Genomic DNA, 288,358 nt, shown 5'->3' with positions numbered 1-288,358 from the left:
CCTAAACTGACAGGCAGGGCAAGGAGAGCATTAATCAGAGAAGCAGCCAAGAGGCCCATGGTAACTCTGGAGGAGCTGCAAAGATCCATAGCTCACGTGGGAGAATCTGCCCACAGGACAACTATTAGTCATGCACTCCATAAATCTGGCCTTTTTGGAAGAGTGACAAGAAGAAAGCCATTTTTTAAAGAAAGCCATAAGAAGGAAGTCCAGTTTGCAGTTTGCGAAAAGCCACATAGGGGACACAGCAAACATGTGGAAGAAGGTGCTCTGGTCAGATGAGATCAAAATTTTACTTTTTGGCCTAAAAGCAAAACGCTATGTGTAGTGGAAAACTAACAGTGCACATCACCCTAAGCACACCATCCACACTGTGAAACATGGTAGGGATGTTTTTCTTCAGCAGGGACAGGGAAGCTGGTCAGAGTTGATGGGAAGATGGATGGAGCCAAATGCAGGGCAATCTTAGAAGAAAAACCTGTTAGAGTCTGCAAAAGACTTGAGACTGGGGCAGTTCACCTTCCAGCAGGACAATGACCCTAAACATACAGTCAGAGCTACAATGGAATGGTTTAGATCAAAGCATATTCATGTGTTAGAATGGCCCAATCAAAGTCCAGACTTACATCCAATCGAGAATCTGTGGCATCTCTTGAAATCTGCTGTTCAAAGACGCTTTCCATCCAATCTGACATTTTTTTGCAAAGAAGAATGGGCAAAAATGTCACTCTCTAGATGCACAAACAGGCAGAGACATCCCCAAAAAGACTTGCAGCTGTAATTGCAGCACAAGGTGGTTCTACCAAGTAGTGACTCATTGGGACTGAATACAAAGTTTCTAGAGATACCAATCTGCATTCCCCTCCTATGTAGACTTACCTGGTTTTGTGCCACGCTCCATCCCCCATTGATCCTCATACGAATCCAGGATATTATATTAGGTTTTCAGATCAGTTAGACATCTATGCCATTATGCAGAGCCCTACACCCAAACCGTGGTTTGGAATAGCCCTTCCTCTAGTTTGGATGTAATCTCTTGCAGTCTACATCCTCTCTTCACATGTATTGATTGAGTGTTTCTGACTAATTGTATAGCCTAAAAGCTTGTGCCTTTCTACATGCCTTGACCATTGTGATCTATATGTTATCCCCCTTATGCTATACTTTTGACATGTATTGTTTTCTTGTTTCTAATAAACGTTAAGGAAAAAAAAATCCCAATAAAATACATTTACATTTTTGGTTGTAACATGAAAAAATATGGAAATTTTCAAGGGGTATGAATACTATTTCAATGCACTGTAGGTGTAGGTCATTTATGTACCTCATGAAGCCTGACTGGAATACTCTCAAGATGTTGCTAGGATGTTGCTAAGTGAGGTCTAGTCATTGCTGCTCACCTCCACCATCACAGGAGTAAGCTTTTTCTCTGAATCAAAGCCCATCACCTGTTCTTACTCTCCCCTGATGCAGTAGCTCTGAACTCAGCATCATAGAGCTCACTTCTGTGATGGTGGAGGTGAGCAGTAATGACTAGGCCTCACCTAGCAACACTCTAGGAGTTTTCCAGTCAGGCTTCAGGAGGTGTGTAAATGGCCTACACCTATAACAACAGCATTATTAAACTATAGTCAAAGCTGTACAGTTTTTTATCTACAGACACCCCTTATCTGCATAGGCAGCTTTTTGGTAAAGGTGAACTATCCCTTTAAGCATCAACAACCTCTGCCTCAATGCTTGTCACAGCATTTTCCTGCCGACGAACTGCAACTATATCTTTGCCTGCTTATTCCTTTTACTAACTTTTGCTTATGTTAAACGAATACCTCTACTGCCTGCTGCCCTACCTGACCTTCCTTACATTTTACTGATTTCTATACTGTCTGCCTCCTGCCCTAACCTTTGCATTATTTAATGCATACTTCTCCTGTCTGTTGCCTGTGCTGACCTTTGCTATATCCACCAATTAGACCTGCTACCAGTCCTGACTTCTCCAGAGTGGCTTCCAACTTGCTTCTCCAATCGCTGTATGGTATGTCTACTCTCTTCTACCTTGGGACTGCTAGTGACATTCTACAGGCAGAATATATTGTTTATGTATTAGGCCCCAGGGGCAACCTACTACCTTTAGGTCTGCTTGATTTAAGGCAGAGCTTAACAAATTTGCTTTGAATCTAGGAGCCAGCTAAAAGAGTTAGAAGCCAGTTTTTTTTAGTGTAGCATGGGTTGTCAGTGCCCAGGGCAAGGCAAGAAATTTGCACCTTATAACCCTAACTTACTTACAGCAGAGCGGCCAGCCAATAACCCTGACATAATGCCGTTACTTCAGGGTTATTGGCTGGCCAGAAAGAGGAGGGACAAGAGAGAAGGGGGGTGAAAGAGAGAGAGGAGGGGATGAGAGAGAGAGGTGGGTGAAAGAGAGAGATGGGGGTGAGAGAGATGGTGGAGTGAAAGAGAGGAGGGGATGAGAGAGAGAGGGGGGGGGTGAGAGAGAGAGATAAGAGTGAGATGGGGAAGTGTGATAGAGGAGGGGACTCCTCAATCCCCCACAGACCCTTTTGGCTCTGACATGTGGTCTGGATGATGACAGAGATCACAGGCAGCAAACTCATTGGGAGGGCGTCATGGCTATAAACCTCACTAGCTGGTGCCCCTCTGTCTGGAGACTCTTGCTGGAGAAGGGATCGTAAAACCATAAACCCAGCCCTCACGGAGCTTCAAAGACATTCCAGGTAGTCGTAAAAACAGACTTACATTTAAAAAACTAACTTTTCCATATAATTTTATATCTTCAAATAGGACATAATTACATAAACATGGAGCACATATTCGGACGGCTCACTTGAAGACAAGTCGCCTGGTATATTACACCCCCTGGCTGGCATATACAGGAGAGTAGAAAATTATATCTCCTTAACCATCCAAGCAGGTATCTCATATTTCATATGTAGACATTCAGCAGAAGATTCTGCATATTAATCTACTCATGGATAGAATGTTATATGTATCCAGGGTAAGTTATGAACCATAATATAAGCTAGGAGAGATTTTTGGTCATAGCTTGGGTCTCCGTCTGACACACCTGCCCAAATGAGGCGATTGGTTCCCTGCTTCAGGGAGACACCCTGCTGAGTTCCTAGATAAAGGCTGTGATGCTTGAAGGTAGCTAAGCTGAGTTGAAGTTGAAGAATCTCCCTTTTAACATCGGAACTAACTTTGGAAGATAAGACCCTTTTGGCTCTGAAATCTGATCTGCTTAACCCAAGGCTGACGGCAAGTACTTTATCCCTCTAAACTTTCTGTTATCTCTTTGCTGTGCTATTGTTCTCTGTATATTTATATATATATATTGGCTACATCTTTTTCAGTAAATAGCTTTCATTACACGTTACTGAGCTTGCGCAGGCTTGAGTTTCTATTGTTTATAGCAGTGCAAGCAAAGAACCTGTGCAATAGAAAGTAAAATCAGTGCTGGTTGGAGAATGGTGGATGAGGCACAAGTTGCGGTGTGGAGGGGATGAAGTGCAGGCACATCAGAAAGGTGTAAGGTCTTTCCTTGGTTGTAGACCATGAGAAGGAGTCAAACAGGATTGGACTCCTGGAGGAAGATTTGTGAGGCCTCCTGGATTGAGCTTTGAGACCCAAGAATGAAGGCTAATCTATGTCTACAGAAGGATGTGCATTTAAAACTCCCTTGGTCAAAGAACTTACTAAGTGCTGCAGGATGTAGGTTGGGGGCACATGGGCTATGTGTGCTGTTCTGGAAGCACGAGATATAATATTAGTTTAGGCTCTGAAGATATGTGTAATTCCCTGCACCTAACATATGGTCCTCTGGGTTTTATATTGAGGTCTTTTAATGCCAACCAGGTCCCACATGCAGGGAGCCATTGTGCATTAGTGCACCCAACCAAGGGAGACCTAATAGGCTCCAAAGAAGCAGGAGACTAGTCTCTAATATGTGATCTCTAATATCCCTGTTCCTACACCACTGGGGGGGTTGAATTTTAAGTAGCAAAGCAAGTAGTTAATGGGAGCTTCCATATTTCAAACAAGGCAAGGATTTATTCAGGTAAAACATCAACAAGATAATTGCATTCATTTGTATGTGCCTCTTGAATGGAAGAGAGACCTTCTGGCAGTCAGGTTATTTAGAAATTCCCGTTGACCACCTATAGCCTTGAAGTGTGTGTACATGCATAAGTACATACATGTATGTTAGTTTAAAGTCTGAATAAAGATATTTGTACACATTCCCGTGCTGTATTGGAAGTTTCATTTCCATGTAGACAATTTTCTACTCTCCTGACTGTCATTGTGGGGAATTCCAGTATGTTCTATTACCTGTCTACCACTCCAATAGTTCCCTATGCTGAGCAAAGACGATTGATTTATTGTTTTGTTAGTCCAGTCTAATGAGAAACACATGAGAGCCCAGTGTGTAAATAGTACTCCGAAGTACTAGCACAAATAAAACTCGATGTGGGAAAAAACTAGTTTAACCATCATTTTATTTTGCATCAAAGTTGAATTTGGATACGTATAAAAAAAAAACTTCTAAAATAATACACATGTGTGAATGGTTGTAAATGAAAATAGCACGAAAACAGTATTCCCCAGCCGTAGTACAACCTCAACCTCGGTGCGTAGGTTTGGCAGATGCTGACTCTTATACATGGACACAGTGATTGATGTGCATTTTTAGAATTTCCCTCTCCTACACCATGCTACCGATGCATTGTAAAACAATACTAAAGACTAGCACAAGATCTACACCTCTATTAATATATCAAATAAATGTTTTCTGGGGCTCCCCGCTGGAGTTTTATATCCATTTTAAATGTATAATGGTTACTTTTCTTAGTTTTACATCTGACTTTGATAAATCAGATTATTTGTGCACTTTGAAACATTTTCTTAAACTTAAAATGTATTTGAACCGAAGAATTAAACTGTAGTTTATTGCACCTGCAATGCCTTCCTGGAATATTTTTCACGACAGCCAGGTGGATGAGGAGATTTTAATTTGGGGCCTGAGGAAAGTTCATTTAAAGGTGTGCTGACTGAATGTTTCAGCTTTTTGTACATAAGAAGCTTGTCCTCCAAGTTGTTGCAGTTCCATTGGGCATCCCATATACCCCTAGACCCCATCCAAGTTGTTAACCCCTAATAAAACAACAAAAAACAAGCTCATGGACTGTTTACTGACTTTGGATGCAAGAGTGGAAAATATGTGTTGCCTGGCTGTGCAGAACTTAGGGGGACTCAAAACTCCAGTGGGGGTAACGCTACATGTAGGAGCTCGTCAGGCAAATCCCTTTACCAACCTGCACAGCCATTGCCATTAGCAACCGACAACCATTGAGCCAGAGGACTATGATGTGCTGTCAAGTGATCACAGGAATCAAGCGGGAAAGTGGAGTTGTGCTGTAATGGTGGGACTGTGATTGTTGCTGTGTTATTCAAGTACCATTGCCTATGTTATTTCCCATAGCAACTATGCCGGGCCTGTGCAAATGTCTCCCTGATGCTCAACAGGTGGCTGGAGTTAAAGACTGTGCTAATCATCTACCTGCTTATGTCAGTGAGATCTGTACTTCTACCCTGCATGCCGTCACCTGTAGCAACCATGGCGAGCTGCGGTGCTCACGTGGCTTACATATACTCAGTCACCCAACAGCTGCTGAGGTTCATGTTCACCTTGTTTCAAGTCCTGCTAAAGTCAGAGTGAATTGTGTGGTCCTGCTTGCCATTGCCCGTAGCAACCTGGATGACCTATCACTTTGTGGATTACAGTTGTTGCCCAGTTCCCAACAGTGGCTGGGACTTTTGCTTGCATCACTACAAAACTTGCTGTTATCAGTAAAGACTGCTGTCGTTGCCCATAGCAACCAATTCGGACCATGTCTCTGTTCAACTCCCAGTCGCCCAACAATGGCTGGGGCTATTTGCTATGCTACTCATGTCAGTGAATACGGACTGTCCGTGCCTTGTCTTCAAAAAACAAAGTCTGCACAATCCAGCTCAGCTGTAAAGGAGTTACAGTCAGCACAGGAACAGCCCTGCTTATCAGAGCCGCTGGCGCCAGAAAGTCTGTGTGGTGGGCAGAGTCTGTGTGGTACCACTTAAAGCCAGCAATACACCCAGCGCGTTCAGCAAGAGAGGAGCAAGATGGAGGGCAATGCATGCGTGTACCTTGTGCCGTCATGGCTACCTGTAGTGCAGGAAGTAACTTTGGTGGACGCCAGAGTGCGCTTGCAACACTGAGAGGTGTTCACTCTTGGTCTGATCAGAGGAATCGAGAGACTGTGTTTAATATGCCCTGGCTGAAGGAGGTCTGCTGCCATAGTCAGTTCTTGAATCAAGTGCAGAAACTGTGGGGAACCGCTGATGAGACTGATACCCAGCAACCGAGCACCCATCACCTACAGCATGGATCTACAGTCTTTGCACAGAGCAGCTTGTAAAGAGGAAGCTCTGGATGGATGTTGAGAGCAGGGTCTAGTTTCAGAGCAGGGACTCCCCTGTGGAAGTAGAGATTGGGGTCTAGTCTCAGAGCAGGGACTCCCCTGTGGAAGTAGAGATTGGGGTCTAGTCTCAGAGCAGGGACTCCCCTGTGAAGTTGGAGAATACTGTCAGCACAGCGAGAGACGTCAAGGTTATGGACAGTGCCCACTAGTGCTGCCAAGCAGATACCAGCTGATGTCCCGGCTGTACCAGTACACCCTGTTAACCCCACTTGGAAGAAACCAGAAGATGAGAATGATTCGTCTTCAGCTGAGCCAGTGGGGAGTGGCAGTGGTGGGGAGCTAGATTGAGGTTCACCCAGACAGCAGGCAGAGTTTGCCCCTGGAGGCAGACTGTGATGAGTGAGTTGGAGGAGGAATGGGACTGGGGTGACAATCTGGAAGAGTTCGGATCTCTGCCACACCAGAATTAGCTGGAAAGGCTGGGGGAGTAGGACAGCTGCTTGATATTGAGGAGCTCCAGCTAGAACCCACCCATGATCAACAACAGGTCCAGTTGGGACCGTCAAGCCCCTGGGCCAGGACCAAGGCCCAAAACACTTCCTTTAAACAGTGGATAATTTGCTCTCCACAATCCTGTGTGTTTCCTGGACAAAGCAGGAAGAGGGAACTTCCACGGTTCTCGCACTTTCAGCGAGAGAGCCAAAAAAGAGTTGCCATTGATTGGGGACTGGACTACCCTTATGTCCCTCAGGATGTGTTGGACACTGTTGAGACCTCCAGACTACAGTGGGAAGCTGAACTGGCCTGAGACTGTATGCACATTCCCAAGCCTTTGTCTCACAACCAAGAAGCCTGGGTTAGATTTCAGGATATCACCCGTGAGTGGAGTCTGGGGCGGGCCATTTATAGGGACCGTGTAATGATCATTAAAGTCAGGTGACCAAGTGGGAGCTATCAGTTTCTGTCCAGAAGTCTAGTGGTGAAATTGTTAGACTGCCTAGCCCCAGAATGTACTGTTGAGAAGAAAAGACTGATGCAGGATTCCAGCCCAATGGGTTTAGGAAGGTCTCACTGCTGATGCCTTCCTGCTTTTGCACACGGACTAGGCGGGACCAGTTCACCCACTTTTCTTCCAGATGTGCTGCTCTTAGAGACAACACCTGGGTAAGGCCTAGAACATCTGCTATACTTTGTCGCTAGGAGGGGCTCCTCCTTAATGTTCCTTTATTTATTTACTCACACTGAAAGGAAGTTACGTTCCTTTTCTGTTGGGAGGATGATAACCCCCTGCCAGTAGAACTAATTTAGCCAGTTAGATAGTGTGAGGCTTGTGTCTCTTTCTTTTTCTGTTTCTGCAGATTCATCATGGATGGCTGTCCTCCTGTTTAATTATTGGATTTTGGGACTTTCTCTACATGTGGAGGGCTTCCTTCCAGGAGGTGGTGCTCCACCCTCATGCATTATGTGCTACTGTAGATCATTTACATGTGTCTCATTTGAATACCTTGCCCTGGGATATTCTTCATAACAGCCAGAGCAAGGATTTCAAAGAAACACCTTACTAGTCCTTAGATGTGCTGGCTGCTTTACTTTCCTTTTTTCAGCTTTCATTCTTTTTTCAACTAATTATTCTGTCAGTAATATACTTCCTGTTCTAGGGTATTAGCATTTATTCACCTCTTTTACTCTTCTCCATAACATGAGAGTAGTCCTCCGGAAAAACTAGGAACAATGCAATGGATAATATTTTACTATAGACAGAGAGCACAGGGAGTCATCAGCTGACAAGATTTCTGCAGGTATTTTCATGCCCTTATCAAACACAACATCAAACTGCTTTCTATGATATATTTAACCAAGGAAAAGAAAAGTTAATTGTTAGGGTTTACATACACTTTACAAGTATGAATGATGGAAAGGGACCAGAAGAATTGCGGGACCTGGGTTGAATATTCATGAAGCCTTAGCCAATCTCTGGTCAAGGGAGTGGCCTTCAAGGGGCTGAGGTGTGAATAAACAATATAGGGCCTGGAACAGCAAGGTCCTTGTACTGGCAGAGGAGACCAAGCCTGGAGGGGCTGCTGCCCTTCTGAAGACTGCAGGATTTTCAATGAAGTCTCAGCCTACTTCAAAAGCTGCTGAGATCAGCTGGGCAGAAAGTCTGTTGAGGATCTGGCCTGGAGTCTCACGGTACAGGGTCTGGCTGGTACTGGAAGGAGGCATCCATGTACATAGGGACACAGTGGGGTTGACACAGACGAATATACCATGCACTGCAAGTGCAATTCCTCCAGTGCTTAGTAAATGAGGTAAAGTTTCACTTTGCAAAGAATACCCAACCACATGCAAGAAAAATAAAAAAAACTGTATTTTTGCTTGTGCATGATTGGATCATAGAAATCAATAGAGCTTCCCCTCATTTCAGAGCTTCCCCTCAGATCTAGAGCAACCGCACTCACAGGGCACAGACTATTTGCCTTTAGTAATCAACCCCATTGGATAGAGGCCTGAGAGAGAGAGAGATCCTGGAGAGACTGTTGCTGCTTAACCCTCTAAGAAATTGTTCCAGAGTGCTGTCTTAGGGCTGCTACCAAAGTGGGAGTCCACTAGGCTGTATATTCACTATCTCATACTACAAGAGGTTCAACCGGAGGAGTTTGGCTACTACCAGAGAGTATCTTCTGTTGCAGTTTGCACTAGATTTGAAGTATCCCAAGGCTCACCCTAGACCCCGACCAAGTTTAATCAGCATTAAACTTCAAAAAGACACTTGCTTCCTGGGTATAGTGTTGAGAGACTGGGAAACTGCTGTGTGCTTGGTTACTTTTGCCCACTTGGGAACAGAATTTGGGACAAACAGCGGGACCCATCAGAGGGTCTGTGCACTATGAGTAGGAAAAGGAAAACTGTGTAACAGATGAAACCAGGAATTTTTCTGGGTGCTGGCAATTATCTACAAAATGTCACTCAATGGAAGGTAGCAGCATCTATTAATGCACTACATCTCCATATGGTGTAACCTGGTTAGTGCCCATTTATTATAATGATTGCTGATTTGTTGCTGACATTTTGCCACAACTGCTCTTGCGTTGCCCACATATTATCACATTTGCACATGTAATACAGTGGTTGCCTGTATGTTGTGTATGTGTAGTAATAGTTGACTGTTTATTGCCTGCACATTGTATACAACTGACCATTTGTAACTGGGATATTACCAGGATTGCCTTTTTGGCCTACACACTACATGAGCCACTATTAAATCCTTTAATTAAATTTTTTTGCTTCTTTAATATTTCTGCCTCTTTATTGTGCCATCATTTGTATTTATTTAATTCATGATTATTACTAAAAATAATTTTGACAAACAGAGGAGTAGTGTTAGAAAGTGATCCAACCCGGGTGTCAAATAGGCTAGATATGCAACTGTGGTATCCCAAATCCTGGATTAGAGAGCCACTTCCATCTTGTACTAGGTTTAGATCAAGAATATCGACTCTGTGTGTTCATTAGATTGGCAATGACATTGCATCCCCATACATTAATAACCTCCTAGCTGCTGATATGGGTGAATAAAACACTACCATAGGGACCACTTAGTAGCTCATTTTTATTATTCAGGGTAACAGCAAGACCACCCCAAAGCAAGAAGCCACTATGACACTGTTGCCCAAATGTTTAGCTTTGCATCTATTTAAGGTTACTTTGCTGTATAATCAAGGAAGCTTAGACCTCTGTAGGGTGGTAATGTAAATTAATTTACTAAATAGAAAAGCTGCACATACAACTGCAGAAAATACAATCCATAGCATGAAAATCATAACAAAATATGTCTACAACATACACAAGCTGACTATCTGTGATAGGTATATACTAAAAGTTACTTAACTTAGTTCTTTCTGGTAATGGAATCTTCTCATGGTTCCTTGTTTGTCAGAGCCCAGTACAAAAACATCTGTTTTCTCAAAAGTCCTAAGCAAAACACCCTTTTTTTTCTGTGCACATGGTCCTTTTCCCTCCGCATATTTCCTGTACATCAATTCCCATAAGGAGCCTTCTAGGCTGCTCATGAACCAGTCAAACATGTTAATTTGCATATCAATAGGGGAGGCTTAGCTTCAGAAAAACAGCACGTGGTCTTCAAACCTAACAATTCACATATATTTATATTATAAAATCACTATCCATAGCAACACACCAAATAAAGTACTATACCTTATTATTAGTACGGCATTTAGTAAGAAAGCATGTTCATTCATTTTGAAGCTACTTGCATCTTACAGGAGGTTGGAATTCACACCCTATAAACCCATGTTGCATTAAAGGGTCCCCATTGGATCCTGTTTGGTGATCAGAGGTCACCAAGAGGGCTGATAGCAGGGGCACAGGTTTCCAGCCTCATGAGAGTTCTGCCACTACTCTGTAATGCTGAAAAAAAATTAGGATTTGGTCTATTGGATAACTGTAGCAGTTCACAGAGCAAATTGGATTCAGCATTCAAAGTGAACTGCGAGATTAATTGCAAGTTTTGATTCATTCCTTGCTGGGAGTGTACAGTAGAGCTGTCTTTAAGGTACAGTTCCTGTGTCACCTTTTACTGTGACTGACAAGAATCCACAACCCCTTCTAACCAGCATTTATTCAAATGCTACAATTTTGAGTTACAAAAACAGATACACTATATTAGACTGCATAGTCAAACTCAAAAATATAATCGCTAGCAAATATGCCAAGAGTAAGCTGGTTTGGATCCCTCAACTTTGTTTTTTATTTGGGTTTAAAAATTTTAGAATATTGCAAAAGCAAAGCAAAATTCAGTAATAGGTAGAAGACATGCCTGCTTCTAAAAGAGGCAGCTGTTGTCACCTGAGACATGGTCTCTAAGTCAAGAAGGAAACATGAGGTTCTATTTGACCTTTCTCCAAAGGTTGAGGAAGGTGCATAGTGAATGTCCGCATATCTTTGCTCCCTAAGAGCCTACAATTCTGCTAAAATGCTGGTTAATTTCTACTGTGTTTGAAATGAGATCCCCCAGAAACATATTTCTATTACTTATACATTATTTATACCAAATACAGTTCCGCAACTGTGGCCCAGAGTCATGCAAATGCATAGGAAAGTCATCCACCTGCACATCTATGATATCATAATATGGTTTTGCTTAACTCCTTCCTCTGCCATCTTCCAGAGGGAAATGAGCAGTGGACACTTTCTTTTATGAAGTTGTTATAAGTATTCTTATCTTGGAACCGTCAGGCAAATATACAACTTCTAGTTTCTGGAAACAAATACTTGTACTTTCCCACCTTCTGTGATGGTAACGAGGGACACTTTTAGTAGCAAAATGTTGAAATATAAGGCACTCTATTCACACACCTGTAGATGGGTGCAGCTTGGTGCGGTGGCAGTAAACATACCAAGTTCGGATGCAGATAACAAAAGGTATATTGAAGGAATGGCCCAAAATTACAAGCAGCCCAGGGGGAAAGGACCCAGCTGGGAGCACTCACAGTTGTGCATAAACCTGCAGAGTAGAGCAGGTTCTGATGCACCAACATTGTGTGTCTCTGAGGACAGAATGCTGCCTGGCCAGTCTGAGCCCAATAGGAAGGATTCTGATAAAGGAAGGAGTGTCCCTAGCCTGTCCCTAGTCATCCAGAACGTTTTCCTGCTGTTAATCACTTTCCCTGACAGGCAGTTGCTTCTTCCCTATGCTATCCATTTGCAAAAAATGCTCCAAAGCCTGGGGGCAGGCACTTAAAAAGGCTCTGCTGACCCAAGATGGCCACTAGGGTTACCTAGATGCAGCATAGCCAACTGGAACGCTGTCTCAAGGGACCAAGAAAACCATAGAGAAACCAAAATTCTCTTGACTTTCTTTCCAGCTGCAATACTATACCTATGATGTCCTACTAATGGTTAGCTGACAGCTAGCTAACAAAACTGACAGAAGCAGCATTGTGTTTCATTCCAAAATTGAATTTACTTCTGTGAATACTTCTGTAAAAGTGCAATACAATCACATAAAAGTTACACTATGCTTGTATACATCTCTCTCACAAATGCATACAATGAACACATTTCTTGTAAACAGCTACCTACAAATCACATTAATTATATTTAAATGCGATGTAGATGCATATGTGACTTTAACAAACACAACAAATGAACTTACAGGCATATGCATATTAAGGGGAGAAAGGAGGTCTTCACTGGTGTGTTCCTCTGCAAGCTAAACTGGAAGAGCAGTGGTGGATGGGAAGTCTTTATTTTTATTAAACATGAGACACTTCTCCCTACTCAACACAATGATGTGAATACAGAACAGCTCCAGTTAAGCGCCATCTACAGTGGAGAAATTAGACTAGACCTGCCTACACACCTCCAACTACTTTCTTTAAGTCACATTTTGATAAATGTACAGGTGCCTTAAAGCAGAACTGAATTCACATGGGAATCTATTTTTTTAATGTGCATAATCATTCATCCAGCTACATATACCCCCATTCTGTTCAAATTGAACAAAAACAAATGTTCTCTTATGGGCAACAGGAAAATAATGCATTGTGGCCAATAGATGGAGCTGAGGAGCATGGGAAATACATACCTATTTGTAACAAAAGATATAATATAACAATACTAGAAAATTCTAGGGAATTAGCAAATAAAGGTAACCAGTTGTTAAATGTTTCTATTAAGCACTTGCCCTCCGGAAAACTTACCCTCCTTCATGACCAGGCCATTGTTTGCTATACGGCACTGCTCTACTTTAACTGACAATTGCACAGTCATGCAATTCTGTACACACATGAAATTTATATCATTTTTTTCACACAAATAGAGCTTTCTCTCGGTGGTATTTGATCACTACTGGGTTTTTTATTTTTTTTTTGCTATAAACAAAAAAAGTCTGAAAATTTCGAAAAAAAAGCAATTTTTGTTTATTTTTGCTATAAAACATATCACATAAAAAAATAAAAAAAATTAAATTTCTTTATAAATATAGGCCAAAATATAATCTGACACGTCTTTAGTAAAAATAAATTCCAATAAGTTTATATTAATTGGTTTGCATGAAAATTATACAGTCTACAAATGATAGTATATATACTGCTTTTTTTTTTTATATACTAGTAATGGCAGCGATCAGCAACATAGCTGGACTGTGACTAACTGACACTGACATCACTAGTGACAGTATCGTGATCAGTGCTAATAAAATGCACCAACACTGTACTAATGACACTGGGCAGGAAAGGGTTAACATCTGGAGCAATCAAAGGGTTAACTGTGTGCTTAACTATATGTGATGCATTGCAGGATATAGGGGGGTGCTGGGGTGGGCTATGTCCCCCAGATTTCAGTTGTGCCCCCCCCCCCAAGCTGGGTGCCCCCTATGTACGTTATGCCCATGAACACTGAGCTTCCCCCTTATCCCCGCACTCAGAGCTGTCCTCAGTGATCTACAGTAAACAGTCAGACAAGAGAAGTGACGGTGGCAGAGAGGAGAGAGTGGAGAGGAGGTGCCATAGAGAAGGTTACACAGGATCGCTATTAGATCCAGCGGTACACGGATTGATAACCCTCCCCCATCTCCTCCAAAGACTGCTCAGCTCCTGCAAATGTGGGTAGGGGCGGGTAATCAAGCCATGTACCATCAGATCTAAGAGCGATCCCGTGCAACCTTCTGTATGGAGGATCACTGTTATGACAGGAGGCGGAGATCACAGAGAACCTGCATCTCCTCACTACTCCTGTAGTTCCCACAAGTAAGACTGAGGGAGGGGGAGCTTGTGGAAGAGGGGTGGTGAGGGGGCTGTTTGTGCTGGGAAGGGTAATTGGGATGATGTGTTAGTAGGCAGGATTGAGGAGGATTTGTGCTACGGGGGAATTGGGGAGGATTAGTGCTTGGGGGGGGGGGGAATTGGGGAAGATTTGTGCTAGGAGGAAGATTTGGGTGGGGGTGAGGATTTGTGTTGGGAATTAAAATATGCAGGCGGTTGTACTAGAAGAGGAGATTAAGGGGGAGGATTTGTATTAAGAGGTGGGATTTGGGGGGAGGATTTGTGCTAGGAGGGGAGATTTGTACTGGGGAAATTAGGGTGAGAGTTTGTACTAGGAGTGGGAATTTGGGGGGGGAGTTTGATTTTTTGGCCATGGAAGATTTGGGGGATATGAGCTGGAAGGTGGGATTGGGGGGAAAAGATTTGTGCTGGGAAGAGGACTTGGACTGTGAAAATGGGGAATTTTTGCATTTTTGGTTGGGTAGAATTTGGGCTTGCTTAGGGGGAGAACTTGTTGCTTAGTGCTGCTTTTTTGGGGGGAGGGGTGGAAGGTGTGGGGGGGTGCAGATTGCTAGATGATCTTTTCCCAACATTGCCCGCACTGCACACAAGGCACTTAACAGATCTTCTCCTCCACACATAACACATAGCTGAGATAGGATCCCCTAACACAATGTGTAGCTGGCTGCTATGGTGCAGTTCTGACCCGTGAAATTCCCGGACTGGATTGGCAGCTGCAGTAGCCGGCTACACACTGTGTGGAGGGATACCGATCTAAGCTATGTGCTGTGTGGGGAGGAGGAGATCTCTGAAGAGCCCTGCAAGCAGTGACCCTGTCCTCAACTCTGCTGACCACTGTCTTCCACCATGCCGACCCCTGTACCCTGCCCTGCTAACCCCTGTCCTCTGTCCTGTTGACCCCTGTCCTCTGCCATGCTAACCATTGCACACTGACTAGATAACCCACTGTATACTGCCCTGCAAACTGCTGACCCTATCTTCTGCCCAGCTGACCTGTTATACACTGCCCTGTCGACCTTGCATTCTCTGCCCCCCTGAAATTTTTTACTGCACCCCCAGATCAGACAGGTTAGGTCTGGCCCTGATGTGATGTGTGCACTATGTGCAATGTGCAATATGTGCTGTTTTACTAGGGGATGCAACAGTTTTGGTCCGCCTGCTTTGCACATCCCCGCTGTCAGTAGAGAGATCTGTGTTGTTTACCAACACAGATCTCTCTCTGTCACTAGCTCTGACAATTGGTGTGTCCTGGCCATGAATGATTCACGGCTGGGACCTGCTGATCGGCATGTCAGGGAGCCAATGACAGCACGGGTAGGCGGGCACACGTGCCCCCTAATCAGAGAAGCAACATCACTTATATATATGTGATTTTGCACAGCTGGCCCGTACTGTGGCAGTAAAGCTATAGTGCTCGGTCGGCAAGCAGTTAACTAATCGTTATATTTATTTGCCAATTCCCTCTGATATTCTCTGGAATTGCTATATTGTATCTCTTGTTACAAAGTATGTATTTCCTATGCTTCTCAGCTCCATCTAGTGGTCATATAATGGTATTTCACTACTGCCCATAAGAAAAGAAAGCTCGATCAGGAGAGAAAATCCTAATGTACAGGCAGATTCACTGGATGAATGGCTATGCAATTTTTTTTATAAACAGACCCCATTATGTCCCTAGAGCAGGTGCCCTAATGTGTAGCATTAACAGTACATTTTAGCAGATTTTCCTCCTGATGTGACCTTCTCCGGTGATGTAAGGTCCATGCACCTTCACTGCTACTGCTGCCATCTTCTCTCAATTTAGTATTCATACAATTACATTATTTGAAGATATTTTAGACCAATAGCCTTCAAACTGCAGTCTTTTGCATGCCTTTATCTGGCTTTTGGGGCACTATTCCTCCCACTGATATGAGGCAGTATTTTTGTCACTGATACCAACGATGAGGCACTACTCCTTCCACTGACACCATCAGTGTAGCATAATTGCCCCCACTGACATCAACAATGGGTCACTATTCCTCCCACTGACATCAATGGTGGTGCACTATTCTTTCTACTCACACCAATGGGGGTACTATTATTCCCACTAATAACAATGATATGGCACTATTCCTCCCGCTAACACCAGTGATGGGGCACTATTCATCCCACTGACACGAACAATGGGGCACTATTCTTCTCACTGACACCAGTGATGGGGCACTATTCCTCCTGCTAACACCAGTGATGGGGCACTATTCATCTCACTGACACCAATGATGGGGCACTATTCCTCCCGCTAACACCAGTGATGGGGCACTATTCATCCCACTGACACCAACAATGGGGCACTATTCTTCTCACTGACACCAGTGATGGGGCACTATTCCTCCTGCTAACACCAGTGATGGGGCACTATTCATCTCACTGACACCAATGATGGGGCACTATTCCTCCCACTAACACCAGTGATAAGGCACTATTCCTCCCACTGATACCAATAATGGGGTACTTTTCCTTCCATTGACACCAACAATGGGGCACTATTCTTCTCACTGACACCAATGATGGGGCACTATTCCTGCCATTGACACCAATGATGGGGCACTATTCCTGCCACTGACACCAATGATGTGGCACTATTCCTCCCACTGACACCAATCATGGGGCACTATTCCTCCCACTGACACCAATCATGGGGCACTATTCCTCCCACTGACACCAATGATGGGGCACTATTCCTGACACTGACACCAATGATGGGGCACTATGCCTGCTACCTACACCAATGATGGAGCACTATTCTTGCCACTGACACCAATGATGGGGCACTATTACTCCCACTGATACCAATGATGGGACACTATTACTCCCACTGATACCAATGATGGGACACTATTCCTCCTCCTACTGGCCATAGGAAGTTTTTTACTCCCACTGAAAACCAAGCCAGCTAAATTATTTATTCCTCATTGGTACATTTTCTACCCCCACTGGCCACAGTCTGGCTCCCTTATAGTCTAAAGGACAGTAAACTGACCCTTTGTTTAGAAAGTTTAGAGACCCCTGTTTTAGACTACTGTCAATTCTTTCAAGCATGGAGTACAAATTGTACTTCTGATTTGAGAACAGACTAATACTACTCAGAAACAACACTGTTTAATACATTTTATTCTGTTGCTGACATATGGTATATACACAATATTGCCCATAGTTTTGGGCCGCCTGCCTTTACACACACATCAACTTTAACGGCATCCCAGTCTTAGTCCGCAGGGTTCAATATTGAGGTGGCCCACCCTTTACAGCTATAACAGCTTCAACTCTTCTGGGAAGGCTGTCCACAAGGTTTAGGAGTGTGTCTATGGGAATGTTTGACCATTCTTCCAGAAGCGCATTTGTGAGGTCAGGCACTGATGTCGGACAAGAAGGCCTGGCTCAAAGTCTCCGCTCTAATTCATCCCAAAGGTGTTCTATCAGGTTGAGGCCAGACAAGTTCCTTTACCCCAAACTCATTCATCCTTTATGAACCTTCCTTTGTGCACTGGTGTGCAGTCATGTTGGAACAGGAAGGGGCAATCCCCAAACTCTTCCCACAAAGTTAAGATCATGGGAGTGTCCAAAATATCTTGGTATGCTGACGCCTTAAAAGTTCCCATCACTGGAACTAAGGGGCCAAGTCCAACCCCTGAAACACAACCCCACACCATAATCCCCCCTCCACCAAACTTTACACTTGGCACAATGCAGTCAGGCAAGTATCGTTCTCCTGGCAGCCACCAAACCCAGACACGTCCATCTGTTTTCCAGAAAGAGAAATGTGATTCATTCACTCCAGAGAACACATCTCCACTGCTCTAGAGTCCAGTGGCGGTGTGCTTTACACCACTGCATCCGACTCTTTGTATTGCACTTGGTGATGTAAGGCTTGGATGCAGCTGTTCAGCCATGGAAACCCATTCCATGAAGCTCTCTACACACTGTTGTTGTGCTAATCTGAAGGCCACATGAAGTTTGGAGGTCTTTAGCTATTGACTCTGCAGACAGTTGGTGACTTTTTCGCACTGTGCACTTCAGCACGTGCTGACCCCGGTCTGTCATTTTACGTGGCCTACCACTTCATGGCTGAGTTGCCGTTGTTCCCAGTTACTTCCACTTTGTTATAATATCACTAACAGTTCACCGTGGAATATTTAGTAGCAAGGAAATTTCACGGATGGACTTATTGCATAGGTGGCAACCTATCACGGTACCACACTTGAATTCAGTGAGCTCCTGAGAGCGACCCATTCTTTCACAAATATTTGTAGAAGCAGTCTGCATGCCTAGGTGCTTGATGTTCTACACCTGTGGCCATAGAGGTGATTGGAACACCTGAATCCAATGATTTGGAAGGGTGTCCCAATACTTTTGGCAATGTAGTGTATATTAAAATAGTTATTTTATACTTTACAATTGGAAAACCCAAGATGCAGATTACTGCTGTGCATTGATATTTTGACTAACAGTGTGTTTTGGGAGATCATCATTAAAGCACACCGGTGACGTGACATAAAAAAAAAAAAAAGAAAAGCAGATATATCACAATTCAGACCAGGAAAGAATAGGGTAGCACTATACAACACTCAGGATTTTCTACAGGGCCGTGAATCTGAGAAATTGAGTTTGCTGATTGGAGGGCAGAGCAAGAGATTAACTCATTGGTTAGTAGCTGCTCCTCCACTGTCTAGTCACAGGCTTGACTGAGCTCTGTGTATCTGAATAGAATACAAAAAAAAAAACATTTATAGGGGTGCCAGCAGTAAAAAAGTGGGTGAACAGAATTACACATTTTTGCACACGGTTTTATTTCAACATTACGTGGGTGATTTAATAAAACTGGTGCACACAACATTTAATGCAGCTGTGCATAGTAACCAATCAGCTTTCAGGTTTTATTGTCAAAAATTGAATTCTACAAGCTGAAGTTAGAAGCTGATTGGTTACTATGAACAGCTGCATCAGATTCTCTGTGCTCCAGTTTTAGTAAATCCCCTCTGTATATAGCTCTCTGACTACCCTTACTCAGTTGAAGTAGCATGTCTGTAACTTAAAAAAAATACCAAATGTAACTCCAATGTGTTAAAGTGCTTTTGTGATGCTTCTGCATATTTCTATTCATAGTATAATAGATGACAATGGAAACTATGGTATGTCTTGCTCTATGAAACACGACTGCCACCAAGTGGCCACATTGTATATCTATTGTCAAACTTTGATTTTCAAGATAAAAATAAACAAAGCACACAGGAATGGTGAAGATCGCAATTATATTTATTAAATATAATGTAAAAAAAAAGACTTACAAATACTATCAATACATAAGCTTCAAATCTACTCATAGTGAATGGAGATGCTGTACCCTTTACTCAATAGTACAGGTAAGTCCCAAAACAATCATTGGGCTCAAGCCACAGTTATTATTCCATAAGGCACCCTTTTTCAACCAGGGTGCCCAGGCATCCTGGGGTGCCTCGAAGTTTCTTTAGGGGTGCCTTGGCAAAATGTCTAAAAATTGTCACAAATTTGTATGCAAGTTAGCGGGTGAAAAAAAGCCTGCCTTTTAGTTGCACAAATCCAGAAGTCTTCATTGTCCACCATTACGACCTTCTAGCCACCGGCGTTCTGACAACCAATGACATCATTTGAGGAGGGAGGATGTCGCTTGCCTGCTCAGCATCCCTATTTGACCCTCCCTTGCCCCTCCCCGTCACTGCTGGGGTCAACCAGCTCAGTGATGAAGAAAAACTGAGGGAGAAGAGAAACATTGGAATACTAGTCAGTACCAGTGTGTAAAAGTTTATTTGCTTTGTAAGAATAAATGACCTCTAACATTGGGTATCCTACATGTGTGGATGTTGCTGTTACATTTTAGAATGGGGTGCTTCAAGCCTGTCAATAATTATAAAGGTTGCCTCGGGACTGTCCATAATTTTAGAGGGTGCCATGAAATGATCCATGATTTTAAAGGGTGCCTTGCTTAAAAAAGGTTTGGAAACACTGCCATAAAGTACTAGTATCTCACAGAGCATGCTAACACATTTCTAGGGCCACACCTGGTGGATGAAGAAAAAAAAAATATATATATATTTGCAATATACAATGCATGTAGTTTTTCCTTAATATATAGTATTTTTATATTTGCAAATCTGAAGGGAGCAGCTTTATTTTTTATATACACATTTCTCAAGTGGGCTCAGTGCAATAATTATTGGTATTTGTTTAGGATCTTGGCACTGTTAAATTTGGATGCTGCCAGTGTAAGGTCTTGGCAGGTGACATTTTCAGAACCTATAAAGTAGGTATTCACTATTAGGAGGTTAAGAAATAAAGCAGTACTTTAGGGGTTAAATGCTAAGGGATAAGTGTTAAACGTAGAACTAAGGGCAACACTTTTTTCATTTTGGATAGAAAAATGGTTTGGAGGTGGGGGGGGGAGGGTATATCCCCTATTAGGTTTTTTTTTTTCAATGTATGTCCTATTGAGAAGATTTTCCTTCACTTCTTGTCCCACAGCCAAGCAGGAAGCAAGTTGAATTCTCTCCAAAGTAAGCCAATCACCAGAATTAGCTTCTCCATTGGAAGATTTCCCCTCTGTTACTGTACCAGGAACATCCCAAATGTTGAAATTTTCTTTTACTGTTATGTTCAATGACAACAGTAAACGGGACAAGTAGAGAGGATGAATCTCCCTAATGGAGACCAATCAGCAATAAAAACCTGACAAGGGTTCCTTTCCCTCTCCATGCAAGTTTTGCCTTTAGTTTTAGAAGATGTTTTAGAAGTTAACAGAAATCTAAACCCTGTCCGTGTGAAATTTAATTTGCTAAAACACTGTGTGGGGGATTTACTAAAACTGGAGCACTCAGAATCTAGTGCAGCAGTGCATGGTAGCCAATCAGCTTCTAAATTAATTTCGGTCAGTTAAGCTTTGACAATAAAACCTGGAAGCTGATTGGTTTCTATGCAGAGCTGCACCAGATTTTGCACCATGCAGTTGTAGTGCTACTCCCGTAGTGGCTGGCGAAGTATTGTCCAGGTCCTCCCCAGTTACTTTGCCCTAGAGCCGGGCACATAGACTCAGTCACATGTTTCCCCAATAACCGGTCTATGGGTGTTGTTTTTGTTGTTTCTGTTTTTGGAGAATTTGGATAGGGATGCGGGAGATGCATGGGATACTCCAAAAAATAGGAACTGTACACTTGAGGAGTTTATCTAATCTTCAGGGCAAGCTATATCAGAGTCCGTGTATGAATCAAACAGTGGACTTCAGCTTAAGGCCATAGTAGCAGTAATAGTAACTTCTTTAGAGCCCCAGAGCAGTGTCCCTTTAAAGTAGGCCAGGTAGACAAAGCTCTTCAGAACACCAGCCAGTGTTCCCTGTGCTAGACCTGCAAGTGATTTCCTAGCACCTGAGGGGGTTAAACAGCACACAGTCTCTAACATCCTTTAGGGATATCTGTACTCACAAGGCCCAAGAGCAGCTTGATGCCTTCCTCCATGATACCAGACCAGATCTTCAGGAGACAGCCCTCAGTTAGCATAGCTGACCCAGGTCTCAGCACTTAGGTCCACAGGTAGCCCACCTGAGACCACATGGCAGTAGATGCCTGGGTGGGCAACGTGCCCTCTCCCAGGTTGGGACAGTCCTGGACTCACAAGGATAGTATGGCGGTACTACGCGCAGTAGTAAGTGGCAAGTGTGTCTTATTACTGATAGGTGGCGCACATGTCGTGAGTCAGTCCAGAGACCATTAATCAAGATGGCAGAAAACAGTGTTAGTGCGTGCATGGAACTGCGTGTGGTGATGAAGTTTCTTGTGAATGAAGGTGTAAACCCCACAGATATCTACAGAAGACTTCAAACACAGTGCAGTGATGAGACTCTCAGCTGCAGTAAGACATTTGAATGGTGTAAACATTTCAAAGATGGCCGTATGTCCGTCAGTGACAATCCCAAGCCATGGTGGTTCCCAGTCCACAGCAGTCATCCCTGTGAACATTCAGCGCATGGAACGCCTGATCCTGAAACATAGATGCATAACCTGTCATGAAATTGCATTAGAAGCAAACATTTCTGTGGGAACAGTGAACACAATGATGACAAAGATGATTATTGAAATGCTGGGTCTTATTGACCCCAGATCCCTCCATAAAGAGTACCTGTCACTGGCCTATTGCTGCCACAAGGGATGTTTACAATCTTTGTGACAGCAATAAAAGTGATCAAAAAAATTATTTTTTAAAGTGAGTGTAAAAATAAAAAAATCAAAGTGCCCTCATCCCCGCATGCAGCAGCACAGCAGTCCGGTTAAGTGAAGACGGAGAGGATATTTCTTTGACATGTGTAACATTGTTTTTAGCTTGTAAATTCTTATATAACTTTTTATTAAATCATTTGGATTTATACTACCCTCAGATCAGCACTGCTGTCTTCCTCTTTCATTTTCCTTTAGAGCAGGGGCGGACTGACCATTTGAGCACTCAGGCACTGCCCGGGGGCCCGGGGTCAGTAGGAGGCCCCATGAAATGCCCCTGATACCTTTTTTATAGGCTTTTTGTGGACAAGGACACAGGGGCCCCATGATCCCCTATTGCCCGGGGGCCCCATGCGTTGTCAGTCCGCCCCTGCTTTAGAGTTACCTCCTACTCTGACAGCCGGCTGCTCCATATAGAGTATACTTTGGTTCTACATACAGTCAGGTCCATAAATATTGGGACATGGACACAATTCTAACATTTTTGGCTCTATACACCACCACAATGGATTTGAAATGAATTGAACAAGATGTGCTTTAACTGCAGACTGTCAGCTTTAATTTGAAGGTATTTACATCCAAATCAAGTGAACGGTGTAGGAATTACAACAGTTTGCATATGTGCCTCCCACTTGTTAAGGGACCAAAAGTAATGGGACAATTGGCTTCTCAGCTGTTCCATGGCCAGGTGTGTGTTATCCCTCATTATCCCAATTACAATGAGCAGATAAAAGGTCCAGAATGCATTTCAAGTGTGCTACTTCCATTTGGAATCTGTTGCTGTCAACTCTCAAGATGAGATCCAAAGAGCTGTCACTATCAGTGAAGCAAGCCATCATTAGGCTGAAAAAACAAAACAAACCCATCAGAGAGATAGCAAAAACATTAGGCGTGGCCAAAACAACTGTTTGAAACATTCTTAAAAAGAAGGAACGCACCAGTGAGCTCAGCAACAACAAAAGACCCGGAAGACCACGGAAAACAACTGTGGTGGATGAGCGAAGAATTCTTTCCCTGGTGAAGAAAACACCCTTCACAACAGTTGGCCAGATCAAGAACACTCTCCAGGAGGTAGGTGAATGTGTGTCAAAGTCAACAATCAAGAGAAGACTTCACCAGAGTGAATACAGAGGGTTCACCACAAGATGGAAACCATTGGTGAGCCTCAAAAACAGGAAGGCCAGATTAGAGTTTGCCAAACGACATGTAAAAAAGCCTTCACAGTTCTGGAACAACATCCTATGGACAGATGAGACCGAGATCAACTTGTACCAGAGTGATGGGAAGAGAAGAGTATGGAGAAGGAAAGGGACTGCTCATGATCCTAAGCATACCACCTCATCAGTGAAGCATGGTGGTGGTAGTGTCATGGCGTGGGCATGTATGGCTGCCAATGGAACTGGTTCTCTTGTATTTATTGATGATGTGACTGCTGACAAAAGCAGCAGGATGAATTGTGAAGTGTTTCGGGAATATTATCTGCTCATATTCAGCCAAATGCTTCACAACTCATTGGACGCCGCTTCACAGTGCAGATGGACAATGACTGAAAGCAGACTGCAAAAGCAACCAAAGAGTTTTTTAAGGGAAAGAAGTGGAATGTTATGCAATGGCCAAGTCAATCACCTGACCTGAATCCGATTGAGCATGCATTTCACTTGCTGAAGACAAAACTGAAGGGAAAATGCCCCAAGAGCAAGCAGGGACTGAAGACAGTTGCAGTAGAGGCCTGGCAGAGCATCACCAGGGATGAAACCCAGCGTCTGGTGATGTCTATGCGTTCCACACTTCAGGCTGTCATTGGCTGCAAAGGATTTGTAACCAAGTATTAAAAAGTGAAAGCTTGATTTATGATTATTATTCTGTCCCATTACTTTTGGTCCCTTAACAAGTGGGAGGCACATATGCAAACTGTTGTCATTCCTACACCGTTCACCTGATTTGGATGTAAATACCCTCAAATTAAAGCTGACAGTCTGCAGTTGAAGCACATCTTGTTCTTTTCATTTCAAATCCATTGTGGTGGTGTATAGAGCCACAAATGTTAGAATTGTGTCCATGTCCCAATATTTATGGACCTGACTGTATATGGACTTGTGATCCCACAGACTTTATTTCATATTGTTGGACTTATCATCTCAAACTTTTTGTAGTTGCCCCAGTTAATTTGCTCCCCCACACCACCACCTTTTTTTGAGGTCTACCTAGCTCCATTTCTTTCTTCTAAGTTGTGGGGAAGAGGCCCTTGCTCTCATCAACAGGAGGACAAGGTGTTTTGGAATGAAGATCACCCTTGGCAATGTACCCCAACATGTTGAGTGTATGTGGCCTGTCATGGTTCAGGAGGAGGGCTGCACATTCTCCAACCCCTTTCCTTGCCTGCCAGGATGCATGCTTGGATAAGGGTCATTAAGATCCCCATATGCACAGCAAAGTCTGCATTTTTATATATGAAATTTGTCCCACAACGTTACACGGGGATAGACTCTCCCATTGTTATGTTGATCACCTCCCAAAGCAAGTACAAAATATTTGGTTCCCAAATGAGGTAGTTAAGTAATAACAACAATAGCAGAAGAAATTCTCACAAAAACACCACAAATTATAAAAATAAATAAAAATATAACAAAATCATCGCAGGTCCCAGCAGCCTGCGTGTCCATTTTCACAAAGCGCAGTGGGGAGCTGGCTGTGAAGCCGCAGAGAGTCAAAGCCCACTTCCCACATCCCACACCTATTTCTTGAGGCCTGAAAATGCCAGGATAATACAAATATCCTCCATGTAACCCCTTTTTGGACATTAAACAGTCCAAGGTATTTAATAAGAGGCATGGTGAGTTTTTTGAAGTCATAATTTTTTCTCAGAACGTTTTGGAAAATGAAGAAATAATAAAAACGTTTTACAATTTTTTACATTTTATTTACACACTGTCACCAGTGCAGTACAGTGTCATAGTACAGTGGCAGTTCCATTCATGTAAATCCGAACGTAGTGGCTGCATGGAAATAGCTGCTTCTCCCAATCTATAAACAATGAATAATAAAGTGTTCCGCTACTCAATATATACCTTAATTCATACATATAATAAATATAAATAATAAATAAACCATAATTAATACATAATAATCCGTGCATATATAAATCACATAAATACATAAAGTCCCAACTAAAAATCAAAATCCATGATAAACATTCATTCTGGCCGTGCTCCAATTCGTTTCATCAATATATTTGCTTCAGTGATCTCTAAAATATCTGTGTGCTTCACCAATGTGTCCCACCACCATACATATGGATGGCCGCTCCACTAAGAACCAGGACTTGTATACCAAAATATACAGGTAACATGCGCTTATTAATTCCCAAATATGGACTGAAGATGGCAGTGCGTCTCCTGCTGTATATCTCCTCCACATTAGTAGTCTACTCCAACTTGTGGTGTCCCTGCTATTTCTCCTCCACTCGGCATCCCGTGCTCCTATAAGGCATATTTCTCAACAGCAACTCAGCCACAAAGTGGTAGGCCATGTAAAAGTACAGAGTGGGGTCCGCACATGCTGAAGCGCACAGTGCGCAGAAGTCGCCAACTGTCTGCAGAGTCAATAGCTAAAGACCTCCAAACTTTGTGTGGCCTTCAGATTAGCATAACAACAGTGCATAGAGAGTTTCATGGAATGGGTTTCCATGGCCGAGCAGCTGCATGCAAGCCTTACATCACCAAGTGCAATGCAAAGTGTAGGATGCAGTGGTGTAAAGCACGCCGCCACTGGACTCTAGAGCAGTGGAGATGTGTTCCCTGGAGTGAACAATCATGCTTCTCTGTCTGGCAATCCAATGGATGTGTCTGGGTTAGGCGGTTGCCATGAGAACAGTACTTACCTGACTGCATTGTGCCAAGTATAAATTTTGGTGGAGGGGGGATTATGGTGTGGGGTTGTCTTTCAGGGTTTGGGCTTGGCTCTTTAGTTACAGTGAACAAGACATTTTGGACAATTTCATGCTTCCACCTTTGTGGGAAGAGTTTGGGGATGGCCCCTTCCTGTTCCAACATGACTGCGCACCAGTGCACAAAGTAAGGTCCATAAAGACTTTAATGAGCGAATTTGGGGAGGAAGATCTTGACTGGCCTGCACAGAGTCTCGGCCTCAACCTGATAGAACACCTTTTTGGGAGGAATTGGAGTGGAGATTGGCCTTCTCGTCCGATTGGAAGATTGGTCAAACATTCCCATAGACACACTACTAAACCTTGTGGACGGCCTTCCCAGAAGAGTTGAAGCTGTTATAGCTGTAAAGGGCGGGGTCAACTCAATATTGAACCCTACAGACTAAGACTGGGATGATATTAAAGTTCATGTGCGTGTAAAGGCGAGTGTCCCAATACTTTTGGCAATATAGTGTATTCATGAAGTGAATTGGAGCACGGCCACAATGAAGGTTTATCATGATTTTGATTTTCAATTGGGACTTTATATATTTATGTAATTTATATATGCATGGATTATTTATTATATATTAAGGTTTATTTATTATATATATTTATTATATGTATGAATTAAAGTATATATTGAGTAGCGCAACTCTTTATTATTCATTGTTTATTGATTGGGTGTGGGGTCACTTGCAGTGGATGCAGCAACTCTTGGTTATCTAACATTATTGTAGGTTGGTAGCGCGCTAAGGCTGGCCATACATTATACAATTTTCTTGAGGATTTTGCTTTAGATTTACCAAAAAACATATAATATAATGTCAAACCTAAACAATACTTTCAATTTCATAGCTGAAGGTAAATCTAAAGGAAATTGGGCATAAATTGGAAGAAAATTGTATAATGTATGGCCAGCCTTATTTATTTAGTTTTGCTTCTCCCAATCTGACATCCATGTGGGTGCAGGTGCACAGCCCTGAACATACGTTGGGGTTGATTCACTAAACCTGGAGAGTGCAAAATCTGGTGCAGCTGTTCATGGTAGTCAATCAGCTTCTAACTTCAGCTTGTTCAATTAAGTTTGGACAAAAAAACTGGAAGCTGATTGGTTTCTATGTAGAGCTGCACCAGCTTGTGCACTCTCCAGTTTTAGTAAATCAGCCTCACTGTCTTCCTTCTGAGCCATGCACGGATGCTAGATTTGGTGTGTCGGTGCAGTCACTGCTTCCCGAATGACATGAATAGGACTACTGCATGGGGTACATGCAATGCCTATGCATCCCTGTGTGGGTAAACACGGCCCTCACAGAGGTGTATGCTGCAGTATTCCCATGTAAACAAGGCCTTACACCTGCTTGTCAGCTTTCTAATTTTGAGTCCTCATGCACACTTGACATTTTTAGGGCTCATTTACACTTGACTGTTTTACCAACGCTTGCCAAACGCCACTATAGCGTTTGGCAAGCGTTGGTCCGGCGTTTGCGGAGTGTTTTTTAATGCTCGGCAAACGCTCCGCCAACGCCGCATGCGCGGTTTAGAGGCGGTTGCTAGGCGTTTGCCAAGCGTTAAAAATGCCACCCACATGCCTATAATGAAGTTTGAATGGTGTTGCCGCTCCGCAAACATCCCGCAACCGCGTCGCCGGCCGGGCGTTTGCAGAGCGGCACCATAGACTAGAATAGGAGGCTTCAACGCCTCCTAACTCGACCAGAGGCATCCGTTTTGCCGCGACGCTAACGCTCCCGTTAGAACAGCACCATGTGCTGCAATGTGCAAAATTGTCAGAGGCGTTTGGGAAGCGGTAAAAACGCTTCCCAAACGCCTCTCTGCCGCCTGCACACAACGCTAGTGTGAACGTAGCCTTACTGCTGCTGTTTTTGGCGTTTGACTTTTTTTCTACAGCCAATAAACTCCTCAGGATGTTATCCTATGTGTCCATGCACACATAGGCTGTAATCAATGTTTTTTGGCTGGAAAAAAAACCTCAAAACTAGTGGGTTTCTAGAGGAGTTTTTCAGCTGTAAAAACGCTCTAACGCTGAAAAACGCAGTAAAATGTGGTAAATCACAGTAAACCGCCACAAACTGCTGCAAACTGCCCCAAACCGGCATTTTTGGACTTTTTTTGACCATGTGCAAACAATATTTGAAAAATAGGGATGTAGGTACATCGTCATGTGTGCCAGGTCACAGTAAATAAATCACTGGCCTTAACCTCAACTCCCAGAACCAGCAGTCCTCCCCTTTCACCCAAGCACCCTGTGCATATATAAAATCTCAGACTAAACGCTACCATATTGTGTTGCAGCTTGTATTACTGAGGGACAGGAGCCACACTGGTCCAGAGCTATTGTAAGGCCCAAGTTGAGAGGTGGCTGACCCCATGCTATCTTTAGCCAGGCAAGGTCTTATGGGCCAATGCCACTAGCACGCTAGCTGCCCTTTGTTTAGGAAAAATTGCATATGTACCTTGCCTGGTACATGTCCTCAACCTGGTGTTGCAACAGTTCATCATGATGTACCTTGGCTGCCAGGAGGTTCTTCATCAGACCAGAAGAGTTTTGGTCATTTTTGGCAGTCATACCCAACCAGTATTCACTTGTCAGAAATGCAGCACTTGAAGTACATTATACTCCTGTTCTATGTTCTATCTAGGCACTTCAACTGCTACCAGCTGGTGAAAACAGTCCCCTCGCTCTAGCTCATAACCTTGGCAGTCTCACATTGCCATTTTCCAATCTACTATCACCATTATTTAGTGTAATGGATTAAATATTATTTGCAGATGAACTTTTTTATCATTTTAATTGTTTTTTTTCCTCGTAAGGAGGTGGTGAACTAAACAGAAGTAGGGACAGCAAGACTGCAAATAAAAAAATGGACTACTGAATTTGAGAATGTTCCGCTGACAGGAGGTGGCCCAATGTAAGCTCAAGGTACTAGCCTACCCTGCTGAACATGTGATGTCTGAAAGGGTCTTCAGCATTGTGGGGGAAGTTGTGACTGAGAAGGTACCTTTTATTAAAATGAATCAGACCTGTATTGCAAAAGAATGCCAAACACCCACTGTAAATGTTACTGGAAAAATGCATTTATTTGATAAACATTTAACTTGGAAAAGACCAAACACTTTTTATATTCTCTGTGGTGCCAGTGGCCAATTTGCACAAGACCCAAGGTGCAGAGCAAGGAGTGATGGACTTTGTTGCCAAACAGCTCCCAAGTTGTGACCCTGGGGTACACTAAGACTGGCATCTTTTTCTCGGCACTTAAAAAAAATTAAATAACTGACAAAAAATACTGTCTTCTCTTTACACATTGGCCTACCTAAGCAGCTTACATGCTGTCTTGCCTTTGTTTATTTCTTTCACAAGTATATTTGCTGTATTAGACTGGAATTTTTTATTGTAGAAAGCCCACTTGCCTGGTTTATGTTTGCACAGGTTGGACTATTGTACCTGGATACATGAAACTACTATCCTGTTGTTGGGCAATTTTTTCTGAAGTAGGCTTTTATGTTTAGCATAGTAAAACATGTGCCTTGTACCTACGCCTTTTCCCTCTTCACTCTGCTCACAAAACTGTCCTGCTGTTTTTATCTTAGGTGTCTTTGAATCTAGCAAAACACCTGCCATGTTTGTATTTCCACACTTTAGCCTATTCTAGCTGGTCACGTTAATATACTATTTTGTTGCTGACCAATTTTTCAAACCATGCCAAAGGGCTATTGCTCTATTTTTTAAAAAATTGGGTATATGGAGCTATGTCGGGGGGTTGCGGTGCATCTGTGGTAGGAGTGTGCAGTATTTTTGCTGTTTCTTTTTTCAAAGAATGCACCAAGGTTTTGCAAAAAGAAAAGCAAAATCCAGTTGTAGAGGCCCCTGAGAATGACGTGGTGTCTGTCATTGTGTTGGAAACCTAAAGACTAGATCAGAGGTCACAGAGGTGTCCTACAACTGTTGTCCAACCATCCTGGAATGTAACTTCTCAATGGCAGGAACTGTGGTGTGGCACTGTACCATGGAATCAGCCTAACTACTCTGCACTTTAGTCCCTCTCTGGTAGCTTATAATAGTCTCTTCTGGTTCAGTATTTAGAAGCATGGACTAAACATGTGGCTGAGACTTTCTTTCTTTCTCTTTCTCCACTTCCTCCTTCTGGGGTTTCAAAGCCAACAATGAAGTAGGAAGTGCATCCAAAATATATTTACAAGCATTTAGAAATTCAGACAGTATAGGGCGCAAGGCCCAATAACAGCTGGATGCCTTCTTCCATGATACCAGACCAGATATTCAGGAGGCAGCCCCTCAGTCAGCATAGCAGAACTCAGGTCTCAGCACCTGAGGGCAATGGCAGCAACTGCCTGGGAGGGCAATCTCCCAGGCTTGGGCAATCCTAGCCAGGAAAGAACCAGAGCTGCATGTGCTCACTGAATATATACAGTTACCCAGCATGCCTTAGAGCCCCTCCCCTCTCTGGGATAGGCTGAGGCTGTATCAATTTTCATGCTGCCATCAGCATAACTCCACATTTATCATCCAGAAACGTCTACAGTTTCCTGGATACAGAGAAAGCTATAGGCAGAGTAGTAGAACCTGTGCACACAGAGCAGACCTAACTAAATGATCACAGCTCACCAAGTACAGTGAGCCACTCTGACAACTACATTTACCTTTCAAAGCAGAACTAATTCTATCTATCTAACCCTAGCACCTACATCACCCCTTTGCCAAAAATAGGCTATGTCCTCACTGGCCCGAGCCAGTGGCTCCTACAAAAACGTTTTACACAAAAATGGGAAGAGTATCCCACTAATGTGGAGGGGAAAAGGAAAATTAACATTTAACAAATACATTAGCAGTATAAAAATATACACATTTCTGTACCATATTTACACATATGTACATAAACCTGCTGGTAGAGCCCTACCAAAAATGTAAGAATACCATCCATACTGTACACCCCTCACCAAAAATAGATGAATTGGTGGTGGGAGTAATGAATGGACAAATATTTACATTTCCTAATTAAGCCTTATGCTAACTATACACAAGAAATAATGACATTGGTGGGTAAAACTGTAAATTTACTTTTTTTTAAAGAAAATATAGTTTTTTTTACCTTTATTTTTTGCATCTCAGTGCTGCTCAGCTCCTGCAACCTTTTTGCAGCCACTCCAGCCACAGCTGCATGGCATTTCTCAGTCTCAGCCAATGCAGGAGTACAACTGTTAGACAGCAGGGGCGGATTGACCATTTGGAAACTCGGGCACTGCCCGAGGGCCCAGGATCAGTAGGGGGCCCCATGAGATGCCCCTAGTACCTTTTTCATAGGCTTTCTTGAGTTTGGGCAAGGACGCAGGGGCCCCATGATCCCCTATTGCCTGGGGACCCCATGAGTTGTCAGTCCGCCCCTGTTAAACAGTTACATGACCTTTTGTCCCCATAATAGGAATTGCCTGAATAAGAAAGCAGGGTCACTGGGTAATATTTTAATAAAAACTGTAGATTTAATAAGTTAGAAAAAAATTACTTTTGAATATACACTAACATATTAAGGTGACCCAGGGGCAAACTGACAACTCATGGGGCCCCCGGGCAATAGGGATCATGGGGCCCCTGTGTCCTTGCCCAAACTCAAAAAAGCCTATGAAAAAGGTACCAGGGGCATCTCATGGGGCCCCCTACTGACCCCGGGCCCTCGGGCAGTGCCCGAGTTTCAAAATGGTCAGTCCGCCCCTGAGGTCACCCACTCACTTAAAGGACAAGGTAAGTGAAGAAGAGATCCCGGAGCAACGCTGCAAGGTATTCCCAAGTGTAGCTCGGGGTTACCGCTTGTGGTGCTGAAACTTTACCCCGAGCTACATTCGTGAATACCTCCAGGGAGGTTAAAGTGGTTGTAAACCTCAGACAAGAAATATGAACAAAGCATATCCCACTATAGTGTGTGCTTGTCTAAATCCAGAACACTAAGTGCCATTCCTATCTGCTACCTTGTTCCTCTGCTATCAGCACGAGTTACTTCAGACAAGCATTCCTGACACCAAGAGAAAAAAGGTGACAGGGGAGGGAGCTCCAGATTGACAGCTTCAGCTCTGTTTCTGTGAGCTGTGTAGAGGGAGTGTGTCTCTTCCCTCCAAACAGCTCTCAGAGCTCTCTTCACTGAGCTTTACAGTGTGTAGTTTCAGCTCCCCTCCCTCTGTTTTCTGAACTCTCGGACAAGATTTATAAATTCAGCACTTTGAACGGATGTAGAGAAGAGAAGACGGCAGGTAGACAGGTACAATTTATGTAGGAGGATTTGTTTCATTTCTATGTATCATCAGAAGCCACCTGGGTATATGTAAGGGTCTGCAACCATTTTGAGAGAGATTTAGAAAGGTTCCATGTAAAATGCATTCTTATACTAAATACATAACTGGATCATGTTGAGTACTTTGTATATATACCCTTTGTTCCTTTCTGTTTATAAGGAAAATGATTTCATAGAGTGCTGGCCATCACATATCAGTTATACTATCGGTGACATTTTCAACACGCTAACATCTCTTCCTGCATTCACTATATAAGTCATAATTTTTCTCCGTGTTCAAATGGTTCCATATTTCTGACTAATGTTTTGGGGCTTCCCAATTGAAATTAAAATTTGAAGGGTTATAAAGGCATTAAAGCTTATGCCACATGTTGTCTGACAAACACAATACATTTGGAATCGAACAGCAGGGAAAAGGGGAATTCTCATAGTGAATGATGAAGGTAAACAAACTTTATAAAGAATATGAATTATACTCTCCGGAGAGTAAGCACATTAAATCCATTTTTTATTGGCTTTGAAACATTGCTTTTCTTTTTCTTCCATGCTAACACGGATGATGGAATATCTGTTTTTTTTTTTGTACAAAACTCACTTAGCTTCAAGGTGACATTTCAATATGATTAAGAAACCAGTGAGACTGAATCTGTCCACAAGAGGCCTATGCAAAGCAATGATGAGGATGATTGCATCCTCTCTAATTGTGTGCCTGATATAGCACTAGTCAGGAGTCTACAAAATTTCACAAGCCAGGACACTGAGAAATACTCCCCATGCATGCAATGACCAAGAAAACAAGCAGCTCCAACTTCACATCACATTTAGTCGATACAATTTGCAGACCAGGAACTTCCAACATGGCACCATTAACAGCTTCACACTCTGCCTCCTCCAGGTACATTCCTGGTCTACCAGCCTGAAGGGAATGAAGTGTCATCAACATCTGCCTTTCTTTTGATTTCCATACAGAAAAAAATGGGGTATCTTGCAAAAGAAGAATAGAAATAAACAAAAAACATCATAAATCCCCAGTAGAGACCTTATCGTGTAGCCTTTGTAATGTGCATAGCTAATGGAATAAGATGGAAAGTAGGGCTCAAGGGCGGACTGACCATTTGGAAACCCGGGCACTGCCCGAGGGCCCGGGGTCAGTAGGGGGCCCCATGAGATGTCCCTGGTACCTTTTCATAGGCTTTGTTGAGTTTGGGCAAGGACACAGGGGCCCCATGGTCCCCTATTGCCCAGGGGCCCCATGAGTTGTTAGTCCACCCCTAATAGGGCTACAACTAACAATTATTTTCATAATCGATTCGTTGGCTGATTATTGTTTCGATCAATCAATTAATCAGATAGAAAACCTCAAGCAAAGTTTAAAAAAAACATCATTTATTCTTGACAATCTATATGCAGTGGTAAATATAAATAACCAGCTATAAACTACAAAATATTTAATCTAATCCACTCTGAGAATAACAGAAGATATATATATATATATATATATATATATATATATATATATATATATATATGTATGTATGCACTATTAGAGGTTGAATCTGGTACATATCATAAGGCTTGAAAATCAAAATTTAAAGGAAAATTGAAAAAGACCTAAAGCACTGTTTTTCAGATTTTCAGACAGGATTATAGTATAATATTATGCATGATAGACTCCCTTATTATAGGCAGGTACAGTGGTACCTCGGTTTACAAATTGAATGCGTCCTCCTTTTTCGTATTGTGAAAAATTCATCAACCGAAACGCGGTTTCCCATAGGAATGCATTGAAAAACACCTCCACAGTCAACGCGACGTGCTACCCACAGAGTCCAGCATGCACGGGAGGAAACCTTGGGGAAACTTGCTTTGTATTGCCAAAAAAATTTGTAAACCGAGGCATTATTTTCAATGGATTTTCATTCGTAAACCAAAAATTACGTTTACCAAGGCATTCATAAACTGAGGTACCACTGTAGTTTGATACAAGCTACTTACACCTGGTGTCACATAAGCTGAGTACATACTATAACAAAATTGGAAGAACATTTGGTCAATCTGATTGTTAGTGTAGTTCTTTAAACAGATGATTCTGACTGTTCGACGATAAAACCCGAAGGTGCAAGTAAGAAAATTTTTATCACATGTGAACACAATATCCGAATTTCGCTCAACTTGTACAGTAATCATACGTAAGTAATCAAATAAAAAAAAAGTGCATAATCAGAAGCAAAGATTGACCCACAAGAAGGTGGCAACAAACATAGAAACATGTCGTTCAAGAATTTTCATACAAGTTAATACCATTGTCGGCTACATCATGATATGTACATTCACGAAAAATCAGACAACCGTTTATCCGATTTTCTCGGAAAATACACAAATTCTTCCTTAGAAAATATTTGTTTAAGAACGTTCATTCGAATTTCTATTTGTTAGTGGGGTCAGTGTTCGTTTTCAACCACAGTGACAGGATAATTCAAAGAAGAATAGAAAACTTTTCTCGATTGAACAAACTTTTGGAGAGTGTATGTGGGTTTTCATTGAGAAATTACATTCATTTTAACCACTAGCCTACAGGGCACTTATACCCCCTTCCTGCCCAGGTCAATTTCCAGCTTTCAGAGCTTTGAATGAGCTTTATTTTGGTGGTATATAATCACCTCTGGGTTTTTTATTTTTTCTTAAACAAACCAAAAACCACTGAAAATTTTTAAACAAAAAAGTTTTTTCTTAGTTTTTGTTATAAAATTTTGTAAATACGTGATTTTTCTCCTTCACTGATGTGCGCTAATGAGGCTGCACTGATGGGCACTGATAGGCTGCACTGATGGACACTGATGGGCACTGATGAGGAGGCACTGATGGGCATTGACAGGCATCACTGATGGGCACTGAAAGGCAGCACTCATATATGGCACTGATAGGCGGCACTGATAGGCGGCACTGACTGGCAATGTTAGGTGGCACTGACTGGCACTGTTAGGCGGTACTGATAGGCAGCACTGACGGGCACTGATAGGCAGCACTGATGCACACTGATAGGCGGCACTGACTGACACTGATAGGCGACACTGACTGGCACTGATAGGTGGCACTGATTGGCAGCACTGATAGGTGGCAATGACTGGCATTGATAGGTGGCACTGATGGGTGACACTGAAAGGCAGTTCATATGGGCACTGAAATGTGGCATTGATGTGGCACTGAAATGTGGCACTGATGTGGCACTGATGGGCCCTGGCAGGTGGCATGGATGAGCACTGAGAGCTGGCACTGATGGACACTGACAGGTGGCGCTGCTGGGGCTACACAGATTATCAGGGCACACTAATCATCAGTGCTCTGATGATCTGTGTAGATGTCCCCTTCGAGGAATGCCGATTACCGGCTCTCCCATCCTCTCCTCTGTCAGCATGACAGCTCGTGGGGAGAGAAATGCCGATAACCAGCATTTCCCTGTTTACATGTGATCAGCTATGATTGGACACAGCTGATCACATGACCGAGCCGACATCTTCGGCTCTTTCCGTGGATTGGTGATCCGCTGTGCACTGCCGATCGCCGCGCTGCGTGCTCCGGGAGCCGCGCATGCGCGGTTAGAATTGACGTCCTCCCAGAACGAGAGAACCGCCTTGCGTCCGTCATATTACTATATGGCGGGCGGGAGGCGGTTAAAATTGAATGTTAAAAGCAAGTAAAATTTTTGAACACACAAAGAATTTTTGTATGAATATTCTTTCCTGAAAATCAATATGTGCATGGCCAGCATAAGACATTTATTAGCAGCAGCATGCTTTTTTATCACCTGTCATGATGAGGTCAAAAAAAGAAAAAAAATTAATAGTACAAAAACAGCAGATATTCACTATAAGGGGTTAATTTATACTGTGAAACAGTGAAAGTTATATAGTTATATATACATATAAAAATAAATAAATCCCTTAAACAGGATTATACAGTGTATTTCAACTGGGAGGCAGACATAAAACTATATGAAGGGTGGAGGGGGAATATAAATCTTTTTTATTAAAGTACTAAAGGCTGAGACTTTTTTCATGAATATAATCATTTTAAATATAATGCACTATAATGGTAAAATTTTACTTTAGGTTTAATTGTAATGCTTTATATTATTTCCAGTTTGTCAGCCTCCAGCTTCTCTGGGTTCAGATGCTGATCTTCACTGCACAGAGCCCTTGCCCTAGGTTCACACTTATCGAATTTCAGTGCATTTTCCAGTTTGCAGAAACGTACTACAGTTCATTTAACATGATTTCCAATAGAACTAGTTCACATCTGTGCATTTTGAGCCAGTGCGGATTTTTGAAAGGATCAGGGACTTTATTTCCCACAGCAAATTGTGTTTTGCATATAATAGACTCTCCTGCTGTCCCACACAGTTTTTGTTTTCAAATTTTGGCATAGGGTTCCCATAAAATCCATACTAGATCCGAAGGGTCAGAAATGGATTGGGGGGGACCCCACGCTGTTTTTTCCCCAATTTTTCAAATTAATTGCCGTCAATGTTTCTTTATATTCAGCTGTCAGTGGGGAGCCCCGCTGACAGCTGATAACTCATCAGTTGTTAAGGATACGGCGTACACCAGCTCCTTAACCACTTGCCGCCCAGCCACCGCATATAAACGGTGGCAGGGCGGCGCTCGTAGGCAAAAGCACGTTTTAAAACGGCTGCCTTCAAAACAGGTAGGGGGCGCGTGCCCGCCCTACCTGTCCCGCGGGTGTCAGCAGCGGGTGTTAGCTGACGGGTCACGGCCGGTTTTTACCGGCCATTTTCCCGCGATTGCCGGTGATCGCTAACACAGAGCAGGGCTGCATTGTTTACACACAGCCCTGTTCTGTGTCAGTTCTCTGACAGCTTGTGAGAAGCTGCAGAGTTTTTCTCCCTTGATCAGCTCCCCCCTCCCTCCCCCGTCCAGTACACACCCCCGACCCCTAGTAAAACACTCCCCTTACACTGCAAATTCTAAAAATGTTAACCCCTTCCTCCCCAGTGACATTAGTACAGTTTCAGTGGTTTTTTTTCACTGATCACTGTATTGGTGTCACTGGGGATGTCAGTGACCCCAAGTCAGTTCCCCCCCCCAGTGTCAAAATGTCCGCCGCTGTTCCGCAGTCCTGCCATTAATCGCTGGTCGCCGCCATATGTCGCTGGTTGCTGCCAAAAGTCGCTGATCGGCGCCATTATTAGTATAAATAAAAATTAAAAATCCCAGTATCTTTCCCGCCATTTGTAAACGCTATAACTTTCGCATAAACCAATTAATTTACACGTATTGGGATTTTTTTCAGCAAAGACATGTCGCAGAATGCATTTTGGCAGAAATTTATGACTAAATTAGATTTTTGCATTTTTTTTTACTGGACATGTTTTATAGCAAAAAGTCCAAAATATTGTTTTTTTTTCCTCAAAATTGTCAGCCTTTTTTTTTATAGCGCAAAAAATAAAAACCGCACAGGCGATCAAATACCACCTAAAGAAAGCTCAATTTGTGGGGAAAAAAAGGATGCAAATTTCATTTATGTACCATATTGCATGACCGCGTAATTGTCTGTTAAACTAGCGCAGCGCTGTATAGCAGAAAAATGGCGTAAATTGCAGTATTTATACCATAGTTTGTAGACGCTATAACTTCCACACAAAGCAATCAATATACACTTATTGGAATTTTTTTTACCAAAAACATGTAGCAGAATACATTTTGGCCTAAATTTATAACCAACTTTGAGTTTACTATATATTTTTTATAGCTGAAAGTAAAAAATATTGTTTTTCTTCAAAATGTTTGGCTTTTTTTTGTTTATAGCGTGAAAAATAAAAAGCGCACAGGTGATCAAATTACACTGAAAGAAAGCTCTATTTGTGTGAAAAAAAGGACGTAAATTTCGTTTAGGTGCAGCATTGCATGACCGCGCAATTATCAGTTGAATTAGTGCAGCACCGAGTAGCAAAAAGAGGCCTGGTCATTAAGGGGGGTAAATCCTCAGGTGCTCAAGTGGTTAACAACCATGTTGTTTACTGTGCACAGCCATCCCGAGCAGTGTGCCCGAGCTGACAGGGAGGAAGACTGTTTGTAAACAAAACAGTCTTCTTCCCCATCAGAGATGCTCAGTAATCATCAGCACCTGCAGGTAATTACGGCCGGGGCCCAGTGATTTACAGCCTCAGCCGTGAATGGCAGCGCTGCTAGGGAGCATGCACCCCCTACACATAAATGCAAAATCACATATATATATGTGATTTTGCGCACCCATGTCGCTTTGTAGCAGTATTTCTGCTATAGGGTGGTCGAGAAGTGGTTAGAAGTGAAATGATTTCATACTCAACCAAGCTAAACAATGGTGGACTCGCTCTCCTCGTTCATCTTGGGTACAAATTGAAGCAAGAGCACTAACACACGAAACTAAACAAACCTTAGCTGCAATTTGCCTATGTTATTACCCTACACGCTCATTTCTCAGCTCAGTTAACGATACAGTAGCTCTACAAACTTTTATTGTTACATCAGCAAAACAAAGGCCTTTCAAGACAGGGTTTGAAGTACCTCCCTCTATCATCAATCGAACGTATATGTCCAGATCTCTCTCTACGTGCCTGGACAACAGCTGGAATTATCTCCATAGGAGATCTTTTTGATAAAAACAAAATACACTCCTTTGAAGAACTACATTCTACATACAACATCCACAATCGGGAATTCTTCAACTTTCTTCGGACTCGTCATGCCTTGAATTCAACTCAATGGTCGGACGACTCTCTCCCTGCAGATATTATACACTTCTTTGAACACTCATCAACCTCGTTAAAAGGAATCTCACACCTCTATAAACTGCTACACTCCCAATGGTTAGAACAAAAATTGCCTTCTATGGAAACTTGGGAAAATTCGCTCAACTTCCAGTCAGACTTAACTGAATGGTATTCAGCAACTCAATCTACACTACAATTCTCTAGAAATCTCACCCACTGGGAAACAGCCCCAAAAATTCTTTACAACTGGTATTATACACCAGCAAAACTCTCCCATCTTTTTTATCCCATTCTCCAGCCTGCTGGATCTTACACCCTAACTGGCGCTTCGGAATTGGCCTGGAGCAATGGCCTAGACCAGGGGTAGGCAACCTGCGGCTCTCCAGCTGTCGCAGGACTACAAGTTCCATTATGCCTCTGCAAGTCATAGCTTTAACTGTCAGTTTTGTAATGTTGCAATGCCTCATTAGGAAATGTAGTTCCACAACAGCTAGAGAGCCTCAGGTTGCCTACCCCTGGCCTAGACAGTACCATTCCATTATCACACATATTTTGATAGCAGCACGTCTATCTGTTGCACGCACGTGGAAAAATCAGATCCCACCAAATATCCCACAACTTATTTCCATTCTTAACCAAAATCTAAACACGGAATATATGTTTGCCAAAGCACATTTAACAATCCCCAAATTTCTAGCAAATTGGTCACCTTGGCTAAATGACCTCTCCAGTGACCCTCTTCTCAGATAGCTCCTGCCTGGTTTTGAAATATCATTGGTGAAGTACATCTGATCCAGGTTCACATTATGACAGTATACGGCCTGCATTGAGTTATCATATCTCCTGTAGTTTTTTGGGTTTTTTTATGTGGTTTATTTGGTTGATACCCGGGTCAGGATGAACAGTAATCCTTACTGATGTGCATCCTGCATACACACCTCTTACTTTGTTACCTATATGTTTTCTGTTCAGAATTGTATTTATAGCTTTTCTAAATGCTTTTACTACTCTGTATCACTTCTTTGTTAAAATTCAATAAAATTTTAAGTGATTAAAAAAAAATAATGAAATTATTTAACTTTAACAGAAACTTGACATATTAACAGGGGTGTGTATACTTTTTATATCCACTGTAGATGTGAATCTAGCCTTAAAGTGATTGTAAATGCAACATTTTTTTTTAAATCCAAATGTATCATACTTACTAAAACCATTGCACAGAGCAGCCCTGATTCTCCTCTTCTGGGGTCCCCCACTGGTGCTTCTGGCTCCTCCTGCCTTCAAAGTACCCCTATAGTAAGCTGCAAAGTATAGTATAGAGTGCCCCTACAGCAAGGGAAAAAAACTTCTAGCTTTAGAATCACTTACTTCCTTCTCCTGCCCACTACTACTTGTTCCACAAGGCATTGCTCCTCACACTTTCACATTCACAAGTTTGCAGCCACTTACTAACATGTATGGATGGTGTACTGAGATGTATGTGTGCTGCACTGTATTTTCTGATATGTAAACAAATAAAGCATTCTCTATGCATGCCAACTAATCGGCTGACCAACTAATCGATAAAGAAAACAGTTGACAACTATTTACATAATCGATTATAATCAATAATGTCGATTAGTTGTTTCAACCCTAATGGAAAGAATATCGTATTCACATCTGTAAGGTTGCTGAGTACCTGGATAGAGATCAGACAAACTGTTAGTGATTGCAGAACATACGATTTCAATGCATTTCAATGCAGATATAGTTACTCTCTGTACTCTTCAGAGCGGTCTGAACAACCGTACATTAGCAGATTCTGGCATAGTGTGCAGTGTAATGATTAGCACAAACTGCGAGAAAATCAGATCAATCAGATCAGAAAATCAGATCAATAGTATTAACCTCTACAAAAATTCCCGACCAACACAAGTGTAGGCAAACGTGGCTGCATGCTAGCGTAGAGGAAGAGGAAGTGTAGGGTCCTTCTTTGCTTCTGATCATGCATATATTTGATTATTTCCATACGATTACTGTACAAATTGAACAAAACGGGGGGGGGGGGGGTTTAAAATTTTAACCACTTGCCCTTCAGAGGATTTACCCCCCTTCCTGACCAGGCTAATTTTTGCATTACGGCTCTGCATTAATTTAACAATTGCTTGGTCATGCAATGTTTATTTTATTTATTTATTTCAGGTACTTATATAGTGCCGTCAATTTACGCAGCGCTTCACATATATATTGTACATTCACATCAGTCCCTAACCCTCAAGGGGTGTACAATCTAAGGTCCCTAACTCACATTCATACATACTAGGGCCAATTTAGACAGGATCCAATTAACCTACCAGCATGTCTTTAGAGTGTGGGAGGAAACCGGAGTACCCAGAGGAAACCCATGCAGGCACAGGGAGAACATGCAAACTCCAGGCAGGTGGTGCCGTGGCTGGGATTTGAACCTACGACCCAAGTACTGCCAGGCAGGAGTGCTAACCATTTAGCCACTGTGCTGTTGCGCCCAAATGAAATTTACGTCCTTTTTCCCCACAAATTGAGCTTTCTTTTGGTGGTATTTGATCGCCTGTGCATTTTTAATTTTTTGCACTATAAAAAAAAAGCCTGACAATTTTTGAGAAAAAAAAACAATATTTTTTACTTTTTGCTATTAAACATGTCATGTAAAAAAATTTTAAAAATCAAGTTTCGGCATAAATTTACAGCAAAATGTATTCTGCTACATGTCTTTGCTAAAAAAAATATCCCAATACATGTAAAATTAATTGGTTTACGTGAAAGTTCTAGTGTTTACAAATGGCAGTATATATACTGGAATGTTTTTTTTTACTAGTAATGGCAACTTATAATGGGACTGCAGCGGACATTCTGATACTGGGGGACCTGACTTAGTGTCACTGACATCCCCAGTGACACCAATACAGTGATCAGTGCTAAAAGAAAAGCACTGACACTGTACTAATAGTACTGGGCAGGGCTGGGTTAACCTGAAGGGGCGATCAAAGGGTTAACTCCGTGCACGGAGTGTTTTACTAGGGGGTCGTGTCAGTTTGCTTCACTGTAATTACACTGCTCTGGATGTCTGTGCTGTGCACAGCCATCCAGAGCAGTGTGAAGAAAGAACAAACAGAGGGCGCACAGGCAGTGCATTACCATTAAAAAATGTTTAATAAGAAATAAAGTAGGTGTTGTACTCAAAACCGACAATAAAGTCAAGGCACGTCATAAAAGAACAGCTCGGTCAACACCGCACTGTGTAACAGTCCGCAATAGGGAGTGTAGACATCCAATAGACTGACGCGTTTCGAGGACTTGCCTCTTCCTCAGAGCCACTGGCTTTTTTATGGTAATGCTCTAGGCCTGTGCGCCCTCTGTTTGTTCTTTCCTCATTCAGTATATTTGGATTTCCCCGGTCTATTTGAGGGCAGCAAGGTGTGCATGTTCTAGGACATTCTTAATGTGGTTGTAGCCTACATCCAGTCCATCCCCAAGCGCAGGAGCATTTGTGTTTGCTGATCCAGAGCAGTGTGCCCGAGCTGACAGGGAGGAGGACTGTTAGTAAACAAAACAGTCCTCCTCCCATCGGAGATCTTCAGAAATCACTGGCCAGTGAGTAATTACCAACTTGGACCCGGCTCACGCACACGCCCCCTACCCGGAAATGCAAAATCATATATATATATATATATATATATATATATATATATATATATGTGTGTGTGATTTTGCGCACCCATGCCACCCTGTAGCAGTATTTCTGCTATAGGGTGGACAGGAAGCGGTTAATAGACCTCAAAACAAGGTCTAATGCCACTGCCCCTTGTAGTGGGGTCCCCTATACCACAAAAGTGATGGCTGTTGGTCAATACGGGTGATGAGGAAGGCTAGGTAGAAGGAGAGACCAACTGTACGCCCAGCAGAGATCTGTCACCAGCCAATTGGCACAGAGTGGACATTATCAAGAATTGCCAAACAGCAGAGGCAGTGGTGGGAGTATGAGGCTAACTCATGTTTCTAACCCTATTCATATATGGAAATTAGTGCCATTCTAGTGAGCATGTATTGTGTACCTGACTTATTATACACTTAGCACATCTCAAACTCTTGGTCAAATAATGACATCGTCATATAAGCATTCCAATCACTCCTAGACAGCCAACCACGAAAATCAAATTAATGAGACACTTCTAACTAACCCTAAGATAAAAATCAGACTCAATATCACTCAAATCTTTGCAACCAATATCACTTAAATCTGAAAACTTTATATGGTCCGACTTGCATGTAAAGCTTTTATAGGAGCGTTTCTAATCCAGTGTGCAATTTATCAAAAGGTGCTTCAAAATTCAAAGCAACCTAGAACATAACTACATAGACTCAAGTTTGCAAATCTGTAATCTCCACTTGCCTAAGGAAACAAATTAAAGATTTAAAACTACAGCTACATACAGTCTTGACAAATAAATCTGAAAGAGCGCTGAGATGGATGAAAGGAAAATACCACTATCAGGCCAATAAACCAGACACACAGCTCACTATTAAACTTCAAGCAGAAAAAGAAGATTAATTCCGTTTACCAACGCCTAACCTTATCCAGACAAGTAGCATCTGACTCCCACAGACACTACAAAACTTTTTAAATCTATTATAAAAAATGATCTAATACTAAAGACGACCACTTAATAGGGTTTTTAGCATTTATGGAGCTCGGAGCACCATCATTATATTCCACTGTTTATAAAATAAACTCTTAGTTACAGGCCATAGAGTTTCCTGACAAATGCGTCAAGCAACAATAGCAGTAATCCAACAACAAAACAGAAACCTTAAAAATATGAATTCAAAAAAGCTACCGCATTATTCCACTTACATTTTTTACCACTATTCTAGTTTCTCATCCAAATAAATATTTAAAAACCTTAAAAAAAAATCTATTCTAACCTTAGACAAGGCTTTTGATGGCCTATCTTGGTCTTATGTGGAAAATGGGAATTTTGTTGTCAGATCACTGGATGACTGAAATCAACACAACTTCATCTAATTCCATAAGTTAAAATTCAATTAGCAAAGAGAAAGTGCATCTCATTTAGTGAATGAGATGAAGTTGTGTTGACTTTAATTATCCATAATTTGAGAACAAAAATCCTGTTTGTCCAATTTGCCTTACCCCAGGTTCACACCCAGGGACAGACTGACCATTTGGAAACTCGGGCACTGCCCGAGGGCCCGGGGTCAGTAGGGGGCCCCATGAGATGCCCCAGGTACCTTTTTCATAGGCAAGGACACAGGGGCCCCATGATCCCCTATTGCCCGGGGGTCCCATGAGTTGTCAGTCCGCCCCTGTTCACACCTAAGCGTTTTCTGCAGCGTTTTGCATTTACAGTCCATTTAACATGATTTCCTATGGGACAGGTTCACATCTCTGTGTTTTCACCCGGTGCGTCTTTTGGAAAGGATCAGGGACTTTTTTGAACGCAAAACATTTCTATAGACTTCATTGAAAACACTGCAGAAAAACATCTATTGCGTTTTGCTGCATTTTTGCTGCATTTTTATGTGTTTTTCATTTTAAATCTGCCTAGCAACAAGAACATTTTTAAAAATGGAAAGAAAAATGCAAAACGCATCAAAAATGCGGCAAAAATGAGGCAAAAATGCAAGTGCAAAACGCGGTGCAGAAACGCATCAAATAACCTGAATAGGTGTGAACCTAGACTCACAGGTGATTGGTTTCTTCTTTGCAAATGAACTTCCGCTTTGTTTTACTTCCTTTACTAAAATAAGTGATGATTCACTCTGAAAGTGAACATACCCTATTAGTAAATTACACCCAAAGTGTTACAAAGCTGTCTAGGATTGGCCAGGAATCTGTGTCAATGTGCTGCTGAACCTTCAGCCTGAGCCTCAAACTCATTTGTTGAGGTGTGGTTCAAATACTGATACATCAATCATTTTTTTTTTCTTAAAGTTGTGCCTTTTATCATCAAAAAGTAGTCCTTAAAGTGTCACTAAATGCTCCATCTTAGTCCTGCACAGGGGTGGACTGTGGACCATTTGGAAACTCGGGCACTTCCCGAGGGCCCGGGGTCAGTAGGGGGCCCCATGAGATGCCCCTGGTACCTTTTTCATAGGCTTTTTTGAGTTTGGGCAAGGACACAGGGGCCCAATGATCCCCTATTGTCCGGGGGCCCCATGAGTTGTCAGTCCGCCCCTGGTCCTGCATACTGTCCATAATCACATTTCTTAATATCTCCAAATTACTTTTTAAATACATTTGTTTTAAAAGTTGTCTCCATGTTATGCCTACTGTGGATCTTTTTCTTTCTCTTATGCTTTTTTGGTACAAGCAGTGCATGTCTATTAAAGTCATGTGCACCAGTCTCCTGAAACTACACATCCTGGTAATCATTGTGTCTGCCGATTCTAATGTATATGTGTCCAAATGTGTAGGTGTAGGTCTAGGTGGTAATATGCAGATAGTAGAATAAATGGCAGCAACATGTTTCAAATAGGTTGGGACAGGGCAACAAAGAGCTAGCAAAGTAAGTGGTACTAACAAGAAAGAGCTGGAAGACAATTTTTCAAATAATTAAGTTAATTGGCAAAAGGTCAGTAATATGACTGGGTATAAAAAGGGCATCTTCAGGAGTCAGAGTGTCTCAGAAGTAAAGATGGGCAGAGGTTCACCAATCTGTAAAAAGCTGCATCTAAAAATTGTCAAACAATTTCAGAATAATGTTCCTCAACATAAAATTGCAAAGATTTTAAATATATCATCAACGACAGTAGTAATAATACCATCAAAAGATTCAGAGAATTAGTGAAATCTCTGTGCACAAGGGACAAGGCCAAAACAAAATATTGGATGTCTGTGATCGTTGGGCCCTCAGACTGGACTGCATTAAAATCAGGCTTGATGGATACAACGGCACGGGCTCAGGAATACTTCTAAAAATCACTGCCTGTGAACACAGTTTGCTGTGCTGTCCAAATATGCAAGTTAAAGCTCTCTCATCTGTCAAGCAAGAAGCCATATCTGAACATGATCCAGAAATGTCCTCTCCTTCTCTGGGCCAAAGGTTATTTAAAATGAATTATTGCAAAGTGGAAATCTGTTCTGTGGTCAGACAAATCAAAATTTTACATTCTTTTTTGTAACCATGGGTGCCATAGCCTACAGACTAAAGAGGAGAGGGTGCTTCTGGCTTGATATCAGCATTCAGTTTAAAAGCCTGCATCTCTGATGGTATGGGGGGTAAATTAGTGCATATGGAATGGGCAACTTGCACATCTGGAAAGGCACCATCAGTGCCGAAAGGTTCAGATTCAGGTTTTACACCAGCATATGCTCAGGCAAGAATGGAGCACCATTCCTCTACCAAAAGTCCGGCAAGTGGTCTCCTCAGTTCTCAGACATTTACAGAGTGTTGTAAAGAAGAGGGGAAGCTACACCATGGTTACCATTGCCCTATCCCAATTTTTTTGGAATTGGGGTTGTACTTTTCCAGCTTTTTGTTGCCCTGTCCAAACGTTTTTGAGACGTGTTGCTGTCAGCAATTTCAAAATTACTTTTTTTTTCTTAAAATGGTACATTTTCCTGGTGTAAACATTTGATCTATTTTCTATTGTGAATAAAATATGGGTTTATGAGATTTGAAAATCATTGCATTCTGTTTTTTATGTAGATTTTATACAGCGCCCCAACTTTTTTTTGGAGTTGGGGTTCTAATAAAAGAAGAAGTATTCCTAATGCTATTTTGCTTAGATTTCTCCTATGGATCACAGGCGTACAGCTTGCTCTGCACTCCTGTGACCCATTTTCAGCTGACAGCCTGGACCAGCTGATGTCACTCAGCTGGTCCAGGCTCTGAAAAGATCCAGATGCCTGGACCTGCACCTGGTTCAGCCTCTCAGTGAGCTGGTGAGAGTCTCAACCAGCCGCTCCTGCCCTTCCACAGCCTAGTGCTCCAGTGAGCGCTGGAAGGGCAGAGCAGAGAGCTGGTGACTGACAATCATGGCTCTAGGCTCAGAACGGAGAAAAGAGCTGAGCAATCAGCAGTCTTTGATCGATGCTGCATCAACTTATTTTTTTCAAAAGTCATACTTCTCTTTTAAATACTGGAAATATAGATACAACAATCTTTTGTGAGATTTTTCTGGGAAAAAATGACACTGTAATGTTTATTTCCAGATTCTAAAATTGCTGTTGGGGGTTCAGCTCTGCCTTGGGACTAGTGGACATAATTTTAATCTTCAAACATAGGGATACATATATATACACTGCATGTTGAAATGCGTTATTACAAAATTAATGAAAAAATATGTTAAAAAATACATTTCAAATATACTATATGTCTTTAAAAATACAAATCTACATTTTTGGAATACATTTACAAGTATATGTAAAAATGTATGTTAAAATTACTTTTTCATATGTTAAAAAAAAATCTGAAGAATATATTTTTTAAAAAATATATATTTTTAAATATATTCTTCAGATTTTTTTGGGAAGAATATTTCTTAAATATATTTCAAATTCATTTTTCTTCCATATGGGTACACAGCATGTACTGGAAAAAAAAAGTCAGCACAATTGTTTAACTGACAGGCTGCTGGCAAAATAAGGGTGGATCTGCAAATCTTAAGACTTTTTTTTTCTGCAGCAAAACAAAATATATCCAATATATAAATCACTCAATAGTCAAAATTGTGAATAAAGTGAATACAAATTATATATACAAGTAATCAAAGAGCCAATTATAATAAAAAGATGATCCAAATGATCATTATAAACATGTTATATAATAAAGTGTTTACCAAAAAAGTCTCTATATCCAAAGGTCCATATAAAAGGCAAATAAGGTGCCATCCACCACCAGATACAATCCGCGCCATATCCGCCAATGTATGATCGTTCACCATCAGCCAATAGATTGCAGACTCCACCAGATTTATTGGCTACAGCAATTGTAGCAAAAACAGCCTGACCACGTTGTGCCAATCACCCACTCCTTGCTGTCCCAGCCAGGGGTGGACTGACAACTCATGGAGCCCCGGGCAATAGGGGATCATGGGGCCCCTGTGTGCTTGCGCAAACTCAAAAAAGCCTATGAAAAAGGTACCAGGGGCATCTTATGGGGCCCCCTACTGACCCCGGGCCCTCGGGCAGTGCCCGAGTTTCCAAATGGTCAGTCCGCCCTGGTCCCAGCTTAGTAGTAGGCACACCGGCTCTGTCCTTTCCTCACAGCGGGATTGTACATCAATATGCGCTATATCAATGGAGCTCAAAGAGAGTGGACAAAAAGGAGCCATAGTATAGTATTTAGTTAAGATCATAAGCATAATACAAAAACCATCCAAGTGATGTAGGATATCCAAGCAGTATGTATGAAAAAAACACAATAAACTCACATGGGTAGGAAGAACAATATTCTGGTTATGTTAAAAAAAATAACCCACCTTGTGAGGGAAAGAGGACTAGGGCATCAAGACAACTTTGTCTCTGTGCAAAGAAAGGGTTCTTTACAAATTAAGGCCACCAATTCAGAAACTCGCCGAGTTGATGGAAACCTTATGATTGAGAGTATATAGAGCACTATCCTTGAGAAGTTCAAAGGGTTGTTTCTGAAGATCTGACAGAAGCACTTTGAGATCCCACAATGTCACTTGGAAATGTACAAGGGAATAATGTGAGCAGCACCTTAAGTTTTGAGAGGCAAACGATCTCTGAAAAGGATCACTAGAGATGAGCAGGGCTGTCATGCATGGGAACACCTGGGTACTGCCCCAGATGAGTATTGACCCTTGATGGCACTCCAGAGCATATGTTGACCCAAACCAGACTAGAAAAAAAAAAGTCGTTAAAAGCATAAAGGTAACCGAATAAGACAGGCATTTAATCTTTAAGACCTGGGCTTCAAACCTGTTCTTTGTACAGAAGAATTGGAAGGACCCATGGAGAGACTACCAGGAGTCTGACAAAATCTGACTACCACATCTTCCTGGGTAAATTTTGTGCAATGTGAACACCCGAATGCTGCCCATCTCAATCCTGCAGAGCTGGTGAGGAAGAGTTTTGGTGAAAAATGTGGATCAGCTTGAACTAATCCCAAAAGATCACCATAGCATGAAGTGTGAAGACTAGAGGATCCCTGAAACTGGACATATTGTGAAACCTGGAAGTCAGGAGGTCCATGTCCGGCATCCCCCATCTGTAACAGAAGTGTTGATGCACATCAAGATGAACATATCATTTTTAATTTAGTGCATTGTTTTCTCTGCTGTCTTCCACATAAATATTTATCTCTTTGTGTACTTTTGTGGATCATGGCTTTTTCATTTCATGTATGCTAAATCTTGTCTCTTTAAACAGTTGACTTATGGAAACACTAGAGGGAGCAAGAACACAAGTAATGGTAGACAATGTTTTTGGCTTGAGCCTGTTGAATCTTCAGTTACCTAATAGAAATATATACAGCATATAGTCATTGTTGATCTCTCCTATTGAAAATGCGTATTATTTCGGTGCCATGCTAATGCTTGCACATCAATACGCTAAGTCATTTACCATCAAGTATTCATATGAGGACTTTTAACTTCACCATCTACAAATCTGATCCAGATCAATCTAAAGGTACTGAAGCCAATAGATCATCAGAGCAGCCAAGCAATTGGCATTTTCAAAAGGTCGGCAATGGCAGCTATTGCACCCTAAAAACCACAACACACCTCCTACATTTCACCTTCCCTATTGAATACAATTTATTTTGCCAACATGGTGACATATTAATCACTTCGTTTCTAGAAGATTTCACCCCCTTCGTGACCAGGCCATTTTGTGCTATACTACAATGTGCTACTTTAACTTGTAATTGTCCGGTCATGCAGCTCTGTACCCAAACAAAATTTATATCATTTTGTTCACATAAATAGATCTTTCTTTTGATGGTATTTGATCACTGCTGTGTTTTTTATGTTTTGTGGTATAAATGAGAAAAGACCGAAAATTTGGGGGAAAAAAAACCCAAATTTTTAATTTCTGCTATAAAACATATCGAATAAAAACATTTAAAAAAATCTAATTTCTTCACACATTTCGGCCAAAGTATATTCTGCTACATATATTTGATTTAAAAACAATCCTACTAAGTGTATATTGATTGGTTTGTGTTAAGGTTATAGTGCCTACAAACTGTAGTATAAATAGAATGGAATAAACGAGCGCTGGATAAAAGTGATGATGATAAAAAGCCGCTGGCATAAAAGGCAAAACCTCAAAAACCTCCTTATAAAATGCTAAAACATGAATATGCAGGGCTAAAGACTAGATGATAAATTCTAAAATACAGTATCCATGATAAACATATGCAGATATACAATAGAGGCTTGGTGCAAAGACCAGTATTGCGAAAATATGCTGGATATCTTGAAGACAGAGCCAAGTGTATAAAGTAACAATGGTGCCAAAGTCAATAAATCCGTAGGTGTTGTAAAATGCTAAGAGAAATTTGTGACATCTGTAGTAAAGAAAGTGAATGTTGATTGCACTAACCGGATAGCGCAAAGAATTGCGCGTTGGAGTAAATAAGACCTACTCCTGGTCACTGGATCCGAGACACTGCAGCATGGTTTTCGTCAGGTCAGCAACCTCCAGGTAGTATGGGTCATCTCCAGGTATTCCGTCATCAGCCACCACAGGGATGTTACACGCTCTCATATATCAGGAATCACCTCCCATCATCAGCCACCAGGGGGATGTTGCACATTCTCATGTGTCAGGAATCACCTTGGGGGGCTCGTAGAAAGAACAAGCCCAGGAGAGAGGTATCCGATAGTGTAGTAATTTTATTTCCAAAGTAAATAAAAACAAGTAATTCAACTTACATAAATTCCAAAAGATGGCTGCCGGTCGGGCATAGAGACCATGTGGGCTAAGGTCACTGTATGGGGGGGCACCACCCTAACGCGTTTCGTGTGAAAACACTTTTTCAAAGGGCTGTAGTATATATACTTAATATATTTTTTTTATATACTACTAATGGCAGTGATCAGCAACTTATAATGGGATTGTGGGAGTGTGGAGGGCAAGTTGGCACTAACTGACACTGACTAACTGCCCCTGACATCACCAGTGACATTAATACAGTGATAATGCTTTACACTGTCACTGTACTAATGACACTGGCTGGAAAGGAGTTAACATCTAGGTCGATCAGGGTTTAAATGTGTGCCTAATTATGTGTAATGTGTTCTGCTTTTACTAAGAGATCTATCAGTTTCTCAGGGACGAGAAACTGACAGAACGCTCCCTGTGTACAGAGCTCTGTGTTGAATGTCAGCTCTGGGCTGTGACTGTACACAGCCGATCAGTAGGTCCCGGCCATGAATCATTGGCTGAGACTTTCTGACAGGCTCCCGTTATGAACAATCACTGCAGGTGCAGGCAGGAGGGGACCCGGAAGTAGGCAGCGACATACCCACTGTGCCTACAGTAAGTAGTACTGTAGAAAAATTGGCACCCCCCCCCCCGCAGAAAGAGCCTGACATTGACCAAGAGTACTCCTGCCCTCCACCCGAGCCTTCCACTACTACTGCCCCCCATACACCAGCCACCATCCCCTCCGTGGCGAGAGAGAGAAAGACCCTCACCTTCACAGCTCTGGACATCCCCAGGAACAAGAGTCGGGCTGTGAATACATCATCATGAAACCCGCAGAATCTCTCGGAACCCACCAGGTCCCCTTACCGCGTGTGTTCCTTCTTCCGTCCCTTCTTCCAAAGGGCAGTGCTGCCCTACCCTGAAAAATGCCATAAATTAGGGGTGTATCCACCCACCAAAAAGCATATCCCCGACTCACCATAATTGAGGTGTGGATTCTAAACCAAAAAGCTTATAAGAAAAAGGTAGCAGCTGACAAGAGCAGACCTGCCAAAAAAGACGGTATATTATGAATCCTATGCGGAGCAAATATTTACTATGAATATTGGATGCAAATATTTTTATTGAGATCAATTAGATCATGAAAAGGTAGGCATTTGAATCATGGTGAACACATTGTCAACCATGAAAATTAAATCAGTAAAAAAAAACCATCACATTCTACGTCCTTCCATGCTGCGATGTCCATGAGGGGAAAGAGGCACGCCACGCGCCTCCATCTTGGAAAAACACTGGGCAAGACGGAAAACTGCCAGTACTTGGGATGACTCTCGGGAGTTCATTTAACTACATGTGGCGTTATACCACTTCCATCGGTGGCAAGTAAATTTTTGAATAGAGGTAAGTCATATCTTGCAATCTATAATAATGGAACTTTAGTGTTCTGAACCTTATTAACCTCCTCGGCGGTATGATTCTAAGTGTCTGATGACGAATTTCCCCACAAATCATTATCACTCTATTCTGCAAGTGGTTCTGATTTACTATCGCTGTTCTAAAACCGCTTTTGATGTAAAGGGATGCTTTTTGGATGCCATGGACTTTTCTAAGTTTCCAGGCAGAAAGAACATTCAAAATGCAGGCAGGGCACAGGACAAAGCAGTAGGGACAAAATATATGTGAAATGCATTGAAACAGCAATGACAGCAAAAATTAAATTTTTAAAAAATTTCAAATTTCCCGCCGGTTCCGGCGCCCGTACGTCCCGACGTCACAGGGACCGGAACACGGAAGCCGGATGCCGGCATCGGCCGGAGGAGATGGCCGGGGACGCTGCAGGGGATGCATCGCGGGAGCGAAGGACAAGGTAAGCGCTGCAGGGACCCCCTGAGCAGCGCCGCATGGTAAGCCCGAGTGTAGCTCGGGGTTACTGCTCTTGGTATTGAAATTTTACCCCGAGCTACACTCGGGATTACCGCTAAAGAGCTTAAAGCACAATTAAACCCAAAACCAAAAATTTAATGTTGCAGCTTACCAATCCTCAGATGTGGTGGCTGGATTAGTTTTCTTTTTTAGACTCCCCCCTGTTTCACCTTGTGTTCTGGCCAGTAAAACACCTCCTGTATTAGTGTGCCCCCACTTTAGATGAAGGAGCACATGGGGGCACCTCTGGACAGCAGAATTGTCAGTCTGGATGGAGGGAAGTGTTAGATGAACTAGCAGATTTAAACACAGTAACAAATTAAAGCTGAACTCCAACTCACATTTTTTAATCAGTTACAGCAAACAGTTTTATTTTCCTTTTGGGATAAAGGTTTTACGGTAAATAAAAGTTGATCACTGTGTGCACCCCTGCCAGTGGTAAACGGTTTATCTCATCCATATGAACTGCTACATCTGGAAGAGAGCTTGTTCTTTTGAAAAACAACATAATACTGGCCAGATCACCGGGTGAAACTAGAAGAAGGAAAGCCTAAAAAAAGAAAACTAATGCAGTCATCACATTTAAAGAATACTGTAAGTTCACCTTTTAACAAAAAAGAATAAATGCACATTTTTTTGCATGTTAAAAAATATGCCTTTATTATTTTTTGTTTGTGGAGCCTCTAAAGCATTGCGCCAGCGATCAGTCAGGTCTCCCCCTCACCTGTCACTATATCTGCTTGCTCATACATCCTGTACAGGGAAGCAGATACTTACTGGCATCGCTGGAGCGACGTGGTAGTTCATTGAGAACTACAAGCCAACAGCCTCAAAGGCTGTTGAAACTTGTAGTTTTTCCAATCACAGAGTACTGTGAATGAGTGACACAGCGCAGTGGGCGGAGCCCTGCACAGCCGTGTTTTTTAAAAAAAATTGTCACAGCTAGCAGGGTGGAGAAGATTTCCCGCTAGCTGTCACAATGGGGATCGGGGGGGACCTGTAACATGTTACATGTTACACCCTGAATATGGGTGTAGCATGTAACATGTTACGAAGGATGAACTTATCCTTTAACCTCCATGACGGTATTCCCGAGTGTAGCTCGGGGTAAAGTTTCAGCACCACAAGCGGTAACCCTGAGCTACACTCGGGCTTACCATGTGGCGTTGCTCCGCGATCCCTTGGTCACTTACCTTGTCCTGTGCTCCCGCGATGTCCCTCCTGCAGTGTACCCGGTAATGTCCTCCGGCGGATGCTGGCATCTGTCATCTGGGTTCCAGCCCCTGCGAGCGTCGGGACGTACTGGGGATGGAACTGGCGGGAAATTTGAAAATGACAAAAAGTGACATTCACTAAATACACTAAAATCACATATTAAAACATTACTGTATCAAACCATTTCACATACATTTTGTCCCGAGTGCTTTGTCCTGCGCCCTGCCTGCATTTTTACTGTTCTTTCTGCCTGGAAACTGAGAAACGTCCAAAAAGTGTCCCTTTAGGTCAAAAGCGGGTTTAGACCAGCTAGAGAACAGCGATAGTAAATCAGAACCACTTGCAGAATTGAGTGATAATGATTCGTGGGGAAATTCGTCATCAGACACTGAAAACGATTTTGCGACTTTGCTCAGTGATGTGCGAACTTGGCGCTATATTTCAAATTTCAGTGTTTTTGGTTTGATTATATTATTGAATTAAATGTATGATTATTATATTATTATTTTTTATGATTATTTATTAAATTATAATTTATGATTTCGTGTTTCAAAGTTTAACATACCCGGGATGTTTACTAGACTCTTGTTCGGACAGATGTCAGTGAGTTATTCCTAAAAATTACAGCCTACAATAAAAAAAAATACATATTTCCATGCAAAAAAATGTACCGCTTTGAGCACAGAAATATGGACATAATCAGACCACTAGGGAGGTTAAGGACTGTTAAGCTGCAATATAATAAATGTTTGCTTTTGGGTTTAATATGGCTTTAATGTCCTGTGTAGCTGGGAGGGAGTTGTCCTTTGCTTACATACATTGTGATAAATGGTGCCCAAAGCAAGGTTGGGGCAGATTCTGCACAAGGCTGTACAAGGGGCGGACTGACAACTGCCCGGTGCCCCCGGGCAATAGGGGATCATGGGGCCCCTGTGTCCTTGCCCAAACTCAAAAAAGCCTATGAAAAAGGTACCAGGGGCATTTTATGGGGCCCCCTACTGACCCCGGGCCCTCGGGCAGTGCCCGAGTTTCCAAATGGTCAGTCCGCCCCTGGGCTGTACTGTAATTATAGTCTATAGAAACATCCACTAACTACCTGCGCTGTTTGGCAGGGGTGACTAGATCACAGGACTTACTGATGGAAATCTCTAAAGTGTTGCTAAACCCACTACAGTAAAATCAGTCTGTATATGCAGTAAACTTGCTTGTTATACTCTCTGTGGAACCTAAGGGGTTAATCCTCTGCATTGTGCAAAAGCACTGTTTGATCCTGTCTTCTCTGATCCTGCCCTTCTTCCAGTGTCTTCCTCTTATCTCCTGATAAGACATATTGTGTGGAGTCACTCTGCACACGCTCAGTTTGGTGTGTATTGCTAGAGGTTTTTTTCTTGGGAGAGTGCATGTGATCAGCACAGGGCCAATCAGCACTGTCCAGAAAAAGGTGTCCTGCATCCTCCTAGAGCAGAATGAAAACTCCTCCTACAAGCTTTAACATGTGCTCGGCTGGACACTAATAGAAGTCACAAGACTGCGCTAACTGCTGATGAGAAAAGGTATTTAGCAGTTTATATTTACTACAATAATTACATTTCCATGTTCTGTGTACTGTGGGGGACCAGATATAGTGAATGCAGGGTCTGGGGATAGCGGATATAGTAAATGCAGGGTCCGGAGAGACAAGATATAGTGAATGCAGTGTCCGTGGAGACCAGATAGAGTAAATGCAGGGTCCGGGGAGACCAGATATAGTTAATGCAGGGTCCGGGAAGACCGGATATAGTGAATGCAGGGTCCAGGGAGACCAGATATAGTGAATGCAGTGTCCGGGGAGACCAGATATAGTGAATGCAGGGTCCAGGGAGAGCAGATATAGTGAATGCAGGGTCCTGGGAGACCAGATATAGTGAATGCAGGGTCCGGGGAGACCAGATATAGTGAATGCAGAGTCCGGGGAGACCAGATATAGTGAATGCAGGGACCAGGGAGACCATATATAGTGAATGCAGAGTCCGGGGAGACCAGATATAGTGAATGCAGAGTCCGGGGAGACCAGATATAGTGAATGCAGGGTCCGGGGAGACCAGATATAGTGAATGCAGGGTGCTGGGAGACCAGATATAGTGAATGCAGGGTCCGGGGAGACCAGATATAGTGAATGCAGAGTCCGGGGAGACCAGATATAGTGAATGCAGGGTCCGGGGAGACCAGATATAGTGAATGCAGGGTGCTGGGAGACCAGATATAGTGAATGCAGGGTCCGGGGAGACCAGATATAGTGAATGCAGAGTCCGGGGAGACCAGATATAGTGAATGCAGGGTCCGGGGAGACCAGATATAGTGAATGCAGAGTCCGGGGAGACCAGATATAGTGAATGCAGGGTGCTGGGTTTAGTAACACTTTAAGCAGGTAAAAGTTTTCACACATATGTATTCTAAATTTCTATTTAGCTGTTCGTAGCTGAAGTTTGCCTTTACATTTCGGATGCTGGTAATTGGCCCCGTGCAGTGTTGCATTTAATAACTACGGTAAGTAACTATTGAAGGTTTTAAATAGAGTGTTGCAACCACGAGCTCCATTGCCATTTCAGATCTAAAGGAATAAGAATATTTCTTGCACATGACATGTTCGCACAGTTTACAAATGAAATACATATTGCAAGATTTCTCCCACTGAAACGCGGATGAGGATTATTACTTCCTGGGATAGGAGGAAGGATTTTCAGTTGTCAGTGAAAATGTAAATTATATGTATAGCCAAATATTTTTCTTTGACTTCGATAGAGTAGGTAAAGTTTAAAACCCGTTTGTTTTTTGTGTTTCCCTATTTTCTGTCCCACAACAGGAGTTGAAAGGATTTTCCCTGTTAGACAGTTGTCCTCCTGTTCTAGTGACAACTCTAAAATCCGTTTAATTTCCCGTCACTTCCTGCCTCAATGGCAATGGTTATCAGGTCAAATGAAGAGGTAAATCCATAAAGCAGGATCACAGACAGCAATAAACATTTCACAGGGTTCTAATTTTCCCCATCCAACAAACAGAATTGGCTATACATGCCGTTTAAAATGATTCTACGCTCTCAGGTTGTTACATAGCCTCTGGCCCTGAAAGCAGGAACCTCCAAATGCCTGTTCATATACATACTTTATCACCAAGCGGGGCTAAAATTCTGTTTGATGTTTGGATTTTTGTCATAATGTGCAAGTATGCACTACTTTCTTGCATATAATGGCAGTTACTTTACAAATGTGCCCTTCTTCGGGGCTTCATGGTCCAGGCTGGTGGTCACCACTCTGTTGTCCACCACTGCCATTTTCCATGGATGTTTTCTCCTTTCAGTGAAAAGAAATGTAAAGTAAGGAGGCTAATGAAGGGACATTTTATGACTCAAGAACGGGCCTAGAATAATTCAAAGGTGCTTTTGTAACCCTCAGGAGCCATTTAAAGACTATCACTCTCTGAAAAACCACCTTAATTTAATCTTACCCTTTAACTCCAATGCATTTTGCCAAAATAGCAAAATTAAAGTTAAAGACATAATTTAAGTTAAAGTGTTACTAAACCCACAACAGTAAAATCAGTCTGTATTTGCAGTAAATCATGCTTGTTATACTCACTGTGGAACCTAAGGGGTTCATCCTCCGCATTTTGTAAAAACTGTGTTTGATCCTGTCTTCTCTGATCCTCCCCTTCTTCCAGTGTCCCCCTCCTAATAAAACATATCGTGGAGACACTCTGCACATACCCGGTTTGGTGTGTATTGCTAGGGAGGTTTTTTTGTCCTTGGGAGAGTGCATGTGATCAGCACAGGGCCAATCACCACTGTCCAGACGGAGTTCAGGGGTTCTGCATCCTCCTAGAGCAAAATGAAAACTCTTCCTAAAAGCTTTAACCAGTGCTCTTCTAGACACTGATAGAAGTCACAAGACTACTTTAACTGCTGATGAGAAAAGGTATTTACTAAAATAATTGCATTTCCATGTTCTGTGTACTGTGGGAGACCAGATATAGTGAATGCAGGGTCCTGGGTTTGGTAACATTTTAAAAAGGATTAGTGCACACGGGTCACTGAAGAACCAGGTGGGCACTGGACAGGAGAAGGACAGCAGCAGGGGAGTCATTTAGGTGCAGAAACGAATGTCAAGCTAGGGGTCACCTGACTAGACATGTGCGATTTGTTTTGTTACAAATACATTTGGACTAAATTTTCTTTATTTGGAGTTTCAGATGTATCTGAGTTTCCAAATCACAATAGTAATGAATTTCACTCAATCTGAAATAAATTATAACAAAATTAATTATCTGAATTCAAAAATGAATTTGAAAATTATTTTGAATTCAAATTTGAAATCAAATTTGAATTCTAAAGGGAAACTTATTGCAATAAATACAGTAAGGTATAAAAGTGAAATAAGATGATGATTCCTACTTAGGCTGCTTTTTAGAATAGAATAGGGCAGTGGTGGCACACCTATGGCACGCATGCTGCGGTGGGCACACAGAGCCCTCTCTGTCGGCACACGAGCCAAGTTGCCCCAGCATCGCCCCAGCAGCCGGGTATCAGTTAACAGCGCACATAGGGGCCATGCACATGCTCAGAAAGGAGTAGCAGTGCCAGGCAATGACATTACGAGCTGCGACTCATTAGGCGCTACTCATCCGAGCTTTCGCATGGCCGGCCAGTGTGCTGCCAAGGATATATATATTGGACTGGCTGTGAGTTTTAATACATTTGTTTTTATTAACACAAGATTTTAGCTTGTGCTGGTGGTCAGTGGAACTTTGCCCCCTTGTGCTGTGGTCAGTGATACTTTGCCCCTTTGTGCTGTTGGTCAGTGGAACTTTGCCCCTTTGTGCTGTTGGTCAGTGGAACTTTGCCCCCTTGTGCTGGTGGTTAGTGGAACTTTGCCCCCTTGTGCTGGTGGTCAGTGGAACTTTGCCCCCTTGTGCTGGTGGTTAGAGGAACTTTGCCCCCTTGTGTGTGTTGGTCAGTGGAACTTTGCCCCCTTGTGCTGGTGGTCAGTGGAACTTTGCCCCTTTGTGCTGGTGGTCAGTGGAACTTTGCCCCCTTGTGCTGGTGGTCTGTGGAACTTTGCTCTTGTGCTGGTGGTCAGTGGAACTTTCCCCCCTTGTGCTGGAGATCAGTGGAACTTTGCCCCCTTGTGCTGTTGGTCAGTGGGTTGCTTTTTCTGGCACTTTGCGATAAATAAGTGGGTTTTGAGTTGCCGTTTGGACACTCGGTCTCTAAAAGGTTCGCCATCACTGGAATAGAGCATGATAGAAAAGAATAGAATAGAACAGAATAGAATATAAAATAAAGGAATAGAATAGAATATAAAACAAAGGAATAGAATATAAAATAAAGGAATAGAAAACAAAAGAATAGAATAAGGTAGAATAGAATAGAAAAAACAGAATAGATTGGAATAGGAAAGAATAAAATAGATAAATAGAATAGAATTAAACAGAATATATATAATTTGAAATTCAAATTTCAAAATTTGAATTTGAAATTCTAATTTCCGATTGATTTGAAAATAATGATTATATAAAATGAATCCGAATATACAAAACAAATTCCAAAAACCAATCATTCTAGCATAACAAATATGCCAAAATGAAATTATTAACTTAATGAACAAATCTGAAATGACATGAAACAATTTTTTCCATCATGCACATCTCTACACTTGACCTTAAAAAGAGCACCAATCACGGAAGCTGATTCGCCATAGTGCCAGCACTCTGGGCAAAACAGCTGCACATTGTAGAGAATAACACTATAGGATTTCTAAAAAGAGAGAAAACAGGAGTTGCCTTCCTGAGATATTATTTTTCTGATTGGATCCTATACAGAGTTGTCTGAAGAAAGGGGGAGCCATTGAGTTCTGTTACCAACATAATTTTTTCAGCAAAAGGTACGGAGAGCATTTAAAAATGAGCTGAGAGCTCCACCTGTATGCCACATATGAAATTACAACATAAACATTTTTAATTCTTATCATAATTTAAAAAATAAACCCTGTATAAAACCATAGTGTATTCCATGTAAGTGCCTGCTGGCTCCTAGACTGGAATGCTTGTATTAGAATAGTGCAATATTTGTTTAGGCGTCTCATGCAGGTCCCAATAAAGTTTTATCTTTAACCCATCTGAGTCTCCAAATTGCATCTGATTAAACTTAATTACTGTATGTGCTGAATGACCTTTCCCATAACCTCTAATTAGAAACCAATACAAAAATAATTGGAATGACTGATCATTTCCACAACCTTTTATTCATTTTGGTATAGTCAACAATTGTATATTAAGCATGGTAGCAAGCTAGTTGGTAATTTGAAGAGGAACTTTAGCATAGAAAGGAAGAAATTTACTAGCAGGACAACTATTTATGCAGAAAATACTGAGTATGTCTGTTTAGCAATAAAATCATCTTACCAGCCTGTTAGCAAGTTTCTAAAGATTGAATACTGAGCCGTGCATATACAGTTTAGTATACAATATTGGCATGACTTGGCGCTGGGAGGAATTAGCTTTCATGCTCATACACAGGACATCACCCTAGGCTGACCAATCAAGATGGCAAAATTGTGAAACTCGGAACAAGGCCGGGCAAGGAAGTCACTGCTGTAAGGCAGCTTGTGGACATTGCAAAGTAGGAGTATGTGGAGCCAATATTTGACCCACTAGCATCAACCACTCAGATCTGGATTTTGAATAAACTGACCCCTTACAAAGTAAGATAGCTACAAATATTGTAACTTAAATTATAACTAAGAGGGAAAACATTTTTCATATTGGATAGAGTACAGGAGGGTTTTAAATACTGTCTTTACTTGCCATCTGTGTCCCATTGGGGAGATATCCCTTCTCTTCCTACCCCATAGCCAAAACAGGAAGTGAGAGCGAGGGGTGACCCCTTCCACCAGGATAGGGAGGTTATTGGCAGATTCAGGGTTGAGGCTTAACCAAACTGTTGTTAGTAGATGGTGTAGTCCATGGTGGTCACCTCAGACCCTGTGTCCACCAAGCACTGGGCCTGTTGACCATTCAGCAACATGAGTACCAGGGGGCTTGAAGATATAATTTTAAAGTCAAGCATGGGACCTATTTAGGTATTTCCTGCAGGTCATCCCCCTGTCTCAGGAACATCTAGTTTAACAGCTTGTGTGGAGGGACTTCCCTGTCCCTGACCTACCACTCACTCCTGGTGTGCCCAAATGACCCGTGTCACCTTATTTATAAGGTCCGCTGCCAAGATGGGTGCCTGCAAACTCAAGGGATTTCAGTTTCCAAACAGGCAACTGTTTTCCCAGAGAAGACTGATGGAATCCATAAGGGGACCAGGGGCGGACTGACCATTTGGAAACTCGGGCCAGGGGTCAGTAGGGGGACCCATGAGATGCCCCTGGTACCTTTTTCATATGCTTTTTTGAGTTTGGGCAAAGACATAGGAGCCTCATGATCCCCTATTGCCCGGGGGCCCCATGAGTTGTCAATCCACCCCTGAAGGGGACTATAGGGGACCAGTTGTCTAGCAGGTTGAAAGTTGCGTGGTCATGGAGCTAGGTAAATAATGCACTCTATTGGAATGCTCTCTAGATTAAACTAGCAGTATATCCAGCATTGACAGGGGAAAGGGGGGCACTACCATTATTTATTTTTCCCCCGTTAAATTCTCCACAATTTTGGTGAAAAATTAACGAATATGGAAGTCAAATTTAGGTTTCTTTTTTGTTTGTCTTATCAGTTTTTAAGCATGGAATGGAATTTAAATGGCTCCATAGTTATGGAACCTCCTTTCAAACATTATGGGGCCTGTTCTGTTAAAAGCAAGCCCCTCATTAACTTTATTATTTACTTTACATTTCACAGAGAGAACACATGGAAAGCAGAAAAAATATGTTATATAAAAATGTAAAATTACACAAATAACGATCAAATACCGAATAAAAGGATTAAAAACCACAAATACAAAGAGCAATCAATGATTTAAATGCAACTATCATAAATAATACTTGCAAAACATTCTAAATCGAAACAATTTAATTTTTTGAACAACAAATTTTGCTTAAGCAGAATAATGACTGAAATAAAGAGTTTTCTCTTTTGCAACATTTCAGTGATGAATTCTGTAATGTTCTGGTGAAATAAATTTTGTCCATATCATGCTGCTCATCCTCATTATAGATATATTATAAAACAAGCTCATTGAGGTTTTAATCCATATGGTAAAGGCATGTGACTGTTTCCTGCGTCTAAGACGGAAGTATAGCCCCTTCTGGTTCCACACATCTGTGACAATCACATTGAGCTTCACATAATTTGCTATGCGGGGTGAGTCAGGAGGAGGAGGAGCACATTGGTTCATTTATACGCTACAAGGAGGAAGTTTTTAGAATGTTTCATCTACAAAAAACACCAAAACCAAGGCCAAAGGCTACCTAAGGTAAAAAGAGTGGGCAAGTTGGTTATTGGTTATAGAGAAAAAAGTGTTCCTTAATTTAAAACAGATTGCATGTTAATTCATGACTTTAATTTCCAAAAGTTTTTTTCTCTCTCGCTTTTCCTGTCTAGCTGAAAATATATATGAGAAGTGAAAATGACAGTGTTTAATCAGAATACATCAAGATGTTATTGGATAAAAGGAGGGATTATTAAGCTGAACATGACATGGTTTGTAACCAGGTTGGGTAAGACATGAAAGGGTTATTTAGGAAGTCTAAACAAGAACATTACATAGCCAAGATGATTGTGCCAAATGTATTAAATTAGCAAAGAAAGAACATTTAATTGGTTATCTTAATGTGTGAGCTATATATCATAGAACATCTCATGTGTACGTTGGGAAGATATGGTTTGCACTTTAAAAACCATATCTTTGTGATTCCTTTGTGAATCCTTTGTGATCCTGAGTTGATACTATATAGCTCAAACATGTCTGTATATTGCAGTAATTGCTGATTTCCTGAAACAAAATGTTTAAAGAAAAGAAACAATAAAGAACAAGTGATTTTATTTATATGTCTTTGGTTGCCCTTAAAATCCCATGAAGAGGTTGATACAAAATTGGTATATTGAGTTAGGGATGGTGGCAACCACCCCCCTTGGCACATGACCATCCTTTCTAGCCTTTCATCTCTGTTCCCTTGAAGAAAGACCCTGCCCACAGCTCATTGGATTAGAAAATAGAGCAAGGACCACGTTTGGATATATGTAAGTTGGGAGGACATCCAAGCTCATATCTTCTGAGGAACAGCAGTGAAAGAATCTTTCCCCTTCTGCTTCATTCATTCTGTGGAACTCAAATTCCTTCATCTCTTTTCTGCATCTTGATTATTCTCAGTCATAAGAGGAGTCGCTGACAAATATGGAAGCAAAGCCCTGCCCCTACCAAGATGGAATCCACTTCCATGCAGAGAAAGAACAAGGCATGGCAAGTCAGTAATGGAGGAAAAAAAAGCTGAAGGAAGATCACAAGCAAAACATTGACTACCGGTAATTATTTGCCTTCTGCAGTTTTCAGGTCCTTTTTAAAGTGTGTACTTTACCTTTTCAGCATTTACTGACAAGTGCCCAAAAGTTGCAATTTTATTTGTTACTTGACATATTTTTCCAAAAGGGTTTTTTTTAATCCAAAAACTCCCACAACAAAACGATTTTCCATACACCTGAACAAACATTTGTTGACAAAAATAAACATACTGCAAGTCTATTGAAGTTCACCGCCATTACAAAATTTAGTTACACAGGCAGAATATTTTGAAAACAACTTTTTTTTATATATACTTTAAAGCATGTTTAAAGACAGATCAATTTCAGAGAGCCTGTTAAGTACTAAGGTTTATTGCAAAATCTATAAACCTGTCAAACAATATGTGGTCATAACCTGGTGAAATGCTTAATACTCCAGCTGGAGGTTGAATAAATTGAAATGAAGAGTCAAACATTCCTCATCCAGGGTCAGACCTCTATCCTATATGCATGTAATGCGCAATCACCCATATACAAATGTTCTCACAAAGTGAAGATAAAATATCATATGTTCAACTGTTGAGTATATAGCTTATAATACAGCCAGCTGAATATATTCCAAACTAGAGAGCTACAGGAAGGTGGAAAATTTTATGGGTGAGCCAAAATAATGGATTAACATTTCTACATACGAGGGTTATACAGCAAAGGGTAATATTACTCCTTAATCCTGAAAGAAATATTCCTATCAAGCTTAGATACCAAATGTGTGGGGGAGCGTGCAGACATTCTACCATCAATTAAGACACATTAACCAAAACTTCCTATACAGAGTACACCATGTAGATAGTCAAAGGTGTTGCCCACCATTGACGTATTTCAAAGGATGTTTGATTTCTGTATAGATATGTGTAGTTGTATATGTATCTCTCCACAAGAGATTTTTTTTTTTATTTCTACTTATTTTTATTTATTTATTACAGGCACTGTCAATTTATGCAGCACTTTACATATATATAGATATATATAGATATACAGTATATATATAGTACATTCACATCAATCCCTAACCCTCAAGGGGCGTACAGTCTAAGCTCCCTAACCTACATTCACATATTAGGGCCAATTTAGACAAGACCAATTAACCTACCAGAATGTATTTGGAGTGTGGAAGGAAACCAGAGTACCCAGAGGAAACCCACACAGGCACAGGGAGAACATGCTATCTCCAGGCAGGAGGTGCCGTGGTTGGGATTTTAACCAACGACCCTAGTGCTGCCAGGTGGAAGTGCTAACCATTTAGCCACTTCGCTGCCCCCAACTTAGGGGTGCGTTCACGGTACACAATTTTGAAAGAGCGATTTTCACACATTTTTGCAGGTTGAATAGGGCCAGCGAATGGTCTGCCCTATGCATGTTTTCTCCCTAAAAGATGCTCCTGCTCCTTTTCTGCCTACAGTCTTCATGCGATTGTTTGCTGTGATTGATGAGCAATCCTGTCATGTGATAAATGCGGCAGAATCACATCGTATTTGGGGTGCCATTGAAGGACAATGGCACCCTAAAAATGCACTTCACATTGTGCTGCAATTGTAGTTCTGTTCACGATTCCAAAAGATGAAGTGTGAATAGAGTCTTAAAGTGGAACTAAATCTACTAATTTAATTGTTTCCCAAACAACTACATTTAAGGCATGTATTGAATGATAACTGTTACAGTAATTAGTGTGCTTATGTTAGTTATCAACAAAACTGTCAAGCCATCAAATGACTGGTGTCATAGGTGACCGGATGTGCAGCACGATGGCAACTGCAAATCAAACAGAGGCTAAGATGGCAGCTTGCTTGACTATAAAGGATAGGAGGGTTTAGTTCAGTTTTAAAAACAGATGTATTCAATTAATTGATATAAACACCTTTTTGGGATTCAAACCACGCACACATCATCAGTGTTCAGATCAGGGTGCTGGATGCAATCACTCATGCAGGTGCTGCCCTCCCCAGATAGGGGAATCAGATAGGGGAATCCTCAAGGCTCTAGAAAACTACACAAGAGGGTGCACACTGCTCGTGCATTACCGTGATAGAAGAGTTTTATTAAAAGAAGACAAATGGGTGCTTACAAACCGACAATAAAAGCAGGCATATAGCATAAGAACTTCAAAGTGAAGTAGTGGGGTCCCATCGTGGGACCTTCTAGTTGGAAATACTGATGCGTTTCGTAGCTGAACTCTCTTCTTCAGAGCTAAGCCAACCTGAAATGGCAGCCACTTTTAACCTTTTGGGATTCATAAAACCTACAAAATATGCTAGCCCCCAATGTGCAAATCCTGATTATGGATTGGCAAATTAGTCTGAGGAATTAAAACCTTTTTATTACACTTTAATATAAGATTTGTCCATTATATACAGAATAAGAGAATGCATAAACAATGATTGTCTGAATTCCTCAATTTTATAATTATCCTGAGATCAGATCATTATGAAAATGCTGATTTATTTTTTATTTTTTTAATTTATTACAAGTACTTATATAGTGCCGTCAATTTGCACAGCGCTTTACATACACTCCCCGGCCACTTTATTAGGTACACCTGTTCAATTGCTTGGTACCACAAATTGCTAATTAGCCAATCACATGACAGCAACTCAATGCATTTAGGCATCTGGAAGTGGTGAAGATGGTTTGCTGAAGTTCAAACTGGGATTTTAGGGGATTTAAGTGACTTGGCATGGTTGTTGGTGCCAGACAGGCTGGTCTAAGTATTTCAAAAACTGGTGATCTACTGGGATTTTAATGCACAACCATCTCTAGGGTTTACAGAGAGTAGTCCAAAAAAGATTTCCAGTGAGCGGCAGTTGTGTGGAAGAAAATGCCTTGTTGATTGTAGAGGTCAGAAGAGAATTGGCAGTGTCAGGGATCCGGGTGTGACCAGAAATGTCTGACACAGGGAAGTAGCAGGCTTCAGGAACACAGGCGTAGTCAGGGCTGGAGAGGTGGAATGGTGAGGCGGGCCGTAAGGTACCGTCAGGCACCGCCCGGCGGGATCTCTAGTGACCCACAGAACAGGATTCCCCAGGGCGCAGAGTCTAAGCTCCAGTCTGCCTTTTCACCAGAGCCCCTGATGGTGCAGGACTGAGACCAGGTCGCGGCCCCTGAGTGCACCCAACTGTGGTAGAGGGATCCGCCGAGGGTATGTACCGGGGGGAAAGCCTGATGTGAAGGGGCTGGCAGGTTTGGACAGTAGTGACTGGATCCGTGCGGGCTGGATGGATCGTCTGGGTAGCGTCAGGCGTAGTCAGGCAGGCAAGGTCTGCAACGTGCGGGCAGTGAGGTACCGGAGGAGCAGGCAGAGAATAGTCAGGGTCACAAGCCGGGTTCAGTAACTCACGGGCAGCGCGGTACAGAGGATCAGGCAGAAGGATGGTCAGGCAAGCCAGGGGTTCAACAGGAGACGGTCAGCAGAGGTCAGGATCAAAGCAGGGTCAGCAACTAGGCAGATAGGCAGGAACACAGGATACCAGGTACAGGGGCTCATGGGAAACATACACCAAGGCACTGACTGCAGGTCTGGCCATTCCTTAAATACATCTCCTGCAATCAGCCCCAGGTGTTGGCTGACTGCAGGAGTGAGCTTCTGGCTGCTGAGAGCACCCGCTGGTCAGCCCTGGTACTGCAGCCCACACGGCAGGTGAGTCCCACCACCAGTGCTGAGTCCATTCCTGACAGGCAGACTGGTTCCAGATAATGGAAAGGCAACAGTAACTCATGTCAATATGGACCAAAATCCTTGAGGAATGTTTCCAACACCTTGTTGAATCTATGCCACAAAGAATGAAGGCAATTCAGAAGGCAAAAGGAGGTCCAACCGGTACTAGCAAGGTGTACCTAATAAAGTGGCCGGTGAGTGTATATTGTACATTCACATAGGTCCCTAACACTCAAGGAGCTTACAATCTAAAGCCCTAACTCACATTCACACATACTAGGACCAATTTGGACAGGAGCCAATTAACCTAAAAGCATGTCTTTGGAATGTGTGAAGAATCCACAATACCTTGAGGAAACCCACGTAGGCACAAGGAGAACATGCAAACTCCAAGCAAGTAGAGTCTCCTGAGTTCATAGTTACTAATCCTAATCAAAACTTCTTTGGAATATGCACTTAACACAGGATCTTAAACAGGAGCTAAAGGTCAAATTAGTATTTAAGCCTTGAAAAAATATTAGACCAATAGTTATAAAGGGAATGTATAGTGATTTTGTATATAATTTCCTTTTTTATTATGGTCAAGACCTAAAAAATAAGTTGGTAAGAAGCACTCAGTCTACCTAATTCCGACAGCAGACAGAAGGTTGCCCATTCATAACATAATGGCACTGTATGTAGATAATGCTACTACAGTATATCACAGCACATACAGCTCAAACAAATATATATATTTTTTTTTTTCTTGAACCTGATTGGGTAATTAAAAGGTTTATCTTATTTTAGACCAGACTGATTTTTTACCACAATAGAAGTTATAATGCAATTTTTTTTCAGTGCAGCGCAGCACAATGCATGATGTGCTAAAATGCACAAGTGTGCATTTTATGTAAATTACCACAATGCACGGGTCTTATTAAGGCCTTACAAAGCTAAGTAAACCAAGCAAATTGAAGAGTCTCTACTACTTTTGTAAATCAACTTAATGAGCCATGGCAAGAAACATTGCAGCAACTCATTCATTATTAAATAGCGCAGTCCAAAGCTTCAATTCGAAAGACTGTGTATCAATGCAGGTGGTATCTGCTGTGCTTGCTCTTTAATCCACAGCTCTCTGAGAATCCTTTGTCATATATTGATTGTTTTTTGTATGTTCACACATGTTTACATAATAAAGGTTGTATATAGATTTTAAAACAAACAGATATAAAAGAGAATTTTAAACCATTAAAAAAAAACACCTTAAAAAATGACATTAAATCATGATAGTTTCTCTTTAAGTACTTTTTATTGAATGTTCCCATTACACTTAGCAAAGAGGCATAGAAGTGAGAAAGTTTTTCCTGATAATGGCCGTCTTACCTACTGGAGCTGTTCCGTATTAGTAGGCAATATAGATATGACACCATTATTAAATTGTCCTTGCATCATCTGCGCATTAGATGACACCAGCTGGGATCAATTCCAGCACAGTTTCCTATAGATGACCGGCACCTGCCGATGACTTGTACTCGCTCATTTCGGGCCCAGGCTCTTGGAGAATGAGATAAATGAAGCAGTAGGGGGTGTCTGCCTTCCTTCTCCCTCTATTTTGCAGCTTCTTTCCATCATTATCTAAATGTTTCTGCCTCCATGCAGGAAAGCTCCAATTATATTCCCAGTCCTTTGTTCTGCTCTGCGGCTTCCATTCAGCAATCTCAAGGCTGTGTGATAGTTTTGCACTTTGAAGCCTCTTTCGTAAGTTCTTTGTTTACGATCCTATACCTCACTGCAGATGATTCTGCCTTCCAGGCTGATTTAGTGTAATAAACCAGTTCATTTTGTGTTATTTAACATTAATACTGCAGTCTAAGCCATAGTCACATGTCATTTTGCAGGTTCTGGACCTTGTGCTTGAACCTAATTTCAACCTAAATGTAATAGGAAATGAAAGAGCCATTTCTGAATTCTCTTTATATTATTAAAAAATGAATTTACATATGCATGGCTCAAAGTTAAATAGCAACAATCTTCCACACAGCTTTACAAATACCCAATTAATATATCTTCCTAAATCCATGGCCCAATGGAACCAACAACTACATCTTAAACAATATGGCTCCCAGTGTCTCTCATTTGTAAGGACTGTCCCTCTTTTAAATGCAACCCCCTCCAAAGTCCCTCATTGTGATCTAATAAAAATGTGTTTTTTAATTATCAAAAGTAATTAACTTCACTAAATCTTTCATCCAACCTTTATAATATTGCATTTATTATTTTGAAAAAAACAGTCCAAAGGAAAGGTAGTGGTGAAAAAGTGCTTGTCTGTTAAATCAAGCATTTTTTTGCACATTAAAGTGTATCTAGACCCAAAACCAAAAACATAATATATTGCAGCTTACTGATTCTTGGTGTGGTGGGGGTGGCTACATTCATTGTCTTTTTTTTTACAAGATTCTTTTGCTTTCCTTTCAGTTAGCTATCCTGCAAAAAACACTTATTTTGCCTGTGTGGCCAGGTTTCTCCTCCACTGTATATCTATAGAAGGAATTCTAGTCATAGACTATGGACAATGAAAATGTCTTCTCCTCATCTTCATTACAACTGGGGCAGGGCAATTAGTAGTGTACTTAAAAAAAAAGCTAGGAAGGAAGTTATGCTTCGGTGCATCTCACAGGAAGTGACAAGGACACTGCATATTTAGCAAGATGAACTGGTATTTTCTGTACTTGCTGAAAATATTTGTAGGCTCACTCCTGCAGGAGCCTGCAGTTTTACGCTCCTAGGTTGTTTCCCTGTAGTTGCCCCACAGCTTGGCACGCAGTCATTCCTTTGGCTCAATGAACAGTCTAGAGCAGTGGTGGGCAACCTTTTTTTTCAACTGAGCCAAATCTCGCCAAAACCACGATTGAAATTTATTTTGAGAGCCACATTTTTAAAACTGAAAATACATCTCCCATATAGTAATTCATCCCCCATAGTAATTCATCCCCCATAGAGTAATTCATCCCCCATATACAGTCATGGCCGAAATTGTTGGCACCCTTGATATTTCTCCAGGAAATCATGTATTTCTCACGAAACGTATTGCATTAACACATGTTTTGCTATACACATGTTTATTCCCTTTGTGTGTATTGGGACAAAACAAAAAAAGGGAGGAAAGAAAGCAAATTCGACATAATGTCACACAAACCTCCAAAAATGGGCTGGACAAAAGTATTGGCACCCTTTCACAACTGCGGATAAATAAGAATGTTACAAGCATGTGATGCTCCTGTAAACTCACCTGGGGCAAGTAACAGGTGTGGGCAATATAGAAATCACACCTGAAAGCAGATAAAAAGGAGAGACGTTCACTTAACCTTTGCATTGTGTGTCTGTCTGTGCCACACTAAGCATGGACAACAGAAAGAGGAGACGAGAACTGTCTGAGGACCTGAGAACCAAAATTGTGGCAAAATATCAACAATCTCAAGGTTACAAGTCCATCTCCAGAGAACTAGATTTGCCTTTGTCCACAGTGCGCAACATTATCAAGAAGTTTGCAACCCATGGCACTGTAGCTAATCTCCCTGGTCGTGGACGGATGAGGAAAATTGATGAAAGATTGCAACGCAGAATAGTCCGGATGGTGGATAAGCAGCCCCAAACATGTTCCAAAGACATTCAAGCTGTCCTGCAGGCTCAGGGAGCATCAGTGTCAGCGCGAACTATCCGTCGACATTTAAATGAAATGAAACGCTATGGCAGGAGACCCAGGAGGACCCCACTGCTGACACAGAGACATAAAAAAGCAAGACTACAGTTTGCCAAAATGTACTTGAGTAAGCCAAAAGCCTTCTGGGAAAACGTCTTGTGGACAGATGAGACCAAGATAGAGCTTTTCGGTAAAGCACATCATTCTACTGTTTACCGAAAACGGAATGAGGCCTACAAAGAACAAAACACAGTACCTACGGTAAAATATGGTGGAGGTTCAATGATGTTTTGGGGTTGTTTTGCTGCCTCTGGCACTGGGTGCCTTGACTGTGTGCAAGGCATCATGAAATCTGAGGATTACCAAAGGATTTTGGGTCGCACTGTAGGGCCCAGTGTCAGAAAGCTGGGTTTGCGTCCAAGATCCTGGGTCTTCCAGCAGGACAATGACCCCAAACATACGTCAAAAAGCACTCAGAAATGGATGGCAAAGAAGCGCTGGAGAGTTCTGAAGTGGCCAGCAATGAGCCCAGATCTAAATCCCATTGAACACCTGTGGAGAGATCTTAAAATTGCTGTTGGGAAAAGGTGTCCTTCCAATAAGAGAGACCTGGAGCTGTTTGCAAAGGAAGAGTGGTCCAAAATTCCGGGTGAGAGGTGTCAGAAGCTTATTGATGGTTATAGGAAGCGACTGATTTCAGTTATGTTTTCCAAAGGGTGTGCAACCAAATATTAAGTTAAGGGTGCCAATACTTTTGTCCAGCCCATTTTTGGGGTTTTGTGTGACATTATGTCATATTTGCTTTTCTGCCTCTGTTTTATATTTGTTCCAATACATACAAAGGGAATAAACATGTGTATAGCAAAACATGTGTTAATGCAATACCTTTTTTGTGTGAAATACTTGATTTTCAGGAAAAATATCAAGGGTGCCAACAATTTCGGCCATGACTGTAGTAATTCATCCCCCATATAGTAATTCATCCCCCATAGTAATTCATCCCCCATATAGCAATTCATCCCCCATATAGCAATTCATCCCCCATAGCAATTCATCCCCCATATAGTAATTCATCCCCCATAGTAATTCATCCCCCATATAGTAATTCATCCCCCATATAGTAATTCATCCCCCATAGTAATTCATCCCCCCATAGTAATTCATCCCCCATAGTAATTCATCCCCCATATAGTAATTCATCCCCCCATAGTAATTCATCCCCCCCATAGTAATTCATCCCCCATAGTAATTCATCCCCCATATAGTAATTCATCCCCCATATAGTAATTCATCCCCCATAGTAATTCATCCCCCATATAGTAATTCATCCCCCATATAGTAATTCATCCCCCATAGTAATTCATCCCCCATATAGTAATTCATCCCCCATATAGTAATTCATCCCCCATATAGTAATTCATCCCCCATAGTAATTCATCCCCCATATAGTAATTCATCCCCCATATAGTAATTCATCCCCCATAGTAATTCATCCCCCATATAGTAATTCATCCCCATATAGTAAGTCCCCCATATAGTAAGTCCCCCCCCATATAGTAAGTCCCCCCCATATAGTAAGTCCCCCCCATATAGTAAGTCCCCCCCATATAGTAAGTCCCCCATATAGTAATTCATCCCCCATATAGTAAGTCCCCCCTGTGTCAATTCACTTACCTTTGCTCCGCGCGTTCCTCTCGTCGTGCTTCCCGCGCCGTTCTGGTCTTCAGGGCGGACTGTGAGAGGAGAGGAGTTCGTCACGCTGCCCCGCCTACATCCTGGCTGCCCCGCCTACATCCTGACAGCTGCAGAGACCTGACTTTTGGGGCGGCCGCCCGAGAGGAGGGAGGGGAGCGGGCGGCCGTCCGAGAGGAGGGAGGGGAGGGGAGGTGAGGGGGCGGCCGCCCGGCACACGCCCGTCCGAGAGGAGGGAGAGGAGGGAGAGGAGGGAGGGGAGCGGGCGCCCGACACACAGAAGAGCCGCATTTAAGCTTGTAAAGAGCCGCATGTGGCTCGCGAGCCGCGGCTTGCCGACCACTGGTCTAGAGGTATGCTTTTCTGATGCTTTTTTGCAGAACTTGAACTTGGATAGATAACCGGACAGGGTAACTGTGGGATACTCCAGTTACTTTTAGCAGCAACTTGAGCACATTAAACTACCTTCTAAAGTTATACAGTAAGCAGAGTCCATACACAAGCATATAGTGGATTGAGCTTTGTAGTAGCAACTTGAGGATGCTAAAAATGTGAGCAGAGTCCTAGCACAACCATTTAGTGAACTGAACTTTTCAGGACACCAGGCACAATGTCCCCTTTGAACAAGGCTGACTCTAGTATGAAAATGGATGGCAAAAGCACACAGTCTCAATGATCTCAATGATCTCTCATACCAGCCTGCACTCTCTAATGTCCTTGGATAATTGGTTGCCTACTTCCAATATCTTCCAGACACTTCTCCAGTGATACCAGACTAAATTCCCAGACAAACATATCCTCAGTCAGTTATATCAACATTCTGTGGAATAGATCCCCCAGCTAGCCTAGCTGGGATCTTGATAAACAGCAGACACAAGGAAGTCCTTCCCAGGGACAAACAGCCCCTCCAGGCTGTGACCTCCCCCCCAGGGACAAGACACCTCTGCTACATGTCTGCAGCTACAAGTACTGCTACAGGTACAGAGTATTTATACACACGCCCAGCCACCATCTGCGCACCTTTCCCCAGGAATTGGCCAGGTCTATGTAAATAGACATCTGTTGATTTGACTCACCCGGCCCTCTGTCTTCTAGAACTTCTACAGACAGACAGGGGGAAGCAGTCAGCCCTGCAGCCAGTGGAGCACAGAACAGACCAGAATAATCACACTCAGCTACTCTTATTGCATTGAGCCAAGAACTAAATTTGCCTAACCTAGCTTCTATTTAGGAGGGTGCTACATATTCTTACCTTGAAAAAAAAATAAATGCAGCTGAATTTTTGTTCTTAGGTTGTGTCCTTTGTCTACTGCAATCTGTCCCTCTTTCTCATTTCCGTTAGTTGGGAAGTACGCATACAAGTGTACAAAACAGTCAGTTTTAGGTAGAAGCCAATTAGCATGCTGGTATGCTATTGGGCTGCAGAAGGAAAGCCACAAAAATATAGTGAGAAAAGACAGTCTCCTTGCAAATAGTGTCCCTGGAGGAAATTCTAACCAGTGCCAACCTATGCCTGCTTATTTACAAAGCTACCAGGGAAAACTATAAAAATGCAAATAATGTATTTACTCTACAACATTTTATCATCAAAATTAGGCACTTGGCACATCATTGATGTGGGGTGCAAAGGATAGAGACATTTACTCTGAACTGTGAAATTCTGATAAATATAATACACAATAAAGCACTTTGCAGGTGTAACAAATGCAAAAGTATTGCTAGATGTGTATCAAACAGCTGGCAATTTTTTTTATATAATTCTTATTTTGATGTTTTTTTTCTCTCCTTTATTTCATATTATTGTTGCTAAACTTCTGCAACCATTTTCTTCTATACGAGATCTGTCCGGTAAAAGTCCCGCCATTGTTAATATAAAGAGAACGGTTTGTGCGACATCGATGTAACCTGGCAGCCAAGCAGAGTGGACTGGAATGCACATGTACTGTATGAGCAATGATGACTTCACTGTACTAGTCAGTGGGGGGCGCTAGACACTATTGGGTGAGCATGTGTACTGCTTTCCTCCACAGAAACTTTTCACCTGTTTCAGAAGGCTTTTTGGGACAATACAATGAGTGCAGCACAAATAAAAGTGTGGCACGAATGCCTCAAAGATGGTTGAGAATCTGTTGAAAGTGATCCTATTTCTGGAAGACCCTGTGATTCCTTGCTTTTCCCAATACTAAAATCACCTTTGAAAGGGAAGAAATTTCAGACGATCGATGAGATTCAGGAAAATATGACGAGGCAGCTGATAGCGATTCTAACAAAGGGTTTTGTGGAGTATTCTGAACAGTGGAAGAGACACTGGGGGAACTGTGTGAGGTCCCAAGGTGCATACTTTGAAGGGGACTGAGGTGTCATTGTCCTATGTACAATGTTTATTATATCTTGTATTGTCTTCAGTAAATGTTTCTGGCTGGCTTGTCACCTTGTAACAATCACTTTTCAAGTGTTACAAATGTAAAAAATATTGAAAATTACTTTTAAACTTGATTACCATGGTAAAACATTTATGTTATTTTAGTGATTGGGTTGACCTATAGATAGAGGGGAGTAAACACCAGAGGAAGCTGCTGCTTTCATGAAAGTGAGCATCTGGGTGGACAGTGTATGTGTAGCATTACTCTTCACAGGGCGGTGTGGAAGGCCCCCCCCCAAAGTGGTATAGCGGCCGGGCATCTCTAAATGCCCCAGTACTCTCGGGCGCATCCACTCTCAGGGTAGAATCCATGGCATATGGTGGTGTGATTTAAGTATTACTAAGCCTTCAACAGTAAAATCAGTCTGTAGGGATTGGGCCAGCAGAGCCGCCTGACTGCTTCCACCTGACAGGCAGGAGTCTGCTGGTCAGATTTATACACAATCCCGATGGCTACAGACACTGGATTGTGTATAAACCCCCTGCTGTCAGGTCCGTATGGCGTACGGACCTGGAAGCAAAATGGTTAAAATTCTGCACAATCTCGAGGCACTCATTACAAAGTGTAAAGAACCTAAATTAATAATTTTACAGTAAGCAGCAACATATGCTCATGTAGGACATCCAACATTAGAGGTGATTTATTCTTCCAAAACAAATACACTTTTGCACACTGGTATTGACTATTATTTAATTGTTTCTCTTCTCCCTCAGTTTCTCTCTCACTCGGCTAGTGTGACCCCAGTGCTGACAAAGAGGGACAGGGAAGGGGAAAGCAAAGATGCTGTGAAGGTGCCTGATGTCCTTCTTATCAACTGATGACATCATTGGTTGTTATGTCGCCAGCAGCTGGAAAGTTGTAATGGTGCAAGATGAAAACCTATGGTTTTGTGTAATTTTTGTGGCTTGATCCACCTGCTGGCTTGTACACAATTTTTGTGCAATTTTTATGCATTTTTTCAATGCACCCCTGGTTGAAAAAGGCTGGTCTATGTTTTTTTGTAATTTTTTGTTGATCGAACTTGCAGAGGGTACAGGGTGGGTGATTTATAGGTAAAGTTGATCCAGGGAATATCCAATTGCCTTTGGGGGGATCAGGAAGGAATTTTTTTCCCAGCAGGAGCAAATTGGATCATGCTTTGCTGGGGTTTGTTTTGCCTTCCTCGGGATCAACTGTGGGTATAGGATTATAAAAAAAATTTTATGGTTGAACTGGATGGACTTTTGTCTTTTTTCAGCAAGACTAACAATGTACAACTATGTACTATGTAAGGTATACTTCAAACTTCAAGCACAACTTGTTGAAGACACTGATTCTAGAGGACACTAGCACCATCTATGTTCACTCCCAGCTGTAGACCAGGAGAATATTAGAACTTTAGAGGACAAGTAACAAGTAATAGACTGAAAAAGTCTAGAACCCCCTGAGGCTGACAACCACAGGATAAGGAGAGCACACTAAGCATAATGGAGTAGTCTATCATATCCAAAGCTGGGGATCATAGATAACAGTACAGCTAAAGAGATGGAGAGCTACTCATTAATCCCAGTAGATACCAGGCCATGGGCTTGTTCCAGGGGGAAATGAGCAGTCCAGCAGCCAGTCCACGAAAGCCTCTGGGCCTAACTGCCCTCTAAAGCATACAATCCCACTTCATCTCCTTCAGGAGAAGAACCAAACTGCTCCCCTTCAGGAGAAGAACCCCATTGCCCCCCTTCCTCCAGGAAAAGAACCCCACTGCCCCGCTTCCTCCAGGAGAAGAACCATACTGCTCCCCCTCCTCCAGGGGAAGAACCTCGCTGCTCCCCCTCCTCCAGGGGAAGAACCTCTCTGCTGTCTCTTCTCCAGGGAAAGAACCCCATTGCCCCCCTTCCTCCAGGAAAAGAATTCCACTGCCCCCCATCCTCCAGGGGAAGAACCACACTGCTCCCCCTCCTCCAGGGGAAGAACTTCGCTGCTCCCCCTCCTCCAGGGAAAGAACCTCGCTACTCCCCCTCCTCCAGGGAAAGAACCTCGCTACTCCCCCTCACCCAGGGGAAGAACCTCACTGCTCCCCCTCCTCCAGGGGAAGAACGTCACTGCTCTCCCTTCTCCAGGCAAAGAACCACACTGCTCCCCCTCCTCCAGGGAAAGAACCTCACTGCTCTCCCTTCTTCAGTGGAAGAACCACACTGCTCTCCCTTCTCCAGGGAAAGAACCACACTGTTCACGCTCACCCAAGGGAAGAACCTCACTGGTCCCCCTCCTCCAGGGGAAGAACCTCACTGCTTCCCCTTACCCAGGGAAAGAACCTCACTGCTCCCCCACCTCCAGGGGAAGAACCTCGCTGCTCTCCCTCACCCAGGGAAAGAACCTCACTGCTCCCCCTCCTCCAGGGGAAGAACCTCACTGCTTCCCCTCACCTAGGGAAAGAACCTCACTGCTCCCCCTCCTCCAGGGGAAGAACCTCACTGCTTCCCCTCACCTAGGGAAAGAACCTCACTGCTCCCCCTCCTCCAGGGGAAGAACCTTACTGCTCTCCCTTCTCCAGGGGAAGAACCACACTGCTCCCCCTCACCCAGGGAAATAACCTCACTGCTCCCCCTCAACCAGGCGAAGAACCTCGCTGCTCTCCCTCACCCAGGGAAGTACATCACTGAACCTCTCTGCTCCCCCTCCTCCAGGGGAAGAACCTCACTGCTGTCCCTTCTCCAGGGAAAGAACCACACTGCTCCTCCTCCTCCAGGGGAAGAACAAGTCTGTACATGGTACAGCCTATTTAAACTCCATTCCTGACCACCTATCAGACACACCTCCCCAGAGATTGGCCAAAGGGTAGTAAATATCTAGGTGATAGATTAGCATTTCCCTCCCTAAACTCTGGAAGTTCTAAACAGAGATGTGGGAAATAATCAATCTCTCCACGTGGGAAACCACAAACAGACACAGGCGATAGATGCCAGCTTCTCTAACTACAGAGCAAGCTAAACCCTAAATTTACATAGTAGCCTGCCTAGGAGGGTGCTACATCGCAATGCAATGAGTGAGCTTTGTCACTCTTTGACAGGAGATGAGTAAACAGGTGAAAATAAAAGAAAAAAGCTTGATAAAGAAATCTAATGAGCCAACACATCTTAGGATCGATATGTTGCAATAATTCACATTTTTGATTTTGAGTTTAGATACATTATAACTTTTCTCAGGCTTATCTGATCTGTATATTTGATTCAGACAGCAGTAACACTGGGGGTGTTAGTACATCCAGGCAGTCAGCAATTTTAGAATTAATTCATCACATTGCTATCATGACAGGTTTGCTTTAGTTATCAGAAACTCCAGTTCCAACATTGTGTACTACTACAGACTATGTACACAACCAATGGGGAATTCTGTTTTGTTTTATCCTACCTTGTAATTACATATAATGCTACTGTTCAGTCATTTGCCCCCAGCCATCAACAACATTTTATGTGCAGCCAAGATCCTTTCATCCTAAAGAAAATAAATATACAAAAAGCGCGGAACGAGTCTGTTAGAAATTTGCATTTCGATACACTTTTCTAAGAAATGCTGAATGCAGAAGAAGGAAAAATAAATCAAACACGAAACTAGTATACTCCTTATACTCTATAAAATAATCCATGCAAACAAATCTTTGTAAATTGACTAGATTTAATTGCTATCCACATGAATCTGATTCTGGAACAATCGCCCCTGTGCCACGACCTGTAATTAAATACTTAGTGGGAGAAAATGAGCTGATTTAAAGTGACCCTTGCTTCACAAAGACGGTAATCAGAACAAGACCTGCGGACAGTTAACTTCCTGTTGAAGAAGCCGGGGTGTTTGTTCTTTCTCGAAAATATACTCATTAATAAAAGCACTTTACTGCTTCATCCTGTCAGGTTTAGACGAGCGCATGCAGCGTTGGCTGTAAACGAAAATGAAACACATACTAAAAATGTTCTACTCAATAAATTCTGACAGTATTTATATGGGTTTTATCTGGAATTCCTGGGGACGTTTCGGAGTTCGGCATGAAGTTTCTGTTGAATTTGTGGCTATCAGGTAGAATTCTCTGCTCCATAGGCACTTTGGCTTTAAGAATAGGAATGAGCAAAGCTGCGAGCTTTCACATTGCTGAAATTTCACAAAAAAATCTAAATGTTCTGGAACAATGTATTAGAGTCAATGGAAACATTGAAAATAAAGCTGAACACTGGGAGGATATATAAAAGATACAAATAAATGCAATCTGTAATTATTATTACAGCATTAAATGTATTTTTTAATGCAAGCAATGTAAGAACCTGATTTTAAAGGAAAGTGGAAAGATAGCGCTGGACTTGCAGGGTTATCTTGTTGGTATTATTATCCCAAGGCATTGATGTTGATGTAAATGATCTGGTTCTTGGGTAGGCAGCTTCTACACCCCAGAGGATCTCCACAGTCTCCTTGTAACAAGAATTAAAAACTGAAGCACCAAACATTTGCTTAGAGGTCCAGGTACATCTTTATTCCATTAAAGGTCAGGGGTACAATTCAAAAGTATTAAACGAGTTTCAGGGGTCCAAGCGCCCCCTTCATCAGGCTGCCAAAGAAGCTGCTAATTAGACATGTGCTTGCAATTCACATTGGAAAAAAATACCATTGTAGGTCTAGTTCACTTCTGGTTTGTTCATTTTGTTGCCAGTTAAGCCCTAATGAAGGGGTCGCGTGGACCCCCGAAACAAGTTGGCTACTTTTCAGTTGTACCCATGACTTTTAATGAAATTTATTATTTTTTAATATTTATTTCAGGTACGTATAGAGCACTGTAAATTTACACAGCACTTTACATATGTATTATATATTCACATCAGTCCCTGCTCTCAAGAAGCTTACAATCTTAGGTCCCTAATTCACAATCATACACATACTAGGGCCAATTTAGATAAGAGCCAATTAACCTACCAGCATGCCTAGCTATATACATACCTACCCAGATGAAACCCACATGGTCACAGGGAGAACATGCAAACTCCATGCAGGTAGTGCCGTGGTTAGGGTTTGAAACAACGACCCTAGTGCTGCTAGGTGGAGGTGATAACCACTTAGCCACTGTGCTGCTAAAGTAGTATCTGGACCTCTTAGCAGTGGTGTAGCACTTCAGTTTCAGCTCTCATTACATAAAAATGTTATGCTGCCTGTAACATCATTCAGCATGACCATTTTGGTGGTGGGTCAGTGATGGTCTGGGGAGGCATATCCATGGAGGGATGCACAGACCACAGGCCATTAGGTATCTGGATGAAATCCTTGAACCCATTGTCAGATCCTACGTTGGTGCAGTGGGTCCTGGGCTTCTTCTGGTGCATGACAATGTCTGGCCTCATGTGGCGAGAGTATGCAGGCAGTTGCTAGAGGATGAAGGACTTGATACCATTGAATAGCCCCCACGCTCGTCTGACCTAAATCCAATAGAACACCTCTGGGATGTCATGTTTCGGTCCATCTGACGCCACCGGGTTGCACCTCAGACTGTCCAGGAGCTCAGTGATGCACTGATCCAGATCTGGGAGGAAATACCCCAAGACACCATCCGTCATCTCATTATGAGCATGCCCCAATGTTGTCAGGCATGCATACAAGCACATGGAGGCCATACAAACTACTGAGTACCCTTTTGAGTTGCTGCAATTAAATTTCAGCAAAATGAACTAGCCTCCTGCATCATTTTTTCACTTTGATTTTTAGGGTGTCTTTGAATTCAGTCAGTCCTCTGTAGGTTGATAATTTTCATTTCTATCAAACGATGGGGCATCCTTACGTTCATAACAATTACCCAGTCTATATCAGTATAGATATCCAGCATGATATATTTCCCCATTGAGATCTGATGTGTTTTCAAAGTATTCCTTTAACCATTTCAATACCGTGCAATTTTACACCTTCCTGCCCAGGCCATTTTTCAGGTTTCAGCGCTCTCACACTTTGAATGACAATTGCGCGGTCATACAACACTGTACCCAAACTAAAATTTTATCATTTTCTTCACACAACTAAAGCTTTCTTTTGGTGGTATTTAATCACCGCTGGGGTTTTTATTTTTTGCTAAATTAACAAAAAAAGACCAAAAATTTTGAAAAAAAAACAACAAATTTTTCTTTGTTTCTGTTATAAAAGTTTACAAATAAATAATTGTTCTTCATAAATTTAGGCCGAGATGTATTCTGCTACATGTATTTGGTGAAAATAACCCAAATTAGGATGTATTATTTAGTTTGTAGGAAAGTTATAGAGTTAACAAACTATGGTATATATCTGAAAATTGATCAATCCTGAAGTACTGACAGCCAATCTAATTTCTTGAGGTCCAAGAATGTCAGAATAGTACAGATATCCCCAAATGACCCCTTTTTGCAGAGTAGACAGTCCGACGTACTTCATAAGAGGCATGGCGAGTTTTTTGAAGTTGTATTTTTTTTGTCATAATTTTTTGGAAAATGAAAAAATTAAAAAAATTATTTTCACTATTTTTTTTTTACATACTGTCACCAGTGCAGTACAGCGTCATCATATAACTGGCATGGCGGTGAACAGGGACACTGACTGGTGACAGTATGAAAAAAATATATATATATTTTTTTTTATTATTTTTAATTTTTTATTACATTTTTTTTATTTTTTTAAGATTTTTTTTTTCATATTTTACTATGACTAAAGTAGTACAATGTTACCATAGTAACATTGTACTACTTTGGGGAAGTGATCAGTATTTTTTTTTTTTTTACACAATTTGCTTATAGCAAAGAATTACTTTGCTATAAGCAAGCATTTACCTGAATGAAATCGATTCATTCAGCTTTTTTTTTTTTTTGTGCTTAGCTGTGATTTGGTCACAGCTAATCACATGACATGTGCATGTGATTAGCTGTGACCATTCACAGCTAGGCACTAGTATACAATGGATGGCATGAATGAAGCCATCCATTGTATACAACTGTCATGTGACCTGCTATGATTGGTCACAGCAGGTCACATGGTACCAGCAACGGGAGCCGGTACTCGGATCTGTCATCGGCCGTGTCCGAGGTACACGGCCGGTGACAGATCGCGCTGCTGCGCCGCTCTGCATTAGCGCAAACTGCGCATGTGCGGGAGCACGCCAAATGGCGTGCACCCAGGATGCAGCAACACTTTTGAAGCCGCCAAACGGCCATTGGCCGGGCGGCTAATGGTTAATTAATTTGAGCAGTGTATAACATATCCAATTAAAAAAAAATTTAAATCTAATTTCTTCATACATTTAGGTCAAAATGTATTCTTCTATGTGTCTTTGGTAAAAACAATTCCCAATAAGTGTATATCAAGTGGTTTACATGAAAGTTATAGAGTCTACAAATGACGGTATGTATACTAGAAATTTTTTTTTTCATACTAATAATGACGTTGATCAGCAACTTATTGTAGTACTGTTATATTGCGTCGAGCAATCTGACACTAACACTTTGTGGGAACTGACTATCTGACACTGACATCTCCTGTTACACAAATACAGTGATTGGTTCTAATAATATACACTATCACTGTTCTAATGACACTGGCTAGGAATGAGGTAATATTTAGGGGCAATCAAAGGGTTATTTGTGTTCCTAACACTGTTTAGTGTGTGTACTGTGTGATGTTTTTACTAAGCAACATGCAAGTTTTTACTCCCTCCTTTGCAGAGAGAAAAAAAGGCTTATCACGACTGTCTGTAGAGGGGCCTGTGTTGTTTACCAACACAGGGCTCTCTTCAGTCATTTGCTCAGCCGATCTGCAGGTCCATAAATCATTGGCTGGGAGCAGCTGATCTGCTTGTGCTGTAGCGAATGCATAGCCAGGGTAGCGGGTGTGTGTTCTCCCTACCTGGAAATTCCAGATCACACACATGTACTTGATTTGCTGCAGAAAAGCCGCCGGCCAGCAGTGTATCTGCATGGGCCGGGTTTGCATCTGGTTTATGATGACCTGACCAGCTGTAGATACTTATCTTCTTTTTTCTAAAAAATACTCGGTGCTTTAAAATATAGGGGAGCATATGGCTTAGGCAGGCCATACATGATGTAATTTTCTGTCCTGCAACCAGGGGCAGGACAAGGGGTGGGTAGGAGGGGTGGCTGCCTTGGGCACTGTGGTATCTTGTGTGGTGGGGGGGCACCACAAGGAAATTGGGGGGGGGATTTGAGTTGAGAGGAATTTGGGGAGCATCAGGGGGTAGGAATTGTTCCAGGAAGGGAAAGTTTGGAAGGTGTGCTAGGAGTGCTGATTTGGGGGAATTTGTGTTGGGAGGGGAAGAGGATTTGTGCTTGGAGGGGAAATTTTATGGGTAGAAGATTTGTGCTAGGTGGGGGAATTTTTTTTGGGGGGGGTATGTGCTGGGGGCATATGGTGAGATACAGAATTTTATCTGCGGTGGCAGTGGGGGGGCTAAGATTTGTGCTGGAAGGGGATATTTCTGCAAGGGGGTGCATTTGTACTGGGAGGTAGGGGAATTTTTGATTAGGGGGTAAGAATGCAAATTAATGCTCGATTTTTTTTGGGGGGGGGGGATTTTTGCGGACACATCATACTCATACATCTTGGGGTGGGTGCAATTTGGAATGTTCACCCTGGGCAGGAAAGAAAATCGTTCAATTTCCCCATCAACACAGTAAGTGTTGATGGAAGAATTCCTCCTGCAGAGCTCAGTTTAAAATAAGTACCCTGCGGGCTACCCAAAAACAATCTTATTAGACAAACAAAATTATATATGAAAGCATAACCTACAGCACACACTACAGTAAATGTGTTCCCACACCTCAATAAAAGAAAAAGAATCCGAAGTAGTGTTGAACAACACAAATGCAATATAGTAAACCTATTCTAAACTGTGAGTCAGTCATTCATATAAAGTTTAGAGCAAAAAAATTTAATAATCCCTAAAGAACTGTTTTTCAGCACATAAATAGTAATATAATCTCCTGTAGGTACAAAAAATAACCAAAAACAAAAATTGGTTGGTGTGCAGATGGTGATGCAGCAATTATTCAACATTACATAAGTGATGATATCATCTCATAAATACACACATGACCAAAAGCACATCAAAATTCAGTAGTTCATGTGCAGATGATAAACCAGTCTCCTCAAGAAAGGAACAAGAAAGGCTCCACTGATCAATGATACGTAGGTGCTTCACAGAACAATGAATGTACTCCACCTTAATCGGGCTTCACCACCGCCTGAAATGCCCACTCACTTGAAACTTGGGCCTATATAAATGAACATACAGGTCACAATAAGCTTTCTCTGCCCATTCGTTGGTGCATCAATCCATCCCACTCAGGGTACAGGCATGACAGGTGCTCTTGAGATGACACCTGCAAGTCTCCTTTAACTAGACCACTGCATACCACCCACTGTATAAGTGTCTCTCAAAAGGAAGAGCATAGGATGCCTCCAATTAAGTGATATAGCTTATTAAATTAAACCGCACAAAACTCCTATAGGAAATACACTCACATAATAAAACAGAGTCACAGACTCTTTACCAGAATTAATAGTATATATGGAACGCCACCCCCCAAGGTAGTTTTGGGTTCCCTGTTCTGCACCTCGACTCTAAGGATAATCTCAGCCCCTCAGGCACACCTAGTTGAATAACAAGTAGCAACACAACTGAACTCTAAATGTGCCTAGGGGGATAGTAGTTCCCTGGTAGTTTTGAGTGCACGCATAGGAATGGGAGAAGCTAGGGTACCACTTTAAAAAGCAAACAGGCTGGGCCTTGGGGCTGTTATGGTTAGAGGGCAGTCTTTCGTTCTCGATCTCCACCGGTTAATCATTAGAGCAGGCAGTATTAGGGTTAACGGATAACAGGGTGGGCTGCACCTAATGGCCCAGCCCCTGGGAGCTGTAGTGGATAATGGCCGACAGGCCCTCTCACCAGACCCAGTGACATAGCAGCAGTGATCCCTCCAGCATAGACGAACGCTCACTCTTGGTCGTCCAGGTGACTCCGGTCCATAAAGCAGCACCTCTGTACTTTGATAGTGGTTCAGGCTCTCCTGGTCCACAGCTCTGCTCGGACTGACACTCCAGGGATGCTCCAGTGGCTTGAAGGCCTCTCCCCTTACTCATTTTCTCTCTCTCCTGGAAGCTTACAGACTTCCCTCTTCTTCTTCCCGGGTTCCTGGCTCTCTCCTCCCTTGATCCAATGGGGCCATCTATATTCCGGCACTACATGGTCCACTTGTCCTGGCTGCTCATTGGTCCCTCACTGCAGTCAATGGGGAGGCAAGGGGAGGAGAAGGGTGGTGAGCAGGAGGTGGGAGAGGACACAAAGCCCATAACTGCACTTTTCCCTGTCGCTGAATGTGTTTGTGGAGGGGGGAGTCCACAATCTGCTCCTCCAGCCACTCTGTCTTCCTGGATAGTGGCATGAGGAGGGGGGAGGAAGGGACCTGCACTCAGTCTACAGCACAGCCACTCCAGTCTCCTGTCAGTCTCTCGCCTCTTTGACAGGAGAAGGGGGGGCAAGTGGGGTAAGCGGGACCAAAGCAGCGGGTAGCACCGGCTACACACCCCGTTTTCGGCGCTGGACCATAAATGACATCAACTGGAGTGATCTGCAGTTTTAGATTTGCTGCCCAATATGTCCCACCCACTTTCAGGTGCCCTTGTAACAAGATGAGCAACGTTATTCACTTTACCTGTAAGTGGTCATAATGTTATGGTTGATTAGTGTAGTCTCTTTTAGTCAGGAGAGCAAGTTATGTAACTATCATGATCAGTAAACTACAAATGTTACTGTGATATAAAAACGGGCTGGAGGTCGTCCAACCGCCTTTAGAGGACAGATGTTTGAAGAAACTGAGAAAGGTTATATCCATGAATGAAAACATCATTGTTGGTTAATTTATTGGAAAAAATGGTCCTAGAGAAGAACAGTAATAAAACCAGACTTTCTAATCATTGACTATATAACTTACTATTATCATAATCCATGAAAGTATACTGGGATGAATGCACTTGGGTGAGTCAGAGTTTTTAAAGTGGACTTTTATATATATCATCACACTGCTTCCATCGGTTGGCCTTCTTCCCATAGTGCATCCTGGTGCCATATCTTCCCCAGTGATGCCATCTACATGATGAAAAAGAGAATATGAATCATCAGACTAGGCTGCCTTCTTCCTTTGTTCTGTGGTCCAGTTCTGATGCTTACATGCTCATTGTAGGTGCTTTTGGCTGTAGACACAGGTCAGCATGGGCACCCTGACTGGTCTGTGGCTACACAGTCCCATACACAACAAACTGCAATGCATTGTTTGTCCTGATACCTTTCTATTTGAGCCAACATTAACTTTTTCAACAATCTGAGAGGCAGTAGCTCTTCTATTGGATCAGACTACATGAGCCAGCCTTCATTCCCCATGTGCATCACTGAGCCTTGGCTTCCCATGACCCTGTTGCCAGTTCACCAGTTTTGTTTCCTTGAACCACATTTGGTTGGTTCTGACCACTGCAGACTGGGAACATCCCAAAAGAGCTACAGTATTGGAGTTGCTGTGACCCAGTCATTCAGCCATTACAATTCGGTCCTTGTCAAAGTCACTCAAATCCCTCCATTTTTCTTACTTTCAACACATCAACTTCAGAAACTACATGTTCACTTACTACCTAATATGTCCCACACACTTTCAGGAGCCATTGTAATAAGATAATCAATGCCATTCACTTTACCTGTCAGTGGTCATTATGCTCAGTCAAGTTGTCCTTGTTGCCATGTGCAAGCTGTAGAATCAATAACTGTACCTATGTGAACCCTTGAAAACTTAAGATTGACACTATGGAATGAAGCAAATATTGAACATTCCATTAAGGCATAAGGACTTTACCTTCCTTTCTCCCCAGAAGGTCAGCACCATCTTTGTACAAGGGTCATCCAAGGTCAGAATCTAATCTCAAAACAGCATACAATGCCACAATAATAGCATAAACCTTGGTGTTTAAGCATTTGTTATACAGATTGTCTCACTGTCCCTGCCTGTCACCTTCTACTTTAAAGTTACTACATACTGTGAGGGATTGTTGGGGAGGGGAAACCGATAAAATGCTTCCATCTGCCTACAACATGTTGATGATAGTGTTCTCTTGGATTCTTCCTCTCAGGCCTAGAAACAGTTATTTGTATGGAGCTCAAGACCTGTTTTTCTTAATTAAAGCTGCACTTAAAAGAAGAATGCTTCCCTTCTCAATGTCAACCTGAAGCTGTACATTCAACTGCTCACTCATTGTCTTATGGATCTGAGTTTACTAAGATGGGTTTACTAAGGGTAGACAAGCTCCAGATCCCACAAGGAGGATTCTTTTTTTATTCATTATATTGAGCAAACCTGGATGGTTTCCCTGCGTTTTGCTTTGGATGCAGAGAAGGCATCCACTGAAGCAACCTCATCCAAGTGCTTCAGTAATGTGGATTTTTGGGACCCATACTTTTAGCTATTATGGCTTTCTAAACCTGCCCTTCCACCCAGGTGTACATCTCTACAAAGTGCTTTATAAGCCCTTCCCCAACACCAACAGAATCTGCCAGGAGAATCCCTTATCCCCTTTAAATTTTAATTTTCTAATGTAACCTCTGGTAGTTTATATTAGGTCCCATCTGAACAGCTCAGTTGGCAAACCCTAATACTTCAATAGTACAAGATGCTTTCAGTTATTTACCAATATATACTATTATATAGTAAATGATACTAGAAGTCATACATTTTGAACCTTGGGGTAGATTGCACTACCTATCATACTGTTCAGAGCTCATTTCCATAGATTTGGAGTGACTGTGTCATCTCCTACCTGGGAAGAACACTCACGAATTCCGCATCTCTCCTTTATGAAAAACCTTTCATAGAAAAATTTGGAAATACATTTTCACAGAAACAAAACATCAGATCTCTGGATCTGGCAGATTAGCTTCCTTCAAGACAATGATGCTTTCTCAACTCTTGTATCTATTTAGAACCTTGTCCATTCCATTTTGCCCATCTGACATTAATTCTTTATATTACTGCATTCCTTGCACCCAATAGTCAACTATTTTATTTTGAAAACAAAAGCCATGATGTGCATATCCCAGGTTAATCAAACATAGACTGGGAAGTGGAAAGGGGCATATCGCTTTGTAAGATTATTATAATGTTGTCCTACTGCATAAGATTAACCCCTCTTCTGATATACACTGCTCAAAAAAATTAAAGGAACACTTTTTACTCAGAGTATAGCATTAAGTCAGTTAAACTCCTGGGATATTGATCTGGTCAGTTAAGCAGCAGAGGGGGTTGTTAATCAGTTTCAGGTGCTTTGGTGTTAATGAAATGAACAACAGGTGCACTAGATGGGCCACAACTCCCAAAACCTTGAATGGTTTTACAGGTGGAGGCCACTGACATTTTGTTCCCTACTCATATTTTCTGACTGTTTTTCACTAGTGTTGCATTTGGCTAAGGTCAGTGTCACTACTGGTAGCAGGAGGCGATACCTGGACCCTACAGAGGTTGCACAGGCAGTCCAACTCCTCCAGGATGGCACATCAATACGTGCCATTGCCAGAAGGTTTGCTGCGTCACCCAGCACAGTCTCAAGACCATGGAGGAGATTCTAAGAGACAGACAGTTACTCTAGGAGAGCTGGGAAGGGCCATAGAAAGTCCTTAACCCATCAGCAGGACCGGTCTCTCTCATTTGTGCAAGGAGGAACAGGATGAGCACTGCAAGAGCCCTACAAAATGACCTCCAACAGGCCACTGGTGTGAATGCCTCTGACCAAACAATGAGAAACAGACTTCATGAGGGTGGCCTGAGGGCCTGACATCCTCTAGTGGACCCTGTGCACGCTGCCCGGCATCATAGAGCTCGATTGGCATTTGCCATTGAACAGGAGAATAGGCAGGTCAACCACTGGCACCCTGTGCTTTTCACATATGAGAGCAGGTTCACCCTGAGCACATGTGACAGATGTAAAAGGGTCTGGAGAAGCTATGGAAAATGTTATGCTGCCTGTAACATCTTTCAGCATGACCGTTTTGGTGTTGGGTCAGTGATGATCTGAGGAGGCATATCCATGAAGGGACACACAGACCTCTACAGGCTAGACAATGGCACCCTGACTGCCATTGGGTATCGGGATGAAATTCTTGGACCCATTGTCAGACCCTACGCTGGTGCAGTGGGTTCCTCCTAGTGCATGACAATGCCCGGCCTCATGTGGCGAGAGTATGTAGGCACTTCCTGGAGTATGAAGGAATTGATACCATTGAATGGCCCCCATGCTCGCCTGACCTAAATCCAATAGAACACCTCTGGGATATCATGTTTTGGTCCATCCTACACTGCCAGGTTGCACCTCAGACTGTCCAGGAGCTCAGTGATGCCCTGGTCCAGATCTGGGAGGAAATACCCCAGGACTCCATCTGTTGTCTCATTAGAAGCATACCCCGACGTTGTCGCATACAAGCACGTGGGAGTCATACAAACTACTGAGTACCATTTTGAATTGCTGCAATAAAATTTAAGCAAAATGGACTAGCCTACTGCATCATTTTTTCACTTTTATTTTCGGGGCAACTTTCTATTCAGTCCTCTCTAGATTGATCATTTTCATTTCCATCAAAGGATGGGGCATCCTTACGTTCCTAACACACTACCCAGTCCATATCAGTATAGATATCCAGCATGATATTTTTCTATATTGAGATCTGTTTTCACACTACCCAGTCCATATCAGTATAGATATCCAGCATGATATTTTTCTATATTGAGATCTGTTTTCAAAGTGTTCCTTTAATTTTTTTGAGCAGTGTATTATTGAGTGACATAGAGTGGAGTCATCTTCTTGGTTAAGACCTTTACATGTACTTATATATTAAGTGACAAAACAAAATGTCCTTCACATCTCACCCCAACCATGTATGACTCCCTCAAGGTATGGCATAAACTTTGCTCCCTTAAGGGTCTGGTATGTATGCATGCCCTTTTTTCTTAAACAGAACCAAGCTGGCAGGGAAATGTCATTTACATCTGCAATTGTCAGTTTTGCTGCAGTACATTGTACAGGTGCACAACTGCACAGGCAGGTTTAAGGCATCCCCAGGCATATTATTTAAAATAATTTGTACATTTTAATCTTTAATTAGATAATTTAATAAAATTGATGCTATGCCTAAAACAGTATTTTAAATTTCTTTTGTTTTGCATTAGTACGTCACTCCTGGCAGTGCCCAGTCCTCCATGTTATTTGCTTACAATCCTTTGCCTATTAATCTTGAAAATGCTCACAATTGATTTTTAAGTTTTGCATCCATTGACCTCAATAGGGTTAGGCTTAATATGCAGAACTTGTGAACTGATCAGCAAACGGTACATTCAGCTCATTGCTAATGGCAGCCTTTGTATTTTGTTAATATAGGTTTTTTTAGCCGATTATCGCTTGGTATAACCATCCTCATTCACAAATAAACAGAAATAAAGATTAAATTACATTTGTCTTTTTTTTTAATTTAGAAAATATATGACTGTAATTCGAAGATTACATTTGTGCTTATCACAAGTTAACATTAGTGAATATCTGTATTTTGTTTCCTCTGTCAGTATAATTGTTTTTTTTTTAAATACTGGCACATAAAGGCCAACTATTGGGGAAAATTGTTTTTGTTACGTGTTATCTCACCCACCATTCTGTGATTGAAGCACCAGGGAAAAATATATTATGACATAATCTAATTTTTCCAGTTGGAGCTGCACTATTTCAGGCAGAAGTGTTATTCGGGAGCCGTCTGTCAAAGAAAGAGCCAGGTGACTGTTGTAATGCAGTTTCTTGTGAAAGGCCAGCACTAAATAAATAGAAACTATTAGCACATTTGGCTCAGTTTCTGAAGCCAAAGAACTGCTTAGATTTAAATTAGTTGATCTTCTAAAGCAGATATCCAGAATAATAGATTAACTGCATCTTACTTTAACCTCCCTAGCGGTCTGATTATGTCAATATTTCTGTGCTCAAAGCGGTACATTTTTTTGCAAGGAAATATGTTTTTTTTTATTGTAGGCCTGTAATTTTTAGGAATAACTCACTGAAATCTGTCTGAACAAGAGTCTAGTAAACATCCCGGGTATGATAAAATTTGAAACATGAAATCATAAATTATAATATAATAATTAATCATAAAAAATAACAATAAAAATTGAATTCAATAATATAAATCAAACCAAAAACACTGAAATTTGAAATATAGCGCCAAGTTCTCACATCACTGAGCAAAGTCGCAAAATCGTTTTCAGTGTCTGATGACGAATTTCCCCACGAATCATTATCACTCAATTCTGCAAGTAGTTCTAATTTACTATCACTATTCTCTAGCTGGTCTAAAATCGCTTTTGACCTAAAGGGACGCTTTTTGTATGCCATGAACATTTCTCAGTTTCCAGGCAGAAAAACCAGTAAAAATGCAGGCAGGGCACAGGACAAAATGTATGTGAAATGGTTTTAGAAAGTAATGTTTTACTATGTGATTTTAGTGTATTTAGTGAATGTCACTTTTTGACATTTTTAAATTTCCCGTCAGTTCCCTCTCCGTACGTCCTGACGTCGCAGGGAACGGAACCCAGAAGACAAATGCCGGAGATGCAGGAGATGGCCGGGGACGCTGCAGGGGGGACATCATGGGAGCGCAGAACAAGGTAAGTGTAAGAGGGAATCCCTGAGCAACGCTGCAGTGTAATCCCGAGTGTAGCTCGGGGTTACCGTTTTTGGTACTGAAAGTTAACCCTGAGCTACATTTGGGAATACCGCCAGGGGGGTTAAAGAATAAGTTAACCTTTCTAAATAAATAAATGGACATTTTTTTTTTGCACGTAAAAAAAATTTACAAACAAATGGTAACCACCCCAACCTATAACTGGCCTTTGCAGCAAAGAGTACATGGAAGGTTGACGCATGTCAAAAAAACAATCAAAAATTCCCAGCTCGCTTACCAGCCAGCTTGCAACAAATCAAACTAACCTTGTCTCTGCAGCTTACGCATATACTGTATTTGCAAATGTGTTCAAACTAAACCCTTTGGTTGTAATGTTAACGGTTAGGCTCTGTTCACATCAATGCATTTTTAGTGCTTTTTGCAGATACAGTCCATTTAATATGGTTTCCTATGGAATGTTTACACCAAGGTTTTTTGTTTTTTTTTTAAAGCAAATAGCAGCATTTTTGCTACAATAGTGTTCAATGGAGAAGCTGCTGAAATGCATGGTAGTGCGTTTTTGCCACATTTTGCATTTTTATTCTGTCAAAGTGGAATTTTTTTTTTTTGTTGCTTAACAAAAAAAAAAAATGAACAAAACGCGGCACAAATGTTTGTAGCAAAACACAAAACAAACTGCAAAAAGCACCAAAGAAAGCATCAAACACAAAATGCATATATGTGAACGGAGCCTTAGACAGGGTAACTTGGTTTGTTGCAGGCTAGCTGGCTAGTGAGATGGGAATACTAGATTTTAAAAAAAATTGTGCATTTATTACTGTATTTATTTTTTTTGGAGTCTGTAAAGCATTGCACTCACGATCAGCAAATCGCAGGTGGAATGCAGGGCTCCTGCAGACTATCAATGTATCTATCTACTCGTACCTCGAATGGGCTGGCAGTTACACAATGACAGGAAGACTCCATGAACTATCTCACTAGCACCTTGGTAGTTCATTGAGAACTAAAAGCCATCAGCTGCAAAGATTGTCAGTACTTGCAGTTCATTCATTTGCAGAACTCTGTGAATAAGTGAAATGGCCGTGTGGGCATTCTTTTCAAATTGTGACAGCGGGTGTGGGGAGAAGATCCCAGCATTCTGTCACAATTAGCAGGGGTATTGAGGGAAGACTGCAGAAGTGGGAATATGTTACATGTTCCACCTTAAAAACGGGTGGAACATGTAACATGTTTCCAAGGGTGAACTTATCCTTTAAAGCTGAACTTCAGTTTGAGACTACTGTAGGTTCTCACCTATGCATTCAGCGCAGGCACAGCAACCCATTCATTTAAATTTGAATGGGCTGCTGTACCTGTGGGAAGCACAGGAAAAAGGTCCTTGCACCTTTTTAAAATGGCAAGGTGGACGCAGTAATTATTAAAAGGAACTAGTTTGTTTTGGCCAGCTTTGCCCAAATGAACTAAATAAACACCTGGAGTAAGGCTTTAACCACTTTTCACCCATAGGCCATATATAGACGGCCTCGGGTTGAGGTGGTTATACCAGGATCATGACGGCAGCTACGGTCATGATCCTGGTATGTATTTTTTCTGACAGCAATTCTCTTTTTTGAAAAAGTGACCTGAGCAGCTATACAGCCGCTGAATCACTTTTACAGGTGGCAGAAGGGGGTATTCTCCTCCCGCCACCACCTTTAATCTCTCATCTGAGCGGACAGCAAGATAAAGATGTGACTAGTTCACTCGCATTCCTTGAAAAGGGAGGAAGGAACAGAAGTTTCCGCCCCTCTTTTGTGACGTCAGATACCAGAAGCGACAAGGATCAAGCTAATACCTGCTTGATAACTCACAAGCTAATACCTGCTTGTACAGCATCTGATCAGACCAATTTCAGTTTGACCAGATGCTTTGGAGGCCAGTGGAGAGAAATGAGGTCTACTAGACCCGAGATCCCTCCATAAAGAGAACCAGTCATGGCCCATGCTATCACAAGGGATGTTGCTCATCACTTGTGATAGCAATAAAGTTGATAAAAAAAAAAATTAAAGGCAATGTTAAAAAAATAAATTTTAAAAATAAAAAGTGCCTCCATCACCCCTCGTAAATGCAAGCATGCATATAGGTCTTTCATGCATATGTAAACAGTGATCGCAATACACATGTGAGGTATCGCTGCAAACGTCCGAGTGAGAGTAAGAATTCTAGCACCAGACCTCTTGAGTTACCTTAAATCGGGAACATGTAAAGGTTTTTAAATTGTCTTCTATAGATAATTTACTGTACTGTAGTTTTGTCACCATTCTATGGGCATGCACAAATTTTAAAGCGTGACATGTTTGGTATCTCTTTACTCAGTGTAACATTTTTGTATAGTTTACAAAAAAAAAAAAAAATGGGTATTCAACTGTGTTAGTATTCTCTAAAATTCATTATTTTTCCAAAAAAATTGAATTTGAAAAACTGCTGTGCAAATATTGTGTGACGTACAAATATGCAACATGCACCATTTTATTCTTTAGGCCTCTTGTTAAAAATATATGTATGGGGGTTCCAAGTAATTTTCTAGCAAAAAAAATGCTGATTTTTACATGTATGAGAGAAGTGTCATAATTGGCCTGGGGCTCAAGTGGTTAAGCAGCAACTGGTCACCACTATGCCCCCAGCCTGTGATAGGACTGGTTCAGCAACACTCTCATGCAGAACTCTTGATTGATTCCTAGTGTTGCCCCTTCCCCTATGAGCCAGAGACCTGCTGGACAGGGGATTGTAAGAGACTAAATAATTCTAATTCAGTTATTTATGCTAGCTGCATTTAAAACATTTGAGTTTTCAGAAATGCATTTCTTGGAGGTTTTTTTTTTTATACCTACCTGTTTTTTTAAACTACACTTTTTTAAATATTTATACATATCTAACTCACCCCCATTAAATAAGGCTACAGAACCTACTCCTCACCCAATTGCCTCTAGCAATGTTCACATTGGTCTAGATCTGGCCATTTTAAACAGTAAATATTTTTGGGAAGGTTTGCCGTTTTTAGTGTGAATTACCACCAAGACCAAACCTGTTCTATCATGAGGCCTATTTGAAATGCTGATCTATATGCCTTTGGGTCATTTAAGCAAATCTGTTATTCCAAAGGTATTATGTGCCTTTAAGGAGAACCACAAATAACATCTAAATAGAAACCACATCTATATTAAATGGGACCATAAACAAGGTTGCATAAAAAGCTTTGAAAGAATCAAGAAAATGAAGATATTTCAATTTCAAGAAAGGGAAAATCATTGCGGCATTATGAGATATCAAATGCCACCTAAAAAAGTGATTAACTATATTGATAATCAAGAAAAGCAGCTAGTAAGAGCAGCTGATAGTAATCATTAGCAGTCCAGTTGTGGGCATAAAAGGGAATTTCAAAAAACAATACACGCAACAACCAGCGTTATATTGGTAACAGATGCAGCAATGTGTGTACACTACCATAGTGTGTGCATGAAGAATGCCTTCCCTTATCGTTCACTTGTGCCATATAATGATTCCCATACAGAGTGTCCTCATAAGGCATGGCCAAGTCTATGTAAATTAATCTGACCAATAGAATCAGATTCCAAAAGATTGGGCAGGATTTCTAATGGGCGCCAGGAATAAAAAAAAAAAATACTGTGGCGAGCCGTTTACATTTTCAAGATGTTCAAATAATTGTTCATAAATTCAAAGAGATACCTAAACTACACGGCTCAAAAAAATTAAAGGAACACTTTGAAAACACAAAAGATCTCAATGGGGAAAATATGCTGGATATCTATACTGTTATGGACTGGGTAATGTGTTAGGAATGTAAGGACGCCTCATCGTTTTATGGAAATTAAATTTATCAACCTACAGAGGACTTAATTCAAAGACATCCCAAAATTCAAAAAAAAAAAAAAAAATGCAGCAGGCTAGTCTATTTTGCTGAAATTTCATTGCAGCAACTCAAAATGGTACTCAGTAGATTGTGTGGCTGCCACGTGCTTGTATGCATGCCTGTCAATGTTGGGGCGTGCTCCTGAGACAACGGATGGTATCCTGGGGTATTTCCTCTCAGATCTGGATCAGAGCATCACTGAGCTCCTGGACAGTCTGAGGTGCAACCTGGCGGCGTTGGATGGACCGAAACATGATATTCTAAAGGTGGATTTAGGTCAGGCGAGCGTGGGGGCCATTCAATGGTATCAATTTCTTCTTCCTCCAGGAATTGCCTGCATACTCTCGCCACGAGGCCCGGGCATTGTCGTGCACCAGGAGGAACCCAGGACCCACTGCACTTGTATAGATTCTGACAATGAGTCCAAGGATTTCATCCCAATACCTAATGGTAGTCAAGGTGCCATTGTCTAGCCTGTAGAGATCTGTGCGTTCCTCCATGGATATGCCTCCCTAGATCATCACTTACCCACCACAAAACCGGTCATGCTGAACGATGTTACAGGCAGCATAACATTCTTCATGGCTTCTCCAGACCCTTTCACGTCTGTCACATGTGCTCCGGGTGAACCTGCTCCTACTCCTTGACCTCTCTGCGGCCTTCGACACAGTCGACCACCCCCTCCTCCTCAAAAAACTACACTCCCTCGGCCTCAGGGATTCTGCTCTCTCCTGGCTCTCATCCTACCTGTCACAACGCTCTTTCAGCGTTACCTATAATGCTACCACCTCCCCCTCACTCCCCCTCTCTGTTGGGGTCCCTCAAGGCTCTGTCCTCAGGCCCCTTCTCTTCTCCATCTACACCTCCTCCCTTGGCCAACTCATACACTCTCATGGCTTCAACTACCACCTCTATGCCAACGACACACAAATCTCTCAACCCCCCACCTCACCCCCTCGGTCTCCGCCCGAATCACACATCTACTGAGCGACATATCAGACTGGATGTCGCTCCACTTCCTTAAACTGAACCTCTCCAAAACCGAGTTTCTTGTCTTCCCCCCAGCCCAGACACCACCCCCCATTGACTTCTCCGTCACATCCAACAACGCCGCCATCAAACCCGCCCCGCAGGCCAGAGTACTTGGTGTCATTCTGGACTCCAACCTATCCTTCCAGCCCCAAGTCCAATCTTTAGTGCAGACTCCACCTCCGCAACATCACCAAAATCCGCACGTTCCTAATCCCAGAAACCACTAAACAGCTCATCCACTCCCTCATCATATCACAACTCGACTACTGCAACTCCCTCCTCACTGGCCTGCCTCGCCGCTGGGTATGCCCGCTTCAGTCGATCCTGAATACGGACTCATTCACCTTTCCAACCGTTCCATCTCCTCCACTCCCCTCTGCCAATCCCTCCACTGGCTTCCGATTGCGCAACGGATCAAATTCAAAATCCTAACACTGACGTACAAAGATGTCCACCATACTGCCCCGAACTACATCACTGACCTAATATCCAAGTACCGCCCAGCACGCACACTCCGCTCCTCACAAGACCTCCTTCTCTCTAGTTCCCTGGTCTCCTCCTCCCATGCCCGCCTCCAGGACTTCTCCAGGGTGTCACCCATCCTCTGGAACTCCCTGCCCCAACCCATCAGATTATCACCTACTCTCCTCTCCTTTAGGCGCACCCTGAAAACCCATCTCTTCAGGGAAGCCTACCCCACCCCCTCCACTCTTCCTACCACTCCACCCCCACAGCTATCTCCTCCTGTACCACTATCCCCTCCCTCCTAGATTGTAAGCTCGAAAGAGCAGGGCCCTCGATCCCCTCATGTTTTGCATTGTATTGGTATTGTTCTGTCACATGGTCTGTCCCCCTTTGTAATGTACAGTGCTGAGCGAACCATTGGCACTTTATAAATACTGTATAATAATAATAATAATAATCTGTGAAAAGCACAAGGCACCAGTAGTGGACCTGCCAATTCTGGCATTCAATGGCAAATGCAGATCGAGCTCTATGATGGCAGGCAGTGAGCACAGGGCCCTCTAGAGGACGTTGGGCCCTCACACCACCCTAATGAAGTTTGTTTCTGATTGTTTGGTCAGAGACATTCACACCAGTGGCCTGCTGGAGGTCATTTTGTAGGGCTCTAACAGTGCTCATCCTGTTCCTTGCACAAAGGAGAGATACTGGTCCTGCTGATGGGTTAAGGCCCTTCTACTGCCCTGTCCAGCTCTCCTAGAGTAACTGTGTCTCCTGGAATCTCCTTCATGCTCTTGAGATTGTGCTGGGAGACACAACACACTTTCTGGCAATGACACGTATTGATGTGCCATCCTGGAGAGGTTGGACTGGCTGTGCCAAAAAATGTCAGTGGCCTCCACCTGTAAAGCCATTCCTGTTTTGGGGTCCTCTCATTGTTGCCCATCTAGTGTACCTGTTAATTTCATTAACACCAAAGCAGCTGAAACTGATTAACAACCCCTCTGCTACTTAACTGACCAGATCAATATCCTAGGAATTTAAACTGACTTGATGCTATACTCTGATTAAAAAGTGTTCCTTTAATTTTTTTGAACAGTGTATAATGCCCTGTTTGCACTGGGGGAAAAAAATGCACTCTCTCATACACGTTACCACAGTGCGACCCTACACGCTACTTGCTATGGTGCGATTCAGTGATATTCATTCTAAATGGCACCCCAATGTACCCTTGCCAACAGAGGTGTGTTGCACTGCCCCATGTCAGTGATTAGCAGGTGAGAATAAAAAAAAAAAAAAAGGAAAACTAATGCAGCCATCAAATTTAGGAAACCACAATGTACAAAATTTTTGTTTTGGGGTATTGATATGCTTTTAAATTTTCTTCTAACTGTTCGGCTTTAAATCTCAATGAAATCTCAGAGCTCTTCCATTTTAACCATCCCAGAAGTGTGTATTGGCAGGGGGATTACATTGTAAATATCTTAATATTGTAGGATTGCTCCAAGTGCCGATGCTATAGATCTGGTATCCCACTCAAGGGTGCTGGCATATGTGCTAATCCAGTAAGCAGTATAATGAGTAGTAGATTAACACAGCACACAAAAACTACTCCAAGTGCATAGGAAGTAATAAAAACTGCCTCAGCTACTGTTGTCCCTGATAGCCACACCCTGTGACGCATTTCACCTTTTCCACAGAGCTTAGTCATAGTGGTATCATGGTAGATCAGGCGAGGCCATTTATCACTTTCTATGCACTTGAAGCCGTTCATCAGCTACTCCAACAAAGCAACGACTGATGTCAATGGCTTGTGGGACTTTTGAAGTGCTGTAGATTTTGCTGCTGCTGCATTAAGAAACCTGAAGATAAAAATATATTAAAAAAAAAAAATTAAGATAAAAACAGTAGGTTTGTAATTATCTATATCCTACTTTGTGCCACTATACTTTTTATATAAATGTTTGAACTATCCAGTGTCTACCAATTGAAGAATTTTTGACTGACAAAGGAGGCCATCTACCTTAAACTGAAAAACCATCCCTAAGTAGGGGTAAGGACCTTCAACACCATCTGGGACTCGCATATAAACTACTATTGCAACATCTCTACCCCAGAAATTTGACAATTCACACCTTCAGGAACTTGAGTGATTAACACTTGTCTTAGACCTCATGGCACAAGAGGATTGGATTATGTAATTAGAACATGACAGTTTAACAAAAAATGTTCACACCTTTCATCTTCTTCTTGGACAATTATCTGCTTTAACACTAGTGTCGGGAATAAAGTGTAACATTAAAAGAGGACATGTGATGCAGTTTGTCACTAACACTAAAGGATACTTAGACCCAAAAGCTAAAATTGTTGAATATGGTTGCGCCACTAGTTTATGCCTTTTGTTTAGCTGGTGATCTGTCCAGTAAGTCTGTTATTTCTAAACTGTTTTACAGACCAAGCTGTCCTGCAAAAGTGACAGTTAGAATGTTGCCGACAAACCATTTACCACTGTACAGGGGTGCTTACAATTATCAGCTTTTATTAATTTATGTAAAACCTCCCAAAAGAAAGAAATGTTGATGTAACCAATTAAAAAAAAGTGTTAGCAGGAGTTTAGCTTTAATTTTTTAAAATTAGTTAAATGCACATACAGTATAATCTTTTGAGAACATTTTCTGGTTGAAATGAATGGTCTGGCAAAAGAGTCTTTTTAAACCTGAATTCCAGGAATGGATTTTATTGCATAGTTACATTTGCCCAGCTTGGACAAATGTAAATATGTATAGTCCATAACTGAGGGATTTCTGTGGAAGCTTGAATTTACTGTAATTTCCACTACCACAGTCATAGCAGCTTTCTTCTGGGTCCCATTCTAAGTGCCTGCCCTGCTTCACAGTGACCACAGGGGTTTGCCTGGTCGGTATGGGAACCATTCCTAGAGCGCCTTGTATTTTTCTCAATGAATGCAAGGCATTCTCTAATTGAAGGTGGAGATCATGATGCTACCACTCTGCCTCTCCAACTCACCCAATCAAAGAATGCGTTGCATTCAGTGAGAAAAATACAAGGCATTCTGTTCATGGCACCCATGCCAAATGGGCAACCAACTGTACACACTATGAAGTAGGGACCTGGAAGACAGAGGCTATCACCATCGCTGTAGTAGTGGTGCCTACAGTATTTTTCAGTTTTCACAGGTATACCCCAGGCATGGAATATGCATACATTAATCCAAAATGGACCATTGTAACTATGAAATAAATTCTGTACCTGGAATTCAGCTTTAAAAGAACAAGTCCAGTTGAAGGGACTACCTCCTGGTACACCAATGACCTGTATGAATGAAAACCTTTACAGACAGACCGAACTATTGGTTTCCCAACAAATAACTTACCGGCACCTTTACGAAGAATCAGCATTAGATGGTACTATATACACAGTAAATAAGTTTATTACATGTAGCATCTCAGCACTATGTACAAAGTATAACCACTGCTGTATCCATAAGCAGTTACTGCCATGTTACTGTGTTATTAGCATCAACAGTTTCATTACACAACTGTTTTTTTTTCATTAGAATAGGCACTCCAAGAACAAATAGCTAAACAAACATTTGAAATACCATTGTTTAAATGTACAGTATGGAAACCATAACGTAAAAAAAAACAAATTATAAAAAAAAAAATTCTACTTCCAATTTTTTGTTTTAGTTCTTTTACACAGATTTACACAAGTCCATTTTGTTTTCTCTGCCAATGGCTGATAATAAAAGCAACAGTCCCATTCCTACACTGGCAGTTTTCATCATAGGCACTGAATTAAAAAAAAAAAAAAATAATACAAAAAGAGAATAAAAAAGAAAGTCTTTGACACATCTTATGTCACTGATTCAACTCAGTATTTCCAACCCTCCGGAATTCCCAAATCAGAGGAAAAAAAAAAATAAGTATAAATAACACAAATAAGTTTGTGATATGTTCACAAGATATTTGTAACCAATACTGTTAAAGCAGCCATTCTGCAGTTCATTTGTGTGCAAGAGCATGTAGCAGCCTTTGTGCACTTAGCAAATAAAAAAAAATAAAAATAAAAAGGGGGGGGGGGGGGGGAGATGATGAACTGTCTCTTTATTGGCTGGTCCGGTCTGTGGAGAGAAAAACACTGTGTTGTTCCTGGGCCCTTTCAAGTAACTTCTTTTTCTTCTTATTCCTTTTGTCCTTCTTTGTTGTTCTCTTGCCTAAAAAAAGAATAAACCAGACAAATGTAAAAAAACTAAAGAAGTCATACACAATATTTTGTACCTTGAATTTTAGAACATTAATAAGAAAATATTAGGCCAACCACTACAAAAATCTACAAAAAAAAGTCTTATAGCTGAACTCTAGGCAGCTAAATATACCAATGCTGAAATCAATAGCTAAATAAAACAGATACTAATCACATGCCCAAATCTGTTATCCAAGCTGACTGGCCACAATGTTTGCAGGTGCTGGTTGGGTTAAATACTGGCTCATCAGGCATATCAAGGACTACAACAAAATGTCGCCCGTCCTCACACTGCCTCAGCATATAGTTGACTCCTCTTCATAAAAAAAAATGACTTCAGCTTGGTCTCCTACCTATGCGAGAACCCTCACTACGATTAAGTCCCTACTGGACAAAACCTTCTAGAGGCTTTCAGGATTATAAAGCGGCAATAGAAATAGTCTCTTTGGCATCTGCCTAGGGTTCAAGCTTAAGTGGTCACTCTACCTTGCTGACAAACTTGATCATAAAGCAGGGTAATGAATTATATTTGTAATTACCTATATTTTGAGTTTTGTTAAGTGAAACTCGAGAAAACGTATTTAGTTTTGGATATAATGGGTACAAATTCAAACATTGGGTTAGGTTTATTTTTTATGAAACGGAATATAAAACGTTACAAAAAAAAAAAACTTCTAAATTAGTCAGACCACATACCAGACTCGAAAAACTAGAATATAAAAAGGTAAGAGCAGGGGCGGACTGACAACTCATGGGGCCCCCAGGCAATAGGGGAACATGGGGCCCCTGTGTCCTTGCCCAAGCTGAAAAAAGCCTATGAAAAAGGTACCAGGGGCATCTCATGGGGCCCCATACTGACCCCGGGCCCTCGGCAGTGCCAGAGTTTCCAAATGGTCAGTCCGCCCCTGGTAAGGAGGTACCGAAGACGAGATCTAGGGAAGCATTCTTAAATTAAAATCTTAAAAGATCCCATCCACTAAAATTCTTTAGTGACACTCAACTTAATCACTGACAGATATCCTGGGGGCCCCAGTAATATTTACAACAATATTTAAAATTCTTCACCTAGTAAATGTGTCAATTCTCATATTGAGGAGACTTAATTATTATATTGACATTTGCACGGCATGCTGAGAGTTTCCCTCATACTGAAGACTGATAGATTAATTCTTTGAAAGTAGATGTCTATAGTGGTGAATTTAGCCATTCTTTAGAACTATGGTTGTGTAATTCTGCTACGTCCATGCAAATATAATAGATGTCAGATGCTAAGGGCACAGTGCAGATATGGTAATTTAAACTTTTACTGTATGAAGAATTCTCAGTATTGTAGATATTATTTTCAGTGATTCAGTTGAATGTCACTGAACAATTTTAACTTCTTGAAAGTGACAGCTTTAAGATAATTGTGTTAACAAATCTAATCTTTTTGGTAGCTTTACACATTTTAGGTTACAATTTAAAAAGGTCCCTAACTCTCATACATACATACACATACTAGGGCCAATTAATACAGGAGTCCATTAACCTTCCAGCTTGTCTTTGGAGTGTGGGAAGAAACCAGAGTACCCAGAGGAAACCCACGCAGGCACAGGGAGAACATGCAACCTCCAGGTGGGTAGTGCTATAGTCTGGATTCAAACTGACGACCTTAGAGCTGCTAGGCAGAAGTGGTAAGAAGGGAAAATTTCCCAATGGGGACATTTTCTGGTGAAATTGCAAAACATGGAATTTACTCTGATATCGAAGAAATTTACTCTCACTTCCAGCTGTGTCTCTGGAATAGGTGAAGATGGCAACCAGTGAAGTGCAGTTAGCGAGCAACTTATACTATCCAGCATTGTGCCCAAGGAGTCCCTGAAAAATTGTGCTTTGTGTCTGAAATTTCTCCTGAAAAATAACAGCGCTCCTTGTGGCATGCAAGGATGCCTAGGTACTCCTATGTTTACAGCCTCCTAACTGTATATTGGTTTTGTGAGCCTTTTACTTTGGAGAGAGATTTGGTGTCACTATTGTGTTGCTTACTGTTCTCCTTGTTGAAGGCTCTGACTTATGGAAGCACAGCCCTGCCACTACAAAGAAGGCAACCTCAACACAGTGACAGTTCAGAACAAGGTATGGTAAGTCAGTAATGGGGAAAAGAACAGCTGCAGAGAGACCACAGATGATACTCGTAACTAGCCATTTTCCCCCTGCCTGTTTATTTTTTTTATTTTTTGGGTGGGAAGAGACTCAGTTTTCACAGTTCAATTATATATCCTAGTGTACCTTTAAAGCTCAACTCTAGGAATTCCAAAAGACTAACCTTGCAGGCAGTGTCCTGTACAAGGGTTTAGGCTTGTTAACTCGAGGGGATAAGAATGAATATGTAATACTTCCCTTACTACTCGTGCTAGCTTGTGTGCGGTCCCACATGGTACTTGATGACGTCAAAGTGGCTGGAGCTCCTTAGAGACTTCAGGGGGCCAGTTGCACAGATGAGAGAGCTAGAAGAAGTGGGGGTACAGCAAGTATTGCAACTTTTTCCTCATCCCATAGAGTTAACAGGCCTACACCTATTGCAGTGGGGCCTCCTCGCTTCCCTTTTTTGTAATTCTCATAGTTGGGCTTTAAAGATGACCTACAGCAAACACCTAAATACACAGTTGAATTCCATACATGTGAAATGTCACAGGATTTGTTAGTTGTTTAATTTTGCCATTTGTTTTGCCTCTAACGCACTGCACAACAAAAAAAGGTATTATTACTATTTTAGCTTTGTAGCATCTTCTGTCATATGCTACTCAACGGGAATTAAAGTGGTTCTAAAGGCAGAAGGTTTTTTTTATCTTAATGTATTAAGGTAAAGAATACTTCAGAGTGCAACTCCCCTCAGCCTACCCTTATACTTACCTGAGCGCTCTCCTCTCTCTCCCTTCCTCATTGACTCAGACAGTAGTAGGGTCATTGGCTCCCGCTACAATCAATTACAGCCAGTGAGGAGAGAGTGGTGGGTGGGGATGAGCCATGGTCTGTGTGGCAATAGATACACAGAGCTTGGCTCGGGAGCGAGCACACATGAGTGCCTCCATACCATAGCGGGTGGTGGGAGGAACCAGGAGGGCCAGCAGGGGACCCTAGAAGAGAAGGATCAGGGCTGCCCTGTGCAAAACCACCGCACAAAGCAGATAAGTATAACATGGTTGATTAAAAAAAAATAAATTAACTGAATCTTTACTATCACTTTAATCTGATCCACTGTTCTATGAACAAGCAGGTGACAAAGGAAGTAAAAAAACTGAAAAACAGTATTCATGGTGTCACCTGTCTATGTAGCGTGGAAAATGTATATCAGCAAAAAGATTAGCTATACTGAAGAACAGGATCAGTTTAATTGCAGTTCTACTACAGTATGTAGAAGAAATGTAATGTTTTTCCCAAACCAGACCGTACTGCTTAAGAAAATCTCAGATTGCAGTTGATTTGTAGTGACTTTGTATATAATTATCCTGCTGCAGAACAGTAGTTTACTACACGCAAATCTCTTAATATTCTGATCGCAGTCATGAAACACAAGCACTAATCATGGCTTTAACTGGAACATGTTACTATTGCGATCCCCAGTGGTTTGTAGTGCTGGCCAAAAATCTGGATGCACTTAATATCTTAATGAAGCCATGTTTTATTACATAATCTACTAAAACACAAACAATAGGCTGCAGCCCCAACCAGAAACACATGAAAGCGATTTGTTGTCAGTCAGCTTTAGATTGATCGTCTACTCTTATCAGAAGCTATGGGATCGGAATGCAAATGCCCATTTCTTGATGGCTGCTGACACTTGATCACTGAACTGATATTGTAAGGCCTTTGTGATTATTAGTGAAGTCACATAACAGCAAAAAAAAAAAAAAGTGTGTAAATAAAGTTGTTACCATATAGGGCAGGTTGGTATCTGAGATACTTCGCTCAATGCCTCCCAGGAAAACTAAAAGGTACTGAATCAGGACAACTGCAAAACATTGGATATGTTGCCTAACCAGTCAGGATTGTTGGTAAAATGATCAGCCCACCCAAAACCGGCATGTGGGGTGAATTTACCAAAACTGGAGAGTGCAAAATCTGGTGCATACATCTCTACATAGAAACCAAAATCTGGTGCATACATCTCTACATAGAAACCAAAATCTGGTGCATACATCTCTACATAGAAACCAATCAGATTCCATTTTTTTTTCTTTTCTTAAAGCTTAATTGAACGAGCTCAAGTTAGAAGCTGATTGGCTACCATGCACGCCTGCACCAGAATCTGCATTCTTCAGTTTTAGTAAATCAACCCCCTAGTTGGCTAAATGGTTAGCACTTCCGCCTGGCAGCACTAGGGCCGTTGGTTCGAATCCCAGCCACGGCACCTCTTGCCTGGAGTTTGCATGTTCTCCCTGTGCATGCGTGGGTTTCCTCCAGGTACTCCAGTTTCCTCTCACACTCCAAAGACATGCTGGTAGGTTAATTGGCTCCTGTCTAAATTGGCCCTAGTATGTGTATGTCTGAATGTAAGTTAGGGACCTTAGATTGTACGCTCCTTGAGGGTTAGGGACTGATGTGAATGTACAATATATATTTAAAGCGCTGCGTAAACTGACAGTGCTATATAAGTACCTGAAATAAATAAATAAATAGTTTTTGGTGGCTGGTAGAGTTAATCCACTTGACAGCTGTATACACTATATGGTCAACAGTTTCCGGAAACCTAATGAACTCAAATTCAGGATCTTGTCAGACATCCCATTCCAAAATCATTGCATTAATATGGAGTTACCCCTCCTCCTCCCTGCTTTGGGGTTTTATCAGCCTTCAATTTTCTGAGAAGGTTTTTCACAAGATTTTGGAGGTTGTTTGTGGATATTTGTGTCTATTTAGTCAAAAGAGCCTTTTATAAGTTTAGGTACGAATGTTGTATGAAATGACCTGCTGTTCGAAATCATCCCAAAAGGTATTTAATAGGGTTAAGGTCAGGGCTCTGTTTAGGCTTCTTAAAATTTCTCCTTGCCAAACTCCTGAAACCATATCTTTATGGGCCTGGCTTTGTGCACAGGGGCACAGTCCTGCTGGAACAAAGGAGCCTTCCAAAACTGTTGCCACAATGTTGGCATGTGTACGATTCTCAAAAATATTTCTGTACTATATGCTGTAGCATAATAGTAATGTTCAGTGGGAACCTGTAAACTCAATTTAAGTGTTCACATACGTTTGGTCATACAGTGCATCTCTTGGAACTCTATTTGTGAAATCTCTGCACTTGAATTCTTACATTTGCACACCAGTTGTGGCCATTATGAGGCATACCCAAAATGCCTGCTAGTTTTTTTTAATATATCGCAAGTTCTGGAAAATGCAAAGATAGCCTAATACTCCCAAACAGGGGCGGACTGACCAATGGGGAACTCGGGCACTAGGAGTCAGTAGGGGGCCCCATGAGATGTCCCTGGTACCTTTCATAGGCTTTTTTAGGTGTGGTTTGAGTGTGGGCAAGGACACAGGGGCCCCATGATCCCCTATTGCCCGGGGGCCCCATGAGTTGTCAGTCCGCCCCTGCTCCCAAACACCCAAGCAAGCAAGAACAGAGTCAAGGATTATAGCTGGATCCTGCTTTTGGAGAAATCCCAGACATAGAAAGTGCTACTTCAACCTACTAGGTTCCAACCACTAATAAAATACAACCTTTGTGTAGACTGACCCTTTCAGTTGTCTATGACTTGAAAGGTTTTTTCATAAGTCATTATTTGCAACATTTTACATTTTCTGCCAATTGTTTTCCCACTTTTGCTGATCGGCATCTCAGTGTACTTCATTTCTATGGGTTATTTAGAAAACTAGTCAATTCTCATAATCCAAAACTCAAAGATTAATCAATTAGATTGGGTTTAAAACCTGATGTTTGTTTTCTGCTACAGAAAGATCTGTAAAATCTTTGCTATTGCAGTTTGTTGTTTTTGTTTCTTTTTTCCCTATTTTGTAACAACTACCAGTTCTTTCCATGTGAAACAGGAAGTTAGAGTGTTGAGCAGGAAGGAAATACTGTTTGGAATATGAATTTAGAATGTGTTCATTTAGAAAGCTGTAGGACAGTATAGCCGACATGCTAAAAAAAAAAAAAAAATACACATTTTCTCTAGATCACATTTTTATAGTTTTAATTACAAAAAAATTGTAAGGACTATGCAGGGCTGTGCATAAGGGGGTACCACCAGTCCTGTACAGGGCCCAGGCAAGCAGGGAAGCCCAGGCAGCTGGATGAATTGGATGTGGGCAGGGAGGGTGATGGGCATGGCGGGGAATCAGTTACGTGAACAGATTCCATGTATGGCTCTCTGCAGCAGCTAAAACCTGGCTTCTTCTCTTCTCCCTCCCGCTGGCTTTCAGACAGCAATACAGGGGATCAGTTCCAGCAATTGTCCCCACCCCTCCCGCCGCACCCATCACCCTCCCGGTGCATGACATACATTTCCCCCTGCTGCCCAGGCTCCTGTGTGCCCCCACCCCCGCAGTGCTGCTGGCTTCTCTCCTCTCCTTCCCACCGGCAGCTGCAAGTACACAATAGGATCCCTCAGGATGGAGATTGGGGAAGGGTCCGGTAAATATGAAACATTTACCAGCCCCTTTCTTTCCTGAATGAACACAATGAGTGATCAGTTATGAATGAGCACAGTGAGTGATTGGTACTGAAGCATTGTAAACAGTGTATTTTTTGGAAAGGTCAAGTTGGCTGCATGCGGCCCCTGGTTTCTAACAGCAGCCCTGGGATCATGACTTCTAACTGAACCATGTTAGTTGACATGATGTGGGCGGCAGGGGAGTGTCCCAATGTTTAAAATATGCAGTATAGATTAAATTTCTACTTTCCCCACAGTTAATTTTCCTGCAAAAGATCATGAATCTGTCTGTCTTTCTAGACTTCCATTGGAAAGATCAGTTGCCTGGCTGTTAAACTCACACTTAGGTTTTGTTACTTTCTGAGTGACCGATCTCCTGAATTTAAAGCCTTTGGGCTGAATTTTTAAAAAGAGGCAAGAACGGGAGTCACGTATGCATGTCCACCTACCCTCTGAAATCTCCAGATGACTTAATTACAATTTTGGCCTCTATTAGTATTCAATTTGTTCTTAAAAGAAGTATGGCCAGACTTCTCTTGTGGGTCACATGAGAGCACTTACTTTTGCTTTCCTGTGACCCAGAATTGTCCAACAACAGTGGGCTATACCCTGGTTGCTGATATGACAAAGCCACTTTTGACACTAGAAGGATCCTGTGCCTATTGTCAGGATCCACACAGCTGCCCGACAGCTGACTCCACTTCTCAGCACATGGCTAAGACCCAGAGTCAGCTGCACCTGTCCACTCCCCAGCCCAATGCTCCAGTGAGCATTGAAAGGGCAGAGCAGAGAGCCATGACTCACAGTCACTGCTCTCCGCTCTAAGCCTGACCAAGAACTGAGTGATTAGTAGTCATGCGATTGCTAAATTCTCAGTCTTACAGCTGACAGGAAACCGCCGCAGCGTCACACTGATGCTGCAGCATAGAGGTGAGTATGTGTATCTGTTTTTTTTTTAGAACCCCAAACCTAACCTTTAAGCTACCTACAAACATTAACTAGTGGAATGGAAAAATCGTATGTATGCCTCTCAATCCCTGGCTGAGCCTTTTCAGGCGGGGATGGGGTTTATCTGGCTGACTACTACTGGTCCCCTTCCCCAAAATAGACCAGTTTCATCAACTAGTGCTACCCATCCTGTCTCTATTGAAAGTTAGATGTTCACCCAATGCCAACATGCACATACATTGCTTGCTGCACCACTAACTATCCACCCACACATCGTGTACTGTGGCCATATCGTTGATGCCTGTAGGTACAAGGACAGGATTTTAAATTCCAGCTCCACCTCTCTAGAAAATTTAAGGATGTAATTTAAGTTTGCAAATTTGTCGGCTTTGTAAATAGTATTTACCCCTTTCCCTGCTTACTTATGATTGAACAGGTTTTTAAAATAAATTATCTACTGTGTTCTAGCTAAATAACCACATAACTCTTTGTTGCCATGGTTGGAACTATACTCCAGAAATGCTGGGTCTGTGTGCTGCATCAGATGGAAGGCTATGTCTTCAGTTATGGCAAGAAGAATACATTTTAATATTTCTCATTGGGAACAGTGGATACAGTGAGCCCATAAAAACATAAGGGATCAACAGTGGCACATTGCCCGAGTCCTCAGTGCCACATTTGCCTGTTTTTAGGTGGGAAGTTACAGATTCTACTTACGCAATAGAAAACCAATGCAATAAAGAGAACAGGAGTTCAAGTGAGGACACGCTAAACCAAAACACATTGTACTTTAAGGAATGTATATGGTACAAGAAGAGCAATGTAAATTACAAGATTATGAACCGTTAGCCCTAGTTTGCAGATTTACCATCCACAAGGGGGCAGTATATTATCTTAGTTAAATAATGTAAGTTTATATTTCAGGTTTTGTATTACACCTAGAAATAAAACTTCTTTTAAATGGTATAAAAAGGAGGAATGTGCGCAATATAACATTTATGTAAGTGTACGCAACAATACAGCTTCTGGAAAACTTTTAAAATGATAAGTCACGTGACAAATGTATGGCGACCTGAAAGAATAACGAAGATAACCATCTGTGCCAACTGCAGCAAGCAATCCTTGGCAATACCGTACCTCCCAACTTTCTGAGAGGTTTACATGACATATGTAGGGTAAAAGGATACACCCAGGGGCGGACTGACCATTTGGAAACTCGGGCACTGCCTGAGGACCCGGGGTCAGTAGGGGGCCACATGAGATGCCCCTGGTACCTTTTTTCATAGGCTTTTTTGAGTTTGGGCAAGGACACATGGGCCCCATGATCCCCTATTGCCCGGGGGCCCCATGAGTTGTCAGTCCGCCCCTGGATACACCTGTACTACATCACCAGTTACAATGATCTTAAAATATAAATACACAAAAAAATGATGGTTTAAAAGTAGAACTATAGGCAAAAAAAATAGTTTTCCCCATTTTGGATAGGGTAAGGGAGGGTTATAACTGTCAGATTTTTTTTTTTTTCGCCATCTGTGTCCCATTGCAGTGATTCCCCTTTATTTCCTGTCCCATAGCCAAAACAGAAAGTGAAAGGAAATCCCTACAAATTAAGGGAATTCCTTCGGGATTCCCAGGTCACCAGAACTAGTGTCCCAATTGGAAGATTTCCCCTCTTACTTTTCTGGGGACAACACAAAATGTGGGATTTTCTTTTATTATTATACAGTAATTATATAGCGCTAAAAGTTCTCAGCGCTGTACATTTTACTTTCAATGATATTGGTAAACAGGACAAATCGATAGGATACAGTTGCAAGAAAAAGTATGTGAACCCCTTGGGATTACGTGGAGTTTTGCATGAATTGGGCATAAAAATGTGCTCTGAACGTCATCTAAGTCACAACAATAGAAGAACACAGTCTGCTGAACATAATACTACACAAACATTAGATGTTGCCATGGTTTCATTGCACATAACATGTAAACAGTCACAGTGCAGGGAGGAAAGGTATGTGAACCTTTGGACTTAATAACTGGTTGACCCTCCTTTGGCAGCAATAACCTCAGCCAAACGTTTCCTGTAGTTGCAGATCAGACCTGCACAATGATCTGGAGTAATTTTGGACCACTCCTCTTCACAAAACTGTTTCAGTGTAGCAATATTCTTGGGATATCTGGTGTGAATTGCTCTCTTAAGGTCATGCCACAGCATTTCAATCGGGTTGAGGTCAGGACTCTGACTGGGCCACTCCAGAAGGCGTATTCTGTGCTGTTGCAGCCATTGTTTTGTTGAATTACTTGTATGCTTTGGATCATTGTCCTGTTGCATCACCCATCCTCTGCGGAGCTTCAGTTGGTGGACAGATGGTCGTACGTTTTCCTGCAAAATGTCTTGATAAACTCTGTAATTAATTTTCCCATCAATGACAACAATCCGTCCAGGCCCTGAGGCAGCAAAGCAGCCCCAAACCATGATGCTCCCTCCGCCATGTTTTACAGTGGGGATGAGGTTTTGATGTTGGTGTGCTGTGCCTTTTTTTCTCCACACATAGTGTTGCGTGTTCTTCCCAAACAACTCAATCTTGGTTTCATCTGTCCACAGTATATTTTGCCAGCAGTGCTGTGGAACATCCAGGTGCTCTTTTGCAAACTTCAAACATGCTGCAATATTCTTTTTGGACAGCAATGGCTTCCTCCGTGGTGTCCTCCCATGTACTCCATTCTTGTTTAATGTTTTCCTTATTGTAGATGTGTCAACAAAAATGTTAGCATGTGCCAGAGATTTCTGTAGGTCTTTAGCTGACACTCTGGGATTCTTCTTTACCTCATGCAGCATTCTGCGCTGTGCTCTTGCAGTCATTTTTACAGGACGACCCCGCCTAGGGAGAGAGTAGCAACAGTGCTAAACTTTCTCCATTTGTAGACAGTCTGTCTTACCGTGGACACATGAACATCAAGGCTTTTGAAGGTACTTTTGTAACCCTTTCCAGCTTCATGCAAGTCAACAATTCTTGATCGTAGGTCTTCTGAGAGCTCTTTTCTGCGAGGCATGGTTCACATCAGACAGTGCTTTTTGAAACCAGTAAACCCAAAACAGGTGTGCGTTTTTTAAGGGCAGGACAGCTGTCAGCAACACATCCATTATCATCACACTGATTGGAGTCAAGGTTGGCTCACTCCTGGCTCCAATTAGCTCTGGGAGAAGTCATTAAGCTAGGGCCTCACATACTTTTTCCTACCTGCACTGTGAGTGTTTACACGTTATGTGCAATTAAACCATGGCAACATCTAATGTTCGTGTAGTATTACGTTCATCAGACTGTGTTCTTCTATTGTTGTGACTTAGATGACGTTCAGAGCAAATTTTATGCCCAATTCATGCAAAACGCCATGTAATCCCAAGGGGTTCACATACTTTTTCTTGCAACTGTAAGTCTCCACCGGGGGGGGGGGGGGGCAGAGATAGCAATAAAAACCGACATGGGGTGTTTTTACTGGCATGTCTAATCCAGGGTTGCCTCATTAAACCCACTTTAAACCCCAGCACATTAATTACACAGGTTCTGTGGCTGATTAAGATGGTAATTGAACTCCCTTGGTGCCTTTTCCTAATTAAATTAGTCTCAGAACCTGTGTAATTAAAGTGTTGGGGTTTAAAGGGATGAGGTGCCAACCCTACTCGAATCTTCAGGTGTTGCATTAGGGTTCCCACCTCATCTCTTTAAAACTGAACACCAATTACACAGGTTCCATGGCTGATTAAGTTGGTAATTAAACTCACTTAGTGCCTTATCTGCTATAAATCAGCTTTAGAAGCTGTGTAATTAAATGTGTTCGGCTTTAAAGGGATGTGGTGGCAACCCTATGTTGCATGCAGGCAGCCAATTAAAGTCTGTTTGGTCGCAGTGGCTGCATGGACACAGCCGTTTGCATTAATGTGAGGTGTGTGGGTGATCAGCCACGAATGCAGACAACGTGGGAGATTGACAAAAACTGGTCAACAGAGCATGGTAGCCAACCAGCTTCTAGCTTAAGCTTGTTCAATTAAGCTTTAGCAAAAAAAAAAAAAATGGAAGCATATTGGTTTCTATGCAGAGTTGGACCAGATTTTGCACTCTCCAGTTTTAGCAAATAACACCCAATGCATGTTTTAGGACAAATAAATGTGTCCATGCAGCCACTGCATCCCACAACTGGAACTCCAAATCTTTCACACACAAAGCCTTGCCGAGGACAAAGCTTCTACCCAGTACAATGACCTCAATGTTAGGGTTTGTCAGCCTAAATTGATAGAAATTTGACATGCCAAAAGAAATGTCAATTACTGGAGCAAAAAAAATAGAAAAAAAAAAAAAACAATGTAGAGTAGTCTGTCAATCCAGGTTCCTTAAGAGGTTACCAGAGGTTTCTTGCACAGGGACAGATTGAGATCATGTCTGCACTTATCAATGTAAATGGGCGATTTTCAGCTGACAATGGAAGAGGGTATTTCTCAGCTAATCACTAATGCAAGGGAACATCACACTGACCACCAATGTAGGGGGGCATTTTTCCACTAACCCCTATCGTAAGGGGACACTACACTGACTGTGCTACTGTGAAAAGGCGTTTTTACATGTCCACTGATGTAAAAGGTCACAACAATGCAGAGTTTCTTCGCAGTTTCCTATCTGGATATTAGTAGTATTAGTTTCATTTCAGGATTTCTACTAAAGATCATTTGTAGATTGGGGGGTGTTAAAAAAATTATCTACCTTGGGTGTTAGTTACTCTACGTAAATCACTATAGGTTCTGCCACAGCATACTAATGTAGATATTAATAGCAGGGATTTCCAGAGACATGAGCATTTCAAGGGTTCCTCAGGGATAAAAACTGACGTAGAATCTATCAACTGGCCTTGCATCTAAACTTTTTTTTTTTTTTTTTTTTTTTAACTTCCAAGAATCCTAGAAATAGAAATGGCATAGCAAACGAACTACAAGCCCTGCAGAGCAGACTGTGCCCAGAAGGTATTAGAAGTTAAAGTAGAACTATACTCCCCTTCTCTCCAATGCTGTGGTATCTTTTAGCTCCCCACCAGCCCCACGGACCTCTTGGCTGGTCTGCTTCCAGGTACTGATCTTTGGCCATTTACATTAGCCAGGCCAAGATGCTGTTACTCCAGCAATGCCGAGATGAATAAACTTCCATGCATATACTGAAATTGTACCGAGTATAGGCATGTAAGGAACTTTAATGCAGAAGAGACAGTGGTGATTTACTAAAACTGGAGAGTGCAAAATCTGGTGCGGCTCTGCACAGAAACCAATCAGCTTCCAGGTTTTATTGTCAAAGCTTAATTGTACAAGTTAAAGTTAGAAGCTGATTGGCTACCATGCACAGCCACATCAGGTTCTGAGTGCTTCAGTTTTCAACCTCCCCTACAATATCTCTTCTGCATTAAAAATTCTGTTTGCGGATTTTTTTTTTTTCCCTAAAGTTCCACTTTAAGGTCTTTATCATGTTGCAATGTTCTGAAACCTCCACAGGGAAGGACATTAATTTGTAGAGGCCCACTGTCCAGGATCCACATCCATAAAGTAAGAGAGGAAACTATGTTCTAATGTGCTTTTGGCCTTGCCAATGAAGCTTATTTGATAAAGAGGAAGAGAGAGCGGGCGCAAGAGAGAGAGCGAGGGGGAGACACTGTTCAGAAAGGTTTTCCAATAGATTTAGAATAAATAAAATAAAATAAAAAAAAAAAAAAAAAAAAAAAAAAAAAAAAAAACTTGCCCTGAGTGCAAAATCTCAATGTTCATATGAAAATTATCACTATCATTTACATTGCAGTTTTTCCTCCCGCTTTTGAAAAATGCTTTTATGCACAGCCTAGTACCTGCATTAGATATCCAATTTAACATTGAAATAAATCCAAGAAAATGTAGAAATCTCCCACATTACTTCTGCAGTTGTTTCAAACCACCAGGAAACAACAACAACAAAAAAAGCTCTTTCTTTCTTGACCCAACAGAAAAATAGAGTGTACACACAGATTCTGGCGCCAAGCAGATTTGATTTCAGTGTAAGAAATTAGATTATCCTCCATTAAGTCTGTGCATGCATTTAAGAGGTTGTAGCTAAGCGTATTTGTAACTTACTCTTTGAATCCTTCAAGTGAATACATAGAAATTCCCTCAAATTTGGCATGTGCCTAAAGTGGTTTCACCGATAAAGGTACTTCATCTTCCACTCAATAAGGATTGTTTACTTAGCTGAAGAATTATAGAGGTTGTAGCTTGAATGGGGCCAAGGGAGGAAATGGGGGCAAAGAGACATGGGCCTGTTTGCACTGACCAATTACATAACTGGTTTGGTTTTCTGGAGATTAGAAAATGAATGCCATTAGCCAGTTGGTTGGTAATGACATTAATCACCTTACTGGCTGAGAAGCAAATGTGGCTCTAGGATTTATAAATTAGTAATGGCTGTGTATTTAGTTGGGTTGACTTAAAGTTATTGACTGTATTCCCTCATGATATTTGGAGACTCTCCAGCATTGATACCGTGGAGAATAATCAATCAGTACCTTCTTTTTCATGGTATTATTTCATGGGTTCAACATTTAATATCAGATATCAGAGCTCTACTAAACAATGCAGAATTCAGCATGTAGAAGTCAGGTGTCTACAAACTATGGCCCTCCAGGTGTTGAGGAACTGCAAGTCCTATGAGGCCTTGCAAGACTCTTACAGCTACAGGCAAGACTCCCAGAGGCAGATGCATAATGGGACCTGTAGTACTTCAACAGCTGGAGGGCCATAGCTTGGAGACCCCTGGTATAAGTGAACCTCACTAGACCTAAAATGTTATAAAGTGTGGGCACCTTGAGGTACCTGCAAGCCACCTGTATTAGGACTTTGGGCTTGTGGTCATGGGTAAATGAAAGTTGCTTTCAGGTGCATTCAGCTTTTGCCATTAGTTTGAGATGCTTTTGACATCATGCACATTTCATTGACAGGTACATTTGACTTGCAGTTGACCTCCTTTCTGACTCACATTTGACCTTGTAAGCTGCCTCAACCCATTGTAAACGTTTTCAATCCCATTGACTTGGAGGGATAGAAGTTGTTTTCATAACCAAAAGTCCACCAACACTGACCACCTTAGTCTTCCAATCAATCCATGTCCCTGTGAAACCTCTTGGATCTTCAATCTAGTCTTCATATGGGGCTTAATTCCTGCCCAAGATTAAAAGTATGTGTAAGCCAAATTACTGCTGAATAAATTTGCAATATTTGTAAATCTACAGCTTTCATTAAAACATATATGGTGATCCTAACATGAAGATCCTTGTTCAGGTATTAGAGGGTGACAACGCTCTGTCTCCTAATTGTGCTCCTTCATTTTCCCTCTGTCATTGTGCTTCAGATGGAGAATACAAGTGCCCATTTTAACAAGCATTACATAAGCATTATTCACTGTTGTCACCATTTGTACACATGCCCTGGCAAATACTATACAGCCATGACATGATTGTACAGAGGCTGTAGGAGGTCAACAAAGGATGAAAAAAAGTGAAAAATGCTTGGCAAAAGCAAAAATGTTTTATGATATGCAGTGCTTTAGCAAATAAAATGTCATCAAGTTAAAGTTCACATCTTCTTTAAGACCTGACAGTTGGCCACATCCCCTGTCATTCAACTGTTAATTCCAGAGCTTCAGTGGACTGTAGATTCTCTAACACTTGAATGATTAGAAGGATCCATTCACGTAGTCCATAAATAAAAATCCTATGTAAAGCATTGGTCCAAGCCTGAATTTAAAAGTGTAATTACAATTAAAAAAAAAAAAAAGTCAACACAAGGTACATTGCTTACAGTCAGTAGGATGTGTCCCCTGTGCTGCCGCTTTCTCTTAGCTGAAATCCTGCTGCATCAGTTCCCTCCCACTCCTGCAATCTACAAATGGATGAGATGGACCTCTCAATCAACCACCCACCCTGGTTTTTTAAAACTTTTACATCTGTACCCCTAGCGTTTTGTTAATCAAGCCTCCTTTTTGTACTGACAACAAAGGTAGCTTCATACTACGACTCGAGTCAAAAAAAAACAAAAAAACAGACAATGCACATACAACCTCTGCAGCTTCAGCATTGGATTAAAATAACTGCAGGAAATTGGGGAGCCATCCAAAATAGAAGTTATGGAATACAAATGTTGGAATGGGACGAGTGCTGGTATAAGAAGCATTAATGTACATAATGCTCATTTGGCACTCAAGATATATTTGTACAGTGGAGCCAATTCAACATTAAAAAACGAGTTCTCTTGTATAACCACAATCCACTAATTATTCTTCTGGATTTACAGAATAGTTGATAACATACAACAGACATCTAATCTAAACACACACGCAAATGCAGTCATTAAAGCTGAACTCTGTGCACATATAAAAAAACAAAATAAAAGCATACTTTTATTTGACTTGGTCTCAACCTCTTGTAATTCTGTGTACAGCAGTCTTCTGGAACCAAACAGACTCTGCTTTCTTCCCCTGTCAGCATGTTTCCTGTCAGCCCCATTTCATACAGTAGAGTTAACTCCACTGATGACTCAAGCCGGCCACAGCTGGATCGAATCTTGGCCAGTTCAGCAAGGACTGGCCGAGATTCAATCCATCTATGGGCTGGCTGGTTGTACTGAAGTCAATTTATTAATCGATTTCAGTACAACCAGCCTGTCGTTTATTTTTGCATGCGATTGCTGCCAGCAGCTATAGCTGCCACCAGTGATCATTGCATTCTGCAGGCAGGGAAGTCTTTCCACCAGCAGAACACAACAGAGCTGCAGGATGGATTTCCCCATCAACACTAACTGTTAATGGGGGAATCTAGCAATTTTTTTTACTTTCCACCCATGGTGGAAGGAAATAAAATGAACCCTCTATGGCCTGCTTTAGTTACTTGGCCAATTCTTCATTGATGGGTGCCAATCAGGGGCACTGCATGCAAATATGCTGATAAGGAACTTGTTGATTGGTAGAGAATAGAGAAACAGCATCAGTCTCTTACTTCTTCCTCCTTCCCTCCTAGCTAGGGAGGGAGACAACGCAGAGACCCCCTTGCTACCATGCTTCCAACTGGTTGCCTTGTACTTTGAACGTGTACTTCGTTACCCTTCGCAAAGACCTTGCTCTTCCTTAGCATCCTGAGTTGACACTGTAGTGTGATGTTCTTCATACCCCTCTTGTGCTTTACAGGTCCAGGTTCTTTCGGATACACCAGAACCAACAAGCATCCCTTTAATAACTTCAGACCAGGCTCAAGAAATTGTTAACATAACTTACTGTAGAACTTTAGCAGTACAGTTCAATCTGAACAGTTCCAGGTCTCTCTACTTACTAACTATAATGATTGGTGATCCCTTTAGTGGCAAAAGTCCATGAAGGCAAAGTCCATTCCTGGTGATATTCTGCTACCCGCAGTGGTGGACTACAGAATGCAGCAGTCCCTCTGGATCTCAACAGGAAAATGGCAGCAGAAGGGCCGTGGGCCTCAGCCTTCCCCCAGTTTATACCACAGGTGGGCCGACTGAAGCCCAAGAAGCCTGTGAAGTGGAACTAGGCAAATTAATCCCTTACTTACCCAGCCTGACTTGCTAAGTAGAACCCAACCTGCTTACATTCTGGTGATGGAGAAGCCACACAAGTACACAATCAAATTGCACTGCAGCGCAAGGAGCATGCTGACAGGAGATGAGAGAAGAGTGACAGATGAGCTCATCAGTCTGTTGCTTCTAATTTTACTGTCTAATCAGAGTAAACGGCATCAGAGAAAAATCAAATCTCCTGCCTTGCCAAACAGAGCTAATGCTGTTTAAATCTCAAGTCTGGATGGACATAAATACAAATAAATACCTCACTGGCCACTTTTAGGTACACCTTGCTAGTGCCAAGAAAATATCCCCCACGCCATTACACCACCACCACCAGCAGCCTGAACCATGGATACAAGGCAGGATGGATCCACGATTTGATGCTTATGCCAAATTCTGACCCTTCCATCTGAATGTCGCAGCAACCAGTCTGTCCATTCTCTGACCTCAACAAGGCATCTTCATTCACACAACTGCTGCTCACTGGATATTTTCTCTTTTTCAGACCATTCTCTCTAAACCCTAGAGATGGTTGTGCCTGAAAATCCCAGTAGATCAGCAGTTCTTTAAATACTCAGACCAGCCCGTCTGGTACCAACAACCATGCCACGTTCAAAGTCACTTAAAACTCAGTTTCTTCCCCATTCTGATGCTTGGTTTGAACTTCAGCAAGTTGTTTTTAACACATGTGCATGCCTAAATACATTGAGTTGCTACCATGTGATTGGCTGATTAGCAATTTGTGTTACCAAACAATTGAACAGGTGTACCTAATAATGTGGCCAGTGAGTGTACTTTGGCAGGTAAAACGCCTCCATAAATGCATTTAATTTGTGTATTTTATGTTTTTTCTGCACTTCAGCTTTAATAAAAAACCCAGACAAACTAAATATCATGCTAGGAATGTCATTTTGTTCATTGCAACCAGTCAGCTGCATCCTTTCATATGGAAGAGTGGAAAGGACATTTTAATGGGGTTCAGCTGGCATCAAGATAGCACATCCATTTGACATTCTCATTATGTAGTCATCTAGAGCTTCACACCTACTGATGAACTATAAATCCCAGCATGCTGTACTGCAGACGGAAGGCACCTGTGAAAACACTTGCCTTACTGCCAGAGCAAGAAAGGAGTATGACCCTAGTGAGTATGAAAGGAATCTCTAGTGAGGTTTGAAATCTGTCCATTATTAAGCATTCTATCATTTCAGCTAAATTCCACCTTTTTCCAGTACGTAATGACTTTTACTTTTGTTATGTTAGCCAAGAGTTTAAATCATAGAGACTCAATTCCTTATATAATTAGGTTGTCTTCCAAAAACAACTTTCTCGCACAGAAAAGAATGTCATAGCAGTTGGTTATATTAGAGCTGTTCTTACACACAATACATGCATGCAGTTATGAGGGCCATTCACCTAACACTGTGTGGGAGCTGGGTGGTCTTGCAGATCACATCACCGGTATTTCCTGCATGCCACTGCCAGAGCATAGCAATACATGAGGATAGTGTGCTGACCATTGTACATAGAGGAGACAGGAGAGAGTCTTAAAGGATAAGTGCACTTTCAAAGTATACTTAGGTTTTATGATTCCTTCCCCCCACTGTGCCAATTTCTTTCCCCAGAGGCATACTTACCGCACAATTGTGCCTGCCGGTGCTTAATTACATTATCCCCCCACTGCAGATCCTCCGTGCACCGAACATGCCTGAGCAGGAGATTCTTTTAAGCTTCTATGGGGCCATCACTCATGCATTTCATGTGTCCTCTCCACCCGTCCTTGGGGAGCAAAACTAGCCCATCCACCCCTGACAGGAGTGGCTCATACCATGTCCAATTTTCTTCCATTTTATTTACAAGAGAAAAGTGGGTTTAACCAAATAAATAATACATTATTATTATTATTATATTCACGTAGGTGGATGCAGCATCAATCCATGCTGCACTTGCCTCCCATTGCTTCCAAGACTGAGAACTGAGTGATCAAACACCGCTGAACATTCTTGGCCTTCAATGAGCAGCGACCGTCAATCACTGGCTCTCTGCTCTGCCCCACCAGCATTTACTGGAGCGCCGAGCTATGGAGGGGGGTGGGAGCTGCTGGCTGGTCCAGGCATCTGGGTGGATCCAGACCATATGGTCGGGATCTTTTCAGAGCCAGCAATGGTTCTATGACACCAGCTGACAGCAGACTTAAGCGGGTCACAGTAGTTCAGAATGAATTGCGATTAAAAAGGAGCAGTATAGCCATCCTTTAAATACATTTAGAAGCAGAATACACATTGTGATAGGATTCAAAAGGGTCTTTTCAGAGTCTGGAGCCCAACTGAACAAAAAACATTGGGCTATAGTCCAAACCAATTAAAATTGCTCTTGCATATATTAAAGCATGAGACCCCCCCCCCCCCCCACATTATCGCTGAAGACAATTTCACTTTTAAGACTCACATATATCCTTTGAGAAGCTCACCGTGCAACAATATGATGTTTTAGATCGGTGACCCAAATTCAGTCCTCAAGGTTGGGAACCATATGCACTCACCGGTCATTTTATTATTAGGTACACTTTGCTAGTACCAGGTTTGACCCCCTTTTGCCTTCATAACTGCCTTAAGTCTTTGAGGAATGTTTCCAACACCTTGTTGAATCTATGCCACAGAGCTTTTGGTCAATATTGACATGATAGCATCACGTGGTTGCTGAAGTTTTGTCAGCTGCACATCCATGATGCGAATCCCCTGTTCCAGCACATCCCAAGTGTGCTCTATTGGATTGAGATCTGGTGATTTTGGAAGCCACTGGAGTACAGTGAACTCATTGTCATGTTCAAGAAACCAGTTTGAGATTATTTGAGCTTGGTGACCTGGTGCATTATCCTGCTGGAAGTAACCATCAGAAGATGGGTCCGCTGTAGTTAAAGAGATGGACATGGTCAGCAACAAAACTCAGGTAGGCAGTGGCGTTTAAATTATACTCAATAGGTACTAAGGGGCCCAAAGTGTGCCAAAAAAAATATTCCCCATACCATTACACCACCACCACCACCAGCCTGAACCATTGAAACAAGGCAGGATGGATCCATGCTTTCATGTTTTTACACCAAATTCTGACCCTACCATCTGAATGTTGCAGCTGAAATCGAGACTCATCAGACCAGCACAGTTTCTCCAATCCTCTACTGTCCAATTTTGGTGAGCCTGTGTAAATTCTAGCCTCCGTTTCCTGTTCCTAGCCGACGGGGGTGACACCCACTGTGGTTTTCTGCTGCTGTAGCCCATCTGCGTCAAGGTTCGACATGTTTTGCGTTCAGAGATGGTATGCTGCATACAAGTGGTTATTTGAGTTACTGATGCCTTTCTATCATCTCAAACCAGTCTGCCCATTCTCCTCTGACCTCAACAAGGCATTTTTGTCTACACAACTGCCGCTCACTGGATAGTTTCTGTTTCTGCCCATTCTCTGTAAACCCTAGAGATGGCTGTGCGTAAAAATCCCAGTAGATCAGCAGTTTTTGAAATACTCAGACCAGCCCATCTGACACCAAAAACCATGCCACGTTCAAAAGTAACTTAAATCCCCCTTTATCCTCCTTCCCCCCCATTCTGATGCTCGGTTTGAACTTTGTCTTCACCACATCTAGATGCCTAAATGCATTGAGTTGCTGCCATGTGATTGGCTTTTTTACCAAGTAATTGAACAGGTGTACCTAATAAAGAGGCCGGTGAGTGTATAAAATAAAGGTGATAAATACCAAGCCACAGATTCAAAGGACCTGTGAAGGTGAAATCTTAAAAAATTTGACTTGTTGGGGGTAATTAAGAGTGAGTTTGGGAAACATGGTTTAAATAAATCCAATGCAATCTGAACCCCAAGAATAGACCACTGCTTCCCTCCCATCTTTCACAGGGACTAATACTAAGACCCCAACTCCCCCCAGGTAACTTTTCTATATGTGGAGTAGGGCATCACTATCCCCTACCCCTAAACATTTTCTCCCCCTCTTCCATAGTATTCCATTCCTTCCCACTCCCAGGTCCTGCAACAATCCTAAAGGCAGATTCTTGCAACCCTCCTCAATGGACTCAGAGCTGTGGGAGCCCATTGGCTCCTGCTGTCAATTAAATCTAGAGAGCAGTGGGCGAGCATGAGCTGGGCTGTGTGTGTCAATAGACACAGTGGGGTTTATTTACTAAAGCTGGAGAGTCCAAAATCAGACTCCCTTCTGCATAGAAACCAATCCGCTTCCAGGTTTCATTGCCAAAGCTTCATTGAACAAGCTGAGGCTAGAAGCTGATTGGTTTCTATGCAGAAGGGAGTCTGATTTTGGACTCTCCAGCTTTAGTAAATAAACCCCAGTGTGGCTCATGGTCAAGCTTACACAAGTGTACTCCTAGCAAGCAGCTTTCAATGGTGGCACACACAGAATAGGAGGAGCCCAGAGAGCCAGTGGTGGACACCATGAGAGTATACTTGGGGCTGCTCAGTAGGTAAGTACTGTATAATAAATATTTTTGTTATATAAAAAAAAAAACAAAAACATTTACAATCACTTTAAGGTACCGCATCCCCCCTCCATTTGTATGCTAGGTTTGTATGGAAAACTATCCTCCTCCATGATGCACCCTGATGCTTTCAGCCCCAGTGTAACGTTTACCTTCTGTTCCTAGGTTACATATAAGATAATATGTACAATTTATGAAAACAATAAAAAACTGTATTGACTGCTAAAAAGGTATCATTTATATATGTATGTATTCATGAATGTAGAGCTGCATTATTTTTTTTATTGTTATATCATCCAGAAGTCCAGCTTTAAAGCTCAATTAAAAACCTAAAGGTTTAAATCAGCTAAATATAACACAGGTGAATCACAACAGGTGTGAATATATATATATATATATATATATTTTTAATAAAGCTTGCCAAATTCCAGCATGCAATAGAGAGGGGGTATTGCTCTGTATAGAAGCCATAATCTCTATGCAGAGGTCCAATACGCACCTTGTTGAGTTCAACCTATATCTCTGCAAGTCAGCAAAGTTTGTGCTTCCTGCTAATTTCAGAGATATAAGTTTAGTTCAACAGGGGGTGTATCAGACCTTTGCAAAGAGGCCACTGCTTCCACACAGGCAGCATGGGTTCTCTCTGCAGCATGCGGAGAGGGGACAGGATCTTCTCTCCACTATATGGCTGCTTTCTAAAGAAAATTAATGAAGACTTTGCATAGATTTGGTTTAATGCACCTAAAATATATTGATGGATTTAAACTGAAAGTTGAATTGGCTTTTAGGTTCATTTAATTGGTGTTTATGCAACCAACATTTTAAAATGTACCCTCTCAATGAATTCCACCGTTACAGTGAACATCTCTATTTTATAATAAAATGTCCAATAAACCATCGGCAGTTCTATTCTGGCACAAGCCCTTTTTTTCCAACTTTCTTTAAAAACAGCCCTTCTAATAGAGTTTCCATTAGACTACCCACAGAGAAAAGCGTATGTAGAAGCTCACAGATCACCCACCCTTATAAAACGGTTTTATTTTAAAAGGTTGCGGACACATTTTGGGCAGGTAACAAATCATAAGTGCTCTGCTTAGGAAGCATTTGCAGACTGAAGATACAAATAGCCAGGTCATCAAAAAAATCAGGTAAGATGCACACCTGTCAGTGTAACGTCATCTACCAGTGTGATATGTCTTGTCTTTTGTGTTGTCTTGTTGTCTGGTTGTCTGTGTGTACCAGTGTGATTGGTTGGGTTGTTGTTGATGCGCCTGTGAGGGAGGGGAGAATTACGGCAAAATATTCCTCGTCAGGAGTGGACAGGAAACACTCTGATTTGAGAGAGGGTGCCGGGCACTCGCAGTCGTGGTGATGGTGACTGTCGAGGGGAAACTCGTAGTCGCAGTAATGGTGACTCGAGGGAAAAAATAACCACAGCCAGGGATTGGCTTGTGGGGGAAAAAGGAAAAAAAAAAAAAAAAAAAAAAACATTTTACTCCCGACAGGCGTGTCTGAAATACTATGTCATGATCACACTGTGTATGTGGATTAATGTTTGGTGTACACCACGAAAGAGTGGGGATTCGTGAAAGTACTACAAGTAGTGGTACGGTGTCAATCGTAGATCCTGATATATTGGTTTACAGGGTTAATGTACATTATTCTCAGTGTAGCTGAAAAATAGGGAAGTTACTGGAGGAGAAGAAGGGGGGGGGCAAAGTGCTGCGCGGGTTCCACTGTCTCACGGCACAGCACTTTCAGAACAGAGTGACGGCTTTGGGGACCACCTTGGGGTCCCCGGGAGGGAAGTAAAACGAAATGGGACAGAAACTTATAAAGCCAGAGAACAGTTCGTTTGCTTGTGAACTGGTGGAGGAGAGAGAGGGACCAGAGTATGTAAAAAAGTTAAAACAGTTAAACAAGCTGGGTGGAACATGTAAGAACGGTGGGAGGTTGCAGGCGGAGGACTGGAGAAAGCTGTGTAAAGAGAAGAAAGGGCTTCTACTGAAATATAACATGTTAAAGACAGCAGAAACTTGGTTTAATGTGGCCCGCACCCTACATCAGGAGGGGTGGGTGGAGCAAAAACTGGATCAGGACAGGGGAGTTGTATATGTATATTACAGGAAAGGAGATGCGCCCAGCAAGGCGCCGCCCCCCTATGATGATGGCCCGTCCTGGAGGTGCGAGGCATGTGGAAATACAGGAAGGCCCTACCCCGAGAGTCCAGATTTTTGCATACCGTGTAGTCAGAACCTCCGGATATGTAAGGGGTGTTCAGTTAAGAATCCGGGGTGGGAGGAGATTTGCAAGGGATGTGACCGGAAGCTGACTATGCAACATCCGATGCTTCCAACTCAGTCACCTCCATTTCCGCCTCCGCCCCTTCCGCTTCCGCCCTCTTCAAAGATGGCGGCGCCCAGTGAGGCCACCGGAAGCCATGTTGACTCTGGGCTTAGTACACCGATACACCATACACACCTCATACCAGCTACCACCTTGTGCCCAGTGCTTACTGTCTCTGGCTCCCAACCACCTTCGGCCCTCCACACACCCCTAATGCCTGTAGTACCACCACCACCAAAACAAACAGAGGCTTCAGACCAAGTTGAACTGAAGACACCCACAGAATGGCAGGGCTGGAATTTTACAGATGTGGTAACCCCTACCTCTCTGCCAGACAGAAGAGGATGGGCTCAAGAAAAGACAGTGGCTGCGGCAGTCCGCCAGGGTACCCGAGAGGATGATGCTGTTTCCATTCGTTCCCAACAGAATGATCCGTTCTCAGAAGGCCATGGTCCAGAAAGCAAACCACTCGTTCAACTTCCCCCAACCACACAACCCCAACGTCAAAAATTATCTATGTATGAGTCTGGAATGGAAGCAGACTCAGCACCTCATCCCTTTTCTTCCACTTACCACAATCCTGTCTATCGCCCCCAAGGATCTGAAGGAGACCATCCCCGCCCGGTGCCCAACCTACCTGATGCTCCTATCATGTATGTGGCCTTCACTCCATCCCAAGCCTCCGCACTAGTCACAACTCTCCCGGACCCGGAGAAACACCCGATGCCTTTTTACCGGCGCATAGCCCAGATCCACAAGACCTATTCCACAGCCTGGAGGGATTTGGTCAGTCTGTGTGAGATCAAGGCTGGGGATGCATATTGGCCTATAATGGAAAAGGATCTCACCAGAGTAAAGCCAAATGAGGACACCACTTATGCCTCGGGAATTTCTTTCTGTGACCAGTTGCAGCAGTGGGCCAGAGAGAGACTGGCGGACCAGGCAACCACATTGCAGGACATTACCCAAGACAAGACTGAGTCGGTGGAAAAGTTCCATACCAGACTAACACAGGTGTTTACAGACCTGGGATTCAGTGTCCATAACAAGGTACATACTCAAATGCTGGCCTCTGCATTTGTATCAGGACTAAAGGAGTCTGTTCGCAAGGGTTTGATCACTGCCCGTCCAGAGTACCGTACCCTCCACCTGGATATACTGCTATTGGTGGCAAAAGGTCTAGAGACCGCCCAGGTGGCCCGGAAGCCGGCACCACTCATGTTGTCGGCTGGAGAGCAGGTCTCCAGAAGAAACCCACTTATCTGCTTCAACTGTGGAAAACCAGGACATTTCAGAAGGGAATGCAGAGCTCCCAGACGTTCACGACGACCCAATGACTACAACTCAGGGTGGGAAGAGTCTGCAATGCCACCACCTCCACCGCTTCCAGGACCCCCACGCACAGGTCCTACCCAAGAACATCTAAACCTTCTCCAATAGGACAGGGGCAAACCTGTGTCCACTCCCCTTATGACAGTTTCTTCTCATGGATATTGTGCTAGTGGGCCCCTAGCAAAGGTCACTGTCCCCATCGAGGGACATCCTACACAATTCTTAGTGGACACAGGTGCAGCCAGAAGCGTTTTGCGGAGAGAAGATTTACCCAATGAAACATACCTCTCAAACATTGATGTTTCCTGCGTTGGAGTAGACGGCTGCCCACAACGCAGTTGGCTTACAAAACCTCTACATATCGGCACCTTACCCAATCTTCTGTCTCGTTTTGTGGTGTCAAATACTTGCCCGTTGAATCTGCTGGGAGCTGATGTCTTGTCCAGGTTGCAAGCAACTATATCCTACCAACCAGATGGCACCATTCAGCTCTCCACCCCCTTGGGAGAGGAAGACACCTCGGCTCTATGTTCATTACCACTGATGATGTCTCTACAGGAAGTTTCAGGCCACCCCTTGCCAGACCATGTAGAACAGGCCTTACAGGAGCTGCCACTCACTCTTTGGTCCACCGGCCCTGAGGATATTGGCCATCTGAAAGTTGCTCCAGTGTTAGTCCAGCTTAAGCCTGGAGCACCATTGCCACGGAAGCCTCAATACCCTCTGAAGCAAGCCCAGATGGACGCCATCTCCAAACAAGTCAATATACTTCTGGAAAATGGGGCATTAATTCCCTGTGTGTCCCCATGCAATACACCCCTTTTCCCAGTGAAGAAAAAAACTCCAAAAGGTGAGCCCACCAAATATCGCATGGTTCAAGATCTGAGAGCAGTCAATGAGGCAACTATTTTGGAAACCCCCATTGTACCAAACCCCCACACCCTGCTTGCAGGGGTACCTCCCACAGCCCAAGTGTTCACAGTTATTGACTTGGCCAATGCCTTCTTCAGTGTTCCGCTGGACCCCTCTTGCATGTATCTCTTCGCCTTTACCCATGCTGGCCGACAGTATACCTGGAGAGTTATGCCCCAAGGGGCCCAAAATTCGCCAAGCCAATTTACAAAGGCCATGACATCTATCCTCAGCACCTGGCAACAGTCACACCCGGAAGTCATAGTGCTCCAATATGTGGATGACTTGCTCCTATGTGCCACCAACCATTCTGAAGGAAAAATCGCCTCTCTGAGCCTCCTCCACCACTTGGCTGAACAGGGCTGCAAGGTTTCTAAGGACAAGTTACAGTGGTGCCAAACTTCTGTCATTTTCTTGGGACATTGCATTTCCCAAGCCACTCGTCACCTCACACCGGATAGAGTACGGGCTATCCAGAATGTCCCAATACCTCAGGGACCAAAAACCCTGCATGCTTTTCTAGGGTTGGTTTCCTATTGTCGTTCCTGGATCCCAGAAGCTTCCGTCTTGATGCAGTCCCTTTATGATGCCCTGAAATCTGAACCCTTTTCCCTGACAGAAGAAGCTGTACTTGATTTCCATCGCCTGAAAAAAGCCATCTCCACTGCACCTGCATTAGGTCTACCAGATTATGATGAGCCCTTCAAGCTTTTTGTGGCTGAGAGACAGGGTCATGCAACAGGAGTTCTGGCACAACGCCATGGGGGTCGCCTCCGGCCTCTGGGTTATTACTCCTGCAGGCTAGACCCGGTTGCACGAGGTGGTCCCTCCTGTCTGAGGGCTGTTTTTGCTTCTCATCTTCTTCTGGATAAAACGGCAGATTTGGTCTTAGGACATCCACTCACACTTCTGGCCCCCCATGACATTACCGCAATACTGAACCAAACCCAACCAAAACATCTATCTGCCGCCAGGCATCTGCGACTGCAAGGCTCCCTTCTTTTACCTGATCATGTCACCCTGGTCAGATGCACCCAGATAAACCCTGCAACTCTTCTCCCTCTTCCAGGGGGGGGGGTAGACGAAGCAGAAGAAGACACCAAAGACGTGGCACCAGAGGATGTGGTACATGACTGTTTGGAACTTATGCAGGCAGAAACTACACACCTACCAACAGTCCATGATACGCCCCTATCAAATCCTGACTTAATACTTTTTGTGGATGGATCCCGCTTTGCAGATAATGCTGGCACCTACCACACTGGATATGCTGTGACTACCGACACAATGGTACTGCAAGCTAGACCTCTTCCACCTTTTATGTCTGCACAAGAGGCTGAACTAAGGGCCCTCACCAAAGCCTGTGAATTAACAAAAGGAAAGACAGCTAACATTTACACGGACTCCAGATATGCACTGGGGGTTGCACTTGATTTTGGCCTAATCTGGAAAATGAGGGGCTTTCTCACGGCAGCTGGGACTCCTGTAAAGCATGGAAAGGCGATCAACCACCTTATGGAAGCACTTTTACTACCAGCCCAAGTGGCCATACTGAAGGTGAAGGCCCACGGTAAATTGACCACTATGGAAGCAAAAGGAAATCATCTGGCAGACATGGCTGCTAAGCAAGCTGCGGTCAGGGTGCAGGAAGAGGATGAAGAGATGTGCAGTGAGGTGATGCCTGTGCTAATTCATCAGCCCAAGGACAACCAACTCCAGGAAGCCCAGGATAATGCTTCAGAAGAAGAAAGGAAGGAATGGATGCAGAAAGGAGCAGTTGAGGACAAAGGATTGTGGGTGGTGGGGAAGAAGGTTTTGCTTCCCAGATCCTTATATCCGGCAACAGTGCAGTGGGCACATGGAGCGTCACACCTGTCCAAGATGCTAATGAACTCTTTGATCAGTAAATACTATGTGGCACCCGGAATTACGGCTTACACAGACAGATTCTGTAAGTCTTGTGTTGTATGTGCCAAGTGCAATCCTGGAAGACCTGAGAAACCTCCAAGCAAGCATCTGGCCAGGGCACTATATCCATTTCAGAGGATCCAGATAGATCATATCCAGATGCCAAAAAGTGGACGATTTGAATATGCCCTAGTGGTGGTGGATATGTTCTCAGGATGGCCAGAGGCATTCGCAGTAACCAACCAGACGGCAAGAACCACTGCCAAGAAGCTGCTCACGGAGATAGTCTGCAGATACGGAGTGCCCGAGGTGGTTGAAAGCGATCAGGGACCGGCTTTTACTGCCAATGTCACGAAAGAGATCTGGGGGGCTCTGGGGGTCACACTTGCGTTTCACACACCCTATCATCCCCAGAGTAGTGGGAAGGTAGAGCGCCTAAATGGGGTCCTGAAGTCAAGAATGTTAAAAATGGCCCAAGAGGTAGGCATGGGATGGCCGGACAGCTTGCCTATTGCTCTTTTCAGCGTTAGATACACACCAAGGGGAAGTCATGGGTTGTCTCCCTATGAGATTTTGTTTGGGTCCGCCCCTAGACTGGGTACCTACTATCCTCAACAATTACAGTTGCAGTCTGACTCATTGACAAAGTATGTGATATCTTTGGCACGTGTGTTGACTAATATCCATGCGCAAGTTTTCTCCTCCATTCCAGATCCTGAGGCGGACACTGGAACGCACACTTTGCAACCTGGAGACTGGGTCTTGGTCAAGAAGTTTCTGCGGAAACATACATTGGAACCCAGATATGACGGTCCCTTCCAGGTGCTTCTGGTGACGGCCACCTCAGTGAAGCTAGAAGGAAAGAGTACCTGGATCCACGCCTCTCACTGCAAGAAAGTTGCACCCCCAGAAGACAACTAGAACATGAGACTATACACATATATCCTTTTGTATGTGCTTTCGGGAATGGGTAGGGGACAAAGAGTGGCAATCACAAGGGAAGGTGGGACACCCGAACAGAGTGGCCTGATAACATTTTGGTACAATTCTTCCAACACCCGTGTGGCCACTTTTGCCTTTGACTTTTGCTTCATAGCGCCTTGTCCGAAACAACCTTGGCAGTGTACTACGTATCAGGATCACTCCAGTAGTATATATATATGTGTGACGGATGACTATTGGGGAGACAAATGCAGATACTGGGGCTCAGTAGGATGGAATACGGGGCCTGACTGGGGGTATAAACCGCTAAGTGCCTTAAACCGCAAAGATAAAAATGGGAAGAGCCTAATTGATAGATTGACTATATTTAAAAAAGGCACATGTTCATATGAAAACCCAACAGGGAGAACTATGCCACTCACCCTCACCATAGAGAACCCCAGCCCAGGAGATGAGGGGCTTTACTGGTTGGGATACTGGGGACATGGGGGAGTGATGGGACAATTCTGGATAAGGGATATGTATAGATCAAACCGATGGAAATCTTCCAGAGATACTGCTCCCACCTATAACCCACTTATGCCAAAGATCAAAACGTTGGCAGAGATGGTGGCCATAGCAAACCCTACATACGAAGATACTATAGCAGTAGAAACCGGCCTCTCAGACACTAATTTGTGGTTAGAATGGATGAGATACAATGCAAACTCGCATAATAAGTCCAACTGCTATGTGTGTGGGCATGCCAGACCACATCTGGGGACGGTGCCACTAACCCTACCAGATTCCATAGAGGAGTGTGTCTTAAGCCTGTATACTAACATCTCTACGAACCAGTCTTTATGTGAGGACTGGAAGAAGCGTTACCCCTTAATCCAAGGAGACGAAAAGGCCCCAAATGGTTTAACCATATATCCCGGTAATTATACCTGCTATGCCAACTATGAGGGAGGAGGAAGGTTTCTGGGGAACTTCACAAAGGGATTCTGTGCTGCTTATAGTACAGCCCGGTCAGATCTCACCCAGAACCAGGTCATGTCATTGGGGGATATATTCTGGATCTGTGGTGATCAGAAGATTAGGACCCGACTGATGGGGAAATGGAGAGGGGAATGTACCCTTGCCAATGCCATAATGCCATTGCACATCCTCTCAGATCCATTACTTAAGGGGCCGCCTAACCCCCTCCATGCAACCAAGCACAAACGAAGTGCCCCACAAGGGAGTTTTGACCCCCATGTCTATATAGATGCGATAGGAGTCCCAAGGGGGGTACCCGATGAATTCAAAGCCAGAGACCAGGTGGCCGCGGGATTTGAATCCCTATTCCTCTTCATCACTGAGAACAAGAATGTAGATTGGATAAACTACATCTACTATAATCAACAACGGTTTGTAAACTACACACGAGATGCCCTCAAGGGGATAGCAGAGCAGTTGGAGGCTACTTCTAACATGGTCTTTCAAAATCGTATGACACTCGATATGTTATTAGCTGAAAAAGGGGGGGGTCTGTAAAATGATACCAAAGACCATGACCTGCTGTACGTATATCCCAGATAACACAGGCCCAAATGGGAAGGTGACACTGGCCATCAAGAGGTTGGAGGACCTGTCAAATGAGCTTAAGGAAAACTCAGGTATTACACATCCCTGGGATCAGTGGTTTGGATGGCTGAGTGGCTGGCAGAAAGCCCTCGCCCAAGCGGGGGTGGTTATCCTGGGTATTATCATTCTAATGGCAATAGTCGCCTGCTGTGTGATCCCTTGCATTAAGAGGCTAATAGGAAACGCTGTGAACGAGATCTCCCCTACATTCCTGAACTATAACAATGTTGAACTCCCCCGTGAAGAAAGAGAATCCTATACTCCCTTACAGACTATAGCCCCTGATCATCATATTTCAGACTTATAAAAACAAAAGGGAATGCTACAAATTTCCCCCCCTAACAGACAACTATAAATAGGGAAAGATAGTGCCTGACTGTGGCCTTCTCAGGACGTATCGAGACTCTAGGGATGGATTAGCCACTCAGGGGCTCTATATGCGTCTTAAAAGAGTTCCAGAGGGAGGGCCACCAGGCAGTTAGGACATCAGAAGATATAGGGACAGTCAGGAATAAAATAGCCATTTTAAGGGGGGATTGTAGTGGATTGTGATTGACAGTCCACGTTTTATTAGATGATCAGTAAAATGACAATTTTATAGTCTTGCTACTGTCTGTATCTTGCTCTTTAAATTCCTTACTCTCTTAAGTGAACAATCAGATATAGGTTGACGGAACAATGATGATAATTAAGATGGCGCCTTCATCCGGAGTCTCACCCTTGGTGACTCATCAGGAGAAAAGTATCTTTTAATGTAAACAACCCCCATAAAAGGGAATGAGTCTCTTTGGGGACAATGATTGGAAGATATCAACACGGATGGACGAACACGCAGAAACCCAGTGGACTTTTCACCCAATCAATGTATATGCTTTGCCTGCATCATAAGCCCTATAAATGATACTGTTAGTTCCTCAATAAAACAGAATTTTTAGGAAGTTGGCAAACTGCGAAGTGTCAGTGTCTTACTTCCACGTGCACGTATTCTCATATTAATTTGGCTCACTGGTAGATCACGGTAAATGGTCTGTAAGTGACCGAGTCCAAGACAAAGACTCTAAAAGATTCTCCATCGCTTACAAGCAGTTTAACAATATATCACTCAAAGGATCAGGCCAAATGAAACTGATATAATGAAGTAGAGTAAAAGGCCAAAAGAGAAAATGTGCAAATATTTCAGGTTTTGGAACATGGCAACCACTCAGTAAAAATGCAATGAAGGGCCTGCGTCTTAACAGACTTCAAGTGGTTTATAAGAGTCTGAGAAATGGAAAACCTGCCTATAGCAGCTCAGAAGAAGGTTGGATGCAGATCAGATGCATCTGTCAATTAATTTTGATTGATCTCCAAGGCTGAGTTTACACCAAAGCATCACATTTTTTGGCATTTTTTCACGCTCATTTTTATGTACATATTTAAAGCGCTTTTCAGCTTGGAGTTTTAAGAAGTTAAGCCCCACACCTTCACAGCCACCATGCCAGGGTTTGCGGGGAAGAGGCCCTTGTCCTCATGAACATACCCATGTTGAAGACTTGCTGCCTGGTACAGTTCGGGGGGGGGTCTGGGGGGGGGGGGGGGGGGGACTCTTGTGCCCTTCTCCTCCTTTACTGGCCTGCATGCTTGGATAAGGATCTGGTATGGATTTTGAGGGGGAACCCACACAATTTTTTAGTGATAGGTTCTCTTAAAATACATACCAGATTGAAGGGCCTGGTGTAGATTATGGGGGGACCTCAAGCAAAAACTTTTTAAAAAAATGCATCGGGTCATCCTACAAATAGATACCAGACCTGAAAGGGCCTGGTAGGGATTGGGGTGGGCTCTTTTGTTTACATTTTGCTGTCAGCGAGGAATCCCACTGACATCAGGGAGGACTCATTATTATTAATATTATTAAGGAGCCGGCCCCCACTGACTTCCAAAAAACAGATGACTTAGCCCAGCTTGCTGACAGCAGGGATGAGTCACTGGTTGTTAGGACCATGGTGGGTGCCGGCTCCTAACAACCAGCACACGTTTCAAAAACGTGCAAAATAATACGAAGTACAAATCATGTGTGTCAATGCATTGCTATGGAGAAAAAAAAAAAAAAACAACTTTAAAAACTGCACCAATCTGCCTGAATCAAGCCAAAAATGTAGCTCTAAAACTTTTGAGCTTCAGGCGTTTCACTTCAGACAACTTAGACTGGAGACGTGAGCCATCTTTATAGAGAATGGATTTTTTCCCCCACCTGAGCATTTTGGAGCTTCAGGCTACAAAACACTCATGTGTGAATGAAGCCTTAAAGTGTTACTAAACCCACAACAGTAAAATCAGTCTGTATATGCAGTAAAGCATGCTTGTTATACTCACTGTGGAACATAAGGGGTTAATCCTCTGGATTGTGTAAAAAGGCCATTTGATCCACTCTTCTCTGCCCCTCCTCATTCAAATTTCCACGTCTTATCTCCTGATAAGACAGATTGAACCCATAGCCACATGCACATGCTCAGCTTGGTGTGTATTGCTAGAGAGGTATTTTTTGTCTTGGGAGAGTACAAGAGATCAGCACAGGGCCAATCAGCACTGTCCAGACAGAGGTCAGGGGTTCTGCATCCTCCTAGAGCAGAAAGAAAACTCCTCCCACAAGCTTTAACCAGTGCTCTGCTTAAGTCACAAGACTGATCTAACTGCTGATGAGAAAAGGTATTTAGCATTTTATATTTACTAAAATAAATGCACTTCCATGTTTGGTGTACTGTGGGAGACCAGAATGAATGCAGGGTCCTGGGTTTAGGAACACTTTAACCATCTCAAACTGCTGCCACTGACACCAGCCCAAAGCCCATCATCATAGGCCCTAAAAAAAAAAAACAGTTCACTAAACGTTTGCATTGTCCAAATATTGGAAGACATGCACACAAATAGTTTTAAAAGGTCTGTCCATCCAAAACTGATATTTCAATATTCAGTAAACACTGCAGAGCTAAAACCTAAAGTTTATTATATTTTACCTACTGTGGTCATTACAACGAAGTCCTATTCATTTTATATAAAATAGAAAACTAAGCAGGATGAGTTGGAACAAACAATGGTGGGCAGAAACACCCCATCTCATAGGTGGAGTTGGAACTGCTGGAAGGGAACTCTCCCTGCCATAATTTCTAAGAAATGTAAGCCCCCAGGGGCTGGCTCGGACCTTGCTGCCCCAGTGCATACCCAAAACACCACTTTTTTATTTTAGGCCCAGTTCTTAACCGAGATTTACTGCACATTGTCCAGCTGGTGTTGCATGAAGAGAGCTTAAAAAGCGATTGGTTTGTATGCAGAGCTGCACTAGATTTTTCACACTCCAGTTTTAGTAAATAACCCCCTTATGCCTCTTGTGACTTTTTCAATAGGTTTTCCAGCTGCTGTGAAGAACCTGGGATTCTCTATGACTTCTTGGTTTGATCTCTGCAGGCTGCACAGTTCAGAGGTCAAAGGATTTCCATACCTCCCTCTTTGTATTTCATTATGCACCTACATTTTGGGGTAGAGCACATCACTGCACATGAGACGGCTCCTCCCAATCCTCCGTCTTCTCCCTTCTTGTTGGATTGACAGCTGCATTTATTAAAACAAGGTAATAATAAAAGTGCATGGGAGAGGGAATATTATGGTGGGGATAGATCCTCCCTGTTTCTTGACTTTCAAGTGCACTTTATAATGCAGCTGGTGGCTCCAAATCTTGGCTGTCATAGACATCTCAGTTCTCCACTGATGATCGAAAAACAATCAGCTTGGTTCCTGCTCAAATGTGATCTCCATTTCAGCTATCAGAATTATAGCGAGATGCTAGACACAAACTTTCGGACGGTCACAGTCTTCACATAGGGTACTTGGGTTATTCAGCTCCACATCCAGCTAGAGAGGACCCTTACAAATCCAGGGTCACCCAGACTGGGAAATCCAAGTGTATTTGAACCAATGAGGGGGTCAAACCAATGCCAATAGTCCAATGTTTTTAATATTTTAGATGGTCAAAGCACAAAGGACCAATAGATAACTCCTGTACTGGAGGGCTGATGGACTCTAGAATGCTTCTGGGTGTACAAAACAATTGCAAGTGTTAAGCAAGCAAACAGACATGTTGAGGTTCAGGTGTCAGTGTTAATATGCAGTGCTCTATGTTTAAAACTGAACTCTAGGTATCAATGTTATTGCATGGTAACACTGGTCCAGCTTGGACCAACTCAGTGTCCATAGCTCATACCCAAGTGATCCCTGTGGAAGCTACAAATCACTGCAGTAGTTGCCTCTAGGAAAGTGATAGCAGCAGTCTTACACTAGGTTGGCATTCCCAGTTTTCTTTATATGTCATGGCTGAATACCCTGCTTTACTGGATATGATGTTTGGTGACCTTATGCAGAGAGCTGGAGGTGACATGTCTCCAAACAGACAATTTTATTGATACACAAGCTCAAATGACTCTTTATGAACAAACAGCCAACTTGCTCTAGTAAGAGTTCTACATATTCAAGGTGGTGACACACTTTGAGATTTGGAAAATCCAGTTACCAAGATTTTTTTTCCACTATATTGCTCACAAGTCTGGAAGATTTCCTTTCCTTCACTGGTCACAAGTTTGGACTAGATTTCACTTTATTTGGGACTAGCACTTTCACATTCTGTTCTATACTTTGTATTTATGGTATTCACTTGTACATTTTACAGCGTGACAATGTACTTCAAATTTTTGATAGCAGCAGTGTAACAGGTACTGTGCCGAGTGCAAAATCAGACTCACTTCTGCATAGAAACCAATCAGCTTCTAACCTCAGCTTGTTTAACAGCTTCCCGACCGTCCTATAGCAGATTTACTGCTGCAGGGCGGCACAGGTGCACAAAATCACGTACATATACACGTGATTTTGCATTTCCGGGTTTGCATTCGCGGCCGCAGCTGTCAATAACAGTGTCCCAGCTGATGATTGCCAAGCATCTCCGTCGGGAAGGAGAGCTGTTTGTAAACAAAACAGTTCTCCTGTCAGCTCATGCACACTTCTTTGGATGGCTGTGCACATGCAAAACAGTGTGTTTACAGTGAAGCACACGGACACACACACATAGTAAAATAGCACACAGTTAACCCTTTGATCGCCCTCATATTAACCCCTTCCTGTCCAGTACAGTGTCATTAGTACAGTGTCAGTGCTTTTTTTTTTTTTGTAGCACTGACCACTGTATTGGTGTCACTGGGGACACAAAGTCAGTTCCCCCCCCAGTGTCAGAATGTCCGCCGCAGTCCCGCTACAAGTCACTGATGGCTGCCATTATTAGTAAAAAATCCCAGTATATATACCGCCATTTGTAAATGCTATAACTTCACGCAAACCAATTAATTTGTAAACAAAACATTTCTCCCTGTCAGCTTGTGCACACTGCTTTGGATGGCTGGGATGGGATCCAAAGCAGTGTGCTTACAGTGATCCACGCTTACAGTGAAGCATGTAAAACCGCCATTACTAGTAAAAAAAAAAAAAGAAATCTCAGTGTATATATACCATTTGTAAACGCTATAACTTTCAAGTAAACAAATTACTTTACATGTATTGGGATTTTTTTTTTTAGCAAAGACATGTAGCAGAATACATTTTGACCTAAACTTATGGCTAAATTAGATTTTTTTTATTTTTTTACTGGACATGTTTAATAGCAAAAAAAAAAAAATTTAACTCAAAATTGTATGTCTTTTTTGTTATAGCGCAAAAAAAAAAAAAAAACAGGCAATCAAATACTACAGAAAGAAAGCACAATTCGTGGGAAAAAAAAAGATGTAAATTTCATTTGGGTGCAGCGTAGCAGTTGGCAGTTAAAGTAACGCACAGCCGTACCGCAAAAAATGGCCTGGTCAGGAAGGAGGGTAAATCCTCAGGAGGGCAAGTGGTTAGTTATCCTTCAGCAATAAACCTGGAAGCTGTTTGATTTCTATGCAGAAGTGAGCCTGACTTTGCACGTTCGACAAACCCCACAGTGCTTCGATGGGTAGGATAAATCCCCTCTAAATGAATACTAAATGCCCTATGTAATTGGCCTGCCTCCAAAACACAGCAAACTGCCAGAAAAATATCTGGGTTGACAGAACATCAACTTCCACATCTGGACTGACTGAACCTCAACTTCCAAATCAAGTCAACAAATAATGTTATCACCACTAAAACACATTCCTAAATTAGAACCTGCTTGTTTGTAGAAAAATGTGACACTATGAACTGGAGCCAAAGTTTACGGCTTAAGAGCTCGGAAGGTCAAACCTTTAACATGCTATCAGTTACTATTTAGCACAGACAAAATGTTATGACACTAAAGAGCAAGATCACTTTGCCACATGTCTAGGCTCTGGAAACATAAAAAGGTCCCACAAGGTTACGACCTTTTCTTGAACTTCTCTAGCCAAGCCCTCAATTTCGTTGACACAGAATCAACTATTGGTCACATTACATTTCGACCTCAGCAGACTTGCTACAGGATATGTTCCTGTCTAGATGACATCCAACAGAGACCAGGTTCATGGGAGTCTGGAAAACTACCAGTCTTGTATTTCCAACAGCCGAGAAGTCTGTCAAAGGATCATGTAAGAGAAAACATCTGCAATGCTACACTGAAGGAACATAATGTTGACAAATTAACCTTTTTGAACCGGCTAGTCAGAGCAAGTTAGCAACAACAAACTGCTACATTAACAATGGGGTCATTTATCCAACTTTCAATTGTTTAACAAAATGTGTTTTTTTTAGTTCGATAATTTGTCCCATGGAAAAAGCTTTAACGCTGGAATTCAGGCAAATTTTGATAATGTCCGATTTTTCACAATTCAACAAAGATATCTGGAAAGGTTTAGAATATCTGCATATGAATTTTTTATTACAGAAATGTTTAGTATGAGAGTAAAGAAGGGAAATGATTGTTTATATGGTCAGACTACCATAATCACAGTAATAGACCCAAATACGCAAGAATGAGAGCTGTCCATTTATTCTCCTAAAATTTGTATATCCTAAAAGGTTTTGCATATTATTAAGTAGACCTTCACTCCTAAAATGGGAGTTTGTTCCCTTCTGAACCTCCCCACCCCCTAAATCAGAACCCAATCTTATAGGAAAGGAGGAAGAACATGGAGAAGTGAAGTTTTCCCCTCTCTCTAAGGTCAAACAAATTAATACTTTTTTCTGTTAGGTAAAAATTAAATACTGTATTAATATTTTGTATTTTCATTTTCACCCAGCACGTAGAGCTCCCTACTTCTTTCACGTTTTCGATCTATCAAGCTCCAATTTACACACAGTATTGAATGAGTAGGAATGGTGACTTGTTCCACTCCCTACCTAAGACAGTCGCATGCAACGTTTCAGTGTTACATACGGTTCACACCTGCATGCGTTCCCAACCCGCAGAAAAATGTGCAGCACTTAACAGATGCGCGGGGGTGCCATTAATCCTTAACGAAAACCCCCACACATCAGAAACCGCAGTATGTGTTCACGTACACTAAACTGCATGATGCTGCAGCACCATGTGATTCAGCCATAGCGATTTTAAACAAGAGTCCGGGACCTTTTCCCCCATGTTTCCGGTAGGGCAGATCATTGAAATTAATGGACCGCCTACACACCCGCACAGATGTGAAGGGAGCCTAACAGGGTCTGAAAGCAGCTTCTGCTCTACAGTGTCATTTGTGCACCCTGTATTATATGCTTATTTGTAAATCAAATATTTTTGAAAACTATAAAAAAACCAAAAACAATCTGTGTAAAAAATATATATAAAATTAAAAAAAAAAAAAAGTCAAGATAACCAAAAACCATTACATTGTGCCCCCCAACCTCCTTTCTACCCCAGAATACAATGTAGGAGGGAGTATCCAGAGAGTAAGTAGGGATTTATCTGAGGGGCGTGTTTGTGTTTTTTTACTACTGATGTTAGGCTTTATTTTTTTTCCTTTAAAGCAGTAGTAAACCAGTAAACCACTGCAAAGAAAAAAAAAAAAAAAGGTCCCCCCACTGGGTAAAGTCAAGTATGCACAGCATACTAGCACATTATGACAAACTTGCCTGTGAAACAAATCCTTCCAGCTGCACCTTGTCACCGCTGACAGAGAATCCATCTTCACCTTGTCTCCCTTCCAGGTTCGCTGGCTGTGGCCATTTGAATGGCCGAGCCATGTCACATCCCTGTTTACAGCAGAGGGTTCTGTAGGAACAGCATGGGTATGCCATGCCTTCAGAGCGCATACGCTGGTGATATCACCGGCGGCCACACAGGTAAATACTTCCTAAATGGTGCGCATTTAGGAGATATTTATGGTATCTACAGGTAAGCCTTATTATAGGCTTAGCTGTAAGTACAAAGCAAAAAAGGGAATTTACTCCCACTTTAAAGAGCTAATAAAATAGGAAAGTGCAATTTTTTTTGTTTAAAGTAGAAGTCCAGCTTTAATAGGATTCAGGATAAACTTTGTATTTATTACTGAATACGAGGCTTCCTCCGATTGGCTGAGGTGGCAGACAGCATTACACTTTCCACCTCAACCAGAGGTAGCCTCGTATTCATCGATAAAGGCTGAATGACGTAGCAGCACTCAGCCTGACTGTAATTCTGACAGCAGATAGAAAATTGCCCCGTACTGCTTCCAAACACAATGCTGCATACTGTATGTAATAATGCTACTACAGCACACATCAGTCGCATCATTCTTTAATGAAAATCTGTTTCAGCCAGCTTGATCCAACTATTAAATTTTATATTTAAGCTGGAATTCTATTTTAATCTATAAAAAGATAAATCAAGCTCATTTCAAGTTTTTACCTTTGTCCTTCAACACCTTAAACATTCTATTGAAATCCCCAAACTTACTTCTAACTGAAATGTTATGTTTGATGGCTGATAAAGGTGACAAATATTGATGCATGTTGTAGATCAGGGGTATCCAATCTGCAGCCCAAGATGGCTATGAATGTGGCCTACCACAAAATCGTAAACTTACTCAAAAAATATTGGTTTTCTTTAAATTTTTCGTGAAAAAAAAATAAATAAATTTGACCGTGACCTTTTGCCGAACTTTTGTCTTCCAAAAGAAAAATATCCCACTCTTCACATTCACGCCTCATTCAGGTCATCAGTTTTCGGCAGCACCTATATTTGTGAACAACTATTTTATTTATGAAGCACACGAAAGGCAAAATTAGAACCAAAATATCTGATGAGCACCTTGAGAATTCATTGAGAATCGCTTCTACATCATCCAACCATATACTGATGCTTTTTAGTTTCTCAGAAATGGTGTCAAATATCGCACAAGTTTTATATTGCCATTTTACTTTTAGAATTAAAAAAATATTTAAAAAAAATGAATTTGAATTACTCAGATAGGTACATTTTATCTATATCAGTGATCATTAACTTGTGAGCTGCCCAACTTTTTCTGCTCATCAGCTATCTTAATCGTTAGTGTATTTTATGTGCGGCCCAAGACAATTCTTCCAATATGGACCAGGAAAGCCAAAAGGTTGGACACCCCTGTGGTAGACATTTTCAAAGACATGATTATTTAGAACAAAGAAAGCATCCCTGGCTTTCGCCGAAACATTAACTATTCACAACTCCTAGATATGCGTTCTCCTTGTTCATCCCTGCAGGAGATTAGAAGGATGCTGGGGATGCCCTTCATCAAAATAGAAGAGACGCTATATTCTCCTATCCCCGCAGGATTTCAGTGTAACTGATCAGTCGCCTTTAATCTGCCATTTACAGGAAAACAAAATATTGCATTTTATGATTGCAAAGTTCACCTAAGGCTGTAACTGCATATTAGATGTAACTGAAAAGGTAAATTTATTTTTTATCATGAAAGTTTCATTTATTCTTAGAACTTGCTCTGTCGCTTATTAGACACATTGGTAAATATTCAAACTCTGCTCATTGGAATACAGGCTATATTTAAATATTCAGCAGGGAACTGTAGATACATGGAATACAGCGTGTATTGAAATATTCAATAGGGAACTGTACATAACAGATTCAAAAAGCTCTGACAATAAGTATATCTAGGATACAACCCATTGGAGGCAATATTTGAAATTCTCATCCAAAAAGAGACAGGATGAGCGAATATTAAAAAAAATATATATATTAATTTTACAATGCAACCTTTTTTTGGGCCACTGGGGGTCTTTTGATTTCCAGTCACCTGCCTTTCCATGAACAGTGGGTACCAGATTCCAGGGTAGGGTATCTAAAAAGTCTCTAATGTGTTTAAACCAGAAAGGCTTCCGGTAAAAAGTTGGATTCACAACATAACACCAAAGGTTCTTTTGGGGTCATGCAGGAAGTTTGTATTAAGGTGGTTTGTCATGCTGAAAAAAGGGTCCTGTGAAGCCAAAGAAATGTTCTGTTGGGCAAGTAAAGTCCGATCTCAGGGGTGCTCAACCAGTGGTGTGCAAACTTCTGCTCTGGAACGGCGGGTCGGCAAGCCCAGATCACAGGTTGCCTACCTGCCATCCAAGAGCATTAGAGTTGATGGAGCTGGAGCCAGAAGAAGCAAGTGGCTGCAGAGGGAGCAGAAGCTGCAGTGCCAGGGATGCCAGCAGAAAGTGAAAGATAAAAAAGGTTAGTTTATGAAAACTCACAGTTGAGCAATAGGCATAATATTCTCATAGTTTTGCAATGGGCATATATGGGCAACGGGCATAGTTTTGCAATGGTTATCAGGCTGTTGTCACACTGATCCTCAGGGCACTGCAGTGTGCCTTTGGCTTTCCTGCGGGTTAACTCTACTGAGCCATAGACTTCTATTATATCCCGAGGGTTTGATGTGATTTCTGAAAGTGCAACAAAAACTGCTAAATGCAGGCATTTTGGTGCACTTTCAGAAAGCAGACCACACCCACAAGATGTAATATAAGTCAATGGCTCAGGAAAGCGGTTAGTGCAATGCGTCATACCCGTGTGGGTAAACCGTAGTGCATCAGCGTGAAAGCAGCCTTACGGGGTGGGCAGGACAGTAAGGGCTTGTTTACATTTGAGGTTTTGGGGGGAGTAAAACCACAGTTTATTGTGGCTGTGACTGGTTACCAAATCACTTAAGTGGCCCTCGCTCTCCAGTAGGATGAGCACCTCTATCCCATCTTAAGCCTACTTAGCTGGCAGCTACACTCACTGGCCACTTTATTAGACAAGAAAATATCCACCACACCATTTAACTACCACCATCAGCCTGAATCGTTGATACAAGGCAGGATGGATCCATGCTTTCATGTGGTTTACGCCAAATGTTGACCCTACCACCTGAATGTTGCAGCAATCAATCTGCCCATTCTCATCTGACATCAACAAGGCATTTCTGTCTACACAACTGCCGCTCACTGGATATTTTCTTTTTCAGACCATTCTCTGTAAACCCTAGAGATGGTTGTGTGTGAAAATCCCATTAGATCAACAGTTTTTGTAATATACCAACCGATTGGCACCAACAACCATGCCACGTTCAAAGTCACTTAAATCTCCTTTCTCCCCCATTCTGATGCTCGGTTTGAACTTCAGCAAGTCCTCTTCACCACATCTACATGCCTAAATGCACTGAGTTGCTGCCATGTGATTGGCTGATTAGCAATTTGTGTTACCAAGCAATTGAACTGTGTACCTAATAAAGTGGCCAAAGCAGACCTTGAGCTGTTCAATCAGCAGGGAGTTTGATCTTTGCTAATTGCATCGGGCATGCAAAACCTTTGCAGGGAGACCACAGCTTCCACACAGAGATCAATGGTCCTTTAATGCATGCTGGCAGGGGACAGACTTATCTACTCAGGCTGTGGCTGCTTTCAAAAGAATTGCAAGACTTTGCACACCTTTTACATTGATGCACCTAGAATGTATTCAGCCAATTTAAATTAGATGTTCAGTTGGGCTTTAAAGCAAGGCGCACACAGATATCCAATTATTCTGAGTGTCCATATTTGGGAATCAGCTAGTTTGCACATCACCAGCCCCTTTCTTTAGAAGCTGTAACAGATTATCAGACATTTACAAAGCCCAGCCATTAGAAACTATATAAAAGTTTTTTGTTTAGAAAAAAAAAAAAAAAGTTTCTTGAAAGCATCAGGAAAAGTATAATTTTAGAAAATGAATTGTCTCATCTTAAAACTAGACCAGGACTAACATCTCTATTGTGCAGTGCCTTTCAAGGATCGTTTTCTCTTTTTCTAACCTAGCAGTGACCTTAAGTTTTTCTATAGATATTTCTAAGAATAGCACATCTGTTCTTCTTTACCGCTGTAACATGATATTTTATACCCAATATAAATGTGTAGGCCCCCTGCAGGTCCATGGACCTTTGCCAAATTCTTCAAATAAGGCTGTTTCAACAATGGTGGAGTCTTCTCTACACCAGCCCTGGAGAGATCACACACACATCGAGGTATATGTGTAATCTCTTAACCTGTAATCATTTTTTCCTTACCTTCCTGCACATTCTTTATAAAGACTACAACCATTATATCACAAAAGATCTAACCGCTCTAAATCAAAAAGGAATATTTTTTAAATTAATATTTTTGTCAATACAATGCATTACATACATTTTAAATATGTAAAGCATGTGCCTAGATTAAGGGTTCATCATACCCGGAGAATCAGCAAAATTGCACATTTGTATTCAATTAAGAATTTGTGAGCAGATTTCCCTAATTCAGGGAGAATGACCCAATTCATCCACGCATCACAAATTCAATGATTATCCACATCTGCATGAATATACGCAAGTAAAACACTTCATTGATTTGCGGAATTTGTAAATCGATACGCTCATCACTTCTTATGTTTCAATTGCGGACAAGTAAAAATCAGTGAATTTAATTTATATAACCCCCTTGCAGCAATTCAGCAGGTATGTTACAGTGCCTCTGAGTAGGACTGAAGCCTTTTGTCATGCCGTTTTCTATATCCCCCCATCAAGCCAAGGTCAAAATAATCATTTTTCAACTCTAAAGAAACATAACTAAGCCTATTATTATTAAAGAATATGTAAACCTAACATTTCATATTCTTGATACAGTCCATGTGCCATATTGGACAGCAGGGCTTTTTTTCACAGGCCTGAATAGAAAAGTTGTGTACTTGCAAACCTGTAAGTTAATGTGTTTCTACTGGGATTTATAGAGAAAACCCAAACATGCACAGTAATGCACAACCCCGTTGGATCAGAAGAAGACCGGAGTACAGTCTAGTGTAGACCACAACTCCTAGACCATGTTACTCATATACAGATGGGTAAAAAGAATTGGGAGAGTAAGGGGGTGGTAGTTGGCATTAGGTTATATAAAAATATAGCCATCCGTTATAAATTTGAATTTCTCTCTATAGTATCTGAAAATCATTTCTCTCTATAGTATCTGAAAATCATTTCTCTATGGCAGCCTCTCTAAACCTTTTCAACACAGAGGAACCCTTGGAATTACTTTTTGGCCTCAGGGAACCCCTGCTAAAAATTACTGTATCTACAGCTCATGATACATTTGTGTGCGGATCAGTGGGAAGAATGCTCCGTACACGTGGTCATTGAGAAGAATTAAGCCCTTATAGATAGCTAAAAATATCAATGGTGTCAGTGGGAACTTATCTGAGAGGCAGATATTGCTCAAGGAACCCCTAGCAACCTCTGGAGGAACCCTAGGGTTCTATGGAACCCTGGTTGAGAAACCCTGCTCTATAGTTTCTGAAAATCATACATGAACTACCTCTAAAAAGAAATTAAACTGGTTTGAAGTCCAGACATTTTTTACCTTAATACATATCTGCATTAAAATAAAAAATGTATTTGCAGTGTCCCCTCATCACTTGATCCAGTGCTGTGGCCTTTTGTAGCGAGACTCTTCTCCCCACTCTCACAGGCTTTGCTGAGGCAGTAGGAACCATAGTCTTCTTCTTCTGTCAATCAATACTGTGAGGAGGGATCGGGAGGTGAGGGGAGTCGCGCTGTGTGGGATGCACACAGCCCAGTTCGGGAGTGACCACCATAGCACGTGGCTAACCCGAGTCCTCCTTTCTCGTTCAAGAGCTGTTGCCCACCGTTCTCCCCTCTTACTCTTCTCAGAATAACACACAGGCAGCAATGGGAAGCATTGCCTCCTGCTGCTGTCTATCAAATCCTCTGAGGAGGTATCGGGGGGGGGGGGGCGAGGCACACAGCCCTGTTCAAAAGTGTGCCCCCATAGCAGCTAGCTTGCTAGTGGGCACTTGCAGAGAGGAGGAGTGGAGAACGCCAGCGGGGTACAGAAGTTTGGGGCTGCTTTGTGCCATTGCACAGAGCAGGTAAGCATAAACCTCTTATTTTAAGTTAACAAAATTAGCCTTTATAACCTCTTTAAATTTCACGATGGTGTAGAACAGGGGTCTCCAAACTATGGCCCTCCAGGTGTTGAGGAACTGCAAGTTCCATAAGGCCTTGCAAGACTCCAACAGCCACAGGCAAGACTCCCAGAGGTATGAGGGGACTTGTAGTACTTCAGCAGCTGGAGGAACATAGTTTGGAGACCCCAGGTTTAGAATTTCTGTGTGAAAATTTACAAGTCACATTCATTTTTTAAGTAACACAAGAAGAAGAAGTAAGTGGTTATCTGTTGTGATTGGACTTTCCTGCACATGTCAGGAAGCCTAGCTTTCGAATAGCAAAACATTTAGACAACCTGTGGAGTGCAATACAGAGCCAACCTTTTCAACACAAGATACCTATTCACAGCAAGCCTTGCATACAAAATCTAATGAAATAGAAATGTTTCCTTCAGCAGCCAATCAAATTTTTGAGCGGTCACGTTTCTAGTGAAGGCTAGAGAATTCCTTGATGACCAGAAGCTATTGCCAAAACCTCTAATTGTCCATCAGGCCATATTTCTACATGTGCTGGGGAAAAAAAAAAAAAAAGCTTCTACTTCCATTTTTCTGAGGGCATCAGACATCGTTCATCATGCTGGTCTCATATTTTTGCTGGGTCTGGACAGACTAAAATGTCACAAAAATGGAGCGGCCAGACACAGACAATATGGTCATTACATTAAAACTGGTCAAACAAATCTCAATGTGTGTGGCCTTCTATACATGAATGTCTTCCTGTGCAGGACTTCAAGCCAAATTACTTTAGACAATTCATTAAAGCAAATCATGTGCCATTTCTCTCTCTCATGACTACACTTTTCTTGTGGGAAGAAATCATGTAACAGTTTTCAGCATTCCTTTAATTTTTCCTATTCAAAAAGGTAGATAGTGTATGAGTTCCTAACATTTCACTCTTATTTACATACACAAACAGGAGTAAGTTATGTAAAAATAATAAAGCAGTAAAAGTCAAACTCCTTAAAACTTCATTAAAACCAATAAAACATCATAAAACACACTTACAATTCAGGATTCAAAACATTCAGGATGGGAAAAATTATTGGAAATCTTTTTTTTTTTTTTTAAATCAAAACAAAACACACTGTACGTACATACCTGTTAACCATTGCACAGAGCTGCCGTGATCCTCCTCTTCTCAGGTCCCCAGCCAACACTCCTGGCTCTCCCTTTCTCCTTCTCCCAACTGCCCCCATAGCAAGCCACTTGCTATAAGGTCACTAGTATGTATTTCCTCCCAAGTCATGCTCTGTATGCTCATTGACACACAGAGTACAGCTCGGCCCCACCCCCTGCTCCCTCCTTACTGGCCTGTGATTGACAGCAGCTGCAGCCAATGGCTCATGCTTCTGTCTGAGCCAATGAGAAGGGAGAGAGCCGCTGCTCGTGAATCAAGATTGGGCTCAGGAAAGTACAAGAGGAGGCGCTGCAAGCAGAAGATTTTTTTACCTTAATACAGAGAATGCATTAAGTAAACAAACCTACCTCTAGAACCACTTAGTCCACAGTCTTAAGTGCACTCTAATGTTGGTAGTAAAAAAAAAAAAAAAAAAAAAAGATTTTGAAGTCAATGAAGAAGGCAAAATTACAATGGTATTAAACCCAAAAGCAAACATATTGCAGCTTACCAATTCTTAAATGTGATGGCTCCATTAGTTTTTTCTAGGCTCTCTTTCCTTTATTTTCACCTGGTATTCCTGCCAGCAAGTCTGTTTTTCAACAGAACAAGCTCTCCTGCAGATGTAGCAGTTACAGGGATGCGACAAACCATGTATCACTGACAGAGGTGCTTAAAATGATCAGATTTATTCAAAACCTTTATTTCAAAAAGGGGAAAACACTGTTTTAATTTAACTGCTTATAAAGTGTTAGCTGGAGTTTGGCTTCAACGTGTTCGAGTAATTAAATCTGCTAGTATATCCAACACACACCTCCCCCCAGACTGACAATTCTGCTGGCTGTCCAAAGGTGTCCCCTGTCGCAAACACTGCGCAAAACACAGTGAAGTATGCAGGTCAACCATTTTGTAGGCACCTCCATCTTGGTACGGAGTATATATTGTGTCTCTCATTTCTTATTCTCCTTCCCCCTCCCTTCCTGAGAGGCACAGTGACAGATGTGTGTGTGTTAAAAGTGTCACTGGCAGGTAGAGCAGCAGGGGGCCCAGAGCTACAAAGCCCCCCAAGAGAGACAGAGACTAGCTGCCCAAGGACATGTGTAATTTCTCACTTCGTAACCGAGATAAGGCAGCTTTTCCCAGGAATTGAAGAGATTGTAACCTCATAAAACCTAGCAGTTTAGGTGACAGAATTAAATGAACATTCCTCAAGTCAGTTTGTCCCCTATGTTTCATATCATGGATTATGAAGATGTTGGTTCTAATTCAGAGTCCGCCCGATGATCCCTCCCTAAACAGAGTATTGGTCAGTTACTGAGAGCCACCCCCCTGCTGGGGAATTTTAAAACACAGGCTAGCAGGCCTAAAAAGTAAGTTAAAGACATCTCCCAATTGTAACATCAGTATACCACCTGGGGAGACCCTTTGCTCTGAAACTTGGATCTGCTTACGGCTAAGGCTTAAATGGCAAGTAACTTAACCCTTTAACTTCCTTCCTATTATCTCTTTGCTGTGCTATGGTTCTTTACGATAGATATATATATATATATATATATATATATATATATATATATATATATATATATATAGATATATATATACACACACACACACACACACACACACACACAGTTACATCTTTTTCTGTAAATATTTTATTGCACCTGTTTGACTCTTTTAGTAATAAATCTCTTTCTGAAAGTGTTAAACTGTTTCTAAAGCACTTAATTGCAATTTACGAATTCCTGCCTCTAAAGAGACGCTACTGTGTTTGGTTAATCCTCTGCCCAATCGGCCTGTGGTGACCGTATTGGATAGACGACTTTTCAACCATTACAGTGTATATTTGATAAAGAGAGTTTCCCCTTTCTCTGTACAAAAAGGGGTGGTGGCAGTGTAAGGGTCAGTTGCGTAATTAACTTGACCCAGTAACAAGCGCATCCAGGCTGCAGGCACAGATTGAAATCCATTAGCTGGAAAATCGCTGTGTAGGGTGTAGCTGGGTGTGGCATTGTTACGCACGTCACATCGTGGTCTGGATCAGCCGGTCCTTCGGTCACGAGTTTGGTGAGAAGGTCTGGGGTCTGACGCCACGATCGTGACACATTGGTGGCAGCGGTCGTGAGATTGTCGCATGTTGGTGGCGGCGATCTTGCAATCGTGACACCCCCAAGTGCTCCTTCATGTAGAGTAGAGGCACTCTAATACGGGAGGTGTGTTACTGGCCAGAAAACAGAGAAAAGCCTAAAGGAAACTAATGCAGCCCTCACATCTAATGATTGGTAAGCTGCAATATATTACATTTTTGGTTTTGGGTTTAATATGGATTTAAAGTTTCTCTGGAAAGTATAGTATAAATGACTCGTGTAGTGTGCTCCCCCCACCCACCCCTCACATCTCTGCAAGGGTTGAAGGCTCATTTAGTAGATTGGGAAATCTGTAATGACCTTGTGTCTCATTCCCTCAGTCTTCTTACTAACTGAAGGACTAGTGCCACCTTCTCCACTTGGCTTCACTGGCTTAGACCATCACTCATCCTCAATGCAGGACCAGCAGTCAAAACTAGGGGGCATCAGAGGACAGCTCTGGATGCCAGGAGAGCAAGGAATAACCTACTCCTACCCCTAACTAAATGAACATTTGACCCTAGCAGTGCAGAGGGACCACTGCCGGGGCGATTTCCTTTTAGAGATGATTTTTTTTAATGGCGGCAACAAGCTTTAAATGTCTCCCCAAGGGATACAGAATCTTCTTTTAACGGTCCTGGACCTGTTCTTGTACTGAAAAATTCAGCGTTGCCCTTTTTTTTCCAAACTAAAATAAGAAAATTAAAAAGGCACGGTCTGCAAATGGTGAATAACTTAAAAAAAACACTGATATACGACACTAAGATGATATAAAAGTAAACTAAAAATATACTTATTGGTTTTTATGCCAATTTCCCTGAACAGCTCAATGAGTGAAACGGAGTTTCCATTTCAGTGAACTTCCAACAATGCCAAATAAATAAATATATACAGCAAATTCAAATATATTCCTTCTTCATATTTCAGTCTTATTTCCATACACAATAAAACAAAAACTCCTGTTATACAGCAATATCTAAGTAATTAGGTATTCTAAAACAAGACCGCAAACTAAACTATTACAACTCTTAAAGCAATTTACGGTCATAAAATATGAATCATTTTTGGAAGGATGTTTTTCCTTAAAACAAAGTTTGTCATCCATTTTCTTTTTTGCATTAAGGAATGCAGCTAAAATGCGATTCATGAAAAATTGTTGAAGTGAACACAAGTAAAAGTGGCTGTATGTGAAATATGCGACATGCAAGGAGAAGGGGGATTAGCACAATTTGTAAGTTGACTGACTCCGAGGAAAAATCACCATGACGGCATTAGGCAAGTCTGGTTTGAATCTAGTTTTCCAAACAAAAAGGTTCTATTTTATTATGACACGTTGGGTTATTTATCAAGAATAGGTTATACTGGAGTCTTTTCTTTCCCCAGTTAGTCTTTACTGTAATGCCTTTAAATTTAAAGGCAAGAAAACATGGTCCTTCTTGAAAGTTCCAAATGTGCAAATGACTTCCCCTTTTACAGTTGTGGCCAAAATTATTCAACCCCCAATGCTGTAAAGGGGTTTAGGGACTATAGTGTACATTTGGAATTGTATTCAGAATCAAATCCTACAAGGACGTTGTAACTACCCAAATGCAACTAAAATGACATCAATTGTTTATGTAATACAGTAGTAAATGGTTCTTATGTGGTTTCTTCATTGCCACAATTATTCAACCCCTTAAAGACTACCACTCTGAAGAACAGAGGTTCATACAGGTGCTTTCCATCAGGTATTGAAAACACCTGTGGATGTCACCGAGCAGCAATCAAGCATAATAAGCACCAATTAGGCAGCTTTAAAATGACTGTGATACTCAGCTCCTTCTAGACATTTACTGGTGTGGTTACAAACATGGTGAAGGCAAGAGAATGGTCCAGGAAGACAAGAGAAGAGGTGATTTCTCTTCACAGGAAGGGCAATGGCTATAAGAAGATTGCAAAGATGTTAAACATACCAAGAGACACCTTAGGAAGCATCATTCGCAAATTCAAGGCAAAGGGCACTGTTGAAACGCTACCTGGTCGTGGCAGAAAGAAGATGCTGACTTCGACTGCTGTGCGCTACCTGAAGCGTAGAGTGGAGAGAAGTCCCCGTGTGACTGCTGAGGAACTGAGAAAAGATTTGTCAGATGTGGGTACAGAAGTTTCAGCCCAGACAATAAGACGCACACTGCGTAATGAAGGCCTCCGTGCCAGAACTCCCAGGCGTACCCCCTTGCTGTCTCCAAAGAATAAGAAGAGTCGACTGCAGTATGCCAAAAGCCATGTGGACAAACCACAAAAGTTGTGGGATAGTGTTCTGTGGACTGATGAAACAAAATTAGAACTGTTTGGGCCCATGGATCAACGCTATGTTTGGAGGAGGAAGAACAAGGCCTATGATGAAAAGAACACCTTGCCTACTGTGAAGCATGGTGGAGGGTCAATCATGCTTTGGGGCTGTTTTGCTTCTGCAGGTACAGGGAAGCTTCAGCGTGTGCAAGGTACCATGAATTCTCTTCAGTACCAGGAGATATTGGATGGAAACGTGATGCAGTCCGTCACACACCTGAGGCTTGGGAGACGTTGGACCTTTCAACAGGACAATGATCCCAAGCATACCTCCAAGTCCACTAGAGCATGGTTGCAGAGGAAAGGCTGGAACATTTTGGAGTGGCCATCGCAGTCACCAGACTTAAATCCGATTGAGAACCTCTGGTGGGACTTAAAGAAAGCAGTTGCAGTGCGCAAGCCTAAGAATGTGACTGAACTGGAGGCCTTTGCCCATGAAGAATGGGCGAAGATACCCGTAGATCGCTGCAAGACACTTGTGTCAAGCTATGCTTCACGTTTAAAAGCTGTTATAACTGTAAAAGGATGCTGTACTAAGTACTAAGATTGAATGTCACTTGGGGGTTGAATAAAACTGATAATGCTGTGAGCACAGAAAAGACATTTGTGGTTATTTCATTATAACTGTTATGTTATATTTGTCTGACCTACAAGTGCCTCTTTAATGTAAATGTAAGCAAGATGACTGAATGATCAAAAGCAATGTCAAACTGGCCAAAACACTCAATTTCAGTGGGGGTTGAATAATTTTGGCCACAACTGTAAACCTTTTACCATAGTAATAGTTGAGGGTGCAAGAGTCTTGGAGTTTCTTCCAGGAGTGGTTTTGGCACTCCTAGCATTCTTGCTAGTCATACAATATTTGGCATAAGGAAACATGTAAAAAAACATTAAACCCAACCACTCTAAACCATTTTCTGATCTAAAGAAACATGTCAAGTCCTCGAGGTTTCAACTTTTCAGGGAATGACTTAGGATTTGGACACAAGCATTTTTAATCACTGGTTCTTAAGGTAGTCCTACCACCATAGGGTCACTTATGAATAAATCCTATGGTGTAAAGCAGCCGGTGTTTTCAAACTCTGGCTTATTGCTACTACAGATATTCAACCGAAAGAGTGACTAACTACAGTCTCCACCACACTATGTGGCTCCTCCTGCTGCGGTTCGTATGTTCTGTAGTGACTTACAAGCCCCTATAAGGAGGTACAGTGGGTATAGAAACGAATCCCCCCCTTTCAAATAACCACATTGTGTTGCTTTGCATCCCGAAATGTACAGTTTTTGTTTTATCCAGATGTATAGATGTATAACATCCAAGTGAAAGCTGTAACACCAACATGTCAGAAAATTTCTTTTGAAAAATTCAAAAAACAGAAGCACTTAATTGGAAAAAAAAGGATCACCTCCTTATGTCAGTATTTTGTTGAACCACCTTATACTTTAATTCCAGCCTTTAGTCTGTTGGGATAGGTCTCTGAACTTTGCACATCTAGACTTTGCAATATTTGCCCACTCTTCTTTGCAGAACTGCTCAAATTCAGTTAAATTTGATGGTGACCATTTGAAAATCTGTGAAATGACTTGAAGACTGCAGTCCACATTGGAGTTTAAGTCTGGGCTCTGACTAGGCCAGAGGTGTCCAAACTATGGCCTGCCAGGTGTTGAGTAACTGCAAGTCCCATGAGGCCTTGCAAGACTGACATCCACATGTAAGACACCCAGAGGCAGAGGCATGATGGGACTTTTAGTACTTCAACAGCTGGAGCGCCATAGTTTGGATACCCCTGGACTAGGCCATGCAAGGACATTTACCTTTTTCTCCTTCAACCACTGTGTGGTCATTTTTGCAGTGTGCTTTGGGTCACTGTCATGTTGGAAGGTAAACATTCTACCCATTGACAACTTTCTGGCAGAGGGCAGCAGATTTTCCTCAAGAATTTGATGGTATTTTGCCCCATCCATTTTTCCTTCTATCCTGACAAGTGCTCCAGTCCCTGCTGCAGAGAAAACACCCATAAGAGGATATTACCACCTCCATGCTTTACTGTAGGAATGGTGTTATTTGGATGGTGAGCTGGATTGGATTTCCTCCTGACATATCATTTGTTGGTGTTGAGGCCAAATAACTCAATTTTATAGTCTCAGACCATAACACATTTTCCCCAAGAATTTGTGATCTTCAAGGTGTGTTTTGTCAAAGCTCAGTCATGACTGCATGTGGCCTTTCTTGAGAAGTGGCTTTTTTTCTTGCAACCCTCCCATGCAAGCCACATGTGTGGAGAATTTGTGATATTGTCACATGCACACAATGACCACACTATGTCATGAATTCCTGCAACTGCTTCAGAGTTGCTGTAGGCCTCTTGGTAGCCTCTCTGACCAGTTTCCTCCTGGATATTTCATCCAGTTTGGAGCAATTTATTGATGCATGGAGGGTCTGTGTTGTACCAAATACAGTTGTGGCCAAAATTATTCAACCCCCACTGAAATTGAGTGTTTTGGCCAGTTTGACATTGCTTTTGATCATTCAGTCATCTTGCTTACATTTACATTAAAGAGGCACTTGTAGGTCAGACAAATATAACATAACAGTTATAATGAAATAACCACAAATGTCTTTTCTGTGCTCACAGCATTATCAGTTTTATTCAACCCCCAAGTGACATTCAATCTTAGTACTTAGTACAGCATCCTTTTACAGTTATAACAGCTTTTAAACGTGAAGCATAGCTTGACACAAGTGTCTTGCAGCGATCTACGGGTATCTTCGCCCATTCTTCATGGGCAAAGGCCTCCAGTTCAGTCACATTCTTAGGCTTGCGCACTGCAACTGCTTTCTTTAAGTCCCACCAGAGGTTCTCAATCGGATTTAAGTCTGGTGACTGCGATGGCCACTCCAAAATGTTCCAGCCTTTCCTCTGCAACCATGCTCTAGTGGACTTGGAGGTATGCTTGGGATCATTGTCCTGTTGAAAGGTCCAACGTCTCCCAAGCCTCAGGTGTGTGACGGACTGCATCACGTTTCCATCCAATATCTCCTGGTACTGAAGAGAATTCATGGTACCTTGCACACGCTGAAGCTTCCCTGTACCTGCAGAAGCAAAACAGCCCCAAAGCATGATTGACCCTCCACCATGCTTCACAGTAGGCAAGGTGTTCTTTTCATCATAGGCCTTGTTCTTCCTCCTCCAAACATAGCGTTGATCCATGGGCCCAAACAGTTCTAATTTTGTTTCATCAGTCCACAGAACACTATCCCACAACTTTTGTGGTTTGTCCACATGGCTTTTGGCATACTGCAGTCGACTCTTCTTATTCTTTGGAGACAGCAAGGGGGTACGCCTGGGAGTTCTGGCACGGAGGCCTTCATTACGCAGTGTGCGTCTTATTGTCTGGGCTGAAACTTCTGTACCCACATCTGACAAATCTTTTCTCAGTTCCTCAGCAGTCACACGGGGACTTCTCTCCACTCTACGCTTCAGGTAGCGCACAGCAGTCGAAGTCAGCATCTTCTTTCTGCCACGACCAGGTAGCGTTTCAACAGTGCCCTTTGCCTTGAATTTGCGAATGATGCTTCCTAAGGTGTCTCTTGGTATGTTTAACATCTTTGCAATCTTCTTATAGCCATTGCCCTTCCTGTGAAGAGAAATCACCTCTTCTCTTGTCTTCCTGGACCATTCTCTTGCCTTCACCATGTTTGTAACCACACCAGTAAATGTCTAGAAGGAGCTGAGTATCACAGTCATTTTAAAGCTGCCTAATTGGTGCTTATTATGCTTGATTGCTGCTCGGTGACATCCACAGGTGTTTTCAATACCTGATGGAAAGCACCTGTATGAACCTCTGTTCTTCAGAGTGGTAGTCTTTAAGGGGTTGAATAATTGTGGCAATGAAGAAACCACATAAGAACCATTTACTACTGTATTACATAAACAATTGATGTCATTTTAGTTGCATTTGGGTAGTTACAACGTCCTTGTAGGATTTGATTCTGAATACAATTCCAAATGTACACTATAGTCCCTAAACCCCTTTACAGCATTGGGGGTTGAATAATTTTGGCCACAACTGTACCTTCCACTTCTTAATAGACTTCACTGTGCTTCTAGACATTGATAAAGCCTTTGAAATTATTTTGAATCCAGCTCCTGACTTGTGCCCATCCACAACTAGATCAAAGGCATCTTTTGACAGTGCCTTGCCACCCATAGTTTGTTTTCTTCAGTTCTACTACCAGGAACTGAAATGCTCCAGAAAAATCAAAATGACCACAGCTGAAATTCAAATGTCTGTGTTCCATTGAGAAGGTGATTAGCTACACCTGATTGAGTTTACAAGTCATTTTTAGAAGGGGGTGATCCTTTTTCCAACTCTGATTCTGTTTTATATATATTTTTCCTGACATGCAAGTGTTCTATATTTCAATTAGATGTTATAAGTTGCACTCAGTAAATACAGGTGGATAAAACAAACTGTGTCTATCTTCATTTCAGGCTGCAAAGCAACAAAATGTGATTCTTTTAAAGGAGGGAGATTCTTTTCTACACCCACTGTATGTACACATCTTAAAGTGTCAAATACCTGCAGCAGCCATAACATAACATGAGCTGCTGGAAAGGAAAGTATACATTCTCTTTTTTCACAGTGCAAGTGGCCCTTACAAAGCTTCCATAAAGCTTACTAAATGCCTCCTAAAGTTTGAAAAAAAAAATTGTTTAAAGTAGGGGTGTCCAACCTTTTGACTTTCCTGGGTCACATTGGAAGAAGAATTGTCTTGGGTCACTCATTAAAATACACCAATAGGGATAGCTGATGAGCAGAAAAAGTTGGGTAGATCACAAGTTAATCCCTGACATAGATAATGTACCTGAGTAATACATTTTTTTTTTGTAATATTTTTATTATAAAAACATAAAAATAGGGCAACATAAAACTAGTGCAATATTTGACAATGTTTTTGATATACTAATGCATCAATATCTGGTTGGTTGGATGGATGTAGTAGCAATTCTCAATTAAATCTGAAGGTGCTCCTCAGATATTTAGGTTCTAATTTTTCCCTTCGTGTGTTTCATCCTTAAATAGTTGCTCACAAATATAGGTGCTGCCAAAAACTGATGACATAAATAAGGCATAAGTGTGAAGAGTAGGAGATTTTTCTTTGCGAAGACAAAAAAACGTATAAGGAAAGAGCCATTGTCAATTGTTTTCTTCAGCCTCATGTGTCCGCCAAGTGTAAATGCATTTTAAAAATTCAAGTAAGTTTATGATTTATGTTTTTTTTAGTGCACCATTAGGCTTCATTCAAACAGGTGCTGAGGACCGTGCAGTGTGCATAGGCAGTTTGCTTATGCGGCTGGAGCCTCCTGGAGGCAGCCTGTGTTACTAAATGAGGACATAGCACCTTTGTCAACACAACCGCTTGTCCTAATTTGAGAGATGCGCAAGGTTGGTTGCACGTCTCTTAATGCAGACAGCGCATGCTAGGGGCCACCAATCCTCCCCTGCAGCCTGTCATTTTAGGACATGTGTGTCCATACAGCCACATTCAGTAACATAGGCTTCCTCCAGGAGAGTCCAGCCACATAAACAAAGTCTTATTTGTGACGGTCGTGGCAACAGACCCCAGCCCTTCTCACCAAACTCGTGACCGAAGGACTAGCCAATCTAAAACCACGTGGTCATGTGCGTAACAATGCCACGCCCAACTGCACCCTGCACAAAGATTTTCCAGCTAATTGACCACAATCTGTGTACTTGCAGCCTGGGAGCGATTGTTACTGGGTCAGATTAATTACGCAATTAACCCTTCACACTGCCACCACCTCCTTTTTCTACAGAGAAAGAGGAAACTCGGCAATATGTTTCAATAATCGTTTGTATACACAATGTCACTGCAGACAGATGTATGCAGACATTTAAAACACACAGTAGCGCTCTTCAGAGACAGGGGTTCTTAGTTTGCATTAAAGAGCTTTAGAAACAGTTCAACACTTTTCAGATAATAGGATTCATTACTAAAAAAGGTCAAAAGGGTGCAATAACAATATTTACAGAAAAGATGTAGCCAATATATATATATATATATATATATATATATATATATATATATATATATATACACACACACACAGAGCAATAACACAGCAAAGAGATAACAGAAAGAAGTTTAGAGAGATAGAGTACTTGCCAGAAGTCCTGGGTTAAGCAGATCAAGTTTCCTGAGCCAAAAGGGTGCCTTATCTCCCAAACTTAGTTCCGATGTTAAAAGGGAGAATTCTTCAACTTCAACACGACCTACTCAATTTAAATTTCTGCTCCAAGCATAACAGCTTTTTCTAGGAACTCAGCAGGATATCTCCCTGAAGCAGAGAACCAATTGCCTCACTTGGGGAGGGCGTTGCAGGTGGAGACCCAAGCTAGAACCAAAATCCCTTGCAGTTTATATCATGATCAATAACGTACCCTTGGTGCATGTAGCAGCCTAGCCACTAGTGGATTAATATGCAGAAACACCTGCTGAACGTCTAGATATTAAATATGGCATACCTGCTCGGCACAGTTAAGGAGATATCATTTTCTGCTCTCCTGTAGATTCCTACTAGGGGGTGTAAGATATCAGCCAACTTGTATTAAAGTGAGCAATCTGAATATATGCCTGGTTTCCTTGCAAGTCTTCCACATTTCCATATATAAAATTATATGGAAAAGGGGATATATAAATGTGAGTCTGTTTTACAGCTATCTGGAATGTCTTTGAAGCTCAGTGAAGGACTGGTTTATGGTTTTACAATATCTCAGATTGAGAAGCTAACAGACACCTGGGTGCCAGCTAGTTTGGGGTTTATAACACTGGAGCTCTCCCACTGTGCCTGTGATCTCTGGCATCATACAGACCATATTCCTGAGGGAGGGGGGAAATTGGAGGGAATCTGATTTGGGAGTAGAAATGATACAAGATGGAGGATCCTTAGCAAGATGGATGACCGCGTCCATCTCCGTATGCTCACTTGCTACATTATTCACACTGTACGTGCCACAGCACCCATATGACAGAAGCCTTACTAAAAATATGCTCCACTTGGGTTTTAGGGCCCAACCAATGAAATTAAGATGTCTTTTTGCATTACAAACCTACTAACCATCACTAAAAATGCAGTTGCACACACAAATGGATCTTCTCACATCCACAACTGGAAATCTGGACTCACTAGAAGGACAGTCCTTGGTATCAGCACCTCTTCCACTTACCATTCCAAATACAAATTCCATTTTCACAGAACAGGAGATTGTGGTCTAGGTTATTAGAATATTTCATTGGCACTCCTTACCCAACTTGTCTAATGCATGGAAAAACACTGATCAATGTATCTACTGTATATACACACACACACACACACCTCTATATCAAAAAGAAGCTCACTCAGATCATTGGAATGAGAGTTATGTCATTTTTACAATTCCAAGCCAGATTTTGAATTTTTACTGTAGCCTAAAAAGTAATTGTGGGAATAAGCAGAATTTGGAAAACTGGATAGGAAATGTCTGGGTTTCCTTCCATGCTGTAGTTTCTTCCACTGACCCCCACATTACCCTTACAGAACACAGGAGTGCTGAGAGGGCAGCAGATGGAACCACAGTGCACAGCAGGGGGATACATTTACCCAACACTCCCCAAACTATCACATTCTGAAGAGTTTTATGGAAGCTGCAGAGCTGGAATGTTGAGTAGGTAGAAGATATAGGCGGCCAGAGAGAGGAGTATAATGCCTCTTATCACAGGGACCTGTTAAGCTTTTTTGGGAAGACCATGTCCCTTTAACTGCAGGAAGGTCCAAGAATCCTCTACACCATCTGGCAAGGGTGGCCAGAACACAAGACTGTCTGAACTGAATTAGAAATCCCTTTGCAGGTGAAACAATTTCCATATATGTATTTTAATTGAGTATGTATCAATTAGACTGGAGTTTGGTTTTAAAGACTTGGTTCACCTTTTCAGAAAAAACTGAAAAAGCAAAAACTATCACTTTACACCCTCACCACCTTTGGTCAATGGTGTATTTACCTCTATGGATACTGAGCTGTCAATGTAACCAGTGTAGTGATTGAAGGATTTGAAATCCCCACTCCTTCCTTTCTTCCCTCTGCAGCGCTTCCCAGACAGATCAGAGCTTTGCTTTGTGATGGCACTGACCAATCCGAATCGTTCTGATCCATCCTGGAAGCGCTGCACAGAAAAGAGGGAGAACAGTGGGGATTTCTAATCCCTGAACCACTAACATTGTGTGGGCAATGACAGCTCATCAGCCATGCGCACATCAAGTACAGCAGGAAACAGGGGGGTGGGAAGGGTATACAGTCTTCATTCCCCTTTTCATGTTTTCTGTAAATGTGAACGCTTTAAAGCAAAACAAAGACGAAAAGACATAAGAGTCTTCTGCTTTGCTACATTACGAAGGAATTCTGCACAGCTGCCTCTGCCAAGCACCCATCCCAGCTTTGACCTTGCCTTGTTAACTGATCTGGGCTTCTTAGCGGTACCTGCCGCTGGTAAGCACATTATCTTATAATCTGTTGGGAAGTCCATAGAGCAGCCAGCATGTTTTCCTCAATGAATTATATGTATGTGTCAAACAAAAACACGTGAAACTTTTGGCAAAAACAGACATGGCACTAGGAAAAAGGAAATGCACTGGACTGTAAATGCATGCTTATGATCTCATCATATAAAGAAAACAAAATCTCTTCTGACTTTGTAACCTAGTGAAAGGATAATGAAACTCCATCTTAAAGCTGAGCTCTCCATATTGCTCATTGAGCTGCTTAGGCAAAAATTATCTACACTTTCTACCAACTCCAGAAAATCTGTAAGTTCTCCCTCGCAGTGGGGCTGCAACCACGTCATAAGGGTCAACTGCTTGTTTAAGCAAAAGTGCTTGTACACTCCCCTGGAATACTCAATCCTCGGCTTCCCCAGCAGACGGCATTCCCCCCCCCCCATGTTGCAGGACTGGACTGTCTGTCATCACATCCAATGCAGGGCTGTGGACCTCGATTGGTCCTAATGACATTAGGACCTTAGGCCGCTGGAGCATGGGACTTAAGGCATTGCAGGGACTGACAGAGGATCAGGTAAGTACATCTTTTTTTATGCCCCATACCTAAAGAAGCAGTTCAACTTTGCAGTAGGGGTGCAGTCTCACTGCAATGAAGAATCTTCAGGTTTTCTGGAGATGGGCTTTAAAGTTGTCATCTTCCTTGGCTCCAATTAATTTCACAAAAATGTCATCATAATCTCCTGATTTTTCCCAAAAGTTTGAGGGAATGCTCATCCTGACTGATACAAAATAAAAATTTGCTAAAAGAATTGCTGTGCTGCATCCCATCCCTGATCAAAAACATTATTCCGTCTTCCATTTTTAACAAACAGGGTCCATCGCTCGCAATCAAGAACAGGCTAGATTCATACCATATGCATTTTTTAATACGTTATTGTACATGTTTCCTTTTTTCACAGCAGGAGCCAAATTACTTTAATTTTGTTTTGCATTGCAGCACTGTTTAAATGAAACCTGTCCTATTCTCAACCACTGCACAGCAATGTAGTGCAATGGCATGAACTGGGCCCATTGAAAGCCATGTAATTTTTCTTTTTATTGTGTGGAGGCTGTGTTGAGCAATGCTACCAAACACAGCCCATGGAAAATGGCATGAATGAGCCCTCAATAATCCAGTTTTGTATTCCTGTGTATCTACCAGCATCTTGACAAGATGTGCAGAGACAGACAAGCAACACGGAGACATAAAACAGGAGAACCCATTAAGGAAACCGCTGTTGCTTGGCTGGGGAGCAGAGAAAAAGTATCTAGTGATGGAGAATGAGTCGATGACAGCACAGAAAACCCCTAAAAGTGATGGAGCATTTATGAGCGCAGTTGTGGTTTGAAGAGATTGTTGGTGTGTGTGTCAAAAGATTACAACTTCATAATAGTTCTTGCTTTCTAGAGAGGCATAGAGAAAAATTCTAGCAGAAGTGTAGTGAGGACCAAACTTGTGATCAGTTACAATATTTACAGCCATCAAAAAGGTCAGTCCAGCCAAAATTCACATGCTCATTCCTAAGTATCAATACTGGTGTGCCAAATTGAAGGGGTAAATGGAAATTCTTTGCTAAAGGAATGGAACAAGTGGAGTATGACTCCTGTATCTTCCTTATCTGAATGACATTTAGTTTGTTAAAGCTGAAGTTTCCCCCCCTTTGACAGTACTAGCTCAATGCTCAGTCCTCACTAGTCAGCACTTTAAGTACCCATCATGATGGTCCATGCAATAGAAAACTACATTCAACACCTATAACCAAAAGCGCAAAATGCAAACATTAAAAAGGTACAAAAAATAAAGAATTTTTAAAAAATCAGAAGTGGTCTAAAAAAAGGTGGTCATATATACAAATGAGACATTTTAATGACTGTAACACCCCAAAAAAAGCTAGTCTGTCTAAAAAAGATTTGTAATTAAAAGGCAACTTATTGAAGGAAATCTAGAGCTGGGTGCTAGAGGGGAGGTCTCATGGGCAGGGACTGTCACAGAGATTGTCCGCTTTAATAAACCGGAACCCGTGTGAGGTTATTGGTGTGCAGAGATTTGCTTTTTCCTGTTGAAAAAAAAAAAAAGAAAGAAAGAGGCTACCATTGCTGACTCTCTTGTGAAAATGCTAGTTTCCTGGCATGTCTCTGGCTTTAATACTTGGAGAAACAGACCAGGAGCAAGTAAGCAGATCTGAAAAAAATAAATAAATAAAATCAGAATCTAAGGGCTCATGTACACTGCAGCTGATAAACAAGTTTAGGAGCTGTTCAGCGTTTTTTTTCAGCAGCCCTTGAACTCACCCTAATGTTTTCATATGTGTCCATGTGCACATCTTCGTTTACAGGCATTTGAGTTTACAGTCTTTTTGAACGCAGAAAAACTTTGTTCAGCAGTCGATTTTATCAGGGTCTGAATTTTTTTTTTTATTATTTTAACTCTTCCAGTTCCCGATGCTGTCCAGAACCTTTTTTCATCATGAAAAATGCATGCAAAGCGCTTTCAAGGTGCTCAGATGGACAAAACACTGAACACAGGATGTTCCTACCAAGCATGTCATACATTGTAATGACCAATTCACACCTCAGACCTCTCCCACCCTTGGAAACAAAAGATGTTAATGATCATTTACACCTCAAATTCCTCATGGCGACCCCCTGCCAGGTGGCCTTAATGACTCACTCCACCAGACACCTTTCCCACCCTGGGAAACAAAAGAAATGTTAATGAGCAACTGTCTGCTTCTACTCTCTGTATTTCTCTGAAACAGTCTGAAATAGTTAATAATTTACCACTTTTCAGTGCATTCTTGGCATTTGGGAGGTTCTCCTGTGCTTATCTTTAACCACAAGCCTACAGGGCACTTTTACCCCCTTCCTGCCCAGGACAATTTCCAGCTTTCAGCGCTGTCACACTTTGAATGACAATTGCGCGGTCATGCAACACTGTACCCATATTAAATTTTTATCATTTTTTTTAGACAGATAGGAGGTATTTGGTGGTATTTAATCACCTCTGGGATTTTTATTTTTTCTTAAACAAACCGAAAACCACTGAAAATTTTGAAAAAAAAAAAAGTTTTTTCTTAGTTTTTGTTATACAATTTTGTAAATAAGTGATTTTTCTCCTTCACTGATGTGCGCTAATGAGGCTGCAGTGATGGGCACAGATAGGTGGCACTGATGGGCACTGATAAAGAGGCACTGGTAGGTTGCACTGATGGGCATTGACAGGCATCACTGATGGGCACTGAAAGGCAGCACTGATACAGGATACTGATACATGATACTGATATATGGCACTGACTGGCACTGATAGGTGGCACTGACTGGCACTGATAGGTGACACTGACTGGCACTGATAGGTGACACTGACTGGCAGCACTGATAGGTGGCACTGATTGGCATTGATAGGTGGCACTGACGGGTGACATTGAAAGGCAGCTCAGATGGGCACTGATGTTGCATTGATGTGCACTGGTATGCACTAATATGTGGCATTGATGTGACACTGATGGGCACTCGCACGTGGCACTGATGAGCACTGGCACGTGGCACTTCTGGGGCCACACTGATCATCAGGGCACACTGATAATCAGTGCCCTGATGATCAGTGTACATGTCCCCTCCGCCAAAAGCCGATTACTGGCTCTCCTCTCGAGCTGTCAGCGTGACAGCTCGAGAGGAGAAAAATGCCGATAACCAGCATTTCCGTCTTTACATGTGATCAGCTGTGATTGGACACAGCTGATCACATGACCGAGCCAACATCTTCAGCTCTTTCCGTGATCCGCTGTGTCCGAGGGACACAGCGCACCGGCGATCGGCGCGCACTCCCTGAGCAGCGCATGCACGGTGAGAATGGTAGGACATCATATGACGTCCTATCAGGACGAGAGAACCACCTTGCACCTGTCATTGTACTATAGGGCGGGCGGAAGGTGGTTAAAAAATGCTTCTAAACACAAACGCACATAAAACACATTATGCAAACACATCTAAACAGACTTTTTTTAACCTACGTTTTCCAGCAGTCAGTTTCCATCGTTCAGAAGTGTGCCGTGTACATGGGGCTTGAGTTCCTAATCAGAACATCCACTCCAAGTAAGTGACTTATAAAGCATTAAAGCTTTCAGATCACCATGACATGTAAAGAACTAGTATTTTCAAAATGAGGAGAGGCCCGCAATTGCAGCCTGAATACTTGCTACAAGTTTCCTTTAACATTACCTCCAAATGAGACATTTAAATGAATAGGGACAGTCCAACGAGCAGGGAGCAGATCTGGTTCTGGTTCAGCAGACCTCTGCAGAGAGACCACTAATTCCACACAGGGAGCAAAAAGGTCCTTTTCTACTGTATGCTGGCAGGAGATAGGTTTTTCTACTCAGGATGTGGCTGCTTTATAAAGAAAATAACTCCTAAAATGATTAGCAGTTTGGACACCATTTGTTTTGATGCACCTGGAATGTATGGAGTCATTTTCATTTGGTCGTTACATATTTATCAATACAACCCATATATTTGATTAAGCACAAGATTTTTCTTACCTCCCGGGCAGTGTCTCTGTGCCATTTTACATCTTCTAGACTCCGCAATAGTTGGGCAAGGAATTGTGTCTTTTGCTGGCTTCTTCACTATTTGTCGTGTCCTCGTCTCCAGGCCCCACTTGAACCCACATGTCCTGTTATTTCTACTACATGTTCCCCATTCACTCCAAGGTCCTACCTCACATCCATCTAGGAAAGAAAAGCATAGCATCAGATATCTTATTTAAAGAGATCATTTTTGTAGGCAATGAAAGAAAGAATGATGTACTAGTAGAATATGCATGCGCTTGAAGACAAGATGGGATGAAAAAAAAATTGCCTATTCGGTGTCAGTTATATTCAATTTTCTTCCTAATCTTGCAAAGTAAAATGGAACAAAAGTATAACCCACATATTGTAAACAGATTCCACTCACCTACACATTCCATAGTCTCATCCAAAGGTGCGAAACCCTCTGGACATTCCTTAAAACAACGTCCTTTGTGAGAGTAATAACCGTCTTTGCACTTTGTGCAAAAATCTCTACTAAAACAAGCATCACAATTCTCGATTCTGCACCCTGTAATGACAAGAAGCAAGACAGGAGAAAAAATATCATTATAAAATACTTGAAACTTTTTTTTTCTAATGTTACGCCAAATAAATTAGGAAGGTCCTAACATACATGCTGTGTTCCCAAGGACTCAAGTTATAATAAAGGGCATGTTTCCAAGGCATGTTAAGTCACTCTGCTGACTTTTGAGTCCTGTTGACTACTCCTGCAGGGATCACAGCTATACACTGTCCGTTCAAAATCTAGAAACAAGTCGAAAATGTTTAGAAGCTGGACTCTAAAATTTTTCAAGTCCTCACAGAGAACCACCCCAACATTGCAGTGTCCTAGCCCTGTAATGGGGAGCAAGAAATTGTTGGCTGTATCCAGAGACATTTGGAGCTTATAGTGAGGAAAGTTTAGACATAATGGTTGCAAGTCAAAAAACAGCATGAGGAGTACCAAGGATCACATGAAGGAAAGGAATCAAAATTGTTTAAGGAATTCACTACAGCAATGACACAGAGTAGGGAAACAGAAAACTAGGCGTCATATCATCAACATGGTAAAAGGGTCACACTGAGGTGGCAAGATATAAGAATGCCTGGTCTTTGGTGGAGCTGGTGGGATTGAAGCTATGAGACTGATGATTTCAGGCTGTGACTTTCTCCAGTAATACAACAGTTACAGACAAAGCAGAAACTGGCAGTTGGCATGTACATGAAGTGGAAATAGTTAGGAACAGAATAGGCACTGGAGAGGGACACGCCAAGTTAGCAGTGGAAGCAAGATGGAGCAGGAACGAAGCAGAGCTGCAGCGGCTGGTATACAACATAGCAAACACAAGGCTGAGGAGAGAAGCAAGCATAAGAAACCAAACAAGCCCATAAGAATGAACTAGGATAGAAAAAGCTGACGTGTGTATTAGGACACACATCACAAGGCAGGAGGTCACAAGAGTTTCAGGGCTGGAGCTGAGAACAAAATTTCAGGTGCAATATCGGATAAGGTGCCAGAAATAAGACAGACATTCACTGTTACATAGACAGCACAGGATTGAAAAAACACAGAAAATGTGTAGATGGGGTGAAACAGGGAAAAAAAAAAAAAAAAAAAACACGTTGATAGGCCAGTGGAGGAAAACCCAAACAGAGGTGTGCAGGTTGAGCAGCCAATCTCAACCTGGGTTTCTCTTGAGGTCTCTAGGGGTCCCTTGAGCTGTGACCAATTTACCTCCCATCTGATTGTGCCTGCATAATTCTGGGTCCAAGGCCACTTGGCAGAGCTAGCAGATGACGCCAGTGATTTTTTTGGTTGACTGTAAGAGATTTTGACCAACACTGTAAGGTGGGCATTCTTCTCACTGACCAGCGCTGTAAGGGGGGCATTTTCATAATGAAATAATTTCAGCAGAGGTTCAACCCCCCAAGACCTGAGTTTTTTTTTTGTTTTTGTTTTTTTAAGTGGTGCCTCTGCCTGTATACCAGCCTCTCAACCTTTTTATGCCAAAGATAGCATACGGCACCCCTTGGAACTTATCAAATGCAGCCATCTGCCATATCCTCACAGCCCCTTGGTGGTTTATTTGTATATCCAGTTGACAAAGGCAACTCCAGTGCTTAGTATAAACAAACAGGTATGTGGTGTAGACTCCATCATAATGACCTTCCCAATACTTATCTGGAAACCGGTTAAACAACCTATACATGTAATACAGTATACACAAAGGAATACATAATTGAAAATGGGACTCTTATCACTGAATACTGCTGGACAGATGCAATATAAGCAGTTAATCTTATCCGTATCTGGTCAGTAAACTAGTGTTTGTCCTTAAAAATAAATTAAACTATTCAGATTACATTAGATGTATACTATCATTAAAAAAAAAAAAAAAAAAAAAAAAACACTTCCTAAACTATCCACACGCAAAAGGAGTAAAACAGATTAGTTTCAATTTCAATATCAGATCTTTTCATTTTGCTTATTCATACAATACAGACATTTTACACTTTATTCTCATAGAACCACTTACATCAATCTCTACCCCAACTCCGTAAGCAGAGCTTACATGTACGGTTAGGGTCAGATTTTCATCCCCAAAGCCTGTAGGCACACAGCTTTTGGTACTAAAGAAAATACCCTTCTAGGATCACCCTCTAAGAATTTCTAGTCCTACTGGACCCTAGGTGGTCAAGAACATTATGTCAATGTCAAACTAAGCTGACCATTTTTACTGAAGATTGGGAAACGTGTATCCAATAAATTTAGATATAAAGCTGGTTCTTTGCCTCTGCCACAATCGGGGAAGGCCTAGTGTGACAAATGGAAACCTTGAGTACAACTAAAAAGCAACATTAGATGATCTCTAAAACGAAGCACCCAAAAAAAAAAAGTTTATCCCATTGTAAGGGAATTCTCATGAGACGTCTGGCTATTAGACGTGCGCATGCACACAGAAATGCGCAATCGCGCACACGCACGGCGCAGATTGGAGCCAGACAGACTATTTAAAAAGTGCCTCTGCCTGTGCTAACTGGTCTTCAGCTGTTCCCTGTTTCCTGCTCGTTCCTATGCGATTTCCTTGTTGCTGACCCGGCTTGTTCCTGACCTGACTCTGATTACTCTCTTGCTTGATACTTGTTCCTGACTTTGGCTCTGCTCCTGACTTTGGCTTGCTTATGATTTGGTACCTCGCTGTCCGCCCGTTGATGACTCCGGCTATTCCTATGACATTGCTCCTGTCTCCCATCCCAGCTTCCTGTCTTACTCTGGTGCACACCTGGCTACCTACCATACCAGCTCTGCATATCACTACTGTTCCTGAATCGGAGGTTCACCAGTCTTCCAAAGTCTCCAGCTGCAAGAGCTGCAAACAACATCCGCTGGCTCTCTTGTCCCCCTGGTCCCTAGACACCCTTTGTTCCACTTCCAGTGGGGTCAGGGCTAGTGACACAAGTGAGGCCGACCTCGTCATTTCAGTCTCCAAGCAGGTACGTGACACCCATGCAGTATTAGAGCAGAACTCCAAGCAAAATTATTATCTCTATATACACTTCTCTCTTTTAACCTGCCAAATGACCTGTAGTTCTGTCCAGCCTTATTGGAAATTTAAGCTGGCCATAGATGGATAGAATTCTGAATGAAAATTCTTCATCAGAAAAGTCTAAAGGAAAACTCTCAGGACATTTAAAATGTAATTTGAAAGTTTTTGTTTGCTCCCAAAGTGGAATTTGGATTTTTTTTTCTTTTGGGGGGGGGTGTACTTATTTTTCACAGGTACCTGTTCCCACTTCCACTCGGAGTGGAAGTCTTCCCCCCCCCCCCCATGCCCGCTGCCTGGAAAAATCACAGGTCCCAGAGGTCTGCAGGACCATTCAGGTAGCACAGCATGCACAGTAGGCAGCCAGCTGTGGATTCACAAGCAGTCACAGCCGACTGCCCACAGTTAAGATGCTGGTGCCAGAGACCGAATACCAGTTAACAAACGGCTGGGGTGAACACCACGCAGGATCCCGGGACAGGCGAGTGTCTGTTTATTAAAAAGCAGCAGCTACAGTTTTTCACACACATGGCTGAAGCTCCTATTTAACATTTGATTGTTGGAATGAATAGACATTACCGAACGAACACTATGTGCACAGTTAGAAATTTGTTTGTTTCAGAAAATTTTTCCATCCTGCTCCTTCCAATTTTATCATCACTGCAGTCAAAAATGAACATCAATTTGACCCACTAAAGATGAGAAAAAAAAAAAAATTAACAAAACTTCCTTAGAACCTTTTCTTAAGAATTTTCATTCGCAATTCTTCCCATCTATGGCCAGCTTTATGCAGCTGCAGACTGATTCTTAGAGCATGAGAATGCATGACCCACGAATGGCTCCTAGGGCTTTCACATCCTCTCTCAATTTGAGTGCTACTGTACAGGAGACCAATAGCAGGACACATATAGGAATTCTCAATAAAAGTAGAACTAAAAAAGGAAAAAAAATGTTTGACTTTAAATATACATTAGGTTACAATAATAAATGCATACATGTGTTTTTTGACTTTATAATATCTGTCTGGAGTTATGCTTTAAGACCATTATAAGTCAGCAGAAGCCATGATAGGCCCATGTCTTCTTACCCCCATCACTGACCAGTACAACAAATGAGAGGAGCAGCCAAACACTGATCTTAAAGTGGTTGTAAAGGCTGAAAGTTTTTTTACTGTCATGCATTCTATGTATGAAGGTAAAAAACCTGTGTGCAGCAGTGTCCCCAGCCCCCTCAATACTTACCTGAGCATCATCGCAATCCAGTAATGTGAACAACAGTTTGGGCTGGCCTGGGTCGCTGCCTCTTCATTGGCTGAGACAGCAAGCGGGAGCCCACTGTCTATCACAGCCAGTCAGCCAATAAGGATAGAGAGGGGGTGGGGCCAAGTCATGGCTGTGTGTGTGGATGGACACACAGAGCAACCGTTGCCCCCATAGTAAGCTGCTTGCTGTGGGGGCACCCCACAGGAAGGAGGGGCCAGGAGAGCCTGCAGGGGACCTGAGAAGAGGAGGATCCAGGCTGCTCTGTGCAAAACCACTACACACAATAGGCAACTATAGACATGTTTTTTATTTTCCAAAAAGAGAATTTCTTTGGGACCCCCAGGTCACCAGAACTAGTGTCCCCATTCATAGATTTCCCTCTACTACTTTTCAGGTGACAACTCCAAATTTTGGATTTTCCTTTACTTTCAATGATAATGGCAAACAGGACAAACAGAGAGTTACTGGCCCCATTGTTTATGGCAGTCAGAAAACATAAAAAGGGTCACGTCCCCCCCACAAAAAAAAAAAAAAAAGTTGCATTTCTAATACAGGTCTGTTATGTGACCAGTTAAGTTATAAATAGGGCTCAGCCAGGTTCTTCCTTAAACAAAATATATCCACATTATCCTCTTAGTAGAATGGAAATGGGTCAGGGAAAAAAAAAAAAAAAAAAAAAAAAGGAGTACGTGTTGTGGCAGAATGCTTTTCTACCTGGAGGAACACTGGACACACACATTATAAATCAGGTACATTATGGGGAATTTGTGGCTCATTTCTGTAACACTATATTCAGCATCAATGCAAACTATCAGCAGACATATGGAGTTACAGCCATGTGCATTTGGAACTCATTTCATACAGCGCAATCCTCACACTTTTGGTCCATTGCATAAATCATTCTGGTCTCATTGTGTCGGAGAAATATAGAACTTCTGAAATAACCATTTGCAAACTCCCCAAGGCTTTTTCCAGTTTTATAGTTTTTGTTTCCATACACAAGCACACATATATATCAAGCAATCAAAGTCAATAGGTAACCCTATGGGCACAGTTCTATGACTTTTGAGCAGCAAAGGAGGACTTGTTTAACATTTTATTTATTCAGTAGGTCAAATCAAGTCTCTGGTCTGCGCCAAGGGCCAGGAAGATCTCAAATGCTCATAGGGTAACACTGATTTTTTGCTCACAAGCTGAATCCATGGTCTAAATATACCCACATTGTCTTACAAAAGAAACAGAGATGCTTCTCATCTGCTAATCAGCTTCAGACGTGGCCTTAAAGTGGTTGTAAACCTCAGACGTAAAATATGAAAAAAGCATATATCTTTCTATAGTGTGTACTTGTCTCAAGTAAGAGCACTAAGTGTCATTTCTGTCTGCTGCCTTGTTTCTCTATCAGCATGAATCACTTCTGACAAGTTTTCCCGAGGCCAAGAGAAAAATGGTGACAGGGAGGGACCCCCAGCAGATGACAGCCTCCGCTTTGTTACTGTGTGAAGGGGGGTTTGTCTCTTTCCTCCAATCAGCTTTCAGAGCTCTCCTCACTGATCTCTGCAGTGTATGATTTCAGCTCTCCACCCCTTTTTTTGAAAGCTCAGGTAAGCTTTATAAAATGTTGGCCTTTGAATGGATGTCAAGGAGAGAAGACTGCAGATAGATAGGTACAACTTCTGTTGGAAGATTTGTTTCATCTCGGTGTATCACCTGAGGTTAGTCCCTTCACTGAGTATATTATTATTATTATACAGTATTTATAAAGTGTCAATGGTTCGCTCAGCGCTGTACATTACAAAGGGGGACAGAACATGTGACAGAACAATACCAATACAATGCAAAACATGAGGGGATCGAGGGCCCTGCTCTTTCGAGCTTACAATCTAGGAGGGAGGGGATGGTGGCACAGGAGGAGATAGCTGTGGGGGATGGAGTGGTAGGAAGAGTGGAGGAGGTCGGCAGGTTAGCAGGGGGTGGGGTAGGCTTCCCTGAAGAGATGGGTTTTCAGGGTGCGCCTAAAGGAGAAGCCTTGTATATGTTCAGGGGAGCATGTTAGAAAGTGGAAGGTAAGACACGCCCCTCCCGTCCATTAATCCAATTAAATTCCCCCCGTGAGAGAATTAGGTAGGCCATAGACGGGTCATTTATCGGCCGAATTTTCAGCCGATAAACGAAAAATCGGTCGTTGCTGGCAGTGATGCTGCCACCAATGTACGTGATTATCGGCTGTTTTTTTGCGCGGACAAAAATTCGGCCAATAAACAACCCGTCTATGGCCTGCATTAGGGGCTGCCTTAAGAGTCACTGACTTTGATACTAATTTACAGCCCTTCTCGTGATAAATGCACTTTGAAGAGACCCTGTCATTTTACCGATTCAGAGCAAAGTGACACTCTTATTAGCCCACCTCCTCACCCACTTTTGCTGCACTCCCCGCTGCTGTGAGTTTGTAAATACCCAACACTTCTGAAGGAATCTAGAATGCAGTGCTCCATCCTGAGCAGCCAATCACCAGGTCCAAATGTGGTCACCTGATCACCAACTCTCTATAAGCTCTCACAGGGTGTGGCTCCCAGAGGAAAGGGCACAAGGGGAGTATGGGAGGTGTATGTAAGCCAGTCAGGGAGTGGGCTTGAAAAATATTGTACCTTTACCCATTCAGGACAAAGCCAGTGTCTTTTGTTTAGTGACCCACAGGGAGGCATCAGTGTTGAACACAGGGAGCTACCATGAGCTATGACTTGGAGCTATCAATATCTACATTCTATGGTTACACTTTTTAAGCTGATGTCCACAAACAGGCAAATATTTAATTTTTTATTTTTTTTTCCTTTTATTTGATCCAACATTGACCTTATGAAAGTTTCTGGATTTATAACCGTCTCAGACAGTCTGTGCTGCCCATGGAAAAGAAGCTGATTCCTCTATCATTCTGCCCAAATGCACTGGGAGAAGCTAGGTACTCGGAGCTAAATGAGGTCCATTGTGTCGTTCACTGGTTATGATAATAATGAGAACCTCCAGTTATATGTATAGGTTTACAACCATTTTAAATCTTGAATCTGACTGATGTCTGGAGAACATGTTGAGGCCCTAAAGCTGGTCATACACATGGCAATCTGACTGAGCAATTGCAGTTACATTTTTTTCAAAATTGCAAAGCAATGAAAGCCCTCCTGAACAATATTTTTGGACCTAGACCAGTAGTTGTCAATTTATGAGACTTCAGCTGTGGCCCCTGATAAGGACTGCACTTAATATTCAGTACATGTAATGATACAGAGAATCACCAGAGACTGAAGATATGTACAGTAGACAATCATAGACTACAGACATATTGTAAGTGCGGTAAAGGCATGCAGAAAACAGACTGAGAACAGGTTACTTCAGACTGTTTAAGATCACTGTAATAGTTCCTCTACATATCAATACTGCTACTACTGACCTCTGGGGTCTTCAAAACAAGTACCCCTTGAACCACAGACTGGACCCCAGGGCTCTAGGCAATAGGTGTCCAGATCTACATACAATATTGCTGATACTTGGGGGGAATAAATATTATATTATATATATACATACATACACACACATACACATACACACACACACACACACACACACACACAAAAACTGGCACACTAACAATCTGGTGCAGCTGTGCATGGTAGCCAATCAGCTTCTAACATCAGCTTGTTCAATAAAGCTTTGCAAAAAAAAAACCCTGGAAGCCGATTGGTTTCTATGCAGTCCAGCACCAGACTTTGCAAGCTCCAGTTTTAGTAAATCTCCCCCAATGTGTTCTGAAGGCTTGTGCCTTTAACAATTTAAATTAGCCAATAAAGTGTATAAAACTAAAACTTTCTGCATTATTGATGGCCAACGCAGTATAAAACGACTAAATCCAGAGACTGCAGAATGTGTGTATAGGTGAAAATTAATTAAAATTACATTCAATTTGGCGAGCCCCTCTGCATTGCAATTAGCTTCTTCTTTTTTTTGCTGCCGTTCTCAGTTTCCAAACCCAAAAGACTGCTAATTACAATTCAAGTTTAGCTTTACTAACTTTGACACAAATAATCAGCAACAGTTTGTTCAAAAGGTCAGTCCAAATGATAACATGAATTAAAATGCCTACAAAATACAGACACTTTACAAGAAAATTACATAAATGATGTGCTGCGGCACAATGCTGAACAAAGGCAGGATTAGTGAACTATGCCAGGCTTGCAGTCACATCAAAGAGGATCTGTTAAGATGATTGAAGCAAAGTGACATAAAGACATTTTTTTATTACTCTGTCTGGGAAATTTGGCAAAAGTCAACTCTCCTAATACTTTTTAAATCTGTTTTAGAGTAAAACCATAATTTAGAGCAGCAGTGCTAAATTCTGGTCCTTAAGGGCCACCTACACAGCATGTTCCCTCCCTCCTAGATTGTAAGCTCGAAAGGGCAGGGCCCTCGAACCCCTCGTGTATTGTATTGTTACTGTCTTGTCTCATGTTCTGTCCCCCTTGCTACTGTACAGCGCTGAGCATACCCTTTGGCGCTATATAAATACTGTATAATAATAATAATGTTTACCTGAGTGCAACTGCATAAATTAAAGTGACCCAATTTTTACCCTGCAAAAAAAAAAAAGACTGTAAATGCTTGCCTTTCCCATTCCCTGTATCCCTTAACACCACTTGTTTCTAGAGAAATAGTTGCTCAATGTCTTCTCAGAAACCAACGCTTTAAGGAGTGCTGATCTTAGCATTCAGGGGTTTCTTCTGACTCTACATAACTACTGTGACCTGCAAGAACATTGAGGTGAGTAGGTGGAACCAAGGCCAAGGCTTCCATTAGGCAAATTAGGCAGCAGCCTAGGGTGGCCCTCTCTGTGTGGCCTATGGACCTCTTGTATGAATTCTTCATTTCTTTGCAGAGTCCCCCGCTCCTCATACACAGGGAATGATGAGGCAATGATAATATATTTACTCTGCACAATTGTCTTACAGCCTGTCCACAAGCACGACCATTTAGTACACACACACACACACACGTGTATGACAGTATTCCATGTAGCAATGAAGTGTCAGCTCCCCCTATGATAGGAAGTGATGATATTAGCCCAGGACCCTGGTTGGTCAGCAGTCTGATGGAGGATCGGTCCATACATTTCAGGTACACACGTTCCTCCATCAGTAACATGGAGCCGGCTAGTGACTAAATGGAGCATGTCCAGCGCTGGCTTCGCCTTCTTCAAATCTGGAGCCAATCAATAGGCAGGGATGTGTTCTGGTTGCAGGGTTAACCCTATGTGAGTAGGATGATCGGGGCCCGATGTGTATGAGAAGGAATCAGTGTAGTGCTGAGAGGCCGCCTGTCCTCACTTAGAGCCACAGCTTGGACTCTGCACCCCGGCAGGAGCCATCTTAGGTGAGCCGAGCCTAGGAGGATGGTGGGTCACGGAGGTGACGGGAGGAGGAGGGGGCAGACAATGGTCAGGGTGAGAGGAGTAGATGCTGGTCAATTGTGTGGGATATCGCCACGCCATGAATGACCCTTCAGCTGACAGGAGGGACAGCAGAGGGGGAGTAAGAAAGGTCAGAGGAAGATGCCAGGTGCCTTGGGCCAGTGTAGCAACTGAGCTGCAGCTCCTTCCAGTGTTCCTCTCAGACGCAGTTCCTTACTGCAAGCCAGCTGGTGGCTGCTGAGCACTGTGGAGTTTTGTAATGTGTCTTTTTTTTGTGTCTGTCTGATTGGGTAATATAGGTAGTTTATATTTGTTAATATATATTTTGTCTTTAATACTGGTGCTGTTGGCATCTCATGGCACTTGTTTTTGCAAATTAAAATGAATTTAGCAGTTTCATATTTTGTTGATTTAATATTTTCTCCTGTTTTAATGTTTCTTCTCTGGGGGGCACAAGTAGCTGGTCTTGCCTAGGGCGCAAAATAGTCAAGTACCAGCCCTGGGTAGAACAGTGGATGGCTGTGGGGGAAACCCAGAAGATACACTCCCAGAAGTGTCAGTTTCCCAGTGGACTTTAGGGGACCATTACTGTAGAACAGAATAGTGTTCAATGGCCCTAGCAATAGATGATAAATTTACACACTTTTTGCAAGACATGCATTTGGGCATCTGAAAAAGCTACAGTATCTCTGACCTCACTACTTTCTGAATCACTGGCCAAGAACTTGCAGGGAAAGTGAAGACCCTGTCACTAAACCATTCATTTTAACAAATGTTCATAAAAGATTATATGTGCATTTAGGAGTTTTTATTCATGTTATTTAACGTAAAAGCCTCACTTGAGTAGACACTCAAAAAGCCTAAAACTCCTGCGGGGTGCCACCATCTTAGATATAATATCAGCAGCCCCAGCAGATTTAGAGCTGTCACTCAAGTGACATTCTATAGCAAGGGTTAACAGGTAAACTGAGACCTACCCATCTGCTGTGGCCATTTGATGGGCTATCACAACTCCTCCATACTGTTCCTCTGTCACCGTGCATTACAGATGGTTTAAAGTAATGAGGACACTATATCTGGAGTCTACCTTTACCTTAACCTGTTCCACCCACTTCCCCCTACCGTGGCATTGTGCTGTAAACCTAGCCAGATGCCACAGCACCAGTAGTGGTATCACCCTCAATCTGTGGGGCTTCTTATGAGAATGGGGGACTTTTGATGGGAATGAAATACCTTGATTTGAAGGAAAGGTTACTGGCCTGTAGAGGATATCATAAATTATATATATATATATATATATATATATATATATATATATATATATATATATATATATATATATATATATATATACACACATACACACACACACACACACACACACACATATGTGGGGGGGGGGGGGGGCGGTTGTTGTCAAGGGAGCCTTCAGGTGTGCAGAAGGGGCTTTTGATGGCAAAGTGGAACTTTTGAGATGAATGGGGCCTTCTGATATGAAAAGTGTGACTCTGATGTGAAGAAGAGGCTTTTCGATGTGAAGGGGGGACTTCTGAGGTGAAGACTGATGTATAGTGGGAGCCTCCTGATGTTAAGGGGTGTGCAACTGCAATGTAAAGTGGTGCTTTGCTTACCTCAGTCTACCTCCCCCCCTTGCCTTGCCTCCTTTGCACATCCTATGTCCTAAGAATATTTTATTGATGCAAGGGCTGTAGCATGAAAAAAACTTGGAAATGAAAGTAAATGTCCGGTTTCTCGCTGAAGCTACAGTCATGGCCGAAATTGTTGGCACCCTTGATATTTCTCCAGGAAATCATGTATTTCTCACGAAACGTATTGCATTAACACATGTTTTGCTATACACATGTTTATTCCCTTTGTGTGTATTGGGACAAAACAAAAAAAGGGAGGAAAGAAAGCAAATTCGACATAATGTCACACAAACCTCCAAAAATGGGCTGGACAAAAGTATTGGCACCCTTTCACAACTGCGGATAAATAAGAATGTTACAAGCATGTGATGCTCCTGTAAACTCACCTGGGGCAAGTAACAGGTGTGGGCAATATAGAAATCACACCTGAAAGCAGATAAAAAGGAGAGACGTTCACTTAACCTTTGCATTGTGTGTCTGTCTGTGCCACACTAAGCATGGACAACAGAAAGAGGAGACGAGAACTGTCTGAGGACCTGAGAACCAAAATTGTGGCAAAATATCAACAATCTCAAGGTTACAAGTCCATCTCCAGAGAACTAGATTTGCCTTTGTCCACAGTGCGCAACATTATCAAGAAGTTTGCAACCCATGGCACTGTAGCTAATCTCCCTGGTCGTGGACGGATGAGGAAAATTGATGAAAGATTGCAACGCAGAATAGTCCGGATGGTGGATAAGCAGCCCCAAACATGTTCCAAAGACATTCAAGCTGTCCTGCAGGCTCAGGGAGCATCAGTGTCAGCGCGAACTATCCGTCGACATTTAAATGAAATGAAACGCTATGGCAGGAGACCCAGGAGGACCCCACTGCTGACACAGAGACATAAAAAAGCAAGACTACAGTTTGCCAAAATGTACTTGAGTAAGCCAAAAGCCTTCTGGGAAAACGTCTTGTGGACAGATGAGACCAAGATAGAGCTTTTCGGTAAAGCACATCATTCTACTGTTTACCGAAAACGGAATGAGGCCTACAAAGAACAAAACACAGTACCTACGGTAAAATATGGTGGAGGTTCAATGATGTTTTGGGGTTGTTTTGCTGCCTCTGGCACTGGGTGCCTTGACTGTGTGCAAGGCATCATGAAATCTGAGGATTACCAAAGGATTTTGGGTCGCACTGTAGGGCCCAGTGTCAGAAAGCTGGGTTTGCGTCCAAGATCCTGGGTCTTCCAGCAGGACAATGACCCCAAACATACGTCAAAAAGCACTCAGAAATGGATGGCAAAGAAGCGCTGGAGAGTTCTGAAGTGGCCAGCAATGAGCCCAGATCTAAATCCCATTGAACACCTGTGGAGAGATCTTAAAATTGCTGTTGGGAAAAGGTGTCCTTCCAATAAGAGAGACCTGGAGCTGTTTGCAAAGGAAGAGTGGTCCAAAATTCCGGGTGAGAGGTGTCAGAAGCTTATTGATGGTTATAGGAAGCGACTGATTTCAGTTATGTTTTCCAAAGGGTGTGCAACCAAATATTAAGTTAAGGGTGCCAATACTTTTGTCCAGCCCATTTTTGGGGTTTTGTGTGACATTATGTCATATTTGCTTTTCTGCCTCTGTTTTATATTTGTTCCAATACATACAAAGGGAATAAACATGTGTATAGCAAAACATGTGTTAATGCAATACCTTTTTTGTGTGAAATACTTGATTTTCAGGAAAAATATCAAGGGTGCCAACAATTTCGGCCATGACTGTATAAAAAGGTAGGATACGTTATTTTTAAAGTGCCATTTTTTCTAGGTTTTCAATTAGTCCGATTTACATTTTAATAAAGACTGTCTAAAAAACACATTGCACCTTGGTGAACTTTGAGCTCTCTCATTTTGTTCAAGTAGATCTCCACCTCTCCAGGGTTGCCTACCTCTGCTCTATAGTTTTCCCCTTCACTCACCCCTCAGCAGCTACATAAAAGATTATGGTTGGTAAGTTATGAGGGGCGGTGGAGCTTGGCCAGCATAGAGAGTAATCAGAAACTCCTAGAAGAGTAAAGGGCTAAAATGCAAAGGAGGAAGGGGTGCTGTGCTGACTAATTGACTAGTTAAATTTTCCAGCAATTTCAAAAGGGATTGCAAATTAAAAATTTATGGAAAGAAAAACAATACAAGTAAGTATTTATAGTGGGTCTATGCATTAAAAGGTACAAAAAGGTATGTGTAAAGCGCTGCGTAAAATGACGGCAATATAGAAGTACCTATAATAAATAAATACAAAACCTGCTGCATGCAACTCACCCCCCAGCCCCCATTATACTTACTTGAGCCAAATCTCATTTGAGCACTGTGCACGTGAGAAGAGGCCGTCTCCCTCCTCATTGGCTCCTAATTGTGATTGACTCACAGCCAGCAAGATGGGAGTGGGGGGGGTAGAGACGGGGTTATTTACTAAAGCTGGTTCACTCAGAATCTCGTGCACTCCTGCATAGAAACCAGTCAGCTGACAGGTTTTATTGTTAAAACTTAAATGAACAAGCTGAGGTTAGAAGCTGATTGGCTACCATGCACAGCTGCACCAGATTGAATGAACCAGCTTTAATAAATAAACCGCAAAGTGTGTCAATGGACACACAGGGTGCGGCTCAGGAGCGAAACCTAATGAGTGCCCCCACAGTCCGATTCCATTGGAGGCACTTGGCAGGGGCCAAGAGCGCCAGTGGGAGAGCCCAGAAAAGGAGGATTGGGGATGCTCTGAGCAAAATCATTATACAAAGCATGTAAGTATAACATGTTTGTTATTATAAAAAAAAAAAAAACATTTCTTCCTTAATAAAAAAAAAAATATGGAAAGTAACAGCACAAAATAAGTATTTTAAAATGGTCTCTTAACCAGCATTTTGTTTAGGAATGAGCAATGCATTCATCCACAGCTGCCTGGGTAGACTAGAGATTATAAACCAATCAGCACTGTTCTTGATCATGTGATCATCAGCTATGACATGAATATCACATGGCTTGGTTTGTAAACCGTTGTTACTGACAGACAGCTGTCCGTTCTTTTTTATTATTATTTATTTTTTTTATTTTTATGTGTGCACTCCTTGCACACATTGAAAAAAATTATTTTCTTAAAGATAGTATAGTGATTTTTTAAAATTATTTATTTGCAAAATATCAAAGCATATTCTTCACTTATTTGTCCATGCACCAGCCTTAAAAAAAAAAAAAAAAATCTGAGGTTTGTTTTTTTTAATAAAAACCATTTACCAAATAAAAGTAAAACTTTGTTAAAAAAATAATCAGCACATACTGATCTTGCTAACTTTGGTCTGGATATCCCGGCATCAATGATCACTAGTCACCAAAGAATTAAACGAAAGGACATGAAGTGGGTGCATTGTAATCAAAAGGAAAAACCCAACAAACACAAGGGAATGTTTAAAGTGAAATCACCAATGTGTTCCATTTCTGATTCATGTGGTAAAATTATAGCTTTCTACAAAACATTACCTTAAATGCCACTTGTGATCATGGCATGTTTTGTGATACTTTGAAGGGTGGGGAGCCTATTAAGTCAAAAAATATTAAAGAATAATAAAAGTTTTGTTAAAGCAACACAGTGAGGACTTTAGATTAATATCATGAAAGACCAAAGACTGTCTGTTAGGCTACCCGCTGTACAGTCTTTATTCTGTTTACAGATTGTCGATCATGTGAGTATGATGGTGGGAAAAATCCCAAACATCATATAGTCTCTTTATGTTATTCAATCTATGGAAACTTATTTTCCTCTCTATAGAAACCCTTAAGCAGTAGGAGTGACGATCTTAACATTTCATTACAGATCAAAAAATGAGGTCAACCAATACTCTGACCTCAATCTACATACAGTATGCTGGCCAGTAGTGAAAGAGGTGCAAGTTTATACTCATTAAAGCTGAAGTTTAGGTAAGGCAATTTTTACACGGTTACATTGGTCCAATCATCCCCATGGAAGAAGGAAATCAATGTAGTAGAACTGCTACTACAGTGATGTTCACTAGCTTGTGGGCCCTATGCCAAGTGACTGCGCTGCTGCATACTTAACTCAGGAGGTTGCTAGCTTGGCACAGGCACCATTCGGAGACCACTTTGCATTTCCAAAACTCTCCACCTTGACCAATCAGAGAATGCTTTACATTCATTAAGAAAATACAAAACAAGTGTTCCTGAATGGTGACCATGCTGAGTGAGCAACCTCCTGTGTTCACACTGCAGCAGCACAGATGGGATTTGGAAGCTAGTGGTGATCACTGTAGTAGTGGCGCCTACTTCATTGGATTTCCAGCTTACACAGGAGTCCCACAGGTATGGCACATACATAAATTGGTTCAAGTTGGATGTAAAAATACCAAAACTCCTGCTTTATTCCGAAGATTACTATATATTTTTTAGTGCAACAGTCAGGATTATGTAATGTACAACAAATCGTATATCGTGCAACACTTAAGAGTGCGGGGTCAGGACTATGCAATTACACAGCACAGCCTTCAGAGTGCAGTGGTCATTGTGACGTGTCCCCATAAGTTGGTAGTCCGTGTGATACCTTTACTCAACATGCCCCTTATACTGATGATCAGTGCTCAGTGTATCCCCTTAATTTTTGGACAGTGGTCAGTATTCCCCTTTACATTATTGGTCATTGCTCAGTGTCTCCTCTCACAAAGATGCCCAGTGCATCCCATTAGATTGGTGGTCAGTGCTCATTGTGCCCCCTTACACTGGTGGACCCAGGTTACACCAAGCATCAGATGCAGCGCATGAAAGGTGCAGTACTTGGCAAACCCCCTTTCCCATGGGCAGCTTGTTTGTTACCCTGGCTTGGTGGGGAACAGCACTGAGTGCCGCAACAGGACAGCTACAGCTGGCAGTCTCTGTAGCAATGCACTTTGTCAAAAAATGGTGCCTGCTTGATGGGGTGAGCACTGCTGAGTAACAGGTTGTGAGGGAGGCACCCCCAACAAGGGGGACACAGTTTGCTGTGAGGCACCCCCAACAAGGGGGACATAAGTGCTGTGCTGCAGAGACTGACAGCTGAAGCAGCAAACATAACCAACATTAGCATACAGCTTTCAGGAATAATATACCAAAGTTGAAAAACCTTTCCTGAGTTGCTTAAAGTGTTACTAAACCCAGGACTCATTCACTATATCTGGTCTCCCCGGATCCTGCATTCACTATATCTGGTCTCCCACAGTACACACAACATGGAAATGCAATTATTTTAGTAAATACAAACTGCTAAATACCTTTTCTCATCAGCAGTTAGTGACTTCTATCAGTGTCCAGCAGAGCACTGGTTACAGCTTGTAGGAAGAGTTTTCATTATCCTGTGGGAAGTTGCAGGACTCCTGACCTCTGTCTGGACAGTGCTGATTGGCCCTGAACTGATCACATGCACTCTCCCAAGAGAAAAAAAAAACTCCCTAGCAATACACACCAAACTGAGCATATGCAACTTGCCCCCAAGCCTCTGTTCCATCAGGAGATATTTAGGAGACACTGGAAGAAGGGCAGGATCAGAGAAGACAGGATCAAACCTTTTTTACACAATGGGGAGGATTAACCCCTTGGGTTCCACAGTGAGTATAACAAGCATGCTTTACTGCATATACAGACTGATTTTACTGTTGTGGGATTAGTAATGCTAAGGGATATTTACTTAAAAAAAACTAACTTTATTTAGAGGGTATTTAGGGTGATTCAGTTTATTTCATTAAGTGTTTTTGTATTAGTATGTTTTCCTTTATTGTGTGTATTTCAACATGAAAAAAAAAAAAAAAAAAAGTCAAATAAATGCAAAGCAATAGTACACACACACACACACAAATATATATATACACATATATACACACACACACACACACAAATAAAATAGAGATAGATAATCTCATATTATTATGTATCCATATATATATATATATATATATATATATATATATATACACACACACACACACACATACATATATAGTTATTTATTTGATATAGATAAATAGAGATATAAATAATAGAGATAGATATATATCTAAATAATAGATAATATATATAGCTAAAAAAAAGGAAACAAGAACAGGACCAGGATAATTGCAAGGGCCTTCCAAAACCCACAGCATCTATTTAACATTTATTGCACACCACCTTTTCCCACTCCACATGTATACATTTTTTTTCCCCAGGAAATCAATGTTGCTGCCTTGACTCCCAAGGGCCTGCCCACACACTGGGGTTGATTTACTAAAGACTAATAGGTAGGTCACTTTGCCAGGGAAATTTCCTTTATCTTGAACGAGGTGAAGCTCTGCTGGACTTCCATCATCCAATGATGTGCATTTTAGTAAACCAATCCCATTGTGTGTAGTGATGGAGCTCTTGGAAGATGTAGCTCTGGGGTAGGGTATGTCTACATCAACATGAACTAACTTCCCAGCAAGAATTTTACAAGCCTGGTGATCTTGTCACAGTAAGTAATACAAAGTTGAATGCTTACTACAGTAACAAGGCAAAATTAAAAGATAATGCTGGGACATGCTTAAGGGGGAGAGGGACGTTTGGGGGGGGGGGGGGGTAAAACTTGGACATACACCTATAAAAGCTCAATCTATCCCAGATCACATTAAAAAAAATATGGCACATTAAACCGAAGGGTTGTGGACATCAGCATTCCAGAACTATTGCATTTTAAGCCAAAGAGCGGAGAGGGTCAGATAAAATAGAATCATATATAATACAGTGACTTACTGGAACATCTGTTCATGTCAGGTGCTCTTAGTCCGTAGTATCCGGGAGGACAGGAATGTAAACACTCTCCGTACTGTCTCATCCCTTCTCTTCGCAGAAAGAAAAACAGTTTGGGTTGGCAGCGGATGCAGCCATTGTCTCTTGAACATGACAGACAACCTTTGCAGATTGGATTCGTTCCATAGCTGGCTGTAAAAGAAGATATCCACAAATCAGTTTACAAAGCCACACAAGAAGTTTACATTTTATGCACTAGGAAAATAAACCTCGCACACTTAATTCTGTAAATGTTTTACAACACTTAAAAAAAAAAAAAGAAAAAAAAAGAAGATGGATTTCTCAAAGTTTTTCATGAAATTTACTGGCGGATTTTCTTTTTTCTCCCTTTGGCTGAAAAGAATTGCAATGAATTTCAACTGCGTATTTAGCTGCCTGCTGGTAATTCAGCTATAAACCTGGATTCTATTAGGTACCAAACTTGAACTAGATACAGATTTCCTGCCAGACAGCACAGCCGTGTCCTGTATCCCCCCCACAGATTACACTGAGGTCTAGGAATATAAAACTGGTCCAGGATCGCCCCCCCCCCCCCCCCCCAGCCTGTGATTGGACAATAAACTAGCCGCACACTGATGGGTCCTTGTGCCAAAGTGAAAAAAAACAAAAAACAGAGCCCCAGTTGGCTCATAGTACTTGCACCCATTCTTCTAACAGCAGCACTGCTGTGCAGAGGATTAGAGGATTAAAAGGAGAACGTCACTCTCTCAATCAACATTGACCATTTTTTAATCCTTATGCTGCCAGCATTATTAAATAGACAGGAAAGTATAACCCTCTTGTATTGAACTGTATTGTTGCTGTATTATCTCCCGTTATATTGTAAAGCGCTGAGCAAACTATTCGCGCAATATAAATCCTGTATAATAATAATATTATATTTACTGGTTTTAAGATTTTTTTTTTTTACATTTCTTCAGAGACTTTTGGTTTCTGTCTACACCCAGAGCATTAAAGGATAAGTTCACCTTTTAGAAAAAAAAATATATAATAACATTTTTTATTATTTTTTTTTTCTAAAAAGTGAACTTATCCTTTAATGCTCTGGATGTAGACATTTTTTACAGGTAAAAAAAAATGTGCATTTATTAATTTTTGTATGCAGGAGCCTGTAAACAACTGCACCAGCGATCAGCAGATCAATGGTGCCATGCAAGTCTCCAGCAGATCTGTCAGTATCTCTGCTTGCTCGTACAGCATGTACGAACAAGCAGATATACTGACAGGAAGAATGAACCACCTCAGCGCTACACAGTGCTTTGGTAGTTAATTGAAGACTCCAAGCCGACAGCCGCTAAGGTTCTCGGGACTTGTAGTCACTTATTCACAGAGGATTGTGAATAAGTGATGCTGCTGTGTGAGCGGAGCCACTTTTCTTTCCCTTTTTTTGACAGCTAGCAAGGAAGGAGAAGATCCTCTGCTAACTGTGAAAGCTGAGAGCAGGGGCCAGTTTGATCATAACATGTTACACTCTGAATATGGTGAACTTATCCTTTAGGAGCCATTTCTGTGTGCTTCCTTGCCATCAGTATGAATCACTTCTAACACGTTTTTCCTGACACCAAGAGAAATATGGTGACAGGGGAGGGCGCTCCAGAACACAGCCTGTGATGGAACAGCCTCAGCTCTGTTCCTGTGTGCAGGGGGGGGGCGTGTCTCTTCCCTCCAATCAGCTCTCAGAGAAACTCCAATCAGCTTCTCACTGAGAAACTTCAGCTCCCCACCCCCTGCTTGTCAGATAGATCCTGTGGTAATGCTGCACTTTGAATGGATGTAGTGGAAATAATCCTCTAGATAAACAGGTACAACTTATGCAGAAGGATTTGTTTCATCTCTGTATCACCCGAGACCAGTATATGTAAGGGTTTACAACCACTTTAACCACTTTGGTCATATAAATTATAGGAGCAATACCAACTCAGGCACATGGCAGCAATCACCTTCAGGCACATAATGTACTGGAACAATAACCCCCTCAGTCATCCATATTTAATGCTTTGTCAAGACCTGAAATTGATTTTGCTTGTATGGCAGACTTTTATTTAAATTCACTGGAAGCAGTAAAATACTTTGCAACAATCACGAACATCTGAGAACTTGATGTAACATATTTGGACTTCATAAGGAATTCTTTAAATAACATAAATAATTAGAAAGCTGCAGCATCAGAGTAATAGAATTTCTCGAAGTATCAGACAAGAAATGTTCCGTCATCCAGACCGCGTCCTGTCCTGTGTTTATGCTCCCTGTAGGGATTACACACTGCTGCACAGTGTCAACTGCCCTTTCATGTCAAGTGCTACTAGTTTGGTCTCAACCCATTGAGAAATGACAGCAACGTGGGACAATTTCTCCAAACTCCGCATAAGAATGAAAATAAATTAAATGGCAATCATCCTTTAAAATCTGAAGAAGTCCACTAAAAGGCTCATTATTCCTGCAATGGTTGGTTTACATTTGCCTGTTATGTTTCCAAATACACTTAACACTCGGTAAGAGCGCACTTCACCGGAAAGAAAAATGCTTCTACTTCTAAGACGTCTCACAAGAGGACCTGTGTTCTTGTATAGAAGAAACATTTGCTGTTCAGGCGAAAGTCAGTATTGGCAGTAAAAGCACAGAGAAGAGTATATATATGGAAATAAAAACACGTACTACTTGGTATTTAAGAATGTTGAATTCTATAATCCTTGGATTTGTTTTTCTATATTTCTTGGAATTAACTTTTGGAGTATTTAGTTAAAGTTAGATTTACTGTAATTTGGTACACTACAGAACTGTTTTAGGAAAATTACTAAGGGTTCAGGGCCTAAATTCGATCAGAGACCACTGATACAAATTGTAGATGGGGTGTTGTAAGGTTGCCTATCTCATCAGGCCTCATTTACTTTAAAAAAAAAACAAAAAACAAAATGCCCATGGTGCTGCAACGTGTACTACAAATACCAGCCAGGGCCATGGATAAGGGGGTACCACCAGCCCCCCTGTATGGGGCCCAGGACAGCAGCGGATTCCAGGCATCTGGGAGAATCCAATGTGGGCAGGGAGGGTGGTCAACATGGCAGGGAGAAAATTACTGGAACAAATCCCCCGTAGGGCTCTCTGCAGTAAGTGAAAGCTGGCTTCTTCTCCTCTCCCACTCGCTGTATTTCAGCTGCTGCTGAGAGCAATACAGGGAATTTGTTCCAGTAACTCACCCCCCACACACACACACCAATCACCCTCCCTGTGCACTATATGTTTTCCCTTGCTGCCCAGGTCCTCCTGTGTACCCCCACCCGTGCTGTGCTGCCGGCTTACCTCCTCTCCCAGCTTCCCCCATCACATTAGGATACAGAGTGGGGGGAAAGGCCAAGATAAATTTGTCACATTTTCCAGCCCCTTCCTTTACTGAATGAATACAATGAGTGATCAGTACCCAGAGCTCATTTTTTTTGATTCATAACTGAAGCATAGTACATTGGGTTTGGTTTATTTTTTTGGTGGGTGGGGGACTGTCAGTTTGGCTGTATGGGGCCCAGAGGTTTCCAACAGCAGCCCTGATCCCAGGTGTTCCGATTAGTGGTCACACAAATCAAAAAGTGGTACAAATCAATGACAGGCTGAAAAGGAGTCTGGGCTGTCCATGGCTGTAAGCAGGTATTCCCATATCCAGTGGTTACCAGCTCTTAAAAAGCCCATAGATTATGTGTCTCTTTCCTTCTTTCCACCACAGGTTGCAGGAAAGAAAATTGCTCGATTCCTCCATCAATGCAGTCAATGTTGATAGGGACATCCCTCCTGCAACATTATTGTGTTCTTCCTGCTAGAAGCAACCAGCCTGCCCATAGATAGATCGAATCCTGGCTAGTCCCTGCTGAACCGGCAGTGATTTGATATATCTTTGGCTGACTTGAGGGACATATGTTCAGCCCTGGACACAAATTTGCCTTTGTCCAGACATCTTCTCCTAAATGCAGGTAACGGTCTGGCTCCTGCATAAAATTGGCCATCACCAATGGGATCCACTTGGGATCCTGGTTGCAAGTACCTGCAGTACACTTGCCACAGCATGGATGATTTAGGGCATGTGAATGAGACATTTAAAAATATGGACCTTGCAGGAGCTTTTCCACTCTCTGTGATCTCCTAATATGTTGCAATATATACCAAGAGTATAATGGTTCAAAAACACTGTACTTTGTAATTAAAGTGTTACTAAACCCACAACAGTAATATCAGCCTGTATATGCAGTAAAGCATGCTTGCTATACTCACTGTGGAACATAAGGGGTTAATCCTCTGAATTGTAAAAAAGGCTGTTTGATCCTGTCTTCTGTGATCCTCGCCTTCTTCCACAGTCCCCAATCCATCTGCTGATAGTACAGAGCCCTAGGAGGTATTCTGCACATGCTCAGTTTGGTGTGTATTGCTAGAGATTTTTTTTTTTGGGAGTGCATGTGATCAGCACAGGGCAAATCAGCACTGCCCAGCCAAAGGGTCAGGGGTCATACAGCCTCATAGGTAAGCTAAAATGTAAACTCCTCTTACAAGATTTAACCAGTGTTCGGTCAGACATGGACTGCTCACAAGACTACTCTAAGTGCTGATGGGAAAAAGGTATTTAGCAGTTAATATTTACTAAAATAATTGCAATTCCATGTTCTGTGTACTGTGGAAGACTGGATATAGTGAATGCCGAGTCCTGGGTTTAGTAACACTTTAAATTCTGTGTAAAGCCAACATTTTTTTCAAAGCTGAATAGTGTAGGGAAGGGTTAAAACCCTATTAGGAAATGATGAAAAATCTCCCCAGAGGGCCAAAGACAGCCTTGAATACCCTGTGTTGGGGATGCAACAGGAAATTAGAGGAAATCTCTCTAAAGGAACCTCCAACTTAGAGAGCGTTGTCACAGAACAAGGGTCCCCTTTTGTTCTGATGACCGTTCTAAAAATGTTGGTTTTCCCATCACTTTGAGCTTCAGTGGTAGTCTCCAGGACCAATAAAAAGGGATGAGTCTCCCTAGCGTAGAAAGACACAGGAATTAAAAACCTCACAGAGGGTCTAACGTCTCCCCATGCTCTCTAACATTTGGAAAAAAAAATGGCCAATGACTGCCTAGGACAGCTTTTCTCAACCTTTTTAAACATGGAGGAACCCTTGAAATACAGTTTTGGTTTCAGGGAATCCCTAATAATTACTATATCTGAAGCTCACAATGTAATGGTCAAAAGGAAAGGAGTTAAACACTTATTACATTTAGGGTCAGTAGAGGAACCTACATGAATTTCCCCTTACAAATAACTTAAAAAAAAAAAAAAAAAAAAGAAGGAGAAGAGGATCATTGGTGTCAGTAATCACTCATCTGAGAGGCACAAGATTCTCATTGATCAAGGAACCCCTAGCACCCTCTGGAGTAACCCTGGTTGAGAAAAGGATTGGTCTGGGCTATGAGGATTCTGTCAGTCGGCTGCACATAGAAAAGCCTTTCTTCAGTCTCCCTTCTTCCAGTGATTAGACTGCAATGTTGTAGATGGTCACAAAGTGGTGAGAGGCTGCAGCAGGGGCGGATTTGTGTCAGACATTGATGAACACAGGCCAGAACTGCTCGGGCACCAGGATTTACATGACTGAGTGATCTCTGAGCCAACAGGCAGGCAGTCATGACTATCCGAGGCAAAAATGTTCCAGAGTCAGATTCCAAAATCTTGGACCTGACCTCTGGACAGTGCTTAAAAGGAGTTCAATGTTCATAGCATACTTTCATTTTCATAACATCAGCATTGCAGTAGCTACACAAACAATAGTTAGATTTGACAATCCAATAAAAGCTTACTTTAAAATCATGTTGGGAGGGCTGCCTGTCTGTCGGACCACTGGAGAGCCAAGCCGCTGCTTTTGTGTAAGAGCAGTGGTCTGACTCTCCTATGCAATGCCAAACGGGGTATTTTAACCCTTGCTGCAGCACTTGGAAAAAAATATAAATACCTTAAATCTATTCTATTACTGCATATTCTTAACACCATTACAATAATACAAAAAGGGTTCAATAGGGTTTTAAATAAGCCAGTTTTTGGAGGCTGAAGAAGTTGCAAGAATAAAAAAACTCATGTCCCAGATGACATCAGACTAGCAATTCAAAGAACCCCCCACTGCTGTAGGACATATGGCATTGCCTTTTAAATCCGAGATTACAAAACTGAGTAAATGGCTGCAATGTAAAGAGCTTTAAAATGAAGAGTCTCGAACCGTCCACCGCCTATATTAAGTTTCATATCACAATACATATGCAAACGCTCTCTAGCTGTCATCTATGGTGTCACATGATTACCCACAATACCCAGTTGTGCATATACATTTCCCTGTTCAGAATTTCCAATAGGTATTGGTCAGATAGGCAGTACGCTTCTGGAGTTGTTTGCTTTAAATTTTATTTAAAGTCTATTAGGATGACATCATGTATTTAATACAAAGCAGAAATCCATTTCAGAAGATACAGTTTCTCTCTGAATCTCCATACCAATAGAGATATTGATTTTTACTCCTATTATTCTACTTTCTGTGCTGCTGAAGAGACTAAAGAGATTATATTATAAGTATGCCCCTATATGTTTTTATTACCCGCTTCTAATCACACACATTTAGGGCTTCAGTGCTGCCTTCTTGGATGCAGTCACATAAATGTAGTCGATTAAAGAGCATTCTTATTTAATTGCTTTAGGCTGGATTTACACTTGAGCGTAGCTTCTTCCAGCATTTTTTGCGTGATTTGTGCACGATTTCATACAGCGTTTGAGGTTTGGTATTTTTTTTTTTTATTAGCCAATAGAGAAAAATATAATCTGTTTCATCATTTGTTGCTAGGTTTTTCAGCTTTTATTAATTATCATTCATTATCTTTTTTTGTTAGGGTAAGGGGCTAGAGTTAAGGGTTGAGGATTAATTATTATATATTATTCTATTTATGATTTTCTTTGTGTATTTATGTCACACTTATTCATGTATTATTACATTAATACATGAAGACATGTAAAAATGTTTTTTAATATAACATTTACACACACACATATATATATATATATATATATATATATATATATATATATATATATATATATATACACACACACACACATATATATGTTACACACACACACACATATATACATACACTAAAATAATTATTCATAAAATTTAAATTTTGGGGGGGTTAGGGGGTTAATTATTATTACAGATTAAGAATGTATTTTGTTATGTGTGATTTTTATTTGCATATTTTACATTTATTCATAAAATACTTTTTTGTTTACATTTTTTCATTTGAGAATAAAAACATGCAAATGCTTTAAAAAAAAAAAAAAAAAAAGCACAAATCTGATAGATTGAAGCAACAAAGAGAAGCTACAGAACTTGTTTGAGGCTTCATGCGACTTGGAGTGGAGATATGAACCATCTCTGTTGAGAATATTTTTTCCCCTTTTTGGAGCTTTGAGCTACAAAAAAAAAATCGCTCAGGTGTGAATGAGGCCTTACTCAGTTAAAACCCAATGTCAGGCACAATTTTAAACTGCCCCACAACAGTTAAAATGTACCATAAATTGATTTTATAAAAAGGATCCCCTACAATACAGGTGTGGATAAGCAAAACTGAGAACTTATTTTTCCCCAAAATTTCAGCAAAAATCCTCCTAGAGATTGTAAACTCTACTGAGCAGGGCCTTCTGTTTCCTATTATATTGTATTGTAACTAATGCCTACCTTCATTTTGTAAAGCGCTGTGCAAACTGTTGGCGCTATATAAATACTGTATCATAATAAAAATATTGATTTTAGTGACATTTTAACATTTTGGTAAATGTATTGGGCTTTAAATGGCTACTGAGGGGTATTGCAAGTATTCTACACTTCATGCCTAATGTACCTTTTTCATCATACATCAGTGTCTGTTATGGCCCTTGTTTTTATCATGTTGGCTTTCCTTTATGGCTATTGTATATGCCGTTCCTCAACTCAAGAAAGACGTAATTTAAAAAAAAAAAAGAAGTATATATTTGGACTTCAGTCAATCTATTGGGTAAATTCATATCCACGCTTCTATGACAAGCAACCTATTAGGTATAAGTATAATTTTCATTATTCAGATGTATCTAAATTTCAGAATTGTTTCTGTCGCAAATGCACTAATACGGCTACAATCACCTCAAGCAGAATTACAATAGAAACTAATTTAAACAAATCCGAAATAACAGAACAAAATCTCGTTCGAAATTCGAATTTGATTCAAATTAAAAATATATACATATTGCTGATTAGAATAGAATACAACAAATATAGCCATTTTCTGTAAATTTGAAGAGAATAAAATGGAATTAAAATAAAAAGAAAATAAAAAGATAGAAAAAAACTGGAAAAGAATATAACAGTCTTCCGAAATTCGAATTGCAAATAGAATAGAACCAGCTATTCTTCACAATGAATTCAGATAAATTCGATATTTTTATTTCGAATATTTCAAATTCATTGGAAAATTTTGAATCTGGTCAAAAATGAATAAAGAAAACACATTTAATTACGAATGCGACGAAATTAGTAACCTAACGGATCAATCCAAAACAAAACTTTCTCGTTCTGCACATGTCTATTGACTGCTTAGTGACAATGATTTAGGACCGAGACCAGCTCATCTACTTAGCAAATCACAGTACAGAGCCCTGTGGTTACTAACAACACAGGGCTCTTTATAGAGAGCAGCGATGTGGCTGTTTTTTCTCCCTGCAAAGCAAATACCACCAAAAGAAAGCTCTAGTTATGTGAAAAAAAAAATTGCTGAAGTGCTGAATAGCAAAAAAATGCCCCGGTTATGAAGAGGGTAAAACCTTCCAGAGCTTAAATTGGTTAATGAAATGGTTTAATATTACAAGGACATTATACATGATATATAGGCAGGTGCAGGTTGACCTCTCCACACAGGTGAGGATCTATATTTTCAGGGAGAGTGGAGGACAGGAGGAATACCCATTCCAGTTAGGCCTTCATATGTGTCATCAGTTGAGCTGCTGTGTGGTTTATTTAGGTTTTGTGCGGCCCTAGGCAACTCAAAGAAATTGACCACTGTTGCCGTCGCCCCACTTCCCTGCCCCAGTGGTACCACCCCCACTCTGAAAAATGTTGCCTCGTGGTAAATACGCTCCTGCTCTACACAAAGTACAGACACCCCCCCTCAGTACAGACCCCCTCTCCACCAAGTATAGACCCCGCTCCCCACCAGGTATAGTCCCCCCTCAGTACAGACCCCCCCCCCCTCCCTAAGTACAGACCTCATTCCTCTGTAAGTATAGATCCCCCCCCTCAGTATAGACCCCCCTCCCACTAAGTACAGACTTTCTCCATTATAGACCCCCCCTCAGTACAGACCCCCCTCCACTTGTGCTAGTAAGGAGGTGGGGCAGGGGTGTCGGATATGTGCTGGGGGGGGGTGCTTTGGGAGGGGAGAGGGCTCGTGTTCCTGTGTGGGGTCAGATTTCAAATCCAAAACCAACTTCTAGCATAGATCCACTCCCCCCCCCCCCCCCAGCACATATCCTCTTAACCCCCCAATCACTCTTTTTTTTTTTTTAAATTTGCGCCCCCCGCACAGTTCCCGGTCACTCTGTCCCCCTCCTCTACCCAGGAACAATATAAGAAAATTGGTACTGACCTCAGATCAGCACACATGCACAGCGGTGTCTCTACTCCTCTCGTGTACAAGTAGACAATGGAAGAGAGGGAGGTGGCTTCGGTGCGCTCTGCTGGGAGCCAGAGGGGGACAGAGCTGCGGATCAGTACAGCTGATGCGGTGTCAGATCCAGTGCCCCCTCCGATGGACCCTGCTTTGGTCCGCCTCCCCATTGCACATACAATGAGCAGAGCTGAGCGCCGACAGCTCCCAGTCCCAGCACTCAGATCACTTTGTGTCCTGTGACGCCATCCTCCTGAAAAATGCCACCCTAGGTAACCACCTTGTTTGCCTCATGGTAAATACGCCCCTGGATGGAATACCAGGCCGAATAAGGCACTTCACTTGCCTCTGCTCCTTCTGGGTTCTTTTTTGTGAACAGGTTGTTATAACAGCAGGGCAGGAACTTCTGCCGCCATTGCTACAGCAACCTGTAGACAGCTCTGTGCGCGGGGAATGTCACTGGTGCGCATGATCAAGAGGTGCATGCTGAGCAAACCAGCTGCACTAAATCCTGCAAATTAATGGCATCTGCATCAGAGATGACGCATCAGGGCAAGGAAACTGGCAAGTAAGTACTTGGACTATAATAATATCCAAATTTTAATAATCATTTTTTTCAGCTGCATGCTGATGTTTTTATTCAATTTTTCATTAGGAGACTATGGTGCGTATTTTTGGAGAAACGGACGATTGTTTGTCTGATTTTCTCAAAGCGTGTACCAGACTTTAGAATTCATTTCTTGTCCCTGTGACTATACAAGTTTTGCTGCTCAATATCTTCATGGGGTTCAGTCAGATTACTGACCCTATGTGGTTTTCCACCCTGTTGTTGTGCTGCAACCTCACGTGGAGAGTGTAGCGAGCAAAATTACTACAAATGCCAAGAAGTTCAGGTATCGTGGGAAATGTAGTCCCAGAAAGTAAGAGGAAATGACATACTAAGTCTCTCCTCCAGGCATCCAAGTATACCGTTGATTTCCCATTTTTCAAGCTGGTAAAATGAGAAGACTGGAATGCAATATATTTTTGGATGGGTAGGAGTACAATAGGAAATGGTAAATCACTAATCTCAGAGTTGGGTTTTAACAGGGAAACAAAAATCAAAAAAACTCTTGCATCCAAGCCCTTTCCAATTAATAAATCATTTTAACAGAGCAACTTTAAAACCATCAGCCATGTATGTAGCAGATGTCACAGTAAATAGAACAACAGCTCATTTATCAATGCCGACTTCTAGTGCCCACTTCAAAAACTTTCCTCTACCCCATGGAGGTAGCAAGAAAAACACAACTACTTAGTAAGTTAGAGAAAAGAAGAAAACGTTTGCCAGCCCCACTGTATATCAAAGTGGCCTCAGAACACAGTTGGAATCAAAAAGGTAGGTGGGAAAAAAAATCCCAACCATGTGCCAATGGAAGCCAACAGGACTAATGTTTCTACAGGAACGAGAAATGTAATTACATTTGCAGAACTTTATTAACCAAGAACTGTTTTTTTTTTGTTTGTTTTTTTTTAACTTGGAAAAGAGATTCTGTTACAGACTTTTCTGTTTAACACTTACTAAGAAAAAAAAAAAAACACATACAGACGATTATCATCAAATTAAACAAAGACTACTTCAATAGGCTTCATGCCATCCCATCATCCATTAAAAATGCCTTTACTGGTCATTCCACATTTATTTATGTACGGACACAAGTGATACAGGGAAATTAAATCAGCAAAGGGAACTGAAGAGGCTTTTCTGGTAATTTATGGAAATAGCAGGCATATTGTGCTTTTAGGCATGTCATACTTTTAAAAGTTTAATATGGAGTAGATGTTCACTTTAAGGACTCAAGCATAATGCTGGCTTTGTAGAATTTTCAATGATTAACCACCTGCGGACCGCCCTCCCACAATGTACGGCCCATACAGGAACAATGGTGTACCTGTACGTCGCTGGCCTCTTCCGTGTACAGGGCACACACCCCGTCCACAGTCTCCAGCCGTGAATGTACACAGTGGGAGTTTGTCATCAGATCCTTGACCAATGATTCATAGTCAGGACCTCCTGATCGGCCGTGTCCAATCACAGCCCAATGCCTTGTGTTGACAATCAACACAGGGCTCTTTACAGAAGGAACAATCTGTTTCTTCTCCCTGAAAATGTAGAGAAAAGAAACAGGAAAATATTTTGTACAAAGCAGCACACTTTACACATCTTAACACGTCTGAGGCATACATTTAACCTCTTAATTACTGCAGATGTTAACGCCTTCTAGCCAGTGTCATTAGTACAGTGACAGTATATAGTATTATCACTGTATGAATGTCACTGGTGAGGTCAGTGACAGTTAGTCAGTTTCCACCCAGTGCCAGATTGCCCACAGCACTACCATAGTCCCACTATAAGCCGCTGATCACGGCCATTCGTAGTATTGAAAAAATAAAATAGAAATTCCAGTATATGTACCATAATTTGTAGATGCTATAACTTTCACGCAAACCAATCAATATACACACTTATTGGGATTTTTACCAAAGAAATGTAGCAGAACACATTTTGGCCTAAATTTATGAATTTTTTTTTTATTATTGTACAAGTTTTATAGCAGAAAGTTAAAAATAATGTTTTTTTCAACATTGAGGGGTTTTTTTTTGTTTATATAATAAACCCAGTGGCGATCAAATACTAGTAAAAGAAAACTATTTGGATATAAATTTTGTTTGGGTAAAGTGTTGCATGACTAAGCAATTACCAGTTAAAGTAGCACAATGCTAAATTGCACAAAATGGCCTGTCATGAATGAGGTAAAGCCTTCTGGAGTGCAAGTGGTTAAACATTAACCCTTCCTGCCATTGTCTCCCAGCCATCTAAGAGGATCAAAATGCCGGGTGTTGGGTAATCCAGTCATGTGACTGCTGTGATTGACTGTCACAACAGTCACAATCGAGAAATCCTGATCACAAGTATGCATCAGAAGCTTTCCGTGAAAGTTTAGTTACTGTGCTGAGAGTGCGCTCAACACAGTAGACGGTTTACCTATAGACAAATATAAACGGCATGTGTGCAGATTGAGGAAAGTGGTTAAAAGGGACCAGTAAACAAGCAATATTGTTTTCTGTTCATGTTGCGTGACTAAATTATAACTAAAAGGAAAAACATTTTTAGTTTTGGATAGGGTGAAGATAGATTGTAAGCTCCAAGGAACAGGGCCCTCCTAACCCTTTTGTATTGAACTGTATTGTTGCTATATCATCTCCCTTTATATTGTAAAGCGCTGAGCAAACTGTTGGCGCTATATAAATCCTGTATAATAATAATAAAGATTAGAATACCGGTCAGATTTTTATTGCTACCTCTGCCCCTGTTAAGGAGATCCACCATCCCTATTTTTCCTGTTTACCTTTATCATTGAAAGTAAAAAGAAAATAAATTAAAATTTTGGGTTGTCCGCAGAACAGGAACAGGAGGGAAAAATCTTCCAACGGGGACACAAGTTATGACGACCAGGGGCCCCCCCTCAAAAGATTCACTTCGCAGAGATTTCCTCTAACTTCCGGTTTCTGCTATGGGACAGAAAGTGAAGGCAAATATCCCCAGTGGGACACAAATGGCAAAAAAAAAAAAAAAAAAACACAGACAGGTGTTACAACCCTCCCTTAGGGCTCATGTACACGGGGCATTTGGAAAACTCTTCTGAACGATGGAAACGGACTGTTGGAAAACATAGGTTAAAAAAAAGTCAGTTTAGCCGCGTTTGCATACCGTGTTTAGAAGCGTTTTTAAAAGATAACCTCAGGAGACCCTCCCAAATGCCCAGAATGCACTGAAAAATAGTAAATAATTAACTATTTCAGACGTTTTGAGAGAAATAGAGAGAGCAGAAGCAGAGAGAGCAGTATGTGTTGAGATTACCTGTATTTTCTGGTTGCATTCACTATGGATCCCATCATGAGCATAATGCGGCACGTTCTACCATTTTTTTCTTTTACAGAAAACCTGGAACTGACTGCACTGGTGTACCGGGTCCACTTGAATACATGGAAAACACTTTGCATGCATTTCAGATGATGAAAAAAGGCTCTGGACAGCATCTGGATATGGAACAGTTAAAAAACGCTTCTAAAACACAAACGCTTCTAAACACGGTTAACCGCGTTTACAAGCGTTTGAAACGCTGGTAAAATCTACTTCTGAACGCAAGTTTGGTGCGTTCAAAAAAAATTTAAAAAAATAAAAAATGACTGTAAACGACGATGTGTACATGGACAAATAGGAAAACATTAGGGAGAGTTCAGGGGCTGCTGGAAAAAAAAAAAAAAAAAACGCTGAACAACTCCTGAACATCAGTTTAGCATCTGCAGTGTACATGAGCCCTTACTCTACCCAATGAATGAATGAGAAAAAAAAAAAGGTTTTGCAGATAGTTTTGCTTTAATATAATTTTTCACAGGCATGTCATACATTTCAGGTTTCTAAGATTAAATATTGTCTAAAAGCTGTCCCTCTACCACACCTTCAATAATGCAAACCATAAATAAACTCCATACATTAAAAAAAAAAAAAAAAAAACAACACAGTTACTGGTGCTTTTCTCTCTTTCTCCAGAGTCCTACTGTATGGTCCTCCTCTTGGTTGATTGACACCCAGTAACATTCAACCCACTTCCTGTGAGCCCAGGGTGACAAGGACCCATTCCCTAGGGGAAGGTCATAAAGCGGCTTGGAGTTTACAGGGGAATGTTGCAGACAACAATGCTGTAATGTCATTACATGGACAGAGGACAGATTAGGAGTAAGAGGACCCTAGGACCCTGAATGTCATGTGGTTGACCGAAGACTTAAAAAAATAAATACCTTCACACACACACACAATGTGGTTATGAAGTTTATTGTGAACGAAGGCGTAAAACCCGCGGATATCTACAGAAGACTTCAAGCACAGTGTGGTGATGAGACGATCAGTCGCAGTAACAAATTTGAATAGTGTAAAGGTTTCAAAGATGGCCATACGATAGTTCGTGACAATCCCAGCCATGGTGGTTCCCAGCCCACAGCAGTCATTCCTCTGAACATTCAGCATGTGGAAAGCCTGATCCTGGATAATAGACACATAACCTGTTGTCAAATTGCACAAGAAGCGGTTTTCAGCACCGATGATGAAGTAAAGCAGGCCGTCTTGGGATGGTTCAGGAGCACTGACAAATCTTTCTATGCCCAAGCTTTGCAGGCATTAGTTAAATGCTGTGATAAGTGTATAAATGCGGCAGGGGAGTATGTAAGAAAATAAATGCAGTTTCCACTCCTTGAAATTTGTTCTTATTATATAAACTCAAAAGTCCCAGCTTGACTTGAACATCCCTCATGTATAGGTAGACACCCAGAACCCTGGTGCAAAACATGTACAGAGGCCCCTCACATCTCATGCAAACCTTTCCAAAAAGGTATGTAAACCTTTAAATAAAACTAGACATAAAAGTAGTCCTATCAACCAAGTGTTGACAGCTTGAACTATCATTAGCCAAAAACACAGGAGCTACTGGATCTCATTATTGTGTGGCAAAAACAACCAGCCCAGCCAAGATGCACCAAGAAACCGGAATTGACAAACAGTCTGTTACTGAAAAAACATGGTTTCTTTTAAGTAAATATGAAAGGTGTTAAAAAGAAGGTATTCACATTTCTCAAAAAACTGAAGATTAATGAGAACATTCACATTTTCCATGTGCTTTACATAAAGAAAATTTGCATAGTAAGCATATGAGGTACTCTTTTGTTAGCTAGAAAAAAAAATGTAACATTCTTTATTTCAACATCAGCTGGTTTACTCATTTCCAGAAAATATTTTTGGTAATTTTGGAGGTGTTCGTACAATCTTGGAATTTTTATAGTTTAACGGAAATTAGGAATAGCTTTTTCCAAAATGTTTGGCCTTTTTCTTTCACATAGTAATAGAAAATACTACCAAAAAAATCTCTACCTCAAAGTGATATAGAATAAATTTGTGTACAGTGCTGCATAACAGTAATTGTGAGTCAAACTATCAAAAACACTGAAACCCCAAAAATGGCATGGTAATGAAGGAATATTACATGCTGGCACTCAAGTGGTTACATTTATACAGAATGTAAAACGGGACAAAAACAGAATGTATATAAATACATGCTGTGAGGATCACATAGAATTTCATGTAACAAAATGCAGCAAAGGATCTTATGTTGGCGAAACAGAACAGAAGTTGCAAACAAGGATGAATTTGCACAGACATACCATCAAGGAACATAAAGAAGATGACCTTTGCACACCTGTAGGACACCATTTTGCACAACCAGGCCACACAATGGGAGACCTCAATATTTTAGTTCTTAAAGGAAATTTCAAATCCATCCAGGAAAGAAAAGCTTTTGAACTAAGAATGATAATTCTATTGGACACAAGAGATAATGGCCTTAATTTGGACATGGGATTCCTCACTCATTATCCAACAGTTTCATGACTATTAGCTAGCTTGACTCCCTCTGTGTGAGTGTAGTATCCCCCCCTCCCCCCTCGCTTTGGCTGTATCTTATCTCTAGCCTCTCTTTTTTTTTTTCTCTTCATCTCTTCTAACATTCTGCTGAAACTTTGTGATTTGTATAGTACTGCTTGGACTTTGAAGAAGGGGACATACCCCGAAAGCTTGTCTTCAAAATTGTATGTTAGTGCAAATAAAAAAAGCATCACGGACAGTGCGCAATTGTTTATGTAACAAAAATGAAAATTGAAGCACCACGCCATTGCTAAAAAAAGGTCTAGAAACAACTTTACTCCAATAAAAAAAAGTCAGGGGACAATCCAAAAAGTAGCCAACACATTAGCTACTTTTTGGATTTTCCCCATTACTTATTGGAATAAAGTTGTATCGAGTCCTAGTGGTGTGGTGCTTCAATTTCCCATTTTGCCACATTACCCTACAAACCATGGAGACCTTCTGGGGTGTAGAAGCTGCCTGCCTGGGAATCATTTACGTCAACATCAAAACTTTAAGATAGTAATCCAAGTATACAACAAGCTGCTGCCCACCTGTGTCAGGTATTTATGTCTGTCAGCTCCAACACATGTAAAATGAATGAATATAGCCGGCACCTGCTGTAGCTCTTGTGATACTTTATTTACTCAAGGGAATGTAACATACAGCCCTCCAGGCTCACACGTATTGACCATTAGTGGGTCTTAATCATAGCCTAGGATTCAGACCCACCAAGGGTGATACATATGAGCCTGGAGGACTGTATGTTGTATTTCCTCGAGTAAATAAAGTATTGCAAGAGCTACAGCAGGTGCCAGATATATGCATTCATTTAAAGCGGTAGTAAACCGCAGAAAGGAAATAAAGTCCCCTGCAAGGTTATGTTATAATGTGCTAGTATGCATTGCATACTAGCACATTATGTAAAACTTACGAAGCCCTCCAGTGGCCGCCGCTGTAGAGGCTTCCATCTTTGCCCGTCTTCCTTCTGGGTTTGCAAGCTCCGGCCTTCTGACAGGCCAGGCCGCGAGGACGTCACTCCCACGCATGCGTGCAGGAGTCCTGGGCCATGGCACACAGCTCTGAAGGAATGGTACAGGTATGCCGTTCATTCAGAGCGCATGCGCCGGATTAAATGCATAGAGAATATCTACTAAATGGTGCATTGTTAGGAGATATTGATTTTACCTACAGGTAAGCTTTATTATAAGATAATATGTAGATAATATGTAAAACAAAAAAAAAAAAGTTTTACAACCACTTTAAGATAGCAATACCTGAGAGATAACCCTTACGGGTCCAGAGTGATTTTCCAACTTTTTCTCAACATAGCATTTCAAGTCTACAGTAGCCACTAATTTATGTGGCATTGAAGACTGTAAACATGGGTTAGCTTAACCAACATGGCCCTTGTTGATGGAGACTTTATATAAAACAAAATATACAGTGCTCACCATAAATGAGTACACCCCAACAGATTTGTCAGAGAACCTTTACTTTCCCTTTCAGAATCAACATTTCCTATGTGACACTATTACTACTAAATACTCCCACAAATACAGGCCATTGTTTGCAAACAAGATTTGTCAATTTTCACTCACAAAAAGTATTTTTCTTAAAATTCATTCAAGACCATGTTGCAAAAATGAATACACCCCAATTAAAGTCTTCGGAACAAAGCTAAATTTTAGACAACAAAATCCTAATTAACAAGAATTCAACTACAGGTGAGTCTAATTATTCATTAAACAGGTGTCCAGCAGACAGGTGATTATAAAAGGGCGTTACTTAACAAAGAAAACCCCTTCCCATTTCATGCTGTCAGCAATGGCACTACATGGCAGAGAAAAGGTCACAAGGCCTAAGAAAATAATTTTACACAAGGTGAAGGCTACAAGATCAGAAAAGCTTTACTCAGTCAGAATACTGTAGCAAAAGTAATACAAAGATAATTTAACAAAAAAGGTAGAACTGCAACCATCTCACAGAGACGTCCAAGCCATCCATGGAACTTATCAGAAGACGCTCCTGACGATGTGTTAAGGGTTGAAGAAATTAGCCATGCAAGTTCCTTGCAGTTAGCTAAAGTAGAAAGCCAAACTGGGGTGATTGTTTCCCGTGAGACACAATACAGCGTACACTGCAAAGAAATGGCATGCATGGGTGTTGTCCACGAAGGAAGCCTTTCCCAAAGCCCATGCACAAAATAGCACGCCATAGAATTTGCCAGGGCCCATGCTGAAAAAGAATAAGACTACTGGGACTCTGTACTCTGGAGTGATGAGACTAAGATAAAAGGTTTTTGGAACAGATGGCTTCAAAACTGTATGGCGTCGCAAAGTTGAGGAGTACATAGAAAAATGCGAGGTGCCTATAGTGAAATTTGGTGGTGGCAGTGTCCTTCTGTGGGACTGAATAAGTACTGCTGGTGTCGGGGAGATGCATTTCATCGATGGTATCATGAATTTGCAGACATACTGCTCTATATTGAAAGAAAAGATGCTACCATCACTCTGTGCCCTTGGCTGTTGTGCATATTTCCAACATGACAATGATCCAAAACACACATCTAAGGTCCCTGTTGCATTTCTGAAGAACAGGGTGAAAGTGATTAAGTGGCCAAGTCTCCGAATCTGAACCCAATCGAACACCTATGGGGAATTCTGTGCATCAACAAGTTGAGCATTGCTCTCCATCCAGCATCCAGACTCTAAAAGAGGTCGTTCCTGAAGAATGGAAAAAGAAGAATGCAAAAATGTCGCCAACTTGTTCATTCCATGCCTAGAAGACTTGCTGTTGTCCTTACAAATGCAGGTCATACAAAATACTAGATGTAGTAGTTTTTGTTGTGGGGTGTATTCATTTTTGCATCAACCAATTTGTAAAACTGAAGATTTTGTAGTCTAAGTTATATTCACTTTACTTTCATGTAATGAGCTAAACAAATGTTCTATAAAAAAAAAACAAAAAAAAAAAAACTCAGTTTTGTCAGAATTTTGGAAATTGTTCTTGTGTTCATTGAGATATTGATTAAAATCTTACTTTTTAAAAAAGGGTGTTTTAATTTATGCTGAGCACTGTATATGACCCATCATGTTCCCAGTAATGCCATTCGTTCACTCAAGGTCAATACTGCTGTTGTCCAAAAGACATGAGTTCATCCAGACCAAATTCAGAAAGCCATGTGACCATGGAAGAAAAAACACATCTACTGCATGTGTGAGATTTAACACTATGGTGGCAGCTGGATTAACAGGCCTGTACACAGCAGGAGGTAACTAGTAGCATTTCAATTATACCAAGCTTGAATAAATAAGTAAATAACCTTAAAAGTTCTACTTAAGTTTAGAAAGAAAAAAAAAATGTTTTTGAATATATTTTTTTGTAGAAAACATTTTGTGGTCTAATTATAGAATATAATTATATTACCCACCCAAGATTCACATAGCTTTAACCCAAGATTAACTTAACCCCCTTTTTTTTTTTTTTTACATTTGATGCAACTGGAGAAATGTGTGAAAATTGGGATTCATTATTTTATAAAAAAACCTCTATAAAATTGTCCCATTTGTATAACTCTTCTTCTACCAAAGATCTAGGTTACCTTTTTGTAGTAATTTTTATTGTATTTGTCCATAGGGATGCATGGACCATCCGATAAAATGACAGGTGGTCTGAAAACACCTACCTCCAGGTCCAGAAAAAAAAAACCTGCGAACATGGAAGAGGAGCCATCCGTGTAGGTGAGAAGAAGAGGAGCCATCCGTGTAGCGTGTAGGTGAGAAGAAGAGGAGCCATCCGTGTAGGTGAGAAGAAGAGGAGCCATCCGTGTAGGTGAGAAGAAGAGGAGCCATCCGTGTAGGTGGGAAGAAGAGGAGCCATTCGTGTAGGTGGGAAGAGGATCAGAGGTAGTTGGGTGTAAACAGACAGTGGAGTTCACCCATAGAGCACAGCGGGATCTGTCCATGTGGACATTATGTGCTATCTGCCTGCTCTGCTCCAAACAGCAGGGGATCTTTGAGCTGATCCCCTGCTGACTGAAAACGAAGAAAAAGAATAGTGCCAGGGAGAATGTAGTTCCATGTGCACGTATATCATTTGCAACAACATTAGGCATCTCAAACCTGGAGGATGAACAGCAGAAGAGGGCAGCAACAGAGTGTGGATCTGTCATCACTGGAGGAGAGCAATCTAAAGCTACACATGTAGCTATCTCATTTTCAGCCAGTGGGCTGCACTTGCCAAATCTTTTAGACTCCTCATCCATACTAACAGTATAGAGGTCTGTTATTATATGTTGTATTCTGTCAGTTGGCACCTGCAACTGTCAGAATATCCAAATGGCGGTTGCATCTGATTGGATGTAGTCACTGTTCAGTGACCAATTTTCTGGTTCCTTCATCCAAAGTTTATAAAAGAAAAACACACACACACCTTGCTGGGCGGTGCCATTAGGGCCACCCATTGCTCAAATGTCAGTTGCTTTAGCAGGAATCAGCTGAAGTTCAAGTCACCAATAGCGGTTTTCAGAGGTAAGGTGATACATTATAACAAGTGCCCCCAGAGCACTTGCAGTTTAGTTCTACTTTAAAGCAGAATCCTCACACCAGATGAACCCTTGCTGCAGCTTCTTTTTTTTTTTTTCGTATTAACAATTTTTATTGGTTTTCAAGTAAATCAAGTGTTACAGAAAACAAAGGGAAAATAAAACAAGCAAAACATAGAAGTACATCGATGGCTAAGATTACATTTGGTCAGGACCAGTGGAGTCATATAGTAACAATGCAAAAAAAAAAAATCATGGTCTTACAATTTGGGCTGGCATAGAGGAAGAGAAGGTAATCCACGGGAGCCAAATCATCTCAAATACAGCAAACGAACCACTATGTGAAGCAGTCAAACACTCCATCTGTCTTACATCGGTAATAAGTTTATACAAAGTTTGCAATGAAGGTGGGTTAGAGGATAACCAACACATAGGAATACTTCTCCTGGCCGCTGTTAGCACATGTGCAGCAAGTTTTCTGGCCAGTTTAGATAGACCCAGGAATGGCAAGCCCAGCAAAAAATGCAGTGGGTCAAATGGGAGAGAAACTTGCAACAATGATTGCAACAAGGAGCGGACCTCTTCCCAAAAAGGAGCAATGGAGCTGCAGGTCCAAAAAATATGATAAAGAGAGCCAGAAGCGCTACTACAGCGCCAGCATGCAGGAGAAGCACTCGGATTATAAACATGAAGAACTTCCGGGGTTTTGTACCACAACATCATAATCTTGTATATGTTTTCCTTAAAAACCACACAAATAGAGGATTTAGATGCATTATCCCATATTTTCTTCCACGTTAACAAGTCAATATCACGTTGTATAAATTGAGACCACCTATGCATATAAAGGTGAGCGTCATTGGACAAAGGGGGGGCCTCCATAAGAATTTTATAGGTGCTAGAGACAATACCCCTTTGATTGGGACTTTCCATACATAGATGTTCGAAGGGGGTAGGTTTCCCCAAGCTCAATGAGGGTGATAGAGTAGAGAAAAAGTGGCGTATTTGAAGGTATACATATAGATGAGGGGGTAGAGAGGCTTTCCTCTGGAGATCCGAGAAGGAATGTAACTTACGAGTCACCGGGTGTACCAGGTGACGTAGTTGAAAAAGGTTACATACTACCCAAAGAGACATCTGGGACATGGCCATATTGTCTGGAAGATTAGGGTTATGAAGGATATTTGTCAGTGGGGAGCATTGAGAAGCCAATGTGAATTTAGCCTTACATTTCTGCCAAACAGTCAATGAAAAAAGCATGGGGCCTAGGAGTGAGTGGCGAAAAGAATGAACATCCACCGCCGAGGTCGACCAGAGAAGGGAACACAGATGAACTGGGGACAATTGTAAAGACTCAATCTCAGTCCATGTATTGGGAGGGTAGTGAATGGACCATGACAGAAGAAAGCGAAGGTGGGTTGCAAAATAGTATTTTATTATATCCGGTGCTCCCAAGCCTCCCCTAGAACGTGGGGAAAGCAGAACAGAACGAGCAATCCTGTGCCGCCTGTTGTGCCAAATAAAATGTAAGAAAGATTTCTGAAGGGAGTGAAGCTTGGACATAGGAACGGGTACGGGGAGGGTTGCAAACAGATATAAAAGTTTGGGTAGTACGGTCATTTTTAAGACATTAATACGACCGAGGAAAGAGATAGGCAAGGCATTCCAGTGTTTCAGGGAGCGAGAAATTGCTATAAACAGTGGGGGAAAATTGGCCTCGTATATGGATTGGTAAGAGGAAGTAAGGTTGGTGCCTAAATATTTTAAAGAGTGGGTGCACCACCGGTAGGGAAAGGCTGCCTGAAGGGAGGAAAGAACAACAGGAGAAACATGTATTGGAAGTGCCTCAGTTTTGGACGTGTTGACCTTATAACCTGATAAAGCCCCAAATTGTTTCAAAATCTTGTGCAAAATCGGTAAAGAGGTGTGGGGACTCGTAAGTGTGAGGAGGATGTCATCTGCAAATAATGATAATTTGTACTCATGAGAATGGGATTGTATCCCCCGGATATCCGGATTCGACCTGATGGCAACAGCCAATGGCTCCAGACAGAGAATGAACAGCAGGGGAGAGAGTGGACATCCCTGACGAGTGCCATTTGACATCTGAAAGGGGGGTGAGAGAAAGGAAGCTAATCTGACCTGTGAGAAAGGGGATGAATAAAGGGCCTTCAAAGCTGCAACAAATGAACCCCTGAAACCAAATCACTCCAAAACCATGAACATGTAAGGCCAGCTTAAACGGTCAAAGGCTTTTTGGGCATCCAAGCTCAATAACACAGTAGGGGTAGAGGAACGGTTGACCAGATCAACCAGATCAATAGATCTCCTGGTGTTATCCGCAGCCTGTCTGGCAGGTACAAAGCCCACCTGATCTCTGTGAATGAGCTTGGAAATAATACCGGATAGTCGATTGGCCAAGATTTTAGTAAAAATCTTATAATCGGAATTAAGTAGGGCAATAGGGCGATAATTATCTACGATAGAGTGATCCTTATCAGGCTTAGGAATAACCGAGATATATGCACGGGAGAAGTCAGTCTGGGGTATGATTCCCTTAAATAGATCTCGGTAAAGGGATAGGAGATGAGGGGCCAGAGTACCAATAAAAGATTTATAGTAGGAGTAGGGCAGTCCGTCCGGTCCCGGGGCTTTACGAGAAGGGAGGTGTTTAATTGTATCCAATAATTCCTCTAGCGTAATATCCGCATTAGGAGCGTCAATGTCTGAGGGTGATACTCTCGGAAGTAGCAAGGGGTCAAAAAAATTATCAAACGATGGTTGTGTGAGAGAAGGGTGAAGGTCCGGGGTTAAACAGTTATACAATTTCCCATAGAATGAGCCAAAAAGGGTTGCCATGGCCCGAGGATCATAAGTAGGGCATCCATCAGGCTGTATTAGAAGGTCGGGCATCGTGGAGGGGGACTGGGCTTTGAGACGGTTGACTAACATACGGTGTGGCTTGTTAGAAAATTCATAAAATTTCTGTCTAACCCAAAGGAGAGATTGTGCAGTCTTACTGGAGTCAAGGGCTTTAATTCGGTCACGTAGAGATGTTACCCCCTGAAGCCCTGAAATAGATGGCTTATTCAGTAACTGACGTTCCGCCAACGAGAGCTGTTGTATGAGAGAGGCCCTAGCACTCGCCGAGGACTTTTTTAAACGGGAACCCATGGAGATACAGAGTCCACGGAAAACCTCCTTGTGGGCCTCCCACAGAGATGAGGAAGAAGTTACGGAACCGACATTAAAAGTAAAGTATGTATCGAGTCCCCGTGACAATTCATCCCTAAGATGGTCTGTGGAAAGAAATGTCTCATTAAGGCGCCAGTGACACGGTTTGGGCATAGCAGGGGGAAAAAAAAGATTTAAGGTCAAAGAGGCATGATCAGACCAAGTGATGGGATTGATTTCAGAGGAAACCAGAAGTGGGAGCAAAGAGGCAGAGATGAAAAAAATGATCTAGGCGGGAATAACTACGGTGAGGGTTGGAGTAAAATGTAAATTGTTTATGAAGGGGGTGTTTAATCCGCCAAGCGTCAAAGAGACGATGCTCCCTAATCAATTTACGGAAAGATTTTGAAGAGGAGCATTGCCGCTTCGAGGGGGTGGACTCAAAAAGCACTTTCCTGTCTTTATGGGGGGCAACAATCAGATTAAAATCTCCCCCTACAATCACCTGCGAGGTAGTAATAGAGTCTAGATTAGCGAGCGTTTGGGATAGGAATTGCAGTTGACCTGTATTGGGAGCATATAAATTCAACAGAACAAGGGGAGTCTCGCCATGCATACACTCTAAAATAATAAAACGACCCTGATGGTCAACCTTGGAGGAAACAACCCGAAGGGAGCAGTGTGACCCAATAAGGATTTTGCTGCAGCTTCTAACAGCCCGATGTGTTAACTTTATTTAGGCTGAGCTCCATAGACTTATGTGGGTTGGCTTTAAATCAGTCCAATAATTGCAGCTCCTCAATGCAGGCATGGTACTGGGCTCAGCCAGCTTAGAAAGCCAGTAAAAAAAAAAAAAAAAAAAAAAAAAAAACCACACACCTTAGATAAAAAGTGACAAAAACCCTACATGAGAAGGTCTGAAAAGAAAATGATTGCTAGGACTTAGATACTGGCTCAGGAATGGCACAATCATGTAAATCCTGGTGTCTATTTATTTGTGTTCACAAATGTCCGACATGTTGTGCAGCACCAATATTCTGTTTTTTCAATATTTTGGTTATTAATTCATTTTTGCACGTTCGATGTAAAAAGAAAAAAAAGTACTTGGAGATAAGCATGGCATTTTTTTTAGAAAATATTGTGTCGTATAACACATTCGATTTTAGAGTGTTAATATAAGCATCTGTAATGACAAATAAGTTAGCCCTTGCTGTAGCAACTCAACTTGTGGCTTGTTGCAAGAAGCCTTTCCTCATCCTGCAATACTCTAATTTTGTAACAGAAGACTGATGGAATACCAATCTAAGTCATTGCATGTTGGACTGCAACTGAAGCACCACTTTTCAATAATGAATTGTAATGCTTTAGAAACCTAGAATAGTGATGTCAGAAAAAAGACCAACGTTCACCGAGTCTGCCCACTCCTTTTTTTTTTTTATGTTTTTGGGTTTTCCTTTCCACCTGTGTGGGTTTTTCTTTTTTTTCCCCTTTGTTGTATATTTTGACTTGTTGGGAATGTATTTATGCAGACTTGTCAAGCTACTGAATGGTCTACTTTAGCAACAAATTTTTTTTAGAAGAGGTCTGACTGTGTTGAGGGGGCATGGAGTGGTCCATTTTTTTTTTGCATGTGTGTTGTCATTCAACCCTCCTTATTGGGTTTCTTTAAAAGCACAGTGCAATACACGTAGAAATGAAAAAATGTTCATACCCATGTTGGTGTCAACAATTTATTTTTATCTGACTTTAATAACAAAATGCTGCATACAGGTCTGTCCACACACACAAATGCACCACCATGATGTGACCAGGTCCTAATGGAAATAAAGAGCTTGTCAATGAGTTTAGCTGCATTGGAAAAAATTATTCTGCTGTGACCTGGGCCCAAATAATGGAATCGTTTATTGGATAAAAAGAGTGTGTGTAGAGGGGGGGGGGGGGTGTCCTAGAATGGGGTCTTTATTACACTACAATAGAAATTATACTACAATGGCAAGAACACCAAGGGTTGCCAAAGTTCTATTACAGATCATGGGAAGAAAACATTTTCTTTATTATTTGCACATATAAACACTTCACGGCCATAAAATATGGAATGCATGTGCAGAAAGTAAAATGTGTAAAGAGCAAAGGAAATGTAAACATAACATTTTATTCAGAGGTTTTGCTCCAGAAAATTATTTCTGTTTTATATAAAAATACATTAAAAAAGAAAAGAAAACAGACTATTTTAATATATCTAGGGGAGTGTGACCAGCCTAAAGGGGAACTGTGGTCTTTTTAATGATGTTTATACGTATGCATAAAAAAAAAAAAAAAAAAGGTCAATTTAATGTGAATAATCTTTTCAATGTGTGTTAATGCAGTTTTTAATTCAAGTATTAATGGTTCTTTTTGCCTTTTTATTGCCGTCTGGGTCTATTTGACATAGAAACAAACAAAACAACAACAAGCGGCCCATTGAATCTGCCCTTTACAAAAATAAATAAATAAAATTCTTTAAAGCATAGGTCAGTGTTGATCCAAGAATGTTTAAAGCATTATCAGCCTGGACGCCATTATTGTCACTGGGACAGAAAGTGATGGGATGTCTCATATTTGTTTTTATGTCCCATTTGGGAGATTTCCTCTTATACATTGTTACTGGACCACGTTTCCCTATTGGTAGATGTCCCTTTGGTTTCCAGTCTGGTGACAAAAGCAATATTTTATTAACTAAAAATAATATATATATATATATATTTATTACAGGAGTTCTTCCCTACTGTATCCAGATGCTCTACTTGGGTAGGCATATAAAGATTTAAAGCCAGGCATGTCTGCAGGCTCAGTTGGTTATCATAGTGCCTAGTTAAATACGGCTATCCAGGTTTTACTAGCTACAGACTCCCTGCAAATCGCTCACAAGGTCCTTGGTAGGTAGAGACCCTGGGGCCTTTGCTTGACTTTGGGACTGGTCACACTGTGACCCATTCAATTTGATACATGTTACAGAGCACAGCATTGTGGTGTGAATGGGATCTAACAGATTCCCATGACCTGAAGACCCCTGGGCAAATGTATTTTTGTCATTTTACCTTTCAAAGTATTTGACGATTCTAAGTATAAAACAGTAAACAATTCAATATACAGGAGAGAAGTGGATCATAAGAAAATAAAAACCCTGCAAGTAACAACCACTAACTTCTGACAGTTTGGCATTATCCATACATTAAACTCAAATAAAACAAATCAGTACATTAGTCAACCTCAATGAAAGACAGTTTGGACATCAAAAGGAACTGTCAGCTACATAAACCAACACCATAGTCTGCACATATCTGAGTAATACAAAAGAGTAGAAACAGGAAAAAAAAAAAAAAAAAAGAGGGAGGGGGGACCTAGAGGACAGGTGAGAGAGTGGTGACCATATTGACCACCATACAGAAAAAAAAACTATGACCAATCAAAGGGCTATAGTTAACCTAACCTCCAAGAGAAAAAAAAAAAAGAAATATATACATTTTGCGTAGCTTGAGTAACCTTCTCAAGCAGTTCATTCAAAACAGATATGTGGCATTTGTGGTATTGGAACTCCTGTAACCCATTTCAATAATGCAAAGACTATTCTAAAATTCCCATAGTCTAGGGCACTCCCAGCAGATGGGATACATACTACCATGGGAGTGACAGCCCCTAAAACACAATGGTGAGAAAGTCGGTACAATTTTGGGAGACTATTATTAGGTACCAGATACCAGCTGTATTTCTGCCGTGTTATTAAACTAGAATTGAAGCAACAAAATACTGAAAAAAAAAAAAAACACAATTTAAATCCTAAGTGAGTGCCTCTGGTTGGATTCAAACCCAATAACCAATTAAATAACCAATAGTCAATTTAAAAAAAATGTGATACTCCAAGCAGAACTTTTCTCCCAAAACGTGGTAAATTCCGATTTAACACTCCATCCCCAAGCAGAATTGCTGAAATTTTTAAAAAATTTTTTATCTACCCTAAGCAAATGGGATTTAACAGGTAAGAGTGTTAGAAGGACCAAGTCTCGTGTGCGTTGATCATCAGTTTTCTCTTCAGGGGCACCTCTGCCAAAACCATTTCCCAAGTTTTGGGCCACCAAACTTTCACTGCATCTCTAAAACAGACATCTGCAGATGCAAGATTGTCTGGAACACTCCAAAAAAAAAAAAAAAAAAAAGGGGCTTCAAGCGCGGCCCTCTCAGTGCTCATCGGTGTGCTGTGTCTCCTTCCTCTGTCCAGCATGCAAGTGTACAATCCATACGCACAAGTTCCTGCGTTAACAATGGCTGTGTTTAAGTGGGTGCTGCAGCAAACGTAAGCTGGAACTGAACAGAATCAGCAAGGGAGAATGTCACCAGCAAACTGAAGATCACTAATATGGGTCCAAAAGGTTTAATGAACGATCACATAGTTACAGCAAGGCAACCACGTGCCTGATGAAGGGATCCTGCAAGACTCCGTAACACTGCCTTGCTGTAACAATGTGATCGCTCATTAAAAAAAATAAAAAAATAAATACATTTTGGACCCATATTGGTGATCCTCGGTGTGCTGGTGACAGTCTCCCTTGTTCCTTCCTCTGTCCAATCGCAGATCTTAAAATCTAGCTGTCAAAATTCAGACCTCTCCTAAACCGAAAGAGCTGTGTGTTGTGGCAGAAATGTACAGATCTCAGAAATGGATGACCAAATACAAATCCTTTCACAAGCAAAAGAAACCCCTTATATATATTGGAATTTTGTGGTTTGCTCTGAGTTCAGCATTAACACCAAAATTGCGGTTATAAATTACCCAACTAGGGTAACATGCACAAATAGGATCTAGCATGCTTTATTTGCCAAAAGCAATTCACCCTACCAAAAGGGCTTCACTAAGATTTACAATAGTACTTGTAATAAAATGGTCAATGATGTGGGTAATATATCATGGTCACTGGAGAATAAATCAAGCAAAGTTTGATAATGTGACCATGAGATCCAAAAATGTAATCTTCAAGTCGGTTGGGTGTGCGGTTCGTGTCAAAAAAAAAAAAAAAAAAAAAGTTAATAAACCACACACCCCCATCCTAGGGAACAAAATTCCTAGCAATATCTCTGATGCTAGCTTCTTTAGTTGACCCTTTAAAGAACAAACGCTACAGTTCCATTACGTCACAAGCCATGAACCCGGCTTCTCATATCATTACTAGGTTAGATATGCTTTGAACTTTGACAGTTTCTTGTGTTCAGAGTTGAATAATAAATCTTAGCAAATTAGAGCCTGTGCGTGTAATATAGTCAAGTTAAACTTGACAGCCTTTAAAAAGGCCACTTAAGTGGGTTTCAATTGTGCTGGAAGCTTTCATTAGCTACAGTAGAGTGCTGCTGGCCCTGAAGCTTCACACTTCAAAAAATAATCAGCCTTCCTTCCATTGAAATGACTTGTTAAAACTTTTAAGACATTTTTGGCTCTCTTTGGATGTGTGTCAATTTCTGGCAATAAAACGTTAGACAAGAATGCAAATAATTTTAGTGTTTAGAGCTAAACTAGAGCCTTAAGGTTCAATAAGGGTACAAACTGAACGTCTTTGATGTGCAGTCCTGATCCTAAAACAGACAATAAAACTAAAAAAAAGTAAGGTTTATTAAACAACGTTTTTGGTGACATTTAAAGGCCAAAACCACTCAAAAAGGATTTTCTCGTTAGAGATACACTGACATTGAAATCAGACACAAATATCTGGCAGGATCATCAGGGACTTTCTCACTTATTGAATAAATATAGCAAAATAATTGTAAGCAGTATAATAAAATGCAGGTAAACCCCAACAACAAACCTTTTTTTCTTCTTCCTTTTTTGCCTATGAGTCCTAAATACTAGCCTTTTTCTGAACGTCATCTCAGGGGAATTACTGACCAAGTGAACTGAGAAAGGTACAAACTACGAACACATCAATGTAAACCACAAGTGATGCCTTAAAGTGATTCTAAACCTTGACATTTTTTTCTTGCAACATAACATGTCATGCTTACCTGCTTTGTTCAATGATTTTGCATACAGCAAAAAACAGCCTCCTCTTTTGGGGACCTCCACCTGGCTCCACTTCAGTGAAGCAGTTTCCTGTGAGGGTACTTGTGCTGGATTGCTTCTGAGCCCTGCTGCCTGCGTCCATAGACACAGACAACGGGGCTCAGCCCTACCCCTCTGCTCTCTCATAATAAAATGTGAGTGACGGCAGCAGGGGCCAATGGCTCCAGCTGCTAGCAATCTGCCCTGTGAGGAAGGAGAGCCACTGCTCTCGGGCACAGCACTGGATCGAGATTGGGTTCAGGTAAATATAAAGGGGGGCGTGCAGGGGGGATCTTGGGCACAGAAAGTCACAAAAAAGCATTAAAATGTTACTAAACCCACAACAGTAAAATCATGTTTGATCCCTCCTCTTGTTCAAATGTCCACCTGATAAGGCTGACTGAACCCGTAGCCCTTCTGCACATGCTCAGTTTAGTGTGTATTGCTAGCGAGGTTTTTTTTCTTCTTGGAAAAGTTCATGTGATCAGCACAGGGCCAATCGGCAATGTCCAGACAGAGGTCAGGGGTTTTACATCCTCCTAGAGCAGAAAGAAAACTCTTTCTACAAGCTTTAACCATTCCTTAGCTGAAGTCACAAGACTGGTCTAACTGCTGATGAGAAAAAGTATTTACTAAAATAATTGTACTCATGTTCTGTGTACTGTGGGAGACCAGATATAGTGAATGCAGGGTCCTGGGTTTAGCAACACTTTAAAAAAAAAAAAAAAAAAAAAAAAAGGTAAAAAACAAAGCCTTTAGAACCACTTTAAGAAAGCGTGGAAGTGAGACAGTCACAGGTGAGGTTTTCAAAAAGGTTTCCAACTTTGTATTACCTTGAATTTTGTGTCAATAAAATGGAGAGCATCCCCAAATTTGAATGCTTTCTGAAAAGTTCCATTAAACTCTGCGTTTCAGGTGTCCACCAAGACCTGATCCTGGAAACAGGTCAAAACCATTGGAATCTCTTGGAGCAGAACTTTTATTGCCTTGCTAGTGTCAGAAGACCTCCCTCAATTCATCGTGAGTGCCATACAGACTTTGATACAGTTATTGTTGTAGTGTTGTAGAGAGGAATGAAGGACAACTCTAGCAAGCAAAATCAAACCAAGGGACTGCTAAAGCCAAGTAGAAAGCATTACAATTTGTAAAAAGCATAAAAAAAGGTCCATCTTGTATCTTAAAAGTATCAGTGAGGAATGGGAATTTTCTAGAGTCAGAACAGGCCAAGATTCAGATTCTTACAATTGTGGGACTGCAACAGCTGTCACAGATACAGGTATCCCCAGGTGTCCCTCTCACCTCCTGTAACAGTGTCAACCATAAAGTCTCATTTTTGTGGACAAATTGTGAGAACAAATGTCAACAGATGGCATTAGAAACCTATAGACCAATCCATCCAGCACCTGACTCTGAATGCCACTGATGGCGACTGCACAGCTAGGGGTAATACAGTATTATAGATCATAAATTAGAAAAAGGCCAGCACCCCATAATGAGGCTCAGCTGTTTGAGGGCTCAACAAAAAGGGAAAAAAAAGTGGCAAAACCATGCTCCTCTACCAATATTTTGGGGCCTCACAGTACCCCTTTTCTTAAAGTAACAAACTCCTATCAAACAAAAAATGCCAGGACAGTATGAACACCCCAAAGGTTACCCCTTTTTTGGAAAGTGTGGCAAAAATGAGACCACTTTGCGATTTTCCAATTTTTTTAGAAATGAAAACATGCCTCTAGAAACAGATTTGAATTTGGCCTCTATAAGTGACTTTAAAAGGCTAAGCACATTTTTTTAACGGTTTCTCTAAGGAGCAGGAAATTGCACTGTACTAAAATTAAACTGTGTGCAAAAGCTGGAGGTCATGGATAAACCCAACACATTTTAAACCACCCAAAACAAATCTCACAATTGTGGTCAAGGACACTTAGAACTCCCCCAACCCAAAACAATCCCACAGTCATTGGTGGTCCATGACATTTTATAAAGAAACAACGTTGGGCGGGTACACACATGGACATGAATTCAGATACCCTTGTTTCGGTGTTCCAATCGGCCATTTTAAATATAATGGCAGACCATAAAGTGATTAATATCCACTCCCAGGTTGAGTACAAGGAGAAGACCAGGCTCAACTGCTGAACTGTAGGGGAGAAAACTAATTTCTCCAAATCAGACTCTGCTGTCCGGGAGGGGCAGTGTATATCTTGGGACTGAACAGAAAGGAACCCAAATGATTTGGCAGGTAAAACAGCTTCCATATAAGCATTTCACCTATTTAGTGGTTTGTCTAGAATGCATCTTTAACGGTCACTAGAGTTTAAGACCATTCAAGTGCATTAATAAGGCAGTCTCTGCTGGGGCAGTCTATAAAATCCTCACCAGAGCTATTTTGTGCAATGGCAACATTTTTTTTTCTGCTTCCCCTAACCAAGTTTGAGAGATTCCAGCTGGAATTGGTTAGCTGCTCTTTTCTTGTGGTAAAATTTTGAATGACCCTATTATACAACATAATGGAAGCTGCAATTTATTCCATTATAGGGATAAAAAGCCTGCATTGTGTTCCCATGATAAGGTGCAGAGCCTGCTATGTCGGTGCATGCAACAGATGTGTTACTTTGATTGTAACAAGGCTGAACAAGATAATGTGACCAATACAGACCATTTAAATGGTTAAACATTTTTGTAGTTAAAGCCTTCTGCATTGTATCAGTGAATTGCTATAAAATGCTCATTTAGTTGCTTTATGGAGACTTTCAGGGCTGTTTTGTAAACAATAGTAGAGAGTTACAGAGGGTAATTTAAGCTGTTGCCTTTATTTTCTAACATGGAGAAGAATGGTATCTGGAATCTATATTGGTAGATTAGAAGGACATATAAATCTTTAACATGTAACACGGTTTTAGTAAATAACCTGCTTGGATTTGTTTGATTATTGGCTGACAAAAATGTATAAAATAATTTTTAAAAAATTTAGTCTTCTTTAAAATTTTAAGTGCTTAGGCAAGTCCCACACATGACAGTTGCCCACATGCTTTCCTCCAGGACCCACCTAGAACAGGGAAGACTCCAGCCTAACTCACGGGCAGCACAGTCCACAGCCCTCTCTATATTCCATTGCACCTGCATGTAAGGGGTGTCTGAAACAGAGTGCCCTGTACATCGACTTACCATACTCCTGGTCATCAGTAGCAATAACTCTTCCAGGTGGGGACACTTCTTGTATCAGGCCCGATTTCTTACCCGTGGTAAGAAAAAGAAAAAAGGAAAGAAAAAAGAAGAAAGGAGAAGGAGAAGGAGGAGAAGGAGAAGGAGAAGGAGGAGAAGGAGAAGAACAAGGAGAAGAAGGAGGAGGAGAAGAAGGAGAAGAAGGAGGAGGAGAAGGAGGAGAAGGAGAAGGAGGAGAAGGAGAAGGAGGAGAAGGAGGAGAAGGAAAAAGGAGGAGAAGGAGGAGAAGGAGGAGAAGGAGGAGAAGGAGGAGAAGGAGGAGAAGGAGGAGAAGGAGGAGAAGGAGGAGAAGGAGGAGAAGGAACGCATAGAGCTCCTACTCCCCTATCCCCCCTAGCCAAACCAGGTTTCCCAGAGTTGGTTCCACCAGGATCCCACTTCTCAACGTGCATTTCTCACGAGATGCAGAGTCTGGGGCTTAACAGATTGCTATCTCATGTCACAGCAACAAAAAGGTAGCAAGGATCCACACCAGACACTTGAAAAAGCCACAGGCTCAGTCCAACTCAAATTTTATTGGGATCTAGTATATGCCTTGGAGTGCCACTCCAAGTGCTGGTAATGTGGCTCATGATCTCACATGCAGAGGCTGCAGGCGTGAGTGCTAATCCAGTGCAGTATTACAATCCTAGGTAGGTGCCGCACACCAAATAGCTCTTTTTGCTTAGGATATGAAAAGCGGTCTCAGCTCTGGCACCTCCTGATAGCCCATGCCTTCTAACACATTTTGCCCTGCCCCCGGGGCTTAGTTAATCATCTGACTAAGCCTTGGGGGGCAGGGCAAAATGCATCAGGGTGGGGCCTATTGAGAAGAGCCAGAGTGAAGGCCACTTTTCTTTGCTTAAGCACAGAGAGCTATTTGGTGCGCTTACCTGGGATTGTCAGATTTATTGAGGAAGTTCACATACCAGTTCAATGAAATGATTTCCTTGACATTCAGCAATAGGTAGTACATTTTCACAAGAGAAAACCTCTCTGTGCCCAGTGGCTGGAATGCCCATAAAAGAGAAGACGTACGGGCTTATATCTCTTCCCCCCCCCCCCCCCCCATTATAATGTTCTAGGTGGATGCAACATCAGTCTGATGCTGCATCTGTCCCCCGCCGGCTATAAGGGTGAGTACTCAGTTATTACATGACCGTTGAGTTCTCACAGCCGCTCTGAGCAGAGAGAGGTCACTGACAGTCACTTCTCTGCTCTCCCCCCCCTCCAGCACTCACTGGAGCACTGGTCTGTAGAGGGGGCTGGCTCAGGCTCTCAGCAGCTTGCCAAGAGGCTGAGCCAGGTGCCACTCCAGACTCTGGGGAGGATCCTGACTTTAAAGTCTGGATTTTTCCCCAGCCTGGACTGTCTTGAGTGACATCAACTGACAGCGGGCTTCAGCACACTGTCAGCTGAAAACAAGTAACAGGAGTGCAGAATGAACTGTACTCCAGTGAGCCACAGGAGAAGTACAGCCAAAAAAGCTTTGGCTGTACTTCTACTTTAAGCCCTTAGCCCATCTCGCTCTTGGCTCGTCTTCCTATCAGCCAGCCTGAGCATCTTAGGAGCACGCAACTAAGCACCCCAAGTTTATATAAGATCCTGCCAGGAAGGAAAAAATCATTCCCCTTCCTTGAAGGATTTTTAAGAGGAAACCTTAAAGAAGCAACCAAGAGACCCCCGACTACATGTTACTCACACAGAAAAGGAAAGCTTGACAGCTAAGAGGCTTGTTAATGTGTGTTCACCATGTCAGAGCCGTCATGGCAATTACATCATTGCAAACCATGCATATTGGTTTCCAATCCCCACTGGGGACACAAGCCATCAGGGGCAGTCTGGTCTGTCCATTTTGCTGCCAGTCAATTGTGAACCTTAGATTACACTTTCCCTCAATATGGGGACCTGTGCCCGTGAACTTTAACCTACAATCTGCAAGTGCCTAGTTGTTGTTTATTAAAGTTTATAAAATGTATTTACAACAAAACACCTTTATACAGTATGTCTTCTGCACAGCAACAGTAAACATGAAAAAGTGAGAAGCAGCACCCTGAGCAAAGGTTGGACAGTGTTGTCAACCTAACTTTGTAAACAGGAGGGAGAATGGAGGATGACCCTAATGTATAGCTACTTCTTCACTGTTCATTTGTTAACCTTAGACCAATCTATGTTGCTAACTCGCAGTAGAGAAAAAGTAGGGTCACGATCTGGCTTTGCTGTATGACAAGGGTACCCAAGATCACAACAGTGGCTGGACAGATTTACAGATCCTGTGCATATATTTATATTGAAAAGGCTGAAGCTAACCATATATGATTGGAATTTGTCCAGTTCTGCAGGGACGGACCAAATGTTGATCCATGGGTCACTGTGGTTGAATACAAGTTGAGTGCCAGTATTTTACTGCTTGATCAGAGTTGCAGACAATAGACGGCACACTGATCAGTGCGGAAGATTTCCACATCCACCTCAAATGTGTGGATGAGGGAATCAAGTCAGTTTATTGATAAAAAAACAAAAAAAAAAAAAAACACAACACACTGACAAAGTCCAGGCTAACTCTGTAGAACCAGCAGCTCATTAAAAAGTACAATAATAAAGTGCAAAATACAGTAAAAAGATGGAAGTCCCATCTTTTGATATTTTTTTGTAAACAAACTGGACAGAAATACTGGCTGCTGCTCAAGTGTAACAATCCAGAACATCCAACAACATGGAGAGACATGAACATAAATGTAGTAACAAAGAGCTACATAAGCTTGAACACACTTTTCCAATTAAAACACTTAAACATTTCAAGATGCAAGGATTGAAAAATAAAATACTATACTGGTAACATGTACCTGTCTCACACACACATACAAGGATCAGCAATCTTATGTTCTAAAGCAATACTCATCCTATAAATTTGCCAAGAACGAGTGACTGGTATGTGCTATGACTTGTCTAGCTCCTAATAAATCAACTGTATGTACTTTAAAGCAAAAAGAAATATGTAACTAAAAATAGTCATTTTCACACACATGGGGTTATCTACCAAGGCTGTCTACATGTAATAAAGTAAAATAAAGAAGCAAAATGTCACAACTGTAGACAGCAGATCCTGCAGTGTGATAATGCATTAACATAACCATGGCATTATCCTGCCTTCAAGCAAGAATTTGACTGCTCAAGAGTCCTTTAAAAAATATAACTAACACCCATCATTGTTAGAATTGCTCATTATTGTACATAGATACATTTTCAGCTGTGAAGCCTAGCCTGTTCTTTCTTTCCAGGGAAGGACTAGGCTGGGTGGCAAGAAGACATTTGCCCCCTGGGCTAGTACTAATGTTATGCTGATGGCTTTGAATGAAGATACTTCAGGCACTTGTCAGAGAGGGACCTGCCATTGGTGGTACATCCCTGGCATTACACAGCTACCTTCCTCCAGTACCAACTTCCTCTTCAGCTATGAGATGACATGTGACCAAAAAAAAAAAACCAAAAAAACTGATGCTGGAAGCAGTTAAAATTATAGGTCAACAAACCATGCCCTTTTTAGGAACAACCATCTTTTACCATGTCCACCAACACTAGCACCACCACAACATACTTTACACTTTCTTGAACCTGACCATGAAAGGTCTAGTTGGTGGTGTTTCCCACCCGCCTCCAGGTCAAAAGGTTCCCAGTTCTCCCCTTTTTCCTGCAGCTATTTAGAGTTAAGAGGTACTGAACACAAGTGTGCATCTTCGATCCATCAATTGATTGGCACAAGTAGTTGTCATGAGTTGCAGACCTACAGACATCTGCAGATGTCTCCATCTCATTGTTCTTGCGTAGGACAATGTCTGCTCCTGGCCAGGCTCAGCTGTGCTCTTCACCTCCATTTTATTTTAGAATCCAGTGAAGGTGGCCTTTTCTCGCTTATGATTTTATATTTCACATTGTTTACAATAAGGAAAGATCACACCATTACAATCATTTTACAGTTTTCTTAATAACATAAGTTGTATATATCTATGTGCCTTACACTTAAAGCAGACCTCCATGATAAATATGTATTTATATTATATATATTTTTATTATAAATATTATTATTATTATTATTATTATTATTATTATTAGAGATAGAATGATGCTGACTGTAATTTTCGAGTGAAGAGTACCTCTTTTGGTAGCACCCGCTTCCATTTCCTCAGTCCTTTCCAAAAGGACATACCCTCAACCTGAAACCTTCCTCTCTTGGAATAGACTCTTGGAATATATGTCACATAACCCTGGATGGTTGCAGGATCAGCCTTTCTGCAATCCGTGATCTCATGTATGTGCATAGGGCATTTTGCTGGCTATGAGTGACTTCAGAAAGGATAACCAGTTTCCAAAAGCAAGATGGCAGCATGAAAGATCAGAAGCCCTGCAAAGAATCAGATGCATGGAAGACCATGCTTAAAGTAGAATTCCAGCATTCAGTTCACTTTAAGTAGGTCCAGATAAACTATTTCCATTACACATTGATGCAGGTGCTGTGTTAGCGACATACAGTATGTTCCCATCTGCTGCTAGAATTAGAGTTGACCTGAGTGCTACAAATACAAGATTTTTCCTGAATGGTAGAGAAGCAATTAATACAAGGCTTCCCCTGATTGATGGAGATAGTGAAAATATTGTGACATCATCTGCCTACCTCTTCACTGCAGCCAATCAAAAGAAGTCTGGTATTCCTTGATAAAAATACAAGGCTTCCCCTGAATGGCAGAGAAGCACTCGAGCCAACTTTAGTTCTGGCAGCTTATAGAAAGTCACCCGTACTGCTGCCGTAATTAAAATTAGTTTGTTAGGGCCAACTTGGTGGGAACTATTTAAAAGTTAATTGAAAACTGGAATTCTACTTTACCTTCACTGACTGGTAAGTATGTGTTTCTTAAAGTCAGTCTATCATGAATGCTGCTGCCAGACTCATCCACCTTACTAACCGTTCTGTATCTGCCACCCCTCTCTGCCAATCCCTCCACTGGCTTCCCATTGCCCAACGGATAAAGTTCAAAACATTAACAATAACCTATAAAGCCATTTATAACTCTGCCCAAAATTACATCACCAATCTTGTCTCTAAATATCACCCAAACGGTACTCTCCGCTCCTCGCAAGACCTCCTACTCTCTAGCTCCCTTGTCTCCTCTTCCCATGCTCATCTCCAGAACTTTGCCAGAGCTTCCCCCATCCTCTGGAACTCTCTACCCCAATTTATCAGACTATCGCCTACTCTGCACACTTTTAGGCGATCTCTGAAAACAAATCTCTTCAGGGAAGCCTATCCTGCCCTCAGCTAATAATGGAATCTTCTACTCTTCCAACCAGTCCATCCCCCACAGTTATTACCTTTTGTACCACCAGCCCTTCCCTCCTAGATTGTAAGCTCCGAGGAGCAGGGCCCTCCTATCCCTCTTGTATTGAACTGTATTGTTGCTGTATTGTCTCCTGTTATATTGTAAAGCGCTGAGCAAACTGTTGGCGCTATATAAATCCTGTATAATAATAATAGTACAAGTAGCTGCTGACTTTTAGTCCTATTGCCAGGTGAAGTCTTTAAACTTTTTACATTTGGCTGTTTTTTTTTTTTATTATTATTTCTTAGGGAAGAAAAAAAAAAAAAGCACTGTGTGCGCACGCACAAATGCACACACACACACCCCATGCTTGTGCTGGTTTGACCCCAGTGCCCCAAAGAAAATTCATACTTACAACTGGAAGGTTTCAATTCTACACAGCGATTTTCATCATTGCAAAACTATGCTAATGTTGGATTGAATGTGAACCATTAGTTACATGGCTTAGATTTCTTTCTTTGAATAAAATGAAATGATTTGTGAAATGTTATGGACTTTTCTTTTCATATATATAGAATTCCAAAACCTGAATTTTACGTTACTGGAAAGTTTGCCCAAAGTGAAGCCCAAACATCTGTCAGCTATTAGAGTGCTGTTGTACATTTCTGTCTATAATGGAAATTAAGATAAACTTAAAATATATGTAATACACTCTGGGTCTTTATTTTCTTTGCTCCTTCACTCTGACAGTCTGGAAACCTTTCGGATTTTAAAATTAAACACAAAAAATCTTGGCCAAAAAGTTATACAAGTGTTAAAATGTACATTTATGTATAAAAACTAAGTACAACAGATATAGAAAGGTTTTAAATGAAACTAGTATTAGTTAAACTGTAAATTGTAACATCCACTGGAATACACATACTGTGTGTTCCCTGAAAAGTTGCCTAAACTGTGCTAAGCCTAATTACCTGTAATTGTTTGTTATTTTAAAGTTGAACTCCAGACAAAAAGCTAAATACACAGTTGAAATACAGATGTGAACAGACTGAAGGATTTGTAACTTGGACCAGCCACCATATAGCTCTGCCAGAGAGCTCAGCCAGGAGGATGACACCACTTTCTCTGTTAGAGGAAGGGAATACAGTGGGGTCACCTACCTGCCTACAGCCTACTTAACCACTTCAAGTCTGGACACTTTTACCCCCTTCCTGTCCAGGCCAATTTTCAGCTTTCAGAGCTACCACACTTTGAATGACAATTGCGCGGTCATGCAAGACTGTACCCATTTTTTTGAGACAGATAAAGCTTTATTTTGGTGGTATTTATTCACCACTGGGATTTTTATTTTTTTTTGCTATATAAATGAAAAAGTCCAAAAGTTTTGAAAAAAATTTTCTTATAAAATTTTGCTAATAAATATTTAATCATAAACCTTGGCCAAAATGTATTCAGTTATCTTTTTAGTTAAAAAAAAAAAAATAACCCAAACTAGTTTATAACCAAAAATTAGAATTTAAAAAATTTTTTACATTTGTACTTTATTATATTAATGTTTTTTTTTTTTTGTTTTTTTTTTTACATACTGTCACCCTAGCAGTACAGTGGTGACACTGTACTACTTGTGGGGGGGGAGGTGATTTTTTTTTTTTTTTTACACACCCATAAAAGCTGTAAAAGCATTCATTTCTCCTTCTCTCTGGCTGCATTCTTGCAGCCATTGAGAAATACTGTGTGAGCTGTGATTGGTCACAGCTTGTCATATGGTACAAGGCTGTTGTGAATAGCCTTGTACCATGTGACCTCTGTGATCATTCACAGATTTCACACGTAGTAAGCAATGATGTCAGAAGTGACATCTTGCTCAGTACTCTTCATGTGATCACTGATTGGCCAATCAGTGATCACATGATCGGGACCTCGCATAGAGGTCCCGTACGACGATCGGTGTTGCACTGTGTCCGGAGGACACAGCATGCACCGGATCGCGGTGCTACGCACTCCCAGGGAGTGCGCACAAGCAGGGGGCGGAGAGGCCGTTTATAAATGGCCACCCACCCCTGCACTGCCACCGTCCGGCAAAGACAAATGTGTCTTGCCTACAGTCAAGCATGGTGGTGGGAGTGTCATGGTCTGGGGCTGCATGAGTGCTTCCGGCACTGGGGAGCTACAGTTCATTGAGGGAACCATGAATGCCAACATGTACTGTGACATACTGAAGCAGAGCATGATCCCCTCCTTTCGGAGGCTGGGCCGCAGGGCAGTATTCCAACAAGATAACGACCCCAAACACACCTCCATGACGACCATTGCCTTGCTAAAGAATGTAGGTACAGTATACATAAATGCAGTTTATGTATTAAAGTCAAATAGGCTGATCACCTTGCAAGTAAATTTTTTTGTAGCTTGGTAAATCATCTGCAGCCTAGGCATTCCCCACTCCACAGCCACACAAATATACACCCTTGTATACATGCGAGTGTTGGGTGGGGAATTCCCTAGCTGCAGAGAATATTCCCAGTACAGGTGACCGCTTCCTGGCTGGATTGCTTTCATGGGTTCAAACTGGTATCCAGAACATGCCTGTGACCATCCCAGTTTGCTAGGGGTTCCTTGTGCTGATGCTGGTTGACCTCCCATTTGATGGTGTCTGCGCAGTTCCAGTGCCAATGGCATTTGGCCAAGTCCTTGGTATGACACCAATGACCGATTTAAAAGCTTGTGATGGTGGCATTCTGACTACTAATGGAAGGTTTGCAGTGTAGGGAATATTTTGTCCATTGATCTAAATAAATTGAGTTTACTGAGTGTTCCCAGAAAAACATTTTTTTTTTATGGTCTTCCTCTGGGTTAAAAAGCTTGGCCTATAAGGAAAACAAATATGTTCATAGTATGCATGTTACACATTCATTGTGGCTGGAGTGTTTTGGAATGTACAGGTTTTCAGGTATTAAAAATAAATAAATAATAATAGCTCCACTTTATATCAGGAAATGTGAGGAATCCCTATCTGAAGAAATCCATAAGACTATTGTGATAAGGATGTAAATAATCCTGCACTCCAGTGTTCAATTGTAACATCTGTTTTAAATTTTATGTTCAACATCCAAGCTTGATGCATAGCTCCATCAAAATCCTACAGACTTCCCCAGACACCATTAAGAAAGAGAAAAAAAAAAAAAAAACACATTCAAAATGGCCATAAAACAACTGTAGTATTTCAAAGTGAATTTTCCCTGTCTGGAAGTTGCAGGCGCGGATTTATTAAAAGCCACAGAACAAATCTATTCTACATGTTCAGAGCAGTTGTCAAGTGCCATGTGCTAACGCGTTTCACGTCATGTGTCGCGCGCGCACACACACACAAACAAACACACACACACACACACACACACACACACACACACACACACACACACACACACTAGAAGGCAGGCATCATGCCTCGAACATATGGCATTTGACATCCAGAAGTAAAGCTATTCTTCCAGTTACTAAGCAGGCATGATGCTGCTGCAGTTCATCTAAACCGCACCTTCTCCATGGATAGAAGTGAAACCAAAACTCCTAATCCACATTTGTTCCAGGTCCATGATTAAGGGAGTGCTAAGGCCAAAAGGATCAACATGACATCCAGGCAACTAGCATAGTCAGGAGATGGTCAAAGCAATCAATGCATTTATTAAATGAGCCATCTTTATTCATTAGTCACTGACCCAAAAAAAAGCTATGAAGATTGTGAATTCCAACTTGGGGGGGGGGGGGGGAAAAAAAAAAAAAAAAAAGTAGAAGAGATGGTTGAGAAGCTTTCACCACAAAGCTGTGTAGCATTGGAGGGTCACACAGGTAAGATTACTGGAACATACAAGCAATTACAGTACTATGAAAAGTAACACTTCACAAAAAGTAGAGTTGTCCTCTACATACTAAGGAGAAAAGCTACTTAAGTTTCCGGTTTTTGCTTTCAGGCATTTTAAAGAAATGTACTGCCACACAAAACCACCAGTTAAAATTGTAACCAATAAGCCAAATATCCCCCCCCCCCAAACACACACATTTTGCATAGAGTAAAAGGAGGGTTATAACCCGTCAGTTATTTTTGCCATTGGTGTCCCATTGGAGAGACTGACCTTCACTACCAGTCCAAATTAAAGGAATTCCTTGGTTACCCCCAGGTAACTAGAACGAGTGCCCCCCATTTGAAAATTTCCACTCTATTAGTGTTCTGATGTAAAGAAGAAAAATGTAGGATTTTCTTATTTTCACATTCGTTGATATTGGTAAACAGGACAATGGGAGAGGGTGAATCTCCCTAATGGGAGCACAGACACAAAGACAGCAATAAAACACTGACAGGTGTTAGAATCCATCTTCACTCTATCCAAAACTAAAAGTGTAAGTAAAAAAAGGCAAAAAACTTTTTGTGTTTTTTATTTTTTTTTTAAGATTGTGTATTTGGACAGTCACATCCTTAAGCATATTACATTTAAAAGGTGTATTCAAAGCCAAAATATATATTTTTTTATGACAGAGTGGTGAGGGGTTAAAGCCTGTGTCAGGTTTATTGTTGCCATTTGTTCCCGGTTAGAGAGCAGTACCTCTTTTCTGGGAACCCCTATGACTGGGATTGAAAGGGAGGGAAAAATCCAAAATTTTGAGATGTCATCAGAACATAGAGAGGAGAAACTTCCAGTGGTGACATTTGTTCTGGCAACAAGAGGGCGTTTCCCCCATTCGAGAGATTTTCATTCCTGGAGGACAGGAAGTGATAGAAAATCTCCTAAATGGAATGCAGATGGCAAAAAAAAAAAAAAAAAAAGCCATGGTGGGGGTTTTGACCCTTCCCTACTCTATGTAAAATGTAAAGAGGTATATCCTAACTTTTTTTTTTTTTGTTTCAACTGGCACAGTTATAGCACACTTCAAGGCTAAATCTGAAGAAAGATTGGTGTAGAACAGGGGTCTCCAGACTTTAACAAAGAGCCAGTTTACTGTCCTTAAGACTTTAGAGGGACCGCACTGTGACCATCAGGAGTAGAAAATGTCCAAGCATCAGTTGGAGTAAACAATGCCCCTTCCTTGGTGTCATTGGGTGGAATTGTGCCCCACCATTGGTGTAATTAGGCCCTATTGCTGGTGTCATTGGTAGGAATAGTGCCCCATCATTGGGGACATTGAGAGGAATTGTGCCCCATCACTGGGGTCATTGGGCGGAACTGTGCCCCATCATTGGGAGGAACTGTGCCCCATCATTGGCCTCATTGGTGGGGGTTATGCCCCATCATTCGTGCCACTGAGCCCCATTTTTGGTGTCATTGGGAGGAACTATGGCCTACCATTGGTGTTATTGGGTGGAACTGTACCCTATTATTGGTGTCTGAATGAAATAGTGCCCCAAGGGCTGGATAAAAGCAAGCAAAGAGCCGAATCCGGCCCCCGGGCCGCAGTTTGGGGACCACTGGTGTAGAATATTCAATTAATGGGTGCCGGGAGTTGGGACAGAAATGTACACTTGGTTTTCTCCTTAACTTATTTCACTAGAGTTCTTCTTTAATAGACACATCCAGCCAAAAGTGACATTTACATTTTAGAAGAAGTCTAAAGTTACAGGTTAGGTCTTCTCTTGGCTTCATAAATCTTTTGAAGTCTTCAGCAGTGGTACGTCAGTTCTCTATGGAGTGACTCCCCCTCCTGTTCTGGAGGGATTCCAGGTGTTCCTACTCTTTCTCTGAGGGTTTCCAGATGTTCCCAGGTATTCTGAATCCTCCTACTATGAGTGTTCCCACTGTCCTGACTTCTCTTGCTCTGAAGGTTCCACAGGTATTATGACCCCTCCTAATTTGAGGGATCCTGGGTGTTACATAGTTAGTCTGGCTGAAGAAAAAAAAAAAAAAAAGTCCATCTGGTTCAACCATAAAATGAAAAAGAAAAAAAAAAATTATCCTATACCCACAGTTGATCCAATTTGCTACTGCAGGGGGAAAAAAAATTCCTTCCTGATCCCCTGAGAGGCAACTGGATATTCCCTGGATCACCTTTACCTTTAAATGTTAGTTACCAGTTATATTCTGTGTATCTAGGAAATAATCCAGGCCTTTTTTAAAAGCAATCCACTGAGCTGTTCAAAACCAACTCTTGAGGGAGTCTATTCCACATTTTCACAACTCTCACTGTGAAGAAACCTTTCCGTATTTGAAGATTAAATTTCTTTTTCTGACTTCTGTTCTGGGGGTTCCTAAGTGTTCAAAGTCCTCTGCACTGAGGGTTCCAAGGTATTCCGACTCCTCCTGCTGACAAGTATTCCTAGCTGACCAGAATCCTCCTGATCTGAAAGTTCCAAGGTATTGTGACTCCTCCCTGCTGTGAGTGTTCCCAGGTGTTCTGGTCTTACTCTGCCTATCGCAGATCAACTGTCAAAAACTCCAGACTTTTTGCATCAATAGTGATTCAAAAGGTCACAATTCTACGAATGTTTCCACTTTTAATTGCTTGTCATTGAATATGACTGTAAAAGGACATCTCCATTGTTTCAATCTACTCGCCAAAACAATTGTGACAGATTTGCTTTAATATCTCCTCAAATAAAGCAACATTTGGCTGACCTGCTCTCATTTCCACGAGCCATTTCAGCATGAGAACATTTCACCAACATGAGTCAATAGTATGCACAGATGATCTGAACAAGGACAAACATTGATTGAAAATAAAGGAGCATTTAAACAAACTTAATTTACCCATCAGTGCAACCAAGATGGAACTACATTTGAGTCTCTTAAGCCGACAAGAGATCAGCTGCCTGTGGGGGAACAGACCAGTAAATGATCTGGTCACAGTACAAACTCTAGACAGACAATCTAGCTGGGGTCAAGCCTTAGCGCACTCTAATCCTTCTCAGGTGACGTTTCTTGTATTCTATCACATACAGCTGATCTCCTCAAATATTTTCCTTCCTCCTATCTGTAAGCCTTCCAGATAGATTTAAGCAACACAAACAAATTATTTCATCCACTGGGCATCCAATTAAGCTGCAGGTCCATTTTACAGTTTACCCGTTAACCAGTACACAATTGGGCTGTTCTCCTAATGGAGAACCTTTTTTGCCCTTGGCCAACTGTATGTACAGCAAGTAAAAAAATAACTTTCTTTGCCCATTATTGGATGAACTTCAATAAGGTAAGTGAAAAATAAAGTTAATTCACAATTGTGTGGATTTATCACAATGCATGCCAACATACCTGCTCTATGTGCGGTTCCATTCATTGTGAATGGCACACCAACACACTGTATAGTAAAGTGAAATGCGTCATGTACCAGAGCAACCATACCATGCATTGTGCTGCACTGCATTTTGGAAAAAAAAAATAAGAAAAAAAAAAAGTGTCATGCATGTTATTTTATCCATTATGCATTGGTAGCCAATTCATAATGAATGGGCTGCCCTAATGCAACACATCAGTGAGCATGAGTTAAAAGTATATGTGAACCCCCCACCTTGTAAAACAACCCATTCAGCTTAGAATACAAAATGAAAGTCAAACTTTTGTGTATAGATATAAAAACAAATATTTTTTTCTGTTTTTGTTTTCATACAGGTGATAATTTCTCTGTTCTCAGCTGCATAGGGAGGTGGGGAGGAGGAACAGCAGCACTCTGGTCTTACTAGTGAATGGCTGTGCAGGGGGAGGAGCATGCAAGCACAAGTCTGACCATTGGAGGAGAGCAGAGTTCACAGCACAGCCTGAAAACTGAGCAGACTGTTCTGATGCCTATTGTGGTCAGTTTTTAATAGGACCACAGAGAATGGCAGGGACACCAGGGAAAGGAAGCAATATAAAAGAACAGGATACTTTTTCATACAAGTACATGGTATAGCATGCACATATCAGGAATATGAAATGTTGGGGTAATATGCTTTAACACATGACAAAGGGTTGCTTTAGTGTGAATGGCTCCATTAACCCACAGATAATGCATGAATACACTTATACTGTATATATGCAATGTGGTTGTTATTTTGAATGCCACCCAACACACATACACAGCAAGAAAAGAAGAAAAAAAAAAGTGTCTGCATTACTTTGCAAAGTTAAAGTGGAACTGCACTGCACCACAAACCAAAAAGGCTATACAATTCATTTTTTAGTCAAAACAAATTCCTACATCCATCCATGTCTCCATGCTTTATTTTGCTGGGAAACCATTTTGAAAAACGCCTCCTGGCATTTCTGGCAGTGGCCATCTTGAGTAGGGGCAGATGATTCATGTAGCGGTTATTTCCTGGAATCCAGCTGTCCTTAGCTTAGGCATTGGCTGAGTGGAGAACCCTTCCTTTCCTCCTGAATACTCCAGGGATGTACGACAATTTGCCCAGGCATGGAAACCAGGAAGTAAATTAAGGAATGAAAAAAAAAAAAAAAAAAGAGAAGAAGTACATATATACATATATACACACACATATATATATATATATATATATATATATATATATATATATATATATATATATATATATATATATATATATATATATATATATATATATATATATATATATATATATATATATACTTTCCTATCTATTTACTAATGCTAGCAGCATAAGGATTAGGAATAGTCCATGTTGATTGAGAGTGTGAAGTTCCCCTTTAAGTATTCTTTTATGAGAGTTCAGTTCTTTAAAAAGCAGAACTTCATCCCAAAATAATGAAACAAAAATGAAAAGCCTATTGAAAAAAATATATATATATATGTTTTTTGCTACAATATTTAAGCTTTAATTCAAAGATTTCCCTCTTCATACTTTTTTTCAGCTACTAGATGTCTTCAATCTGACGGCCACCATCATTCAGCCCACTTGCTCTGAGCCCAGGTTGTCCAGGACCCACCTCCAGTCTGTGACTGAACAGTGAAAGGAGAAGCAGCGCAGTGATAAGAATCTCCATGTTGCTCTGCTCTCTCCTCCTATCAGCATGTGCCTGGGCAGCACAAGAACTGATTGGCTGCTTGTACCTGTTGGCACTCCAGCCCTACTGCATAGGGGCAGCAAGGGGCAAATACCAGGTCAAGTTTAGGTACATACACTGCTTGCCTTTAAAAGATAAATCTGATGTATTAAAGATTACAGAGCTGCATTCATCAGGGTCTTTTTGCCTTGTGCATATGTGGAAAGGAGTCTAGAGCTCCAACAGCCGGCTGGAAATGATTATATTATTACTACGCAATATTCCACATTTAATAGTTAAATATTTTAGTTTTGTTAAGAATAAACTATACTTCAATCCGAGGTCTATCATGACCCATGGAGCAATAGTGTGACAGGTCCAAGATGTGGTGCAGACGAGAAGGAACTAGAGGTGAACCAACCATGGAAGAAGGGTCAGATCTTTATTAAGGGCAAAATCAGCAGAACACTGTCAGTAATTCACTTTACTTCACCCTCTCCATGTAAAATGGCTTTACTCCGTAAAAAAAAAAAAAAAAAAAAGCAGTTCTGAGTGTAATAGTTTTGAGAAGGGATATGAACATTTGTTTTTAAGTGCTCTCATTCTTTTGGTTGCTGAACCCAGCGTTTCTGGGAACAATTAATTGCCAGAAATAACAACCTTGATGGAGAGCAAGATTTCTTCTGCTTTTATAGATACCTTACAAGATCTCTGTGTACAAACCCAAACTACAAGCCCGGTAGAGTAAATAAATGAAACCGTTATCTGTGGATCATGATAAGACCCATCTGGTTTAAAACAATTAGAAAAGACGGACTGGGGAACATAAACAGGAACAGAAGAAAGGTGGAATTACAGAAATAACCAAGTTTAATCCACTGGTCACCACGGGAAGTTACAGGTTTCCAGATGTGCCTGGGATGGCTTTTCGAGTCTGTATTGGGGTAGAGCTTCGGCTGGCCCATACATGATTCAGGTTTTCGTGAATGCGATTTCCCCTGCCACTTTGAATCCTCCCCACTGTGCATTTGTATTCTGACAGAAAGGACACTCCTCCGCTGTTGGAATACACAGATCAGCCCTGCAGCCATTGGCTGCAATTGCTGATCAAGGGGCTGTTATTAGACAGGATGGTTGAACAGGAGCCAATTGGAAGAATAAGTTCTGTTCAACTACAGTGGCCACTCAGATCCGGCTTTGTCAAGTCCTTGCTGAACTGGCCGATGTTCAATCCATCTATAGCCACCTTTAGACCAGCCCAGGGGCGGACTGACCATTTGGAAACTCGGGCACTGCCCGAGTTCCCCAGGGTCAGTAGTGGGCCCCATGAGATGCCCCTGGTACCTTTTTCATAGTTTTTTTTTAGTTTGGGCAAGGACACAGGGGCCCCATGATCCCCTATTGCCTGGGGGGCCCCATGAGTTGTCAGTCCCCCCCCCTGGACCACACACTTAGATAATTCTTTCACTGAGCCCATGGGACTGAACAAGAGAAATAGGTTTCTCCAGCCCCACTTCAAGTAGAATTCCAGGCTACCACCTAACTAGTCCTAAAAATGCTCCCTTCCCCTCCTAACATCTGTGCTGATTAAACTATATAAGAAAGCTGTATTATACTTACCTATTCTCAGCCCAATTCGGCTTGGTCACATGATGCCATGTCAGCCAATGGGGGCTGCAGGGGAGAGCAGAGCGTGCGACAATCGCTGGAATTCCTGGGACTGGTGACATCATCCATTGGCTCCTATGGCCATCCTTTGCTTGTGCTCACTCTTCACCCCTGCAGCCACTGCTGTCTAACACAGGTAAACCAGGTCATGTGATCAGACTGAACGGCCTGAAAATAGGTACGTATATACACATCTTAGCATGGGTGTTAGGAGGTGAGGGGGGACATCTTTAAGCCTAGTTAACTTTAGAGTGGAATTCTAGTTTAACAGTGTGGATGAAGAAATCTCCCCTGCCAGCTACTGTATTCTGACAGCCGGCACTTGCTGCTGTCAGAATGCCCAAAGGGGATGAATCCAATCAGATGGATCCTCAGAGGGGGAATGGCCACTCAGCACCTAATTTTTAAATAATCTCTCACAGTAATATGCATCTCTATAAAATATATATCATATGTTTGTTAGAAAAAGAGGTTTTCCTGAAACATATCTATATCTATATCTGCAAAGCAAATTTCACCTTCAATCCAGAGTTTTCCCAGCAGTACTTTTTTCTGCCACTAGATGTCCTCAGTTGGATAACTAGCATCCACTTTCTCTAAGCCCAGGTCATCCTGGGCCTGCCTGTGCCAGAGATTGGACAGTGAAAGGAGAAGCAGCACAGTGATGAGCTCATCTCTCGGTCACTCTGCTTTCTCTTCCCATCAGCATGCTTTGGGTCAGCACCTGAACTGATTGACTCCCTGTACTACTTCTCAAACTCCAGCCCTGAGCCCAGGGGGCTGCACAAGGTCAGAGTCAGATACTTAAAGTGATTCTAAAGGTTTTTTTTTTGTTTTGTTAACAAGCATGTCTATACTTACCTGCTCTGTGCAAAACCACTGCACACAGCAGCCCAGATCCTCTTCTTGGGTCCCCCACCAGCGCTCCTGCCCCTCCCTCCGGTCGGGAACCCCCCCAGCAAGCAGCTTGCTATGGGGGCACCCTCTGCTCCGTGTATCCATTCCGCGGCTCAACCCCAGCCCCTATATCTTTGCATTGGCTCAATTGCTGTGATCAGCAATTCTGTCTCAACCAATGAGGAGAGGGAGTCCTGGGATAGCCAAAACTCCAGCACACATCGTTGGATCGAGAGGGGGCTTAGGCGAGTATTGGGGGAGCTGCTGCACAGCCTTTACAACCACTATAATACATTTACTGATGTAAAAATTAATACAGTTCTGCATTAGAGTATTTTATATTTGCATAGACTTCCGATTTAAAGTAGTATTAAATCCAAAACCAAAAATGTAATATATTGCAGCTTACCAATCATTAGATGTGGTGCCAGCATTAGGTTTTCTTTTTATAGGCTTTTTCCCCTTCTGTTTTCACCCAGTGATCTGGCAAGTAACACCTCCTGTATTAGAGTGCCCCCACTCTGGATGAAGGCGCACAGGAGTCACCTTTGGACAGCAGCATTGTTATGTTGGGAGGAGTGAAGTGCTTGATGTACTAACAGATTTAGCTACACTAATAAAGAACACTTTAATATAAGCAGTTACAGCAACTTTTTCCCCCCCTTTTGGGATAAAAGGTTTTACATAAACAAAAAACTGATTATAAGCACTCCTGCTAGTGTTAAAATGTTGGTTTTAGCTCTGTAACTGCTACATCTGCAGGACAGCATGTTCTATTGAAAAACAGACCTACTGAATAGATCACCAGATGAAAACAGAAGAAAAAGCCTAAAAATAAATAAATAAATAAAATATGAATGCAGCCATCACATCTAAAAAATGGTAAACTGCAAAATTAAAAAAATATATATGTTTTAAAAAGTTGCTTTTGGGTTTAATACAGATTTAAGATTATGAGATAGAAAAAAAAAATAATAAAATGGTTTTAAAAGCTAAATGAGAGCTCATGAAATGCAAACTGGAGTCTCTGGCCGCCACACGTCTGGCCTAGGCCAGCCAGTTCCGAATCTGCATCCCTGGAAACAATGTGACAATGTAACAATGCAGGAAGTGATACAAATACTAAATATTCATGGTGAAGGTCTCGCACAATATTCGGTCATTGTTTACAAAGTCTGTAATATCTTTGTGTCAGGGGACATTAGCCATCATTTTTTCATTTGTTTAGAGAAAGTCTGCCTGTCCGTGAGTGCATTTCCATCCCTGTGACACCTAGTCCCAGACTAAATAATAATTACAAGACTAACAGATACAAGCAATTCAGATCTCTGTCATGTGCATTATAGTACACGTACCTGACTCATTTCCTGCCACTGCCAGCCTCATATTGGCTAATTGAATTGTATTTCCCTGGTGTAACAAACGCTCATTGACATTTGTATATTTACTACCGCCCAACGTAGAAAGTCACCGTGATTCAACAGCACTGCTGGGCTCACTCCTTGTGGCTGGTATGAAACAGATTTTGAATCATCCACAAGAAATAAAGGATTTTGCTTTTTATAGAATATCTACACCTCTCTTGGGTATAAAAAAAAAGGTACATAGAATAACCTAGAATGATGAGAAGAACAGTGGCTAAGTGGTTAGCACTTCCGCCCGGCAGCACTAGGGTTCATTGGTTTGAATCCCAACCGTAGCACTACCTGCTTGGAGTTTGCATGTTCTCCCTGTGCCTGCGTGTGTTCAATCCAGGGACTCTGGTTTCTTCCTACTCGCCAAAGACATGCTAGTAAGTTAATTGGCTCCTCTCTAAATTGCTGCTAGTAAGTATATATGAATAGGAGTTAGGGACCTTAGGTTGTAAGCTCCTGGAGGGTAAGGACTGATGTGTATTTGTACATACACACACACACACTAAAATTGTCGGCACTATACAAAATACCTATAATAAATAATGCCACATATATGCATAAACACTGTATTGCCAAAAGTATTGGGACACCCCTCCAAATCATTGGATTCAGGTGTTTCAATCACCTCCATGGCCAAAGACATATAAAATCAAGCACCTAGGCATGCAGACTACTTCTATAAACATTTGTGAAAGAATGGGTCACTTTCAGGAGCTCAGTGAATTCAAGCGTGGTACTGTGATAGGTTGCCACCTGTGCAATAGGTCCATTCGTGAAATTTCCTTGCTGCTTAATATTCCACGGTTAATGGTATTATAAACAAAGTGGAAGCAACTGGGAACAACAGAAGCTCAGCCACCAAGTTGTAGGCCACGTAAAATGACAGAGTGGGGTCAGCACATGCTGATGCACACAGGGTGCAGAAGTCAATAGCTAAAGACCTCCACATGGCCTTCAGATTAACACCACAGTGCATAGAGAGCTTCATGAAATGGTTTCCATGGCCGAGCAGCTGCATCCAAGCCTTCCATCAGCAAGTGCAATGCAAAGCGTAGGATGCAGTGGTGTAAAGCACACCACCACTGGACTGTAGAGCAGTGGAGACGTACTGACCAATTACGCTTTTCTGTCTGACAATCCGATGGACGTGTCTGGGTTTGGCGGCTGCCAGGAGAATGGTACTTGCCTGACTACATTTTGCCAAGTGTAAAGTTTAGTGGAGGGGGGATTATGGTGTGGGGTTGTTTTTCAGGGGTTGGGCTTGGCCCCTTAGTTCCAGTGAAGGGAACTCTTAAGGTGTCAGCATACTAGGACATTTTGGACAATTTCATGCTCCCAACTTTGTGGAAAGAGATTGGGGATGGGCCCTTCCTGTTCCAACATGACTGTGCACCAGCGCACAAAGCAAAGTCCATAAAGACATGGATGAGAGAGTTTGGGGTAAAGGAACTTGACTGGCCTGCACAGAGTCCTGACCTCAACCCGATAGAACACCTTTGGGATGAATTAGAGTGGAGACTGCGAGCCAGGCCTTCTCGTCTGACATCAGTGCCTGACCTCACAAATGCGCTTCTGGAAGAATTAGTTATGCAACTTCTTCCCATGATGTAATAAAAATCTCTAGACTTGAGAACTTTGACATGACAGAGGGGGTAATGTTCTCCATCCCACAGCGCTCCAACCCCAGATCACACCAGGTTTTTTTTTATGGCAGCACTGATAGAGAAAGGAGCACATGGGTAGGTGCAGCATGGTGTGGAGGCAGTAATTCGGTCCGGTTGCAGATAAAAAGGAAAGGCCCACTTTTTACAGACAGCCCAGAAGGAGAGCACCACCGCAGAAAACACTCAGTTCTGTGCAACTTGTAAATACAGAATGTTTTGATGCACCAACAGCATCTGTTTTAGAGGGCAGAATGTGACCTGACCAGTTCCTATCCCAGTGGGGAGGATTCCAATGCAGGATTGTGGGTACCTAGCCCGTCCTTACTCGTCTGGAACCTCTCCCTCTTGCTTATCACATTCCGTGACAGACAGATGCTCTTTCCCATACACTGGCCACTTTGCAAATGCACGCCAAAATCTGGGAGCAGGGACCTAAAAAGACTCCATTGACCCAAGATGGCCACAAGAGGTCACTTGGATTACAGCGTAACCAACCGGAACAGTGCCCCAGGAAACTATAGAGAAACCAGTTTTCTCCTGACTTCCCCTCCAGCTGCAGAACTGCTCTGGTCCACTGCCACGTACAGTGAAGAAAGCAGACTGCACAAGCATCAGGGGAGTATGGGAGTAGATTATAAAGAGGGTGGTGGTTGGGCTTGACACAGACACGGTCACTTTGCTCTGAATGGGCAAGGTGACCATGTTGGTTTGAATATCTTCTTCCCAGTTCTAAACTCTATACTAGCCTTTCAACCAGGGTGCCCCGATTTTTTTTTTTTTTTTTTTTTAGGGGTGGCTTGGAAAAATGGTTATAAAATTGCCCAAAATTTGTATACAAGCTAGCGGGTGGAACAAGCCTGCCTTTTAGTTACATAAAAGCCACAGGTTTTCATTGTGCACCATTATGATCTTCTAGCCACCTGCGTTCTGACAACCAATGAAATAATTTGAGGAGAGAGGCTATCGCTTGCCTGCATAACATCCCTGTGTGACCATCCCTTGCCCCCCTCTGTCAGTGCTGGGGTCACATTAGCTCAGTGATGGAGAAAAACTGAGGGAGAAGAGAAACATTGGAATACTAGTCAGTACCAGTGTGTAAAAGTGTATTTGATTTGGAAGAATAAATGATCTCTAAAAGTTGGGTGTCCTACATGTGTGGATGTTGCGGTGTTATATAAAACTATTAGAATGGTTTCTTACATTTTAGCTTCAAGACTGTCCATAAATTTAAAAGGTTGCCTCGGGTCTGTCCATATCTTTAGAGGGTGCCATGAAATCATCCATGATTTTAAAAGGATGCCTTGCTTAAAAAAAGTTGAAACACTGCTCTATACAACTCCTGCAGCCATTTTGCAGTCAAATCTTAGAACAAACCCACGATTGGAGCAAGACGCTGACCATTAAAGACCTTCTTCAGAAATATGTTACATTGTGACTATATTTAAAGACTGTGACCTACCATTTACATCCAAAACAAAATTCTCCTTTCTGACATTTCCTGACCCCCATCTCAGATTTACTTGATATGTCCTTGCAGATGTCATTGGCTCGGTCAGCTTCCCCTACTGTAACCATGATCAAAGTGTACTCTACCTACAAGTGACACTTCTTTCAGGTCCTGGTCATAGTCATGTACCCCCCTAGGCTCAACATACCTTTCAACTTTCTTGGCTGGGAAAAAAAAAAAGGACCCTCAAGTGTCATTGTTTTTAAAGGACATCACAGTCTTGCTTTCATCATTTTGGATGAAACAGAAATAAAACAGACCATCAATAACTCATACACTAAATGCATCTACCATACCAGTCTACAAAAAACAAAGTAAAATCCCTACCTGTGTTTTATACTACTATTTTATAGCACTCTTTACAGCATGATCTACAAAAATAATCTGGTGAACAAAAAAAAATTAAATACAAACAAGCAGCACAAAATGAACATAAAGAAAAAAAAAAAAACATTTAATCTGATAGGCCGCTTCACTGCCCAGTAGTGAGGCTCAGAAGTGGGACAAGGTAGGGTCAAACTATAAATTATAAGAGTTGAGATTTCCATATAGCTTTAGTTTCCTGCACCTCTGAATTCACTGGTTGAGGTTTGCTTTTCATTTAAGGCATTTCTAAACCCACAACAGTAAAATCAGGGGTTAAATATCTGTATTGTGTAAAAAAAAGGTTTGATCCTGTCTTCTCCAATCCTCCCCTTCTACTGTCCCCAATCCATCTGCTGATAGAACAGAGCCTTGGAGCCAGCTGCACGTTTAGTTTGGTGTATATTACTAGGTTTTTTTTGGCTTGGGAGAGTGCATGTGCACAGGACAGGGCCAATCAAGACTGGGGGGAGAATGAAAACTCTTCCGACAAGCTTTAACTAGTGCTCTGCTGGACACTGATAGAAGTCACAAGACTGCTCTTACTGCTGATGAGAAAAAAAAAAGGGTAATTAGTTTATATTTACTAAAATAATTGCTCTTCCGTGTTCTGTGTACTGTGGGAGACCAAATATAGTGAATACACGGCTATGGGTTTAGTAACACTAAGTTAACCCCTGCTCTTGTAGGTTTCCTTTTTAAACTCTACTCAATTCTCATGTTGATGATAGGTTTGGCCTATCCTGATGCTATAGCACAGGCAATAGCCCATGTTCATCACAATGCATGCTTGAAGCACAACTCCAGGTGAAAAAAAAAAAAAATTAAAACTTGTGCATCAATACCTTATTCCTCAGTCTTGATTCCAAACACCTCTTGCCAAGTCATCCTGCTGTATAATGAATCAGTCAGTTTCCTCTATGAGCCAAGCTAATTTAGTGCCCTGCGGACCAGGCATTTTTTTGAGCTTGTTATCTTGTACACTGGTACCCTCACCACCCCCATGAGTTCTTCTGACTCTGAGGCCTATGAGAGAGGACCTCCCAGCTGCAAGTGTTGCCCCCACGAATAGATGTCTCCATGTAGGCAGTAGCGTGGACACCCTAAAAAAAAAAAGGACCCCAGGAGGTAAACCAAAGGAAAGGAGGATCATCATGTGACCATGGATTCAGGTAAATAAAATAGGCATTTGGCTATTTTTTTTCTTTTTATATATATACCAGCAATTAGAAGTGGGTGGAAGGGGAGGGTGGTAGTGGGGTTTGCCAATATCTTGATATTGGGCTTTACATGTCCTCTCAGTAAATATTATTGCATGCAAGCAAGTGAGTGTTGAGTACTATTTTTTTTTTTTTTTTTGCTTTGGATTTAGGGCAGGTGGTTTATAATTTAGTCCTGTTGGCTGCTTTGATGTTGCCACCTAGAGTAAATCAAAAAAAGGACTAGTATATCCTCCACTATGAATTTCAAGTACCATCTTAGGGAAGCCTAAGCCAATAGGCCACACTGATCCAGTGAGGTTTCAGCAGTCATCGTTGGGTAGAGGCATGCTATAACAGCACGATTTGCATCATGACAGGCCCTTAAGTGGGAAGTTAGGGACAAAGTCCCATTCTGAATAAGGACCGTTACTACAGATGACCTTGCTCATCATTTGAGAATGGACTGAGGAAGTCTTCCAGCTCCAGGTGACGTCAGCTTCCAGCCTTCCTGTACCTCTCTGCCATTCCCGGAGCCCTGGACACCACCAGAGCAGCAAGGGAGGAGGAACACAAAGGATTCATCCGTTGCACCGCTGGTACGCACTGCATCATGACATGCCATTTTACATCCTACACGTGAGTTTTTAAACAATTACTTGGTTTTATCCAACCTCTACACTTAGAGTGGCGCCGCTGTGTTTTCCCCGCTCTCCTTCTGTATATTAGAGTTGCTTCTTGCTCTGACAGCTGACTGCCTTCTACCCCAAGATCCACATCTACCAAGGAGACATCTTTTATTCTTGGACTTATACCCGCTAGGACATTGCTGGATTATAAATGTCCACCATTTCCACCCTACATGTATGGACTTACATTTTTACCTCGATTTCATTTATAAACACATCATCATTGTTTGAATGTACATTTGGGGATTGTATTCTAGTGCTCCCCATTTCTTTCCTTTCTATATTATATTTTTGGTTTTAATATAGTTTTAAAGGGTTACTAAACCCATGACCCTACATACACTGTATCCAGTCTTCCACAGTACACAGAACATGGAAATGCAGTTATTCTAGTAAATAAAAACTGCTAAATACCTTTTATCATCAGCAGTATATAGCAGTCTTGTGACTATCAGTGTCCATCAGAGCACTGGTTAAAGCCTGTAGGAGAAGTTTCCATTCTCCCCTGATTGTCCTATGAGGCTGCATAACCCCTGACCCTGTCTTGACTGTGCTGATCACATGTACTATCCCAAGGAAAAAAAAAATTCTTCAGCAATACACACCAAAGTGAGCATGTGCAGTTTGCCCCCAAGGCTCTGTTTTATCAGCAGATGGATTGGGGACAGTAGAAGAAGGGGAGGATTCAGAGACGACAGGATCAAACTTTTTTTTTTTTAACACAATGTGGAGGATTAACCCCTTAGGTTCCACAATGAGTATAACAAACGTGCTTTACTGCATATACAGACTGATTTTACTGTTGTGGGTCTAGGAACACTAAGGAAAGGTTTCTCTGTTTCAGTGAGAAAAGTCCTTGTGTTAAGAAACGTGTTGCCTTTCTCTCCTGGTAATACCCGAGTGTTTACCAGTTACCTGCAAATCTAGCATGCCCTAAAACAACCCCATCTTCAAAATAAGCAAATTAATTCACAAGCACCCTAGGAAAAAAAAAAAAAAAAAAAAAAAAAAAACACACACACAAAACAAACACCTTTAGCAAAACGAAACTAGCTGTATACATTTTTTTCCCCATATTGTACTAAGCACTTATATTCTTTTATAAAAGATCTCTGAGCAGTGTCCCTCTTCATTGCACTTTCCCAAACTTCCAGTTTACAAGCAGTTTGATCGGAAATGCTAGGACTAAGTGTCCCAGCATGCTGACCATAGTGCATATGGGTGCGCTAAGAAATCTCGCAACACCAGTCTCTCTGCAACCCAACAACAGTGTACATGTGTGTCCTAAGTAAGCCTCCTTGCAGCCCCAGGCTCCCTTCAGCCAGAGAACATGGTGGATAGGTGTTCCCTAAAGGAGGTCTCTTTGCAGCCCCAGTCTAGCTGCAGCCTAGGAACACAATGGGCATGCATGCCCTAATGCCTCCTTGCAGCTCAGAAACACTGCACATGCATGCCCAAAAATATGTCTGCCTGCAGCCCAGGAACATCGTGTGTGCATGTGCCCCAAGGAGGTCTCCTCACAGCCCCAGTCTCCCCACAGTTCAAACCTGTCTCAGGATTCCTTGAGTGGCCCATAATAAGAGTCCAGGTTGGGAGTATGTACATTATGGTTGCTCTAGGGCAGTGATCTCCAAAATGTGGTCTTTTGCCTGCCTTTATCTGGCCCTTGGGGCACTATTCATTTCACTGATATGAATGATGCAGCACCATTTCTCCCACGGACACCAACCTCTCTTAGATTGCAAGCTCCAAGGAGCAGGGCCCTCCTAACCCTCTTGTATTGAACTGTATTGTCTCCCTTTGTATTGTAAAGCGCTGAGAAAACTGTTGGTGCTATATTTATTTATTTCAGGTACTTATATAGCACTATCAATTTACACAGTGCTTTACACATACATATTGATCATTCACATCAGTCCCTAACCCTCAAGGGGTGTACAATCTAAGGTCCCTAACTTACATTCATACATACACATATTAGGGCCAATTTAGACAGGATCCAATTAGCCTACCAGCATGTCTTTGGAGTGTGGGAGGAAACCGGAGCACCCGGAGAAAACCCACGCAAGCACAGGGAGAACATGCAAACTCCATGCAGGAGGCGCCATGGTCAGGAATCTAACCCATGACCCATTTACTGCAAGGCAGACGTGCTAACCACTAAGCCACTGTGCTATATAAATCCTGTATAATAAAAAAAAAGAAAATAATAAATAACCATTAGGCACCATTTACCCTATTGATACCAACAATTTGGCACAATTCTTTCCACTAAAACCAATGATGACGCATGGTTTACCCTCAATGATTTTGAGGCATTTTACCATCATGGACGTTGGGGCATTTTCTACTCCCAGTGCCCACAGTCCAACCCTTTTAAACCCTGAAGGACATTAAACTGGCCCTTTGTTTGGGAAGTTTGGAGACCCCTGCTCTAGGGAAACTTTGCAAGGCAATGTAGTCACCCAATAGGGGCATTTTCTTTTGCTCGTTATACTGCAAAGAGACTGAAAAAAATGAATATATTTTATATAAAAATAGGAAATGCCATATATGTTGCTACATTTAGTTTTGCCTATGGAAGGTATATCCCAAAGATTAATGATGAGCAGAACAAGCTTCTACTACTGATAACCAGAACATACAGACCTCAAAGTGCATACCGTCTGTCATACATAAATGCACATACTGAGCTGCACACACCCAAACAATATGAGGAAATGCTCTGTTCTCCTAGATGATCTGAACAGAGATTCATCAGTCACACTTCCATGACATCACACTGGCACACAAATACATACAAGCCTGCTCCAGCTCCCAGTGGGATACATACTCTTCTAATAAAACCTTGTAGCGGAGCTCCAGCGTACATCTGGAAGCAAATAAAAGCAGCATTATCTGCCACAGCAGTACTTTCTTATTATTACATTGTAAAGATCAAAATTTATGTCTGGAGTATATTCCTCCTGATCAGTGGGATATGTGCCATAGAACAATGGCAGAAAGAATATGCAAAGCAATTAGAGGAGCATGCAAAACAATTTTTTCTTTTTGGATATAATGTAGACGGTTAGAACCCTTGTCTGGTTGTATGGCTGTCAATGTCCAAGCTGGGAAAGTTCAACCAGTCTGCTCTGTTGACCTTTGTCTCTGGTACAGAAAGTGAAGGGAGATCTTCCAGTCGGACACCTGCTCCAGTGACAACTGCCTAAATCTTTCACTTTGAAAAAATTGTATTCTGACAGCTATAGCCGACACCTGCCAGAACACCAGAACAATGGCCGTATTTGACTGAATGCAACCGCTGTTCAGCCAAAAATGTTCTGTCCGATTTCTTCAATTTTTCAAAAGATAAAAAAATCGGGTGGGAGAAAGCCAACAGGACCACCCTCAGTAAACATCAGCTGGTTGCTCAGCAATCGGCTGCACTTTAGTGTGTACACAGCTTAAAATTAAGGTTTTACAAACATTTAAAGAACATATTACCCCAACATTTCATATTCCTGATACGGTGTCTGTTGTACCATGTACTTAGGAAAAGAATATGAGAACAAGATATTTTAACACTTGTTAATTTCCTGGTGATCCTAGTCTGTTACCTTTTCAAACTGACCACGATAGGCATGACAGCACTTCTATCCCAGTGTGGTCAGTTTTCTGGCTGTGTTGGGAGAACAGCCTGCCTGTCCTCCACCGATCAGACCTGTGTTGACACCCCCCCTGCACAGCCATTCACTGACAAGATCAGTGCACTGCCGTTTCTCCACCCTCTCTTATGCAAGCCCCAATGCAGCTGAGAACAGAGGTTATGTTATCACTCATAAAAAGAAATGGTTTGTCTTTCATTTCCATTTTAAACTGGATGGGTTGGTAAGGCTTTGTAAACTTTAAAGGCAATTTTCAGCACCTTCCATAAACAGATCCGGTTATGTCCATTCGGAACAGAAATGGATGTGTCTCCCCATTTAATTTCTTTTTTCACCATCCATTTATATCAGTTTCTCTCTGCAGCGAGAATAGCTCCAAATCGGTATAAATTTAGCAGTCTGGAAGTTCATTTACCCCAATGCCTGAGAACCTCAGCTATCAGATTATGGACTATTCCGCTACTATGGGGCCAGAATTCATAGCCAACTAGTTGGGGAAAATTACAGCTGTGCTCAAAAGTTTGCATCCCCTTTGAGAATTGGTAATATACAGTACATACTATTTTTACAGAAAACATAAGGCAAAACTTTATTTCTTATGGGATTCATATTCAACTGTAGTTTATAACAGAATGGCACAATCATAAAACAAAACATGGCAACAAGCAAACAAATGAAATGATCCATGTTCAAAAGAAGTCTGCATCCCTATAGTGCTCAACACGATGTATTGCCCCATTAGCATCAATTACAGAGTTCAGTCTTTTGTAATAGTTTAAGAGAATTCTTGCAGGTGGTATAGCTGCCCCTTCTTGACAAAATGCCTCCCGGTCATGCAAAGTCTTGGTCATCTTGCACGAACCACATGTTTCATATCTCCCCAGAGTGGCTGGATGATAATAAGGACAGGAGATTGATGGCCACTCCAGAAACTTCACCTTTTTGTGCTGTACCAATGGAGGGTCAATGAGTCTTCATTAAGGTCATTGTAGTGCTGGAGAGTCCAAGAGTGTCCCATGCGCAGGTTTTGTGCAGAAAAATGCACATGGTCTACCAGTTGTTTTATGATAACATTCTGCATTCATCTTGCCATCAGTTTCACAAGACTCCCCGTACCTTTAGAGCTCACCCCCCCCCCCCCCAAAAGAAAAAAAAAAAAATCAGTGAGCATCCACCATCCTTCACAGTGGGGTGGTATTCTTGTCACCATAAGCCCATTTGACCTCTCTCCAAACATAGCACTTATGGTTGTCACCATAAAGCTCTATTTTGGTCTCATCACTCCAAATTACTGTGTGCCAGAAGCTAAAAGGCATGTCAGGGTGTTGGGCATATTGGAACCAGGTTTTTTTTGTGGCATTGCTGGAGTAAAGGCTTCTATCTGGCAACTCAACCATGCAGCTCATTTTTGTTTAAGTGTTTTTGTATTTTTACTTCTTGAAAACAACCAGTCTTTTTCCAGAGCAACCTACATTTTTTCATGAGGTTACCTGTGTGTTTTTTTCTTCATATCCTGGACATTTCTTCTGGCTGTTGTGGCTGAAATCATTATCTACCTGACCTTGGCTTGATATCAAGAGATCACTAAATTTTTCACTTCTTAAGTGATTGAAAAGTGCTGATTGGCATGCTCAAGGCTTTGGATCTCTTTTTATATCCTTTTCCCCATCTTTATAAAAGTTCTATTACTTTGTTGCACAGGTCTTTTGGCAGTTCTTTCCTGCTCCCTGTGGCTCAATATCTAGCCTGCTCAGTGCATCTACGAGAGAGCTAACAAACTCACTGACTGACTATTTATACATAGACACCAACTGCAATTTAAAAAGCCAAAAGATGTGGGAAATTAACCTTAGATTGCCATTTTAACCACTTGCCCTTCAGAGAATACACCCCCCCCCCTTCCTGACCAGGCCATTTTTTGTGATACGGCTCTGCGTTACTTTAATAGACAATTGTGCGGTCATGCAACACTGTACCCAAATTAAATTTATGTCTTTTTGCCCCATAAATGGAGTTCTCTTTTGGTGGTATTTGTTTATAACACAAAAAATAAAAAAACAAAACCGCAGAGGCGAACAAAAATTAAAAAAAAAAAATATACATACATACACATATATATATATACACATACATACATATATATATATATATATACACATACATACATACATATATATATACACATACATACATATATATACACATACATACACATATATATATATATATATATATATATATATATATATATATACATACATACATACATACATACACATATATAAAAATAACTTTTTGCTATAAAACATATCCAGCAAAAAAAATAAAATTTCATCATAAAAATGTATTCTGCTACATGTCTTTGCTAAAAAAGATCTGCTATGCAGAGCAATACAAAGCAGCATGCTAGTGCTGACAGGGGAGAGATCTGTATTGTTTACATACAGACCTCTCCCCTGTCAGTGATTGACAGCTGTAGCCACCAATGGTGGCGCAGGTAGGGTGGTGCACCCCCCTCCCCCAACCTGGAAATGCAAACACACACATGATTTTGCGTAGCCCTGTAGCAGTAGTTCTGCTATAGGGTGGTCTGGAAGCAGTTAAATCTGTGTGTGTCTGTACCAAAGCCAAACATTCCAGGGTAGGTGAACTTTTAATCAGGGCCATTTAGGTGATTTCTGTTATGATTTAAAAAAAGGAGCCGAATAACTAGCTGATAATAAATGGTTTCATATGATCGCTATCCTTAAACGTTTTTGGCATGATCAGTCATATTTTCCTTATCAATGCCAAAATGTCACGATTTCTGCCAGAATATGCATACTTTTGAGCACAACTGTATATCTAGGTGCCAACCCATAATCTATTTTATCTCAGCAGTCATTCAGCTGCTGACTTCACTGTACATATTAAAGATAAACCACAAAAAGGAGGGTCTACCAACCTGTAACTGAAATGCCATCATGAAATTAAGACAAGGCTAAAAAAAAAACAAAAAACAAAAAACACACATCAAAATACACTTTGTAGACAAAAATGAACTAACGATAATGTGCGTTTGCTTCATGTTTCTGCATGTCCTCATTGGACCCAATGAAGAATTACTCACACGTCAACCACATAAAACAGGACTTAAAAATCTGCATTACAGATTTCTCCAGGTCTGCTAAAAAGTATGCCCATTACCCTAAATTGTACCTCCAAAAAGGGGCCAAAGTTTTGAAGTGCCATTAACATGTCTAGTGTATAGATTTCCTCCTGTCACACTATACACCGACTCAAATGAAAGGCCCTGAAGCCAAATGGTCTTTTCAGAAACACTTTAGCATGAAGTAAGACGTGAAACATAAATCTGGGCCGAGAGGAAGAAAATCTATATAAATTGATGTATGCATGACTATACATAGCAAAAACAGGGCTTAGCTTACAGTCACTAGAAGTAAAGATCTCAGCGATCCTCTGCTGCGGCTTCTGAAAGTGAACAAACATTCTGGCTGGGGGAGCCACAGTCACGCTGCACTAAATCAAGCCAGGGGCCCAGGCAAACAGACATCCTGGTGGGTAAGAGCTGCTGGAACACTAATGCTTTCAAGGCTTTGTTGGAGATGCTCAAAACAAGTCAGTCATTCTCAGGACTGATCTACTTTATCAGAAGAAGCAATGTCTCCATATAAAATGATGTTAATACTACATGTATGACAGCGTTAACAAGGGATAATACTACATTGACTACGTCCTCAGTATGATCTCTACCAACCCAAATAATCCCTACTTCCCCTAAAACATAGGCACTTGCCAAAACATCTGCTATCTCTTATTGTAAATACTGTAAAACAATTCAATGCTCATGGTACCCCTGCACAATAGTGCCCACTGTACCCCCTGCACTACAAACTATACATCACCTGCTATTAACCCTGCATTACAACCGATGCATAGGCTACTATACATCCCCTACTATACACCCTACATCCTATACATCACCTACTATACACCCTACACATCACCTACTATACACCCTACATCCTACACATCACCTACTATACGCCCTACACATCACCTACTATACACCCTACATCCTATACACCCTACATCCTATACATCACCTACTATACACCCTACATCCTATACATCACCTACTATACACCCTACACATCACCTACTATACACCCTACACATCACCTACTATACACCCTACACATCACCTACTATACACCCTACACATCCTATACATCACCTACTATACACCCTACACATCCTATACATCACCTACTATACACCCTACATCCTATACATCACCTACTATACACCCTACATCCTATACATCACCTACTATACACCCTACACATCACCTACTATACACCCTACATCCTACACATCACCTACTATACACCCTACACATCACCTACTATACACCCTACACATCCTATACATCACCTACTATACACCCTACATCCTATACATCACCTACTATACACCCTACACATCACCTACTATACACCCTACATCCTACACATCACCTACTATACGCCCTACATCCTATACATCACCTACTATACGCCCTACACATCACCTACTATACACCCTACATCCTATACATCACCTACTATACACCCTACATCCTATACATCACCTACTATACGCCCTACACATCACCTACTATACACCCTACACATCACCTACTATACACCCTACACATCACCTACTATACACCCTACACATCACCTACTATACACCCTACACATCACCTACTATACACCCTACACATCCCCTACTATACACCCTACACATCCTATACATCACCTACTATACACCCTACACATCACCTACTACACACCCTGCACTACAACCTATACACCTTGCACCAGCCAATGCATAAGGTACTTTACATCCTGCAATACATACACTTATCAGCCACCTTGCTAATGCCAAGAAAATATCCCCCACACCATTACACCACCACCAGCCTGAACCATTCATACAAGGCATGATGGATCTATACTTTCATGTTTACACCAAAATTATTTACCCTAGCATCTGAATGTTGCAGCTGAACCAGTCTGCCCATTCTCCTCTGACATTAACAAGGCATTTTCCTCCACACAACTGCCACTCGCTGGATATTTTCTCTTTTTCGGACCATTCCCTGTAAATCCTAGAGATGGTGATGTGCGAATATCCCAGTAGATCAGCAGTTTTTTAAATGCTCAGACCAGCCCGTTTGGCACCAACAACCATGCCATGTTCAAAGTCACTTAAATTCCCTTCCCCATTCAGATGCTTGATTTGAACTTTACCACGTCTACATGCCTAAATGCATTTAGTTTCTGCCATGTGATTGGTTGATTAGCAATTTGTGGTACCAAGCAATTGAACAGGTGTACCTAATAAAGTGGCCGGTGAGTTACAGTGCAGAGGCCAACATACACCCTGTACTACAACCAAAGTACAGCCTACTATACCCCCTACACTACAACCAATGCAGATGCTATTATATATCATGTACTACATCCAATGCAGAGGCTAAATACAGTATATACACCATGCATGACAACAAATGAAGAGGCTATATTACACTGCACACAGCCAATGCAGAGTTTAGTATACACATGCGCTACAACCATTGCAGAGGCTACCATACACCATGCACTACAACCATTGCAGAGGCTACCATATACCCTGTACTGTTACCAGTTCATAGGCTACCATACACCCCATACTGCAACCAATTCAGAGGCTACCATACACCCCATACTGCAACCAATTCAGAGGCTACCATACACCCTGTACTGCAACCAATTCAGAGGCTACCATACACCATGCACTACAACCAAATACCATACCTAAAACCTCATGTACTGCATCCAAAACAGCAACTGCTATACCCTCCATAATACCAACCTACAACTTCGCTTTACTTCAGTGGGCAAATGGAACAGAGAGGCCAGTTGGAGTCCTTTAAGGCCTTAAATGTATGCCTGTATGTAGCCTAAAAAAGCAGTTTGGGTATAACGGCACTCATTTCTGTACATTGAATGAAATCCAGAGACATGTACACAGTAAAATTAGGGTCCAAAAGGTACATTTTGCACAGCATACACTTATTTAAAGGCCCATCATAGCAAAAAATATTGTATTCTGGTAACTGTATGGTTAACAAAACCATACCCAAATCCATTTGCCCAAAGTCACTGAAAGTCACTAGCTTGTGCTTGTCTGTAGCCTAACAAAAGCCGTTCATTTGTTTGGTTACAATGGCACTTAGAGGATGCCATCATTTCTGTACAAACCAAATTAGGTTCCGTTGCGGATTCAGAAAAAAAGAAAAAACAAATTGCTGTGTTAATGCTAGGGACTGACTGCACCATATATCATTTTATTTTGCTCATAGTTCCACTTTAATAGACTAAAGTCAATGTGCAAAGTGCCATAACTCACAGCCACCCTCCAGAGTTCTTTCAATGATTTGACTATAATACAGATCTGGCCATTGATTTTACCCCTTTGCATCCCCAATGCTGCCTCCTTGCCCAATTTTCTTCCTTTCCAGTGAAAATTGTGCACAGCTTTCAACAGGATTTAATAATAATATAGGGCTAAGCAAAAATCTAATTGACCTTGACTCTATTATGTGCTTTAATGACTTAATAAAAACAGCTCACCCTGCCTCGCGCAATCAGACTCATTAATAAGGCGTTTCAGCGGCATGGAGGGAATTAAAAAAAATAAAATAAAAACACACACCGGGCTGAAAGCCATTTATGCATCTTGTTAAATTGGTTTTAAAGTAAAACATTAAATGAAGTGAAATGATCGATCTGATTTCCATTTCGGCCTGGATACAATTGATTTCTACAGAGTTAAAGACAGGGCCTGCGCCAAGATTTTTATTTCATTAAGAAAATTCTATTATGCCGCATCTGAGATCATGTAATAGAGAGCCTTGAATGCCGGAGACTTTTTTTTTTTTTGCGGCCGATGCCCCACAGTGATTATTTAACCATTAGCAGATGTTTAAAGCCAAGTTGCAGGATTCTAGGAATTTTTTTTTTTTCTTGTCTTGGAGAACAATTGTCATGTTAGGGCTCTTCCAGTTTTCAAAGCACAGCCGTATGCCTTATTAAACTATACTTACAAGAAAAACAGCGCAGGATACCAGTAAAGTCTGTTTTATTATGTAAAATGTCAGCTGCACATTATGGGTAATTGCATTCATCTACCGAACACAAAATTCCTCTTATAAAATTATTAACAGCTTGTCATATAGAGGAGTTCTGTAATGGCAGGTGCTGGAACCAGAAAGGAGTTAGGCAGCTTGTTAAAGGCTTAAAGACGAACTCTAGACTAGAGAAAAACTAACCCTTGCAGTGGGTCGCTCTCTGCACCGCAAGAGTTAAATGCTTATTTGGTCTACAGGATGGGAAAAAGGTGTGATATAAACCTTATTCCCCTGTCCTTTTCACTACCCAACCAGTTACATTGCTCTGACGTCATCACGTACAATGGTTCTGCATTGTACGTGAAGACGCTAATGGCTGATCCACATCTTGGAGACAGCAAAAGGAGAGCACCGGCTTCTGGGGGAGCTAGGTGAGTAATTCACCATATCCATTATCCCTTAGACCAGCAGTCTCCAAACTTTCTAAACAAAAAGGTCAGTTTACTGCCCTATAGATTTTAGGGGGGCCAAAACTGTAGCCAGTGGGAGCAGAAAATGGTAAGTGAAAAAGAAAAGTGCCCCATATATGGTGTCAGTGAGAAAAATAGTGCCCCATCACTGGTGCCAGTGGGAGAATAGTTCCCTATTGAAGCTGTCAGTGGGAGAAATAGTTCCTAATTTTTGGTGACAATGGAAAGAATAGTGCCTCATAAGTGGGAGAAATAGTGTCCCATGGGCCAGATAAAAAGCAGGCAATGGGGATGCATCTGGCCTGTGTGCTACATTTTGGAGACCACTGCCCCTATTTTTTTCACCAATAATATATTATATATACACATACCAGCCACTTTATTAGGTACACCTGTTCAATTGCATGGTAACACAAATTGCTAATCACACAATCACATGCCAGCAACTCTTTTAGGCATCTAGATGTGGTGAATACAACTTGCTAATTCAAAAAACCGAGCATCGAATAGGGAAGAAAGGGGATTTAAGGGACTTAGAATGTGGCATGGATGTTGGTGCCACATGAGCTGGTCTGAGTATTTCAAAAAACTGCTGATCTACTGGGATTTTCACCATCTCAAGGGTTTACAGAGAATGGTCTGAAAAAAAGAAAAAATATCCATTGAGTGGCAGTTGTAGAGGAAAATGCCTTGTTGATGTCAGAGAATGGGCAGACTAGTGTCTGTGACATCCAGATGGTAGAGTCAGAATTTGGCAAAAATAACATGAAAGCATGGAACCATCCTGCCTTGTATCAACTTTTCAGGCTGGTGGTGGTGTAATGGTGTGGGGGATATTTTCTTGACACTAGCAAGGTATACCCAAGAGTGGCTGGTGAGTGTTTAGAGCCATTATAATTCCAAACCCAAGTTCTCCTTTAAGATACCCATTGACAGCTAACAGGCAAAGGTTATACGGTAACAAACATGGCAGTCCTCATTTCATATACAGTATGCACATACACAAGCACACAAACCTATGACTGTACATAGGCTGTGAACCATACTACTGACCCTATGGCCTTCACAGACACTAAGGACTATGAATAAACTGGAGCTTGTTGGTGGTGCCCTGAGCTTGTCTGGTTGTCCAGTATTTCCCAAACTGCTGGATTTTTTTTTTTAAGCCTGTCAAATTTATAAAGTCTGGAGAACAGACATGCAATGTGTTACAATTTATTTCAAACTGTACATTCTTGCACTCTTTTTAGGACAGCTGTAAACAGCTTGAGTTCCCAATTTCAAGCTTCACTTGTAATAAATGAGTTGTTTCTGTGCTCTAGAACTCAGAGGTGTTTCCACAGGATGCTTTTCCAGCTTGTTGGAGAAGCTTCCACCAAGCAGGTTGGACCTTCACTCTATGGTGCTAAATCTGCACCTTGTCCTTAGCGGGTTCCAGCACTTTGATAAACTGGTTAAAGCAGAGCTTTACATAAAACATTCTTTAAAGGAGAATTACAGCCAAAGGAGCTTCTCCTGTGGACTCACAGGAGTGCAGTTCGTTCTGCACTCCTGTGACCCGTTTTCTGCTGACAGTGGGCTTCACCCTGCTGTTGGCTGATGTCACTCAGCTGGTCCAGGCTGGGGAAAGATCCTGACTTTAAAGTCGGGATCTACCTCAGAGTGTGGAGGGGCACCTGCGTCAACCTGACTGACAGTCCCACCCTCTGCTCAGAGTGGCTGTGAGCAGTCATGTGATCGCCGAGTTCTCTCACTTCGAGCTGGTGGGGGATAGATGCAGCATCGGATCAATGCTGCATCCACCTAGGGCAAGTACGGCTGATAAAAAAAAAAAAGCCCATATTTCTCTTAACAAAAGAACATACATTCCAAATGAAAAATTATGCTACCAAAAATTAGTGTGTGCTGTAAATTTCCTCCAGCATTACATTGCTAGAGGCCACCAATTTGTTGAAGCTTAGAGCAGTCACTTCCTTTTTGGAAACCCTCCCCCTCTCCTTCGTCTCAAAATCTGTCACTTTCTGTAATTACAAAAATAAAAAAAAAAAAAATGTACATTTCCAGCCTTAATTGCATGTCCTGGCTCAGTTAGAGAGGAAGGCTGACAGAAGCTGAAGTTTGCAAGTTGCAAGGGAGAAAGGCCAGAATTTCAAGGGGAGAAGATCAGACATAATCCTTGCAAGTTTAAAGTGGAATTCCAATTAGAAATGAAAATCTGTCCTTTGTTAGTAATGTACAATAACTAAAACGTTTACATTATGCATTATTATAATTGCTGATAGACTATGGTTTCTAAAATCAGACTAATCTAGGCAATCAGCAATCCTGATCTTCATCGATGATGGTGTACAAGTGCAGCCAAATGTGGCTGCTCACAGGCACTTCCTGGAATAATTTGTCGATGTCTGTATGAATCACAGCATAGCACTGAGCAGCCCCACCCTCATCCCACTTGGCCCCACCTTTGTCCCATCTGGCCCCTCCCAGCACCATCTGTCATGCGGCGTCATTCATAAGAGCTGTAACAGGTATGGGCTTCAGCTCCTACCAGCCTTGCAGGGGAGAGAGAGCTGTAAGAGTGGCTCTAATCCATCCAATAAGCTAGTATGGTGTACCTGATTGCATGGAGGAAGGCATTGAAAGCAAGCCTTTCCTTCCACTTAAATATTTTGTATCTCCCTGGTAGCAGAATTTGTCTTGTCACCTCTCCTACTTTTCTTTTCTCCCTTCTGAATATGTGATCCTTCAGCATAGTCTATGCTATTCCTGTTGCTTTCTTACCCCTTCAACAATAGTAAATCTTAAAGCTGATCGGCCTCTAGTGGCTCCAATTTTAGGCACAGTGCCAATAATAGTGAGCAACTGAACACGTGCAGAGCAGGGGGCGAGTGCATTACTGACTTTTAAATAGCATAGGTACTTATATTTATGTTTTACAAAGTTATACATGCAAAAAAGGGGCAAAGTTGCCAACAGTCCCATATTGCCCGGGACATTCACAGAATATTTGCCTGTTGTCCTGCTGTGGCCTTGTCCTGAGCCAAATCCTGAAAACTTTGCCCTGTCACGAAAAGCTGAGCTCACTGAACTGTGATAGTGCTTAGTGCCCCTGGCGGCAGGGTGGGCAACATCACATGCGGTGTGCACACACAGTCACAGATCCCTCCCCCTACCTCCTCCGGCGCCCCCCTCAGCAGTGCTATTCTGCGTGTCAGCTGGTGCCTCCCTCCTTCATGGTCATTAGTCGGGGCTTTAGAAGGTGTTTGGTCAGCCAGTGGGTGTTCCCGCCTGTCACTTGGGGGCTGGGAGGCAGTGCAGTCAGCCCCAGGAATGATCATGCCCAGTCTGCCTTCTGCTTGGTGTATGAGAGCAACATGGGAGGTAAGTGAATGTGGCAGCAGAGTACTGCATTATTTGTAAGGTGGCTGCAACCCCTTTGGTCATTACTTGCTTCTTGCTCACTGCTGTGTCAGAATACCCAAAAGAAAAAAAAACCCCACACAACACACTCTGTAAATGCCAGTTTTTTGTTCTCCAACTGGACTGTGAGAAATGGGGTTGAAAAGTTCTCTTCCCAATTTCTTGCACTCAGGACAGTGCTACACGAAAATGAGATACCATCTTGATCTTTGTCAGCCTTTTTTTCACTTCTATCAGTAGACTTTTATATAGATGTTAAAAAGTACTGTTAGCTGACAAAAATCGAACAGATAACTATGGGACAGTAACTTACCTGTGCCACTCTGCACATGGAGGAAACCGCTTCCATACCATAGACTGCCCCCCCCCCCGCACTATGCCTTCCCAAGCTCCCTGTATGGTGCCCTACTGACCCCACTGTACTGAACCCTACACACTCCTGAACCCTTGTATTGTGCCCTCCTGACATCCCTAAACTATGCCCTGCTGACACCCAGTTTTCTGCCCTGCTGACTACTAATTACTACAGACCTTTGGGGGCTCCCCTACATTCTACAGACCCCTGTACACTGCCCTACATCCTACTGACTTCTGTACACTAGGGAAGGGTTCACACTTGGCATCTTTGCCCCCTTGTTCTGCACGGTACATTCCCCATTACCACATTCTGCACAGAAAGTCATCTCAGACTCAAAACCACACCCCCTTTAAGCCACACCCAATATTTAGTGTAATGTAAACCATGCCCACTTTTTGCCAAGGTGCAAAGCGTGCCACATTTTCCTTTATCTTCATTATAGAACCACGCCCATAATTAATAAATGACCTGCCCCTAATTAAAGTAGTGCCCCATCTACAGTGGCTTTCTGGACAAATAAAAAAAAAAAGTGTCCCTAAAAACTTTGGAAATGTTGGCAACTATGAAGGGGCCAATCTGAAGTGATCTATCAGGACTTAATTTTTTGACTAAAGTTCCATTTTTAAAAAGAAGCAGATACAGAAGGACCCTGTCCATCATTGCCATGAAGATAAAAATTTGTCTGTGTGTGGCCACCCTTGTGGTTTATAGCAGCATGCCTGTAATTGATCTTACATGGCAAAATGATCATTAGATTGAGATATACAGGCACCTGAACTTAAAATGCAAGTTTTGAAAGGTCACAGTTGGCTCTACCTTCTTCTACCTCCTAAGCCTTCAACTGGTAAGGAACTCAATACAATAAATAACCAATAGGAGGGTTGAGGAGGCAAAACCAGGCTTCATGTTTGGTGCTCATTTACACTGTTTAATACACATTTCTACATGCATTTTACCATGCTTTGGAGGACTATCAAATTGTAATTAGCCCACAATGCATGTCAACATACTAAACTACATACCTGACTCCTTAAAGCACCACAATCAAAGATGGTAATATGTAAAAATAAAAAAATAAAAAAAACAAAAACAAAAAAAAAAAGGTACATGTAGCATAACATGATCACCAAAAATGCACATTAATATCCATGAAAATGTGAGAAGGCCTTTAAAAGGAAAGCAAATATCCAATATCTAGATCTACTGATCATTTTGAGATGTGGTTTTGATTGAAGGTCAAATCTGCTTTTTAATATGCCTAGTTTATCGTGCTTGTTAATGCTCTTTATTAGGCATGAACCCATATATTTCCTTCAATATTAGACTGCCTGCTGTTGGGTCTAGCAATGAAGTCAAAACTTTTGTTCCACCAAGTTCCTTTCAAGAAATGTCCTTCACATAAAAAAAAAAAAAAAAAAAAAAAAGGGAGAAAAACCAATGGGGGGATTTGCACAAAATGAGGACAGAACTGTTGACAGTGTACATCGAGAGTTGAATGTGTCCACCGTAAATATTGAGGTTTTTTTTTTGTTGCTGGTCAGCCAATGTTCCCCCATAGAACGGAATCAGCTCATGCTCCTGTGGTTAATCCACTTGTTCAGTGTGGAAAGAGATCAATTAAAACCGGCTTAGGTGATTGTAAATGGGACAATTCACACAAGTCGAGTTAAATCTCTATTCATGTCTCCTGCTCACAATACAAATACTTAAGCTGGGCAGCAAAGCAAGGATCGCTCTTACCAGTCCCAACAGTGCTTTGAGTAGTTCCACATTTAATTAAAGACACAGTATAGGCTTTGTTGGCACAGACTGTCCGGTCACTTTTAAGCACTGCAATCAAAAATCAGGCTCAAAGAAAGAAAAAAAAAAAAGAAGAAGGTTTAGAATTCTATGAAACATCTGTTGGAACAACTTCAGAATGGGACCCACTTTATAATCTAGTGCTTCAGTCACTCTGAAATTTACAAGACCTTAAAAATACTTGGACCATTTTGCTGCTCTGTTTTATGGGAGGTTGGGATTTTTTTTTTTTTAAAGCAGGACAAAGTTTACAATGCCCCAGAAAAATACAGTTTTAAAGGGTCCATATATAGTGATCTGGTTAGCAGTAATAGTTAGACAATTAGGTGGTGTCGGAAATACATTGTGAAATGTGCATTGCATAAAAAAAGGTCTCCACTAAAAGTAGAGGACAACCAAGAACTTCCACTACAGTAGGCAAAACAGGTTTGCTTAACTGGAGGCACAAAAATAATCCCACCCCTAAATTTCCCTCAAGTCATATACCTCCTGTACAAGTTTCAACTTTTTAATGGCTGGGAACAGAGCTGGATTATCCACAAGGTGGCCTAGGTAGGAACTTAGGGCTCGGTAAATGTCCAGGTGGCTCAGCTACAACTTTCACACTACTATGGTAAACCAGGGAACTTCGTAGGCAGTTGTGTCTGATGAAGGAAGGACCTCATCAGTACTTTTCTGACAGTTCAGAGAATTAGTTGCCATCTCAGTCCCCATTGTGGAGATTTCCTCACTTTCTTTGTGGTCACCAAGACAGGAACCAAGGAATCTTCCACAGGAACACAGGCCAAAGCACAAAGTGATTGTAAAAATAAATATGGGAACAACAAACCAAACACCACCACAACACTTACCTACTGTATAAGGGCATACTTATCTGCTCTGTGCAATGGTTTTGCATAGTGCAGCCCCGATCTTCCTCTTCTCTGGTCCCCCACCGGAGCTCCTGGCTTCTTCTTGTCGAGAGCCCCCACAGCAAGTAGCTTGCTATTGGGGCACTTGTGCAGGTTTGCTCCAGAGCCCAGCTCTGTGTGCATGGCTTGGCTTTGCCCCCCCACTGGCTGTGACTGACAGCATTTGGAGCCGATGGCCCCCTGCTGCTGTCTGAGCCAATGAGGAGGAAGACAGCAGGGATATATGGCACATTATGCACGTATGCCCATGTGACATGTATACCAGGTCCATTAATGCATTTATCTCCACTGCTGGTGACAGAAGTTGGTCACATTTGCTTATATTTGTTCCAGACCATTACAACCCCCCAATCCCCAGAAATAAGACTGAATGTGTTACATCCAGAAAAACCAGCAAACACTGGCAGGAAGAGTTTTTAATTACAGGGAGACTATTTTGGTCTCCTTCATAAATGCTTTTCCATGCCTGTCAGCAATAAGGTACACAGAGTCGCACACGTGCAGCTCAGAGTGTATTTATGGCACCCCTCTGTGCCATGATGCGTTTCCCACATACATGCGCAGTAGTGACGCCATAGTGGCTTTGCCATTCAAGCAGCACAACTGATCGGACCCAGAAGGAAGATCAGTAGAAGATGGAAGAACCAGTGGCAGCACTAACAGCATAGCGCTGCAGGGCATCTTTTGACAGGCAATTCTGCCAAAATATGCCAATATGTAGTTATGGCATACAGCTCCTGGGGTTCCATTTAATTTAAGTTGTCACCAGAAAATGAAGGAAAATCTTCCAGTGGAGATATATGTTCTGCCAACAGCTAACTAAGAGGATGTTTCCCTCATTCTCTAGAGATTCTCTCATTCTGGAAGACAGGAAGTGATAGGAAATCTCCCTAATGGGATGAAGATGGTAAAAGCTTGGTGGGGGTTTTGACCCTTCCCTACTCTATGGGAAAAGAGGAAGGGGGATTTGTGGGTTTTTTCTTTATCATTGGTGTTTTTCAGGGGAGTGGGTGGACCCCTTTAGTCCACACCAATGGCCAGGAGAGCTCCTCGTTCTAGAGCAATATCTATGTGGCACTATCAAAATAAATAAACCAAATGCACATGGAGGAAAATCCAATTTCATATCTACATATCCATGGAGGCTAGAAAGCACAGGAAAAACATGCAGTTTGGGGGTCTTGAGGACTAAAGCCAAGCCCTGCTAGGCAACACTACAATGACTCAGAATTAATGCGTCACTAAAATAGCTCATGATGCTTTGTCATAAGTGAGCTTTTCACTTGAAATAATGACATAATGTACTGGAAATCAAACATGGGTCGAGAGTCATTAGTCCAGCCTGTGAACACAAATCAATGCATAAGACTCTGACAAGAGGAGCAGTCCGGGAAATTTGAGATCTTTGGACCTAGGCAAAGCTAAACCATGATATATGTTATATGGGTTTAAGAGCTAGATTTTTCAGCACAGGCAGATAACATAGCAGTGTTACAAGAGATTACGCAAGACATACTTACAAGCAACCACATAATCAATAGACAGTTGTGTGACCCAAAAGATTCACAATGCTTTCAAATGTATTGTTCATCATTAGCCAATTGGTAATTTTCCAAAATTGCTACAAGAAATTAAGCATAAAATATAACAGATTGCCTTTGCATAATAATAAAAAAAAAAAAAAGTGTGTACTTTTTTTTTTATACTGGGTACATGCAGTTTTGTAAGCAGTATCCAATCCCATGAACTGTACACATGCATGCAAGGTAGTCCAGAACACATCCATATATCAAAAACGTCTGGAGCTTACACCAGGCCAAGGACTTTTTTTCCTTACTCCCATGTACATGAGGACCTGGCAATTGGTCACTCAGCAACACAGCATTGCATCATGGGAAACAGTGAAAAGAGGCACATGCTCCCCTATGCCCATAGATGCTGAGTGTTTTCCAACATTCCTGGGGGTAAAAAAAGCAGCAGAGATGGAAAGGCATAGTTAGGCACAATGTGTTCTGGCTGCATTGCCTGTCATAGGCATGCACAAATTTATCTTAAAACCCACTCCAGTGTTCCCAAGTTTGAAAGTATACATGCACTGTGTGCAGGGTAAGGCTGGGCTTGGAGGTAGAGTTGTATTTGCCCCTTGTGACGGACTCTGGACACCCCGACTGGGTATCTCTGCCAAGAAACTTAGGAACATGAGCCATCCCAAAGAACTAGACAACACCAGATTTTGGAGTAAACAAGTACAACGGCTTTATTAGAGAAACACACTGAATTTATACAGAAAACCATCATATAAGAGCTAATCATATTTTCACAGATAATACCCACCTTAGACAGTCCGGCACCCACATACGAATTATACATAAGCCATGTTACATTGATCGTGCTTTTGGGGTGATCCCAAGGGAACAGCTGCAATCCCGAGATTGCATTTGATTGCCCCAGACCCCCCCAGTTGAATGATCCAAAAAGCGACATGTTCTGAGGATAAGACAGCTGGTTAATAAAAGGTACCTGGGTGCCGTTCGTAGAGTAACTGGGCAACAGTTCCATAGCTGTGGTTACCAAACCCTGGTAAGATGTAACACTGAAATTCCAAAGCTCCCAAGCAAGCTCCCTCTTAGTAACCACCTCGGCCCATGTCCCACTAAAAGGAGACTAAAGTCCCAAAAGAGCAACATGACAGGACAATGGGCTTTCAGAGAGACTCCTAGTAAAGTTAGAGGGTATTCCTACTGGCCCTAGCCTCTATATATTTCTATGCGAATGTGGCTAGGACCCAGTGAAGCGTTGATGGAGTACCCAGGCAAGATGGATGTCCGGATAGGCAAAAAAGTCAACTAGTGCCAGCTCCTTCTTCTGGATAACTTGAAAACACAATAAAACACAGTTCTCCAGGCAATGGTTCTCCTGCAGCCCCAAGTCTGTAACACCCCTCCAACCCAGTACAAATAGGACATGTTGGGTTTAGAGCCCTGAGTTGAAATATTCCTCAATTCAGAAAACTTAATCACAGTGGGCCTGCCATCAGTGACAGCTGCTGGATATTATAAATACCTGCTCTCTTCAGATCTGAGATTTAAGCACCTGGACGAGGGAAGTCTTCCAGCATGGGTTTTGTTCTTGGCTCTAAGATGAAATGTGATCATCTCATGTGATCAAAAGCTGAGAGCTACAACAGAAGGAAGTTGATGCTGAATATAAGAAACAGCTACTTATACAATATTTATGTCACCTACTGCAGGTCCTGCGCAGATGAAGGTCCGTATGGGTGGGTAGAATTAATACATACATCTGATCACAACACAGCATTGCTGACCCTCTCCTTCACTATCCAGCTCTATTGGCTCCTTTGCGTTCTCCGTCAGCTTGGCACCGGCTAGAAACTTTAGGATTTGTGGTCCCCTCTGGACAGCTTGCCACGTAGGACGGTTAGAATTTTGACCTTTGCGGCCAGCTTGCCATACAGGAAGGGACTGTTAGGATTTGCTGTCCCCTATGGCCAGCTTGCCACGTGGGAAGGGGACAGCTAGTATTTGCTGTCTCCTGTCTGCTTTGGCTGCTCCCTGGTCAGCTTGGTGCTGGCAGGACATTTAAAATTTGCTGGCCCTTCAGACAGCTTGCCATGCAGGATTTTCTGACCCCTCTGGCCAGTTTGCTGCATGCAAAGGGATGACATCTTCACAGACCCCTCCAGCCAGCTTGCTGTATGGGAAAGTGATGGTCAGGATTTGCTGTCCCCTCTGGACAGCTTGCTAAACAGGATTTCCTGACCCCTCCAGTCAGTTTGCCATGTGGGAAGGGACTGGATTTGCGCAGACCCCTATAGCCAGCTTGCTACATGGAAAGAGGACTGTTAGGATTTGCTGTCCCCTCCGGACAGCTTGCCACATGGATGAGGCCAGTTTCCTGGGACTTCCACAGAGCCTGGGTTGCCTGCTTTGGCCTCCCTCCCTCGTCAGCTTGGTCTGGGTGGGGACACTTATAATTCGCTGTCCCCTCCAGGACATATTGCCATGTGGGATGATTAGGATTTGCTGACCCCCCCCCCCTGGCCAGCTTATCGCGTGGGAGGGGGACAGTTAGGATTTGCTATCCCCCGAGGAGAGCTTTCTGTGTGGGTGGAGATGGTTCCCTGGGACTTCCACCAAGCCCAGGCTGACTACTTCAGCCGCCCTCCCGAGTCATCTTGGCGCCAGCGGGGAACTTTAGATTAAGATAGGGATAGGATTTGCGCAGACCCCTTTAGCCAACTTGCTGCATGGGAAGGGGACAGTTAGGATTTGCAGTCCCCTCCAGACAGCTTGCCGCTTGGATGGGGACAGTTCCTTGGGACTTCCACAGAGCCCGGGCTGCCTACTTTGACCTCCCTACCTTGTCAGCTCAGTGTGGGTGGGGACATTAATAATTCACTGTCCCATCCGGACAGCTTGCTTTGCAGGATTTGCCAACCCTTCAGGCCAACTTGCCACAAGGAAAGGGACCGGATTTGCGCAGACCTCTCTGACCAGCTTACCGCATGGGAAAGGACGGTTAGTATTTGCTGTCCCCTCCAGACATCTTGCCAGGTGGGTGGGTGGGGGAAGGTTTCCTGGGACTTGCCCACAGCCTAGGCTGCCTGCTTTGGCCACCCTTCTTGGTCAACTTGGTGCAGGCATTGATATTTATAAATTGCTGTCCCTTCCAGATAACCATCCACACAGGACAGTTTAGATTTGCCGACACCTCTGGTCGGCTTGCCGCGTGCAAAAAAGATGGTTAGGATATGCTCTCCCCTCTAATCAGTTTGCTGCGTAGGAAGGGAATAGTTAGGATTTGTGTAGTTCCGTCTGGCCAGCTTGCTGTGCAGCAGTAAAGGGACGGTTAGGATTTGCTCATTCCCCTACGGTCCACAATCTGGTTTCACAGCCCCCCTCTTTTTAATCTTGCCGACTCCTGGCTGCCCCCTCTTCACAATGTCCCATGTTCTTTAGGATGACACCTGCCTTTCACCATACCCAGAAATCAGTGCAACATTGTGGAACACTGTGCTAAGCTCTTCCTATAGCCCACAAGAAACTGTCCTTACCATAAAAAGGCAAGTCAATTCCATTTATTCCCCAGACCAAAGGTTTCTAGTCATCCCCTACCAGGGTCCAATAGGGAATAAAAGCAGGATCAAATCACCATCTTGTCATGATTAGGAGAGTCAATTTCCCCATTTTGGGTTTCCACCCTCTAACCATAAGACTATAACAGGGCTGCTGCTGAAATCCATTAAGGAAGCTTCACACTATTCTTTGGCTCTTTAATAGCCATAAGATTCGGGATGAGTTTCTGGGAGACTAGCCTAAGGCCACAACCATAGCTCTCTCCATGGAGACAGTAAAGAAGCAACAAAGCCATGCAGTATCAAGATGTGCCATTATCAGGATTATCAGGTGAAAAAACAGAAAAAGCAGCCTGGGGAAAAAAGAAAAAAAAATGTAGCTACCACACCAAAAAGTAGTAAAATGCAATATATTACATTTTTAGTTTCGATACACTTTAAAGGCAAGTGCCAGTTTATTGTTCCTTAGACTTTAGGGGATTAGTGGAAGTAAGCAATGCCTAAGGCTTTGTGGTCAGTGGGAGGAAAAAAAAAAAAATAGCACTTGTGGGTCAGCAGGGGAAGGAAATCATGCCCCTTTGTTGGTGCCAGTGAAAGGCATAGTGCCCCAGTGTTGGTGCCAGTGGAAGGCATAGTGCCTCATTATTGAGGTTAGTGGGAGAATGTATATCCCACTGTTGGCTTCCATAGAAGGAATGGTGCCTAACTGTTGGTGTCAGTGGGAGGAATAGTGCCAAATAAAAGGCAGGCAAAGGGCCACAGTTTGGAGACCACCACCTATACAATGCAACGCTATGAAAAAATATATATTAATAATAATAAATATAAATCTCTCAATAAAAAGGTTCCCTTAAAAATGTCCTCCCCATTCAGAAAACCATTTTGTTTCTCAGAGTCAAGAATAAAAGCGGTTTGTACTGAAAATACCATAGCCAATCAGATCCAAGTTTCTATTCTTCTGCTATGGGCAGCTGCCCAGTTTTGCTCTTCATACAGTTATTATACATTTGTCCCAATGACTGCTATCAATTAGCTGCTTGGAGCTGAACTAACTTCTATGCATCCATTTTCCTTTTAGGCTACAGAACACAGACAGTCTACCATGTGAGCCTTCTAAATAGTTTTCCCATTTTGCATATAATGCTGAATAGTCAGGGCAGCTTAAAATAGTGTGACATGATAAATAGATCCCGAAAGAACGTCTGATTATTTATGCGATTACAGATCAGAAGATAAGACCATCTTCCAGTGCATCATTATTAATATTGCAGATCATTGCAAGCTGTGGTTGAAAGCCAGCAGACCAGATGCATTAAACATCAAACTAAAAGGCTACAGGGGGATATTCTAAAATAGGTCTAAAGAGAACCTGTGAGAGCTGATGTAGAACTACTGCTAATTTGATTTTCAAAAGGTGCAGGCTCTAGGATGGTTAACATTTTGGCTGTACTACCTAATAAGAGGTCAGTAACTTGCAATTTAGCAAATCTAAGGATTGGGATGACAGCCCTGGAGTCAGTACCTTTAAAACCAGTCTTCAATTTGATGTCTCTTATTTGAATCTCACAGATTCGCTTTAAGGTCCCACTCATGCCTATGCATTTTACTGCCGGTCAGCACATGGACCCAGGCTATGGTATGAAAATGCAGTGGTGAATCACCTATTACGAGCAAAAAAAAAAAAAATGCCTTTTACCCCTTATTCAAGAGTAGGTAGGGATCTCTATGCAGTTCATTGTCTGATATGTGGAAAAATTTGTTTACTGGGGCCAACCATTCCAACTAGCAGGATAGCACACCTACCAAGGGAACTTGCTGGTAATATCACAGAAGCAGATTTTTTTTTCTCCCCGCTCATTCTGGCCTGCTAATCTACAAAGGGGCTGATCAGGGGTGCACACACAGGTCCTCTTCCTCAATTCTCTATGATGAAGCTACATTTGTGTTACGAGATGAACCTGTAAAGAGCCCTAAAACTGGTATAGCAGAATCAAATCAATCATATCTATCCAATAAAAAAAAAAAACAAAAAAAAAAAAGTGTATTATCTATTTATTTCAGGTATTTATATAGCACTGTCAATTTACACAGCGCTTTACATATATATTATACATTCACATCAGTCCCTAACCCTCAAGCTCACATGCATACATACTAGGGCCAATTTAGACATGAGCCAATTAACTACCAGCATGTCTTTGGAGTGTGGGAGGAAACCCACACAGGCACAGGGAGAACATGCAAACTCCAGGCAGGTGGTGCCGTGGTTGGGATTCAAACCAACGACCCTAGTACTGCCAGGTGGAAGTGCTAACCATTTAGCCACTGTGCTGCCCATTTGACTAGGTACAAAACATTTGCAAAAGACTGTAAAATGAGCTCACAATGGATTGTCCTATTAGAATTTTTTTTTTGTTTTTCCTCCAACCTAAAAAATGCCATTGTAGGTTTGCATCTTGTGACTACACAAGCCCACACCTGGCACACTTACTAGATAGTTTACAATTCTTCCTGCATTGAAATATTTGTAAGAAAAGGCAATAAGATGCTCCCAGGTGCCTTGGCACTGGTCATGTTACCAGGCCTTTTCATTTTGGGATCTTTAACTGTTCCTGTTATAATGCAGGTGGGACCCTAAAATAGAGAGTCAATGCAGGCTCCTCTAATAAAGCAGTAGAAACATCAATGATAATATGTTGAGTGTAATAACCTATAGAGTCCTGACTCCATTTGTCAAATAATCCCAGCAAGAGAGGATGAAGATGACTGCTTATCATAGGCAACTTTCCACGTGGTTGTTTGTCTTTTAATAAGTCAATATGACAGTGACTTCCCGTACATCCAGAGGTTAGAATTAGTTACACTGCGGTGCATTAGCAATACATTACAATTTATATAGAAATACAATTAGTGATAATATTTAGTAGGCATAATCAATCAATGTCTCGTAAATGGCTTTTCTCAGCGTGAAGGGGGGGGGGGGGGGGGGTTAAGATGGGCAATTCCTCACATTCTATTTGCAGGACAATGGTTTATTATACTAGAGAAGAAAACCGTATAGAACACATACCTTGCTTTGTTCGGGAATTCTTCAATTTGTTTCCCCTTTGTGACTTCACGGAGATGACTTTATGGTTATTGGCTGTGAAATCTGGAGGCAGGGCTCAGGAATATTAACTCTCCTGCAACTGAAAAACCCTCCTCGCTTCCATTTTATTGTAATGTACAGTCAACTGACAAAAACACAACTAATTAAAAAAAGTCTTGAAACCATCGTAAAATGCAGAAAGTCTCAGAGAAACATGGTCTATGTCAGAAGTAAGAAAAAAATATTTTGGGGGCCCATGTCAGTTTTTCAAATTAGCTGTCTATGCTGTGCACCAAAAACACACACACAAAATTATAGAATTAAAAACAAAAAAAAACACACCAAAAAATAAAATAAAAACTAAAAATGCAATAATAATAAAAATACTACAATAAAAAAAATGAAAGTAATTATAATAAGAAAAGGAGATAAAAAAAAATACTAAAATATGATAAAATATATAGGAATACTAAATAAAAAAAATAAATGCATAAAAATACTACATAAACCCCCCCCCCAAAAAAAAAAAAAAACTAAATCCAAAATATATATACACCTCTAAAAATATACATTTTTATCTTTTTCCCCCTCAAGTGTTTACTTGAGTCCTCCGTAGCACCTATACGTCACAGCTGCTTTATAAAAGGCACCAACTGGTGAATAGGAGACCTCTATATGCAAGCCCAGGTTAAGTCCTCTAATCATACTGTTTCTCGGCTCCATATGCAGACATAAACCTCAGGTATTTGTTGATATAGTGAGAAGAGATGGAGAGTAGTTTTTATGCAGTGAAAACCTACACCATTGCTATATGGATTCATTGCGAGAACATTCACTAATGGATGATAAATCGGAGATTAGATTTGCTGTCAGCAGCTCAGCGTATACAAGTTAATTGGCCAAAAACCTTTGGTGCCAAGGTGTGCCACTCTCCGCTAATGTTTGCATCAGACAAAGTTTTATCAGCAGGAAAAACTCATCTATATGAACAGCATTGCTTTAGGGCAGGGAAGTACAAGAAATGAATCTCCAGCTGCTGAGAACTACCACTTGCAGCACGTCTTGCAAAGGAGGGTTGGCCAACTGTCTGCTATACTTGATGATGGAACCTAAAAGGAATGGACCACCGAAAAGTGATTTTTATTTATTTTTTGACAGGGACTGAAAGGAGGATCACCCACTGGGTACCTTTACCACTCAGGACCTCCATTATGAAGCCAATAAGCCACAGCAACTGGATGCACCACCATCTTGGAGTCTCACTACTGCTCCGCCATGGGGACACAGGTGGGCAAGCCGGTTTAAAATGTTGTCATTTCTCAAAGAAACTACCTGCCATTACTTGACAGAGGACTGACCCTTTAGGAAAGTTCATGCAGTTAGCAGGCTAAAATTTACACAGCTTAAAACTATCCAATATCCTGCAATAAATGGAGTAACAAATGTCAACCAGGATCTGCCAAGGTCCAAATTGGTAACAGATTTCTAAACAGAAGGAAGAAAACACCTTGGAAATACCAGCGTCCATGGAATGCCAGCTAAATTATCCTTTACCCTCATTATGATGTGTCTGGAGTCAGAAGCCATCTGAGAATATCTTGTTCTATCACTAAACCAGCCGTCACCATCAACGCTGACAGTGTGCTCTGCGTATCCACTAATTGGAATGTTCCTGCTAAGAACTTGGGCTATGCAACCATTAAAAATTATAGACCAAGGCTGGCCACCGACTTTTCCTTTAGGGTTCACATTGACGGGAGTTCACATCAAACGCTGCATTTTCCATTGGAACACATGCAGCTGTGTTTGAATGAAAAATGCAGAGCTTGCTGTGAAAGTGCTACCCGCAGCTCAAACGCCTTAATAGAACATGTCGCAACCACAGAAACAACTCAACGCAAGTCAGCACACAGCCACTGAACTGCCATGTGTACTGCTTTATTAAAGGCAAATGGGAAGTTGCCAATCTGCATTTGACTTGAGTTCCAAATGCACAGGAAAGCGACACCCATCGACATGAGCATTTACAGATCTCCAGACAAGCAGACATCGTACAACAACTTAAAAAGCAAATAAATAGGTCATTTTCAGTATGGTACAATTACAACTACAAAAATGCCTGTACAAGCATAATGGGGGACAAAAAAAAGTTAAAATTAAAAGGAAAATAAATTTGTAAAAATAAAATAAAAATAGTAAATAAAATAAAAAAATTCTAGAAAAAAAAACAACAAAAAAAAAAAAGCTTAAAATTGAACATAAGATGATGCCACTTAAAACAACATTAATAATAAATATATCGACATACACGGGATATACAAAATAAATAATCCACACTTTATAAATACCGGCACCTTGTTGACCAATCTAGTACAAAATTTGACAGTTAAACTCATTCATCTGTATATGGACTGGATTAGAAAGCAACTCCCATTGGCTGATCTTTTTTCTTCGAGGAGGAGGAGGAGAAAGAAGGAAGGAAGGAAGGAAGGAAGGAAGGAAGGAAGGAAGGAAGGAAGGAAGGAAGGAAGGAAGGAAGGAAGGAAGGAAGGAAGGAAAGAAGGAAGAAAGAAGGAAGAAAGAAAGAAGGAAGAAAGAAAGAAGGAAGAAAGAAAGAAGGAAGAAAGAAAGAAGGAAGAAAGAAAGAAGGAAGAAAGAAAGAAGGAAGAAAGAAAGAAGGAAGAAAGAAAGAAGGAAGAAAGAAAGAAGGAAGAAAGAAAGAAGGAAGAAAGAAAGAAGGAAGAAAGAAAGAAGGAAGAAAGAAGGAAGAAAGAAAGAAGGAAGAAAGAAGGAAGAAAGAAGGAAGAAAGAAGGAAGAAAGAAAGAAGGAAGAAAGAAGGAAGAAAGAAGAAAGAAAGAAGAAAGAAGGAAGAAAGAAGGGACAGGTTGTCTACTGCAAGATCCTCAACCCCAGTCCTAACCGTTTCGCTTTACAAGGGAAACCATGGTATTCTTTAAAAAAAACAATTATTTACTACAAAACATTTGTAACATTTCTTTACACAAGATGTCCATATAATGAAGAGATCAGCTAAATATTGGCATCAGGCACACACAAAAGGAGTCCTCCAGTTATGCTTTCCCCTAGGTCTTCCAGCACCGTTCTGCAAGCCATCATAGCATGTCCCCAACTAGTCCCATTGGCCATCAAATGGTCATGTTTGATCTCATCTTTGCAGACACAGCCAGAGCTGTAAACCGGTTTTCACCATAATCCCCTATGAACACATGTCCTTGTATGGGTATCTTATGTGTACTGTATGTCCAGCCAAAACGGTGTTGGTTTTAGGAAGTACAAGAGAATTAAAACCCCTGCCAGGTTTTTGCCGCCACCCACAGCTTGTTAGAGAGTGTTCCTCTCCCTTACTTTTCCAGTATGGTTTCACAAGACAAAAAGTGAGGGAAATCTCCAACAGCTACACAGACAGAAATTATTTATTTATTTATTTTTTAAAGTAAAGCAGAAGGCTAGAGCCCGTCAGGTTTTTATTGCCAAGTCAACGCCAAAACACAAAATCTCCTGCACTTGGGGGTAAACTAACACTGACTACATATCCATTCTTTCCTGGGTATCTCTTGCTGCCCTCAAAAGGTCTGGGGAAGTCCAAAAACACTGTAACCAAAAAAGCAGAGAGGGCGCTCCGGCCTAGTGCACCATCGTTAAAACACATTTTTATTGCTATAAAAAGGGGATAAGTAATGTACTCACAAAAGACATGTAAATCAGAAGCTCAGCATATAAAAACAGCACTGTCCAGTCCACAATGCATCACATCGCATAGTAGGATCCCTAGACCTCCAACTGGCTAACGAGTTTCGAGGACTTGCCTCTTCTTCAGGACTGGACAGTGCGGTTTATAAATGATGAGCTTCTGATCTACTCATCTTTTAGGAGTACATTACTTATCACCTTTTTAGATCCATAAAAGCATGTTTTAAGGATAATGCACTAGGCTGGTGCACCTTTTGTCTGCTTTTTTGGTTACAAGGCTCTTACTGGCATGTGTGTGTGTGTGTGTGCGCATTTTTGCGGCATTGGGCAGGTGCATTGTCATGTGCCAACGTGCATTTTCTTTGTATGTTGACACACATTTAAAAGAAAAAAAAAAATTGAATTTGGAGTGGACAGGGTTAAAACCCATTGTACAATTCTGTTGCCAGTGCATCCAAAATCCATGTTACATATGTGTTGATGCGCTGCCATTGACTTTAATGGGCCCCCATCACACTAAAATGTTAAAAAAAATAAAATAAAAATGTATTTTTGAATCACACTGCACTGCAGCGCTGGGAAGTGAAAACGATCTGGTTAAAGGATGCATCACCAGCACACCGGGATCTTTGAAATGGTGTCCAGAAGTTTCAAGGTGATCACATCGATCATAATGTTGCGTCGCATTGGAACCATGCAGGGCTCCTTCAGATACGAGACAATGTCACAATAACATACGCCTGAAAAAGAGCCGCTTGGCTCCAAATATTGCAACTTCATGAAATGATCGCCTTAAAACGTCTGGACGCCATTTCAAAGATCCTTGGTGTGTTGGAGATACAGGCTCCAACGTTAAGTCAATGCCGCTTCCCAGCTGGCAGTCACTGCAGCACCCACCTACTACTAGGTCATTTCCAGGAACGTGTGCAATGGGAATAGTCTAAAGATTTTTTTTTTTCTCTTAATGGAGAACCATGACCCATGCGTTTTAGTGCACGGAACATATATGCCAAAATGCAATGACTCCAAGTCTATGTTCCCACTAGTACAACTCCAAAGTAGAGCAATTTAGAGTGAGACTTTACGCTCTGGATCAAAGTAGTGGCTGCACCTTTTCAAAGTCGTACCGATTTGAATGAATGCCACTGAAATCAAAGGGCTGTGACTTGTTATGCGACTTTACACGTCCAAAGTCGCATAACAAGTCGCACTAGTGGAAACGGAACCTAAATCTCCCCAACAGAGCCCAGATAGCAGTAAACCCAACAAATGTTGCAGTATATTGATTATCTGCTTTTGGGTTTATATACATTTTCAGTGGTTTTCATCATGAGGCACCGTACACCCATTCAAGCCTATTACCCCTTTTTGGCACCTATACATTTGCGGTTGCATGAAAATAGGGCTTTCCGGTACATTTTTAACATTTTAAAATGTCCTCCAATATTTCAGATATGGGTATGCTCCACTGTTCTCCTATAATGGAGCACTACAGAGACCACTATGAATAAAGTGTTGGGCAGCACAGTCGCTAAATGGTTAGCACTTCCGCCTGGCAGTACTAGGGTTGTTGGTTCAAATCCCAACCATGGTATCACCTGCCTGGAGTTTCTCCCTGTGCCTGCATGGGTTTCCTCCCACACTCCAAAGACATGCTGGTAGGTTAATTGGCTCCTGTCTAAATTGTCCCTGGTATGTGTATGTGTGAATGTGAGTTAGGGACCTTAGACTGTACGCCCCTTGAGGGTTAGGGACTGATGTGAATGTACAATATATATGTAAAGTGCTGCGTAAATTGACGGCGCTATATAAGTACCTAAAATAAATAAATTCTTCCCCATTCAAAACAAAAACCAAGAAGGTTCATCCTACAGAGCCATGACTTTACAGCATAGGCTTCCTTATAAGTACAGAATGGTTTGAATCAGCAGTGACAAGTATGAGTACAGCCTGGTGCACATGGACTGGGAGAGGAGTACGCAGGGTCTGGTGTAGGATTCTGGTGGGTTCCTGGGAATTGGCAGGTGGCATGTACAGCTGGCCATAGAGGGGAATGACTGTACCTGCTTGTACTTGTGGAAACACTGATCCTTTCTTGCATTGACGGTTACCTGCACATGTGTATAGTGTATTCCCGCACAAAACTCCACACTCAGAGAATACATCATGAGCATGCACACACATCAGCTTCTGCAAATCATCTGACAATATAACCTGGAAGCCAATTGGTTTCTATGCAGATCTGCACCAGATTTTATACTCTCCAGTTTTAGTAAATAAAACCCTTTAACCTCCCTAGCGGTCTGATTATGTCCATATTTCTGTGCTCAAAGCGGTACATTTTTTTGCATGGAAATATGTCATTTTTTTTATTGTAGGCTGTAATTCTTAGGAATAACTCACTGAAATCTGTCCGAACAAGAGTCTAGTAAACATCACGGGTAGGATAAAATTTGAAACACGAAATCATAAATTAGAAAATAATAAATAATCATAAAAAATATTATAATAATACATTTAATTCAATAATATAATCAAACCAAAAACACAGAAATTTGAAATATAGCGCCAAGTTCGCACATCACTGAGCAAACTCGCAAAATCGTTTTCAGTGTCTGATGATGAATTTCCCCACGAATCATTATCACTCAATTCTGCAAGTGGTTCTGATTTACTATCGCTGTTCTCTAGCTGGTCTAAAACCGCTTTTGACCTAAAGGGATGCTTTTTGGACGCCATGGACGTTTCTCAGTTTCCAGGCAGAAAGAACAGTAAAAATGCAGGCAGGGCACAGGACAAAGCACTCGGGACAAAATGTATGTGAAATGGTTTGATACAGTAATGGAATACTGTCAGATTTTAGTGTATTCGGTGTATGTCCAATTTTTAATTTTTCACATTCCCACCGGTACCGTCCCCCATATGTTCCGTACGTCCCAACGCTCGCAGGGAATGGAGCCCGGAAGACAGATCTCGGCATCGGTCGGAGGACATTGCCGGGGACGCTGAAGGGGAGACTATGCGGGAGCGCAGGACAAAGTGCTGGAGGGATCCTGGAGCAGTGCTGCAGTGTATTGCAGTGTAGCTCAGGGTTACTGCTTCTGGTACTGAAAGTTAACCCCGAGCTACATTCGGGAATACCTCCAGGGGGGTTAAATCAAATGATCTCCATAATGGGTTTAAGCAGCCTTTCTCAACCAAGATTCCTCCACAGGTGGAGAACTGCAGCCTTCCAGCCAGCTGTTGAGGAACTACAAGTCCCATCATGCCTCTGCAGGACCAGGACAAGGGGTGGGCAGGAGGGATGGCTGCCTTGGGCACAGTGTGGATTTGGAGGTTGTGGAAGAAGGGATGCTTTGGAAGGGAGGGGGGAATTTGAACTAGGAGAATGAATTTGTGTAAGGAAGGGGGTTTGGGGGGGGGGGGGGGTATTTTGAGTGGGAACGAGGATTTATGCTCAGAGGGGAAAATTGAAGGGTAGGGGATTTGTGCTAGGAGGGGGGATTTGGGGAGGGAGAGGAGGAATTTGCTTGGGGAGAATTTTGGCCTGCAAAGGGAATTTATGATTAGGGGTTAAGTGTGCAGGTTAGTGCCCACATTTTTTGAGGGGCAGGAGGGAATTTTTGCTGACACAATGTTCGTACATTTTTGTCGGGGGGGGGGGGGTGTCACTTGGCATCTTCACCCTGGGCTCTAGAGGACCTTGTCCTGGCACTGTGTCTCTGCGAGTCTTGCTTGTAACTGTCACTTCTGCAATGCTTCATGGGATATTAAGTTGACACCATTGATGGAGCACTATTCCTCCCACTAACACCATAGATGGGGAACTATTCCTCACACTAACACCAATGATAGGGATTAATCTTCCCACCAACAATGATGGGGCACTATTCCTCCCACTGACACCATAGATGGGGCACTAATCCTTCAACTGACACTATAGATGGGGCACTATTCCTTCCACTGACACCACAGATGGGGCACTATTCCTTTCACTGACACCACAGATGGAGCGCTATTCCTCCCACTGACACCACAGATGGACCGCTATTCCTCCCAGTGACGCCACAGATGGGGCGCTATTCCTCCCCCAGTGACGCCACAGATGGGGCGCTATTCCTTCCACTGACACCACAGATGGGAAGTATTCTTCCCACTAACAATGATGGGGCACTATTCCTTCCACTGACACCATAGTTGGGCACTATTCCTCACACTAACACCACAGATGGGAAGTATTCTTCCCACTTACAATGATGGGGTACTATTCCTTCCACTGACACCATAGATGATGCATTATTCCTCCCACTGACACTAACAATGGAGATTATTCTTTCTATCATTACCAATATAATCCTTCTGCCCACAGGCATTATGCAATTATTTTACCCCTGCTGACCATCACGTCTGAAGCATTTTCTACTCCCACCGGCCACAGTCTGGCCCTTCTAAAGTCTGAAGGATAGTAAACTGGCCCTTTGCTTAGAAAGTTTGGAGTCCCCTGGTCTAATGTACTGTGAGCTGTAGGTAAAAGTTATTTTCAGGGATTCCCTGAGACCCGCAAGTTATGTAAAGGGTTCCTCCATGCTGAAACAGTTGAGAATGTCTGCTGTAATGTTTAGATGTATTATACGAGTAGCTCTGGCCATATGCTGGGAGTCTTGTTCTATAGTAGGACACCACCTATTGTTCTAGTAGGAAAATGCAGTGTGTAGAGTGTGCGTCTCAGAACCCAGACATGGGCTCCACAACACCGGCACCATCTCCCAGTAACACCCTATGGATCAGATAACATATGGATGTTTGTAGAAGACACGTGTGCTCAGTGGATGCTCTCCAGCCCTCCCTCCATCATTCTCCATCCAGAACTGACCTCTCTTGCTCCGTCTCCAGCGGTTGGCTTGGCATTGGCTGTAATCCACACAGTTCAGGATGATGAGGGCGAAGGGGAACAGTTTGAATTGCATTGGTGCAGGTGTGAAACACGGGCTTAAAACAATAAATAAGTAGATGGCGTGGATGTCTTCTCCGCTCTGAGATGTTGGCTGCCCTCAGCAGTCAGGACAAGGGCTCTGGCTCACAATCCGCTCACTCCACAATGCCATGTCCAGGCGATCTCCGAAGACCTGGCCAGAGAAGAGGGAAAGCAATGCGTTTAATCGTTCATTTGTAACTTTCGGGAATGGTTAGGCTACAAGCAGGGTTGCAGATTTATCACCACGGGGGAGATTTACTAAAAGTGGTGCAGCCGTGTAACCAATCAGCTTCCAGGGTTCGTTGTCAAATTTTAGTTGAACAAGCTGAAGTTAGAAGCTGATTGGTTACTATGCACAGCTGTACCAGATTCTGAGTGCTCCAGTTTTAGTAAATAAGCCCCCCAGCTGCCGTGCCTATGGCCACTATAGGGGGGATAACGGAGATCAGTCAAATAATTAAAAACATTTTTTTTTTAATTATTAAATCACTTGATTTATATTTCTATAGCGCTTTTCTCTCTAGGGATCCATATAGCTGTTGGCAGTCATTTGGGCGCAATCAGTAGAATATCATACTAGGATCATTTTAGATGGGAGCCAATTATCCCACCAGCAAGTGGCAGCCAATTAAACATATACAAGCACATGGAGAACATGCAAACACCATGCACATCTTGTCCTGACTAGGACTTGAATCGAGGACTCCAGCACTGCAAGACAGGTATTTATATGGCACTGACAATGTACACAGCACTTTACATATGGTACCTTCACATCAGTCCCTATTCTCAGGAAGCTTATAGTCCAGGGTTGCCATTTCTCATATACATACTAGGGAAAATTTGGAAAGAAGCCAATTAACCTGCCAGCATGTCTCTGGAGTGTGGGAAGTAACAGAAGAACCCAGAGGAAACGCATGCAAGTGCAAGGACATGCAAACTCCATGCAGATACTGTCCTGGGTGGGATTCAAACCGGAGACCCTAGTGCTGGAGACAGAAGGGCTAACCACTAATTACTTTGTATTTTGCTTTTATTCTCCAATACAAGTCAAAGTATACAAAAGCATCGCAATCTCCCATATACGGTGGATTTAATACTTGGACTATCAGATCGCACAACGTACTTCATAAGAAGTGTAAAAGGAACACAAATGGGAAAAATGCATGTTGTTTTCATTACTTTACATTTGTTTTGGAAATGAAGCTTCAAAGATAAAATGTTAATCATCATATTAATCATAATAATAATAAAAAAACCATCATCATAATAAATAATATACAGGATTTATATAGCGCCAACAGTTTGCGCAGCGCTTTACAACATGAGGGCAGACAGTACGGTTACAATACGATTCAGTGATTGGCTCTCTGTGTAGAGATCTATATATCCTCTTTATGTGTTTATTATACCTTTAGGCTCTATACCTATTGGTTTTATACAGATTTTTGCGCTTTTCATTTTCTCTTTGCACATGCTCACTAAATAAATCTCAATACTAGATATGGGCAAGCTGCTTCACTAAGGCAACCGAAGGGCTACAGCAACCAGAAAGCCTGCTGGGACCAGTAGTCCACCAATTTCTGGGATGAGGCAGCCTCCATGACCTTACACTGCTGTACTAATTCAATTGACACCTCTCAGTGAGCAGATAAATCAGCCAATTAGCACCTCTATCAGGTATTGTCTAGCTGCATCTCAGAGTGCTCAACTGACCCTAGTCTACTCTAACAGCCTCTGTTCTAGGAGCCCCAATCCAAGAGAGGTCCCCCGTTCCCAGGAGCCCTAATCCCCCGTTCCCAGGAGCCCTAATCCCAGAGAGGTCCCCCGTTCCCAGGAGCCCTAATCCAAGAGAGGTCCCCCGTTCCCAGGAGCCCTAATCCCAGAGAGGTCCCCCGTTCCCAGGAGCCCTAATCCCAGAGAGGTCCCCCGTTCCCAGGAGCCCTAATCCCAGAGAGGTCCCCCGTTCCCAGGAGCCCTAATCCCAGAGAGGTCCCCCGTTCCCAGGAGCCCTAATCCCAGAGAGGTCCCCCGTTACCAGGAGCCCTAATCCCCCGTTCCCAGGAGCCCTAATGCCAGAGAGGTCCCCCGTTCCTAGGAGCCCTAAACCCAGAGAGGTCCCCCGTTCCTAGGAGCCCTAATCCCCCGTTCCCAGGAGCCCTAATCCCAGAGAGGTCCCCCGTTCCTAGGAGCCCCAATCCCAGAGAGGTCCCCCGTTCCTAGGAGCCCCAATCCCAGAGAGGTCCCCCGTTCCTAGGAGCCCCAATCCCAGAGAGGTCCCCCGTTCCTAGGAGCCCCAATCCCAGAGAGGTCCCCCGTTCCTAGGAGCCCTAATCCCCCGTTCCTAGGAGCCCTAATCCCAGAGAGGTCCCCCGTTCCTAGGAGCCCTAATCCCAGAGAGGTCCCCCGTTCCTAGGAGCCCCAATCCCAGAGAGGTCCCCCGTTCCTAGGAGCCCCAATCCCAGAGAGGTCCCCCGTTCCTAGGAGCCCCAATCCCAGAGAGGTCCCCCGTTCCTAGGAGCCCCAATCCCAGAGAGGTCCCCCGTTCCTAGGAGCCCTAATCCCAGAGAGGTCCCCCGTTCCTAGGAGCCCTAATCCCAGAGAGGTCCCCCGTTCCTAGGAGCCCTAATCCCAGAGAGGTCCCCCGTTCCTAGGAGCCCTAATCCCCCGTTCCCAGGAGCCCTAATCCCAGAGAGGTCCCCCGTTCCTAGGAGCCCTAATCCCAGAGAGGTCCCCCGTTCCTAGGAGCCCTAATCCCAGAGAGGTCCCCCGTTCCTAGGAGCCCTAATCCCAGAGAGGTCCCCCATTTCTAGGAGCCTAACCATGGAGAGATTTCCATTCTTGGAGAGATCCCCGTTTGGAATATTGATCAGCAATGGAATGTCCTTTCAATCCATAATACTAGATCTTGATTCAATAGTAGAAGATCACAAAAGTAACTCTGTAATCCGTTCTGATACATCGACCAGCATGGGATCCACACAAATAGTTCCATTGCAGTGAGCAGAACCTGTAAACCAGAACTACAAGTTCCAGCAAGCCCTGTGGCAGTTTGATTACCGGGACTTGTCATTTCCTCACCGTCAGGCGTTATGGTGGTCATACACATCAATTGTGATTGGACTACATGAGAGCGATCGCAAGGATCACTTCATCATTGATTAAAATATTGAACACATATAGTAATCGATTTAGAATATGATCAGAAACGATCTTTTAAAAGGAGGATTATTTCATTGATCTATATTACGATTGGGCCTCTGAGGGGAAAAAAAAAGTGACCATACATACAACGATTTGATCGTACAATAATACGAAGATTTGATCAATGCAATGTCATTAGTCAGCAGTTGAACAGGATCTAATGACTCTGCTGTAAACCAATCACCCACGTTGAAATTGTAGTGAACAGATCAAAAAAAAAAAACCCCACAAACAAAAGGGGTGGGGGGGGGGGTAGGTTATTGCATAATATTATCGAACATAAAAACATAAATTGGATCACACGATCGAGCCCCCTCCTGCAATACATTTATGGTAGATCGAAAGTTCGTTTTCTTGCCAGGCAGAGGTGCTTAAAGCGAAAATGTGATTGCTGAAAAAACACAAGCAGATATCGGTTTGATTACTTGAAGCAAATGTCTAATTTCCTCCACAGTCAAGTGATCAGAAAACGGGTTTACAATTCGTATCCCAATATTAGTTGCATGGAATAATGGATTGTATAAATCGCATGGATACCTGTGTTGCCACCTTTAGGCTGATCACACACACACACACACACTATACAATCTGATTGTACACTTTAGATCTACCACCAGTACTAACTGAATAGATTGTTTAGTCCTCATTTTACATAGTTTTGGTAAAATTAAGGCGATTGTACAATCACATCGTACAGTGAGTGGCCAGCTTCAGACAGGTTCCCCTGATTGAGGGGACACTAGTGACAAATATTCAATCTATAGCCTACAACCCAATCAACTGATAGGTCACATAGAGAATTGGATTGCAATCAATAATTAGAAGATACAATCAAAAGTTATCAATCACATCTCCGTTTCCACCATACAATCTGATCATCAAAATCCATCTGAGATCATGAATTTAAGTATGTCATTGCGGCCGATCATTACAAAATGATCAATAATAGACCAAGTTTGATTGAATCCAATCAAAGTCGATCAGAAGGGAAGTCATGTCTAGTAGATTGATCAATCTGATTGATACATGTGTGATTAGGATGATGAGATGGTAATGTGTATGATCACCATACACCTGACCCCCCTACACACTGTACAGATCAGATCCGGACATCGCAGACAACTTTCACTATAAACCAGGGCAGCCCGATGGGGGACCACAAATCCCAGCAGATCCCTGATGCCGATGATACTGATGAGATCCACCTGTTCTCAATCCCCCCACACTCAGGACAATCTGCACTCACCTAGTCCCTGTCCGACCAGCGATCGCACTCCTCGGTCCAATAATCCCTATGAAGCCCAAACCGATCAGTGATCGGACGATGAGAGATCCAGCACAGGTCGGCTCCCGGCAGAAGTTGTGTGTCCGGCCACTTTCCATGCAGAGATCAGCGCTGTGTTGCCGGGAGAGGGGGGTGATCGGAGCGATGTGAGGTTGTGTAGGATCGGACGATGTATGAGCGTCTCCGGGCTGTCAGCGCTCCTCTCCGCTCTGATCGCAGTGTGGGGATGTGGGCAGGTTTGATGGTCGGGTTATGTAGGTGGTGCTCTGCTCTCCTCTCCGCTCTCTCTGGTCCATCAGCTGCAGCTTCCCCCGGGGTCCTAAATAAAGCGGAGAGCCCTCCGATCTCCTCCTCCTCCTCCTCCTATTACACCTCTCCTCCTCACCCACACATACACACCGATCACCTCGGTGCGACCATACAGGGGGTTCAACCACATCCACAGGACATTTATACACAAAACTTTATTTTTTGGATGGTAGGAAAGGGTTAAACCCTGATTTTTTTTTTACAAAAAAAAATAAAAAAACGTTAAATCCTGAAGAAAAGTTTTGTTTTTTATGATAAAAAAGGGTTAAACCCTGAAAAGTGTATTATTATTAGTATTATAATTATTATTGTTAAGGGTTAAAGATTGAATTTTTTGGTGATGATAGGAAAAGGTTAAATCCTGATTGAAAAAAAAAATAGGAAAGTGTTAAATACTGAAAAAAAAGTTAGGAAAGGGTTAAACCCTGAAAACGTTTCATCATTATTATTATTATAGATATGGGTTAAACTCTGAATATTTTGGTGATGATAGGAAAGGGTTAAACCCTGAAAACCTTTTTTTATGATAGAAGAGTGTTAAACCCTGATTTATTTTTATTCTAAGAAAGGGTTAAACCCTGAAAAGTTTTTTCTTAAATTAATATTTTTTATATGAAAGTGTTAAATCCTGATTTTTGTTGATTTTTTTTCTAAGACAGGATTAAACCCTGAAAAGTTTTTCTTTATCCTTGTTTATTATTATTATTATTATTATTATAGATAAGGGTTAAACACTTCTTTTTTTGTGATGATAGGAAGGGGTTAAACCCTGACTTTTTTTTAGTTATATGAAAGGGTTAAACTGTGAAATGTTTTTCTTTATGATAGGAAAGGTTTAAACAATGATATTTTTTAAATCTAAGAAAAGATTTAACCCTGAAAATGTTTTTTTTATTATAGGAAAGGGTTAAACCCTGAAAAGTTATTTTTAAAGATAGGAAAGGGTTTTTGTTTTTCTAAGAAGGGATTAAACCCTGAAAAGTTTTTTTTATCCTTGTTTATTATTATTATTATAGATAAGGGTTAAACCCTGATTTATTTTGTGATGATAGGAAAGGGTTAAACCCTGACACTTTTTTTGTTGATATATGAAAGGGTTAAACCCTGAAATGTTTTTTTTAATGATAGGGAAGGGTTAAACCATGATTTTGTTTTTAATCTAAGAAAAGCTTTAACCCTGAAAAGGTTTTTTTTTAATTATAGGAAATGGTTAAACCCTGAATTTTTTGTGATGTTAGGAAAGGGTTAAACTTTAAAACGTTTTTTACTTTTCCTCTGTGCCCCTTTTAGGGTATTTCCCTAAATTTCCTTTCCTGGAGACCCAGCAAAAAGAAGAACCTCTCTGGGGGGGGGGGGGGGGGGTCATTCTCATTGCTCAGATCTTGCCACCCCTCTAAGGAGCAGGGAAATCTTAATAACATCATGGGCCCCCGGGAAAATGAATGCATTGGGGCCCCTACCAGCCAGCCCCAATTCACACACCTACTCTCAAGAAAGTATAAATAGTTGATAGAATGAAACATATTTTGTTTTTTTAGTACTTTCAATAAAATCGATTTTAAACAATAAGAAAACATGTCCTGAATCAAACACTAATCAACACAAATATCCAAACAATATAAAAATCAGTAGAGCAGATGATAGGGCATCTGAAGGGCAGAGTACAGGGGTCAGCAGGGCAAGAGGGCACAGTACAGGGGGTCAGGAGGGTACAGTACAGGTGGGCAGGAGGGTACAGTACAGGTGGGCAGGAGGGCACAGTACAGGGGGGTCAGGAGGGTACAGTACAGGGGGGTCAGGAGGGTACAGTACAGGGGGTCAGGAGGGTACAATACAGAGGGTCAGGAGGGTACAGTACAGGGGGCAAGAGGGTACAGTACAGGGAGGCAGGAGAGAACAGTACAGGGAGGGTAGGAGGGCACAGTACAGGGGGTCAGGAGGGCACAGTACAGGCAGGCAGTAGGGTACAGTACAGGGGGTCAGGAGGGTACAGTACAGGGAGGCAGGAGAGAACAGTACAGGGAGGGAAGGAGGGCACAGTACAGGGGGTCAGGAGGGTACAGTACAGGGGAGGAGAGTACAGTACAGAGGGTCAGGAGGGTACAGTACAGGGGCGGAAGTAGGATACAGTACAGGGGGGGAAGGAGGGCACAGTACAGGGGGTCAAGAGGGTACAGTATAGGGAGCAGGAGAGTACAGTATAGGGGGTCAGGAGGGTACAGTACAGGGGTGGAAGTAGGATATAGTACAGGGGGGGCAGGAGGGCACAGTACAAGGGGTCAGGAGAGCAAAGTAGAGGGGATAAGGAGGGTACAGTACAGGGGTTGGAAGTAGGATACAGTATGGGGGGGAGGGTACAGTACAAGGGATCAGGAGGGTACAGTACAGTGGCCAGGAGAGCAAAGTACAGGGGGCAGGAGGGAACAGTATAGGTGGTGGAAGTAGCATACAGTACAGGGGGGGGAGAGGGGGCAAGGGGGAACAGTATAGGTGGTGGAAGTAGCATACAGTACAGGGGGGGGGAGGGGGCAGGAGGGAACAGTACAGGGGATCAGGAGGATACAGTACAGGGGGTGGAAGTGGGATACAGTGCAGGGGAGCAGGAGGGTACAGTACAGGAGGTCAGGAAGGTACAGTACAGGGGGTGGAAGTAGGATACAGTACAGGGGGCGGCAAGGGAGTACAGTACAGGGGGTCAGAAGGGTACAGTACAGTGGCCAGGAGAGCAAAGTATAGGGGTCAGGAGGGTACAGTATAGGGAGCAGTAATGTATGATACTGAGGTTGTCTTCTCAAGCAGAGCAGCGCAGGGAAGCTGCTGTTACAGATTTGACAATCGCAATGACATCTCCCCCTCACCCCACCCCCTCAGTTTCTGGCACTTTCTAGGGGTCAAAGGAGAACAGCCAAGGTGGTGTGCCCCCCAGATCTCTTGATCCATGAGACCTGATGGGGACAATTGATATAAGGGGGAACTCTGATAGGAATAGCTGATGTAAGGGGGAACTCTGATAGGAATAGTTGATGTAAGGGGGAACTCTGATAGGGATAGCTGATGTAAGGGGGCACTCTAGACAGTTGATGTAGGCGGAACTCTGTTGAAGTGATTGATGTAAGGAGCAATCTAATGAGGACACCTAATGTAAGGTAGGGACTCTTATAGGAACCTTGATGTAAAGAGGAAACTTTGAGGAGGATTCCTGATGTAAGGAGGGACTCTGATAGGGACACCTGATATAAGGGGCACAGGTTCTATGTAATCATCTTAATACATGCTAGTGCTCTCTATTCCCCCCCTTTCCGCCTCTGCACTGTCAGATGTTACTTTCGGGTTGTGACTCCATGGTAAAGAAGCGTGCCGAGTGAACAGGGAATACAGGTTCTATGCATCTCTGTCACACTATTGACATTATGGCCCCTGACTTTTTTTTACTGCACCCCCAGATCAGATGGGATGAACAGGAGAGGAGGGTCGGCGGGGATCGGAGCATTACACATCCCATCCACAGTGCACAGTGGTAGTACTAAGATGCTCCCCCTTGGCAGGGGTGCCTATGCGTTAAGACTGCCCCGCTGAAGAGTGATCTGTGTTGGAATGTTTTCAGAGGCCATTGACAGGCAGCGATGAGGTGGTTTGTCAGGTCTTTACTACCTGTTTTAACATTAAGGGTCTTTTAACACTTGCCGTGCTCTATAAAGAGCAAAGTGCATTCAGGGAGCATTTGACAGGAGCTGCTTCACAAGGGAGGAGCCATATATTTTACTGCCCCCCAAAGAGGAGCGTTTGGGGGCAGTAAAATATATGGCTCAACTGCAGGGTTTGTGTGAATTAACCTTAACCTTTCACTTGAATGGGTTGCATTCAGCTGGCACTATGACCATCGAAAGTGAAAAAGCATTGCGGCCACGGCATGTGTAAACCCTCTGAAGTTAAAGGGGATAGCGGCAGGGGGTGGTAAAATTGTGGCTCAGCCACAGCATTTTACCACCCCCGACCACTAGTGTGAACAAGCCCTAAAAAGGCTGAACAGCTGCGACACAATGCATTACACACAGTTGTACCATGCCCCTATACACATAATGTTGCCCCCTAGCAATTTTGATAGGTACCCACTTCCACTGCAATTGTCTGGGCAACTGGAAGCGGAAGTTGTCCTCCCTACATCCCTGTAGTCTTCTGGGACACGTGACAGATCCCAGAAGACTACGGGACCATTAAGAAAGCGCATGCGCAGTGGGCACCCGGCTGTGAAGCTGCAAGTTGTCACAGCCGGGTGCTCACACTGAAGATGCCGGCATCGGGGAGAGAAGACAGCCGGTGAAACCGGATCGAGGGACAGGTAAGTGTCTGATTTTTTAAAAGTCAGCAGCTACAGTTTTTGTACCTGCTGACCTTTATTTTTGTCTAGGTTCACACCTAAGTGTTTTGCAGAAACGCACTACAGTCCATTTAACATGATTTCCTATGGGACACGTTCACATCTCCATGTTTTCACCCGGTGCGTTTTTTGGAAAGGGTCAGAGACTTTAAGCACAAAACATTGCATTTTGGATCAATAGACTTCAATGGCAACGCTGCAGAAATACATGTAAAACGTTTTTTAGGCGTTTTTGACACTTTTTTATGCGGTTTGCGTTTTAATCTTCCCAGCAACAAGTTGGTTAAAAAAAAACACAAAATGCATCAAAAACACATGTGCAAAATTGTAAAACGCAGCGCAAAAAACACTGCATAAAAACAGATTAAACTCAAACTGTATAGGTGTGAACAGGGGCAGACTGACAACTCATGGGGCCCCCGGGCAATAGGGGATCATGGGGCCCCCTGTGTCCTTGCCCAAACTCAAAAAAGCCTATGAAAAAGGTACCAGGTTCATCTCATGGGGCCCCCTACTGACCCCGGGCCCTAGGGCAGTGCCCGAGTTCCCAAATGGTCAGTCCACCCCTGGGTGTGAACCTAGCCTAACTGCAGGTTTTGACGAGTTTGTTGAGCATTTAAACGTGTGGAAAACCGTGTGTCTGCTTACCGCTCTTGGAGTGACATTGCTAATGATTTTCACTGCAAACACGACATACATTTTTCTGTGCCCAAGCAGGAAACTCTCAGGTGTGCAAGGAATTTTTGACCCCATTCACACCTGGCAATTTGAAACATTTTTTTTGTGTATCTTTCGGGTGACACACATAAGGCAGCCCATTGATTTTAAGGTGTGACAAACGCAGCACAGTAGCTCATGGAGCTTTTTGCTGTGTTCCAAGTTGAGCTTTTTTGCCACATTTGTTGCTTGTTAATGGCAATTAATGGTAACGCCACTGCAATGCGCAGCTTTTGTGTGTTCCAGGAACACAAAGATGTGAACAGAGCCTTGGAGCATTTTTTTTTCTTTTAAGTGTTTATCCACTTTTTTCCTAAAGCATTATTGCACTTTTGTTATAAAACATTACTGCACTTTTTTTTTTTATTGCATGCTTTTTTAACACGTGTGACAGCCCTTGGGTTAGTTGCAAGGTTTCCCCATATTGCCACTCATGGGCACTGCACTTTTTTTTATGTGTTATGGACTCCACTGGCAGCAATCAGTTTTTGAGTTTTCTTCTGCCCCAAAATCATGTTGTGCAACCATGATTATGCAAATGATAGGCACAGTCCTTGTGTTGCGGAATGTTAAAAAAAAAAAAAGAGTTAAAGAGTGGCAACATGGCGCAGCCTTACAACCTCCTGACCTTTGGGTGGTCACATATGTTTAAAAATCAAGCAGTAATGCGTAAAAAATTATCTCAGAAAGTACTATTTTACTGAAAGAGTAGCTGATGCTTGGAGTAAGCTTCTTGCAGAGGCAGTGAGCCAGTCAACAGTAAATAGCTTCAAACATGCGTGGGACAAGCACAGAACTATACTCAGACCAGGGCGGACTGACCATTCAAGCACTCGGGCACTGCCCAAGGGCCCGGGGTCAGTAGGGGGCCCCATGAGATGCCCCTGGTACCTTTCATAGGCTATTTTGGGTGTGGTTTGAGTGTGAGCAAGGACACAGGGGCCCCATGATCTCTTATTGCCCGGGGGCCCCATGAGTTGTCAGTCCGCCCCTGACTCAGACCAAAAAAATTAACAAAAAAAAAAAACGCAAAAAAAGTACATAAAAAAACAACAACCAAAAAACAAAACAAAAAAACAGGCAGACTCGATGGACCACTCGGTCTTTTTCTGTTGTCACTTTTCTATGTTTCTATTTTCAAAGCGATTGCAGTCTTTCGGTTTCAATGCCAGTGGTGATAAGCACTAAACCCGGGTTCACACTGATGCGGAGCGGAACTTGCAGTGTTTTCAGTGCGAATTCCGCACCGCATCAGAATCGCACCCTGTTCATGCAAACCTCTGCGGGTGTGTATGTTAACAACACCCTGAAAGCGGTCCGCAAAACGCGTTGCAATGTGCAGAATCGGATCACATAGGTGTGAATACCCATGTGATCCGATTCTAGTGTGGACCCAAAAAAGGGTCCGGCACCTTTCTTGGTGCGGGTGTGGTGCAATTCAATCACACCAGACACAAATTGCATGGGATTTGTGGTGCAGTTCCTGTGTAAATCACATGCAATATACCGCACCGCATATATATGAACCCAGGCGAAACGTTCCACAAAGTAATAGCACACCAATCGGGAACAATCCGCACGTTTCGATATATTACTGTCTATGTAGTGTAAAAACTGTGGGAGGAGTTAGGGTGGTAAATTTGGCTATAATAATAAGAATATATATGTGAGATAACAGTAAGTGGTCTTGACATACAAGAACACTTAATTATATAAAAGTACTTGATATGAAAAATCTGGTGAGAGCATATGGAAATTATATAGTTACATAGTTAGTCTGGCTGAAAAAAAGACAAAAGTCCATCCAGTTCAACCATTAAAAAAAAAGTTCTAATCCTATACCTACAGATGATCCAGAGGAAGGTAAAAAACTCAGCAAAGTATGATCTTATTTGCTCCTGCAGGGGAAAAATTCCTTCCTGATCCCCTGAGAGGCAATCGGATATTCCCTGGATCAACTTTACCTATAAATGTTAGTATCCAGTTATGTCCTGTGTGTCTAGGAAAGAATCCAGGACTTTTTTAAAGCAATCCACTGAGCTGGCCAGAACCAACTCTTGAAGGGGTCTAATCCACATTTTCACAGCTCTTAATGTGAAGACACCTTTCCGTATTTGGAGGTTAAATTTCTTTTCCTCCAGATGTAAAGAGTGCCCCCTTGTCCTCTGTGATGACCTCAGGGTGAATAGCTCTACACCGAGTTCACTATATGAACCACTGATGTATTTATACATGTTGATCACGCAAACTGATCTCCTCTAAAAAGATGGATAAAAAATGGGTAGCTCATTCACAGCCTCAAAACGAGTTACTGCCACTCTTCACTATTTCCTCAATTTCCTAACGAGCTAAAAATTAACATGGCTTGAACAACCTTCTGCCAGGCACAACTTCA

At 42.0% G+C, this 288,358-nt stretch overlaps 2 protein-coding genes across 2 annotated transcripts; one reads left to right on the top strand and one right to left on the bottom strand.

Annotated features, from left to right (window-relative positions):
- Positions 1–100,293: 100,293 nt before the first annotated feature.
- Positions 100,294–280,844, bottom strand: RSPO2 (R-spondin 2). Its single transcript, XM_089664457.1, has 6 exons — positions 280,521–280,844; positions 275,969–276,221; positions 184,545–184,733; positions 166,253–166,396; positions 165,838–166,026; positions 100,294–101,928 (listed from the first exon to the last, which is right to left on the bottom strand). Exons 2-6 carry the CDS (start codon positions 276,060–276,062, stop codon positions 101,819–101,821), a joined length of 726 nt encoding a protein of 241 aa, XP_089520583.1. The 5' UTR covers positions 276,063–276,221; positions 280,521–280,844; the 3' UTR covers positions 100,294–101,818.
- Positions 131,096–133,668, top strand: LOC149470404 (uncharacterized). The gene has a single exon (XM_089664456.1). The coding sequence runs from the start codon at positions 131,096–131,098 to the stop codon at positions 132,629–132,631; it is 1,536 nt and encodes a 511-aa protein (XP_089520582.1). The 3' UTR covers positions 132,632–133,668.
- Positions 280,845–288,358: the final 7,514 nt, after the last annotated feature.

This window comes from Staurois parvus, unplaced genomic scaffold, assembly GCF_062004578.1.
Source record: "Staurois parvus isolate SC_StPar_1 unplaced genomic scaffold, SC_StPar_1.0 ptg000047l, whole genome shotgun sequence".
Lineage (NCBI taxonomy): Eukaryota > Metazoa > Chordata > Amphibia > Anura > Ranidae > Staurois > Staurois parvus.
Note: the sequence above shows the minus strand (reverse complement) of the source record. Positions and strands in the feature narration are given on the sequence as shown.

Excerpts from the sequence above, each read along its gene's own strand:
- LOC149470404 (XM_089664456.1), top strand. The coding sequence starts at position 131,096 with ATGAGACTATACACATATATCCTTTTGTATGTGCTTTCGGGAATGGGT.
- RSPO2 (XM_089664457.1), bottom strand. The coding sequence starts at position 276,062 with ATGCAATTCAAACTGTTCCCCTTCGCCCTCATCATCCTGAACTGTGTG. Across the intron at positions 184,734-275,968 it reads CTGGAGACGGAGCAAGAGAG|CCAGCTATGGAACGAATCCA; the intron begins GTCAGTTCTGGA and ends CTTCTTTTACAG. Across the intron at positions 166,027-166,252 it reads TGAGACTATGGAATGTGTAG|ATGGATGTGAGGTAGGACCT; the intron begins GTGAGTGGAATC and ends TTTCTTTCCTAG.